At 53.6% G+C, this 280,732-nt stretch overlaps 5 protein-coding genes, 1 long non-coding RNA gene and 1 other non-coding gene across 11 annotated transcripts in view; 5 read left to right on the top strand and 2 right to left on the bottom strand.

The window, feature by feature from the left end:
• Positions 1-696, top strand: part of LOC128818705 (uncharacterized) — a 3,194-nt gene extending 2,498 nt beyond the window's left edge. Inside the window, exon 3 of the long non-coding RNA XR_008440535.1 lies at positions 321-696. This is a non-coding gene — a long non-coding RNA (uncharacterized LOC128818705). The remainder of the gene's footprint in view (positions 1-320) is intronic.
• An 8,248-nt stretch (positions 697-8,944) lies between these two features.
• On the top strand, positions 8,945-13,956 carry GPR37L1 (G protein-coupled receptor 37 like 1). Its single transcript, XM_053998254.1, has 2 exons — positions 8,945-9,710; positions 12,662-13,956. The coding sequence occupies exons 1-2, from the start codon at positions 9,063-9,065 to the stop codon at positions 13,472-13,474; spliced, it is 1,461 nt and encodes a 486-aa protein (XP_053854229.1). The 5' UTR covers positions 8,945-9,062; the 3' UTR covers positions 13,475-13,956.
• Positions 13,957-15,672: 1,716 nt separating this feature from the next.
• ARL8A (ADP ribosylation factor like GTPase 8A) lies at positions 15,673-31,883 on the bottom strand. The gene is made up of 7 exons (XM_053998260.1): positions 31,530-31,883; positions 23,135-23,215; positions 22,102-22,175; positions 19,801-19,894; positions 18,630-18,697; positions 17,561-17,631; positions 15,673-17,437 (listed from the first exon to the last, which is right to left on the bottom strand). The coding sequence occupies exons 1-7, from the start codon at positions 31,650-31,652 to the stop codon at positions 17,388-17,390; spliced, it is 561 nt and encodes a 186-aa protein (XP_053854235.1). The 5' UTR covers positions 31,653-31,883; the 3' UTR covers positions 15,673-17,387.
• Positions 31,884-38,781: 6,898 nt separating this feature from the next.
• On the bottom strand, positions 38,782-53,356 carry PTPN7 (protein tyrosine phosphatase non-receptor type 7). 4 transcript variants are annotated; one of them, XM_053998256.1, is made up of 11 exons: positions 52,726-53,355; positions 49,317-49,366; positions 46,584-46,812; positions 46,069-46,252; positions 45,560-45,644; positions 44,950-45,026; positions 42,477-42,614; positions 41,572-41,682; positions 40,842-40,999; positions 39,858-39,971; positions 38,782-39,302 (listed from the first exon to the last, which is right to left on the bottom strand). In XM_053998256.1, the coding sequence occupies exons 3-11, from the start codon at positions 46,712-46,714 to the stop codon at positions 39,209-39,211; spliced, it is 1,092 nt and encodes a 363-aa protein (XP_053854231.1). In that variant the 5' UTR covers positions 46,715-46,812; positions 49,317-49,366; positions 52,726-53,355; the 3' UTR covers positions 38,782-39,208. The 4 variants fall into 4 exon arrangements, with proteins under 4 accessions (XP_053854231.1, XP_053854232.1, XP_053854234.1 ...); XM_053998257.1 differs by lacking the exon at positions 52,726-53,355 and adding an exon at positions 52,602-52,704; XM_053998259.1 differs by lacking the exon at positions 42,477-42,614 and having other exon boundaries at positions 52,726-53,356.
• An 18,786-nt stretch (positions 53,357-72,142) lies between these two features.
• On the top strand, positions 72,143-108,331 carry LOC128818745 (receptor-type tyrosine-protein phosphatase V-like). 2 transcript variants are annotated; one of them, XM_053998328.1, is made up of 39 exons: positions 72,146-72,508; positions 73,496-73,559; positions 75,875-76,141; positions 77,510-77,776; positions 78,334-78,600; positions 80,279-80,551; positions 81,263-81,523; positions 81,982-82,254; positions 82,674-82,943; positions 83,497-83,766; positions 83,909-84,181; positions 84,399-84,671; positions 85,060-85,329; positions 85,702-85,974; positions 86,787-87,059; positions 87,887-88,159; positions 89,176-89,445; positions 89,874-90,152; positions 90,400-90,534; positions 90,641-90,845; positions 94,531-94,598; positions 94,964-95,090; positions 95,385-95,432; positions 95,842-95,935; positions 96,775-96,865; positions 97,361-97,437; positions 98,253-98,387; positions 98,869-98,991; positions 99,441-99,601; positions 99,977-100,112; positions 100,591-100,670; positions 101,376-101,463; positions 101,912-102,002; positions 102,645-102,721; positions 103,024-103,158; positions 103,648-103,770; positions 104,230-104,387; positions 105,483-105,618; positions 107,785-108,331. In XM_053998328.1, the coding sequence occupies exons 1-39, from the start codon at positions 72,443-72,445 to the stop codon at positions 107,842-107,844; spliced, it is 6,810 nt and encodes a 2,269-aa protein (XP_053854303.1). In that variant the 5' UTR covers positions 72,146-72,442; the 3' UTR covers positions 107,845-108,331. The 2 variants fall into 2 exon arrangements, 1 of the variants encoding a protein (XP_053854303.1); XR_008440543.1 differs by lacking the exons at positions 102,645-102,721; positions 103,024-103,158; positions 103,648-103,770; ... (1 more) ...; positions 105,483-105,618; positions 107,785-108,331 and having other exon boundaries at positions 72,143-72,508; positions 100,553-100,670; positions 101,912-102,001.
• Positions 108,332-172,667: 64,336 nt separating this feature from the next.
• Positions 172,668-271,848, top strand: LGR6 (leucine rich repeat containing G protein-coupled receptor 6). Its single transcript, XM_053998420.1, has 17 exons — positions 172,668-172,733; positions 183,821-183,892; positions 195,958-196,029; positions 219,375-219,590; positions 229,403-229,474; positions 245,384-245,452; positions 247,123-247,194; positions 248,310-248,381; positions 249,374-249,442; positions 250,353-250,424; positions 253,486-253,551; positions 255,971-256,042; positions 257,541-257,612; positions 258,309-258,434; positions 262,087-262,247; positions 267,725-267,805; positions 269,329-271,848. The coding sequence occupies exons 1-17, from the start codon at positions 172,672-172,674 to the stop codon at positions 270,564-270,566; spliced, it is 2,664 nt and encodes an 887-aa protein (XP_053854395.1). The 5' UTR covers positions 172,668-172,671; the 3' UTR covers positions 270,567-271,848.
• Positions 261,747-261,839, top strand: LOC128818832 (U6 spliceosomal RNA). The gene has a single exon (XR_008440563.1). It is a non-coding gene; the product is annotated as a U6 spliceosomal RNA (small nuclear RNA).
• Positions 271,849-280,732: the final 8,884 nt, after the last annotated feature.

Here is a 280,732-nt window from a genome sequence, read left to right as displayed (position 1 = left end):
AGCGTTCCTGGGAAGCACGAGCCACCTTGACTTTTGCCCAGAGCCCTGGAACAGCCAGGGCAGAGCGTGGCTGGGCAGCAGGGCTGTGCCTGGCTCGGGCTCCATGGCTCTGTGAGCAGGTTGCTTTCCACAGGTGTGTTATGTGTAACAGGCATAATTCACGCCTCTAAAGTGATACACGGATAGGAGTTTTTATATGATTAAATATAGACACAAAGCAAACGAGCCAGGGCAAGGGGGGGGCTGTCTCATGTATGTCGAAACCATTGTAGACAAGGCTTCATTTACAAGTTAATACATGTGGCTCTCTTTTTCTTGAGATAATCTAGGAGCGCGCAAGCGATGGTTGTCCTGCCAAGTACCCGAGATTGGGATCGCTGGAACCTCCGGAGGATGCGTCTCAATGGCGGGTTCCCGGGTTCCTGTAACTCCATCATCCATGTACATCACTTCCCGGACCTCGGATTGTTCAACCCGGCGCAGAGAAAAGAGACTTTATGGATATGTGGGACTTTGAATGGAAAGAAAAGGCCGATCGCCGAAATCCCGGCCTCCAGCAAAATAAACTCTATAAGAACTGCTCGCGCAGGACGGATGCTGTGAAACATAGGAGACCCTCTGCCAGAGTGGTTGAACCTGTGTCTCACCCAGCACCAATCCCGGGCTCGGCACTGTCCTTTTCTTTGTGGCTGGCTCAGATAGAATTTGATCTTTATAATAAAAAATATTTTTTCTTTTTTAATTCGGCTGGGTCAATTTTTACCTATAACAGGTGCTTCCCCAGCGCCAGTGCAGGTGGGTGCAGCCACAGGTCACCCCTGGCCACACCGGCTGGACGGCAGCCCCAGCACAGACTCTGCCCCCAGAGCTCCCCAGAGCCCCCCGTGCTTCTCTGGAGCCTCCGTGTGCCCTGTGGCCAGAAGGGCTGGAGCCCCATGGCTGCAGGAGCTGCTGGGGTTCACTGAGAGCAGCCAAGGGTGCTGAAGCACCCTGAGAGTGGTGCTAGAAACGGGGAACAAGCACATCACCTTCAGCAGGATGGCTCCCGGGCTTCAGGGAGCTGCTGCAGCACCCCCAAACCCAAACTGTCACCCAAACCCAAGCTCTGCACAGCTCTGGAGCCCCTGGGCACAGCGGGTGATGGCCAGAGTCAGGGACACAGCAGCAAGGGAACAGGAGGGTTACCCACAGCAGGGAAAAATGAAGGATTTCTTGCTAGAGACAGAGGGACTGAATTGACACAAATGGAGAAACCAAATACTCATCCCAAGAGAAAGGTAGTGGACTTGAGAATGGTTTATTTTCTACACTTAGGAGTGTTTTTGCTCCAAGTCACATTTTTGCATTTGTGACTTCTCCCTGACATTTACAGGGAATTTAAAAGTAAACCACCGAGGGGGGTCCCCCAAAGGGGAGAGCTCACAGCCTCTCCCAACAGCCTTCTGCTGCTTGCAGAGCATTGCTTGTTCAATTCCATGTGCAAATACTGCCTCTGCCCTAAGCTGACCGTGCTGTGGGCTCTCAGTTCCTCTGGGAAAACAGCGTGAGTGCCCCATGCAGACAGCAGTGCTGAGAACACTTCCCTGCACACCCGTGGCACCCACCAGGAGTGCCTGGCTGTCCCTGGGCTGTTCCCTGCCAGCAGCCCCGGGAACTCACTCCTGCCGTGGCTCAAGGGAAATCCCACTGTCATTTGGGTTTTACTGCTGTAAATTGGGTTTGAGTGTTCCTGCCGTGCTTTACACCAGTGACTCCTGGGAAAGCCGCTCATGGAGCAGGGCTGGGGTCCCACAGAGGCCCTGGAGGCTGCGAGTTCACCCCAGCAGTGAGCCCAGTGCAGTGTGCCATGCTCACACAGGAGCAGCTTTGCATCATCTCCAGGGAGCAGGGGAGGAGAAGCTGCAGACCAGAGCCTGTCCTGGCTCCTGGTTGGCACCGTGGTGTGCAGGGCAACCACTGAGGGTGCCTCACTCCCCAAAGCCCCAACACCCATGGCACACCACCCCCCCACGGCAGGGAGCAGTGGCACGGCCTGGGGCTGGAGGGGATGAGTTCCTCTGACTCCCTCCTTGCCTCTGCAGGAATCCCCCGTGTTCCCTCTCCCGTTCCAGGAGCCTGGCAGGGTGTGGGATCAGTGCCACGGGGGCACTGATGGGAGCCCCCAGTGCGGGTGGGGCGGGCTCAGCTTTGTGCCCCGCTGGCACAGACATTGGGCTGGCCTCAGTGTCCCTTCTGAGAAGGACAACTGACAGAAAATGGCAGGGGTGCAGTCCCCGAGGGACCCTCAGTGGTGCCCGCAGCCCTCCAGCAGCAGCCTGAGCCCCGGCTTAGCTGCACCCGCCGTCTGTGTTTACTGTGTCCCCTCCCTGCCCTCTCCCTCCTTTCCTGGGCAAACAGGCGTGTACCAGCCCGGTTATTGCCCTGCTCCCGCAGCCCGACTGTTTGCTGGAAACAAAAGGGAGCGTTTTCCTCCTCCCACGGGGTATTTGTGCCTCACGTGCCCTGACTCTCTCCAGCACGAGAGGTGCCAGGGGATGAGCGGCTCTCGCAGGAGCTGGGGGGGTCTAGGGCAGTGTCCCCTCTGCCACCTCTGCAAGGCCACCAGGACAGCTCTGCTGCTGTTGTGTGCTGTCCCAGAGAGCTCGGGGCAGCCCTGGCAGATCACCAGAGCTCTCCAGAAGGCCGGCTGCAGCCTCATGGGGTCCTGACATTGATTCTGAGTTAAGAAAAAAAGATGTTTTCATTGACAGAGCAGGGGTGAAAGAGTCTGAGCCCTGCAGGGCTCTGGGAGAGCTGAGCGTTGCTGGGTCTGCTCTCACTGCCAGGGGCTGATAAGGGACTCTGCCAAGGGCAGAGGGGCTGGGCAGATCTGGCATCCCCAGAGCTCGGTGTGAGGATGCTCTGTGACATGATGGCCACGTGAAGAGGAGCCTGAGGTCACGGACAAGAACCTCAGGGACAGGGTGACAGGGTGCTGCACGCCTGGGGGACAGGGCAGCTTCTCCCTGCTGCCCTCCCAGCCTAAGGCAAGCAGCTCAGCATCACTGGCAAAGTCACCTCCTGGCAGAGATGCTCCTCATCCTGCACACAGGCAGCCACGTCTGCCCTCAGGGGACCCATCCCCTGCCCATCCCCTGCCCATCCATTGCCATCCCCTGCCCATCCCCTGTCCATCCCCTCTGCCCATCCCCTGCCCATCCCCTGTCCATCCCCTCTGCCCATCCCCTGCCCATCCCCTGCCATCCCCTGCCCATCCCCTGCCCATCCATTGCCCATTCCCTGCCATCCCCTGCCCATCCCCTGCCCATCCCCTGCCCATCTCCTGCCCATCCCCTCTGCCCATCCCCTGCCCATCCCCTGCCCATCCCCTGCCCATCCCCTGCCCATCCCCTGCCCATTCCCTGCCCATCTCCTGCCCATCCCCTCTGCCCATCCCCTGCCCATCCCCTGCCCATCCCCTGCCCATCTCCTGCCCATCCCCTCTGCCCATCCCCTGCCCATCCCCTGCCCATCCCCTGCCCATTCCCTGCCCATCCATTGCCCATCCCCTGCCCATTCCCTGCCCATTCCCTGCCCATCCATTGCCCATCCCCTGCCCATCCCCTGCCCATCCATTGCCCATCCCCTGCCCATCCCCTCTGCCCATCCCCTGCCCATCTCAGCACCAGCATCTCCCTTGCAGGCACTGCTGCCTTACTGCTGCCCAGCCTTTCAAGCTTTCTCCATCTCAGCCATTCTTCCGGGCTGGGATTGGAACAAAAGTCATGGAGGAACTCTCCTTTCCCCCAGAAATTCCCGGGTGAGTGAGCAGTGGCAGAGAGACCACACACAGCTCACCCCTCTGGGCTCCTCCAGGCAGATGCTGAAGCAGGAGAACACAGGGGCATCCTGCAGGGCAAGGAGGGACTCTGAGAAACTCATCAGAGAGTTGTGGGTCCCAGCTGTGCCCACCTGCTCACCCTGGTGTTTTGGTGCTGTACCCTCATCATCCTCCCCACCCGTGGGATCAGACTGTGTCCCTGTTCCACCACCCCCAGCACCTGGGGAGCCGTGGGGGAACATGGACACGGGGGCACGGGGTGAAACAGATTCCCTGGGGGTTTCACACCTGCCCTTGGCTGCAGCAGAGCTCTCCTGTCCCAGAGGAACAGCTTTGAAGAGGCTCAGAGGGGGGCAGTTTGTTGGTGTGGTGCAGTGCAGGACCCCAGAAGTGTCCCTCTTCTATCAGAGCGTTTGGAATGTGCTGCTGGGTTTGGAATGTGCTGCTGGGGGTGTCCCTGTGGGCCACAACGTGGGGGGATGTCGGTAGTGTATGGTTTTTATGCACGCTTGTCCAAAACACAGAGGGCTGAATGAAATATCTGGAAGGGGGGATGTAGGAAAAAAACCTCTCCTGGGTCACGGTGGAATATTTGGACTGCAGTGAGGCACCTCCCAGGAGACATCTGCAAAACACACACTGATCTCCCAGGGAGCAGTGGCACCCCCGTGTGAATTGAGGCTGGAGAGGATAAATGTGCTGTTCCCAAGCAGGGGCCAGGGCTGCTGTCTGGGCCCAGTCCCGTGACAGCCAGGGACCCTCACTGGCCACGAGCTTCTGGAAGGAGGGAGGGAAGGAAGAGGAGAATCTCAAAGAGGCAGCTTGGACAGTGATTCCGTGGGTTACAGAGCCAGCCTGAGGTCACTCCTGTGCCACTGAAGCGTCACCTTGCCCCAGTGACCTCCCCTGTTGTCTCCAGGCAGCTCTGTGACAACGCCTGGCCCTTGTGCAACGCCAGGAATGAAACTAAAAATAGCTGCAGCTCCTGACAGAGCACCTGGCTGCCAGCACCTGCCGGGAGCTGCGCTCCAAGGGCTCCCTCCTCCGAGCTGATGTGGGCACTGAGGGAGGGAACTCCTCAGCCTGCGCCTCGCCTGCCCCAAGCCTTGCCTGGCCTCTGCTCATCCCTTGCTCAGCCATCTGGGGCGTGTTGGAAGGGTGCTGGAGGGTGCTGTGGGATGCTGGGGCATGTTAGGGTGTTGCTGGACATTTTGGGGAGAAGCTGGGCAATGTTGGAGGGTGTTCAGGGGGTGTTGGGGGCTGCCAAGCTGCCCATCGTGGCCCCTGGCACAGCGTGGGCTCTGCCCAAGCCTCGCCAAGGTGCAGTGCCATCACTCCCTGAGCCTGACCTGGGGACTGATGCCCCCATCTCTCCTGCCTGAGCTTTGCAGAGGGATGGGGGTCAGCACTGGGGCTTTGCTGAGCAGCAAGTTCAAGTTCTTCATCCTTCAGTTAACCCACTTGGTGCTTGGCTGGCCGAGCTGCCCACGCCCTGACTCTGCTGGCACCCCCACACCCAGGCACAGCGCTGTGCCCTGTTCAAACTGGACACAGTTCAGGGGTTTGGGGCATTTTTTCTGCTCTAGGGAAGATACTGGGCTCATTTCAGGTTTAGGGCAGTGGACCAAGGGCAGAGCAATCATGAGCCCTGAGGTTGTCACGTGAACTTTTACAGATTCCCTGGAGTCCTTGCAGCCAGAGCACCCGAAGCACACAGGAGTCCTGGCAGGTCCTGTCAGGGAGCTCAGGCTGAGCTCTTCTTCCCCTGTTGCACCCAGGCTCTTCCAGCATCAGGCCAGTGATCCCTCCGAGGCTGCAGTGCCTCCCTCACTCAGGCATTGCCAGTCTGCCCCTGTAGAACCCAGCAGGAGCCAAAATCCTCCTCTTGTCATGAAAATTTCCAAATAGTGCTCAAAACTCGCATTGTTAAGAGTCAGAGAGCAGCACGTGGCTGCAGAAGCAGTGAGTGATGCCTTGGGAAGGCTGACCCAGAGCAGAGGCTGGACAGAGCTAAAGAATAAAGCAGGGATTTATTAGGAGGCCTCCATGGATCCACCTTGGGCAGCACAAGAGCCCAGCCAGGGCTGCACCCGAGATGAACCAAAATGGTCACAAAATGGACAACTGGCCACAGGGTCTGTCACTTTTTAAAGTCCTGCTCCATTTGCACATTGGAGTTTATTGTCCCATTCCAGCTCCAGCCCATGCAGTCCCATCCTTCTTGTTTGTCTCTCTCCAGCCCACGTTGTTTGTGCTCTTGGGCCTGAGATTTGGATCATTTGTCCTTGGTGCCCAGCTGGAGAAGGAATTGTTTTGTCTCCCTACTCTGAACAGATCTCACCATCCCCTCTTGTGAAGCCCAGACCCACACACTAAAGCAGCACAGAATCTGAAACATAGAAAATCCAGAACCTGAGGCATCGTGAGAAGGGAGAGACCTCGGGCACAGCTGAGCCCAGCCGGGCTCTGTGGCCCTGGCTGACCCTCGCTGTCACACGCCCTGAGGAACAGCTCCAGTGCAGGAGTGATGAGGGGCTTGTGCTTCACTTATTTGGGAGCACTCACTCCTTCTGCCCCCTCCAACCCCAGAGTTTGTGTCAGCCCAGCTGTGGTGGCCCAGCACCGAGTGCCAGCTGAGCACAATGTGACTTTGACTAGAGCAAGGGGCCATCCCACCACCAAAACCCCTGTCAGCAATGTCCCACAACCCACCATAACCCACAGGTATTTTGTAATTGGATACAGAAGTCCACATTGCGGGCACAGGTGGTTGGTTATTGGGTTAAAATAAAAATAATTTAGGTGTAATTTCTTAATTGGACAGTTTATCCTTAAAAGGTGGGCAGTTTATCCAGCAATGCCCTGTGCTCCCCCCTGGAGCCCCTGTCAGAGCTGTCCTGCCTGGCTGGGGCACACACTCCCCTCAGGGAGCACCTCTGGGTCCCAGGGCTCATTCCCTGCTCTGCCTTCGGTGCCATTGTCTGTCCCAGCTCCCAGGACACGTCAGGAGCTCGTGTCCCCTGTGCTCGGGGGTGCCAGCCCCTCGTCCCTTCGGGCTCAAGCAGCAGTGGGCAGTGCTGGACAGACGTGGCAAGGGGGTTGAGTTTTTATCTTCTTTTTGCCTGGGTCGGGATTAAATGTGTGAGATGGTGTTTCTTGTTGGGACTCAGATGTTTATCAGTTCTCATCTATGTCACAGTCTCACAAGCCCTGAGTCCTACAGCACTTCAACAAACTAAAAATGGAGCCCTGTCTCTCTCTCTACAAGGCCTTTAAGGATAAACTGTCCAATTAAGAAATGACACCTAAATTAGTTTTACTTTTAACCCAATAACCAACCACCTGTGCCTGCAATGTGGGCTTTTTTATCCAAAACCACAAAACCACCCAAATCCATGGAGAAGAAGGTGAAGAAGAAGGACCAGACACCACCCTACAACCTCCATCTTGCTTTATCTATATTACTATATTCTAAAGCCTTAAACTCTGAGTTTTCCACCCTGTGATATTACACACTTCTATTCAAACTCCACCCCCACAATTCCAGGTCTATAATTCCATTTTGGAAGCCTTCTCCATGACCTCAGGTCAATGCAGCGTTCTCTGGGTCAGTGCCTGCCAGCACAGAAAGTCTGGAATTGTCCCTAACCAGGGTTCCACCAGCAGGGGGGTCCCAGGAAGGGAGAAGTTGGGGTTTGCTGGCTGCCAGGGTTGAGGTGTCCTGGGCCTTGCCACTGCCCTGGGCAGGACAGGGACACACTCCTGCAGCTCCAGGCCTGGCAGACATCCACCCCCACAGGCTGCCTGCATGACACAGGGCATGTCCCCAAAGGGCAGCTCCCCAAAGGGCAGCTCCCCAAAGGGCAGGACCCCAAAGGGCAGGACCCCATGGCCCTCCCGTCCCAGAGGCTGAGAATGAGGTGACAGAGCAGGGAGGGATAACAGGTAGGGGAGCAGAGCACTGGGACAGAGGAGACGAGGTGGATTTGGGGAAACAGGGACAGACAGTGGGTGCAGGAGAGAGGCTGGGACTGGGGAGGAGTCCCAGATACAGAGATCAGGCACCCAGTTCTGGTTGGGGTTAGGGCTAGAGTTAGGCTTAGGGTTAGGCTTAGGCTTAGGCTTAGGCTTAGGCTTAGGGTTTATGGTTAGGCTTAGGGTTTATGGTTAGGGTTAGGGTTTATGGTTAGGATTAGGGTTAGGGGTAGGATTAGGGTTAGGATTAGGGTTTGGGTTAGGGTTAGTGTTAGGGTTAGGGTTAAGGTTAGGGTTAGACTTAGGTTTGTGTTCAAACTGCTGAGGGGAAGCCTGTAGGATAAATAGCAACAAACCTTTGGTGGCCTGGGCCAGCAGATCTGACCCCACATTTCTGAAGAAGCATCTCCTGGAATCCCAGGCCTTCCTCCTGCCAAGGGTGGCCCAGTTAGCCCCCTTCCCCAGGGGTTTGTTTGGCCATTTCAGGGTGTCCTGAGGCCAGTCTGAATGTGCTGGGAATGTGCCACATCATGCCCAGTGCCAGACCTGCCACAGGAGGCCCAGTGCTGGCCCTCAGGTCCTCTGAGTGTCCCTGCTCCAGGGTGAGAGTGGAATATCTGCCATGGGAAAAGCTGAGCTTGGCAGGCCAGGGCCTGTGCCAGGCTGTGGGCACCCCTCACCTGGCTTGTTCTCAGGGGATCTTGGGGGATGCTTGGGGCTGTTGTGGAGTGTTTGAGAATCCTGGGGGATATTTGGGATGATGAGGGAAGCTGGGGGTGTTGGGGGATACTGGGTATTCTGGGATGGGTTATTCTAGGGGGAGATGTAGAAAGGATGTTTGGGGATATTGGAGAATTTTTTGGGGATGCTGGGGGGATATTGGGGAATGTTTGGGGAAACTGGGGAATTTGTGGGGATGCTGGGGAGAGTTTTGGATTTGTGGGGATGCTGGGGAGACATTTGAGGATGTTTTGGGGATGTTGCGGGATGCCGGGGGGATGTTGAGGGGCTGTTTGGGGGTGTTGAGGTGAACGCTGGGGGTGTTGGGGGCCGTGGACCTGCCCAGTCTGGCCGCTGTCCCATCCTCCGGGCGGTGGGTGACCAGCAGAGGGCTCGGCTCCCCTCCCGCCACCGCTTTATCCTGCCCAGCGCTGCCCTGGCGCCCAGAGGCGCGGCCGGAGCCGGAGCGAGCGGCCGTGCCCGGAGCCGCGGGGGCTGCGCCGCTCCGACAACCGCACCGCAGCGTGCGGGACCGCCGCGGGGCACGATGCCATCGCCACCGCCGCCGCTGCTGCTGCTGCTGCTGCTGCTGCTGCTGGCCCCGGGGACGCGGGGCAGGGCTGGCACGGGCAGGACTCGGCACGGCCCGGCTGCGGACAGCCCCGAGGTGCCGGCGGGGAGGCAGAGGCTGCGCCGGGGCGCGGAGGAGGACTCCAAGTCGGTGCAGCAGTACGTGCCCGGGGTGCGGGTGGAGTTCCCGCGGCCCCTCAGCTCTGCCAGCCTGCACCCCACCAGGGCCCTGCTGCCATCCAGCACCGACCCCTCGGAACAGCAGCCGGGGGTCCCCACGGAGCGGGACAGGGCAGAGCCCCGAGCCAACCTCACCACCGTGTCCGACAAGCGGCTGCAGATCCACAACCCCCTGTACCCGGTGACAGAGAGCTCCTACAGCGCCTACGCCGTGATGTTCCTGTCCCTCGTCGTCTTCACCGTGGGGATCATCGGGAACCTCTCCGTGATGTGCATCGTGTGGCACAACTACTACATGAAGAGTGCCTGGAACTCCATCCTGGCCAGCCTGGCTTTTTGGGACTTCCTCATCCTCTTCTTCTGCCTGCCTGTGGTCATCTTCAACGAGATCACCAAGAAGAGGCTGCTGGGGGACATGTCCTGTCGCATCGTGCCCTTCATGGAGGTAAGGGGCTGCACGGGTCCCGCAGGGATCCAGGACCCAGCTCCCCTCTGCCCTCTTGCTCCGGGGCAGTCCGTGGCGCCGGTGGCCTGGCACAAGGACAGTGTGCCAGAGACCCCCAGTGGGGCACAGCAAGGAGTTGAGGGCCAGTCCCCATAGTGACCTTCCCTCTGTCCCAGGCATTCCTCAGGCTCTGCAGCCAGCACCCATGCTGCCAGGGCTGGGAAAAGCCCATTAGACCCTCATCCAGGCAGCAGAGGGACTTCTGTCAGCAGAGTCCCTCCTTTTGTCTGTTCCTGTCCCACCCCAAAGCCTGGGGGCTCAGCCCTGCAGTGTGCTGGCCCAGAAAGTGGCCACTGTGGGCTGCTGAGGATGGTCCAGGGGCAGGGGGCTGCAGGTGGACAGTGCTGGTCAGCACTGGAATGGGACAGCCCAGGAATTAGGTCTGGAAACCTGAGATCTCTGTTTGTCCTCAAACCTCAGGTGTGACAGGTTGGCCACACTCAGAGAGAGCCAGGCAGGGGATGGCAGAATGAGCAAAACTGCCCCAGAGGGCAGGATTTGGGCTGATGCTGCTCCTGTGCTGGAAACCAACCCTCCATGTGCCCATCTCCCATCCTCAAGGGAACCTTGGGGTCCAGCTGTGCCCCTCCGTGCCCTGGTGGGACAGACAGACCAAGCCTGCCCGTTCTCTGTGGTCAATGCCCCGTTTATCAAAGGGTGCAAACACCTGGAAGAGCTCAGAGACAGTGACTGAAGAACCTCTCAGGCTTGGTCAGACCAGCCAGGGTTCAGAACCTGCCCCTCACACTGAGCACCCACCCCAGTGCTCCAGGTGTTCCCGGCTACTCCGTGCCCTGCTGGTCCCAGAACAGTCACCTGTGGCAGTCACCTGTCCGTGCCCCAGGGTCTGCACTTGTGCAAGGGTCCCTGGCTGGGCACAGCCCTGCAAGCTCCAGCAATGCCCCTAGGTCCTCTGGGTGCAGGGTGAGGGACCAGGGTGTCCCATGGAGCACAGCCCCAAACCTGCACAGCACAGCCCAGCACAGGGATGGGGTGTTTGCTGGGGCAGCCCCCCTGCTCCCCTGCCCAGCAGGCATTGCTCCTTTCCAGAGGTGTCCCACCCCATCCTCTCACTAACTGGAGTGTTTGCCCCATCCCTGTCCTCCACCTCAGGCTTCCAACACTGCATCTGGGTGGACTCGGAGTGGGGCAGGAATTTGCCCAGGCTGGCTCAGTGTCCCAGGGAAGGGTGATGTTCCCAAAATAGATGCTGTCTTGAGGAGGATCTGAGGGATATCTGCTGCTCATGGGCTCCCTGTCCCCATGAGAGAACCCTGGGGGTGGCACCTCCAGGCTCAGGGATTCAGCAGCACCAGGGTGCCCTGGGACAGCTTGGTCCCAGAGGAGTCAGGAAGGGACAGGAATGGTGGGATGTTGGTGCTGCAGAAGGACGAGCGTGTCACAGGCTGGGAAGCACGGTCCTGGTGTGGGGGGTCCTGCTCTGCCCCCCAGCACCAGCCCTGCACGGCCCTCCTGCCCCTCAAAGCATGGGCAGAAAGCGGCTCCAGGGCTTCAGCTGGGACACAGCCAGGCCAGAGCCAAATCCCCAGCAAAGAGTCAGCTGTGAGAGGGGAACCTCTCTGGAGGCCAGGGGTTCGTGTCTGGTGGGGCTGTGGCTCAGGCCACGCTGTGGGAAGCAGATGTATCCTCCGTGCTGTGGCACAGAGCCAGGCTTTGGGAGCAAAGCTGGTTACGGGGGCTCCTGGGGACAGGCCGTGTGCAGGGATGTGCTGCACTGGCTGATGCCACCAGTGCCATCCCTGCCAGGGCACTGGAGATGGGTGCTCCACTGGACCAAGGGCATCAGGAGAGATGGAAGAGCCCTTGGAAGGGTGTAGGGGAAGGAGGCAGCAGCACAGCAGCACCAAGAGCTGCAGGTGCCAGCCAGGGAGCAGGTGCAGTGTGCTGGGTGCTGGCTGTGGGGCAGAGCAGGCTGCTGGGTGCCCAGGCTGGCTCTGGGCTTTGGGTAGAGGAGCTGGGACATGCTGGGAGGTGGTGCTGGGTGCAGGATGCTGGTGCTGGGCTGGTGTCCTGATTCTGTGTCTGGGGAGATGCTGCTGAGTGCTGGCACCATTCTGGCCATCAGCTGCTGCAGTGACCAGCCCAGGGCCAAGGAAAAGGCTGGGGGGCCGGGGGGGCAGTGTTCCAGGCTGCTCCCCATGCACCACGTGGAGCCCTGGGAGGTTTCCTGAGTGCTGGGAAGGTCTTTCAGCACAGGGTTTGATGTTTGATGGCTTCGTGAGGCCAGGAATGGCCACAGCACTGGGACACCAGCATGTGACTCTGCCATCATCTTGGCCAAGGGCTGTGGGACTTGGCTCCCAGCTCTGGGGCTAGGACTGGGAATGCTGGTTGGTCCTGGCCAGTCCTCCCAGAGCCACAGCGAATCCTCTCCCTCCTTTGGTCTCCTCCTTTGGCAAAGGGGATGTTTTTCTTGCTGTTCTCAATGCAGCGGAAATTGCCCCAAGCTGATTTGGGACAAGAGCGCCTTCAACTCACTTGGCCTGTCCAGGCAGGCCTTGGGAACCCTGGGAAGGTGCTGGTGGGTGTGATGGTCCCTGCTTGTCCTCTGCAAGAGCCACCCAGAATAGAGGAAGAGCCTGAAGGACAATCCTGCTGCTCCCACCTTGGCTGGATGGACACACAGACATCCAGCTAAACTTCTCCCTTCTGCAGAAAAGGGAGCTGGGCAGGGACTAGAGGGTCAGGGGACATTTTTGTCCTTTCAGGAGTCACAGAAAAGTGACTCTAAACCCTGGGATGCAGCCACAGGCTGTGACCTCCTTACAGCCTTTGGAGGAGGGGTGGGGTTTGCCACGAGCCTGGTAGAACCAAGCCCCCTGTGATGTCCCTGCAGCAGGGCCCACCTGTTCTGCCTCCTCCCTCACCAGGTATCGTCACTGGGAGTCACCACCTTCAGCCTCTGTGCTCTGGGCATCGACAGGTTCCACGCAGCCACCAGCCCCCAGGCCAGCACCCGGCCCATCGAGCAGTGCCAGTCCATCATTGCCAAGCTGGCCGTCATCTGGGTGGGCTCCATGACGCTGTCGGTGCCCGAGATCCTGCTCTGGCAGCTGGCGCGGGACACGTCGCACGTGTCCGGCATGGCGACAGAGTACTGCACCATGAAGCCCTCGTCCAACCTGCCCGAGTCCATCTACTCCCTGGTGCTCACCTACCAGAACGCCCGCATGTGGTGGTACTTCGGCTGCTACTTCTGCCTGCCCGTGCTGTTCACCGTCAGCTGCCAGCTGGTGACGCGGCGCATCCGCGGCACCGACAAGAAGAGCGAGTGCCGGGGCGCCAAGCACGGCCAGAGTGAGGGTCACCTCAACTGCACCATCATCGCGCTGACCGTCATCTACGGGCTCTGCACCACCCCCGAGAACGTCTGCAACATCGTGGTGGCCTACATGTCCCCCGACGTGTCTAAGCAGACCTTGGATCTGCTCAACCTCATCAACCAGTTCTTCCTGTTCTTTAAGTGCTCGGTGACGCCCGTGCTGCTCTTGTGTCTCTGTCGTCCCCTGGGCCAGGCCTTCATGGACTGCTGCTGCTGCTGCTGCGAGGGCTGCGGCCCCGACACCACTTCCAGCGAGAGCAGTGCCGACAGCAAGCTCAAAACCGAGATGTCCTCCTCCATCTTCTTCGACAAGCCCCGGGAGACTCCCCCGCCCCTCCTGGCCCTTGGCACCCCGTGCTAAGTGCCACTGGGGAGCCGTAGCGATCATTTCACCACCTCCTCCCAAGACCGAACGTTGTTCTGCCATTAGTACTCGTGTCTGGACGTGGAACAAGCAGAAAGAGACAGCTCAGGGGGCTGCGCCGTGGGCTTCAAACCCAGCATTGGGCAGGTGGGGCTTGAAATGCCAGTCCCCGTGGCTACACTGGTGACCCTCTTGCCTCTGCCCAAAGGTCAGCGAGGACAGCGGCACCCTCCTGTCCCGGCTGCCCGGCCGGGCTCCCTGGGGCTGCTGCTCTGGAGATGGCGTTGTGCCGGAAAGGTCTTACCTGAAACTACAGAGGCTGACCATGATGGCTCACAGAGGACACAGCAAACACAAACTGCCCTCTTCCTGTCCCCTCCCCTCCTGCCAGCCCCTCCACAAGAGGAAAAGCTCCAACTGGCCGTATCCCACGGATTCAAGCCGTGCCCTGTATGAGCTCAATAAACCAGTAACCTAGAGCACACCGTGCTTGCAGCTGCTGGGCTGACCCCTGGGAGCCCTGGGAGCCCCTTGGAAATGGCTTTTCCCTAAACCTGGGGGGCTCTGGGGTGGGCATGGGCAGCTGGGGGGCAGGAGGGCAGGGAAGCAGCTGTGCCAGAGCGGGCAGCAGCCAGGGGAGATGGGGGAAGGCCCCCAGCCCCTTTGCTTCCTCCATCTGGGGTGACACTGAGCGGTACCTGTGAGAGGGTGCCCTCCGAAGTGTTGGGTTTGGGGTGATTTGTAGGACTTGAACTGGACTCAGTAAAGTCCAGCCAGCCCAGCACAGGGCTGAGGTAGCCCCCGGCCTGCTGGTTGCCCATGTGCACTGTGCACAACCAAGGTGCTGCTGCTGCACCCTGCTGCTGTGCAGTGCTGCGGGAAGACGTGGGACCACCACCCCCAGCACCCCTTGGGGTGAGAGCGTCTCTCCCAAACTGCCCCACAGGGCTCCTGGCCCTCATCCACGTGCCCACTGCAGGGACAGAACTGTCCCAGGAGGACGGGGCTTCAGGGCATCAGGGTTTCGAGCCCACATGGCCCCGGCAGGGCTGGGGAGGTCAGGGAGCAGGGGGGTCAAGGAGCAGGCAGGACGGATCTGCCCGAGGGCAGCCTGGCCACGGCAGCCCATCCAGCGGAGCTGTTAGAGCTCCTTGTCCCGAGTGCTGGCAGCCGCCCCAGCCCCGAAGTGCCGGGGCGAGGGAGACGGTTGCCAGGGGCACCGAAAGCGAGGGGCTCACTGCGGGCTTTGTGCGCAACACCCACCGGGCTCCGCGCGCGCTTCGCTTTCGCAGAGCCGTTTCCAGGGAAACAAAAGCCCCAGTTTTCTTTCGAGAGCACAAAACTGGGTTTTTCCTTTCATCCTCCTCCCGCCAAGCCTGTGCTGGGCCCCACAGTTTGGGAGAAGAGGGGTCTCGTCTCAGCACAGGGATGCAGGGGGGTTCAGAGCCCGGGCCATACCTTCAGTCCCGTGTGCCCAGGGGTGAGCGGGGTTCCTGGGGGGCTTTGGTGGCTGTGGGGTGGTGGGGGAGGGCATCTCTCATGTGCCTGGTCCACAGCGCTCCGTCCTGAGCCTGGGCCAAGGGCGAACAAAGCCAGGCTTGTGCTGCGGCCCCGCGGGGCTGCAGGCGTGGGGAGGGGCAGGGGGTGCAGGCAGCACTGTCACCATGGGCAGTGGCAGCACCCCACGGGCTGGGCTGAGCCCGGCCCTGCTCCCACCCTGCTGCTGGGCAGCTGACAAGAGCAGGGTAGGGGCCACCCCCGGGGACATGGCATGGAGGGACCCCCGCAGCGATGGCCACCAGCTCCCAGGGACACGGGGAAAGCCACCCCCAAAGGACACAGGAGCCCTGCAGTAGTGGGCACAGCCCCCAGGAGGGAGCAGGGAGAGGGGGCAGGAGCACTGCAGGCCCCCCAAACCCAGCAGGGCTCTGCAGCAGTTCTGGCACACAGCAGGGGCAGAGGAAGGTCCAGCAGCAATGATGGCCACGGATGGAGTGTCCGAGCTGTTCTTGGCACCCAGGCCAAGGAAACAAAGGCATCTGAAAGCATCAAAGGTGCCTCCAGCACCTCTTGGGTGAGCATGGCCACACAGGTGCCCAGTGCCACCCAAGGGACAGGGACCTCCCTCCCAGGCAGGGCCCCCAAGGATGGGTGGCAGAGATGGTGAGGAAGTAAAGTGGCAGCAACCACACCCGCAACGCAAAATTGTTAATTTATTATTCGGAGGCAAAAAAATTGTACAGTTACAAGAATCATTTCCCAACAGAGGTCAAATCTGAGTCAAAATATCTCTTACAAAAAAAAAAAGGGGGGGGTGGGGGGGAGACAACACTTTACAAGTCGTTAAATTAAAAAAAAAAAAAAACAACAAAAAGAAACCTCTCTTTGTGCAATTCTGCAAAAACAAGAACAGAAGGTAAATTCCTGGCCTGATGCCCTGGAGCCGAGGGGGAAGAGGCTGAGAGGCTGCAGCCCCCCCCGGCCATCTCCACCCTGTGCCCCAGCCCTGCGCTGGGACCGGCAGCTGCCTCCTCTGCACACCCACCCTCCAGTGCCAGCCCAGTCCCCCCAGACTGGCCCCAAACAACCTGGCCAGGCCCCAGGCTGCACCTCAGAGCTCCAGCCCATGGCACAGACATGGCACAGACAGCCACAGCCTTTGTCACCCCACAGGACTTCCATAGTCCCCCCCCCCGTGCACACACAGACCTGACCATTGTACCCACAGGCCCTGCTGCCCCCTGCCCCACAGCTCCCGTGCCTCCCAGCCAGGGCAGCAGAGCAGGGGTGGCATGAGGAGCAGGGCATGGGGAGCAGGGCATGGGGAGCAGGGCATGGGGCACAGAGCATAACCCATGGGTCTGGTCAGCAGCACTGAGGGTGCACGGATGTTCTGAGTGTGTCTCCAGGTGCCTCCATGTGTCCCTCCCTCTCTGGCATCCCAAGGGATGTCCCTGGCAAGGGCAGAGCCAGCAGCCCCAGCCGGGCACAGGCGATGCCACTTGGCACGTGGGGAGCCAGCACAGCTGTCCCGAGAGGTTACATGGGGCTGAGGCAGCCCTGGGACAGGTGGGAGGCAGGTGCCAGCCCCCAGCTCCCCCAGGGGCTGCTGGCATTGCTGGGCCCCCAGCACTGGCACCAGTGCCCCCGCTCATCCCCCGAGCAGCCAGGCTGGGCAGTGGGCAGGATTTGGCCCAGGCACAAGAGCAGGGGACACACAGGGCAGGGGGACAAGTGGCCCTGGACCCCAGAGAAGGGTTAGGGAAGTGGAGGCGGGAGGGGGAGGCTGATGGCAGTGGCTTGTGGCTAATCCCTGTCCCACGGAGGGGTGAGGAGCCTGCAGGTGGCATTGACACGCCCCCCCTCCCCAAGCCGGGGCAGGCAGGGCAAGGTGGGCACCCCCAACACCCCCAGGGTGATCTCTGCCTAGAGGCAGCAGCAGGACACCCAGAGAAGGGAAAGGGAGCCCCAGGGGACCTGCCTGCAGCTGGCACAGCCCCATCCCCAAGGGCTGCCTTCTGCTACCACCCTCCTCCTCCTCCCAATGCTGACCCTTGGCTGACCTTGGGGAGCCCCAGCTTTCCTACTGCTCACAGGGCCCAATTTAATAACAGCACTATCCCTTAAATTAAAAAATTAAAATATATATACATATATATATACTGTATACACAGACAACAACAGAACAGTGCCAAAATGGAGGAAGAGAGGGGGAGGAGAGGAAAGGGGGAGAGGAGGGCAGTCAGACATCTTCTTTACAATAAAAACAAGGACTCTGCCCCAATATCAGCAGAGTCTGGGGTCCCCTAAAAATACCCATCTAGAGAGAGAGCTGGAGGGACAGAGCAGGAGAGAGGGGCATGGGCTTGGACAATGGCATCTTCCCAATCCGAGCCAGGCCCGCGGGACCTCAGCTTCGCCTGGACTTCGAGTGCTGGATAAGCCACTGTAGGGTGATGTCTGCAGAGGCAAGGGGACACTTACAGCCTCTGTCTCTGGCTGTCACTTCCCCCTGTACCCGGCCAAACACGTGGGCACGGACTGCTCCCCATGCCCCCCATGGCCCCAGCCCACAGCACTCACCAATGTTGTCCTTTTCTTTGCAGGAGATGGAATAGCAACAGATCTCTCGGTCCTGGATGGCAGAGAGGTTCCTGTGGGGAGGGAGCAAGTGCTGCCTGCAGACTCTGAGCTGTGTGGGATGGCCATGGGAGACACCCCTGGGCAGCCCCTGAAGGGTCTCTTTGGACTCTGTCTCTGAGACAGGGCACAGTGGAGGGGCAGCAGCTCCCCAGGCTCTCCAGGAGCTGTGTGTGGGTCAGGCGAGGGCACCAGGGCTCCATGCCTGAGGGGCAGGGCTGGGCTGGGCTGGGGACTATGTGACAGAGCAGGAGGGACCCGATCCCATGGACACCCTGGCCACCAAATTCCATAGGTTCCCCCAGCCCTGCAGCCAGATGAGGCAGGGAGGTTTTGGGAGCAGCACAGGGCTGGCAGCATGGGAGCTGCATAGGTGCCCACGGTCCAGAGGTGCTCTGAGAGGTGGCTGAAGGGGAGGAAATGCTGTGAGTCAGTGCAGCATCCCAGATTCCCCATGTGGAGGAGCCCAGTGAGGTATCTGGGAGAGACCAGCTCCAGCAGCCAGTGCCACGCTGTGCCGGGCCCCCACGCCACCATGTGGCACGTGGGACCCAGCCCTGGCACTGGTGGTTCCAGCTCCTCTGTGTCTCCACAAGGTGTCACCTTGGACATCCTCAGCCACTCGACTCTGCCAGCCTACCCCAGGCCCACAGTGCCAAGTCAGACAGGTGCTGGTGGGGACACAGCAGAACAGGGACTGTGTCACACACCCCCTGTGCCCAGGGGTCACACTGTGTCACACCCCCTGTGCCCCAGGGGTCACACTGTGTCACACTTCTTGTCCCCAGGGGTCACACTGTGTCACACCCCCTGTGCCCCAGGGGTCACACTTCTTGTCCCCAGGGGTCACACTGTGTCACACCCCTGTGCCCCAGGGTTCACACTGTGTCACACCCCTGTGCCCAGGGGTCACACTGTGTCACACCCCCTGTGCCCCAGGGGTCACACTTCTTGTCCCCAGGGTTCACACTGTGTCACACCCCTGTGCCCAGGGGGGCACTGGCACACTTACATCTTCTCAATGAGCTCCTTCTCATCCAAGGCACCGGGCAGGTCCCGCTTGTTCCCCAGGACGAGGACCTGCAGGGCAGGACAGGGGACACCTGAAGCACCCAGCCACCAGACCAGGCTGGAACCTGCTTCTGCCACTTAGAAGCAGAGCCTGCCTGTGACACCAGAGAGCCCTGGCTACTCTGCTAGGATGTCCCAGACAGAGAAACCCCCTTCAGCAGCACTCAGGAGGCAGAGCACTTCAATTAACTGCCTTAATTAGCTGTACACAGCATCTCCTGTGCACTCCCTGCTCCCAGTGTGGAGATGGCCCCACAGTATGTCCCCTCTGAAGGGCACCAGCATCTGCTCTGCCACCCAGGACATTCTCCCAGGAGCTTCTCATTGTCTCTGAGCAAAAGTCAAATGAAATGGCTAACACTGACTTTATCCAGCAGGAGCAAGCTCTAGATGCTGGGCAGAGCACACTCTGCAGGCAGGCAGCCCAAACCAGGATCAGCTGTTTGTACCATCACCAGTCTCTCTCAGCAGGACTGGTTTGTCCCTCTGGAGCAGGGGACACTGTGACTGTCACCTGACAGGGGCGGTGCTGACGCTGTGGCTGCCTGGATGGGCCGGGCTCTGCAGCAGCACAGGATGAGCATCTCCCCACCCCAGTCCCAGTCAGGAGGCTTGTTCAAAGAAGAGAGCCTTCAGAGGCCTGCAACTGCAGCCTGGTATGTCAGGAGCTTAATTTAGCTGGCACTGGACATTTGGGATCTGTGGCAAGATCTTCAGTTAGCTCCTTTCAAAGGATGCTGATTTGGGATGGCTGGTGCACAGCCCACCTGACAGGAACAGCGTACCTGTGACGTGTCCCACCCCCTGCACATGTCACAGCCCAGCAGCTCCTCTCACAGGAGACAGCACTTCCTGTCACACCACAAATCAGGTGCAAATCCATGTGAGAGGACAGATTTCACCCATGGGACCTGATCTGTGCTCTCTGCCCCAAAGGTCCCTCTGTGTTGCTTGGCCCAGTTCTGACCTAGGAAGGGTCATTGTCCCAGCTGGCTCCCTCAGGAGTGCAGCAGGGAAGTGATGCCTGCAAGGAAGGGGAGCTCCTCCCTGAATCTGCTCTGCAAGCCCTGGCAGTGCCCACCCTGGGGACCATGACTGAGGCACCAGCTCACCGGGATGCCCTGGAGCTGTGGCTTGTCAAGCAGGTTGTGCAGTTCATTCTTAGAGGCCTCTATCTTCTCCTGGTCAGCAGCATCCACCATGTACCTGCAAGGGAAGGGACAACCCTGAGCACAGGTGCCCAGGTCTCCACGGCCTCATGCTGTGCTGAGGTCCGTGCCACCCCCAAACCTCCTCCCACACCAGCTCAATGCCCCCACTGGAAACTGGGCCAGCACGTGGAGGTGGTTGGTAACAGGATCCTTCCGCCAGGATGCCTCTTCCCAAGGATGGCTGTGGAGCTGAGAGCCCCTCATGTCTCCCAGGGGAGTGGGGGAGCATCTCATCCTTGTCTCTGCAGCTGCCACCCTGCTGACAGCAGCCACAGGCTGGGTGAAGGAAGGCCAGGCAGGAGAAGCTGCAGGACACACATTCTCTCCAACAACACACACGTGTCAGCCCCCATGTAAACACTCAGGACAAGCAGAGAAGGCAGGAGAAGCTGAGGATGCAGAGGTGACAAAGACCCAAGAAGGGGAAGGACCTCCTCATCCCATCATTGGGGTAAACTTGGGAGGGGTCATGGAGCACGTGGATGTGAAGCAGATGGCCACCAATGCTTCTCTGAGCAGAAGGGGAGATTTGGGAAAGGATTTTGTTCTTAAAGGCCAACTATTATCCTGCAAATGATGTCAGTGAAGCCAAAACTTGGGTGAGGAACTGATCAAAGCAGCCTTGATTTCAAAGATTGAGAAGCTGGGAGAGAAGGAGTGAGAAAGACCAGCTCATCAGGCTTTGGGGAGTTATTTAAAAATAGGAAAAGAGCTGCTAACTACTAAAGTGCTTAACACAGGAAAATGGGAACGCTGTGCCGAGAGGGAAAAACACGCCCAGGGACTGCCCCAGCCCTTGGCGTGTTGGGCATGGGGGGGAGCTGAGGGCAAAGGGAAAGGGACCTGACACAGCTCCATGTGACAAGGGCAGACTGGAGTGTGACCTGGATCCTCACAGGTCCTTCTGCTTCCTGACAACCACATGGGCCAAAATGACAACATTATGGAAGGAGGCAGCAAAAGGAGTGAAAAGACTGAGATGTTACCATTTCCAGCAAAGCTCATTGTAATAAAAAGTGTAATAAAAACACTCCTGCAGGTCCAAGGCCATGTCCCAGCATGGTGACAGTCTGCAAGGGCAGGAGCAGACACCACTGTCCCAACATGCAGAACAAGCATGCTCCTCCTCATCTGCCAAAGCTTAGAGTTGGGAAGGGCAGCGCAGAAAGCAGCCCTCCAAATCTCAGGGTATGGTTACTTGGGAAAGATCCCATAAATCTCATTTTCTGACTGGGTTTAAGTAATCCCAGTATAGTGTTCCCAAGATCAGTATTTGTCCTTTGGAACAGGCAAGCTGCTTCCCATGAGTGCCTTGCCATGCTCACCCCAAGCCTGGACTCCCTGGGATAACTTTTCCTGCACTGTTTGCAAGCAGGGGACACCCAGGGACACTCAGATTTGCTGACTCAGGAGGAGGTGAGACTCCTGCTCTCAGCACAAGATTCATCTGGCAGTACATAAACATCCTGACCTGGAAACCAGCCTCTCCTCTGGGAAGGGCTGAGCCCCATGACTGGGTTTGCTCAGCCCCTGCGGTGAGCAGCCAGCACAGAGGATGCATGGGAGCCTGGAGGGGTGAGATCTGAGCAACAGAGCTGGACTGAAGGATGCTGGAAGGGAAGAGGAGGGTCTGGCACAGCTGGAGGCACCTGGCTGTCCTTTGCTTAAAGCCCACATAGACATCAGTCCCCAAGGGAAGTATCTGGAAATAAGGAGGCTCAGGGAAGACCTTCTCAGTCTCTCCAATTCCATGACAGGAGGGTGGAGCCAGGTGGGGGTTGGGCTCTCCTCCCAGGAAACAAGCAACAGGACCAGAAGAAATGGCCTCAAGTTGGACCAGGAGAGGTTTAGGTTGGTATTAGGGAAAATTTCTTCCCTAAAAGGGTGGCCAGGCCCTGGCACAGGCTGCTCAGGGCAGTGGTAGAGTCACCATCCCTGGAGGCATTCAAAAACCATCTGGGAACATAGTCTAGTGGTGAATATGGTGGTGTTGTGTTAATGGTTGGACTTCATGATCTTAGAGGCCTTTTCCAACCCTCGTGACTCCATGCTGATTCAGCGATTCCAACTCCTGCCACGGGTGTCCAGCTCGGGCAGCAAAGGCACCCCAGCACCCCGGGGTGGGGTGATGCCCCCAGCCCCTGCAAGGCTCAGCAGCAGCAGCAGCAGCAGGGGGTGACAGCAGGGCTCCGGGATACTCACACGATGGCACTCACTCCACGGCAGTATCTCTCCCACATGCTGCGGAACCGTGGCTGCCCCCCGATGTCCCAGAGCTGTGACAGGGAGATGGCAGAGTTACCCTGGCACCGTGCCCAGCACCCCACACTCCTGCCCCACACTGCTCCTCCCCCATGTGGACACCTGGGGCATTCTGGCCGTGCACCAAGCCCACCCCCATCCTCTCCTCTTCAGCTCAAATCTCATGAGGAGGCTCCTGACTTGATAAAGAAGGGAGAAACCTCAGGAAGGGGAGCTGGAGGATGCTGAATCCCACTGTGGTGTGCCTCTGATGGCATGGAGAAACCCCTGGCCCAAGGGTGCTCCTCCCCGTGCCCATCACACCTCCTGCCATTTCCCTGAGGCATATCCCATTTAAGAACATTCTGCACACTCTCAAAAGTGTTCCTGCAGCAGCCAGAGATCTCCCAGCCAGCTTTTCAAGCCTGTCCAACAGCTATTTCCCAGTATAACCCTGGGCCCTTGAAAAATCCAGAACAGGTAGAACCCTCCTCTTCCTTTGCTCCCAAGGCAGAGACCACCACTGCAAGCCATGACCTGTTTTTCCCAGCACTACCACCCTCAGCAAGGTGACCACATCCATAAGTTCCTACCAGCAAGCCAGAGATACAAGGAAACCTCCAGCTTTGCAGCCCAGACTGACTCTCATTGCACAAGTCTGGATCTCCTCCAGCCCTTCCCTTCAGGTGGGTACCTGCAGGACCCTAACAGGGCAAATCTTTCACTTCCAGGTGGTGGAATCACAATCCCTGAAAATGTTAACAAAACACCTGGATGTGGCACTTGAAGACATGGTTTAGTGGTGAACATGGCACTCCTGGTTAGACTCGATCTTAAAGGGACTTTCCACCCTTAATGCTGCTATTGCTTCTATTCTGTGAGCTGCAGCTGGGATCCCTGGAATTCTTCCACCTCCAGCAGAAGAGATACCAATCTCCCTCACCTTCACCTTTCATCCCAAGAGCCCTCACCAGCAGTAACAACTGCATCTTACCTTTATGGTAACATTCCCTTTGGTGATCTTCCTCATGTTGAAACCCACTGTGGGGATCATGTCTTCATTGAACTGTCCTGACTGCAGGGAACAAGGTGAGACAACGTTAGGAGGTAGAGGAATGGGGCCAGCCTGCCCTGGCAGGGCAGCAAGGCTGACAGCCTGGGATAACCCCAAAGGCTCTGCCAGCCCTGCCCTGGGCACAGTGCAACCCTCCTGCAGGTCCACGCCAGGAGCACAGAGCCCGAGGTGCCACCAGGACTATGGGAATGCTGCTCTTTTCCAGCTGGGAGAAAGCCTGGTGGGCAGAGGGAAGCCATTGTGTCATTGTGCCAGGCTTGGCAAGCATTTTGCATGTAAATCACCCTCTCTTTGTACACTTTTGTTATTAGTAGTGTTGCTTACTGTCTTATCTCCTTGCTGTTTCTAGTAAATTGTTCTTATCTCAACCCATCATCTTTGCCTTTTGTGCTTCCAGTTGGAGGGGGAAGGGGAAGCAGAGGCAGCCAACACCTAACACCAGCGGGAGTACCAAAGTGGGGAATACCATTCCTAAACCATGACACTGGCTGCTGCAATGGGCACAGGTGCCCTGGGTGTCCCAACGCAGTCCCCAACCCTGCAGCGAGCTGCCACCCTCAGCCCTGGACTCACTGTTGTCCCAGTGGGTTGGGGGCTTGCCCATCCCAGCTCTCTCAAGCCCTTTGTGGGAGGAGGCTGAGGCCTTGCTCCTCTGCAGTGACCTCTGATGAGGCAGCCCTGGAAGGACTCCCGGGGTTCCAGGCTGGGCTCTCCACCCAGGGAGCCACCTCCTGCTCCAGCTCCTTTCCAGCTGCAAGTCCTGGGGGCACCAGCATGTTTTGTGCTTTGGATCATTTATGGCCGAGCTGAAACCAGACTGACTTCTGCTTTCAATCGAGAGCTGTCTGCACTGGTACCCCAGTTCTGCATCCTGCCTCTGCTGGGTGACTTGGGGATCACAAAGGGCCCCCCTCCTGCCCCCAGAGCTGCTCCCAGTGCAGCTCCAGTGTCTTGTTGAGTTTATGCATCAGATGCACGAGATCCCTGCGGGGCTGCAGCAGCCCAGCCCTGCTGTGGAACGGGTCAGGGTTTTGGAGCAGTCAGCAGGAGCCATCCCCCTGTTGCTGCTGGCTCACGAGCCCAGGAGCTCAGCACCACACCAAGGGGTCTTGTGAGAAACGACCTTCACTTTTAAAATGCTAAAGGTTTATTAAACTTTAACAAAAATACAACAAAAGGACTAAATAAGGAAAAATTACATCACTGGGAGACCTTGTGACTACCAGCCACGTGCTCATCTGCAAGATGGATGCTCCCCTTTTTACATCTCCAGCCCCTCCTAGAGTGCTGTCAGTGACCCTCCCTTGCTGCCCAGGGGTGCAGATCACTTCCTTACACCTCGGTTGGAGCTTAGGTGTTGCCACAGTAACGAGCCAACCCTCCCAAATGCCCCGAGTACCGAGGCCATCCCATGATAACAACGAGGGGAGGACACATTCCAGTAACACAACTCTGCATGTACAAAACTTCTCTTAACACACACACAATGTTCAGCCCTCATTGTGAGAGCCAAGCATCTCACTGCTCATCTCTAACAGTCTGGCAAAGCCCACCCCACGTTCCAGTGTGCTGCTCAAATCCCCAGGCTGCAGGAGGGGCCCAGGTGGAGCAGCACAGGGGGACATTATGGGCAGTCCCAGCAGTGATGTGGCAGCTCCAGGGCAGGAGACAGGAGCTGGCACAGCCCTTCACCTCCAGCAGCTTCCCTGGCACTCAACCCAGGCTTATGGCCCATAAATGCATCCTGGGGGGAGGCCATGCTGCGGAATGCTGAGGAGCCAGTAGGGTAGAATGTTTGACAACCAGGAAAGTGCAGCCTTGGGGATTTCAGCCATCAGTGCCAGAAACCTGCAGCAACCACCAACCATGGCCAAACTCATCCTAGCAAGTCTTTACTACCTTAAAATCCTCAGTTTCTTGAGGGCTTTACTTTTAGTTAACACAAACCTCAAAACAGGAAGTCAGTTTATGCTATTTTGTCATAAGCAGATTTTTGTGCCTGGTTGAGCCTGTGGCTCCTCCAGATGCACCACATCAGCAAGTCCCCAAGGTTTTCCTGACCTCTTCCAAAGGCTCTGCAATACACCCTGCTTCCCTTTTTCACATCCCTTTTGCATTCAGCAGCAAAAGCCAGCAGCCAAAGGGGGTTCAGGCCACGCTGCACCCAGAAAACACTGTGAGGAAGGGCATGGGGAGAGGAGGGGAAGCAGGCAGGGATCCACAGGGGACATCTCCTATGGACTGAGGTTCAACACACAACTGAGCTTTATGAACCGAAGGAATTCTCAGGCTTTGATGGGTGGGCACGGAGAGCAATTGCTGAAGAGCTCTTGGAAGCTGCAGGCACTTCCCTCAGGGATTCCAGACCACATCATGGGATCTGCTGGCTGTGCAAAAGCCACACAAGATAAGGTTCCCATGTGACAGAAGCTTCTTCCAGGAAGGGGTGATCTGCAGGAGCCAGGAGTCACCTCTTCTTTCCTCCACGGCTGGGACAGAGCCTGTCTGTGTGAGTGACCACAGCCTTGCTCCCTGCCCCAAACTCCTGTCCCACTGCAGCACCTGCCTCCAGGCTGTCCACGGCCAAGGGGCCAAAACAAAACTACTTGAGCTGTCCAAAAGAGGCTGAGCAGGGAATGCAAGGCACTGAGCTCCAGGATGGCTCACCCGTGCTCCCTGCTGTCCCAGCACCCACAGAAGCATCTTGCACGTGCTCCTCCTCTATCAGCTCATCCTGCATCAGCTGAAAGCAACTCTCAGTGGTGGAAACACAGAGTTTTCTCTTCCCTCTCCAGCTACCCCTGACACTGATGCCTTCAACATATTTTCAACTCCCTGCAGGGGCAAGCCATCCACAGCTCCACTGCCAGGAAAGCAGTGAGCTCCCAGATGGAGACAAGCAAAAGCTTCACTGGACACACTCTTCCCCCAAATTTAGGTTAGGTAATGGACATAACATCCACGCTCACCCTGAAGATGATGCCAAGCCACACCAATTGCTTAAGAACAGAATTCACAGAATGACAAGGTTGGAAGAGACCTTCAAGATCATTAAGTCCAACCCAATTCCACCAGAAAGCACAAAAATTGTTGCAGGCAAGATGGATTTTGTGGCCACAAACGGCAGATCAGGTCTTTACATACTCCAGTTCACTGCTGGTTTTGCCAGGGTCACCCACTGCTCTGCTCAAACCACTCTGCCTTGGTGCCTTGCCTCAGCACTTTCCAGTTGGGTCACTGGAAGAGGTCAGAATTCAACTTTTGCCAGGGCAAGTGGTGCCCCCAGCTCATGCTGAGCCCCATCCTGACATGTGCACATGGGCACCACATCACCTGCCACTTCAGCCATCAGCCCTGGCTCAGACAGGCCCTGGGACCTCGACTCGCTGGCACATGCAGAGAAGGCACCTCAGCCTCCCCCTGCTCCGGTGGGCAGCATGCAGGGCTGAGCTGGCCAAGCCTTCCTCCTCACTGCAGCCAGGTGGCTGTCACCCTGTCCCAGCACAGGATGACACTGAACTGATGTGACCTGCTCTAGATACATCACTGCTGGCTGTTCTGCAGCCCTGCTCCCCAGAGGGCAGAGATGGCAGTGCTGGAAGCCCAGCCCTGGGTCTCTGCAGTTGTGTCTGCACCAGAGTATGGCCCTCTGTGGGACAGTGGCAGGAGCCCAAAGCACCTCGGCTTGGGTGTCTCCCACCACTGCCTGGACCATCCCCAAAACTGCCCAGCCTGGCACTCCTGCAGGCATCTCCTGCCATGTGGCACTTGAGTCCCTGCCAAACCCTGCCCAAGCTCCAACATGGAGGGAAACTTACACATAAAATATACAAAAAAAAAAAGTTTTATGATGTGAGAGGTGAGGCTCTGGCACAGGTTACCCAGAGAAGCTGTGGCTGCCCCATCCCTGGGAATGTTCAAGGTGAGGCTGGATGGGGCTTGGAGCAAACCAGGCTAGTGGAAGGTGCCTGTCAATGGTAAGGGTGTTGGACAAGGTGATCTTTATAGGTCCATTCAAACCCAAATCACTCTGGGATCCCATCTCAGGAAAGCCACACTGTCCATTTTTCTTGGCTCATGTTGACAGAGCTTCCAGCAGCAAGACAAGACCATGCCTCAACCAGATTCTCCTCCTCTTCTAGGAATATGGAGGAAACCCTCCCCTCCCCAAGAAAACATGACATCTTCTGCACTATGCAGCTAAGGTGCAAAGACACACCTGTGGAGGGCCCAGGTGCTGCATGTGGAGACAGAATGACCATGAGGCAGCATAAGAATGCATGGCCACCTCCCACCCACGCTGGCCCTGCCAGACCCCACTCAGGGGGCACACCCAGAGTTCCTGGGAGAGGTGGGTGTCAAGAGAGAGCGGCGCAAATGCATCAGAACAACATCTCCCTGCTCCTTCCTCAGCACCTCTCTGCTCTACCTCCCCAGCAAACCCTGGGGACCTTGCACACCTGGAGCTGCACCTTCCCTCCCAGGCTCATCCACGGCACATCCTGCCCAGATGGTCAGCTGGCTGGCCAAGGGGTCAGTGTCTCTCTGATGATGGGTGGGAGCAGGCGCTGAGCTCTGCGGTCCTCTGAGCCACTCCCAGGCCATGCCTTCCCTGGCAGTGCTGTTGGAGAGCTGGCTACCTGCCCCACCATCCACCATCCTACCTGGTGCCAAACACCAGGCTGATGTGGCTTCACAGGATGGGTCAGGTTGGAAGGACCACAGTGGGTCACCTGATCCAACCTCCCTGCTTGACCAGGATCACCCCAGAGCACACGGCACAGCATTATTCCCAGACAGCTCTGGAATGTCTCCAGGGAGGGGGACTCCACGCTCTCTGGGCAGCCTGTTCAGAGCACAGTCACTGCACAGAAAGAAGTTCTTCTTCATGTCCAGGGGGAGCTTCCTGAGCATCAGCTTCTGCCCATTCCTCTTGTTCCATTGCTGGGCCCCAGGGAGCAGAGCCTGGTGCATCCTCTGATCCCTCCCTGCAGACACTGATGAGGGTGCCTCTCAGCCACCTCTTTTTGTCTGTTTGGCTCAACAGCCTCAGCTCCCTCAGCCTGTCCTCACAAGAGAGATGCTCCAGTCCTGTCAGCATCTTCACAGCCTCCACTGAACTCGCTCCAGGAGCTCCATGTTTCCTCTTGCAGCACTAGTCTGAACCACTTTCCAGGCAGGGCTGGAGCACAGGATGGTGCTCCAGAGCCCCCACCCCATGTCCAACACCCTGGCACTTGTGCCTTCACTCTCTTGGAAGGCTCTAGCACAGGTAGAAAGCATGTGGTGTTAAAAAGCAGCAATGCTCTCTTGTTCTAACCATGGCCTGCACTGACAGGTTTTGGGCCCCAGCACCTGCTGAGGAGCTCTCAACACCCTTGAGTCATCCATGGCACCACCAGATTGGAGAAAAGGCAGCTAAAAGCCCACGAGCTTCAGGTTAAATCAAGACCAGGTGTATCTACAGTTTCCACTTCTTGCAGCAAAGACTTCAGGCCTCAGCTATCAACAGCTAGGAAAAGAAAAAATAAGTCCTGAAAAATTGAAGTTCCCACCGCAGGCAGGTGACCCAGGAGGAGTCACCCTGATCATAGCTGCCTTCTGCAAAGTCCTTGCCTGGTACAAGCACAGCCTGGCTGCTGGAGGGAGCCACCCACCTTCCAGGGAACCAGAGTCCACTTTTCAGTCAGGTGCAGCTACAAATCCTGCAAGTAAAGGACAGTTCCAACCCCCCCAGAGCAGCTCCAGTCCCAGAAAAGCTCCTTGCTACATCTCTCCAACACCTAAATCCCATACTTCTCCAGTTCAGGTTTTATCGCCCCACAAGGCCCAAATCACAGCTATTTCCCCTTCCAACAACCCCATTGCAACACCCTAAAGCCAGGCGCCTCCAGACCTTCTCAGACAGTTCCTGTCGAGTTGGCATTTCCTGTGCCACGCTTCTCTTTCACTGTGCCCAACAAGTCCTTCTTTCCAGGATGTCTTCTCAAAGGTTGGTGCCCCTTTTTGTGTGCATCTGCCACAAACTTGAACTTTCCAAATAACTTGAGAGGCCAAACTCAGCACCCTGAGCCTGACTGCCATGTGAGGGTCTCAAACACCCCACAACAGACGTGACAGACCAGCAGGCCATGGTGCCAACTTCAGCCACCTCAAGAGCTGCTGTAATTCCTCAAAGTCCCTTTTCCCTACACCAGCAATCCTGGCTAAGCAGAGAGAGTCCCAGTGCATGGGTCTTGCCAGTGGGGTCTTGCTCACAGTTAAAGTGCCAGGTACAAAGTATTTACTCACTGAAGTAAATCCCACAAAGCTCACACTGAGCCCTGTCTGCCCCAGATGTGGCTGGGAGAGGAGGAAGCATATGGAGAACACCAACCCTTGGGCTTTCCAGCTCTGTGCAGGCAGAACAGTGCAGCAGGTCTGGGATAAAGCTCCATCACCCTTCACAGCTTAAGTGGGTGAATAAAACCGACACTAAATTACTTTGCCATTTTTAAGGTAGCCTGGGTGCTGTTAACAGGCAGCAGCACCCAGCAGATCAAGAGCAGGAGCAGCTCACATGTGGCACGGGACATGGGACTGGCCCACCCTGGCATGGGACTGCAAAAATTGACTATTAAACACGCAAGTGGCAGGGAGAGGTCCCCCAAAAATAGGATTGGTGCTCAGGGTCACTGCCCCAGCGCCAAAATGCTCCCTGTCCCCAGACGCTGGTGTTGGTTTATGGGGGGAACCAGCAGGAGATTGGAGCACTGAGAAGTGACTTCCAGCAAAACAGCTTGAGAGCAGGAGTGCCATCGTCTCCAGGACAAAAAGCATTTTGGGGTGTCCTCTCTCTGCTCCTAGACACTTCAGGAAAGACATTTTCATCCCTCAGCATGTCCCGAAGAGCAGTGCAAGGGAGCCTCCATATGAGCTGAAAATCCCCTCTGACAGCCCAGCAGCTTCCAGCACCCTGAGCAAGCACCAACAACTCGCTCTGCTTTGGAGCCATGGCAGGCACGGACTTCTGAGCAACCAGGGGGCAGGGGGAGAACCAGGGCGGATCTGCATCCACCTCCCTCCATGAAACCCCCGGGGGATAACAGCCCAAACCCACGCCTTCGGGATCCTCCCGCCTTGCACCATCACTGTTGAGAGGGCGAGAACAACCCGAAAAGCCAGAGGGGAGACTGCCGAGCATCCCCACGGGTGAAGCCACGCCCTGGGCTTCGGGAGCCAGGACACGCAGCTCCTGATCCCCTGCTGGATGCAGGGAGCCGGAGGAGGCAGCGCAGCCGGGGAGAGGCCGGGCCTGGAGGGCCCGAGGCGGGTGGCGCTGCCCTGCCCCGCCGGGCCGCTGCTGCAGGAGCCGCCGGCACCCACAGCACGCTGCTGCTGGCGGACGCGGCCCGAGGAAGGCCGCCAGGCAAGGAGCCCCGGTGGCACCGAGCCCGGCAGGGTCGTCACGAGGCGCCACCGGCGCGTCCCGGCGGCACGGACGATGACAAAGCGCCGGTGCTACCGGCCGAGAGCGGAGCTCCCGCAGAGCCCCGGGCCCGGCCCGGGCACCGGCACCGCCTGCTGACCGCGGAGCACGGCCGCGGCTCCGGCCCGGAGGGCAGGGCCGAGCCGGAGCCTGCCCCGGGGCCTGCTCCGGCTGCGGCCCCGAGCACCCGCCTCGGCTCCGGGGATGCGGGGAGCAAACGCTGCGGTTTGCCTGGGCCGCCCCGGGCCTGCACCCCACACTGCACCCCACTGCTGCACCCCACTGCTGAACCCCGCACCCCCAGCCTGCACCCCCTCCCCAAAGGCATTTTCAGGCTGGGGCAGGACAGGGCGGAGACGTTCTGAGAAATACCCAGGGGTGCAATGGGGACATGCAGTGGGGATGCAATGGGGGCGTACAAGGTGCGGGGATGCAATGGGGCACAATAGGATGCAGTGGGGTGCAATGGGGGTACAATGGGGGTACAATCAGGATTCAGTGGGGATGCAGTGGGGTGCAATGGGGATGCAATGGGGGTACAATGGGGATGCAATGGGGATGCAGTGGGGTACAATGGGGATGCAATGGGGGTACAATGGGGATGCAGTGGGGTGCAATGGGGATGCAATGGGGGTACAATGGGGATGCAGTGGGGTGCAATGGGGATGCAGTGGGGTACAATGGGGATGCAGTGGGGTGCAATGGGGGTACAATGGGGGTACAATGGGGATGCAGTGGGGTGCAATGGGGGTACAATGGGGGTACAATGGGGATTCCAAGGGTGAAGCCCTGGGTGGGCACGTGACCCCTCGGGGATGGGGCGATGCGGGGCGTCCCCGGGCTCACCGCGATAACGTTGACGAAGGTGGTCTTGCCCGAGTACTGCAGCCCCACCAGGGTCAGCTCCATCTCCTCCTTCCAGAACAGCGCCCGGAACCAGTCCAGCAGCTTGTTGAAGAGCGCCAGCATGGTGCCGGCCGGGCCGGGCCGCGCTGAGCGGGGCCGAGTCGAGCCGAGCGGAGCCGGGCCGGGCCGGGCCGAGCGGGGCCGAGCCGAGCCGAGCGCGGCCGGGCCGGGCAGGGCAGGGCAGGGCAGGGCCGAGCGGGGCCGAGCGGAGCCGAGCGAGGCCGAGTCGGGGCGGGGCCAATCGGGGTGGAGCCGGGCAGGGCCGAGCGGGGCCGAGCGGTGCCGATGGAGGCCGAGCCGCCGCCGGTATTGTCCGCGCGCCGCGGGCCCTGCTGCCGCACCGGGTGGGGCCCGCGCGCCGCCTCCCCCGCCCCGCTGCCGCGCCCCCTGCCGGCCCGGAGGAGCCGCTGCACCGCGCTCCGCTCGGCCGCGTCCCCGGGGCTGCCCGGACAGGCCGGAGAGCCCGGACAGACCGACAGACCGGACAGCCCGGAATATCCCATAGCCCTGCCCTGGTCACTGCCGGCATCCCCGACCCTCGGTAACCCAGGGCTCCTCACATCGCAGTACGGCCTGAGGGAGGGGGGATGCACCCCCGTACCGGCGCACCCCACAGCCCTGCACCTCCCGCCGACCCCACCCCTGCACCCCGACACTACTGTACCCCAATTCCCCTGCACCGTGCCCCCTGCACCCCCAATATCCCCCCAGCCCGCACTCCTGTGCTCCCAGCACCTCTTCACCCAGCACCCAGCACCCCACCTCCATCACCCGTGTGCCTCAGTGCCCCCCGTGCTGCTCACCTGCACCCAGCACCCCACCTCCATCACCCGTGTGCCTCAGTGCCCCCCGTGCTGCTCACCTGCACCCAGCACTGGCAGGTGCATTCCCTGCAGCCCTGGCAGTGCCCTGCCACAGCTGGCACCAGTGCCACGGGGCACACCCCAATCCTGCACCTGTACCAGCTCCTCACACACCTGGGAGTGCCACTGGGAGCCCTGGCACACACAGCAGGACTGAGCCAGCCCCTCTGCCCTCCTGTAGCCCATTCCACTGCCCCCCTGGTATCACCTGTCCCCCTGGTGTCACCTGCCCTAGGTACAGCCACCTGGCCAGCAGCCAAGGCAGGAGCTGCCCCCGGCCATGGGTGCCCCTTGCCCAGGGCTGGTGGCAGCGGCATCCAAAGGAGGGCATGGCAAGGTGACACCAGGGGTGGCGAGGCCCCAGCAGGGACCCTGAGGCCCGGGGAACACGGGTGGGTGAGGGGGGACCTGGAGGTCCAGCCCTGAGGGAGGTGCACCCTGCTGCGATGGGAGCTCCGTGGGCACAGAGAGGACCTCATCCACCTGCTGTTTCCTTCAGTCAGGGGCCAGTCACTGGTTTGGTGGCTTTGAGCTGGTGCTTGGCCTCAGGCCTCAGTTTCCCCAGGTGATGTCAGTGTGATGGTTCAGGTACAGGCTGCAGGGGTGCAGGGATGGTTCAGGTGCAGGGATGGTTCAGGTGCAGGCTGCAGGGATGGTTCAGGTGCAGGGATGGTTCAGGTGCAGACTGCAGGGGTGCAGAGGGCAGGGATGGTTCAGGTGCAGGGGTGGTTCAGGTGTAGGGAGCAGAGATGGTTCAGGTGCAGACTGCAGGGGTGCAGGGGGCAGGGATGGTTCAGGTGCAGGCTGCAGGGGTGCAGGGATGGTTCAGGTGCAGGGATGGTTCAGGTGCAGGCTGCAGGGATGCTGAGGGTGCTGGGGGTGCAGGTGTTTGAGGGGTGCAGGCAGCGTGGGCAGTGCTGGGGGTGGGGAGATGCAGGGTGCAGGGGTTGCAGAGGTCCTGGGGTACTTGAGGGTGCAGGGTGTGATCAGTGCAGGGTGTGGGGTGTGCAGAAGGGCTGGGGCCCAGCAGCCAGGGTGGCACTGGGGTTAGGGGGTGCCAGGAGCCCTGAGCAATGCCACAGGAGCTGACAATTCCCACCTGGAGAATGAGACACAAGCCAAAGGCACAGCTCCCTCGAAGGATGCTCCTGTGAGACCTCTACCCAGCCTGCTGCCACAGCAGCCTTCAGCCATCAGGGTGGGCCCTGCAGCCTCAAAACCCTCTTGCTTTGGCCCTGCTCAGCTCTGCTGGGCTGGTGGGTGCAGGGCTGCCCCCAGGTGTGTGCTGGCTCTGCTGTGCTCCCCCACGCCGTGCTGAGCGCTCAGGCCAGGGGCTGTGCCACACCAACAGGGCTCATTGCAGCCACGTGGGATTTGAGCCAGGCCTAAAGCAAGGACTAACACAGCAGGTCCTTTATTGCAGCAGTTGCTGGGGAGAGCCCACGTGTAGGGGTTGCTGGTGCTCTTGTGAGAGACAAAGTGCTGAATCCACTTCTGGGGCTGCCTGAGACAAATGGGTGTGCATAGGAAACAGGGAAACTGGGTTGGGGTTCAACTCACCTCACAGCCCCCGACAATTAATGGCAGGGAAATTTCCCTCATGTGCTATAAGTCACGGGGAAGCTGACTTTATTTTTGGAGACAGAAAGCGTTTTGCTTTCCAAGCTGCTGCAGCCTGCTCAGGGTCCCTGTGTTCCTGAAGGGAGGGCTGAGGAAGCAGAAATACCATTGTTTTCTGTAATCACCCCTTCAGAATTCCTCATACCAGTGAAAAATTCATCATCCCCCAAATCTTGCATGTAATTTCTGCTTGAAGATTTTTTTTTTCATAGAATCAGAGGATTGTTCAGATGGGAAAAGACCTCTAATATCACCGAGTCCAAGCATTATCCCAGCACTGCCATGGTCACCACTGAACCATGTCCCAAGTCACCATCCTGCAGGGATGGTAACTCCACCACTGCCCTGGGCAGCCTGTGCCAGGGCCTGGCCACCCTTTTAGTGAAGAAATCTTTCCTAATATCCAATCTAAACTGCCCCCAGTGCAACTTGAAGCCGTTCCCTCTCCTCCTGTCCCTGTTCCCTGGCAGCAGAGCCCGACCCCCCTCCCCAGGCTGTCCCCTCCTGTCAGGAGTTGTGCAGAGCCAGAAGGTCCCCCCTGAGCCTCCTGTTCTCCAGGCTGAGCCCCTTTCCCAGCTTCTCCTGGTGCTCCAGACCCTTCCCCAACTCCATTCCCTTCTCTGGACATGCTCCAGCACTTGAGGTGTCTTTCTTTTCATGAGGGGCCCAAAACTCTACCCAGCATTTGAGGTGGGGCCCCACGAATACAGGGGGAAACCAGATTTTTAATAAACATTCCAGCCCAAAGAATGTCCCTACCCCAGTTTGGAGCTTCCCCCCAGCATTCCTGCAGCACTGAAGCTGTTAGAGATGTTCCTGCAGTCCTGCCACAGACATTGCCCATCCAGTGCTCAAACCAAACTCACCCCTCACAGCAGGGACCACAGCTCAGTTGTTGATCATCCCCACGCTGGGAGAGACATGAACAAATGAGCAAAAAAGATAATTTTCATGCACTATCCCCACTCCACCCACTCTATTTCCCTTATTCCCATCAAGGGGAGTCAGCCCTGACAGGTTTGGGGACATTTGGCTGTTTCCCACTGGTTTGAACCAGGGTCCCAAGCTCTACTCCCTGCAGAGGGTCCAGTGGCACATGCAGGGGTGCACACCGCAGATCTGGTCCCTGTGGCTGCACCCTTGCAGCACTGTCCCCCATGGTGTCCATGCCAAGAGCTGGGGACTGGGCAGAGTCCTGTGCAAGAGCTGGCACCACCCCAGGGCCTCTCCAGACCTGAGACCCCCCCAGACCTCTCCAGAGCATGTTTGACATTCCCTGGAGGCTTTGATGTGGTTGCTCAACCAAATTCCTTAAGGAAACAGAGGTCAGGGCTGTGCCAGCCCATGTGGGCAAGGGGAGGCTTTTCCTCGTGCTCCCCTGGCTGATTTTAACCCTGGCTTACCAAGGACCAGCACAAAGAGCTGTCACTGCCATGTGCCTCGGTGTTCCTGGTGCTCCCAGCCCCCAGGTCAACCCTCCCTCTGGCTCTGGGTGGGTGCTGCTGTGGGGCTCATCCTCTGTGGGGTCCCACCTGCTGCAGGTGCTCCCATGGGGCCTTCTTGAGACCCTGGGACCCCAGTGCTGCCTGGAAATGTCAAAGCATGCCCTGAAACGGCCCCTTTCCAGGTGATGGCTTGGTCACTGATTACTTGGAGTCCACAGGTGCTGTTGGAGCGTGTGGTTACCATCACTCACCTGAGAGCAAAGCTATTACTAATTACTCAAAATGCTGGATTTTGGCACATGCTCTGCCTTTCCAAGGACCTGCTGAAGCAGTGCTGTGTTTGATGGCATTGAAGCTTTCCACCAGCTGCAAGTGAATTTGGAGCATTCTGGGTTTACTTGCCACCACCAAAGCTGGTGTGTGCCACAACAGTGATGTGTGCCACGTGGCCACCATGTTTTGTTCTTCCCATCTCAGTGAGTTGTTGCAAGGGGCAGGGATGGATTACCAGCCTGGAAAACCCCAGGCCAAAATTACAGTCATGTGGATAGAACAGGATCTTGTAACTTTGTACCTAATATGCTTTCTTAGATGTAAGAAAGAAATGTTTCACAAAAGGGTGGTGAGGCCCTGGCACAGGCTGCACACAGAAGCTGTGGCTGCCCATGCCTGCAAGTGCCCAGGACCAGGTTGGACTTGGAGCAACCTGGGATAGTGGAAGGGGTTGGGAATAGATGGCCTTGCAACCCAAACTGCTTTATGATTCTGTGGAAGAAGGACTTTTCCTGAGCCCTGGGCAGGAGCTGGTCTCCTGAGGATGTGGTTCTCAGGATGGTGCAGCTCAGGGCCCCCAGCTCTGCCTGGCTGGGCTGTACCTCCCGTGGAACACAGGAACACCATGGGAAGGATAAGGACAGCTGGGACCATACCTGGGGTTTCAGTGGGGGAATGAGGAACAGCAGCAATCTCGGCTGTGCTGACCCAAGCTCAGGGGCTTAATGCTAGTTCAGGGCATGGGGAAGCACAAGATTTTGGAGAGATTCCTTTCATCTGCTAGCACCCTGTGCTCTTTATAGACTGGGTGAGGCAGTTTCTCAGGACACAGCCAGAGCAGATCAAACCTGTCACAGTTGGGACAGCCATAATACACAGAATGGCACCATACAATATCAGAAAGCATCAACCCATACAGAGTAACACCACACCACTTTAAGAATCAAGGCTTCAAGCATCAGCCCTTCTTGCTCTTCAGCCCAGCCTTTTACACCCTCATGGTTCATGCATTGCACTGTGTGCCCTCTGTTCCCTGTGTGATTGCTCAGCACACCTGGGCACTCCATGGCTCATTGCTGTCAGTGCTGCTCACCTGCTTCTCACAGCTGGACCCATTGGGATGAGGCTGTGGCCACAGCCCCATCCCAGCTACCACAAACTGTGTGCCTGCACAAACCCTGATGTGGGCTGAGCCCAGGAAAGGCTTGGCAATAACACAGGCGATGGCTCAGCACAGCCCCCAGCACTGCTCAGAGGGTCAGTGCACAGAGGATGGAGACAACTCACACAGGGGCCAGGTGAGTGTGGAACAGATGGAGCTGGTAGAAACTGAGATCAAAAGGCAGGAAACCTGCTTAACTGATCATAATCTGCATCAGACAGCTGAGCTGGAAAAACTCCAGCACCTGATGGGGAATCTGGGAGGAGGTGACAACATGCCTGGCCCAGCTGTGATCCTGGTGCTGCTTCTGCATGCCTTGGGACACCCTCGTGCAGCCCTTGGCCTGAGCCTGCCCTAAGAGCTCTCCTCTGGACAGCAAGCTGAAAGCATGAGGAAAATGGTGTATTTCCTGCTGTCCAGGGAGTGCAGGAAAACTGTCCAGGTGCAGTTTGCAAGTCTTCAACTTCTCCTGCCTGATGGCAGTGGGTGAGGAAAGACTTGAGGAAGGGGGTGCTGAATAAAGTCTGTCTCACAACTGAAACCTCTATGGGTGTCTCAGAGACACCATTAAAGGCAACAGTGTTACACCAAATTACCTGAAAAGACAAAGTCCTGAGCCATGCACTGACCTGCAGGGAGCTTGCAGAAGCTCCACAGCCTCTCCAAGTACCGAAGCATCACACAGGAGTCCCACAAAGAACACAATTCTCCACCAAAGCACCCAGCTGGGCAGGCTGGGGCATAAAGAAGGGCTGACCTGGCACTAGGAGTGGGGGATTTCTCTGCCAGGGTGATGGAAATGCAATAGAAAGAATGTTACTTGAGATCTGCTCCTTTTCCTGCTGCTGGGCCAGGAAGCAGATTTGTTCCTGGTGCCAAGGGAGGGATGTGGACAGGGAAGACCATTGGGCAGCAATTCAGCTGCATTTTGGGGACCCATGGAGTGGTGAAGGGGTAGGTGATGCACACAGCCCTGAGCTGGGGAAGCTCAGGGAGCCCAGGCAAGCTCACACTCATTCAGCAGGAAGATTGAGCCTTTTTTCCCTGGATCTCACACTGGGTCATGTCAGGGCCTAGGACATGGGTGGGCACAGACTGGGCAGATCCCATCTCCTTCCCAGCCCTCACTGCCCAAGTGGGTGTCCAATGCCCATGGGCAAGGGCAGCTTTGAATACCTTCATAGTTCAAAATCCTTCACAGAGTATTTCCATCTCCATGCTTTATGACAAAATGTTTTTCCGTCTTCTATTTTTTCCCCCTGGATTTATCAGTTAAACAGACAACCTAATAAAACCCAAATATTATTTTGTTCTGATTTCAGAAAAAAAGAAAAAAACCCCAAGAATTCAAAATCCCCACCCTCATGTAACAAAAGGCAATTGGGAACATATCACTTGCAAACTGCACTTGGGAATCTCCCCTGCTAGAGAGAGGGGAGGTCTGGGTTGGATACTGGGGAAAATTTCTTCCCTGAAAGGGCGGTCAGGCACTGGCACAGGCTGCCCAGGGAGGTGGTAGACCCATCATCCCTGGAGGTGTTCAAGAAACAAATACTTATGGCAATTCATGATACAGTTTAGTGGACACAGTGGGGTCTGATCAGAGGTCGGACTCGATGATCTTGGAGGTCTTTTCCAACCTTAATAATTCTATGATTCTGCTTTAAGAATGTTGAGAAGGTGTTGGCTAAAGGTGGAGAGGAAAGCAAGCTGTGGAACGCTGTTAGCCGACCGTGCATGAAGCCATCAAGGTGTGTCTTTAGCAAGAAGAGTTTAGTGGTGCATGTTTGGAGCAAGCCCAGCCCTGCACACAAAGGATGCACAGCCAGGACAGACACTCTGTTTATTTCAGGGTAGTTCCATCAGCACTGTGTCTAACAGGGTGGACATTTGTCTGCAGCTGAAAGGGAAACCATGCTCCCAGTATCTGCCAGCTGCAGTTCCTCTGCACAGCTTGCTCTTCTGATTCAGGATCTTGCACCTCTCAAAAGCCAAAGCTGCTTTCTATGGGTGAAATCTGCCTGGAGCCCGCAGCAGTGGCCACCTCGCACACCCAGTGCACCACCTCACCTTGCTCATCCCCAGGGTCCAAAGCCACAGTCGCCGTGGGTTGGCTCAGCTGTACTCATCCCGAGGGATGTTCATGCTGCTGCTCTGTGGCCTGGCAGCATCAGGAGAGGTTTAGGTGAAGGTGTCCCCGAGGTTGGTGCAGGAGAGGTCAGAGCAGGGAGCCACAAGCCCGGTGGGAGCCCTGCACTAGCGGCCTGCCCCCTCTGGCAGCTGGGAAGCGAAGAGAGCTAGCGTGTGATGGAGGAACTGGTACTGCTCGCTCGTCTGGATCATCCCACCTCTGCAAGGGAAAGGCAGGGCCCACTGACACTTCACCAAACACAGAACCCTGCTCCCAGCTCTCTGCCCCCAGGGCACAAATATTCCCGCTTCACCAGCCATGTCAAGATGCCTCCGAAACAGGCACCAGAGCAGCCCAAAGAAGAGAGGGGCTCAGAAGCATTGCTGGGCTGTTCAAAATGACATTAGCAGCTGATTTGGTGCTAATGTCACCTGTATTTCACCTGTATTTCACCTGTATTTCTTGAAAAGTGGCCAGGTGGAATGTTTCTGGATTTAGTGGCTGAGCTGGAAGGGAGGAGCAGATGGCTGCCAGGTTCATAGCCCCTCTCCTCTCCCTCATGGCAGAGCTACAAAAGCTCTGACTGCAGAACCAGCCTGGCACTGGGAGCTGTTTGCTAACCACACACCTACATCCCCCAGCCACCCTTCTGGTTTCCATCAGAAATAGTCCCCATGCCCATCCCCATGTCTCTGCCACATCCCTCCCAGGCCCTGCTCTCAGGCTTGGCACCCAGCAGGACCCTCCAAGGAGCCACCCGCTCTGCGTACCCACCTGTCTATGCGCAGATGGCACACGATTCCCAGGATATCCACCTCCCCCTTGTCCTGCAGCTGCTGGCACCCGATCCTGGTGGCGATGAAGCAGCCGGTACGGCCGATGCCCGCGCTGCAGGGCAGACACAGCTGTGTGAGCACCCAAAGCACCCACTGCCTGCACTTGCATTGCTGAGCTGGGTGCACTCCTGGATTGGTTTGCTGTGATTTCTTCCTAGAGGGATGCTGGGGTCCTGGCCCCAGCTGCCAGACCAAGGTTCTGAGCCAGGCAACAAAAGCCGTGGGCTGGGGTCACTCTGCCATGGCAAGGAGTTCTTGCCGTGTGGCACAGCCTGGCTGAGGCTGCTCTGGAAGCACAAAGCCAGTCTGTGCCCATCCTGGTGCAGTGCAGGGGGCTCTGCAGCCCCCTCCTCTCCCAGCTGGGCTCTAACCCCAGCACCAGCTTTGCACTCAGCCTGCAGCAGTGCATGCTGCATGTTCCCTAGGGACAACCCAGTGCTCTGCTCCACTGTCCCCAGATTCACTCAGCAAGGAGAGAATAGGCAGAGGCCACCTCCTGCAGGAGGGTTGTCCTGAAACAAGGCTCCACATCCAAGCCACAGGCCGTGCTCGGTGGCACAGGGAGCAGGAATCATGGAATTACAGAACGGGTCAGGTTCAAAGGGACCAACCACGGGGTCACCTGGTTCCATCTCCCTGCTCAAGCAGGATATTGCAGAGCTGGAGCTGTGGGTGTCTGGTGGGGCTGGGGGCCGGCTCGCAAATGCAGACCCCTCCTGCTCCCTCCCTGCTGGACCCCAGTGCAGGATATGCCACTCTAATGCCACCATCCCGCTGCCAGGACAGGAGCTGCTGATTGGCAACTCTGCTGGAGGGTGGCTGTGCATTCCTGCACCTCTGTGGGACCTGTGCATGGGGACTCACGTGCGATTGACCCCCAGGAGAAGCACAGACAGGGCTCAGGTGAGGTGCAAGCTCTTACCTGCAGTGCACCACGATGGGCCCTGGGCTGGCTGCAGTCTGCAGAGCCTCCTCCACCTTGGACACCAGGTGCAGCAGGGGCTTGGCTGACTCAGGTGTCTGCTGGTCCGGCCAGGAAGGGAAGAGGATGTGTTTGACCTTGCGGCTTTCCTTCCCAAGCTTTTCCAGCACAGAGCAAAGAGAAATGGGGATGTGAGGGCATGGGCCAAATGAAACGCGGAGTTCAGCTCAAGCAGAGCTCAAGCAGCCCGTACCCATCTCAGCCACTCTCCTCCTGAATCCCTCTTTGAGCCTCTGCCAGACATGAGGGAGAGACCCCTGGGCCAGAGACAATGGATGTGTCCCATCCCAGAGGATGAGAACAGATGCAGTGTTCCAATGCTGCCACCAGAGTCCAGGTAAAGCAAGCCAGATCCTTCAGGCTGGTGTCAGCCAGGGTGACACAGAGAGACCATGAGGCAGAGCCCAACGACACTGTGCAAAAACACAGGGCTGGTGCTGCTCTGCCCAGCTGACCCCTTCTCCTCTGTACCCCAGGGCTGGCTCCTGCTCCCTCCCAGCCTCTCCAGGCTCTGCACACCCCTCCTCTGGCAGGGGCTCCTGAGAATCATGAACCCTCCTCTTTCCTGTCACGGAGCATTGCCATCTCACTAGAGATCCCAGGGGTGTCAGGGGCACTGCTGGGCCCCAGTGTGCTCCCTCTGTGACCCCAGGATGAGGCTCAGACCCACCTGGATGGAGAGGTCCCGCACCACGTACTCCACAGACTCGCTCACCCCCTGCACGTGGATGGTGAAGGGGCCATAGGTGCCCTCCTTCTCGGGCCAGTAGTGGACACATTTCTGGAGAACAAGGCAGGTTTGTGGCTGTGGAGATGCTCAAGGCACCCACTGGATCTTTGAACTGTGCTTGAGTCAGTGCTCTTGGGAGGGGGCAGCACCTTGGGGGTGGTAGGGGAGCAGGGAAGGTGGATGCAGAGTGATACAGAGGGAAAGCAAAGAAGGGATAGATCCCTATCCCTGCACCTGCTGCCCTGCACCCTCTCCCATGCCCTGCCCTGGCTTCCAGGCCCCAGGAGTGCATATCCCTGCTCAGCCCAGGGAGCTTCCAGATGCAGCAGGACCCAGGTCAGAGGGAGGCTGTCAGCTGGGAGAGAAGGGAGCAAGGACATGGCCAGGAAAGAGTTTCCAGTTCTCAGTTCCCCCAGGCAGGTGCTGTTGGCTCCCATCCCAGAAGCAGCGGGCAGCAGTGCCCCTCTGGCTCCCCAGAGCTCTCCCCTGGGCTGGATCCCCTGGCTGAGAGCTCTCAGCCTAGGGGAGATCTCTGGGGGGCGCAGAGGGGCACTGCTGCCCACTGCTTCTGCCCCATCCCTGGGGGTTGCCCTAAACCCTTTATCCCATTATCCAGCTGGTAAAGCGTGCCTGGAGCACACCGCCATGTGAGGAGGAATATTGCCAGACAGGGCCAAGCCTGCAGCCCTGGGGATCTCCTCCTCCACTTGTGATTCATCAGGGACCCTCTCAGACGAAAGCACAACAAGTGGGTGCACAGCCCCACATTTGGCCTCACACAACCCTCCACTGTCAGCAGCACCCCACTGCCCCGTGCCCCTGGGCCTGGGCAGGCTCAGTGGTACCTCCTTGCGCTCCTGGAGCTCGGTGATCATGACGATGAGGGGAGCCTCCTCCTGCCACACCATCTGCCAGAAGTCAGTCACGGTGTTCAGCATGGGTCCCTGCGTGGCGATGTACTCCCGGGGCCGCCCCGCGTAGCCCTGCCGAGCACACGCCCGTCAGGGGACCGGGCCACCCTGAGGCCACTGGGGGCTGTCCCCAGCTCACTCCAGCCCTCGCCACGCTTTTCTCCTCCACGGTTTAGAGGCTGAGCCACACATGCTGTTTCCTACTAAACCTGTCCTTAAAATGCTTTTATAGATCTGCTGAGGAGCCACCAGCATCCTCCCCATGCCACCAGTCCCATCATCCAGGAGCAAGTCCATGCAGCTGGCCTTGCACACCCAAGTTCACTATCAGTGTGACAATAGCAAGTGTGATGGATGCCTCGGCGAGGCAAAGCTCACACAAGGAGCTGCACTCCTCACTGTGGGCATTTCCACAAGGACAAGCAGGAATCCCTGCGTCACAGCTCCAGGCATCCTCTGCCTCCAGACACTTCTCCTGGTATAAAATTGCCAAAGGTATAGAAAATCCAGGCCTTCCCAGCACTCTGTTAATGGTTTGGTCTCACAAGAAGTTGCACTGGCCCAGCTAAGAGATAGGAATGTTTTCAGGAAAATTTTGCAGGGCCCTATTTTCATGCCTTGAAATGATTTATTTTTCCTAGGAAATGTGATTTTCCATTCAGGAGACCTGGGGGTGTCAACCCTGGGAATTCCACCTTCTCCCCACAGCCATGCTCAAAAACATTTCATGGAACATCATCAGCAGGAAGAGCATCAATCCCAGGTGGAGCTGATGTGATCAAACACCTGCAGAGCCCTCCCAAATTCCTGTGCCTCCCAGGCATGCCCAGGCAGGCTGGGTTGCAAGTTTTCTGATGTGCCCACAAATTCCTGCACCGCTACACCTTTGAAGAGGTGTACACACCTCAGTGTGCACACCTGTGTGCAGGTGTGTGTGCCACAGGGACAGGCAGTGCTTGTGCATTGCCAGCAGTCGGGTGAGAAAAACGCTGAGAGTTTTAAACTTTCTGTGCTGACAGACTCTGACCCCCAGGGGAACACTGTGATTGACCTGGGGCCATAGAGAGGGCTTCCAGAATTGATTGATAGGACTAGGATTATGAGTGTGTACTTTAGTTAGAAGTGTGTAATATCACTGAGTAGAAAACTTAGAGTATAGAGTTTTAGAATACAATAATATATATAGAACTAAAATAGAGATTTTAAAGCAGTTACTAGTCCTTCTTCTTCACCTCCTTCTTCATAAGTTTTAGTAGTGTTTTGTAATTAGACAAAAAAGCCCGCATTGCAGACTTTGAGTAATTATTTGAGTTATTGAGTTAAAAGTGAAAATAATTTAGGTGTCATTTCTTAATTAAATAGTTTGGCCTTAAAAGACCTTGTAAAGAAAAACCCAGCATCCCCCGGGTGTCCCACACCCTGGGGTGTAGGGACAGAGTGCCAGTGTCACCTGATGTGCAGCTGCCAGGCTGCCTCAGGAAGACACAGCTCCTCTGCTGCCCGTGGTCCAACTGCCCCTGGAGCTCCCAGCAGCTCTGGGCACAGTGTTTCTGTCTCAAAGGAGCTTTGACCCTCCCTGCTGGGTGCTGGCTGCTGCTGTGGATCTGAGCCACAGGCACCATCAGAAAAAAAATGCTCCTGAGTGCCCTCCAGCTCCACCTCCCAGGGGTTTGTCTGTCACCCCAGACAGCACTTTCTGTGGGCTGCTTTTCCAAGCGCTGCTTTCCCTCACTGCCAGGCACTCACAGCACCCACGGCCCTGGGCAGCCCCAAGGGCAGGGTGCTCCAGTGAGATCAGTTGCTCAGCACGAAGCCTGCCCAAGCAAAGCTGGCACCTGGCTCACACGGGACCCCATTCTGGCAGAGACTGCAGCCTGGAAGGGTTTGCACAGGGATGGAATCAAAACCAAGTTGTCTAAGTAACACCCTAGGGTCTGGGGATTTCTCAGTCTCTGGAAAGGAACCCCACCACATGCCAAAAATAAGCCACACCCCATCTTCATTAGCTCCTTCCTGGGAAATTGCAGGAATCTGCCTGAGCAGAGAGGAGATCCCAGGATGTGTGAGGTTTGAGGATCTCTGAGCTGCCATAACCTGCTGACACAGCCTGCCTCCCATGGCTTTGCCAGACAATGGGCCAGTGTGTGAGGAGGAGATGGAGAAGCCACTGCGAGAGAGCCTTTTGGGGTGATCAATGTGCCCAGGAGCTGAGAGAGACTCTCCCACCACGGGAACAGCGAATCTGCCCTGTGCAGATGGAGCCACATCCCTCCAGCTCCAACAGGGGTGGCAAGTTAAGTCTGCTTCCCAGGGCAGCCACAGGAGAGCAGGTGAGGGTGCCCCAGCATGTGTGACCCAGTATGGCACCTGCAGCCTGATGCCCTGTGAGCACTGGGGGGACACTCACTGTGATGTAGTTGGCATTGATGTAGCTGTCTTCCTCCTGGCTGCCAGCCCTCCTGAGGCAGACCCGGCTCTCGGGATCTGAAAGATGTCACAGGCCTTACCCAAGGGACTGATCCTGCCCCTCCTCCCTGCCTCAACCTCAGGGGCTGGAGGCTGAGTCCTCCTGCTCCGTGCCATGCCCAGAGCTGTGTGCACCCTCCCTCAGGTCTGTTCTTGTCCCACTTCAGCCTCACTCCCCGGGCAGGGCACAGCCCAAACCTGCAGGTGCCGTCGTGAGCAGGTGGGGTAACTCCCCCAGGACATCCCAGAGAACCGGACTAGAGCCCAGCTGAGTCCCTCCAGAACACCCTCAGCCTTTACACTCTTAGGACCATGCCCTTGGGACATGGAAGGCCCCACGAGTGCTGCACACCTGGGTAGGACAGCCCAGGGAGAGCTCCCCATGTACCCCCCAGCACCGTGTACCCCCCTGGAACATGGCACCCAGCTCCTGCGACACGGGCAGAAGGAGCAGCAACAGCACCCAGGGGTGCCCACCCCAGTGCCAGGGCTGCTCTGAGACATCCCTCACCCACAGGCAAACAGAGGCAAAGGGATGCAGTGGCACGTACTGGGGAGAATGGTTTTGTATCTGTCCTTGAAAGCACGTCCAGGGATTTCCAGCTCCTCCGGACTCACGAAGTTGGGTGGGATTTTCTGCAGGGGGAGAAAACAGCCATGAGGAAAAGCCCATTGCTGCCACTTATGTCCCCTGGTGGTGGCAGACCTGGGTGCCCAGCAGGGCAGAGCTGACCCGGGGGCATCACCAGAGCTGCCAGCTCCTGGGATGGGTCCTGTCTTTACTCCAGTTGTGGTGGGACTCCTTCCAGAGAGGCAGTGCTGGGAGAAGAGCATGGCATGGGATGGCAGGACAGGGTTTTCCAGGGACCCCAACAGGACACGTGTGCAGCAAGGAGCAGGTGGGACATGGGCACCCCTCCCCTCTGTTTGCCCACACCCCCTGCCCTCCCACTGGGGCTGTGGGGCACAGCAGGGCTCAGAGCCTGATGGTCACCCCGTCACTGCCAGCCCCTGCCACCCCTCCTGTGAGGAGGGAGGAGGAAAATCGTCATCATCGCACCGAAAACTCCTCCTGGAGCTGTGCCAGGCTCTGGGCGTGCTGCTGGAGCTCCTGTTTCCTCAGCACGTGGCTGGACGTCCTCAGAAACTTCAGTGTGATGTCCCGTGGCGTGCAGACAGGCTGGATGGGCTCCACGTTCCCTAGAGAGCTCATATCCAGCACGAGTGACACATTGGAGCCCCTCCTGCAAGGCACAGGGGTCCCTGGCTGACCTACTGCCACCCTGGGACAGAAGGACAGCCCACCCCACAGCATCACCAGGTAAAACCTCCCCACACTGAGCAAAAGCCAGATGGAGACCCCTGCAGATGGGGAGGAACAAGGAACTAGCTGAACATTTTGCCTTTCTGCTGGGAAGCCCCTGAAGGACTGAAGGTGTCGGGATCTATCCTGGGCTGGGTGGGGGCCAGGGCTGCCTCCACACTCAGACCTGGCACCTGCACGTGCTGGCAGGAGAGAATGTTAGGGGAGCCCTGGGGATGAGCAGTGCCAGGGGCACCCCGAGGCACACTCACCTCTCCTGGAGTCGCACGTGCTTCTTGGCAGAGGGACTGGGCTTGTCCTGCTTGTCCATGTCCGCTGCAGCTGCCGGGGCTGCCAGGCTGCCCCTATGAACTCTGGAGCACACCAAGCAGGCTTGGACCATGCTGCAGCAACCACAGAGCCGTCGTCCTGAAGCACAGCAGGGCCACACGGGGGGCTCTCAGCTCCTGGGAGATCATGGAGCCATCCGAGGAGAAGCAGCTGGAAAAGAAAAGTCAGATCTGAGAGACACCACAAGGCTGGATGGAGCCCCCACAGACGGTCTGCAAGCAAGGGACGGATTTTAAGTGCTCAGTTGTCCTGGAAGCAGGACCCCCAGCCCCTGTATGCAGGCAGATACCCTGCACAGCTCCTAGCACAGTCACCCTTGGGGATGCCTGCAGCACTGCAGCCCACACTGGTGACCCTGGGCATGGCACCAAGGGCCACCTGCTTCCCCTGATGGGAGGACACCCACCCTGTGGTGGCAGGGCACGGTCTGGTTTGGGGGAGCCCCAGGTGCTCTCCACCTCCATGGAAGCACATGGTCTGTGTTCCCAGCCCTTGCCCATCACGTCCCCCTGCTTCGTCCTGGGGACGTGGTGGGGAACAGCGAGAGCTGGAATGTCTGAGCACAGTGGTGCTCAGCAGGTGACACGGGGTGGCTGTAGCCACTGCAGGGAGTCTGGCCATCTCCTGCTGCAGGACACACAGACCAGACACTCTCAACAACTTCATGGCCCTGGGACAGCCTCCTCCATCCTGCAGGTCACAGCAAGTGTGAAGAGGAAACTGCTTTATCTGGGTGGTTGAGCAAAAGGCCATGGGGCAGCCCAGCTGGGGAAGGTGCCAGACATCCTCCATCACCAGCCACGGGTCAGCCCCTGGCAGAGCTGGGGAGATGCAGGTGATGCTGACTCACCTCTGGGCACAGCTCCTCATAGTGCAGGCAGCACCCTGCGATCCTGAGCCTCCTTCTCATCGCCTGCTTCCTCCATGAGGAGGAGACAGGCCCACAGAGACAGGCAGTGATGCAGAGTCAGAGCTCTTGGTGGGCAAAGAGTGGGATCCCAGGCAGCCCATCTGCTCAGGAAGCTCCTGTGGAGAGCTGGTGTCCACATGGTGGTTGGGAGCACAGCTAGGGCAGGAGCTGCTCCCCAGGATTCCCTGCTGCCCAGCAGCATTTCTGGGAGCGGCAACGCCACCACTGCCACTCGCACCATCCCCATGCCCCATGCAGGGTGTCCTCAGTCCAGGCAGGACAAGAGCAGCTGCTGACCAGAGACAGCCCAGGCTCCCATCCCAGTCTTGCCAGGAAACACCTGGGAGATGCCCAGGGAAGTGCCTCAGCTGCCAGCTCCCACAGGGACAGCGCTCCCATAGCCTGCCCAGCATCCCAGCCTGCCTGGCGCTGCCATCCACACACACGTGCCCACCGCCCCTGGCACGGGCGCTGCCCGGGGGCTCTCCTGTCCAGCGTGGCTGGCCTGGGAGCTGCCTACCTGCTGCCCTGTGCTGAGGGCTCGTCGGTCCCGGCACGGGCCCGCGGGCACCGCGCGCGTCGGCCTGACACCACGGTTTGAAAGTGTTCAGGAAGCTGCTTATCAAAGGAGCTGCTGCCTCTGCTGCTTCCTCTCCCTCCTTCTCCCCCACCCCGGCTGCCGCCCACACACATACCGGCCACATCTCCGCAGCTCGGCTCTGCCTGCACGCCCAGCCCCGCTCCCCACCGGCCAGCCCGCCCGCGGGCACAGCCTGGCCTCCCCAGAACCCCGGGGTGTCTCCACAGGCAGCTCCGATGGGGCTGCTGGGGTGTGCTCGATGCCCTCTGTGACACGCCATGGCCAGCACTGGTGCCACCCATGGGGCACGGAGGGATGGGCAAGAGGCAGCCATGGCAGGAGGCGCGAGGCAGTTGCTTGGCATGGTGCAGTGGGGCTGCTCTGGGGACACCACACTCCACTGGCCCCACAGGAAGCCAGGATGAATCCTCCCATGCCTGCTGTCCTCTTGCCCAGGCTGTGCCCTGGCTGTTCCCATCCCCCTGGAATGTGCCAGGGCTCGCTCAGTGCCTCCCACCCTCATTACCTGCCCGTGTGTTCCTTGTGCTGCCCCACCATCCCCCAACCCCTGCCCACGTGGGGACACCCCTCTGCACCCACGAGCACCCCTGGGTACCTCAGGGTAGGACAGGTGGGCTCCCCCTCCCCAGCAGGGAAGGGCGGGGCTGTATCTGGGGATGAAGGTCCCTGGGGCCTGGCTCAGGTAGGTCAGGTCTGCCCGTGGGGCACTGCACACCCTCCCTGACACATCCCCACTGCTCTTCCTGTTTGCTCGTGCCCGGGCTCTGCACACTTCCTTCCTCCTCACCCCCACCCGCTGCACTGCAGCAGCTCCCGCTGCACCCCAACAGCCCCAGGGACCCCAAACACCTTTCCCGTGTCTGCTCCGAGGGCTGCTCTGGCCAGAGCCACCCCAGCCCAGCTCACTGAGGTGACTGTGCTGTCACCTTGCCAGAGAGCTGTGTGTCTGTGCACACGTGTGTGTTTGCAGGTGTGCCAGAACAACAGCTTCCCTGGGCAGCGCTGCCAGACCCTGCCAGTGCCACCCAGTGCACCCGAGGGCTAGGACATCCGAGGGCCCAAGCTCCAGAGCAAAGTGCTGGGCTTGGCCAGCAGCAGAACAGCCTTATCCTGGAGAAAGGGCCACCAGCACCTGTGTCTTACCTGCAGATCCTGTAGTGCCTGGAGAATAGACTGAGGAATTGCTCTGTGCCCTGTGTGGGATGAAAGAACACATCTGTAAGGCCTGGAGGCAGCCCCACCACACACTGCCCTTCCCTTCCCCTTCCCTGCCAGAGCTCAGCAATTCCTGGGATGACCAGCACTGCGGGACTTAACAAGGTCTGCAGAAACTTCCAGAAGGATCCAGGGTAAACAAACCAGGTTCTTGCTGGAGTAAGAGGCTGTCAGACATGCAGACATTTCCTGAGGCTGGGACTGTGCCTGTGCTCTCAGTGTGGAGAGCAACTGTCCCATCTGGGTGTCTTGGAGCTTAAGGAGTTCCTGAGGAGAGTGTCTTAAGTTGGAAATGGGGTGTGCATTCTATCCCATCTGTCAGAGCTGGGGCAGTTCTCTGCTGTTCATTGGGCACTTTCCTTTATCTCTCCCACAGCCAATCCTCCCTCCAGGAGATCTCTGCTGTCCATGGCCACTGAGTGTCCCTGCATGGCTGAGAAAATTCCATCATCCCATGGGGAGATGCTCCGCCCAGGGGAGGAGCCAAGCATTCCTACCTGGATCCAATCTGCCCTTGGAACAGCACAGCAGCCTTTGCCCACTGCATTCCCAGAGGAGCAGCTTTCTGCCCCACTGCATTCCCAGAGGAGCAGCTTTCTGCCCCACTGCATTCCCAGAGGGAGCCCAGGCCCATCTCCAGCAGCCCTGGAGCTCCAGAGGAAAACTCCAGCCTTGTCCAGGATCCTGCTCCAGCAGAAGCACAGCTGGCACTGCAGGAGGGCTGAGCCCCCATGGAATGGCACTGCTGCCACCACCCTGACCCACAGCCTGCCAGGGCCTGCTCTGACTCTGGCAATGATTTTTTTTTTTTTTCTACTATTGCATTTATATTTTTAATTTCCCTAGTAAAGAATTGTTATTCCCATATCTTTGCCTGAGAGCCCCTTAATTTCAAAATTATAATAACTTGTAAGGAGGGACATTTTCAATTTCAAGGGAGGCTCCTGCCTTCCTTAGCAGACACCTGGCTTTTCAAACCAAAACATTCCTCCTGCCAGGTTCTGCCTTGGTCATGAAATGGCCCTGGATGCTGCAGGGAAGATGCTGATGCACTTCCTTTGCAAAATGGCTTATTTGGTTCCACTCGAATTTGGCCATGACAAAGGACCCCACTCAGAGTGAAAAGGGGAAGCTGAGATGCTGGGATGCAGTGCATCCTCTGCCTCTGAAACACCACAACTCCAAGGTCCTCATGCTCAGGGATGTCCTCAGGAAAGCCTTGCAGCACCTCCCCTGTGCTGCTCACAGAGCTCCCCGTGCTGCTGGCTTGGCTCTGCCAGTCACACACCTGCCTGTGCCAGCTGCAGCTAAGCAGGACACCCAGGATGTAGCCTCTAGAACTACACCCCGCCCCTTGGGCTGCTCCTTATGCAGAAAACTTCGTTGGAGACTGAAGGGACTGTCTTGGCCATAGCCACTCACCCAGGAGAGGAGGAACGCAGTAGGGATGTTGTGTGGAGATGTGCCATGGCCCAGGCTCCTAGGAGCAGGAAAGTTTGCACTGCTGAGATGCCCTGACCCTTACACACCTCTGATGGTGTACAAGTGGAGCCCAGCGTGCTCCCACCTGCCAGCGTGGCTGCTCTTCCTCCCCTCTGCCAAACCCCAGCTTGCTGAGGAGGTGCATTTGAAGGGAGAGCATGGAGGGGACACAGACCTGTGGAGACCCACAGCACAAAAATGAAGGTGCTGGTGGAAAATGAGGCATGAGCTGGTAGAGAGAGACTGGATGTGAGGGAGACCAGGAGCAGAGGGAGTCAGAACACACTGCTTGCCCCAGGGCATTTTTCAGTTCTCAGTGCCACCTGGGCAGCAAGCTGTCCCCTGGACCTTGTTGTACCCACCCACGTCTGCTGCCCTCCTGGGACTGAGCCGTGCCCCTCCTGCCCGCCTGCAGGGCACAGGGTGGGTGCACAAACAGGGTGGGTGCACAAACAGGGTGGGTGCCCACACCTGCAGATGTCCCTGGTCACTCATCGCTGCCCATCTGTGACCTGGGCAGAGACCTCGAGCAGGGAAGCCCAGCCATGCCCTCCCTCCCCCTGAATGCACCTTTGGGCAATCACTTCTGGCCACCTCTGAGCCCCTGTCTGGGACAGGATGCTGCCAGCTGGCTCCTCCTGAGGGAGCCTGGCTGGGCTCACAGAGGGCTGCAGTGGGGACCAGAGAGCTGGGAGGTGCTCTGGCCAGGACGGTGCCTTTTGTGTGCAGCCCTGCTTGTCCCATGTCACATCCCCAGCTCTGCAGCAGCTGCATCAGCCTGGCCTGGGGAGCAAAGCTGCTGGATCCTACAAGCAGGGACTGCTGGGGCCAGGGCAGACCTGGCTTTGAGGGGAGATGGTGTCCAGGCTGGGGGCAGATCCCAACCCAGGGTCAATTTGCTGTAAGGACAGGACCAGGACACCAGGACAGCCACTGCAATATGGTGTGAGCGAAAAGGAACCTGACAGTCTCCAGGGCCAAAACCCAGGAGGGGATGGGAGGAAGCAGCACTGAAGGAAATGGCTCCAGGCAGGTCACTGCTGTGCCCCTCACCTTCATGCCTCCCTCCCCAGGTGGGGAAGGACTGGTGAGGTCCCAGAACAGGAACATCCCGTGTCCCCCAGCATTCCTTTCTGCTCTGACCTTGGTGGCAGTGGGGTGGCAGGGGTGATGGTGACGCCCAGAGTGGTGCTGGGAGGGTTGGTGATGGAGGGATGCACATGGAGAGAAGAGTGCCAGCTGTTACCACACCAGCCATTCACCCTGGCCCAACCAGGGATGTGCCAGACATGGGATCCCCTGTGTCCTCTGTCCGTGAACATCTCTGCATTAGGATTATCTGCTGGGATGTAAGGACTAGAGAGGTCTGTGACACAGTCTCAGGGGCCTTGAAGATTTCTTATAGGTGTGGCTTTACTTTCAGCAATATATGGGGTCCCTATGGAGTTGGTGCTCTGGAAAGGAAGATCTGGATTTATCCCTGACTGGTACTTGCTGTTTGTTCACTTGTGTTTTAAAGCTCCACTTCCATGGGGTCATCTTGCACCTCTGGCCATGATTTCATAGCCAGCTGTCTCTGTGCAAAGAGCACCTTCCAGCTCCACACTGGGACCTGTTTTCCCACTAATGACCAGCCAATCCTTATGCCCATTTCTGCCCCGCAGCCTCCTGAGCATGGGCTCCCTCAGCCAGCCTCCCTGCCCTGATCCACACCCCAGCACCTCTCCTCACCCTCTCCACACAGCACTGCAGCCCCAAAGTCACCTCAGCCTGGGCAGGCACTGAGCTGGCACCCAGAGCACGGACACTGCCCAGCACTTTCACTCCCACGGCTTTGTCCCACCAGCCCCGTCACCTCTGAGTCCGGCACTCAGGAAGGGATGGCTCTGCTTCCGTTGACACGGCTGGCAGTCAGGACGTCCTGCAGGCTGCTGGAATTAGCCCATCTCCTCCGCTGCCTGAGCATCGCTCGCAGGCTTGAAGGTGAAGCAGCTGCCTGCGGACCGAGCAGACGCTCTGCAAGCTGCCCGATGGGCTGCCGGCAGGGCACAGCAGGGCGGTGCAGCCGTGCCGAGCATCCCTCAGAGCCGGCCGTGGGGCAGCGAGCGTTCGGCACCTCGCCTGGGCCCGTCACCCGCCCGCCGGCCTGGGGCCAGGCAGCGCCCGGCAGCCGCGGGGAGCAGCCCCGCAGATGGCTTCTCCGGAGAGCGGCGTCTCGCTGTTCCTGCGTCCTCCACGGGAGCGCGTTCCCAAGGACAGCCCCGGCAGGAGCATCCTCCGGGCAGGGCTGCGGGAGCTCCGAGCTCAGCGCAGCGCTGCCTGCGAGCCCGGGCCCTGGGGCATCCCCCCGCGATGGAGCTGATCCCGGCGAGTCGGAGGCGGCGGATGTGTGACCTTTCCCCGGTGGTCGGTGCCGGTCTGTGCAGAGTTTGCTCCTGCTGCTGCCTGGCTGGAGCTGGGAGCAATTAAGCAAATGCTGGTTCACTTTGCCAAGGCATTGCCGCTGACGCTGCCAGCCCCTGCGCTTCTGCCCTCTCCTCAAGGAGAACCAGAAGAAGAGTTTAGGACCTGGATTTCCTGCTTAACTCTGGATTGTTTGCTTTGAATCACTCGGTTTGTTCAGCCTAGAGAAGAGGAGACTGAGGGGAGACCTCGCTGAGCTCTTCAGCATCCTCATGAGGGGCAGCTCTCTGTGAACAGTTACAGGACCAGAGGAAACAGCTCGATCTGTGTCACAGGAGGTTTAAATGATTAAAGGAAAAAGTTTTTAACCCAAAGCGTGGTTGAGCACTAGAATGGGCTCTCCTGGGAAGTGGTCACAGCTCCAAACCTGTCTGAGCTCCAGGAGCGTTTGGACAAAGCTCTCAGGCACAGGGTGGGATTGTTGGGGTGTCTGTGCAGGGCCAGGGGTTGGACTTGGTAACCCGGATGGATCCCTTCCAACTCAGCATATTCTATGGTTCTGTGACTGCTGAGTAGAACCATGTTTGGTTTCTGGAATTAGACACTCTCCAGTATCTCCTGCAAACAAGCTGAGCCTTCCTCCAAAATTGCCAACAGAAAAGCAGAGCTGGGCTGCACCAGCACCACTGGGCTGGGCTAACACTGATGCAGAGCTGGTGCTGCTGTGGACTAAAGAAGGTGCCTTGGCACAGGAACAGTTGCCCTGGGAAAGGTGATCTCCAGAGTGAAAGTGCTTTATATCAGCTTGGTTTGTCCCTCTCCTCATGTGGGAAGAAGCTCGCCCTGATCATTTTACAGTGGAGGACTGTTCCTAAACCAGGTGTAGAGAATCAGGAAATGACAGAAACATTAAGGTTGAAAAAGCCCTCTAAGATCATTAAGTCCAACCATTAACTGACCAGTGCCATGTTCACCACTAAATCGTGTCCCCAGGGTGTGAGGGTAAAGGGGATCTAAGCCAACACTTGGAACCAGTCCTCCAAGGTGCCCAGACTTTGACACTCTAGCCAACAAATGCCAGTGGAGAAGCCACAGAGGGCCAGCAAGGGCCACAGAATGACTTGGTTACCAGGACAGGCTGCTGGGGACACAGCCCCAGCACCTGTGGCAGCACCTGTCTCATCCATGTGTCACCTGGGCTTGTCCTGTGCTTTCCTGGGTGCCTCCAATAGAGCTGTGCTTTTAGAAATGCTGTCAGGAAAATGCTGTGTGCTTCGGTTTGCCTTGGGGAGAGAGCCTTGCTTGGACACCTGTGGGCTGGCCAGGAGGCACACACACATCCCCTCGGGAGGCTCCAGGACACAGAACTGCCTCCAAAAAGGAGGGTCCCAGGAACAAAACACCCCTCAGCACCTCTCTGTCCTCCCAGCACACAGGGCGAAGCAGCTCTCAGCGAAAAAGGCACCAAAAGGCCTGAAAATCCTCAAGACTCATCATGTTATTCCTATCCTGGGTGCCTTGGCACGCTGCAGCAGCGGGACCTGGGCACCGTGCTGGGCTCGCCCTGCTGCCCCAGCCCCTGGGCTGCTCCCTCGGGCGGACACCGAGCCTGGTGACCTCTCAGCAGTGCCATTATCAGTAACAGGAAACGAGCCGGGCAGGAGGGGCAGGAGACAGAGCCCCAGAGAGAAAGGAAGCGGTTAGAGAGCCGTCACCCCCCTTCTGCCGCACGAGAAGCTGCGCCCACGCACCGCGGGCACGGGGAACAGCGCTGCCCTCCCGCAGCCTGGGCTGCTCCCGCAGCCCCAGCGAGTGCTTGTGGTAAGGCACATGTTGGAACCTGGCTGCTGAGAATTTCAGACTTTCTGTGCTGGCAGGCACTGACCCCCAAGAGAACACTGCATTGACCTGAGGCTGTGGAGAAGCTTCCAAAATGGAATGATAGAACTGGGATTGTGGGGGTGGAGTTTGAATAGAAGTGTGTAACATCACAGGGTGGAAAACTTAGAGCTTCAAGTAGTAGAATCTATAATTTAGCAAGATATATAAAGCAAGATGGAAGTTTTAAGGCAGAGGCTGGTCCTTCTTCACAAGCTTAAGTAGTATTGTGTAATTAGAACAAAAAGTCCACATTGCAGGCCACAGGTAGTTAGTTATTAGTAAATTTGTTATTAGTAATTAATTATTAAACAATTATCAATTAGTAGTAATTAGCAATTAGTTATTAGTTAGTTATTATTAAAATAAAAATAATTTAGGTGTCATTTCTTAATTGGACAGTTTATCCTTAAAAGGCCTTGTAGAGAGAGAGATGGGGCTCCATTTTTAGTTTGTTAGAGTGAAGTGCTGTAGGACTCAGGGTTTGTGAGACTGTGACATAGATAAAAACTAATAAACATCTGAGTCCCAACAAAAAATACCATCTCACACATTTAATCCCGACCCTAGCAAGAAGAATTTAAGACTTGACAGGCACAGATCCTCTTCAAGCATTTGTTAACAGCTAGAAAGGTGAATAAAACCACCCATACTCAGCCAATGTCTGCTGCAGAAATAGGTGTAGTGAGTCCAGCCTGTGGCAAGTTGTGGGAGTTGCAAAAACAGAAACTTCTACAGATACTGAAGGATTTGATTTGTTATAAGTTACTAAACTTAAAAGTTAATAAACTTTTAAAAGTTTATTAAAGGTTATAATAAAAGCATATGTGTATACGTGAGTTAGAAGCCCATTAAATAAAGATATCCACAATACAGTAAAGGTAAGTAAAAGTGATAAGTTAAAAAAAAAAACCAAATAAACCCTGTAGCAACTATCTATTAGTTTAAAAAGTTATATATTACCCTCTAACAAGAAACTTGTGAAACTACTTTAAACTATAACCAAATACTTACTCCTTTAAAATCTCACAACCTCTGAGACTAATATTTATCTAAACAAAAAATCATTCCTAACCCAAAAATAATCCCATCCCTTCATTACTAACAACAACAATAACAACAAGTGAGTCACTGCTCAGGGGTTAAGATCTTAACCCTGCTGGAGACAGACTGCACATGATGCTGCCTGTGTCCTACCCAGCACAGGATGGGTCTGGGATGCAGCTGCCTGGGGCCAAAGGGCCACGGAGGATGTGCCAGCAGCTTATATTTTAGGGAAAATATCTTCACTGAAAGGGCAATCAGACACTGGCACAGGCTGCTCAGGGTGGAGACAAAGGCAGGTAAATGTGGCTGTTAGAGATGAGCAGTGAGATGCTTGGCTCTCACAATGAGGGGTGAGCATTGTGTGTGTGTTAAGAGAAGTTTTGTACACGCAGAGTTGTGTTACTGGAATGTGTCCTCCCCTCGTTGTTATCATGGGATGGCCTCGGTACTCGGGGCATTTGGGAGGGTTGGCTCGTTACTGTGGCAACACCTGAGCTCCAACCGAGGTGTAAGGAAGTGATCTGCACCCCTGGGCAGCAAGGGAGGGTCACTGACAGCACTCTAGGAGGGGCTGGAGATAAATCCATTTTGAAGATGAACACGTGGCTGGTAGTCCTTTTTATTTAGTCCTTTTGTTGTATTTTTTTTGTTAAAGTTTAATAAGCCTTACGAAATTTTTAAAAAGTGAGCGTCGTTTCTCTCATGGCACTTGGGGACATGGCCTAGTGGTGACAGGGCAGTGCTGGGGCAGTGGTTGAACTTGGTGGTTTTAGAAGGCTTTTCCAACCTGAACAATTCTGTGATGATTCTTGCATGGCAGGAGGCAGAGCCCCCGACAGCCACGGCAGGTCCCATCTCTGCAGCTGGAGGAGACTGGCCGTGGCTCGGCAGAGGCAGCCAGAGGGCAGCAATGCAGAGAGGATGGATCTGCCCAATGCTGCTCCTCCAGCTCCTGGCCACAACAGAATCTGGGCCTGTCTGCTTTTGAAAGCTGCTCTGGATTGTGCTTTCTGGCCTCAGAAGTTCAGGAAGCTGCCATGTTGGGACATGCATGCTCCTCCTGTGACTCCTCTGAGTCCTCTCGGTCTTGTGGCTGTAGGTGTGAGCCACGGGAGCTTGCAGCACATGGGGTCTGCTTTGTCCCAGGTCCAGGCATCAGAAATATTCCTGTCTGCTCACAGTGGGGAAGCCATGGTGCTTGGAGCCACAGATGCCTCAGATCTGGAGGAAAAGCAAAGAAACTGTGAGCTTTTTAGTTTCTTTTCTTCTGCTGTTGGGGCTGAGAGGGGTCCCTAGCTGCTCTGGGGCTGAGAACACCTTTCCTGCAGCAAGTCCAAGGATGGAGCCATGGAGCTTTCAGCACTGGAGGAGAAATGCAGGCAGCAACTGGTGTCACCAAGGCCCCAGATGCAGCAGAAGTGTTTGGCTTCCTGCCCGTGAGAGCTGTGCCCTGCCAGACAGGAGCTGTGCCACCCCCAGGGCTGCTGAGCAGCCTGCCCTGCTCCTGCCAGCGGGGCACGGGGTCAGGGCTGGCACCAGGGCGGTGTTTGTGGTGACCCTGAGCAAAGCACTGGGCCTCTCCCAGCCCCAGGGGTCAGCAGCAGATCACAGATGTGGTGCCTGGTGGGCAGTCACTGTGCAGTGCTGCAGCTGCAGCAGTTCACCATCCTTCTACCCCTCACCTCTGGCTTTTGAGGGGCATTTTGGGGCAGAGTAGGTTCCTCTGTAATGCTGAGCCTACCTTGGTGCTGGGGCCCAGGTGTGTGATAGCAGGACAGGGCAGCAGAGGTCCGTGCTGCTGGCGAGTGGGGCAGAGATGGAGAAGCAGCAGCAGAGCGCTCACAGGGCTGCAGAGAAGGGGGCAAAGGCGGCCAGCTCTGCTCTCGGCTGGGGCAGGCCACCCCTGCCCTGCCATGCCACCCCTGCCAGCTTGGCATCATGGCACTGTGGCGGATCACATCCCACTCGGGCGCTGCTCCTGCCAGGGGCGTCTCCAGCTCCTGTCACAGCCCCTTGGGCAGCTCTGCCTGCCCCTCTCCTGTGTGCCTCTGAGCCTGTCCCCAGAAGCATTAGAGGGGATGTTACAAATAGGTTAGAAACAGTTGTAAAACAGCTGATAGTTGTTGAGCATGCACTGTTAGTTTGGTGATGGTAAATCCCATAATACACCCAAGTAAAGTGCACCGCCCCCAGCGAAACGAGCCAGCCTGGACAGAACTGTCATGGGCCAATCCAGCGCCTTAAAGCTTCATGCAAATGAAGCATCCAAACAGAAACCAATCCAAAGGGACACAAAACAGGATAAAAAGGGGCTTCTGACCCACTGAACCCGTGCGGCTCCACCTGGAACGTCGGGGCCATCGCTGCTCAGAGGACCCAGCACCGGCGCCGCAGCGTCCTCGAGGGGAACGCTCCTGCTCAGCCCGCAGGCCCCCCTGCTTTAGGCCTGTCTTTTATTATAATAAATGCTGAAATCACTTTTAGTACTGGGAGTGTGGTCCCGTTTTTAACAGGGGACAGCTGAGTGAGCTTTGGGGTCGCTCAGCTTTGGGGAGCTGGAGTCCAGCTGGAGGCCCCACAGAGCCCTGATGCAGCAGGATCCTGCGCAGGAGATGTGTGGGGGGCTGTACCCTGCCGGGCTCTGGGGCTCTGACAGGACCATGTCTGCCTCTTGTTCCATCCCTGCAAGGGGCTCGTTCATGTTTTTGTCATGATCAGGGATGACTGAGCATGTGAGCATCCAGGGCTGGAGCCTGAGGAGGTCCAGATGGATCCTGTCTCCCACGAGGAGCCAGGACACATTCAAGCAGTGAAACCCTCCCTGTATGCCAGCACCCTCTCTGCTGCCTCTTCCCCAGGGATCTGCCAGGCCCCAGGGGCTGACACAGTGCACACCCTGCCATGGCCCCTTTTAGTAATGTGCAGTAAAGGAGGGGAAAGGTGTGCTTGTCAATGGAGAAAATACCTGTGTGGAGGCCTGCTGGGATGTTCCAGCAGCCCTGGTACCCTCGGGGCAGAGGGGAGTTTCAGTGACAGGCAGGGAAGAAGCAGGAGAGCTGGGCAGAGGGCTCCGTGCTGGAGCAGAGGAGGAGCGACAGGGGCTGGGTGGGCACCTGTTGCAGTACAGGCTGATTCTTACTCAACATTAATCCTATTATAAATAAGAAACTCAGCCCAGCTCCATAAACCAGCCTCTGGGCTGACTGACACAGGTATCAACCAATAACAACTCCTAAAATACAAGCATTTGAATGGTTCAGAGTGTGGCAGGAGTGGAGGTTAGACCAAAGGCTGTTCAGAGCCAGGAACTTTGAATTATCTATAAAAACCAGCCTTGAACAATAAACCAGGCTGTTTGGCTGATGAACACGGAGGTCTGTCGTGTGTTACAAGCATCACAAGTCTGGCACCACTAGGCAGGGTGACCTTACCTGTGTGCACCCCGCAGACAGGCTCGGGGGGAGCAGGGATGGCCCTCAGGCTGGAACAACGCTGAAACTGCACAGGACTCTGCTCAGCACCAGGCAGGGAGCACGGCCCGGGCTGGCTGGAGCGGGAGTGGGGAGATGGAGACAACAGGGATGTGCCCCAGGGGCCCTGCCCTTGTCTCTGCCTCGCCCTCTGCAGCACTGAGCTCTTCCTGCTCCCCACAGCACCAGCCGGAGTGCACTTGAGACGTGGGGTGCGGAATTACAGGGGTATTGATTAGAAATAGACATTTAGATGAAATATTGTTTAATACTTGCTGCATTTTACTGTGCTAACTGCTTGGAAAGGGAAGACAAGGGTATACATGAGAGACATGTGAGAGCAACATGAAAGAATGCGGGGATGTGTGATAAGGGAAGGATGATGTTCATCAAAACAGGAAAAAGCTGTTACAAAGCTACCAAGATAACAGGGCTCCTCTGGACCCCCAATTCAAACCAACCTCAGATCAAACCAACCTCAATGTTTTGGACTGTGACCAAAGGATCAGTAAGCACGTGCGAGAAGACAAGGTGAGAAAGTCAACTTTGATGAAGACTACTTCTTCATCCCCCTGTGACCCCCAAGGACCACCAGAGACAAGTACACAGGCGCAAGGGACTGATAAGATAATTAACATATGAAGCAGGACAAGGTGGAGCCAGAAAATGAATATTCATTAATGTATTGCAGAACCTAATGTATATGTAAGATTTTAGAGGATAAAAAAGAACGCTAAGAACAAATAGATATGCACATCTTTATAGAAGTATCCCACATGTGGCCCGCCAAAAATAGATACTTTATAACTCACTTTAAGTTTTAAAATCTTTCCGCGTCATCATGCTGAGCCCAGGAATGGCACTGCCCGGGCTGAGGGGCTGCTGGCTGTGCCCGAGATTGCCAGGCCATGGGAATCTCTAAGAATCAGCAGCCAGGCTGTGTACCCAAGCAATGTCCCTGGCCTGGGTGCAACCACACATCCACAGATGGTCTTGGCCCAGAGGGGAAGGAATAGAGCTGTGTCCTTGTCTTGGTCTGAAGTACAGGTGTCTGCCAGGGGAGGCAGGAATGGACAATATGGCCTCATTCCCTCTGAATTATGATAACTTTGGAATTATGGGGCTTTCAGGCAGAGATATGGGAGAAGGTATAACAGTTATTTACTAGTGTGTATAAAAAAGGCAAACAAACAATCACACTGGCAGCAGCAACAAACAGAACCACAGCTCCAGTCCCAGAACCACAGACCCACTGACCCAGACCCACAGACCCAGTCCCAGCCCCAGCCCCAGTCTCAATCCCAGTCCCATTCCCAGTCCCATTCCCATTCACATTCCCATTCCCATTCCCATTCCCATTCCCAGTCCCAGTCCCAGTCCCATTCCCATTCCCAGTTCCACAGTCCCACAGTCCCATTCCCATTCCCAATCCCATTCCCAGTCCCATTCCCATTCCCAATCCTATTCCCAGTCCCACAGTCCCATTCCCATTCCCAATCCCATTCCCAGTCCCACAGTCCCATTCCCATTCCCACAGTCCCATTCCCATTCCCAGTCCCAGTCCCATTCCCATTCCCACAGTCCCATTCCCATTCCCATTCCCACAGTCCCATTCCCATTCCCAGTCCCACAGTCCCACAGTCCCATTCCCATTCCCATTCCCAGTCCCATTCCTATTCCCATTCCCAGTCCCACAGTCCCATTCCCATTCCCAGTCCCATTCCCATTCCCATTCCCATTCCCATTCCCACAGTCCCATTCCCATTCCCATTCCCAGTTCCACAGTCCCACAGTCCCACAGTCCCATTCCCATTCCCATTCCCATTCCCACAGTCCCATTCCCATTCCCAGTCCCATTCCCAGTCCCACAGTCCCAGTCCCATTCCCATTCCCATTCCCATTCCCATTCCCACAGTCCCATTCCCATTCCCATTCCCATTCCCATTCCCATTCCCACAGTCCCATTCCCACAGTCCCATTCCCAGTTCCGTTCCCAGTTCCATTCCCATTCCCATTCCCATTCCCATTCCCATTCCCATTCCCACAGTCCCATTCCCACAGTCCCACAGTCCCACAGTCCCATTCCCATTCCCATTCCCGGCTCAGGCCCTTTCCCCTCCGCTGCAGTTCCGGCCGCGGCCGCCAGGGGCGCTGGTGGCTCCCGGCCGGGCGGGGCGGGTGCGATGATTCCCCCGCGCCGGCAGGGGGCGCTGTGCCGCGAGCGCGGCCGCGCCTCCCTCAGGCGGCGACGGCGGGCGGGGACATGGAGAAGGGATTTCCTCACAAACAGCCAGGGGAGATGGAGAAGGGATTTCCTCACAAACAGGGCCAGGGGAGATGGAGAAGGGATTTCCTCACAAACAGGGCCAGGGGAGATGGAGAAGGGATTTCCTCACAAACAGGGCCAGGGGAGATGGAGAAGGGATTTCCTCACAAACAGGGCCAGGGGAGATGGAGAAGGGATTTCCTCACAAACAGGGCCAGGGGAGATGGAGAAGGGATTTCCTCACAAACAGGGCCAGGGGAGATGGAGAAGGGATTTCCTCACAAACCGGGCCAGGGGAGATGGAGAAGGGATTTCCTCACAAACAGGGCCAGGGGAGATGGAGAAGGGATTTCCTCACAAACAGACCACGGGAGATGGAGAAGGGATTTCCTCACAAACAGGGCCAGGGGAGATGGAGAAGGGATTTCCTCACAAACAGGGCCAGGGGAGATGAAGAAGGGATTTCCTCACAAACAGGGCCAGGGGAGATGGAGAAGGGATTTCCTCACAAACAGGGCCGTGGGCAGGCCCGGTGCCCCTCCGCATGGCGAGCAGGCTCTGGCAGGAGCCTCGGAGCGCGGCTGGAGCGGCAGAGGCGGGCACACCCGGGTGGCGAACAAAATAGAGCAGAAACTCAGAGCCGCAGCAGAGCCGCGGGGTGTCCCGGCAGGCACGGACTGCTGGGTTAAAGTGTAGCGAAAAAACCCAGAGCAAGGGCAGAGAACAGCGGGCTGGGCAGCGGCAGCCGGGAGAGGTGCCCTCCAGGAGTGGGTTGGGTCCTGGGTTTTTCCCCTGAGGCGCCCCAGGACATGGTGAGGGCCCTTTTCCAGTGAGGTCGGGTGTTAAAAAGGTCCCAGTTCAACATGCAAAGGCTCACCCACAGTAAGGAAGAAGCTGCGAGGAAAGCTAATGTCTTTACAAACAATTTGGTGGGTGAAGGTATGGGTGTTAACGTCTTTGAAATGGGTCTTCATGTCCCTACTAACTTTGGGCAGCAGGTCTGTTGCAGAGCCCAGACAGCTTGGCTTCTAAAACAGACAAGTGTCAGCACAAGCCTGAACTTTTGAACTTTGGGGGTAAAATAGTAGGTTCAATATGTGGTAGGCGGTTCGGGAAGGCTGTACCTTCCTAGCACCTCAGCCAATGGGCAAAGGAAGAGGCAACATGGGGCCGGGAGTTTGGGATAAAAGGAGGCCGTGCCCTCCAAAACTTGGGGAGAGAAAACCCCGCGGGAGCGTGCCTTGGTGGACTCTCCCTTCGTTCGAGCAAAGTTACAGGACTCCTCTGTCTCCTTTGTGGACATAAACCTCTGGCATTTGTGGATTTTCCTGACAAAGCAGTACAGGGCTTGACTCTGAATTGTCCCTGCAGTGGCAGCAACTCCACCGTTCCCCTCGGATTTGAGAGTGAGAGAGAGGGCAAGGAGCTGAGCCCAGCCCCTCGCCCCCCAGCCAAAATCTTGGGGTATCTCTGCTCTTCCCAGGAGAAACCCTCACCCTGCAGAGAGTAGCCAGCTGTACCCTTTCCTCCACCTTGGCCACTTCTTTTGTCTCTTAAGTACCGGTGTTATCTCTTAGGCAACAGATGGGACAAAATTCTCTGAGAGAACGAGAAAAATAAGGAAAAATCCTAACCTCCAGCACTCCTGCTGCAGGTCTCTGGCAAAGGTCGCAGCCGATCTTTTGCAACCTCTTCCTCTGCCAGATGTCAAGCAGCAGAACTTGCCTCCCAGCCACGGGTCTGCTCTGGGACCAGGCTCTGTGCAGACAAGTCCTCTGCCCCAGAGGTGCTGGAAGAGCTCCTTAGAAAACAGGAAACCACTCAACCAGAAGAAGCAGTGAAACATTCCTTTATTCTGCGATGTTTGTTGTTTTAGGCTCTCCCAGCCAAGTGGCTCAAGCTGAACGGCAGCTCGGCTGATCACTCTGAGCCTTGGGGCTGTTCCTCTCGGCCCTGCAGCGAACCCAGCCCAACCCAACCCAGCCACCACCCAGGAGTGATGCAGGACAGCAGTGATGCAGGACAGCGTGCCTTTGCAGCCCAGATGCCAAACACGCTGCTAATGAGAGCCCAGGAGGGGATGAGGAGGCTCAGAAAAGCTTGATGCATCACCGTTACCAGTCTGCTCTCCCTCCCCTCCAGCAGCAGAGCATCTGTGCTTCCTGGTGGTAAACTGAGGCAAGGCAGGTGTGTTCCAGCTCAGATGTGAAAATAGCTTCTGCCAGTGCTTTGGGTAGGGACCAGCACTCCAAGTTTGGCATCTGGGCAGGTCTCCAAGCCTTACAGATGCTCCACATCCCCAGACCCTCAAATCAGGATGTCCAATTCAATGGACACTTTGTTGGGGACTCCTGGAGAGACAAGGCTGAGCTCTGTGTCCCTCTGGAGGACCTAGTGAATGGTCCCACTGACCACAGCCAAGCAGCAGAGGTTGTGCTGAAAGGACAGACAAAATTGTCAGCAGGCAGCAGTGGAGGGTGCTGATCCTGCATCCCTCTGTGGCCGCCTCACCCCTGCTCTAGAAGTGCAGCAGCCTCCAGGCGAGGCTGAGCTTGAGCCAGCAGAGCCTTTGGCAATCAATGGCTGTGGGAGCCGTGCCTGTGGCCAAGATGTGTCCCAAGCAGCAGCTACTGCTGGGATGTGTGGCTGCCCACAGCAGCACCCTGGGGAGCAGCCAGGCTGTGCCAGCCCCAAACGTGCCTCAGTCTGAGGAGGGTGGTCTTAGAGCTTCCTGCAGCTTGGCTGGGGGAGAAGAACCCAGAAGGGGTCCCCCAGCTTCTCCTGTGAAGAAGGCAAGCTGCTTGTGCTGGGGGCTGGATGCAGAAAGCAGCAGGCACTGCTGACAGTCTTCAAGATGGACTCGTGTTGTGTTTGGCTTCAGGAGCTGCAGGAAATGCCAGGGAGAAGCTGCAGAGCTGCACAAGCAGGCACTGCCAAGGCTGCAGCCACACTGCAAGGACAGGAGCACCACTGGGTGCCACGCCGCAGCTTCCAGGACTGCTGCAGTGCAAAGGCCTGTCCCCATGCCCTGGGACACTCAAAGGTGTCACAGCTACAGGAACGGGTGTAAAAAGCCTCAGTCCCGGGCTTGCCACTGGATACAGTGGTGGTGGTGGTGGTGGCATTGGTTGGGGCATGGGTGTTGGCACTGGCACAGGCCAGGGCACATGGGAGAGGAACAGCAGCTGGGCACTAAGAGGGGACAATGCCCTGCCTGTGACCTGAGCTGCTAGGCAGATCTCCTTCCTACCCTGTGACATGAAAGATGGGCAGGCTTTGTGTTTACTCCTCTGAAAAAGAAACCTTCCTCCTGAAAACAAAACCTTTTGTGTGCAAATGCAGCTGTCTGCAGGTTTGTTTTTATACAGGAAACTTTGAACTAGAGGCCAGGGCTGGTTTCATTTTGACTTGGGATTTTCAGTGCACAGCGAAATTTGGAAACTGAGCTGCTTTCCTATTTTGGAGGCTGGGTTTTCACATCACTGTGGAGTGTGGCAGCAGCGTCCAGGGCTTCCAGTTGCTGTCCCTCTCCCTGTCTGCAGAAAGCTTAGCCCAGTCAAGGTGGGGATGGGTGCCCTTTGGGGAAAGGCTGAATACCTTGAGTGGCAGCTGATATGTGTGACCCTCCTTTGCGGCACTGGCAAGGGTTGGCTGCAGAACTCCTCCACCATGGGCTGCACAGCGTGCAGGAACCCACTGCTCCCATGAGAGGCTAAGCTTGGGCTCATCCTGCCAGCCTCCACCAAGGAGATGGGACCTGTGAGGTGCAGACCTTGCCCACAGCTGGGACTGGAGGAGACAGGAGTCCTCACACTCAGTGCCATGGCTATTGCACCTCCTCCTGCTGCATCCACCAAGATGGGAGTAGGAGCGCCTTGGGACCTGCTCCCAGCTCTGTTCCAAACCCCCTGGGAAGACCCTTCTCCTTGTCCCCAGGGACCAGCTGCCCCCCATTCATCAGGGTGAGGATAAATGCCATTCTGGACAAGACCTTGGAATGCTGAGCCAATGCACCAGCTCCTCCCCATCTCCCCTGATGAGGGACTGAGGGGTCAGGATGCCTCCACTCCAGGATGGTGCCTGGTCTGATGGGGCTCCAGGCAGGAAAGCCTTTGGCAATCACAACCCACAGGCACCTTCAGGGCTGGTGCATGGGCTGGATGCCTGTGCTGACTTCATCACTATCCTGGGGCTCTCCCTGTTCCTCTTTGCAGCAGCAGCACGAGGGGATGCTCAGCATGACCAAGAATCCCCAGCACCTGGCTGAAACCACAGCATGTGGGACAATCTCTGGCAAGGTGCAGGGAGGAGTGAGCCATGCCCAACCTGCAGGGTTGGCACACAGCTCCTGTCCCTGGGGTGCAGACCCTTGCCCTCAAGGGGCCACGGGAGACATCTCTGTCCAGCTGATCCCTCCTCCCCAGCATCCTGCAGCTGAGAGCTGGGCGAGCCCAGGCGGGCCTTCCCGCCGGTCCAGCCCAGACTTGAACGTCAGTGCCGTGCACAAGCAGAGTAAACGGGTGAGTGTGAGCGTGCCAAGTTGACACCGCACGCGCCAGCGCGCAGGAACGGGCTGTGGACCACGGCAGGGACACCCACCAGGTGAGGTACGGCTCCCATTCCTTGTCCCCCTCCCTCCTCCCAGACACCTGGTCGAAGCCAGGATGTGTGCAGTGGGGAAAAGAGTGCGGAATCTCCTGCGCCCTGGCACGGTGCGGGCAAACCTGGTGCCACAGCCCTGGGGGGGCGGCAGGGGATGGGCAGCCTCTGAGTACGGCCGTGCTGGGAGCAGAGCCTGGCACTCGGTGACGGTCCCTGTGCAGGGGGAATCTCGTGCCTGGGCCCCTCACCGTGGTGGGGCACAAGTGGCCACTGGGAGCTGCTCATGGCTACTTCTCGGCTCTGTGTGCATGGCATCCTTGCAGCATCGGGCACCCTTGCTGCCATCCTGTGCTGGCACTGCATCACAGGGTGGGAGCAGAGCCCCACAGCATTCCACAGGCTGTTGGTGACGGGGTGGGTGATTTTAGAGCCAGGCGCTGCTCCAGCACTATTTGCAGTAGGTCTGGGGCCAGCACTATCCAGGCTGCTCTCAGCCCTCCCCAGTGAGTGCCTGTTACCTGGCCAGGGGAAGCGGAGCCTGCTCAGCCCCAGGGGCTGCACCCACGCCCCGGGGGTGCAGAGCAGGTCTGCCCGGCTCTGCCGGCTTTGGGCGTGCTCTGAGTCACCGCAGCCCTGCGCTCCCAGCTCTGCAAGGCGCCTGGCTCGCACCCGCAGGCATCCCGGCTCAGCTGCCAGGGCTGCAGCGGCGGGTGCAGGGAGCCAAAAGCATCACCCAGGTGATGGTGACAGAGTCTTTCCTGCCACTCGTCGCTGTTCTCAGCCTGGACAGCGTGGCTGTGCCCTGCCCTGCAGAGGGGTGACATCCCCCACTGCCTGCCTGCTCTCCCGCCTCTGCAAAATGGGAAGAGCTCCAAGGTATCAAAGCGTGGGTCAGGAGGCAGCAGCGGCGCTGGCAGGGCTCCATGTGGGAATGATTAAACACTTGCCAGGGGTTGGAGAAGGAGCATCCCAGTGCTCTAGGGTTTAGGGCTGGCGAACCATGGCGTGTGAACCTTGCAAAACAAGAGGTCCCATTGGCACCTGCATCCTCTGCAGGTTCTGCCCTGGGAGCAGCCTGTTCCTCTTGTTCCTCCCTTGCAGCCCTGGGCAGCACTCAGCACCTCAGAGTGGCAGAGGGGAGAAATTGTGGCCTGGAGCAGTTCACGCTGCTGGTGGGCATTGGGACGGACTGAGGGACAGGGACCAAAGGGTTGATGCAGGACAGGAGCCCCAGAGCTGTTCCCAGCACAATCCCAGTACCACAAATCATGGGGCCCCTGGGCATATGTTGTTGTATGGTGCCAGGTTGGATGCACAGAATCCTGCCCAGGGAGGGATGGCAGCGCTCCCACAGAGACATCAGGGCAAGTTCAGACAGCAGCAGAGGCTCCTCTGTGCAATGCCAGCATTGCCCACAGCACCAGGTTATGGCTGTGCTTTCTGAGTGACAGGTTGAGTCCCTGTGGGATTGTCCTCAGCCACATGCTGTCCCCTGGCAGGGGCCCTGCAAGGCTCTGCCCATGCCCAGCCTTGGGAGCATCACCTGCCACTGTCACCTCGCACAGACCCTGTGACACAGCTGGGACCCTTAGGTGAGGTGGGCACTCTGCTGTCCACCCTGCCCATCCTCATCCAGCAGGTGCTTCCCAGGGAGGCCTTAACTCCAGGTGTGCAGGACCATGCTCAAGTCTAGGAGATGCCTCAGCAGGGACAAACCCAATGCTGCCAGCTCCATGCCCAGGACACCTGGGGAGGAGGCCAGTGCATGGAGCACAATGTGGGTGGGCCCTGCTCTGCGCTGGGGTTGGCTCTGCTGGGGAGGACAGCCCAGAGCCTTTGCCAGGCAGGGCCTTTGCACTGCACTGTGGCTATTGTCCCTCACCTCAGCATAAGCAAGACCTGACACCACAGCGATAGGCGTGCTGTCAGGGGTCTCCTTTCCCATCTCTGCTCCTGGGTGATGCCCCTGGAGCACAGGGCATGAGCAGTCCCGTGCTGAGGCTCTGCCCCTTGCCAGAGGCGGTGGCTTGGCTGCACAGCCCCTGTCCCCTCCCAGCCCTGGCCGAGCCCTGCAGCCATCCCCGGTGGCGGGGCGTCCCCATCCCCCTGCGCCTTGCGGTAGCGTTCACTGCTTCGCGGAAAATGTGATGACTCGGCAGCCCCTGAGTTTCCAGGCCTGGTTCCAGCTGCTGGGTGGAGAAACTTCTGCAGTTGTCTTAGGTTTGGCACAGCTGAAGGCTTCACGGTCAGGGGGTACTGGAGGGGAGATTCCATACCCCAGCTGAAGGAGGGCTCTCTCTCTCTCTCTGTCCCTACCTGAGGTAGCACGGTATCACCAAGGTGGCCGTGGGGAAGGCAGGGCTGGCACAGGATGAGCAGCTTCTGTCCCATGTGGAGGCTGCTGAGCCCTGCAGCGGCAGGGACAGGGCCTCAGCTTGGCTCCCAGCAGTGCTTTGGGCTGTTTCCACTGCAGCCACAGCCCAAACTCCCTGAGCTGAGGGAGCACAGCCACTGGGACCTGAGGTTAAATAAGCGGGGCTGGTATACACACGTGTCCCCATGGCAGGGGGTGACAGCTTGCTGTGCCACCAGGACATGCAGAGGCTGCGAAAGCTGCTGGGATGTCTCCTGGTCCATGCTCAGAGGCCAATCCTATCCTGGTGGGCAGCAAGGCATCCCTCAAGCCCATCCTCATGCCAGCTGAGGTTACCTCTCCTCCTGGTTGGGGAGATGTGAGACAGTGGCACGATATGGCAGCAAGATCAGAGGGAACACTGTGTTCCAGAAATCCCTGCTTGGCTGCCCAGCTCAGAGACCAGAACAGGTAGAACAGCCCCTGTGCTCCTTGGGCAAGCCACTGTCCAGAGCAACTGCCTCAGTGGGGGAGCTGTGCCCCCATGCAGGGCTGCAGCAGCAAAGGTTGTGGCTGGAGGTGGAGATGGCTGGCTTTGCAGAGGCTGGTGCAGGGGCACTGAGGCTGTGCCCAGGCAGGTGCAGTAAGCATGCATGGACTCAGATTCTCTCCAACTGGGCCAGGCAGGCACAACCCAGTTGGAGTGTCCCAGGACTCCAGTGGCTGGGTTTGTCCTCTTGCTGGCCTGGAACTGCTCTTTGGTATGCTTTGGAGCTGCAGGAGCCCCACCTTGACTTTAGGGAAAACCTCCTGTCCGTGCCACCACTGCAGGGGACACTGCCTTTGACACTGGGGCATGCAACATCTTTTCCCAGGATTTTCCTTCAAAATCTAGGGTGCCTCCTGTCCCACATCCCTGGATCACAATTCTCAACCCAGCAAGGCCCTCCATCCTCACCTCCAGACCCTGCTTCATCAGCCAGGGGCTCCCCAAATTCAGCTCTCCCATCACCTGCCACACTCCAGGGACACCAGAGTCCCCAGCACTGCTTGCACTGCCTCTATCCCAGCCACCCTCCAGGTGACCCTCCAGGCTGCTCATGGCAGCAAACAATCCCACACTCCCCATCCGCAGTGTGGTCACCTGTGCTGGCAGCCTGCTTCCCACAATGGACCTGCTAGGGGACATCCAGTGAAAGCCCCTTTGCAAACGTGTTTGGGGAGCAGCCAGCTGTAACTGATCCTTGATCCTGCCCTGGGCCCCTGGGTAAACCTGGCAAACCCTCGCTGCAGCGAGGAGCTCCAGCCTCCTCCCAGCCGGCTGCAGCTGCCCAGCTCTGGAAAGGGGCCTTTAAAAACAGTCCCCAGCCCACTGGAGATGGCAGCAATCAAGCCCAAATCTCCCCCTGTCTCATTTCTGGGGAGATACTCCATCTCAGGGGCTGGAGGACCTCACCCCCAGTACCTGTGAGCACTCACCTTGCACTAAATGGGGAGTGACCAGCTGCACATCAGGTCGGTGTCCAGCAGCAGGGATGGGTATCCCCAGAGGTGGCTGTGGCACTGGTTGATGGGTCAGCCTCATCACCCCACGTGCTGGTGGATCTCAGTCCCAAATACTTATCAGGGGATCTCTAAGAGCTACAGCTGTTACCCGGGGCATCCATCACTTGAGCAGATGCAGCCATGGCATTTTTGGCATTCAGCCCTTGAAGCTGTGGGCATTAAAAGTTAAAAATCTTGCCTGTGCTGGAGCCAAGGCCTTGCCTTCTGCTCCCACCCCGATCTCTGTGTTCAGGGTGCAGGGGAGGGGTAGGTCTGGAGACAGAGTGACACGACGAGGCTCTGGTGGTAGAGCTGTACCTTTCTGCTGGGGGAAGAACTGTGTCCTTGACTGAAGTGACAAACAGGCCCTCACTGCTGGGCTGAGCTGCAGGGCCAGGGCTCCTTTATCCTCAGCCCACTCCAGGCAGGGACCTCTGCAGAGACGTGACTGTGACCACGGACCCGGACTCCTGGCACCAGTCCCATTTGGCCAGGACCTGGGAAATTTACTGCCCATGCAAAGGGAAGGGGATTCATGTTCCCTGTCCCCTTTTCCAGTTGGTTCCATCAGCCTGGGGGTTGTCAGAAGGGTTGGGGTATGGACATGGGGTTGGAGATGCATCCCAGACCAGGTCCCCTGTGTCCCTCTCTCTTCTTATTTGCATGCAAGAGCTGGAGCTTTCCCGTGTCTTTGTCCAGATATTGAGAGTTGTTCTGTCATAGGTCCCACCTGGCAAACTTCTGAGTCATTTGTTGAAGGATTCTGGTGTTCTAGAAGACAGGTGGGGGATGTGTCCTACTCTGACAGCTCGGTGGCTCAGAGTAATGAGCAGAGCTTGAATAGTCCCCATAGGTGGCCGTGCTGGCCACTGGGATAGACTCCCACGGCCACAAAGGCTTCCGGACTGATGCATCACTGAACCTCTTCCAGCACTGTCCCAGATCCCCAGCGCTGATGTGAAGCCAATGGCATCTCTGCTCTGAATGAGAGCTGGCACTCGGCCACGCATTGCACAGACACCGCAGACACCGCCCTGCACGCAGCCCGGCGCACAGCCTGGTCCCCGGGGCAACCCCCCGAAGTACAGCGCCCTCCCACCCGGGCACAGCTCGCTTCAGCCACCCCTCAGATGGGCAAAGCGTGGTTTGGGCACCTCTGTGCCCGCGAGATGCCACGCCAGGAGCCTCTCAGAGTGTGCACTCGCCCCGCCGCAGCCTGCGGGCCGCCGTGCCATGGGCCGGGCACGGTAACACCCCCATCCCTGCCCTCGGCGAACCCGAACCCCCGCTCCCCAGCCGCACCTGCGCAGGAATTAAGAGCACACAGAGCTGAAGGGTGCCCGAAGGTGCGGCACAGAGGGAGCAGAGGGTGCACAGCACTCCACGGCCACACTCGTGCCCCGGCTCCCTCCAGCACCCCAGCCCACCGCTGCGCCCTCCTTCCCTCCCTCCCCGCGCTGGGGTTGGTTCGGGTGCGCCCTCCCAGTCCGGAGCCGCCATCAGTCCAGTCCCGTCTCCGCCCCTCCCGCCCCTCCCGCTCCAGCTCCCGGAGCTCCCGCTGATGCCAGAGCGGGCTCCAGCCCGGCAGAGCCCTCGCCGCAGCGAGTCCCCCGAGAGCCCAGCCAGCAGCGAGCCTCCCACTCCAGCCGGCAGCTCTGCCCGCAGTCCGCAGCCGCTCTCTCTGGGCCAGCTGCGGAGTCACCGCAGAGGACACGGACCTGCGGCGACAACAGCAAATGCGCCCAGCGAGAGGCAGCCGCCCCCGCTGGGCTTCTCCCGGGCTGGAGGCGAGCTCTGCCCCCGCCCAGGGCCAGCGTGCCCGGCCGAGGTGCCACGCGCTGGCCGGTCCCCATTGATGTTATCTTGTCACCCGCGCTCGGAAAGCATGTGGGGACACGGCTCCTGGCTGCCGTGGGACAAGGGGCTGGCTGGGGACAGCCGCTGCTAAGAAACTGTCCCCCCCCCCCCAACTCTGTCATCCCTCTGATCTGCTGCCACCAGGTCCCCCATGAGGTCACTGCTGCTGCCGCTGCTGGTGCTGTGCGTGCCGCGACTCCCAGGGACGCTGGCAGAGGTAAGCGCTTGACTCCCCAGCCCCCGCTTTGGCTCCGCAGCTCTCGGCTGCCAGCTCGCTGCCGCGAGGGGCTGCCCTGCCGGCGAACGACTCGGGGCTGCGGGTGTCTCTCTCTGGCCGTGCAGCTGCGCCACATCAGCGGCGTTCGCCATCCCGAGCGGCGCTTCCCCCGCTGCCCCTCGCCCCCGGACCCTGGGGCCGCTGCCTGGGAGCGCAGCGTGTCCCTGTTGCCGTGGCTGCGCGGCTCCTTGCCCGGCCGTGGTCCGGCTGCTGTTCCCTGGGGTCCCCGGCTGCTTCGCTCTCTTCTGCCAAAAGCGCCGCGATCGCTGGGGAGCCGGAACGAGTCTGCCCGCAGAGCCGAGGGAAAAGAACGCCAGGAAGATGATGGTTCTGCTGTGGCTTGTTGCAGGACAGGGAGTGGGCAGCAGACATTTCCTTTAACGTGGGGGGAACTGACGCCAGTCCAAAGCCGGGCACACCCTGCTGGGAGCAGGCTGTGAGAGAACGGGTGTCGCCGCTGCCGGGGAGGGTGCCAGGGGCTCCGGGGATTCTGTTCTGCCCGTTTGGCAGCTGGACTGAGGTCTGCGGTCTCTCCATCCTTTCCCCTGATGGTGGGAAGGAGGTGTGCCTGTAGAAGGAATGAGATTGATAGGCCCTGTCCAGAGCTCATTCCCTCCTTCTCTCTCCACAACTTCTGTGCCTTGGCTAGTTTGGTGGCCTTTTTTCCTGTGGGCATGGCCCCGTGTTAGTCTGTAGCCCCAGGACCTGCAAAAGGCCAAGGCAGCCCACAAGCTGCATCTGCCAAGTCTGTTTCCCTGCCTTGGCTAAGGGAGGTCTGAGAAGTGACCCAGGCCCTCCTAGGGAAAGGAGTCACAGCCCACAGATGCCATGTCAGGGTGGGACCTGTGCCTGGCACAGGGCACCTCTCCCAGGTGTTGGTCTTAGCTCATCCTGCCCCTCTCTCACTTGACACTTTCAATCCCCCAGGGCGAGGCATGCAACCACACAGCACAGGCAGGGCTGGAGGGCCAGGATGCACGAGGTGAAAGAGGTGAGTCACAGCAATGAGGGTCCTAGGCTGAGGAGGGCAGGATGGTCTCAGTGCGAAATGAGCAGATGTGCTGGACCAGGACTCTTGGAGTTAAGAGTAGCTTTGTAAATATTCTGCTTTAGGCTAACTGCATGCCCAGGGAAGGGGGAGAGTCAGTCCCATCCTTCTCCAGCACCAACTGTATGGGGGCACAAGGCTCCAGAGCTCTCTGCTTCCACAGAGCACCAGCTGGGCTCAGTGGCAGCGCAGCCATAGGTGCCCTGCTCAGAACCTTGGAGTTGCCTGGGTAGGATCAGAATCTGTAAGGCAGCCCCACGGCTGCTGTAGGCCTGGAGCAGCACAGTGCCCATGTGGCATCAGCCTGTGCCAGTGAGAAATCACTTGGATGATCCACAGACACCTGTCAGGGCATGAGGTGGATGTGGATGTGCTGTCTGTGATGTGGTTAGTGGGAACATGAGCAGTGCTGGGGTCACAGGCCTCTGGCCCATTTTAGGTACATTTGTGCTGCAGATGTGAGGAAGGTGACAGAGAGATGGTGAAGGTGATGAAGATGATGAAGCCACTGGAAACTCAAGAGAAGCAGAAAAACATGGGCTGAGAACTCACACCTTCAGGAGATAAGAAAGAGCTTGCAGTAACAAACCATCCCAGCCTGACACCAGGCAGGACAGTGACCTGTGGGTTGCCTTCAGGTCAGCTCTGCCTGGTGCTCTGGGTGTCTGCTGACAGCGAGGGTAGCCCAGGGCAGCTGGCCCAGGTAGAGACACCTCACCCAGGGCACCCAGCTACATTTAGTTAGCTAAATGTTGCCCTTCCTGAGCTGTCTGATCCTAAATATGCACTTGAACTTCTCAGGGATGGCACTGAGAAGGCCTTTCCCAGGGGCACTACATGCTCCATTTCATGTCCATCTGATGTCCTCTGGTCCTTTTGCCCTCACCAGCAGGCTCCAAACCACAGCATTGCATGGAACAAAAGTTGCACATAGTTCTGAAAGTCTTCAGCTCTGGGAAAGACACACACACAGAGCTCCTGAGCAGTGCCAATGGTGTCCCTGCCCAGGGCTCACCCCACACTGCTTCTCCCTGGCTGTGTAAAGGGCGCCCCATGGTAGGCCTCTGGGGCAGTCGTTGTGCTTGGTTCGTGCTGTCTCACTGTGCCAGACCCGATGTAAACCTGTCATAACACGTTGCACACCATACATTTTAAGTGCTAATTATTTCACAAATGTCTTATTAGTACTAGAGCTGTTCTGGCATTTTGCAAAGGCTGAGAGCCGCAGAAAGCTCATGGATGTGGCACCTGGGGACTTGGGTTAGTGCTGGACTTGGCACTGCTGGGGGAACTGTTGGACTCAATGATCTTAAAGGGCTTTTCCAACATAAATGGTTCCGTGACTGACAGCAAGGCTGAGGATGGGGCTGTGTAACAATCTGCTGGAGACATTGTGAAGCAGAGATGGACCCTGCCCTGGTCACAGCACCAGCTTGTGTCTGACAGACAGGCTATGCTTGGTTCCTGTTGTGTAGGTGACTCCTGAGCAGATCTAAGGGCAGGAATTGATTTGCAGTTTCAGCCACTGACCCACCAATTAGGCTAAGCCCTGTATGCCACTTCCCTGTCCACAGACACTCCATTGCGATGCCACAGCAGCGGCCCCAGCACACTGACCTCACTGCTGCAGCACAACCAGGGGCTGGGGCCAGTCTGGTCCCACATTTCCTCCATGCATGCAGTGTCCCATTCTTCCCATGTCACCTCTGAACTGGCCAGGATGGGGGTGACTCATTGTCTGGATCCCCCCAAAGCAGCCTTTGCCCCTCCTCTGTCAGAGCCCACACAGAGGTAGAGACTATTGCAGGGAGCATAATGGTCCCCCTGTCATATCCATCCTGCCCCCTAACTGGCCACTGTCTTGCTTCTCCATGGTGGACCCAGAGCCTTCAACATCTTTTTGGTTGGCTCAGGCCAACCAAGGTGATGAGCAATGGATTATACCCAGCCAGGGAACTTCTCTGCCTTAAACCAGGACTCTCTGGACAAAGCCATGGTAACTGAAGCCTTCTGGTCTTTCTCCAGTGGAGCAGATGCTCCATGCTTAGGAGCATCTCTTTGACAGCTTCCTTTGACCCAAGTCCATGAAGGTTTCTGAACGTTCTTGTGTTTCCCAAAGGCTGTTCAGAGCCCTTGGGGTCAGGGTGGTGGCCAGTGCTTGGCGTACCCCAGCAAGGGTGGGTGGCTGGGAGTTGGCCTTGCAGGCTGGCACACAGCACCACCAATCCCTGCTGAGAGTTTTGGATTTGCCTCTGCAGGCACCCTCCTGAATGTCAGTGTGAGTGACCATGACCGGTCAGACTCCCTCCTTCTGTCCTGGGATGAGCCAGAGGGAGGTGCCAAGGGATATTTCCTTGCCCTGTCCTCCCTGGGGTCAGGCACGCTGCTGCAGAATGTGTCTGCTGGACCCAACACCACCAGCTTCTGGTTCCATGGGCTGACTCCTGGCACACGCTACAAGGTCGAGGTGACAGCCACGCTGGCCTGCATGGACACCACCAGCCAGACCATCACAGCACAGACAAGTAAGGCCTCCCCAGGAGCTCAGTGCTCCTACCAGTGATTGTTGTGCTGTTTGGAGTCCTACTGGTTCGTGGGAGGTTGTGCTTTTCCTCACTTTCTCAAGAACTAGGGTCCTTCCTGGCTCCCCCGAGTCTAAGGGATCATTCCCTCTTCCTTGTTGAGGAAGGGTCCTGCCCCTGCACCTTGTATGGGCTGGGTTCGTGCTGTGTCTTCTCCTCCTAGAATAAAGGAGGTAATGATGGACCAGCCCATGACTGGCTTGCAGAGAGCTGAGGGAAATGTCATGCCTGGAAGTCAAGAAATAGCTACAAGGAAGGAGCATCTGCCCCACAATTTTGGCACATCTCTGTCAATCACTGCTCACCCCAGGCCTTGCTCTGTGCCAAGGGCTGGAGAAGGGGACAGGGCTGGTGGTTCTACAGCTCAGGTGGGGATGGCAGCCCTTGCCTGCACCTCTCCAGAAGATCCTTGAGTAAATCAGTGCAGGTGAAGGTGGGAAACCTAGCAAAGGAGAATAGAGCTGGAGGGAGGAGATTGGGCAGTGGAAGGGCTGGTGTCAGGCAGTAGTGGCAGAAGCAGAAGCTGGTTATCACAGAAAGGCAGGTGGCAGGACCCACAGGGCCAGCAGGAACAGAGGACCTGTCAGCAGCGAGCTTCAAGGTGATGATGGCTTCACCTTTATGTGTTGGCCCTGACCAAGCCTCCCTGCTCAATTCAGAGGAACTGCTGAGACTGATCCAAGGGGATGGTGCAGCCCACACAGCCCGTAGGAGGCTGGTGAGTGGTCAGGGAGGACATGGGGCTGTGCTTGGGCAATCCTTGCTGGAGCCCCTCTGCTCTGGAGACAGGCTGAGAAAGCTGGGGTTGTTCAGCCTGGAGAGGAAAAGGCTCCCTGGTGACCTTAAAATGCCTTTTAGTACCTAAAAGGGATTTGAAAATAGAGAAATAGTTTGTTTTTTTTTTAAATGGGCAGATGGTGGCAGAACAAGAGGGAAGAATTTTAAACTGGCAGAGACATTTAGATCAGATCTTAGGAAGAAATTCTTCACTGTGAGGGTGGTGAAGCCCTGGCATAGGTTGCCCAGAGAAACTTTGGCTGCCCTGTCCCTGGAAGTGTCCAGGGCCAGGCTGGAGAGGACTTGGAACAACTTGGGCTAGTGGAAGCTGTCCCTACCATGGCAGGGGGTGGCACTGGATGAGCTCTAGGATCCCTTCCAGCCCAAACCCTTCCAGGATTCTGTGACTGGGTCCTATGAAGCTGGCTGGCAGCACCTCCGCAGGCAAAGGCAGGTTCCACCAGCCTGTGAGCAGCTTGCCAGGTCAGGCTCTCACAGAAGCAGCCAGCAGTGTCTGTGCCATGTCCCATGCAGGTCCCTCACCCGTCCACAACCTGACTCTGAGCAGCGGCGGCTCCGCCTCGCTGCGCGCGGCCTGGGCGCACGGGCCCGGCCGGCGGGACGGCTACCGCCTGGGCCTGTGGCACAGCCACTCCCAGACCCTGGTGAGGAACGTGTCCCTCCTGCCCGGTGCCTCCACCTTCCTCTTCGACGGGCTCCTGGCCGGCAGCGAGTATGCCCTGAGGGTCAGCACGCTGGCTGGCTCCAGCCAGGCCAGCACCAGCACCCACCAGTGGACAGGTAGGGAGTGATGGGTGGCTTGCCCAAGGAGGAAGGGGTGGCAGGAAGGGTTTGGCAGGAAGGATGTGGCACGTGTGCCGGGCTGGCAAGGGGAGGAGGTGTTCAGGCTTGGGATGGGGAGCTTGTGGAATGGTGGGGAACAGCTGGAGTGTTTCACATCCCCACTGTGAGCCAAGTGCCTGGGCCAAGGGGAAAACTTTGCACCTTGGGCCTGCCTTGCAGCACCCATGGCTTGGATTTGTCTGTTCCCAACAGAGGGACAGTCTGGGGATCCTGGATCTCTTGGCTGCTGAGAGCTTCGGGAATGCTGAAGTACTCAGTCTGCCACCCCTCTGCCTGGCAGCCTGAAAGAACATGACAATGTGGAGGGACATCAAGGGCCCTCCAGCCTGTGTGGGAGGGGGCACGGGAGAGACATCCCTCAGTAGACCCCTACCAGACCTTCACCCCCATGCCATAGAGAGCAGCTATGGGCACAGGGGCCCCTGGGGAGAGAGGAGGGTCCAGGGACCACCAGCCCCAGTGCTAAACTTGCTGTGTCCTGCTCTTCCTCTCAGCTCCCTCCATCCCCACCCAGCTGAGGCTCAGCCCAGGTTCCAGCACCAGCCTCGTCGCCTCCTGGGCAGGTGCTGCAGGGGCCGCCTGGCTCCACCTGGAGCTCCGCAACCTCCTCACCCAAAGGGTCAGCACGACCCTGTCAGCCAGGAGGGGCCTCAGCAGCTACACCTTCCAGCATCTCCACCCTGGCACTCACTACTGGCTGGGGCTCAGCGCCACGGCTGGGCCCTACACCGCAGTGGGACCCAATGCCACTGCCTGGACGTGTGAGTACCCACTTGGTGGCCCCAGCTTTCTCCCTGCCTCTGGTCCAGCCTCTGAATCCTCCCCTGCCAAAGTGCAGCCTCCTTGGGTGCACAGGGTGATTTTGCTTGGACCTGGCCAAAAGCTGCTCCAGGACCCAGCTCTGGGGCACTGCTATAGTGGGGCCAGTGAATCCCCTGTGCTGGCCTGCTTCTCCCTGGGATGCAGTGGGAGCAGCCTGTGGGCTCTCCCCTAGGAGAAGGATGGAAGGGCAGCAGATCCCACTGGTGTTCAGTACTGCTGGGGTTGTCTCTCATGTGCCTCAGGGCTGTACAAGGGCAGCAGAAAAAATGGGCCAAGGGGGCAGCAGCTGAGCTGGTTTGAACTGGAGGCCTCTGGAAGGGGCTTATACAAGAACAAGAAAGACTTTTTACATGAGCAGACAGTGATAGGACAAGGGGTGAATGGTTTTGAGCTAAAATAGGAGAGATTTAGATTAGATGTTAGGAAGAAATTCTTCCCCATGAGGGTGCTGAGGCCCTGGCACAGGTTGCCTAGAGAAGCTGTGGCTGCCCCATCCCTGGGAGTGTCCAAGGCCAGGCTGGATAGGGCTGGAGAGGTGGGATAGTAGAAGGTGCCATGGCAGAGGGTGGGAATGAATGAGCTTTAGGGTCCTTTTCAATCCAAACCATTCCACAGTTCTGTGATTCTATGAAATGGATTTTTGGTGCTCTTTGATTGTTGTCAGGGATATGGTGTGGTAGCACCTGATAACCTCATCCTGGTGGATGTTCCCAGCATGATGGGTGCTGTGCAAATACAGCCAAGGAATCCAGGAGCCTCTGGAAGGTCAAAACAGTGAGGGCAGCCCTCCCAGCACCCACTATTGCACCATTCCCCCAGCCCACTCTCTGCTCTGGCCTCAGGCTGATGATGGCCCTGAAAGAGGGGGACTTTGCTGGTGACAACACGTCCATAGCCCAGTAAAAAGTTCCAGTCCTGAACTTGCTCTCCCAGACGTTTCCAGAAAAAGCAGGAGGGAAATGAAGAGAGCAGAGCAGATTCACACTGAACACCAGGGTAGCGTTGGCCCTCAAATGATGGAGGTGCCAAGCTGCAGACTCAGAGCAGCTGTGGCCAGTGACTTGTCCTGGCACTGGCCAAACACTGGTTGTGTGTATGCTGGGAGGACCTGGGTGCCACCAGGTGTCAAAGTCTCCAGCTCCTTCCTGCTCCACCTGCCAGCCTGGGAAGCTGTAGCCTGCTCCCTGCTCCCTGCAGATGGGATTTTGGAAGGCCTCCAGAGCTCCAGCTGGTTTCTTTCTCCTCTGGAGTGAGGCTGATCCCCACTGTTGCTGTCTGCAGCTCTGACCTGCTCCACTGAACAAAATTCCCCCATGCCAGACGCACGAGCCAGGGGCGTCTGGCCAGGAGTTTGGTCCAGGCCAGTTCCTGAGAATATCAGCAAGCTCATGGTGGGATGTGAATGGAGTGGAAGGAGACTTTTAGGAATTTCCCAGCAAGGCTGCCAGCTTTGTCTGGACTCTGTTAGTCCAGGAATGCTTGTGCTGGGGAGTGCAGATGGCTCGCTCCAAAAGGATGTCCAAGGCTGGACGTAACCCTGCCAGGAATGAGGCTCAGGAGAGTAAGGGGTACAGAGCACCCCATAGCCCTGACTCGCACAATCCTATTCCCTTCCAGACCCCCTGAGTCCTGACAATGTGACCCTGAGCAGTGCAGAGGAGCAGAACTCCTTAGAGGCTCGCTGGAGTGTCCCAGGGGGACAGAGGGACTTCTACCTGGTGACACTGCGGGAGGGAGAGGACAGTGCTCCGACGAGGAACATCTCCGTTGGTGGGGACAACGATCACGTCACCTTCCACGGGCTGAGCCCTGGCCAGCAGTACTCTGTCCAGGTGGTGGTGGTGGCAGGCCCCTACAGGGCATCAGCACACAGCACAGCAGCCTGGACAGGTGAGCAGAAAGTCCATGTGTGGCCCTTGGGCTGTTCCTGCTGCCTGGAGGGGGCTGGGGTTGAGGCAAGGACAGGGCACCTGGGACACCTGGTCTCAAGAGTAGGTTGTGGGTCAGAGCAGGAAATTGTGCCTCCCCACAGTTCCTGGTGAGGGTGGGCTCAGAGGTCCTGGGCAGACTTGTGCCAGCAAGTGTCAGGCACAGATCAAGACCAGATGCTGCTTTGTGCCTTCTGGACTCTGTTTGGCACATTGCAGGCTGCTTCCTCCCTTCCCCTCACCACAGCTGGATGAGTGGGCAGGGAAGCACCACCAACCCCCCCAGAGGGGCCATCTCCCTGTGCTCAGTCTCTCCTGGGTGACCTGTGGAGCCACAGTTGGTGCTGTCCCAGAGCTGCCACTCTGGGAAGGGACAACTGGAGCTGTACACAGTGTGGGGAGGTACCCACCCAATCCGTGGTGCTGGGGGCACTAAGAGCTCTCCCTGCAGCCCCTTCTGCCCCTGTGTGGGATGGAGACAACCGCAGTGTCACAGAATCACAGAACTGTTAGGGTTGGAAAGGACCTCTGGAGATCATCTAGTCCAACACCCCTGCTCTAGGGCCACCTAGAGCAATTTGTAAAGCAGAAAATATCTTGTGAAAATGTGTTGTGAAAGCAATCTTCCTGCCTGATGCACTGCCCCATGTCGTGCTGTCCTTGTCCCTTGCAGAACCACGAGCACCATCTGGCGTGAGCCTGTCCAGCCAGGGTAGCCCCCACAGCCTGCTGGCCAGCTGGGAGGAGGCCACAGGGGAGGGCTATCTGCTGGTCCTCAGGCTTGCAGAGCACCCTGTGAAGAACAGCTCCTTGCCCAGGGGTGTCACGAGCTTCACCTATGAGGGCCTCCACTCTGGGACCCTGTACACCTTTGAGGTCAGCACCGTGGCTGGTCCCTACACATCCTCACCCCGGTGCATCTCCAACTGGACATGTGAGTGCCACTGGATCCTACCCTTCCCCTGAGGTCACACCTCAGGGCACTGACAGCACACATCTTCTACAGCTTAATCCAGTAACTGGGCAAAAGGCTCAGCAGGAGGCAGAGGTGCTGCTGGATGTGTGTGACCCTGCTGTTTCCCAATCACCAGGGAAAAGCACAGCTGAGCCCAGTGCCCTTCTCCTCAGCCACCCTCCTGTGGCACTGCTCGGGCTGTCACTGCCTTCACCCACCCTCTCCACCACCCACCACCTCCTCCAACACTAGAACAAGTTTTTCTCTGCCAATTTGAGCTGTGCTGGCCCAGTCCCTGCCGGGCTGGTGTGTGGGTGTCAGCAGGGGTGACAGTGGTCAAAACACCTGGATGCAGTTTTTCCCAGGGAAGGGGCTCCTGCCCCAGCACATTTAGAGCTGCACTTCTGCCAGGTGATTCTGGACCTTTCCTTTTCTAGACCCTTTGCCCCCAGAGCAGCTGACCCTCAGCAATGGGGGCCGCAGCACCTCTCTGCAAGCCTCCTGGAGAGCAGTTTCCTCTGGCAGCACTGGCTACACAGGGACCCTCTGGGAAACCAAGTCCCAGAAGCAGGTCAGGAATGTGACTGTGGGGAGTGACTGGACGAATGTCACCTTGGAGAACCTAGTCCCTGGGCGGCAGTACACACTGGAGATGGCTGCTGTGGCTGGGCCTTACAGATCCCCTGTGCGATCAGCCACCGACTGGACGTGTGAGTGTGACAGTCCTACCTCAGCCTGCTGCAGGTCACAACTGCCACCTGCCCGTGAGAGCAGAATGCTGACAGCATCAGAGTGGCCCATGTGTGGGGAGGTGGGGAATCAGAGTCAGGGCTGCATAGACAGACAGAATGGGCAGTCAGCTGGAGCCACATTCAGCCATGTTGGAAGTAAAAGGGTCTGCAGTGCAGGAGAAACCCATCACTGAACAGAAAACATTCCCAAATGTCACCCAGGGGAAGGTGGGGACCTGCTCCCATGTCTGCTGCGGAGCAGGGGCTCTGGCTGCTCTGGGTTTGGTGTGCTGACTCCTGACCTAACCCCAGCAGGTGCAGACAGGGGAGGGTGCCCAGGGCAGCCCCACAGCACAGCACAGCCTCCTCTCACTGCCTGGCTGTCTCTCCTCTCTCAGACCCCCTGGCTCCGGCCGGCGTGACGCTGACCAACACCCGGCGCCCAATGGGGCTCTCGGCCTTCTGGGACAAGGCTGCTGGTGATGTGGACCAGTTCCACCTCCAGCTCTACAGCAAGAGCCATGCAGCACAGAGGAACACCTCAGTGGGGCCAAACACCCACAACTTCACATTCCTGGGGCTGTCCCCTGGCACTCAGTACTTCCTGAAGGTGACTGTCCTCGCTGGCCCATACAGATCCTCGTCACACTTTGCCACTGAGTGGACATGTGAGTCAGAAGTATTCTCAGTCTCTTGCAGGGATGGGACATCCTGGCACTGCTTGCAAGACTAGCAGTGACACAAACTTGTCTGGGTGGAGGGAGGGCTCCAGTGAGACCTGCATGCTCCCTGTTCTGGGAGACAGAGCACATGTCATAGGTTAGGTGCTGTGTGCTGGACCCCAAAAGATCCTTTTCCCCAGCTTAGGCTTTCCCCAGTCAAGTTGAACCTTCTGCCTGGACCACTGGTGATCTGAAGGCCAGCCAGGAACTGGTGGGAGGGGGATGTGAGAGAGGAAGCACAGAGACCTGTATGGGCTTGCTGCTCCCTGTCTGTGGAGCAGAGCAGCCCACTGGGAGCTGAGTGCTCTCAGCACCTGCCTGCCAGCAGCACCCTGGGGACATGCACAGGCAGCTTGCATGTCCCCCAGGAGAGCAGGAGATCCGGTGGTCAGGTGCCCTCACTTCTCTTTCAGCCCTGTGTAGGGTGCAGGCTGTGCCCTGGCTTGTCCAGGTGGTTCCTCCACCACCTCATGGGTGTCCATGCTCTGCTTCCCTCCAGATCCACTGTCCCTGGCTAACGTGAGTGTGCAGCCTGGCCGGAAACCCCAGGAGCTGCACGTGAGCTGGGTGGAGTCCGGAGGTGGCAGAGATCACTTGGTGCAGCTCTCAGTGGCTGAGTCCCTGTCCATCATCAGGAATGTGTCTGTCCCCCGTGGAGTCACCCAGCTGGACCTGGAGGGGCTGGTGCCAGGCTCCCGGTACCGCGTGGAGATCATTTCCCAGGCTGGGCCTCATCGCATCTCCTCTCAGACTGCCATCGGCTACACTGGTAGAACACAGCTCCCCTGCTCCTGCCAGCCTTAGGCATTGTGTGGATGCCCACAGTGCTCCAGCTGCCAGCTTCATCCCCAAGCTAGAGTCAGTTCTGAGCAGCCAGGTTTGTCCCCAGTGACACTGTTTCTCTCCTGCAGCCCCACTGCCTCCCCGTTCCCTGTCTGCCAGCCCCATCAGCATGGCCTGGGCTCTGGCTGTGCACTGGGAGGCTGCTCCTGGCCAGAGGGATGGATACCTGCTCAGCGTGCTCGAGGAGGGCTCTTCTGCACAGCCAAGGAGCCTGGAAGCGGGGAAGTACAGCACCAATGTCACTGTGCCACAGCTGGAAGCAGGAACATGCTACCTTGTTAGGATCTGGGCAGTGGCTGGACCCTACTGCTCCCTCCCCGAGAACATCACCGGCTGCACAGGTCAGCAGCTGACACCCACGGGTGATGGGATCAGTGTTGGCCCCTGGGGAGAGGAAATGAGAGGAGAGGAGGGAGGGAGGAGGGCACCCTGGCCTGGTTCCTGGTGAAGCTGGCCTGTGGTCACATCCTGCCTCTCACAGTCTCTGTGTACGAAGATGGCTGCATGTTCAGAAGTGGATCTTTTCCTCTGACTCATGTGTCTTGTTTTTCCTCACAGTTCCTGCTGCACCCACAAACCTGAGCCTTACCAACCCAGGCAGCTCCTCAGAGCTTTACACATCCTGGAACAAGCCCCCTGGCAAGAGGGACCACTACCATGTAACTCTGTATAGCCTCAGCACCCAGAGCAGGATTCAGGTCCAGACCTTGAGTCCAGATGCCCTGAACATCACCTGGACTCACCTGGAAGCAGGCAGGAAGTTTGCTGTGCAGGTCACTGCTGTGAAAGGCTCGTTAGAAGCCTCTTCCATCAACGTCACCCAATGGACATGTGAGTGTGGTTGGTTGGGTTGGGCACAGTGCCCCACTGTGAGCCTCCACCTGATCCTGCCAGAGCACCACCGCCACCTTCCCCATCCCAAGCTGTGCCCACAGCTTCTGTGTGATGGTCCCACCTTTCTGCTCACTGCCCTCACTCCATCCTTGACACAGAGCCAATCCCCCCATCCACCCCAGAAGCTCTGGTTATCTCCCCTGCCACATCCAGCAGCACACCCCAGGGATGATACGCTCCAAGTCATGTGAAGCCTGCCTGGCCCTTTGTGCCCAGGCTTCTCTCCAGAGGATCTCTGGTCCAGCCCACCTGGAGGAACCCTGGGCACAGCAGCCAGCTCTCAGCACTGAGCAGGAGGGCTAACTGTCTCCCTGTTGCTTTTCAGATCCCTTGGCCCCTGTCAACCTCACCCTGAGCAGCCCCTCAGCCTCAGCGCTGGTGGTGTCCTGGGCAGTGCTGGGTGGAGGGGCGGAAGGCTTCGTGGTGGATGCCCGTGACACAGCGTCTGGCACTCCCGTCGGGCACACGCTGCTAGCCGGGGATGCCAGGAGTCACATCCTGAGGAGCCTGAGCCCCGGCACCCGCTACAGCGTGGCAGTGAGGGCCACAGCTGGGCCCTTCCACGCCAGCACCCCCAACCTCACCCACTGCACACGTGAGTGTGATGCTCTCCTTGCAGCGTTCTTCACCAGATCTCCCCTTCCCAGTTCAGTCAGGGACCATACTGGTGCAGCTGCCCTGCTTACCTCTGCCACCCATGCAAGTACTCAGTGCTTATTCTCTGCTGGATGCAGCACGAGGAGTCTGTGCCTGACCCTGTGCCACGCCCTGTCCCTGGTAGCCCCCCAGAGCAATCCACAGTCTCAGCCAGCAGCCAGGCAGGAGGCAGCTGCCACAGAGGCACAGCCAGCCTGTGGCACCTGCTGCTGACCCAGCTCCTGCAGCACAGGCTTGGCACGGACGTGGAGCATCTCCTTGCGCTGAGCCCAGATGTGGCTCTTGGCAGTGATTTGTGTTTCCTCCCCAGGCCCGCTGCCCCCGGCCGCCGTGCGCTGGCTGAGCACGGGGCACCCCGACAGGCTGAGCGTGGCCTGGGGGGCCACGGCCGGGGGCACAGATGGATACACACTGACCCTGTACCGTGCACGACTGGGCACTGTGGCAGCCACAGCCTCGCTTGGAAGGGACACCCACAACTTCACCTTCACGGGCCTGGCCCCAGGACACGAGTACTCCCTGGAAGCCACTGCCACAGCCGGGCAGTACCAGGCAGCAGCACCCAAAATCAGTGGCTGGACATGTAAGTACCTGAAGCAGTGTCCTCTGCAGAGGGTTGGGAAATGTCACACCACTGGGCTGTCCTGAGGAGAGCTGGGAGGTTCACGGGGATGCAACAACGGGGGATCTGGTGGCTTTGGAGATGTGCACACACCTCCTGTGTGTCGCAGCAGTTAGTGCAGGGGCACACTGCTGGCTGCTTGGCACTGGCATGTTCAGCTGTAGGTTTGCACAAGGACATGCTGATGAAACAGGGCTGCCCAGATGTGCCTATGCTGGGACATTCCCATCTCCCTGTGTACAGGAGCACAGACGTGCACAGGGCACCTGTACTGCTCCTGTGTACAGGAGGCTCACTGAGTCCTTTCCCTCAGCTAGAAACCACCTTACCATAAAGGTTCATGAAATGAATCAGTGTAGTGCAAGAAACCACTCCACAGTCCTCCCAGAAGAACAGGTCTTTGCTCTGGAGATGGGCTAACCCAGAACCTCTCCCCACCCAGAAAGATTCTAGGGTTGGTCAGAGAGCAGTGGCTCTGCCAGTGCTGTCTGGGCACCTGCACAGCATCTGGGTGTGGGAAAACACCTGTGCTCATGGCGGGGTGCAGGTGTTCCCACTGGGCTGTGGGAATGAGCGTGACCTGGATAAGGAGGGCTTGGCATGTGAGGGACCAGTAAGGGTGAGCATCGGTAAAGGTGAGGTGAGATGGGAGTGGAAAAGTGAGGATGAGGCGGCATTGGTCAGAGGGGATCCTCCCTTGGGGAGCACCAGCGGGTGTGTGTGTCCTCCTGCGCGGTGTCCTGTCCCTAACACGAGGTGTGGTGGCTCCCCAGGCCCGCTGCCCCCGGCCGCCGCGCGCCTGCTGAGCACGGGGCACCCCGACAGGCTGAGCGCGGCCTGGGGGGCCACGGCCGGGGGCACAGATGGATACACACTGACCCTGTACCGTGCACGACTGGGCACTGTGGCAGCCACAGCCTCGCTTGGGAGAGACACCCACAACTTCACCTTCACGGGCCTGGCCCCAGGGAGCAAATACCTGCTGGAGGTGGCATCTGTGGCTGGCTCCTTCAGGGCACCTGCAGGGAACGTCAGCAACTGGACGTGTGAGTACCTTTAGTGAGGGGATGTGTGCCCTGCTGGGCAGTCACGAAAGCTCATGGCCAGGAACATGGCCCTGCTGACCTTCACAGCAGACCCCAAGCAATGGCAATGAGCAGGGCTCTGCCCACTCTCATCTTCAGCTCCACCAGCCTGGGTGAGGGCAGCTGGAGCTCCAGAGCCATGCTCCAGGGCAGAGCCACGGAGGAGGGAGCAGCAGCAGGGTGTTCACCTTCCCCTGTCCCCTAGCTGGCTGTGTGTTCCCTCCTCACCCCTCCCCAGATGTCTCACTCCATTGGGGACAGGGCTGTCCCTGCTCAGACAAGCACAGAGAAGTTTGCAGAAGCTTTGAGCCGCCTCTGGGCTGGTGGGTGGAGCCACACAGTGGAGGCTCAGTGCGCTGTCCATCTAAAAGATCTTCTAATATATATTTATTTTATTTATTTTATCTAGATTTTAATACCTTTTGTGTTAATAATACAAAAATAAGTTAAAATGTTTATAAATAATAATCTTTAATAAGTTGAGTGTTAATAAGATTAAGTAAAGTTTCACTATATTTAAGTACTTTTAATCTCTATTTTATCACTTTAATATTCTATTAAAATTTAATTTATTATTCTTTGTTATTAAAGTTTATTCATTCTATGTTTAAGTGTTGTTTAATATAAATTATCCTAAATCCTGTTAAAAGTTATTTATCTAAACTGTAAAATACATAGTTAATTTTCTTAGAGAAATAAGTGTGGTGCATCCCTTCTGATGGCACTACCAAGAGACCCCCGGTGTCCTGGGGCCCTTTGCTGACGTGTCCCCCCTCCTGTCTTGGCAGACCCCTTGGCACCCCGTAACGTGTACATGACGAACCAGGGCTATCCCAACAGGCTGAGTGCATCCTGGCGAGCTGAACCCCAAGGACAAGACAGTTACAGGCTCCTCCTCTATCATTCGGGGTCAGGCATTGTGGCAGCCAATGTCTCTGTTGGGAAAGGCACCAGCAAATTTACCTTTTCTGGCCTGGCTCCGGGACACAAATACCTGCTGGAAGTGGTGTCCGTGGCAGGGCCCTATGCAGCCTCGGCAGGGAACATCAGTGACTGGACAAGTAAGTGTCAGAGCTGGAGATTCTGCACCCTGCACGAGGCTCAGCCTTCCCATCTGGGTGGGCTCAGCACCTGTGGTGGGAAGGGGCAGACTGGACTGCTGCCTGGGAGCTGTAGGGTCAGAGAATGGTTTGGGTTGGAAGGGACCTTTTAAAAGCCATCTAGTCCAACCCCCCTGCTAGTGGCAGGGACATCTTCAACTAGATCAGGTTGCTCAGAGCCCTGTCTAAGCTGACCTTGAATATTTCCAGGGATGGGATGAGGTGGAGGTACCAGTGTAGCAATGGGATCATGGGCTGGGCAAGCCCTGGTGGATGGGAGTGTGGGGCAGGGCAGTCCTGCTGCCTGTGGCAGGGCTTGGCAGCTACCAGTGCTGTTTCAGGAGGCAGCCTCGTGCCCATGGCCCCACTGGTTGAAGTCTGGCTCCTCCAGGCAAGGGTGACTGAACAAGAGCACAGGATCCCGTGGCAGTAGTGCTGCTGTGGTAGATGACACCCACAGCCTGGGGGAACCATGAGGCCTCACAGCTGGGGGGGACACCCCACCATTCCTGCTGCATTTTTTCCAGGCACTTAGAGAATTGCTGGCATGGGGTATAAGGGGAGGATGGGCTCTTTTTTTTGTTTTATGGAATGTGGAAATGCTGATAAGCACAATAAGCCTTTTCATGTGCTCGTCCCCACAGTCCCTGCACTTTGCTTGGGGAATCCAGCGGTCCCTGCTCCCACGCTCAGCCATCCCCTGGCAGGGTGCAAGGAGTCATGTGCAGAGCCCTTTGGGCAGGTTTCTAATGCAACTCGCTAATTAGCAGGAAGAAGAATCCATCTCCTCGCACTCCTCACTCTGTGTGTCCTTCAGCTGCCATTTAAAGGTCATTTCTGGCAAACAGCAGCTGCAGGAATGTTACCAGTGAACATGTGGAGTCTCCTTGTGTCACCCATCTCCTACTTGTGTCTCTGTAGAATAGAAGAGAGCACATGCATACCAGTAACTCTTCCTGGTGTGGCTTTTGTTGTAGCCCCCTCAGTTCCCCAGAATCTCTCGGCGGTGGCTGAAGGGAACAACACGATGCTGATCTCCTGGGACAGTGTCTCTGGCCAGCAGGACGACTGCCAGCTGTGGCTGCGGGACCCCCGGAACAGCTCACTGCCCTGGCGGCACTCCCTGGGCAGAGGACAAGTCCAGCACCTCCTCCAGGGGCTGATCCCAGGCAGGAACTACTCCGTGTCCTTGAGCTGCGTGGCTGGGCCGTACTGGAGCAGCACCAAGCCCTTGGCAGTGCCCGTGGGTGGGTACAGACTGCCACGGGGAGGGAGTGGGGCTGGAAGAGGGAGAAACACCTGGGTGGCCTCAAGTCTGGATGGACCCTTGAGTGTCAACAGAGGCATGGGAAGTCTTGTGGTGGGAGATAGGGAAGGCCAGCGAGGTGACCCTCTGGTAGCCATTGGCTCTCTAAGCTAGCCCCACCACAGAGATCTCCTGGCTACCTGTGAAGCAGAGCAGACTGCAGATCTCCACTGGCTGATGTCTCCTGTAAGATGTGAGCTCAGGCCCTGCTCATTCCCACTGTCCTGTGGCTCATGGCACAGCAGGTTCCCAGGCTGCAAGTGTCCAGCTCTGCTCATCTCACTGGCCTGGGGAGCAGATGCTGACAGGGGCAGAGGTTGGGATTTCTCTGATCCAGTGAGTCCAGAGCCTGCCCTGTCTGCTTTGCAGAGCCAAATCCAGTGAAGGATGTGCAGTGCCTACCAGAGTCAAGGAGCCTTTACTTGAACTGGACGAGCTCTCCTGGAGATGTGGAGGCTTATGAGGTGGTGACAGAGAGACTTTCTGAAGGACCCCCGACCTCCAGGTTTACCATGAACATCCCTTCAAGCGAGGCCAGTCTGGAGGGGCTGGAGCCAAACTCCTCCTACCAAATCCTTGTGAGCACCGTGGGCATGAACACACTGAGGAGCCAGGCAGTGACTCTGCTCTGCAGCACAGCAGTGGAGCGTGAGTGCCCTTCTTTCCCACAGCCTTGCCACGGGGAAAACACCCCAGGAGACCCCAGGAGAAAACACCTGGTGTTGCTGGTCAGAGCCGGGGGCTCTTCGGGGTGCCTGTGAGCCCCACATGGTTGCACTGCCCTGCAGTGGGTCGGGGCTCTGGCTGTGCTGCTGGGACCAGGCACAGGCTGAGCAAAGGGGGGTCGGGGAGTGGGGACACACTAAGATGCTGTGCCTGCTGGTTGCTCTTCCAGCCCTGCCCCCGCCCCTGCGTGCAGACGTGTTCCCAGTGGAGGCCAGTTCCACGGTCATCATCTCGCCCGACCTGTTCAGTGAGGAGAACGGCCAGATCGAGTACTACGGTGTCATTGCCACCACCAACGAGTCATGTAAGTGGCCCTGCATGTCCCACTCCGTGGCGGCTCCCTGGAGGGCAGCAGGACCCCTGGACGTCACTTTGGGACTGTCACTGTCACCTTGCACATTCCCCTCCAGTGCTGAGGCCCACCCAGGAGATCATGTCCAGCACATGGTACGACCACTACTACGGGACAGAGGACTCCTACCTGGCAGTGCTCATTCCCAACCCCTTCCATCAGAGGAGCTCCCCTGACACCTGGAGGGTGCCAGTGGGAACAGAGGAGTGTGGCCAGTCCAGGGCAACCTGCAATGGGAAGCTGAAAGCCAACGAACAGTACAGGTGAGAGAGGTCAGCATCCCTCCTGAGGGGGAGGGGCTGGAGGAGAAAAAGGACTGCACGTGTCCCTGCAAGAATGCCACCAGCTCCCTGGCTGTCACCTCAGCTTCACACCCCCAAATCCCCAGCAGTGGGCCCCAAGGGTTCTCCACCAAGCAGCATTTGAGGAAGGCAGGGCTGGCGTGCAGGGAATATTTGGCAGTGTAGTGGGCAGGGAGAGGGAAAGCTGAGGCTGCTAAGGGCTGTGTGTGTTGTCTCAGGAGCTGAGCAGATGTCCAGCCCCAGGATAGGAACTAAAACAGATGCTGTAATTTGTAGGACCTTCGTTTGTGACTCAGAACCATGTGCAGACAGTGCAAAAATGAAACTGATTTGGAAACAGTTCCAGTGGTGCCTACTCAGTGGGAGATCCAGAGGCTGGGGTTAGCAAACAGGCTGAGGTCCGAGTTCCCCATGAGACACACACATGGATCCCAACAGCCATAAGTTCAGAGTCTTATTTGACAGTGAATGGGATCCAGGAACATGGAGGTACATATTTTCTTGTAGAGTACCTTTAAAACTGCTGATGGAAAACCAGGTTTTCCACTGCTAACAAAGAAAGGTATCTTTAGTCAGTCCTGTTAATTTAGCAGCTCACAGTTTCATCAAATGGGGACCACATCCCATTTCTCTGATCCCCCAGAGTCTGGAAGGTTATCCCATTTCACTATAAAGAAACTTGCAGCAAGGATGGCTGATGGTGATAAAGCCATTGAGAGCATTAGGAAAAGAGAATGAAAATCCATGGGAGAGTGTGTGCATGAGAGAGCTTCCCTTTCACTGGGAATGAAGGGAGAATGAAATCTGCCCATGCGTTTTGTAGTGAGTGGGTGTTGGGGTTGGACCCTTCCTTCCTTCCTTCCTTCCTTCCTTCCTTCCTTCCTTCCTTCCTTCCTTCCTTCCTTCCTTCCTTCCTTCCTTCCTTCCTTCCTTCCTTCCTTCCTTCCTTCCTTCCTTCCTTCCTTCCTTCCTTCCTTCCTTCCTTCCTTCCTTCCTTCCTTCCTTCCTTCCTTCCTTCCTTCCTTCCTTCCTTCCTTCCTTCCTTCCTTCCTTCCTTCCTTCCTTCCTTCCTTCCTTCCTTCCTTCCTTCCTTCCTTCCTTCCTTCTCTTCCTTCCTTCCTTCCTCTTCCTTCCTTCCTTCCTTCCTTCCTTCCTTCCTTCCTTCCTTCCTACTTCCTTCCTTCTTCCTTCCTTCCTTCTTCCTTCCTTCCTTCCTTCCTTCCTTCCTTCCTTCCTTCCTTCCTTCCTTCCTTCCTTCCTTCCTTCCTTCCTTCCTTCCTTCTTCCTTCCTTCCTTCCTTCCTTCCTTCCTGTCCTTCCCTTCCTTCCTTCCTTCCTTCCTTCCTTCCTTCCTTCCTTCCTCCTTCCTTCCTTCCTTCCTTCCTTCCTTCCTTCCTTCCTTCCTTCCTTCCTTCCTTCCTTCCTTCCTTCCTTCCTTCCTTCCTTCCTTCCTTCTCTTCCTTCCTTCCTTCCTTCCTTCCTTCCTTCCTTCCTTCCTTCCTTCCTTCCTTCCTTCCTTCCTTCCTTCCTTCCTTCCTTCCTTCCTTCCTTCCTTCCTTCCTTCCTTCCTTTCTCCTTCCTTCCTTCCTTCCTTCCTTCCTTCCTTCCTTCCTTCCTTCCTTCCTCCTTCCTTCCTTCTTCCTTCCTTCCTTCCTTCCTTCCTTCCTTCCTTCCTTCCTTCCTTCCTTCCTTCCTTCCTTCCTTCCTTCCTTCCTTCCTTCCTTCCTTCCTTCCTTCCTTCCTTCCTTCCTTCCTTCCTCCTCCCTCCCTCCCTCCTCCCTCCCTCCCTCCCTCCCTCCCTCCCTTCCTCCCTTCCTCCCTTCCTCCTCATTCTCACTACTGTTCCTATGTGCAGACATGGAAAAACTTTACCTGATTCTGAGTTGTTTCATATTCACACCTGTGCCAAACAGGGGGCTCGTCAGCTGCTGGTTAGGGCAAGCACTGGCCCAGATTGGTGGTAACAGCCAGGGGGTGGGAAATGGCTGTTTTTCACAGGGGAAAAGAAAAACGGGGAGTTTCCAGAGAGCCATTGCCTGGGAAATTCCAGCCAGACTGGGGTCATCAGAGCAGAGAGCAGTTCTGGTGTGCTGTGTTATCCTGCCTGGCAGGAGAATGGCTGACAGTGCACTCCCATCCCATGTCCGTGTCGTGTCCATCCCGGGTCCCTGGGCTGGCAGGGGATCTCAGACGGTTTCAGAAGCCTGGAGACCCATCACCCATCAAATCTGTCTGTTGTGTATTGCTCATGGCTCACCCTCGGGCGTGGCAGGGCAGGACTTACTGGTTCACCCGTCAGCCTCGCTCTGCAGGGATAGAGAGGGGTCAGCAGGGATGGAGAGGGAGCAGCAGGACAGAGATCTCAGACTAAGGGCTGTCAGCAGCCTGGAGGGGACTTCAACAGCAGCACAATCACACCAGGCACTGACGAGCCAAGCACGGGCTCTGTACCTGCCACACCCACTTGGACTTCTCACCCCAGCAGGGACCTCCCGCGGGGAGCAGCTCATTCAGGGACATCGGGCCCTGTCATTAGTCCACCTGCCATGATTCCATCACATGAGTCAATGGCATGTACTGAACTGTCCAGTTATTCAGGACTAGAAGGTACTTTTACACCACAGCTTTCTTACTTTTACACCACAGCTTTCTTTCAGTTTGGCTGCCCTAAAAACATAAATATTCTCAGTACAAACAGCACTTGACCTAAATATCCTAAATATCTGACCTAAATTTCTTAAATATCCAGCCTAAATATTCTCAGTACATGGAACACTCAGCCTAAATATCCGACCTAAATATCCACAGTAGACTGTGCTGCTGAATTAATGATTATCAGGGTGGTGAGAAGCTGACAGCTCATTCCCACTCAGAATTTCTGTTCTTGTTTCCTGTCTTTCAGTGAGTTATTTATCCACAAGCCCTCATCTTTCATGCCATGGCATCTGCAGGCTCACTTTTCAGAGGTCTGTGCCCTGGCCCGGTGTGGGGACCCACACACAGTCAACAAACCCTTGGCTGCTAAAATCCAGTGCTGGCTTTAAAAACTTTGGCTTGCATTTAGGGCACAAGAAGGGGCCCTTCCAAGTCACCTGCTCAGAAGGAAAGTCAGCTCTGCAGGGAGCTGAGGGCATTGCTGTGCCTGCTGCCAGGAGTTGCTGTGCCTGCTGCCAGGAGGGGATGAGGGGCAGATCTGCACAGGGAAGAGGATGCACCAGCCACTTGTGTGTGTGTGCAAGGAAGGGTCTGGGCAGGGCTCAGCCCTTCCAGCTGAAATGCCTCTGTGTCAAACAGGACTCAGCTCTTTCCTGTCAACCCTGCTAACCAGCTGACATGAACGATGTGTTTTTAATTTCTTGTGTCCTGTAAGAGACCAGACACTACCATTCTCTGCAGATAACCCTTTGGAGGAGAGCTGCTTCCCATTTGTGCTTGCTGAACGATTTCTTATGCTTTCCCAAGTGGAACAAACTTGTCCAAGAGGCAGAAAAGGGAGGGAAGACCATTTCCACACATGCCCATAATAGAAAACCAGCTTTTTCCAGGCAGCAGTTCTGTTCCCTTGGGTCCTGCCTGCTGGGTGCTGGGTTCTGGCTGCTGTGCTCAGCTCAGGCTGCCCCTGACACAGGACTCTGCTTTGCCTTTAGGTTCAGCATTGCTGCCTTCACCAAATATGACCCAGTAGCCCCTGCTGTGACATTCACCATGTTCTCAGGTAAGCTGGAGAATAGCATCTTCCCTACCTGCCTGTGTAGGTTAGAGGCAATGAGCAGCCAGAAGGAGCTCACAGGCTATAGTAAATATAATAAATAGAATAAATGCAGCCATATATCATACAATTATAAAATGGTTTGGGTTGGAAAGGACCTTAAAGCTCATATAGTTCCACTCCCTGCCATGGGCAGGGACACCTTCCACTAGCCCAGCTTGCTCCAAGCCCTGTCCAGCCTGGCCTTGGACAGATCCAGAGATGGGGCAGCCACAGCTTCTCTGGGCACCCTGTGCCAGGGCCTCACGACCCTCATCATAAAAAACTTTTTTACTGATTCTTTTCTCTATACTCTCTCCTTTTAATTCCAGCTGCTGGATCCAGTGCAGACACAGCTCCACTCTCAATGCCAATAATTGCTGGAATCATTGTGGGGTTTCTTCTGACACTTGCAGCTGTTTTTGCTTTGGTTTACTGGAAACAGCTCAAAGCAAAGAGGTGAGCATGAGCCATATCTTACCTGTTCATACCCAACCTTCAGTGCCAAGCCTGGAGGAGAGCAGGGAGAGGGTGTAAAAAGAGACTTAGACAAACTAGCAGGTGGGCTAGTGGAATTGTGCCTGGCAAGCTCAGAAGCCAAAGGCAGAGGGAGAGAGGAGCTGCCCACGTGCAGTTAAGTCACAAAGCCCTACAGGTGTGCAAGGCAGTGTGCCTGCCACTGGTACACAGTACCTCATGGCATTGATCTCTGCACTGCAGTCAAAAGTAACAGCTCCTGTGCTTTGATTCTAGAACCAAGAAGAGCAGCCCACCCCAGGAGATGGTGACCTACAGCTTGAGGTGAGTGCTGGAGTCTGCCCTCTGTATGGCCCCACTGCAGCTCCCACTGTCCTTTACCTACTTCCTTTTTCATGCTTTGACTCAGGAAAAATCCAAGTGTCTCCTCTCCTCAGTTATTTTATCAATCAGCCTTTCCCAAGTTCAGTATTTATTGCCCAGCTCCATTGCAAGTCAATGCATTGTCTCCACCTCCTCTGCGAGTTTCTGCAGCAGGAGAATATTCTCATCAGCTTGAAATCCCCCCCAGTATTTAAACTGTTGGACCTGCTTCCCTGGGCAGTGAGGTGGCTCTGAACCATCCCTGTGTGCATCCAGGTCTCCCGGCAGGGCTGTCCCAGTGGCACCTGGCAGGCTGGCCAGGCCTCCCAGTAACTAAGGCAAGTTTTCCTCTGGACTTCATTTCCTGCAGAAACGTCCACCGGCCAGTTCCCCTGCAGAACTTCAAGCAGTACTATGAGATGAAGACAGCAAGTGCTAACCACGCTTTTTTCCAGGAGTTTGAGGTGAGCTGAGAGCCCTCCTAGAGATGACACTTAGTTTCTGCACTCGGTGGCTCATGCTGTTGGGTGTCCAGTATGGAGTGCTCCTCTCCAGGGGTGGTCACCCATCTCTAGCAATCCAGCCAGCCTGTAGAGCAGCCTTGGAGGCCAAAGATTGGATGGACCAAGTCACAAGCAGTTCCTTTGCTCAAAACCTGTTTTGTTCAAGTTCTGGTCAAGGCACACATGGTGTGAGCTGAACTAGCACAGAGCAGAGTGCCCCAGCCCTGACTGGAGGGAGAGGGGTGGTGATGAGAACCACCCTGACAGTGGTAGAAAAGAGCCTGCAGCCAGAGGGAAGGTCGAGGAGCACTCTCAGACCTCCAGGGTCAGGCTGTGAGCTTCACCTCAGGCTGCCTTCCCTGGCTCCCACTGCCAGCACCTGCAGCCTCTGGAGTGTTCTGCTGCAGCATCTTCAAATTCCTACCAGCAATTTCAAACCCTCCTCAGATCAGCCTTTCCTGGTTTATTGAGTGAGGACAGGGGCAGAAGCAGATGCAGCACAAGATACTTCTGTTTGCTCAGCAGAAAATCCTCTGAGCTTTGTGGTAGATTTCCAAGGCTTTTTCCCCCCAGTACTTGTTCTTGGGCTTTTCTTTTAAATATAACCCATGCTGCTGGAAAAGGCAGTGGGAAAAGCCACCAGAGTGCACAGGCCATGTGAGAGGGGAGTGGAGCAGTTCTCTGTGTGAGGGTAATCCTCTTTACCCTCCAGACAGAGCCACTGGCCATGAGCAGGGAGCTGAGCTGACCAGGACCTCTCCAGAAGAATGTTTGTGCTTATCTTTTCCCCTGTCCTACAGGAGCTGAAGGAAGTTGGGAAGGAGCAGTCGAAGGTGGAGGCTGAGCTGCCAGCAAATGTCTCCAAGAACAGATATGCCCATGTGTTGCCCTGTAAGTGCTGTCTCCTCCCTTCTCCCCCAGCCTCCAGGGTGGGAGCTCACAGGGCAGTGTTCAAGGACAGGCTCACCTTGCATCCCTGCCAGGGTCAGTGCCTGGCTCCTTTCCTGGGAGCAGGAGGACTCTTGAAATGGGCCTCAGTTTCCATTTTCTTACTGGAGACTCAAGCCTTAATGGTTGAGGCAGGGCTGAGCCACCATCCTGCCCAGCTCCTCCAGCTGTGCTGGGTGAGCCCAGCTCAGGGTGGGTCCCAGCAGGAGACCAAAGGGGGTCCATGAGCTTCACTGGTGGGCCTCATGACCCCAGCTCTGTTTGCCAGTCCCCTGCTAGCCCAGCTGGCAGGCAGTGCTCACCTCTCCAGGGAGAAGGGGCTTGGCAGAGGACAGAGCCTCCCTGCAGGAGCTGCTGAGGCTTCTCCCACTGGGTTACCCAGGTCCCATGTCCTGGTAAAGGGCTCCTTGGGTCTCACCTGTGTGTGGTTTCTTTCAGATGATCACTCTCGGGTCAAGCTGAGCCAGCTGGGGGAGGATCCACACTCAGACTACATCAATGCCAACTTCATGCCTGTGAGTGCCCGCTTGCCCTCCCCACTGAGATACGGCCACAGGGCTCCATCACAGGAGCTCTGCCTGGCTCGAGGCAGAGTGTCCCTTTCTGTGAGGGCTGGTGGCCATGAGGTGTGCTGGTGAAGGCACAGCTGGCACAGGCCAGCGAGAAGCTGGGGGGAGGTGGAGAGGTGTGGTTGTCCTGTGGCAGGCATTGATGGAGCCTGTGAGATGGCAAATGTTGAGTGTGGGAAGTCTCTCTGCTTTCTTCTCGTGGACTGTCCTCTTCCATCACCTCCCAGCTTACTGCACTGTCTCTCTGCCTGCTCTTTTTCCTTCTGGTCTGTGCAGCTGCATTTGAACAACCCTGGAGCTGTGCCTTCATGCCCCATGTGGGAGGTGTTCCCAGGTAACAGCCAGGGCACGCTGCATGCATGGGCCATTGTGTGGATCTGGGGGGCCTGTGTGTGTCCAAGGGCAAAGAAATACCCTGAGACCTTGCATGCTCACCCTGCCCTCAGCAGGGAAGGGGAAGCACAGGGACGACCCAGATCTGTCTTTCTCTGGTTAGGCTGAATGAGGAACTGCTTGGAGGGAAATGGTGTGGGGCACTTTATTCCAAACAAGTAGAAAGTGTAGCTGGGCAGCTCACGCTTCCTGTGAAATCAGCTGCTGCTGAGATCAGCTGCCTGGGACCTGTGCCCATGTGGGCTAAGGGCAACAGGAATTTCTCCTTCTACCACAAAAACAGACCAGGCACTGACTGGTCCCAGGGCAGGACCCACCTGCCTTGGCAACCTGCTAACTCATCTTGCTCTTGTCTGCCTCTTGCTCAGGGCTACACATCCCAGCAGGAGTTCATTGCCACCCAGGGGCCCCTAAAGAAAACCATAGAGGACTTCTGGAGGCTGGTGTGGGAGCAGAACGTCTGCAATATCATCATGCTGACAGTGTGCATGGAGAATGGGCGGGTAGGTCGGTGCCAGCCCCAGCCCCCAGCCCAGCCCAGCCCTGGTGTGAGCTGAGCCCAGGGCTGGGTCTGTGTCCTGCACAAAACCCCTGCTCTGATATGGCTCCAGGATGAGCACAGCACAGACAGATTCTCTGACAGTTTGGGGGAAGAGAGGCTGATTTGTGCAGCTCAGCCTCAGCTTGGGGTGGGAGCTTAGCAGAATCTGAAATTTCCATGTCCTCTGGGTGAGCCACCTCACATGGACTGTTCCTCCAGTCTCCAGGGATGATGAGACCCACACAGGTCCTTTTTTTCTGGACGAGGCTGAGATCCAAATGAAGGGGCTGTGAGGGAGAGCTGTGCAAAGCTCCCAGTGGGAAGGGGAAACACTCCTGCCTGCTCCCCAAGACCTGTCCTGGCTCCCCTACAGCTGCTGCTCTGTAGATGCTCCCTGGGAGCCAGATCACCTTGTCCCTCACTGGGACCCTGTCCTGCTCTAGGTGCTCTGTGATCATTACTGGCCATCAGAGTCTGCCCCAGTGTCCTATGGGCAGGTGAGGGTGCACCTGCTGATGCAGAGCAGCTCTGAGGAGTGGACAGTACGGGAGTTCAAGCTGTGGCACGTGAGTGCAGCCACCAGGGGCTGTGGGGACCTCTTGGGGGTTTGGGGTGGGCACTGGCATTTCTCCTCAGCGGTGGTGGCACCTTTCCCTGCTGTTTCTGGGGCTCAGAGAAGACCCAAGCCCTGAGGAGCAGTGAGGGTGACACGGGGGTGTCCAGCAAGTGTCATGCTGCTCTCCACTCTTGCTCTGTCGTTTCCACATCCCTGCCCCAGGACAGCCTGCAGTTTCCAGGCCACGTTCCCTGGCAGTCAAAGGCAGATGTCCTCCCTCCCACCTCCACGGCATGGCAGGGGCTGTGGGGGAGCACGGAGGAGCAGAAGCCACCAGGCAGTGCAGACCTGATGTTGGCTGTTCCCTGCAGCTGAGCAGGGTGTCCCCAAGTGCCCAGGTGCTGTCAGGGGTGTGAGCCTGCCCCGGGGGCTGCACACCCATCAGCAATCCCTGTGCAGGAGGGTCTGCGGGCAGAGCGCTTCGTGTCCCACCTGCACTACACAGCCTGGCCCGACCACGGCATCCCAGAGTCCACCACTTCCATCATGACCTTCCGGGAGCTGGTCCAGGAGCACATCCAGAGCACCAAGGATGCAGGGCCCACCCTCGTGCACTGCAGGTGAGGCTCTGCCCCACGGGATGGTGTGGGGGGGGGATGATGGGAGAGGGCAGGGGGGATGAGGGTCCTACTCGTGCACAAACTGTGAGTGAGGGAAGGCAGTGCCCAGGAGACACAGCTGCTCTGTGGAGTCTCCTGCTCAGGTGTTGAGGAGTACAGGAGTGCTGGCAGCCTGCCCCCAGCCCCAGGCTGTGGGGCAGGGGGAGATGGTCAGCACCAGCCCAGGGCAGCCTGAATGCCCCTCAGCCCCATCCCCTGCTGGGCCAGTGCCCGGGCGGTGCCCAGGGAGCAGTCTTTGGGAGCGTGTCCAGCAGCAGGAGGGAGCCAGGGCTGTGGTGTCAGGCCTTGTTTAACCCTGGCTGTCTGTGCCCTCAGTGCCGGCGTGGGCCGCACGGGCACCTTCATTGCCCTGGACCGGCTGCTGCAGCAGATGAAGCACGAGAAGGTGGTGGACATTTTCGGTGTTGTTTACTCCTTGAGGATGAACCGGTACCTGATGATTCAGACTCTGGTGAGATCCCTGCTCCCTCTTTCCCCTGGCCCCTCTCTTCATTCCATTGAAGTTCCCAGGGCTGGCAGTTGGATGAGCTGGCCAGCCAGCCCCAGCACCCCCAGGCTGGTCCTCAGCCTGTCACTGTGTCATCCTGCTGCTGAAAGCAGCAGCTCAGCTGGAGTGGAAATTGCTGGGGGGGTCTTCAGCTGCTTCATGCCCTGCTAGACCCACAACAGCAACATCCAGAGTCTCAGAGACCTCCCAGGAGGCTCAGAAACACCCCGGAGCACTGAGGAACAGGATCAGGCCCTTTGCAGACAGTCCTTAACTCACACCATGTTGTTGGTCTGGGATGCTCCCCAGTCTGTCTCCTCTCTCCAGACTTGGGGCTGGGACAGGGTGTCAGGATTGCCCTTCAGGAGAGGGACCATAGCCAGCCTCTCGTGCTGTCTCTGCAGTGTGATGGTCTGTGTTGCTGTCTGCCTTTGCCTTCCAGTCCCAGTACATTTTCCTGCACAGCTGCATTCTGGACAAGATCTTGGAGGAACCTCTGCTGGATTTATCAGGGACAGAGAGGTAAGGCTTTGCTGTGCTTTGCCACTTTGCCCACCCTGATCCACAGCCCCTCCCAGCAAGCCTTGGCTGCAGGACAGAAGGACAGGAAGCCCAGCCAGCCATCCCAGCTGCTGCTGGGAGTGGGTTGTTCCTGCAGCACAGGGTGCCCAGCACAGAACAAAGTGCAGTCTCCCGGGTACACCAACACCAGAGATGTGCAGAGCTGTCCTGGGGAAGGCATTTCCCTCAGCCTCTGGCTTCCCAGCCCACAGACACGCCCTAGAGATATGTAAAACTGGACATATGTAAAACTGGAGAGGCTCATGGCAGCTGGGTGACCTTGGAATGTGCTCCTAATGGAGGCCAAGAGGATGGAGCAGAGTCCAGCTGGGCATGGATTTGACCACCTATCTTGTTGTCTTGGGGCTGCATCTGGAGGTCATACACTTGTCTTTGTGGTCAGATTGTCTCCTCCCTCATGCAGAAGAGGATGTCCTTGTCCTTGCTGCCTCTTGGGAATGAGCCCTGGGCTGTGTCAGCCCTGAGACCTGCCTCTGTCTGGGGGAGAGCAGGTTGTCACGGGCCAGAGCTGGGCTGGGAGCCTGGGAGACCCCTGGCATTTGAGGAGTGAAGGTCTGCTCACAGCCCTGTCCACCTGCTGCAGACACAGCCTGGGTGCTGCTCAGTGAGCTCAGCCTCACCCTTATGCCCTGGCTCTCTCCCCAGGTCCTGCCCCATCCCACTGAAGAGCTTTGCCCAGCACTATGCCCAGAAGGCAGCCAAGTCCCACATGGGCTTCCTGAGGGAGTACGAGGTGAGAGCTGTCCCGGGCAGGTGCAGGGAGTGCTGCCATGGCTGTGTGTGCTGAGGGCACCTGGGGAGTGATTGAACCTGCTTGGGCTGGAGGACACCCTGTAAGTGCCTCCTGAGTGGGTCCCATGCCCCGGGTTCCTGGGTGTTCTGGCAGTGTCCCCTCTCCATGGCATTGCATGCCCAGGCACACAGCTCCCTCATGCATTCTGCACTGGTCAGGGTCTGTCCAGCACCCCCTCCCTCCCAGGTGCCTGCCTGGACAGCAGCAGCAGCCCTCTCCTGCCAGCATGGCACAGCCCTGGCACCCACTGCAGAGCTGCTCTCGTGGCTCTCCTGCTCAGGCTGCTGCCATGACCCCTCTGCCGAGCCCAGGTGTCCTCAGGAGGCCCCGGTTCCTCCTGTCCTGACCCTTCCCTCACTGCCTCCTCCACTCTCTCTCACCCTGGCAGGCCCTCCTGGAGGTTGTCAAGGAAGAAGCCAGCTCTGCATCCCCATCTTCAGGCAGCCAGCAGACACGGCCCTCCTCCAGCATCCTGCCGTGTAAGTTCTGTGACACCCTGCATCCTCTTCCTTCCTGTTCCTTCTCCTGCCCCGTGGAGCCAGGCTGGACCAGGGCCAGTAGTCCAGAGCATATGAAAGTATTTTGAGGCTTTGATGACTCCCCCAGAAGGTTACCAAGGTGTTTGGGATGGCGCACGTGGTGCTTGGGACTGGGGTAGGTGGGTTTGCTCAGCCTGGAGAAGGAAAAGGGGAGATCTTATTGCTGTTTTCAGCTACCTGTGGGAAGGCACAGGGAAGACATGGAGTCTCTCAGAGCTGTGGAGGGGCAAGAGACAAGGGGGTGGTTTGGGAGGGTAATCCAGCTCAGGAGAAGGAATAGTGAATTTCCATGGAGATGGTCAAACCCTGGAACAGAAGCCCAGGGGACTTGCAGGGTCTTCATCCTTGGAGAGAGGCAGATCTCCACTGGCTCAGACACTGAGTGACCTGCACTACAGGAGCTTGGGATAGAGACCTGCCTTTGGGAGCCAACATCCACAGGCTGGAGATGAGCACTGCAGAAGGGAGTGCCTTTGCCAAGAAATGGTGAAGGAAGGATTGGATTTGTGTGGCAGTCAGTCTGCAAAACCTGTTTGAGCTCAAGACTGCCTTGAATCCCTCCAGCTGACACTCGCTTTGCAGATGATCGCTCCAGAGTGAAGTTCTCCCTGCTGGAGCAGGGCCCTCTCTCAGGACTGCTGCAGGTGTGGCGTGTCCCGGTGAGTCTCACCCCCAGCAGCCACACCCTGGGCTGGTCCCCATCCTGGCTGGCTCCTGCACTGCTCCCCTGGTCCCTGTCACTGTGGTCCTGTGTGGAGAAGAGGGGACTGCAGGGACTGAAGACATCCCTTCCCTTCCCTGCCCAGTTTGGGCTGCCCTCACTGCCTCCCTTGGTGCTTTCTCTTCTCTCCTTGCCTCCTGACCTGCTGAGCCCTCTTCTCTTCCTGACCATTCCTGCAATCACCTGGGCCAACAGAGCACCCTCTCCAGCAGGAGAGTGACATTCTCATTCCCCACCCAGGGCTGCAGCTCCAGCAGGGACTACCTGGCTGTCCAGGGCCCCGACAAACTGACCCTGGAGGACTTCTGGACCCTGGTGTGGGAACAGGATGTTCACACAATCCTAACACTTCTGCCGTGGCAGGAGAAGGGGGAGGTAAGGCACTGTGCCCACCTGTGCCATGGCAGAGTGGGAATCTGTTCAGTGGAGTTGGAACTAGCAGAGCTCTCAGCTCTTCACTGCCTCCTGAGTCCTGGGTGCAGAGCCAGCTTAGCTAAAGCTGGACCTTTCTGTGTCCAGGTGCTCCCACAGCTTTTCATGGGAGACAGGCTCTGTCACCCCATGCCTGGACTCAGCTGGTGCCCTTCAAGCTGCATCTGTGTGGGACTCAGGGTGTGGACACTGGCTGAGCAGATTCCAGCTCAGAGCTCTGAGCAGAGCTTCCAGGCAGCTCTGGGTTCCCAGATGAGCTGGCTGAACCTGCTGATGTTCCTGGAGCTCCCTCAGGTTTTAGGTGGGGGATGAACTGACATGGAGAGATGCTGGGAGTGCTCTTGGTGCAGCCCCACCACAGACCCCAGAGATGGTGACTGATAAGACAGACAATGACCATCAACAAAAAGCCAAATTCCTTGTTGCACACAGGTGCCAGGTGAGGTGTGCTGGCCCCTGGAAGGAGACTCCCTCTGCACGAAGACACTGACCATCCAGTGTGACCCAGAGAAGCTTGTCTCGGGATGGAGATGTACCCAGCTCAAACTGAAACACGTGTGTGTCCATGGGGCTGTGCTGGCTCCCACCTCCTGGGTGGGGCTGGGTCTGTAGGGGCTGAAGGGTCTGTGGGACTTCTCCAGGCTGCAAGAGCAGAGTGCCAGCAGTCCACAAATGCAGGAGTGAGTCTGGATTGCAACATCCAGAACTAAGTGGACGCAGGAGATACATGGGAGAAGCCCTGGGGGCGGGTAGGTCTGTCTGACCTTTTTGAAGTCCCACAGAGCTCTCAGTTCCCTCTCCAGGGGCAAGTCAGGGTGCTGTGGGGAAGGAGAGCAGGTTGCCAGAGGGGGTGGTGGGCAGTGCCCCGGCAGAGATGCCTGGACAGCTTTACAGAATAAGGCAGAAAGCTCAGGGAAGCCTCAGAGAGCCTAAGGATGGGAGAACTGGGTCTCCTCTGCATCCAAACTCACCCATCCCTCCCCAATATCCACGTCAGCTCTTTGTGTCCCACAGGAGAAGAAGGCAAAGGAGAGGCAGGTACAGAGGTTCCTGTACTCGCTCTGGAGCAGCAAGAAGCAGCCTGATGTGCAGAGCCTGGTGGAGCTGCTGGGGGCTGTCAGACGGGGCACGCCCCACCGCAGGAGAGCGGCTCCTGTGCTGCTGCACTGCAGGTACCCCGGGTTGCACCTGCACCCACGAGCCTCCCATGCACTCCCTTGGCATGCCAAAATCTGTCTTGGTTTGAAAAGCCAGGTGTCTGCTAAGGAAGGCAAGAGTCTCCCCTGAAATGGAAAATGCAAACCCCCTCCCTTCAAATTATTATAATTTTGAAATTAAGGGGTTCTCAGGCAAAGATATGGGAGTAGGAATAACAGTTCATTACTAGGAATATTAAAAATACAAATGCAATAGTACAAAAAAGAAAACACTGCCAGAGTCAGAACAGGCCCTGATACCTTGTGTGTCGTTACTGGACACGAAATGAGCACACAGAAGCTTGTTAAGTTCAAAAGAGAAAAAGACACAGTTTTATTCAAACGTCTGGTGTTTATAGAATTCTAAAGGTGACTGTGGATTGGAGGATGGAATTACCACCTCTCCAACCACAGTGGTCCAAAGATCAATCAATCATTTCTCTCTACCCACAGAGAAATATGTAAACTATTCTATTTATATATGAAATTGTGTGGGAACTCTGACTCTTAAATATGTAAACATTATTAGAAGGCTAAAGAAGTTTTATGAGAACTTTAAAACTTTTAAAAGAACTATAAAAGAAAACTTAACACTTTTAAAAATCAAGGCAACACCTGTGGGTCAGGGTGGTGGCAGCAGTGCCATTCCATGGGGGCTCAGCCCTCCTGCAGTGCCAGCTGTGCTTCTGCTGGAGCAGGATCCTGGACAAGGCTGGAGTTTTCCTCTGGAGCTCCAGGGCTGGTGGAAATGGGCCATGCCCTGGGTCCATGGGAGCCAGTGGAAATTCTGAGCCTGGGAGGTCACAGTGCTCTGCCAGGGGCTGGGAGAAGACAGGGCGAACAGGGCTGGGCCAGGGGAGCATGGGTGGAGCAGGCATTCCCAGCTGAGGTGCCCAGGCCATCCCTGGGTAGCTGCAGGGATCCTGGGAGCAGCCCTGATATCCTCACTTGCACAGAGAGAGAGCCCACAGTCCCACAGTGCCCACATGGCTCCTCGGACTGGTGCTCTCCTCCAGAGGGGTTCAGCTCAGCTTGGCCTGGCATCAGTGACCCCCCCCTTGTCCCCTGCAGTGGTGACATGAGCCAGATGGGGACCCTGATCTCCCTGGATTGCCTGTTGTACCAGATGAAAGCTGAGAGAACTGTGGACATCTACGGCGTGACCCTCCAGCTGGCCAGAAGCTGCTGCCTCATGACCCCAACTCTGGTAGGTGGGAAGGAGAAGGGGTGGTGGGCAGGGTGCAGCAGAGTCTTCATGCTGACCTGCCTGGAGCTGGCAGCATCCTGCCCGCTCCTGGTGCTCCCTGCTGCCTGTCCAGCCTCAGCAGGGATTTACTTCATTCTCCTGGCACTGACTTTTCCCAGGCAAGAGTTTCCATCTCCTCAGTTCTCAGTTAAGATCAGTTAAATGGCACGTGAACTCAGAGTAAATCTAAGCTCTCTCCCCATTGTACTCGAGGAAGAGTGGAGCACTGGTGTCACCCTACACAACCTGCTGCTCCCCCTTGGCTGCTGGCCATGGCTGTCAGCCTGGGCACCCGGCACCTGCTGGGTGTCCCCTTGGCCAGCACCTTTCCTGCTACATCCCCCAGACCCAGAGCCTGGTGTCGCAGCTGGGGCTGCCTGCCAGGGGGACAGCGGGACACAGTGCCACATTAGCAGGTGTGCTAATCAGCACTGTCTGATGGAGCCGTTCTGTGCCAGCCCAGCCTTGGTGTGCCAGCCCTGGTGGGTGCTTGTGGCACCAGTGCCTCTGGACACGCTTCAGTTGCTGCAGCTGCTGAGTGAGCTGATGCACAGCCCTGGAAACACTCCCCACGGGGCACAGCAGAACTGGGGAAGATCTCTCCAAGGCTTCCCAGCTGCAGAGCCTCCTTCAAGAAGCTAATTACATTCTTAATTAATGTGAACCATGTGCGTGGTGGGAGCCAGAGCAGGGCAAGGCATCCGCTGCCCCTCTCCGGAGCTGCTTTGTGCTCCCGCAGTGCCCGGCCCTGCAGGGACACAATTCCCCCATAAAGGCACAGCAAGGGCCCATCAAACGCTGCTGTCCTGCTGAAGGGGGGCAGCAGAGGAGCTGCTTCCCCTCAGAGCAGCAGGGCTGCCCTCAGCCTCCCCCACCCCTCTGGGGGCTTGCCAGCACCCCTTTGTGTCTGGCAGGGTCATCGGCTGCTGTTGTGCTGGAGGCATGGGATTTTTGGGGGGGAAGCAAAGGGGAAGATGAACCTTTGGTGGATATTCAGGGGTAACTGTGGGATGTTAAGCACCACCAGCTCCAGCGTGGTGCATGTCCCAGGGGATGGGCTCTTGCATGTGGCCAGTCACTGAGTGTGCCTGGGCTGCAGTCAGCCCTGGGCTGTCACTGCCCATTTCACAATCAGACCTGACTCATTGCAAACACTCTGTGACCTGGAGCCTGAGCCATTGTGTGATCCTGGCATTCCCTTCCCGGGTCGAGGCTGAGCCCCCAGCACAGGGAGGAGGCTCCTCGTGACTTGTGGCTCAGCCAGCACATTAACGAGCTCTGGGGAATGCTGCTGGGGCCCCTCTGCGAGCCCTAATCCCCCCCTGGCCATGCCACGTGATTCCAACCCACACCATGTGCTGGCTGGCCTTGCCCTCCAGCTCTGTGCCCCGAGTACAACCCCATTTACCTTCCTCACATCTTGCCTACTCAGTCCTGGGTTTGTAGCCTGGTGTCATTTTGGGGCAGCCTGGCATTTGGGCAGAACCTCACATCAAACACACAGGGGACTCGGGACCTCAGAGCCCATGTTTGGACCTGATGGATCAGTTTGGTGATACTAAAAAGAGACAAACACTGCAGCTGGGCTAAACCCACACAGATTTTTCTGTGTGCCTCTGTGAGCCTGCAAGATTGTGCCCTGATCTGCTGTCAGCACCTGACTCTGGTACACTGGGACTACACCAAGGGAAACTCCTGGTCCAGAGGTCGTCCCTCATGGCCCCAGGTCACTGCCAGACCCCAAGGCTCCAGCTCCATGCCCTGCAGCATCGCTGGAGTTGCTCTTGTTTTGGATGCAAAGGCCACAGCACATCCAAAAGCCACTGGGGCCCTTGGAGGGGAAGCCAAATGAAATTGTTCATCTGCAGCTTGGGTGGGATGTTCCTCTCAGCCCCATCATGGGGAGATGAGGAAGGGGAAACAAACATGGTATAACAGGCTTGATTCTTCCTTTCTGGGTGACTGTGGTGACACAGTACCATCATGGACCTCTGGGGAGAGCAAATCCTGCTCTGTTACCAGACACTGTTCCTTAATTAGGGTTTTTTAAAGCAAACTGAAAGGTTAATGTGTGACCTGGAGGTCTCTGTCAGAAACCTGACTCTGCCCCCCCTTTCTTTCTTGCAGGACCAGTATGTGCTCCTGTACACCTGCATCCAGGACATCATTGCTCAGAACCAGCCCTGACAGCACCTGGCCCTTCCTGGCACCTTCTGCCTCCCCCTGCAGGGTCCTTGTACAGAGCTGGGGGCTGGTGAGGGCACCGTGGGACTCCTGAGGGACAGAGGGAGCCCTGCAGGAGTGGTGACCTCCCTGGGCAGTGTCCCCAGCGTGGTGTCAGCTGTGACTTGGGGTGTCCTGGACACACGGACAGCGTCCTGCCACGCACCACTGCAGCCTCTCAGTGCACACACAGTGAGGGGCTGGGCAGGATCTCTCTTCTGGAGATCTCCTGAGATTTCTGGTGCCTGGAGGGTTCTCTACCCCCTCAGTACACACTGTGGGGCTCTGCAGTGCCTCTGAGCCCAGCACGAGCGTGGAGCACTGGTCTGCAGTGCCCGTGGGCTCTGCTGTGTGGAGGTCTCAGATGTGCTGTGGGCAGAGCACTGTGGGAGCTGCCTTGTCTCAGCTGGAACGGTCTTAGGTACAAACAATAAAGAGCCCTAGGAAAGAGTGTGCTTGTAAGGGGGGCTTGGCTTTTGAGGGCTCCAGCTGATGTGAAGGCTACAGCGTAGCAGCTGTTCCCAAAAGGGCAGCTGTGTCCCCAGCCATGGGACACAGCAGTGTCCCTTGGGCACTCCAGATGCTGCAGTCCATGGCACAGCAGCTTCTGGTTACTCTCATCTGCTCCTTCCCCTGAGGCAACACTTGTGCAGTGAATGTCCAGCCCACCCAGACACATTTTCAGAGGAAGCCTGGGCTCAAAGTTGTGAACCTGCTGGGTTCACACAGCACCAAGGAACAGGGCAAAGCCACCTGGTTCAGCTGGCATACTGGTAAGCAGCTGGCAGCCTCAGCAGTCCTGCAGCCCTGGGAACTGGGTTGTCCATGCAGGGACATGGCTGCTCTGCAAGCTGGGGTGGCCATGCACAAGCTGAAATCACAAGAAGCAATTCGGTTCACTGAGCTGCAAGTGCAGGACAGAAGGAAGAGTTAAAGAAAAAGATGGTTTCACAAGCATATTCCTCATGTAGAAAAAACTGCATCTGGGACCCTGTTTATCTTTCTTCTCCCCTTCAGGCAGGTGGGGTTGTAGTGCAGTCTCAGAGCAGTGACCCTGTCCCAGTGTGGCCCACGCTCCTGCCCACTATTCCATGTCCTGTGGCAGCTGCCTTGGGGTGGGGTGAGGAGATAACAGGTATGGTAAGGGGCTCCCAAGACCTGTTCTGAGGAGCAGAGAGCCCCAGGTGGGGGACTGAGTTGGCCACTCCTCCTCATGCCCCTGTGACTCCACTAGAAGCTTCTTCTTCCAAAACAAGGATCTGCACCCCAGGATGGGACAGCCAGGGCACCTCAGCATCAGCCATCCCAGCCCTGGGATGCGGCCTCTTTTGCAGCTGGGTATCCTTTTCCCCTCTCCTAAATCAGGTTTCTCTTTGACCTGCAGTCCCACGTGCCTCCTGCTCCCACCCTGCAGCACCCAGCAGTGCTGTGCAGCCCCAGCCAGCTGTCCTGCCTGGTGTCCCCTGCACCACTGCCCAGCTGTGGCCACGGGCAGGGCACAGCTGGCAGGGAGCAGTGTCTCCCTGCACACAGGACACCTTCTGTGCTGCAGGCAGAGCTGCTCAGTCCCCTGTGCCTCCGGGTATTCCCTGCTTGCTCCCGGCTCCAAGCTGCAGCGTTCCTGGCCTGGGGGAAACCCAGGTAGTGCAGAGCCATGGCCCCATAGAGGGCTGGATTTCCTCCCACGCTGCACATGCTGTGTGTGCAGTGCTGCCTTCAGCACAGCCCAGACCATCCTGAGTTGCCCATGGGCACCCTCAATCCTCCTGACCTGCATTGTTCTGGATGCAGTTGCTGCTTGGAAATGTTTCCGTGTCGCTACATCTTTGTGCCAGGGTCACCCACCCGTGTGATGTGCCCGTCACTCGCCACTCAGCCTGCACAAGTGACCATCCAGTGACTTGTTACACTGCTGTTCCTGGTGAGATGCCAACATGCCAGGGGCTCTCCAGGAGGATCAGTGAATAGGATCAGTGAATGCTCCCAACATGAAAAGGCCTTGTGAAGCTCAGTGGATGTTCTCATGTGCACAAAAGGATTTATGATGTTGCCTTGGGAGGAGCCCAGCCCTCGCCCTTGCTCACAGGGAGCCTGATGGCTTTATGACTTTTATGTAACCAGTAAGTCCTGAAGCACACTGGTGCTGCAGAATGAGGGTCACAACAGGGAAATGTTTCCACAGCCAGGATCAGTGGTATTGGGCACACGAGGTGCCTGTGCTCTGTGGCAGCAGCACCTGCCACGTGTGTCTGGGCCACCACGGGAGGACACCAGGGCACACTGGACAGTAACATCGAGCAAGCAAGCTGTAAAGTCAAACCTGGTCCAAATCTCCAAGGTGTGTGTAGAGATGAGGTTTGGCATCACTCTGTATTCAACACTGACAAACCTTTGCACCTGTATGTCCCTGCATGGGTTATGATGTTAAAATTCCTGATGTTCATTGTCTCAGAGGATTTCAAGATCTGTGGAGTGCCCTACATGCAAGGCAGGGCCAGTCCCAGTGGCAGTGAGGTCGCCATGGGCTAGCAGGAGCCTTGTGAGTGGCACAGAAGAAGGCTGACCAGGGGTTTAGTCTCTTGTGCTGCTGGCTGCCTCCCCTGCATGGACATTGTCCCTCTTGGCTCTGCATCACCCCTCAGGAGCCCAGGGTTCTCCAGGGACAAGTCCTCCCTTGCTCCCACGTGTCAGGGTGGTGCTGCAGCCCAGCCAGGACTGCCTCCTCCAAAATGGACAGCTGCCAGGGGTGAGGAGGGGCAGGAAACCCCCAGCCTCTCTCTGCTGCGCTCCCACAGTCAGAACTACCCTGTGGTGCTCAGAGTCATCATGGCTTGGGCTTGCTCAAAGCCATCTTCTGTGAGGAGGGGCTCTGGGTCTGGCTCCACAGCTGATGGCAGAGGAAGGAGGCCTCACAATGGGACAGAATTGTTTCCATGGAGAAGAACAGAACACCATCCACGTGGGACAACCCGGCCACACCCCAGGCCATGCTCTGATGGCAGTGACCAAGCAAGGGCTGGGGTGAGTTCTGCTGGCTCCTGCTCTCATCCTGGAGCTTGGCACAGCACATGACTGTCCATCCTCCTCAGTGGATGGGCAGGGCACCAGGAACCTTCCACAGTCCCTTGGGGAAGTGCCCCTGGATCTCCTGTGTGTCTGTGCACAGAGACAGCAGCCCCAGGACACGGCACAGGGCTGTCACCCACAGCTGGTGGCACAGAGCTGCCAGGGCACTGGCCCTGAGACATAAGGAGGGAAGTTAAAGCCGTGGTGGGGGATCCATGGTGCTGCCCACAGAGCTTCCATAAGTGCAGAGTGAGTGGTGCCTCAGCCCTCACACCTGGCTAACACAGCAGCCAAGGAGAGCCTGCAGACATCTGCACTAAAGCACAGCTCCTCCAGCAGCTGTGGTGGGAGCTCCTCTGTCCTAGTTGAGACAGAGACAATACAAAGCAACACACTCCATTTTCAGAAGGCCTCAAACTGTTTTTATTCTAGCATGCATGCATTTTATGCATTCTTACAAAGCTCCTTGTTGGTCACGAGGGACAAGCAAAGTGCTTATTGGAATAGGCAGTTGCAGGTTTCTCTGATTTATCCTTTCTTTCTTGGTTTCCATGTCAACGACCTTGCTAGAAAATTCTTTCAGGGGTAAACATGGATCCTCTTCTCAAACTTATCTCTGGCTGATAGATCCGCTGTAAAACCTTTTCCACACTCCTCATCTCCAGGACGGGCACAGGACAGGGATTTGTCACACAAACTGGCCTGCAGGTTCTGCCCAGTGAGCACACCACGGCTGTGACAGCCACCCAGTGTGTCTGTGGCACAGCCCTCTGCTCCGTGCTTCATGTCCTGCCTGACAGAAGGCCAAGCTGGTGATGATGAATTTATGAATTTCTGACCTCCCACCCAGTGCTGCAGTGGAGTCTGGAGCCGCAGATGCTTACAGAGGGTGTTGTGGGAGCTGTGGTTTGGATGAATAATTTTCCAGCCCTGCAGCTCAAGAGCCATGAAACCCAGAGGGGGAGAGAAAGACAACAGAGCACTAAAACAAAACAAGCCTCTGGCTTGAGCTGCCCAGTGAGTTCTGGGCCATGCCATGTTGTTCTTCATGTTTATCCTGCTCCAGATGAGCAGCATCCAACCATCGCCCTCCTCCACCAGCCCCGGTGCAGGGGTCAAAAGATGGGAGATGATCAAGATCTTGCCTGTTTGGACCCCACTTCCTACTCCCTGTCCCCCTTTTCCTTGGCTGCCACAGCAGGGGCAGACTGGGTTGCTATTGCCAAGGGACAGGAGACAGGGATAACCCCCCTCAGAGCTGGGGTGCACAGCCGTGGGAGCCTGACAGAGGCTGCTGGAGCACCACAGCTCCTTGATCCCACAGCTTCTCCTGATACTGAACCTCTACCCCAGGCTCTCCCCAGGGCACAGAGTCCAGCTGCTCCACATCTTTGCACAACACAGTAATGGGCCCCTGCTCCCAGCACAGGGAGCCCATTTCACCCTGGCACGTCCCCAGCTGGACACCTGCATGGAATCAGGTGCTGGCACCAGTCCTGGCATGGAACAACCACTACCCACCACCTCTTCCACCTGAGCTGCACCAGACCAGGAGCAGCAGGACTGCAGCCAATGGCCCCAGGATCTCCTGCATCCTCCACCATCAGCTGCTGATGTTGGCCACCTCCTGGTGAGCAGAAGTGCTGGGGCCAGCACAGATTGAAGGTGGGTCTGAACTGGAAGGGGAATTCCCAGAATCACAGGGTTGGAAGGGACCTCTGCAGTCCAACCCCCCTGCCAAGGCAGGATCACCTGGAGCAGTGACACAGGAACACGTCCGGGGGGGTTGAACGTCTCCAAAGGGAGAATTCACCCAGGGACCTCCCTGGGAAACTGCTCCAGTGCTCTGCCACCCTAAATGTGCAGAAGTTCTTCCTCATGTTGAGGTGGAATTTCTTTTGTCTTAGTTTATTGCCCCAGGGACAGGTAAGTAGTACTGGAGCTGAGGGTCCCTCCTCAACACGTGCAAGGTTTGCTATGGCTGTGGCTCCCTGCCCCAGCTGAGGGGCAGGTGCTCCAAAAGAAAGGTCTTCAAGCATGTAGGACACTGGACCAGGGCTCTGGTCCACCTAACAGGTCTCCTACCTGCTTCTGCACCTCTGTCCCTCTTCTCTGCAGGGCAGGGAGCCACAGGTCTGCCCCTTTTTGCCAGCAGTGCCTCCCAGAGCCAGGGGTTAAAGCGCACCTGGAGGTGGTGCTGCTGTGTGCCCTGGGCATCAGGCTGGAACATCCTTCCCTGTGTGACCTCCAGGCACTGTCAGGAAGCACAGACACCTGGCCCTGCCCTTCCCCTGCCCCAGCTGGAGCCACGTGCTGGGCACTGGGGCCTTCTGCTGTTTGCAAGTGTTCGTTGTGACATTTTGGAAAGCCTCTGGGAGTCCAGACTCACTCAGAGCCTGACAGAGCTGTGCCAGCCTTTGGATGGCCCTGATGGGAGTGGGCTCTCCAGGAATATTCCTCTGGCCTTTGCTCTGCCCTTGGCTGGCACCACAGGGTGTGGCTGGGCTCACAGACACATCCAAATTACCAGACCCCTGGATCCTGCTCCATCTCTGCTGGTTTGGATCACATACAAACATAAATTACACAAAAATTCCAACTTACACCTAATGTCTTATGTTACATCCACAAAAAACTAAACTTTAAGTTTCTTTATAAGTATAAAAATTAGTAGTGTTATAAAATTCTTTATTAGAGCATAGCTTAAAATATATAAAGTTCAATCAAATATTATACTTTTACTTGTTTATTTTATTTACTTTTAATTATATAACTTTACCAGTAAGTCAACCAAAACCCAATATTTAAGTAACCTTAACCAATACATCAAACTTAGATACCATTTGTTGGACTGCTCCCCCTGGAACCTAAAGGATCAGCTTCAAGAGGAACCAGGGATGATAACTGTGAGGAGTCAAGGGAGATCATGTCCCAGGAGTGAGTGTCCCCTCACAGAGATGTCAGATGAGGTGGATGAGTGAATGCCACAGCACACATGGGCCAGTCCTGGTGATGCTTATGTTTTCTCTGGTGTCCCTGTGCCCTGTGATCCTGCCCAGGGCTCTCTGCATCCCCTCCTGCCTCTGCAAGCTCTTCTGGAGGGAGGGACTCCCTGCTGTCCTTCCCAGTGTGTGGCACAGCTTTGGTTTGTGAGAAACGACCCTCACTTTTAAAATGCTAAAGGTTTATTAAACCTTAACAAAAATACAACAAAAGGACTAAATAAGGAAAAATTACAGTGCTGGGAGACCCCGTGACTACCAGCCACGTGTTCATCTTCAAAATGGATTTATCTCCAGCCCCTCCTAGAGTGCTGTCAGTGACCCTCCCTTGCTGCCCAGGGGTGCAGATCACTTCCTTACACCTCGGTTGGAGCTCAGGTGTTGCCACAGTAACGAGCCAACCCTCCCAAATGCCCCGAGTACCGAGGCCATCCCATGATAACAATGAGGGGAGGACACATTCCAGTAACACAACTCTGCGTGTACAAAACTTCTCTTAACACACACACAATGTTCAGCCCTCATTGTGAGAGCCAAGCATCTCACTGCTCATCTCTAACAAGTGAGTCCCTGCTGCACCTTGGCAGTGAAACACAGCCAGCATCACCCAGGGCTGCACTATGGAAGTCAACAGCCAAACTGGGATCCTGCTGGGCTGATCCAGAACCCTATAAAATCTGGAAAGAAATGAAAAGAGGCCAAAAGCAGTTGCCCCATGGGAGCAGGGCAGGAGACACACTTGTGGGGCCATGTCAGACCCCTGCTGCGGACAGAAGCAAACAGCCTCCAGCACTCTGACTCAGCTGGCGCTGCCGGTGTGCAGCTCGGGAAGGAGCTCAGCTGGATGTCCAGGGCATTGGCATCACCTTTGAGGAGCAGCATCCCCTCCCTCCACTCCGCAGGGAGCACTGCTGAGTGACAGAGCCGAGCTCCAGCCAGCTGCTGCCCCGGGGCCCACCGAGATCCTGTGGCTCTGCAGGAGGGACACCAGCGCTGCTCTTCAGGGTCCTGCCCCAGCTACTGCCCCAACTCTGTCGGCCTTTGAATGCCACCAGCTCCAGAAAGCCTTGCCAGGCACAATCCTCAGGCCAAAGCCTGTTTGGAATCTCATTTCTGGCCCCAGAGAGGATCTGGCCAGCGCTGGTACTGAGGTCCTGGCCCTCCTCAGGTGCAATCCAGAGCCAGACCCTTGCAGCGTGTGCTGCTGTGAGGAACGCAGCCCAGCCCCACCACCCCCGGCCCCTCTGTGCCCCTGGCCAGCTGAGGCCTTGGCTGTGCTTGCAGCTCACAAGAACTGGACCTTGTTCTCCACTTATGTTCTATTCTAAATTTCCCCATTTTTTTTTAGTTCCTGCTTTTAAGCAAGCTGTAGGAAGACCTGTCAGTGTGGAGGCAGCAGGAGAAGCATCACTTGGGATGTTATCTGCCACTGAGAGGTGGCAAAAATTAAAATTTATTTAAAAAATAAATTTATAAAAATTTACCAAAAAAAACCTTTTAAATGTACCGAAAAAATTATTTAAAAATATTTTAAAACAATGCATGGATTAATCCATTAAGAGATTCACAATAACTACCCAGGAATTCCAGTGATACTATAAAGTACTATTCAGCATTTTAAAATTTCTGTTATTTTCTTATAAGTTAACAATAAAAATGAGGGTGCACTAGAACTGTACTGAAGCGTATGCTTTCAATCTTTTCTAAAATCAGATTGCAGTTGAATTGTAAGGCCTCAGACTTGTGATTGTTAAAGATGCATTGGTTCTCTGAAGGTGTTTTGGCAGCTCCTGGCTGTCTTTGATGAAAGTTTCCACACCTCTTATGCTGTCTCAGTGAATTTTATGCAGAGAAACTTTCTCAGGTGAGTAGAAAGAAGAGTACATGAAAGCAAAAGGGAAGCATCTTCACGCACACCATGAGATAATTCAATAGTTTGTGAAATGCTGCGAACTTTGAAAAGTTGTCCCGCTCGGGAATCCCACTCAGTGTTTGGTGCCAAGGGTGCCCGCTCCATCCTTTAACAGCAGCACGAGGGTGCCGGGCCCCGGGGAGCCGAGGGCGGCTGGGGCAGCGCTCTCCCCTCGCAGACCTCTCGCTGCCGCTAGAGGACAACACACAAACACTGCTGAGCTGCGGGAAAACATCACACCCCGAGCTGCACCGGGAGCTCCGCTGTGGTGGCACAGCTCGCACTGCACCCACTGAGCTGCAGCTTCAGCAGGGCTGGAAATTACACTTCCACCCCCGAGGGGCTTGTTCAGAAATTTCAGGTTTGCCATGTGTAGTGGTTTTGGTTTGTTAATTTGAGATTTTATTAATTTTGAGATTAATAAACTGGGTTTCTTGGGGGTTTTTTTGGGGGTTTTTTTGGGTTTTTTTTGGTTTGTTTTTTTTTTTTTGGTTTGGTTTTTTTTTTGTTTTGTTTTGTTTTTTTGTCGTTAACATGTTTCTTTCACAGACACATGTTTAGTTTTTTAGTGGTTCAATAGATTGTGAGTTACAGAAAAAGTTTTTGTATCACTTCTTTAAATTCTTCCTATGTTCACCTATGAGACCACGGAAGCATCAAAGTTCTCTGGTCCAAGTAACTCAGTGTGCAGACCCTCAGTTCTGCCAGGAGCCATGTGACATGCTGGAATAAGTGATGCTTTGGATGTTGGCAGCTGTTAAAAGATCTCAGAGAAATAAGGCATGGATATGAACCCCCCCAGCCAGCCTGGAATAAAAAGCAAACAGAGAAGTCAAAGTGAGGCACACGGAGAAAAGCTCTCCAACACCAGGACATGCAACTCCAAAGAAATGTGAAAATTGCAGTCAGTACCTTCCTGAGGAAATGTCCCTGCTTCAGCTGAATGACAGTTTCAATAGGAACCTCTTCAGTGTGATTTTCTGCAAGAAGTGTATTCACAGTGTGGTCTGCCAGAGCCCTGGCTCCTGAGGACAATTTGCTGAGTGAGAAATTGTCAAGAGGGGCTGATGTGGTTGGCGTCGGCTGCTGAGGCTGGAGGAGCAGGAATCACAGATAAGAGCGGCTGCTGCTGCTGCAGCCAGGAGTGACAGGCCTGACACTTTCTCCAGGCTGACTTCAAATTCCTGGCTGCTGTCAGAGCATGTCCAGCCTTTCCAGGCCCTGCCAACGTCCCATGTCAGAGCTGGAGGGGAAGCGTGCTGAGGAACCCCAGGGACTCATCCCTCTGAGGAGGGCTCCCTGTCTCCCCACCAAGCTTTTGTGTTTTACATTTGGAGCTGTCAAAAGACATTGCAAATGTTTAATTAATGACATCCCCAGCACTGTTCATGATGGAAGCGGCTTAATTCCAATTAAACCAGTTCCTGCTCCCAGACCAAAATCCTCTCTCTGCTCTGCACTGGGTGATGATCTTTCCAATGACTGCACAGTCACAGGGAGTCCTGGAGCTGCAGGATCTGAATGCACTTGGCAAGTGAAATAGTTTCAGACCCAGCATCACCCCAGCCAGAAGCCCTCAGCCAGAGTCTGTGCATCAGCCCTGAGCCCTGAACTCCATCTTAGCACTTTTCTGGGGAGGAGATGCTCACTCTGACTCACAGGTCTCAAGGCACCCCAGCCCCGGTGAGCTGGAGCAGTTTCAGTCTCTCCCTGTGCCAGTTCACCTTCCTGACCCCAGGTAACACTTCCACCTCTTTTATCCTGCAATAATGGGGATATCAGCCAGGAAACTCTTATGCCACAAGGAAAGGCCCGTTCAGAGGAAGCAGGGCTGTGAAAGCATCTCCCAGTCTGTGCCTTGGCCACGGGGCGCTTTGCCATAGCATGGTTACAGTGGGAGGGGTGACTTTTTGGGTGCACTTTGCAGCCACCCAAACCTGGGCCTTTCTTTCTCTGCCCCATTCACCTCCTCCATTCACAGGTGAGAGGGAGGCAGAGGGAGGAACAAACCAGGGTCCAGATGCACCTAAAGCCCCATGGACTGCTGTCTGTCTTCAGTGTGAGACCCATGTGCAGCTGCTGTCCCTGTTACAGACGAGATGCTTGGCTCTGTACAGAGACTTGGGGTGGTTCAAGCTGTGGGGCCAGGCTCACCCCTATCCCTCAAACCCCTGCCATGGGATGACAGCAGTCACCCCATCTGAGGGCATCACAGTGACACTGAGCAGCCAGTGGCTGGCATGAGAGAGGACACGGGGCTGTCCTTTGCAGCCCTCTCCTGTCAGCTCCAGCCCCCTTTGCTAGGCAGGTGTTTCTGCTGTCCCAGAACTCAGTAACTCCTTGACACAGAATCCTGTTCTGCTGCACATCCCACATGTTCCAGGACATTGTGAGGTCCTGGCCCTGGCAGTGTCCCCTGCTAAGCTGGGCCATGACAGGTTCAGATGACATGGCTTCGAGCCCCCGCTCAATGGACTACTCCTCTACTTTGGCCACTTTAGCCAGGGTTAGAAAGAGCTCTGGAAGCAACCCAGCCCCCCGCTCCTGGCATCGGTGCTGGGCAGCTCCTGCACACACAGCTCACATGTGATCATCTGGGCAAAACCAACAGCAGCACCGTGTCCCCCCTCGGAGCGCTGTGACGCTGCTGCTGCATCCCCTGCATCTCCCCCCAGCCCCTGCCTGCTGCAAGGAGACAGCAGCAGGGCTGCTGGAGAGTGAGGGCTGGAGCTCAGGACAGACAGCCAGCCTTGGGCATGGTCGCTCCCAGCACAGAGCTGGTCCTGAGCTCCTCAGTCCCTTCTTCCCAGCTGCACCCTGACCTTCCAGTCAAGCTGAGTTTAGCAGCCAGCACAGACACAGAGTCCTTTATCTGGGGTTGTATTTCAGCGTCCCGAAGTCTGGAGCCCTTGAAGTGCTGGTTGGGTACTCCTGCCTCACTGCTTAATACTCCTCTGCCCTGTTGGAGCCAGCTCTGCCTTCCCCTGCCCTGCTATCTCACAAAAACACGGTTACAAAACAAGCCTGGGTCCTGGAGCTATGAACAGGTCTTTATTTGTTGAGGTTTCTTTTGGTTTTGTTTTTTTTTTTTTTTTCCCTTTCTTCCCTTTGAATGAAATTCCTGCCAGCTCTAAGAGAGAGAGAGAGAGAGAGAGAGAGGGAAAGAGTAGAAAGTTTAACTCCTCCCATTGGAGTGTCTCACGCCCCTGCCCAGCCCTTGAAACCCAATAACCAAGATCATTCAGCAATGCCTCCCCTTGCCTGGCTGCATCCTCGGCACATTGGGACCTGCCGGCGATCCCGTGCCCGCTGCGTGCCCGGCGCCGGCGAGCCCCGCAGCCGGCCGGCGGCGATGGACGCGCTCCTCTTCTGGGGCATTCTCCTGGCGTGCTCTGCCCGCTGCCAGGCGGTGCCTGTGGAGCCAGGTGCTGCGCCCTCCTGCCCGCCCCAGTGCCACTGCGAGCAGGATGGCATCGTGCTCTCGGTGGATTGCTCCGAGCTGGGGCTCTCGGAGGTCCCTGCCAACCTGAGCCCTCTCACCGCTTACCTGTAAGTACAGCCCTTGCTGCTTCTTTTGCAATGCTTTCCCCGGACCCCTCCAACAGCTGCAGTTTTCCTCCGGCTTGGAAGTTGGTGTCACATATTCCCGAAATTGAATTTCCTGTGGAAATTAGAAACCAAGCAAAATAACATCAAAAAAGGCAGCTCTTTGGGCAGGACCTGCCAAGCTCCCCTCCTCCCGCGCCCCTCTGCGAGCGCTGTTTATACTGCGGTGTTCTGCTCTGCTCCGTGATTGCAGCGGACCGGGGAACTGACTTGCTGGGTCGATTTTGATTGTCTGAACACATAATGGAGTATTTTTTACACAGCAATTAGTGCAAACTGCTCTGGGATCCTTCTGTCAAGCATTTCAATAGCTGCAATAACTCAGAGCTTTGCGGGGTTTGGGTTGTGCTGGCCACCAGCAGTGTCCGAGCTGCCTTTTTAAAATGAGTATTAAAGCCTTGGAAGAGGTCTAGGGGGTTGGTAAGTGTTGTGATTATTTATATATTAATTTTATTTAAGAACTCTTGATTATCTGAATGTTTCATACCCCTTCTGATGTTAATACCCCGATGAGTTAATTGACAGAGACTGCTGCGTTCATTACCAGCCCCACAGGTGGTCTCGGTGCCATCATACTGGTGATGACTGAGGATCCTGATAAAGGACTGTAAAAAAACCTCAGGGTTTAACCGAGAGAGGAAACATCCCTCTCAGGGTTTAAACGAGAGAGGAAACATCCCTCTCAGGGACACAAGTTATCCCTGAGGAAGATGCTTCCTGGGTTCGCAGGCAGCGCTGCAGCCGCAGCCGTTTGGCAGGCAGGCTGGGCAGGACCGTGGCATTCCCAGCTCGGAACGCAGCCAGGGCACTGCCAAGGGAAGCCACGTGTGCCGCAGCCATCAGGCAGCACCGGCAGCCCCAGACGGGGGATGTTCATGAGTTTAGCAGCCAGATGGGGATGTTCATGGGGATGTTCATGTTGTGCTCACTGCTGAGAGCGGACTCGTGCCTGGGAGTGGCATACAGACCTTGGGGTTGGTTTTCCTGGATTGTGCTGAGACGCAGGTGCTCAGCTGTCAGAGCAGAGCACCCAAACCCACCCAGGAAGGGCTTTTGCACAGCCAGGTGGAAGCTGCCACAGATGGATGAGAGCTTCTCTGCTCCTCCTGCTCGCCTGAGGAGCGCAGTCTTGTGCCAGCCACGGGATGGCCAGAGCTGTACTGGGTTAGCTGGGAGAGAAATAAGACAGGAAGGGACGACGCTCACTGGAGACCACGGAAGATTAGAGAAATTTCATGCAGGATGTATTTCCCCTGGAAGAGGGAACCACTTGTGACATGAGGTGTGACTGCACAGAACTGTCCCTGGGGGTGGTTTGGAGCCAGCTGCCCACGAGAGAAAATTCACAGGACCATGTGGGAGAATGCAGAATACTGCCTGCTTCTGTGGGGACAGGGGCAGCCCCGTCAGGCACCCCCTTCACCCTGAGGTATCACAGGATGGGGCGCCCGTCGGTGCCACTCCACAGAGAAGACGCTGCAGGTCATCCCCACAGAGCTGTCCCTTGGGCTGGGAGCTGCAGAGCTGCCCGCCTGAGCCCAGGGACATTTCCGTGTTCCCGGAGCTCAGTGCCGCGTTCACCCTGGCCACGGTGGGAGCAGGGACACGGAGCGCTGGGACACAGATCCCTGTGCACGGAGCCCAGCGGGTGGATGCGCGGAGGTGCTGCCGGCCCGTGGGGGGGTTGCGGCCGGTAACTGTTGCGGCTGCTGGCAGAGCCCTGGATTTCACCGGGACTGGATTCTCGGGACAGCCTGGAGCATCCAGCACTTCGGGATGCTGTTGGTGCTGATCCCTTGGCCGCGGCCCCGCTCCCCGTGTCTGTCCCGGACCCGTTCCCCGTGGGCTGTACCGGCTCCGTTCCCCGGTGCCTGTATCTCCCATGTCTGTCCCGGCCCCGTTCCCGGTGTTTACATCCCCTGTGTCTATCCCGGACCCGTTCCCGGTGTCTGTACCGTCCCCGATCCCCTGTGCCTGTACCGGCCCCGTCCCCCGTGTCTGTATCTGCCGTGTCTGTCCCGGCCCCGTTCCCGGTGTTTATATCCCCCGTGTCTGTCCCGGCCCCGTTCCCGTGTCTGTCCCGGCCCCGTTCCCGGTGTTTATATCCCCCGTGTCTGTCCCGGCCCCGTTCCCGTGTCTGTCCCGGCCCCGTTCCCGGTGTTTATATCCCCCGTGTCTATCCCGGCCCCGTTCCCGGTGTCTGTCCCGGCCCCGTTCCCGTGTCTGTCCCGGCCCCGTTCCCGGTGTCTGTCCCGCCCCGTTCCCGGTGGGCTCACACGGTGGTGCCGGTGCCAGCGGTGTCCCTGTGCCCGGGCAGAGCCCCCCTCCCCAGACCCGGTCGCGCAGGGCTCGCCCGGCCGGGGGGACCCTCCGGGTACGGAGGAAGCCTCAGTGTTCCTCCCTTCCTCTTTGGGGAAAACCAACCCGTCTGGTGCTTCTCCATTAAACCCTGCCAGCGAGAGGACCAAACAGATGTGATGGAGGTAGAGAGTCAGGACGAGCTGGGAATGACTGGAGGAGGACTGGAGAGCTGGGTTTTCTCCCTGCTCCTGCCACTACTGTCAGCAGGTTATGTGAGATCAGCTTCCCGGGTACAAGTGTGCAGCCAGGGCTGGTTTGTCAAAGCAAATCAGCATAAATGTTGTAGAAAGTATGATATTGGAGTGAGATCTAAGTTCTTCGTGGAAATACAGGCTTGAACTCCCCATTCAAATATGTAAAGAAATGTTGGATTGCTTTGGAGAGCTACAAGGGCTGAAGAGAGCCCTGGGATGGCAGCAGGAGCGTGGAGCTGGCGGGCAGCTGCTCGCAAATCTTTCCAGCTTCTTTTCTCCGTGCCCTGCGTTCTCAGCAAGTCACCGGCAGTGTGAGAGCAGGACTTCCTCCGGAGCAAAGGAAAGGATCCTGTAATCGCCCTTGATTAGACACTGCCTCACCACTAAAGAGCTGGTGGCCGTGCCCCATCCTGCCAGTGCCGCGCCTGCACCGTGCCTGTCTCTGTGCAAGAATCCTGTCCTTGCTCACTCCTGCCCCTCGCTGAACTTGACCCCGATCCCACCCAAAGCCAGGTGTTTTCAGTGCAGACACCGCTGGTGAAATTGCAGCTGTGGTCAAGGAGAGGGGAGAGATTTCCCCTTTAGCTGAGGTGCCAGTGCCAGTCCTGTGTCACATACCACATCTCTGTGTCCTCGTGTGTCAGAGAGCTGATCTGGGGCTGCAGCAGAGGGGGCTGGAGCTACTGGGAGCTCCCTGGAAAGGACTGCAGCAAGCTGGGGATGCAGGAGAGCGGAGCTGCATGGGGGAAGAGTCCTGTGCAGCAGAGAGGCCACTGCACAAAGCGGCTCACAGGAGGATGGGAAAACGAGGAAAGCTTCTTGGTGCTTAAAATATTGTCTTAGCTGGGATCCCTGGCACCACTGCACACCCTGAATGTGACCTGGAGGAGCAGCCCCACCTCAGATTGCCCAGGGAATCACAGGGGCTGGTGCAGTTCTGTCCCCAGCTGTCCCCTGGCTGTCACCAGGAAGATGCCCACAGTTGGGTGCACGTGCTCAGGGCAGGCCCCTGCCCCAGGATGGCATCCTGACCCCCTCAGCCCCATGGATCTGGCTACCAGCCCCTGCAAGGGGGACAGGTGGCAATGCTGGGGCGAGGGAACACTCTCAATTTGCTGAGGCTGCTCCTCTTTCACAAAAAAACAAAAGACACCATGTTGGTTGTGCCTGCCAGGTCCCTCCCAGGGATCTGCTGGCCTGTCCAGCTGTCACTTGCAGGAAGAAAACGGAGAGTCTGTCTCAGCAGAGGACACTTTGGGATGGAAAGGCAACACCAGTAGTGCCATGGCCACGTGTGGACATCAGCTGGCCAGGGAGCACACACCCCCACACCCTGCACAGGTCTAGAGGGATGTGACATGTCCTGCACATCCCTTATCCCCAGCCACATACATGGGGAGATAGTGGAAGGATTGCTCAGATATCCTAGGCTGGAAGACAGTTCTGGAGGTCTCTTATCCACATTCTAATGGGTCCATCTTGTAAGGCTGGCCAGGATCTTGTCCAGCAGGTAAACCTACTGGATAATCTTAGGAGTATCTCTAAGAGTCCCTCAACTTTTCCCCATTTTTTACCATCCCATTTTTCCCAATACCAAATTGCAAATTCCTATGGTTCTTTTGTGCCCATTACCTCTCATCCTTCCCCTGCACAGCTCCTAGGAGATGTTGGCTCCAGCTTCTCTACACTCTTCCAACCAATAGTTAAAGAGAGCAGTAACACTCTTTAGCTATTGCTCCTTTTTTTTTGTGAGGACTGATCAAACCTAGAGCTGTGGGACACGGGCAGAGTGGGGAGCACTGCGGGAGAGGGGCAGTGGAGATACTGCAGGGAAGAGTTGAGGGGCACAAACCTGGAGGGTGCCACACAGCAGAAGCACCATGGGTCAAAGCTCAGCTGGAGGAGCCATCCCCCCCTTCCCAAGGGTCTCAGGTCTCCCCAGCCCCACGGAGGGGTCAGGCAGTTCTGCTGCTCTGTGCCCATCCTCAGCAGAGACCTGGGGCAGGACACAGCTGATGGGGCTGGCAGGCTGCTGCTGCCACAGCAGGAGCTGGGGGAGGGAAAAGCAGCAGGTCCTGGCTGCTCCCAGATATCACCAAGCGTCTTGTGAGGCTTCCCAGACAGAAAGCTTCTCATTCCCCACAGTCTTTCCCTAGAGGAGAATGGGACCAGGAGCCTTCGGGGCTGTTCTCACCTTGCAGAGACATTTTGAGACACTGTCTGGAATTTAGCATCCCACTGGGAGTCTGGGGCCTGCTTCACCCACTCTTCTCCTCTGAGCTGCCCTCTGGAATCAGGTGCCACACAGACCCCTGGCAGGGATGTGCAGGAGACAAGGAGATGCTTTGAAGCTGAGAAGACACTTTCCGGGTCACACAGTGCTGGGCCCAGCACAGGGCAGAGTGAGGGAAAGCCTCACTCAGCCTTTTCCTTGATATTTGTGTTTTCTAAAGACCCACAGAACAGCAGGTGGGTGAGGCAGCAGGTTTGCAGGCTCAGCACACAGCTGGTGCCTGGAGCAGTACAGCAGCAGTGCTGAAGGAGCTCCCCTCAGCCCAAATCCCTCCCCATGTGCAACATCTGCCCCTTGCAGCCCCCACTGGGGTAAGGACAGCCACCACAGCCCCCTAGGATGGGGAGCACCCCAGGAGCTGCCACAGGAGCTGGGACACCAGGATGTGTGGCTGCCCCTCTAGAAGCCTGGGCAGGCAGGACAGCTCTGGGGAGGGCAGTGGGGCTGAAGGGGTGATTAAGGCTTCCAAGGAGTTGGGGTGTCCTGCAGGGGTGACAGGGACCCCTGTGTGCCTTTGGGACAGTCGCACACACTAGGGAGAAAGAGGGAGCAGCCAAAAATGCAGAGAGCACAAAATCCCAAAGCAAAGTGTAAATTAAGTCCTTCCTGGGGCCAATGCTGCCCTCCTGCCCCAGGGGATTTTGTACAGACCAACAAGTCAGCATCCTGTGCCCGATTGTTGCCCGGTGCCAGGGCCCATCTACAGCTTCTTCTTCATGCCATGGTCACCACAGGAGCCCCACTGTTGCACCAGGACCCATCCAAACACACCACAAAGGTGCAGACTCACTCCCAGACCCATCCACTTCTCAGGCCATGATGCAGCCCAGGACTACCAAATGCTACTACAGCTGGCCAGGTGACTGGGGCTGCTCTCTTTCCTGCTGGCAGACTAATAGGAAGTGCCATTCCTGCCCTGTTGTCTTGGTCTGAAAAGACAGGTGTCTGCTAAGGAAGGCAGGAGCCTCCCTTGAAATGGAAAATGTAAAACCCTTCCCTCTGAATTATTATAATTTGGAAATTAAGGGGCTCTCAGGCAAATATATGGGAATAGGAATAACAGTTCTTTATTAGGGAAGAAAATAAAAAATAAAAGAAAAATGCAGTAATAGAAAACAACACTGCCAGAGTCAGAGCAGGCCCTGGCAGGCTGTGGGTCAGGGTGGTGGCAGCAGTGCCATTCCATGGGGGCTCAGCCCTCCTGCAGTGCCAGCTGTGCTTCTGCTGGAGCAGGATCCTGGACAAGGCTGGAGTTTTCCTCTGGAGCTCCAGGGCTGCTGGAGATGGGCCTGGGCTCCCTCTGGGAATGCAGTGGGGCAGAAAGCTGCTCCTCTGGGAATGCAGTGGGCAAAGGCTGCTGTGCTGTTCCAAGGTCAGAGTGGATCCAGGTAGGGATGCTTGGCTCCTCCCCTGGGCGGAGCATCTCACAATGGGATGCTGTAACTTTTCTCAGTCACGCAGTGACATTCAATAGCCCATTAACAGCAGATGTCTCCCCAGGGAGAGAATTGGTTGTGGAAGAGATAAAGAAAACTGCCCAATGAACAGAAGACAGCTGTCCCACCTCTAACAGACGGGAAATAGAGCACACATTGCCTTGCAATCTAGGACAAAGGAGGGGAAAATCAAACGGAGAAAATCTGGGACTAGGCACAGCTTGTGAGAGAAACAGAACAGCAACAAGGGAACAGCACAGCTCCTGAGCAAGTGTTTCCAAATGGCCTTTTGTGTCCTCTGGGCAAGGTGGGGCTCCCTGCCCAGCAAGAGCTGAAATGTCCTGGTCCCTTGGCCCACAGCAGTGCTCAGTGTGCCTTCATCCCTGCGTTGAGGATGATGAGCATGATTCTGCAGGTGCTTCATGGTCGTGTGTCTGGACTTGAGGCTCAGGGCAGAGCAGTGGAAAGACACCAAACTCCACAGCAAGCAGACAAAATAGTTGTGAGGGAGCCCAGATCAGGGGGATTCAGGGAGTGAGGGGTGGGTGAGAGTGCTCAGAGCAAAGCCAGAATTGCAGAACCATTAATCGTAGAGTCACAGAATAGTTTGGGTTGGAAAGGACTTCAAAGATCATCTCATTCCACCTTCCACCATCCCAGGCTGCACTAAGCCCTGTCCAACCTGACCCCAAACACTCCCAGGGATGGGGCAGCCACAGCTTCTCTGGGCACCCTGTGCCAGGGCCTCACCATCCTCACAGGGAAAATTTTCTTTTGAACATATAGTCTAAATCTGCCCTCTGTCTGTGGGAAGCCATTGTCCCCTATCCTGTCACCATCTGCCCATGTAAAAATTGCTCTCCCTCTTTTCTTTAAGCCCCTTTAGGCACTGGAAGGGGCTCTAAGGTCTCCCCAGGGCTTTCTCTTCTCCAGGCTGAGCCCCAGAGTTCTCAGCATGCCTTAATAGTGAAGTCAGTCCTAGAGCTGCCTGAAGAGCATGTTTGGTGGGATGGTTTTCCAAGCAATATCTCATTTAATTGGAAAGGAAAACCTTAATGAAAATGGACAGTGTTCATAGGACTGTAAACAGTAGAAATGTAGTAACAAGTTCAATCAGGAGAGATTATTTCAATGTTTTCACTTCATGGTGTCTTTCTAAAAAAAGTTTCCATTCACATATTTTCACCTACTGATGTTACATTTACCCATAGGCCATTTAATATTCACATTGCAGGACTTCAAGACTACCAAAGCAAAACATTTTGCTGTTTTTAAAACACAGTTTATTATTATTATTATTGTTCTATACTAAATATTGACACGCTGGCTCTTTGTTCTAGGTCCAAGGGAAAGGAAGTTCAGAAGTCTCTGAATTTCCAATGAGTTTAATGACATCTCTTCCCATTTCCTTCTGCTGCTTCATCTCCCAGGCCCCTTTTCTGCCACAGGCTCTGCTCCCTTTCTGCTCTTGATGCCATAAGGTAGAAGTACTTTGGGTCCAGTAGTGTTCACTGTACTTGGCTGCTGTTTTCCCAGTGTGGGTACAGTTGAGATTAATGGGATGCTGGGCTCTCTGGAGGAAACTGGTCCATGAACAAGGGGTGCATCCCTCAAGTCCTTCCAGCCACAACAGGCAGTGCTGCAGGTGTCAATGCAGGTGACAAAGGCTGTGCCTACAGTGCCACCATGCCTGAGACCTCCCCAGGATCTCAGCTCCAAAAGCAAGAGGTATCTCTTGCAGGGCAGGTGGGAAGTGGTGACGGGTCTGGGTGTGAGCAGATGTCTGATGCTTGGTGGGGGCGCTTTCAGATACCACAGAATCGTGGAATCTTCTGAGCTGGAAGGGACCCCGAGAATCGTTGAATTCACCTCCCGCACGAGGGGAGATGCAGGACGGGAGATGCAGGATCTGCCCCGTCCCAAAGCCACCAGCTGGTGCCCAGGTGACTCTGCAGGGGAGGCAGCAGCCCAGCCTTTGCTGCACTTGCCGCACTCCTGGCAGCCGGCGCTGCGCTCTGGCAGGAGCGGAGCAGGTGCGCGGACGGGAGCGCGGAGCGAGGGCCGCGCAGGGGGTGTTTAGAGCCAGTGAGACAGAGCTGGGGCTGTGCAGGGCTGGACAGCCGTGTGCGACTGCCAGCACGCCTCCTCCCTCCTCCTTCCCTCCGCAACCGCTCCCAGGACACTCGGCCGGGACTGGAGGAGCGCGGCCGCTCCGCTCGGGCTTTGAGGGATGCCCCAGCGCCGTCCCCTCCGCCAGGTGCGGGCAGCGCCGGGCCCGGAGCCCGACGGGGGGATGGAGGGAGCTGCTGCTCGCCGGCCACATGCCCTGGGCTCCAGCTCGCCCAGCCCCATCCCGCTTTTCCCCTCCTCCGTCCCCGAAAGCCGCGGCGGAGCCCGGCTCTCTGCAACGTCCCCGCACCGCAAAGTCTCGCTCCCCCCTGCTCCCTGCCCGCCCCCCAGGCTAAGCAATATGCCACAGCCTCCCCTCTCTCCCGCCCTTTCTTGAAGAATAACCTCATAAATCTGCCCGGGGCAACGAAAACACTGAGCTCATGGCCCTTAGATCTGTGTGGGAGGAGCTCTCGCTGGCGATTAAAGGAGTTTAAGGTTTGCTTTGAAAAGCTCTTTGATTCTGGATGGGGCTCTGGTGCCAAAAGGCAGCGATGGGGCTGCAAATGCCTCTCCCCCTCTGCACCTGCCTGGGTCAGGGAGCAGCGGCAGGCTGGGGCAGGGAAGGGGGAGTGCAGCGCTTCCAGCTCTGCGGTGGGAGCGGAGGGACCCCTGTCCCCTCTGGGGAGCGCCCTGTGCCACGGCAGGGCAGTGGCTGCTGCTGCCCGGGACACCGGGCACTCGGCCGGGTGTCGAAATGCCTCCGTGCCTGTGGAACACGCTTCTCCCCGCGTCCCTCCTCCCAGGGGCTGCGCTGGGAATCGGGCACGGGGGTCCTGCCGGTGGGACAAGGACCAAAGGGACAGGAGCGGAGTCAGGACAGGGATCACCCAGCAGCGCTCTGAAAAGTGGTGGGAAGGGATAGGGCAGGACTGTCAGGGCTGGGAGGAGTCTAGGACCTTGGAGAATGACTTGAGTTTGGTAGGAGCAGAAGAGAGATCAGAAACGGTCTTTGTGAGGAGCAGCAGGACCAAGCACAAGCATCCCGTGGCAGCCCAGTGGAAACAGAGCCAGGCTCCAGCCCGTGTGGAGGCGGGAGCTGTGCCAGAATGGAGAGCAGGGCAGGGATTCAGGGAAGCTCAGGTGATGCCTCCAGTCCTGCAGGGATGCATCAAGGAACCAAAAAGGACTCATGTAAAACCATTCCCAGCTGCACCAGCCCAGGCTTTGCCGGCAGTGATGAAGGAAGGCAGCTCTGTCTCCTCCCCTCCATGGATGGACAGGTCTCTCAGGCTATCCACAGCTCCCTGTCTCCCTTTGCCTCGTTTGCAGCCCTCCTGTAGCTGTTTCAAGCCCTTTGAAGGGTTTGCAAATGAAAAGCAGTCCCCATGGGAGTGGAGCGAGTAGAACACACTTGTAAGGGCAGGACATGCTCAAGGGACATGCTGTCTCTTCTTGTGAGCAGCCACAGGTCCCACTACAAAGAGAGCCCGGGAGACAGGATGGTTTCCAGTACTGAACATCCCCGTGGGGCACCAATTAGGAACATTCCCGCGGTTCAAAGGCAAGGTGAAGCCCAAGCACCACGTGTCCTCCCATCAGATGTGCCACGGTGGGAACCGCAGGGGCGGAAGGGGAGCAGAAACGTGGCCTCCTCTGCCCAGTATGGTGGGGAGGCCAGGGGCATGCGGGCTTGGGGCTGCCCTACACATGGGCTGAAGGGCTTGGTAAGGTGACACTGAGCCCCGAAGGCCACCAGCCCCTGGAACATTCCCCCTGTCTGTGCCACCTCCCAGCGCTGGCTGTGCCATGGGAGGGAGCAGTGGGTGCTGCTGGCAGTGTGACGTGTGGCAGCACCAGGGACCCCAGGGACCTGCAGGATCAGGAGGCACAAGTCACTTTCCAAGGATGTCATCTGATGTGGGGATGGCTCTGGGTATAATTGTGTATTGAAATTTCAAGAGAATTCACAATTGTGGGCATTTCTCAGCCTCAGTGAAGTAAATATTCATCTTTGCATAAAACCTGCAGGAAAAACATTTGCACCTTTAGATAGAAATTCATCTTCTGTCTTTCCCTGATGACACAAGAAAAAATTCTGGTTGCAGGAAAAAAATCTCTGCAGTTCTGCTTTATCCCTGGTTCTGCATCCCTGAAAATGTCCCCACCAGCCCCTCAGGGCCTGGGGGCTGAGAAAGGAAACAGCCATGTGAGCATTTCATCTTAGAATCACAGAATCCCAGAAGGGTTTGGGTTGCAAAGAACCAGAAAGCTCATCCTGTTCCACCTGCCTGCCATGAGCAGGGACACCTTCCACTGCCCCAGCCTGCTCCAAGCCCCTGATCCAGCCTGGCCTTGGACACTCCCAGGGATCCAGGAGCAGTCACAGCTTCTCTGGGCACCTGTGCCAGGGCCTGCCCACCCTCACTGGGAACAGTTCCTGCCCAATATCCCAACATCTCTGGCAGTGCAAAGTCATTCCCCCTTGTCCTGTTATTCCAGGCCCTTGTCCCAAGTCCCTCTCCATCTCCCTTGGAGCCCCTTTAGGCCCTGGAAGGGGCTCTGAGGTCTCCCTGGAGCTCTCTCCAGGTGAACACCCTCAGCTCTCCCAGCCTGGCTCCAGAGCAGAGGGGCTCCAGCCCTTGGAGCAGCTCAGAGGCCTCCTCTGGGCTCGTTGCAGTCCCCAGGCAGCACTGAGTCACCCTGGCTAAGGACACAGCCAGCACTTCTGGGCTGCTCCCAAGGGAAGAATGAGATGCAGATCCATATAGCTGCTCTCTGGCTCTCTCCTCCCTGGGCACAGGAGCTGGCAGTGGTCAGATATCATCCCATCTGCTGTCCCAGATGGTGTCCGAGGGCCCTGCCCCAAAACTGGAAGGTTGCCTCATACAACAAAGGACAGAGAGGCACCTTTAGGCTCAGGTGTGTGGTACTGAACCAAAGGCACCACAGCCAGGACAGGCCCTGGATGGTAGGTGCAGGTGAGATTTGTGTGCTGCACAAATTTCCTGTGGCAGTGTGTTCCACCGATTAATGAGGTCCTGTTGCACAGAGGGGTTTCATGCGTGCCCTGGTGTTCCATGTGGGGCTTTCTAGAGCGTGGAGCAGCCCTCCTGTACACGCTGTGTGTAACTTCTCCTCAGCTCAGGGCCGAGCAGCAGGTTCCTGTGCTGCAGGTTGTGTTTGCAGCTGCGTCCTGTGCAGGGAAGTGCCTGCCAGTTTAGGTATTGTTGTGCTTTCATGTGGTGTAAGACAGCAGAAGATTTATTAGTGACAAAAGCATGAATGCTGGAAGCTGTGATTTATTGAAGAAGGGGGAGAGGAAATGTGTTGCAGCCCATGCTGGTTAGTGTGGTGTGTCTGAGGTGAGCTCGCACACGCTGTGAAAACCGCCCTGCTCCTCCACGGAGTGCTCTGGCTCACCTGGGGAGCCCCTGGGGTGGACCCAGTCCTAACACTGACCTTCTCACAGATGCTCTGGGGAAAGGGTTTCTCCTGGGTGAAGGGACACAAGGACTCAGACTTTTGGGGACAGTGTCCACAAGCTTTGTCTCCCTTGTGTGATACAGGTGGGGGACACAAAGGACAGTGCAGCACGAGGAACACGTTTCTAGCTCTGTTCCAGCCTTATGGTTGACCCCAAAGCCATTTTCTTTTCCTGTGCCTCAGTCTCCCCATCTTTAAAGCACTACTAATAAACTCTTCCCAACATGCTTTGAGGTCAATTGATCAAACCAGTGCTCCGGAAGAGCTGGAGACTCTCTGCACTTTCCAGCCACATGTCTGGACCTCTCAAGCTAAAATACCTTTTAAAAGTTTATTAAAAAGTTCTTGAGCTTTCCATTTGTTCAGCCACAACACAAAGAAAAGCACCACTGAGCTCTCAGATTTAGTGCCTGCCTTTCATGTCCGCTGACCTCATCACTTCTCACTGCTGGAACAGCCACAAGTCAGAGCAGCTACTCAAAAACTCCTCACAGCCACAGGCAGCGGCTGCTCAGAGCTCCTGGGCAGCACTGGAGGACCCCAGGGAGGAAGTGAACCCAGCTGGGAAATGTCAGCTTGGCCAGAGATGCTGTAAACCCCAATTCTGCTTTCTGTAGGAAGCTCCCTTACTTGCAGCACAATTCTTCCTGAGTGGAAGGGGTAAATAACAGCTAGTTTAGCTCTTTGCTAAACCTGAAAAGGAGGGAAAAGGCTGGCTCAGGTTAAACAATTAGGGATGTTCTCTTCAGGTTTCCCAAGCAATTAAAACTAAACAAAACGAAACCACAAGTTTTCTCTGACTATCCCCAAACCATTTTGCTTTGACCCAAAACAGAGTACTTTTCTTTTTTGAGTCATCTGAAAATCTTTAAACCCTTAAAAAAAAAACCAAAAACTTACAATGAAAAATTTCACCATTTCCCCCAGCCTGACTGATTTTTTTGGTGGAACACAATTTTTCTGTGAACTTACTTTTGACCAAAATGCTGTGGGTTCTACCTTGGCTGGAAGTCACAGTCATCCAGATGAGCTTGTGCTGTCACTTGCTTTTCCTTTCAACAGCATTTCTCTCTTTTCACCTCCCACTGCACAGACACAAAGGCCTCATGGGAGCATCACCCTCATCCCAGGGCTGTGCTGAGTTCTCAGGGAGACTAAAGAGGGGCTGGGAGAGGGAAGGAAAGAAACCATGAAGGCTCTTTTTAGCTTCAGAGAACTGCTCTGGCTCTTCTGACTACCTCTGGCTACTGCCAAGGCACCTTTGAAACACCTTTGAAACATCTCCAGCATGTTGGGCACCATGACTGGGCTGGAGGGGAAATCCACATTCCCTTTGAAGTCTGGATACTTGAACAGTCTTAGAATTATAGGGCTGTAATGTACAGGAATGTGTGGGGCTGTAATTGTGACTTAGATCCTTGGATGAAAGGTGCTATGTACATACAAAAGGTATTATCATTATTGCTACTATTATTACTATTATTATTACTATTATTATTGCTATTATTATTATTATAGGCCTGCAATATGTGGATTGGAGATGAAAGCAGCACCAAAAGATCCTGAAATACAAGATGTGTCTTAAGGAAATTTCACCTTGGAATTGGGTTTTGTCTACACAGGAAAAGTGGAGCTGACTGGCTCTGCTGCACTGACAGCTCTGGGGTTTGATGGAAGAACTCCTGTATGCAGCCATAATTCCCAACTCTGAGTTTCTCTGGCCTTTGGGATGATGTATCCAGTAGGAGCAATTCCAGAGCAGTTCAAGCATAAAAAGTGAAATCAGACATTTTCACCATTCTTTATGAGACACCCTGATTGCTCTGTAGACATCACAAAATCAGTCCCTGGTGTTTGAGCCATTTGGTGTGAGGAGTTTGGGAGCTGGTGTCCTGGCAGGGCTCAGTGTCAATTCCTGATCTTCTTCTCTGCCTCTGTCAGGGTGGGGATTGAAAGTGCTCGAGATGGTATTTTGTATTCGGGCTCGAATGTTTATTATTTCTTATCTATGTTACAGTCCCACAAGTGGTGAGTTCTACAGCATTCTCCTAACAAGCTACAAAATGGCTAACCATCTTTCTCTACAAGGTCTTTTAAGGCTAAACTATCCAATTAAGAAATGACACCTAAATGATTTTTACTTTTAACCCAATAACTGATCACTCAAAGTTGGCAATGCAGACTTTTCTAACCAATTATACAAAACCACCCAAACCCATGAAGAATAAGGTGAAGAAGAAGGACCAGCCACCACCCTAAACCTCCATCTTGCTTTATATATATTGCTATATTCTAAAACCTTAAACTCGAAGTTTTCCACCCTGTGATGTTACACACTTCTATCCAAACTCCACCCCCACCATCCCACTTCTACCATTCCATTTAGGAAGCCTTCTCCATGGCCTCAGGTCAGTGCAGTGTTCTCTTGTATGGGTATTCTCAGTTCAGTCAGAGAGAAAGGAAAAGTCTCTACCAGGCTAGAGCCTGGGAAACAGTTGGAAAGGAATGTAAATAATTCACTATCTCTCTTGTTGTTCACATTGTTACAGATACATTGTGCCACTGTGCATCATTCACTGCACACCAACGGTGTGAGATGTTTTTACCTTAAGACCAATGAAATTCATCTGCATGATGTTCTCTATAAATAGAGCGGTGCATTTGAGATAAATCAGTAGAAGCTTTCTTCTCGCCTTTTGATCTTGGAGTTCTTCTGTTCCCATCCTGCCTCAGCAGTGACACTCTTGGGGGTCAGTGACTGTCAGCACAGAAAGTTTAAAATTCTCAGCATCCTGAGAATCAACAGCTTAGAGGCTGCAGTGAAACCTGGGACAAGCTCCCAGTGTGGAGAGAGCTCCTGTGCCCTGGTGCTGCTGCACTGCAGCACAGCCAGGCCCACAACCAGCATCCTCCTGCCCTCCTGAGCTGCCTTCCAGCACCAGTCACCCCTGTGCCAGGGCAGCCTGGATGCAGCGCATGGAGAGATCTGGGATCAACTCCCATCCCTACACGGGCTGGATCTGCACACTTCCACCCTTACACGGGCTGGGTCTGCACACTTCCATCCTTACAGGGGCTGGATCTGCACACTTCCATCCTTACACGGGCTGGGTCTGCACACTTCCACCCTTACATGGGCTGGATCTGCACACTTCCACCCTTACAGGGGCTGGATCTGCACACTTCCATCCTTACAGGGGCTGGGTCTGCACACTTCCACCCTTACACAGGCTGGATCTGCACACTTCCACCCTTACAGGGGCTGGATCTGCACACTTCCACCCTTACAGGGGCTGGGTCTGCACACTTCCATCCTTACAGGGGCTGGGTCTGCACACTTCCACCCTTACACGGGCTGGATCTGCACACTTCCACCCTTACACGGGCTGGATCTGCACACCTTCGCCATCAGCCGCTCGTTGGTCCTGCCCTGTTCTCATTAACGGGGTGGCCATAAGCGAAGCCAGGCACTGGACGGGGACTCCCCAGGACAATCCCTGTGCGGATTGTCTCCTGTGTCACAAGCTCAGCAGAGCATCAGGTTTCACTTTCTACCCGAACCGCAGGGTCCGCAATACCTGACTCACGCTGGGGAGCTGGGGAATGAGTCAGGTCCATCCACAGCAGGTTTTCCATCGCTCAACTCCCTCAAGAGCAATCTGGCTCCTCGCAGGAGGGTTCAGCTCCCCAGCCCTCTCCCAATCGCACTGATCAGCGGAGCTTTTCCCCGCAGACCGGGGGCGCTGGTGCCTCCCCGCCCGCGGTGCGAACCGCGCGGCGCAGGAGCTCCGGCAGCGGCGTGTGTGTGCTGGGGAGGGGAGACGCTCGCCAGCCGCTTGACAGCAGAAGAAAGGCTGTTCCCGGGGACCAGCCACCCGAGGATAAGACAAAGCAAGAGCTCTTATGCCTTGTGGCTTCCTGGTGACACCGCAGAGTCTGCCAGCGCTAATGCAAAGCCGCTCGCTCCTCGGGGTAGCAGACATCGCTGAGGAGCCAGCTCCCAGCAGCTCTGACAGACAGCCTGGCCCCCCCGAGGAGCTGCCAGCGCTGCCAGGCCATCGCTGGGCTTGGCTGGAGAGCACCTCAGCCCAAATCCCTGCAGGCATCTCTTTGTCCTGAGAAGGCAGCGAGCCTGGTGAGGAATGCAGCTGGGATCCATCTCCTACCTTGGGCTCCGAGCTCCAGCCAAGCAGCCGGGTACCACAGAGCGCGGAGCTGCTCTCCTGCGCTGCTGCGGCAAACGCTCGCACACTCTGTCTGCAAATCACGGCCTGTTCGGGGAGGCAGGGCTGCGAGGCTGGCTGGCCACAGAGATCCAGGCTGTTCTGGCTGAGTGCTGGCAGGATCAGCAGCTCCCGGGGAAGCGCTCAGAAATGACTGGATTGTCAGCACTGGCACCGCAGGGGACGTCTGCCCGCGTCAGAGGGGAGGAGTGACAGGATCCTGTCTGCCGTGTGTCCCCATAACCAGGATGCCTCCTTTGGGTTGGATCCTCAGTTTCTTCTGGCTGAATTTCACAGCTGCTGTTTTTGAAATGTCCTCTTGACAAGGCCAGAAGTCCAAAAGGCATTTTTCAAAAGCTTTCAGCCATAATGTTTCTTTTTGGGAAGTCTTTGGTCTGAACACAGATAATTATCAGCCAAAAATTACTGAAAACCACCAGCAATTTTCAGTTCTGATAAAAATGCTATTCTCCATTTTACAGTGTCAACAACTATTTTTTGCTCCCTGTTCATTACAGTTTCCTGCAAGAGGAATCAAACATCTCCAGGCAGCTATCCCCTGGGATCCCAGCAGTTTATCCATCACTGTCCTTTCTCCCAGGACTGTTTCTGTTGCCTCCAAAGAGATGCAGAATGCTGCTCTGGCCCAGGGTCTGGGCTGTGTGTGGATGGCAGTAATATTTGTGGAACTGGCTGGATTGTGCTTTGCTCCACACTAAGGCTCAGCTCAGAGAGGAAGGGTAAGCCACAGCTCAGAACGGTGCAGGCTGATAAAGTCATGGCAGCAGAGGGCAACAGATTAGGTGGGAAAATCAAGTAATAAAGCCCATGAGTATCTGTGAGACTGTAGCAGCAGGAAATCTTGCCTGATGAAGCAAAAGGGGAGCAGAGTGCTCCTTATATGTCCTGGGCTTTTCTTTGCAGGCAGCCCTGTTGTAGTTGAGACAGAGACAATACAGAGCAATACACTCCATTTTCAGAAGGCCTCAAACTGTTTTTATTCTAGCATGCATGCTTTTTATACATTCTTACAAAGCTCATAAGTTTACACTTTACTCATTGGTCATGAAGGACAAGCAAAGTGCTTATTGGAATAGGCAGTTGCAGGTTTCTCTTATTTATCCTTTCTTTCTTGGTTTCTCTCTCAATGACCTTGCTAGAAAATTCTTTCAGGGGTAAACATGGATCCTCTTCTCAAACTTATCTCTGGCTCACAGATCTGCTGTAAAACCTCTTCCACAGAGCCCAGGGTGAGGGACTGAGCTGCATGCTGGTGTGGCTGCCCCAGAAGGAAGGCAGGCTGGGATGCTTGAGTAGCTCCTCAAGGGTTATTGTGCTACAGTCCAAGAAACAGAAGAGATGGTGTGGACTGGGACTTCCCAGAAGATGTGATCTCCAAAGAGGACAGCACAGTTCTCACTCTGGCTGCAGTGCTGCCAAGATGAGCTGCAGCAAATCCAAGGCTGACTGCACTGGCCCTGAGAGCTCCCCCTTCCCTGCAAGGCAGCTTGTGCCTGCTGCTCCTGAGCAGCAGCTCAGATCCCTCCTGGTACTGCTGATCCCTCTCCCCAGTGGCAGCAGGGAGAGAATCAGAAGGGCAGCACTAAGAACTGTCATGGGTCAAGACAAAGACAGTTTAGGAGGTAGAGCAAAGCTGGGTGTGCAGGAAGAACAAACCAAGAGAATCATGCACTGCTTCCCACGCCAGTCAGGTGTTCCCGGGGAAGCAAGGCTTTGTCACACCTCAGGGTTCCTTGGGAAGACAAATGTCACAACCACAAATGTGCCCCCATGCTGCCCTTTTCCCCACAGCTTTCAGTGCTGAGCCTGATGCCATAGGAAGTGGGACATCCTTTTGGTCAGCTCAGATCACAGCTGTCCAAGCTGTGTTCTGTCCCCACTTCTCACATGCACTACTCCTCTCCTGCTGGGGGAGAGGGGGAAAGCTGCTGTGCAAGCCCTCCTCAGCACAGCCAGGACACTGGTGTGTTAGCAGCACAGTCACAGACCCAGACTGCAGCACCCCACGGGCTGCTGTGAGGAAAATTCTCTCCATCCCAGCCAGGCCCAGTTCATATCTCCATCAACTTGCCCAGCTCCAGCTGCTTGCACTTCTCCCTGGCAGGTTTTTGCAGGCTGGTGTGGAGATCAAGGCTCTCTTCCCAGATCCTATTATCACCATGTTAATTCATGGCCACAATAGATTAGAAACATGCTTTACTTAATCTGATTGTTGCCCTTGATCTTCCAGAGCATGGTGTAGATGCTTGTTGCTGTTGTGGGCAGGATTCTGCTCGATCTTGATAAATCAATCCAATTCTGATAAATCAATCCTATTTATTCACTTTATATCTCCTTCTTTCTGTAATGATTTTCATCAGTTATGTGACATCCTCCCTGACCATGTTTCTCACAGCTGTTTGGGGGTAGAGAGGAAATATTGATGCCTGTAGCTCCAGTCCCACAGCCTTTCCCAGAGTCCCACACAACTGGTGACACAACAGCATGAGCCTTCTGGGGCAGGACCCAGCCATACCATCATTTTTCTAAAGGTCCAAATAAAAATTAATATTTAGTTATGACATTCTTCTGCTTGGCAGATGTGAGGGAGTTTTGGATCTGTGCAGTTTTGTGTCTGAGGTCTGACTGGGTGACATCAGGAGTTTTCCACCATTCCTTGCCCTGCCCTTGTTGTTCCTGATAGAGGTTGAACTTTCCCAGACTCACCAGGTTCATGATTGGACATAATAGGGCTTTTTGTTACCCTGAGACATTGAGGTATCTTGGCTGGGGGTGATCTATCCCACCTGCATGATTGCAGTTCTTAGCACAGGAGGGAGCCCTCAAGTTGTACTGGAGGAGCTGTGTTCCCCTTTTGCTCCCCTTTTGTTACCCATTATTTGTCTCACAATGCTTCTTATTTTAAAGTTCCATCTTGGCTAGCCCAGGTCTTGGATATGTGACAGACCTCCAGGGCTGGGGCCAATGTTCTCTGTGTTCTCTGAAACAGAGCTCCAGGTGCTTTCTGGTGAGACTGAGACCTTCAGAAGGGAGAGCACGAGCAGAGATGGTGCTGTGCATCCAGCAGTGCACCATCAAGGGGAAGGGTCTGGAGCTGCAGTCTGGTGAGGAGTGGCTGAGGGAACTGGGAGGACTCTGAGGGATCTGGAGGAAAGGAGGCTCAGGGAGGACCTCCTAGCTCTGCACAACTCCCTGACAGGAGTGGACAGCCTGGGGTGTCGGGCTCTGCTCCCAGGGAATGGGGACAGGACAAGAGGAAACAGCCTTAAGTTGTGCCAGGGGTGGTTTAGGCTGAATATTAGGGGAAAAACCCTCCCTCAAAGGGTTGTCAAGCCCTAGCACAAGATATCCAGGGCAGTGCTGGAGTCACCATCCCTAGAATCATTCCAAAGATGTGTGGATGTGGCCCCTGGGGACATGGTTTAGTGGTGGCCTTGGCAGTGCTGCGTTAATGGCTGGACTTGATCTTAGAGGCCTTTTCCAGCCTCAATGGTTCCATGATTCTGTGATCAAGCAGACCTTAGAGCAGACCTGGTTTTGCCCTGGCACAGCACTGAGATTCCTGTGAGGCACTGGAGGTGCCCAGATCTCAAGCAGACATAGACTGCACATGTCCAGAGCAGCTGGGGGGATGGAGGATCACACCATGACAGTCACACCTGACAGGTCACCGAGACAGCCACGAGCTGTCTGCCAGGAGCCCTTCCCCAGAGCTGCTGGAGAAGCCAGAAGCAACCCCTGCCTGTTCAGGGAGGAGGGAGCAGGGAAGCCACCTGCCCAGCATCCTCCTCAAGTGCAGATCCCAAGCTGTTGGGAAAGGAGCCTCTGTGGAGGCCAGGGCTGAGCCACACAAGTCCTTGCCCTGTGGCCAGAGCAGCAGGAGCTCATGGGGACAGAAGGAGCAAGGAACAGCAGTGTGCCCTCCTTCCTCATCTCAGCCTGTTGGGTGGTATCTGCAGTGGTGGAGGTGGTGTGTGCCTGGCATTTAACCTTCCCTTGGCCAGGTGCTACTGGGACTTCCCCACCTGGCACTTAGCAGGTGTGAACAGAGCTGTTTGCCCTGTGGATTTTGGAGTGGTGAGGCTGGAGAGTGTGTAACCTTCACCAGCCAGGAGCCTGCCATGGTCTTTGATGGCTTTCTCTGTGCCAGGAAAGATGTCTCACTGCTCACATTCCTTAAACGGTGCCCACCTGATGTTCCCTGAGAACACTGTGGGCTGTTTCCCACAGGTGGATCCTGTCAGCTCCAGGCTCTCAGATATTGTTATTTTGGAATATTGCTGGCTTTTGCTGTTGCTCACGCTGGTGAAACCTGTCTGGACAGGACAGATGATCTTTTGGTGCATGAGCAGAGGGAATGCCAATGAATCACCCACAGGGCATCTGATTTCCAGACGTGGCCCACATGCTTCATTGCCTTTCTCCCAGGAGAACAGGCCACGGGTCCTGGGCTCATTGCACCATCATTTGAAGGGGGGGAGCAGAGCTGGCACTCAGGGCATTCCACCAGAGCAGTATCTGCTGCCAACAGGCAAAGATTCCCACATTCTGCAGCTGCCATGGGGCTGGGACCAAAAGGGACTGGTGAGATGTCCTCTGTCATTCACGAGGAACATCTGGGTCAGCTCCCTACCTGGAGCTGTGGGAGGAATGAACAGCAGGAGCAGCCTGGTGCTGTGGTAAGGAGGGTCCTTGGCAGCTCTTGCCACCTGAGAGCCCCTGCAGGTCACCTCTTGCTGGCTGTGTGTGGTGACAGTGTGCCCAGGCACTGTGGAGATGGCCAGGGCTCTGGAGAGCAGCTGCCTGTGGCATTAGGCACATCGGGACATGCAAGGACTGGGTCAGAGCATGGATGAGGCAGGGACTGCCTCACCCCAGAGCCTGCTTCCCACCCCTGCTCTGCCCCCCTGCTGTCCCACACAGTTTGCCCCACCTGCACCAGAAGGAGCCGGGTAAAACCAGTGCTGAGCCCTCAGGCACTGGTCCAGCACTGGCAGCCAGAGGTGTGGAGCTTGCACAAGTTCTGCTCATGATTTCCCAACCCAGGAGAGCACCAGGGAACATCGGGCCTGCCCACAGATCTTGGCCATTGCCAGGGAACCCCCTGCAGTTCAAAAACTCCTTCTCATTAGTGAACCTTCCCATCACAAGTCACAGTGGAACAATTCACTATTAGTGATGTGTGCAGGCCCTGCATTCCTCTGGCTCTGCTGCTTCTGCAAGAAGGTGGGGACTGATCTAAAGAGATGAACCCATCTCATCTGCGCTGACTCTGGTGATTTAAGAGTTTGGCTTTCTAAGTCTTTGGCAATTACCTACTTCTTAATCCTCCACATCCACCAGCTTCCAGGTCATGCAGCCAAGGGGATTTGCACTGAATCACATCTGTCAAAAAAAAAAAAAAAAGGAATTAGAAACCCTCTATTTGAGGGTCCCTTCACTGTTGACCCCACAGCAACCAGCAGGGATGTCAAAACATGAGCTTCCAAACTTCCTTCCAGTGTGAGCACTCAAACCAAGTCCTGCTGTCAGAAACTTCTGTTTCACCCTGGAATTCTCATTACTTAATGCTGCCTGTGAATCTCCTCTGTTTAAATGAATGGTCTTTTGCAGCTGTGAGGGAGCAGTTCCTGGATGGGTGGGATGGAGGGGACTGGCAGACAGGGATGGGTAGCCCTGGGTGGGCTGGGGGATGCACAGCCCCTGGGGCTGCAGCTGGGTTTCAGAGGGAAGGCAGAACAGCATCCTCTGATCAGAGCAGGGAGCTGTGTCCCAGGAATAACTTTCTTTTCTCTACGTGGAGGGCACCGTGCCTAGGAAAGAGCAAGGTGACTTATTAAGTGTTAAAGTTCTGTTCTTGTGCCATTTGCACTCTTCCCATCAGGGAATTGCCTGTCTGGCCTCTCCTCTGGTGAGGGAGGTGTCCAGCATGGACACGTGGGACCTGTTGGCCACGAGGACTGTGGTCCTTTGGCAGCCTGAGATTGACTGGGTGGATCTACCTTAGCCCTGTGTTCCCACCTCAAGGCCCCTCTCACCCAGAATTATCCTGGAGACATCAGAGAGAGTCACTGCCGCGATTTCCTCAGTGAGCTGTGCTCGTGTCAGGGCTATTCCTCAGGAGGGTTTTTACCTGTGGGACAAGTTTGCTTATGTTGCACTCCTCGTGCCCCCAGAGCCTGGCTGCCTGGGGGATGCTTGGGCAGTGGCCACCCCTGACTTTATTCACTCTGTCAGTGTGCAGGAGCTCATGGTCCTCCCAAAACAGCCTGTGCCTGCCCTCAGAAAGGCACGGCCAAGGGCTGCCTTTGCTACACACTGCTTGTGTAGGCAGCTGGCCCTTCATAGTCCTCCTTTCCAAACATTTTAGATGTTTCTAGTCTGTTTTCCTGACAAGAACCTGGAAAGGGGGAAAAAGCCTTCAAGAACCCATCTGACACTCAGGCTGTGCTGTGGGTCTCCACTGGAGCAACTGCTGAAACCAGAACAAAATAGAAAGAGAGATGTTTTTCCAGACAGAAATAAGGTCTATGGGACAGGAAAAGGCTGGATTAGGGCTCAAAGCAGGAATCAGTAAGAGATGCATGGGCAGAGATTAGAGGAGCTGTTGGCAGCTGAGTGTAGGAAGCTTTTGGGATTATTGGCCCATTATTTATCATGTAGGTCCAACATTGCTGGGGAGGGGTCTCCCTGGACATAGAGCCTCTGTAGAGACTCCCTCTACCACGGTGTGTCCTGGATTTCCCAGTGTCTGATGGATGGCAAATTTTCATGAGATTTTCAGTGCCTTTCCAGGAGTTCTCCAATGTGCATAACTCTCAAAGCAAAGAAATGCTGCCCTGTGAGTTGCCTCATAATCAGTATTTTTTTGGATTTGACACTCTGGAAGGTCACCAACATAGATGAGAGGGATTTTTCAAACGTGTCTTCATGGGGATTCATGAAACAGAGGAAGAACTCAAAGCAGCAAAGATGTAATTTATGGGGTGGATCTGGGCAGAAATTGTGAAAGGTTCCCCACAAAAACAACAGTTACATTTTTAGATGAGAGTGAAGTTTGTAGGTGTTTTGTCTAGACTGTCTCTTCTTTTGATGAAGTTGGAGACTCCCAACAATGAAAATCTGGCTGGGCTTTAAAGACTTCCTTTGATATTTTCAGAAGGGACTGTAAACCCTTCTGAAGACAGAAGGGTACAGAAGGCACAGTCTGGCCTAGGTGAGAAATCTGGCCTTTTGTAATTTAGTGTGGCAGAGACTGAAATAACTGATAGACCTCAACCTGTCAGTCCAGGCAATTGTACAGATAAATGAAAGGAGGAATGCTATGGGAAGCAGGATAAAATACACCTGGTCAATCAAACAGTACAAGCCAAACCTTCATCCCAGAGTTTAGTTTCGTTTCTATATTTACCCATTACCTTCAAGAGAACACATAGCTGTGAATTAACTCTTTTGTTCCCAATATTATAAGAAGTTCTTTCTAAAACGTGGATTAAATCTGAGGCTTGCAGTGAGAAATCCCAGTAGGCAGCAAGTTTACAAGTTAAAAAAAAGCTGAGCTGCTCCTTAATAGCAGGAGGGTAGGTACACAGTAGAAGGTGTATTGTCTTAATTAAGCTCATTAATAAGGCCAATAAAAAGCCATTTTGATTCCGTGGAGGTAGGAAATGTAAGCTTACATCAAAACATCAGCTAAAGAGAGCTGGTGTGATTACAGATGCAGAGGCATCTCCAGTTCCTCAGCCTTGATCTATTTGCAGGGTTTGGCCTCTAAAACACACTCCTGGCTGTCCCCAGGCATGCTAGGCTGGTCAAAAAGAATATAGTGAGAGGCTTCTAATCTCTGAACAACCTCCTGGGTCAGAAACATGGCTTGCTGATACCTTGAAGCAAGCATTCCACTGTGGGCTCACAGCTGTCTCCCAGCCAGGGCGAGCAGGCTGATGTGTGCATGCTACAGAATCAGGAATCCCCTGGGCTGGAAGGGACCCACCAGGATCGTCCACCCCAACCCCAGCCCTGCACAGACACCCCAACAATCCCACCCTGGGCACCCCTAGAGCACTGTCCAAACACTCCTGGAGCTCTGGCAGCCTCGGGGCTTCCCTGGGGAGCCTGGGCAGTGCCCAGCACCCTCTGGGGAAGAACCTTTCCCTGAGATCCAACCCAAACCTGCCCTGACACAGCCCCAGCTGTTCTCTCAGGTCCCCTCACTGTCAGAGGGAGTAGAGATGGGAGAAGCCCCTCATGAGGAGCTCTCCCCTCAGTCTCCTCTCCTCCAGCTGAACAAGCTGAGTGCCCTCAGCTGCTCCTCGTGTGACCCCTGCAGATCCTTCACCATCCCAGCACCCCTCCTTTAGATGCTAACAGATTTAGAATTTTTTTCATATTGTGGTGCTTGCAACTGCCCCCAGCACTTGAAGTGGGGCTGCCTCAGAGCAGAGCAGGACAATCTCCTTCCTGGCACTGCTGGTGCCCCCAGGACCCTGCTGACCCTTCTAGCACTGCTGGCTCATTGGACTTGCCATGGACCAGGACCCCAAGATCCCTTCCCAAGGGGCTTCTCTCCAGGCTCTTATTCCCCAGTATGCCCACACTTCCACAGTGCTCCATCCTAGGTGCAGAATCCAGCACTTGCCCTGGTTAAAACTTCACTGTTCAGCACAGAGAAGGAAACTTTGGGGGTGCCATAATTGGGGGCCTTCTAGTACCTTAAGGGAGCCTTCAAGGAAGATGGAAAGACAATGTTTGAGGGCCTGGAGTGACAGGATGAGGGGAAACTGCTTCAAACTGACAGAGATTAGGTTTAGATATGAGGAAGAAATCCTTCCCTGGGAGGGTGGGGAGGCCCTGGCACAAGGTGCCCAGAGAAGCTGTGGCTGTCCCTGGATCCCTGGAAGTGTCCAAGGCCAGGTAGGATGGGGCTTGGAGCACCCTGGGCTAGTGGAAGGTGTCCCTGCCATGGCAGGGGTGGAATGAGATGATCTTTAAGGTCCCTTCCAACCCAAACCATTCTATGATTCCATGATTGTTCTGCTCTCTCATCTGTCGAGCTCTCTGCAGGCCCTGTGTCCTCCCAGTTTAGTGTCACCAACAAACTTACTTATTATTCCTTCAATTGCTGCACCTAACTCTGATGAAGACACTGAAGGGTGCCTTGCATGGGTACCCAGCTTTGCTTGAAGACTGTGATCCATGAGTCAGCAAAATCTTCTTTAGGGTGGCTAAAGAGTTTACACCGACAAACCCCAGGTGGTTTTAAATCTGACCTCCAGGACTGCAGACCAGAGCTAGTTTTAATCCAAGCCCACTTTCTGCATCTTTCCAACAGACAAGATGGTGAAAAGAAAGATGGTAATCAGGAGACAGAGTGGGTTAATAGTGGCTGAGCTTTGTGATCATGGTGCTTTATCCTCCTCAGTGTTCCCACCCCGGCTGGGCAGGAGTGGCTCTGCTGCAGTAGCTCATCAATTGCAGCTAATTCTCTTGAATTCAGCTGCTGTCATCACTAAGAATAGCTCATGTAGGGAGCAAGCTGTGGTTGAAAGGTCTTTTACCTGACTACAAGTGCTCCTCCAGCACAGTGAGAAAGAGCTGCTTTCACAATGACCTGATGGGAAGGGTCTGTGGGTATTATGAATGGGACAATTATAAAAACCTGTTCAGAATTATCCCATATTTCCTCAGCAACCAGGGCGTGATTTACCTCCACCTAAAATGCACATCTAAACCAGGCAGCATGAATCACACAGTGAAAGGACTGGTTTCTCCTCATGAGACTAGAAAGAAAATCCAAAGTCTAGCTCAGATGTAGGCATGTACATCGTAGGCTTCCAAACTGAGGTGGTGAGATTCAAACATCCCCCTCTTTAGTAAGTCCAGAAATGGGAAGATTATTTGGTGAAGTCTTTAATTAATTGGTGATAAAAGCTAATGAAGCTAAGAAAGCATCGAAACCTAGAACTGTCTTTGGCGTGGCCATGTCTGTGATTTCTCAGAGTTCATTTCCATTGCCTCTGGGGAGCTGAAGCAGCCCAGGAATTCAATGGAAGACCTTTCAGAATTTTACCTCTCTAATTTGGCATATGAGTTTGTGACAACTCAAATATTCTGGGACTGATTTTACAAGCTGCTCAGGTTGGTTCATGTCCCGTGAAAAGAATAATGCTGTTTTCCAAGAACATTATTATAAAGGAATCTAGTAAATCTCCAAAAAAACATAATTAAAAATTTTGCAAGATAACTGCAACATTACACAGGCCAAAGGGCATCACCAAATGCTCAAGTTTGTTTCTGGTCCAAAAGATAATTTTTGTTTTATCTTCTGAGGGTTCTCTTGGCAAACTTCAGATGTCTCTGAGTTGCAGTTTTGTAAAGACATACCCTGCAATCTAATTTTCAAGATCAAGAGTAAAGCTCTCTTTTCTCATCACTCTTAGCTGATTTCCCAAACCTTGATGTACAATGGAAATAAGCCATCCTACTTGCACACAAAGAGAATGTGGCACAGCTGAGGGACACACAGCCCCTCTGGCTTTCAGAGCTGTTCTCCAGGTGCTTTCATGCTGGTCTGACAATGGATAAAGGAAGCCCAATCTGGCTCCCAGGGCAGTGTGGTCACCTGCCCAGAGGTGGGAGGAGCAGCATTGTGTCTCCACAGCCAAGTCTTGTGTTGGCATAAGCAGGACTAGTCTGACTCACCCAGGCTGGGGCAATGCCAGGGACCTTCCTCCCAAAATCCTGACTGGGATGACATCACTGCTGATGACAGGAGATGGAGACAAACATCAAACATCAGTGTTATCCCCTTACTCCTAATGGCTTTGGGAATTTTATGATTGTGCAAAGGGAGTCAGTCCCTTGTACCCCTTCACATGACTGGGAAATGGGGCAAATGAGCCAGACAACTCTTAATAGCTAATTACTTTTTCTCTGTAATTGCAGCCACTAATAGTATTTCTAACACAGGAGATGCAGGCAATCCAACAGGCCAAAAGGTGGCAGGGATGGGAAGAGCTGCTCAAACACAAGGCCATCACCATAAAATTAAATAATTTTCTTTGTTTTTCCCTGAGAACAGGCTGTGGGTGCTTCCCTCAAAGTCATTCTTAATGTGGACAAATCTGAAAACAAATGGGTAGGATGAATAACAAAAAATATCAGGCAGTATTCACACGGTTCCTAAAGGCATCCAAATTTGAGACTATTGACCTACTAACCATTGAGCTTAGCCCACTGCTTAAACCAGTTCTGCTGCCTGAAAAATGCAAAGGGACAAATGCAACACCAGCTGTCAAAAAGCCTTCAGGGGCAACCCAAGGGATCACAGACCCTTAATCCCATCAGATGGAGTGAAGGTACAAGTAAGGACCAGAAGTAGTAGACTAAATTATAAAGGGTAAATGTGGTGGAAGATAAAAAGACGAGGGTCTGAGAAAAGGAAACCACTCATTGAAGGTGCCAACAGGCATCTTGTCCAACAGAAATTGGTTGAATTTACAGAGTCTCCAAACTGAGCCCACATCAAACTCTCTTAAAGGGATTCAGTTGGTGTGGGCTGATAACTGGTCAAGAGAAAGGAAATGAAAAAATAATCAGTGGGCATTTTGAGAGCAGAAGGCAGGAGGAAACAAGAACTGGGAGAGTATCACAGAAATCTGTGCCTCTGCCAGATGCCAGTGCTTTGCCAGGAGAACAGATGAAGGAGAAATCAGTTTTGAGAAACCCAGGGACAACCTGGCACCTGTGTGCACACAGCAGTGGGCTGCAGAGGTGTGATGACCAGGTGAGGAGCAGCTCCTGGAGGCAGTGCAGGCAGGCTGAGAAATGAGCCAGCTTGGTCCCCAGGGTGGTCAAAAAGGCAGGTGTTGAGGGCTGGGAGGAAGCCACAGCCAGGCCAGTCTATAAAGTCTAGTCCATGGTCTATAAAATTGTGATGTAGGTTTGCTGAAGTCAAAAGGAATGACCAGAAGTGGTGCCTGCCCTCGTTCTGATCTGCAATTAAATACACATCTCACAGGCCTGGGGTCCAGAGCTCACAAAGGAGATGGCAAAAGGAAGAGAGAGAAGATGTGGTTCTATGTCATCCCCGTGAATCAGTTCCTTGCTCTGGTCTCAAATCCCTGCTTCCCTCGCTGACTCCAGCAGGTCCTGCTTTACTGCCCCAGCCAGTTTCACACGCTTTTGACTCAGGAGCTTAGGAAAATGTTAATTTTGCCAGGCCTTTCCTCCCTTTGCTTCTCAGAGCAAGTTCCCACGCTGTGAAGCACTTTTGTGGAAAAATTCAACTTCAGAAATTTTCAAGCCTGTTCTGGGTGCAGGGTTCTCTCACTGTGTGTGAACTGACAGTGAAATGATTATAAAGGTGAATATAACTGAAATACAAAATTGGTATAAATGAAATGATAAAAGCATGGGTTACTGATCCCATCATGATAATATTACAGACTAATTCTGGTAACTTCTATGACCACTTCTCTGACTCTCCTGCCTTTGCAAAATATCATTAACTTCACAGGAATCATGTCCTGCTTCCTTCCTCCTGCTCCACCCTGGGTCAGACAGACCCAGGCCCCTCTGAAGGATCTCTGTCTACGTTGGTGTATTGGTTTTGCATGGCCTGGTTTGTAGTAGCAGGGGGCTACAGAGGTGCCTTCTGTGAGAAGCTGCTGGAAGCTTCCACCATGGCAGAGCCAATCCCTGATGGCTCTGAAGATGGACATGCTGCTGGCCAAAGCTGGGCCAAATAGAGGGGCTGGTGACACCTCTGTGACAGCAGATTTAAGAAGAAAGATAAACAAAGAGGTTGATTGAGCAGTTTTAATTGCAGCCAGAAAAGAGCCAGGTGAGAACAACTCTGCAGACACCAAGGGCAGTGGAGAGGAAGGGCCAGGACGTGCTCCAGGCACCAGAGCCAAGATTCCTCTGCAGGCCGTGGTGATGACCATGGTGAAGCAGCTGTGCCTCTGCAGCCCATGGGGATCCACAGGGATGCAGAGATCCACCCACAGCCCATGGGGATCCACAGGGATGCAGAGATCCACCCACAGCCTATGGGGATCCATGGGGAGGCAGAGATCCACCCACAGCCCATGGAGATCCACAGGGATGCAGAGATCCACCCACAGCCTATGGGGATCCACAGGGATGCAGAGATCCACCCACAGCCTATGGGGATCCATGGGGAGGCAGAGATCCACCCACAGCCCATGGGGAACCTCAGGGATGCAGAGATCCATGGGAGCTGCAGAGATACACGGGGGCTGCAGAGATCCATCCACAGCCTGTGGGGATCCACAGGGATGCAGAGATCCCCCGCAGTCCATGGGGATCCATGGGGGATGCAGAGATCCACAGGGCTTGCAGAGATCCACCCACAGCCCCTGCAGGAGCCCACAGGAGTGCGTGGAGGCCTGAGAGGAGGCCACGATCCCCTGGGACACCTGTGGAGAGCCAGGCCCTGCTCCCAGGCTGGAGCAGCCTGTCCCTGGAGGACTGGCCCCGTGGCAGAGTGCCCCAGGCTGCAGCAGCCAGGGGACGACTGCTGTCCCTGGGATGCTCTAATGCTGCAGCAGTTCACAGGGAGCTGCTGCTCACGAGCAGGGGGGTGGCTTCTCTCCCTGAGCAGCAGGAGAAGCCACGGGGCATTAACTGACCCAAACCCCCATTCCTGGTTTCCCTGCACTGCCAGGGTAGGAGGTAGAGCTGGGAAGGAAGAGGGGTGGGAGGAAAGTGGTTTTAAGGGCTTATTTACTTCTCATTATCCTGCTCTGATTTTGTTTGTAATAAACTAATTTCATATTTTGAATTAGAGGCCCTTTTGCCCATGACAGTTTTTGATGAGTGACCTCTCCCAGTGTGATCTCAATCCATGAACCCTTCATTGAATTTTCTCTCCCTGTCCAGCTGCAAAGAGGAGTGAGTGAGCAGTTTCAGTGGGTGCCTGGCATCCATCTGGGGTCAGCCCATGACAGCTGGATTTTAAGTGCTCAGTGTATTTGGTGCTGGGGTGCTCAAAAATTGAGTCATTATGTCAACAGGAAGTGCTGGTGCTGCTTCTTTATGAAATCCAGACTGTACTGAGGTGCCTACAGGGAAGCTGAACCCTTCTGAAAATCTGGCTCCAAAACAAGCAGCTCCTGGCGCTGTTTCTCCAGGGAGGAGCTGCTCAATGGGAGAGGGAAGTTTCTGGCTTAGGGGTTTTTTAAGTGGCAAAATGCACTTTTGTCCTCAAATTGAATATTTCCTTCAGAACATAGTGGTGTTTGCCAGAATGTCTCAAGTGTGGGAAAGTGAATCATGAAGAATTGACTGGCGTCCTCCAATGCCCAGTCAAAGCACCTGGCTGGGTCAAACAAAACCATGTTTGACTTCACAAAGACACTGAACTGTATAATGGGAGGCACTTGCTTGGACCTGTAGCTCAGATAATCCTGCTAACAGGTTTCCTAATTGCAGCCCCAGAGTGTCTGTGGTGTGATAAAGACAGTACTGCGGGAGAACTGTTCTCTATGTAGAAAACAGAAAGTAAATATTGTATTTCAAGCTTTGCTGTCATTCTGAAAAACACACTGGGAATATTTCAGTCAGCCTTGATCACATTAGCTGGCCTTTCACCAGGTCCTTTCTGATTCCTGGCTGGTGGTCTTTGTAAATGGAGATGGACAAACTGTAGGAAACAGGAAAAAAAAACCCTAGAACAATATCCTAGAACAATATATTCCAATTGTTCTCATAAGCTGAAAAGCAGGATCATTTGTTCTCAGTTGAAGACAGTGTTTTGTCTGAACTGATTTCAAGCAATTCAGTCTATTGAACTATGTCAGTTTGCATGAAGAATTATGTATTCCAAGGGTCTTTGTAAAACCAGAGCATTTTAGTGTTTCCAGAGTTTTGCAGCCTTTGCCTCCACAAATTAGAAAACCTGATGCTGACTTGCCAAGTCTTGAATTATCATTCTACAAGCGCATTTGGCAAAGAAAATATCAGTCAAAACCTTTTTTTCTGTCTCTGCAATGGGTCCATTGCTTTGTTCATCTTCTACTGGCTCCCAGCACAGCTCAGAGGGAGCAATGACTGCCCAGCACAGCCAGTGGCCCAAATATTCCCTGGTGAACACTGGTGTGGGCACGTGGACATCCTGAACAGGGCCTCTTCATCAGGAACTGTAGTGACAGGACAAGGAGCAACGGGTTTGAGCTGAAAATGGGGAAATTTAGGTTAAATATACTGAAGAAATTCTTCCCTGTGAGGGTGGGGAGGCCCTGGCACAGGGTGTCCAGAGCAGCTCTGGCTGCCCCATCCCTGGAATTGTCCAAGGCCAGGCTGGACAGGGTTTGGAGCAGCCTGGGATAATGGAAGGCATCCCTGCCCATGGCAGGGGGTGGGGTGGGATGGTATTTAAGGCTGCTTGCAACCCAAACCATTCTGTGATTCTCATTCTAGGACAGAGTCAGCCTGGGTAACTTGACACAAACTTTCCTTGTCTTAAGCTATTGTCCAGATCTTTACACAGATCTCCTCAGCAGCAAGCCAAGGTTTTCATTTTGCTCCTCCTTTAATTTTTTTTGTCTGTACCTAAAGCTGACTATGGAACCCAACATCAACAGCAGCTGCCTCTGGTGAGCAGTGATGGATATCCAGGAGGCTTCTGGTCTGGGCAATGGCACGTTTGCAGGGCCCTGCATGGGTGAGCATGGACAGAGCTAGAAGCTCAGCAACAAATGTGGGAAAAGCTGCAGAAATTTTGTTTAGTGAGTGTGGTAGAAAAGAAAAGGAAGGTTTTGTGTGGGGGGATGCAGTCTGTGAGCTGCCCAGCAGATGTTCCTCTCCAACCATAGAGAGAAGGGCAGCCAGCTGTGCAGGTGGGGGACAGGGGGACAGTTTTGAAGAGGGAGACAAGGAGGTCTGAGAGCCATTGGCTGGCAGCAGAGCAGGAATTGGGAATAGGACAGTGTGGACTAAGAGCAGAAGCTGGTTTGAAAAGCCAGGTGTTTGCTAAGGAAGGCAGGAGCCTCCCTTGAAATGGAAAATGTAAACCCCCTCCCTCCAAATTATTATAATTTTGAAATTAAGGGGTTCTTAGATAAATATATGAGAATATGAAAAACAGTTCTTTACTAGGAAAACTAAAAATACAAATGCAATAGTACAAAAAAGAAAACAAACCACTGCCAGAGTCAGAGCAGGCCCTGGCAGCCTGTGGGTCAGGGTGGTAGCAGCAGTGCCATTCCATGGGGGCTCAGCCCTCCTGCAGTGCCAGCTGTGCTTCTGCTGGAGCAGGATCCTGGACAAGGCTGGAGTTTTCCTCTGGAGCTCCAGGGCTGCTGGAGATGGGCCTGGGCTCCCTCTGGGAATGCAGTGGGGCAGAAAGCTGCTCCTCTGGGAATGCAGTGGGGCAGAAAGCTGCTCCTCTGGGAATGCAGTGGGCAAAGGCTGCTGTGCTGTTCCAAGGGCAGATTGTATCCAGGTAGGAATGCTTGGCTCCTCCCCTGGGCGGAGCCTCTCCCCATGGGCTGATGGAATTTTCTCAGCCATGCAGGGACACTCAGTGGCCATGAACAGCAGAGATCTCCTGGAGGGAGGATTGGCTGTGGGAGAGATAAAGGAAAGTGCCCCATGAACAGCAGAGAACTGCCCCAGCTCTGACAGATGGGAATAGAATGCACCCCCCAGCCTAAGAGAGTGGGTGATGGTGCAGTGCCAGCTGTGGGTACGTGGCACTGTCCTGGGAGCTGCTCTGTGCCTCTGCCCCACGGAGCCTCTCAGAGCACCCCCAGGGAGCGTCGCTCTCGCTCTGACAGATCTGGACTCGGGGTTTTCTTCTCCCCTGCTGTCGGGAGGATTTACAGCCTGTGGTAGGAAGGCAGCAGCAGTATTAGTAGTGGAGCAGAGTTTTGAAAACGCAAATGGAATGGAAGGATGGTCTGGCATGGCTGGGCCTTTGCACCCTGCAGGCAAATCCTTGGAGTCTTCCTCCAGCTGAGCCGGGACACCTGCAGCACCAGGGCTGCTGCTTCCAGAGAAAAGGCAGTTTCTGCTGAAACTCCTGCGCTGACTGCCCTGGCCAGAGGCCAGAGAACTTGTGGTCAGAGTGGAGAGTCTTCCCAGGTGATGTAAGTGTGCTGGAGGTAATAAGCACACAGTGACATGCCCTCACTTACTGTTTTGATACTTGCAGGGGGTTGCAATCCAGTTTCCAGGTCTTGGCAAGAGGTAAAGCCATTTTTCCTTGTTTTTCAGGGATCTCAAGGGCCCAAACAAAGAAAGGGACTCTTTGAGTGTCCCATGAAGAGACAGTGGCACAGCTGGAATCAGGGAGGTCACCCACTTACAAACGTCCCTCCCCAGTGCCAGCTCTCCCCAGCACACCTGCCTGTGAAGCACATGAATTATGTCACGTGTGTCACAGGAGGTGTGGGCACACCCTGCCAGTGCAGGACATGGTCACCCCACGTGCACCATCCCCAAGAGCTGCCTGGCTCCCAGCTGTGCTGCAGGCAAGGCAGAGGTTGCTTTGAGGGCCCTTCATTTCACAGGAAATAGCAGAGTGCAGATCCTGAGCACCAAGCACTGACTGTTTGCACGTCTGTTGGTCCCAGGGAGCTGCCTGGCTTTGGGACACACTGCTCAAAGCATGGCTGAGGGAGGGCAGGTGCAGAAAGAGCAGGCAAGGTGTGCTGCACATCACACACTGGCCAAGTGGCCTCTTCTGTTTGGTCTGGGGGTACCACAGGAGCAGCCCTGGGTGTTCACTTCCTATCTCCCACTCTCACCAGGTGTTAGGGACAGTGATTGCCTCCTGGAAGCCAAATATCCATGTCCCAGGTCATTTTTTGGAAGATGGGTTGGCAAGGAGCTGGGCAGGAGTTGGTTAGGGAGCAGAGAAGGCAGCACACACAAGACTGGTGGTGATATCAAACCTTCACTCTTAGAGCTTGCAGCAAACATCATCTCCTGGGATCACTTGAAATGAGTTATTTTCTTTGAAAAAGATATTTCCCAGGCCTCTAAAGGTTCAAAATTCAAAGAGGACAAATTATAGAAACCAAGTATCCTTTGTTGTTACCCCTTTTCACCAAGCAAGCTGACAATAGCAGAGTCATGAAGGCCTGGTTTTGTGGGGATGAAAATTAAAATGGGAGCTGGGGGCTTGATGTAAGCTATTTATTTACCAAGAACACACACTGGGGCCTGTTACCCTGGTCACTGCAGAGCAAACACCAGCAGCCTTGCTCTGAAATCCCACACCTGCCTCTCCATGCCCAAAAAACCTTGGGCCATGGCCTGTCTGCTGTCACCAGGCAGTGTCTCCCAGGCCAAGCTCCACCACCTGCAGCCTGACTCCAGGATTTGATTCTTCAAATCCTTCACCTCCACAGCTTTCAGCCTGAGGTTCCCCCACAGGGCTGGGCAGCAAGTATCAGAATGGTGCTTCTTACAGCTGGTTGTTGAAAGGGGCTTGACTTTCGGAGACTGGATGTGTTTGGAACCTAAACTGCAGCCATTGCTGGAAGGGAACTGGAGTACACTGAGGTGCTTGCCTTGAAAATCTGATATCTTTTTACGATAAATTAATATATGCATTGTTCTGCACACTTATGGGGCATTTGAAGGCTGGAGATGGACATCTCTGGTGTCAAAAGCAAGACTGGAATTGCTTGCAGTATTGTGACAGGAATGCACTGATGCACATGGATATAGCAAGGAGGTAGGAATGCACTATCTGATGGGGCACAGAAAACTGGAGCACTGCCTGGAGTCCAAGTATTATTGAGATACTAAATTAGTAGACCTATTCCAGACTTTTTCAGAGGCTGAACAGCCAGACCTGCACTGGAATGCTCATTCCTGTAGTCTCGGGGTGATTCAGTGCTCATAACAACTTCTGGCTTGTGATTTTCCTTTGAATTCCCACTTAAAAAATGGTATGGGGGCAACAGGACCCCTGGCAGCTGTGAGCAAAGGTTGTCACTCCCTGCAGCAGGCCCAGCTCCAGGGGCATCTCAAAGCCTTGTGTCCACTCCCAGCCCCAGGCTGTGAGCCCAGCGTGTCACCCTGCGTTCCCTCCCATCTGCCTTCCCTGTGCTGGGCACCATTCCCCGTGCTCCAGCTGGAGTTTGGAGGTATCTGTAGCAGCCAGTGCAGAGTAACAGTGTTCAAGATGTTCTTCACTCCTTTTCCCATGCTTTACTGCTTCTGTTTGAGATATGAATAAGGGTGTTAACTTTGTTAAAGTGCTTTACAGCAGCATTCACCCATGGCTAGGGCCTGCACCTCCCACCAGCCCCTGCAGTATTTTGTGCCTTTTCCCTGGTGCCCCACCTCGCTTCAGGACACCTGTCAGATTCACAGAATTCACAGAATCACTGGGTTGGAAGAGACCTTGAAGATCATCGAGTCCAGCCCAGCCCCAACACCTCAACTAACCCCTGGCACCCAGTGCCACATCCAGGCTTTGTTAAACACACCCAGGGCTGGTGACTCCACCACCTCCCCAGGCAGCCATTCCAGAACTTTATCACTCTTTTTCCTGATATCCAACCTGTATTTCCCTTGGCTCATCTTGAGACTGTGTCCTCTGGTTCTGTCACCTCCTGGAGAAAGAGCCCAACCCCACCTGAGCACAGCCACCTTTCAGGAGCTGTAGAGAGTGATAAGGCCACCCCTGAGTCTCCTTTTCTCTAGGCTGAGCACCCCCAGCTCCCTCAGTCGTTCCTCACAGGGCGCAGCTGGGTGGGTCATGGTATAGCTGTGTCAGCTCCAAGCACAGTGTAGGAGACTTTGTCTTTCTCTGTGCCTAAGTCTGTTGGGGCAATGAAATGCTTCTGATCCCAAAGCTGAGTCCAAAACATGGGGAAGAAATAACAAAATCACTGTTTTTCCCCAGAAACATTTTGCACAATTGAACTGCATGAGATAAAAACAGCAAAATTGATTTGGATGAGAGGGCTGGACCAGCCTAGGATGATGCTACTTGACATCCAGAGTTGCCTCCTGCCACCTAAAGAATCACAGAGACCTGAAGCAAGTCAAGCCATGGCTCTAAAGATGGTTTATACATGATCAGGCTGCCAGCAACTGCTCCAGCCACGATAAGGTGTCTGCCCATATCCCAGGGTGCGTGGCCACATCCCGAGTGAGAAGGCAGTCAAACCCCAAAGCATTCCCTGGGTTACCCACACAAATGTCAGTCTCTGTGTCCAAGGCCAGCTCCTCTCACACAGGGCAGAGGAGTCACCTGGAGTTGGGCATGCAGCAGAGCCTTGCTGTGCCTCCACACTGCAGGATCCAACTCCTGGCTGCTGCCCCTTTCTCTGCTGCCTTCGGGCTACAGGTGAACCCCCTCCCAGCCTAGGCTGTGCAGAAAGAACCTGCCAGCTTCACTGGGTGTTATTCTGTGTCCTGGAGAAAACAGAGAAAAAGGTGGCACAATGCTGGGCCGTGGAGGACAAGAGGTGCCCACTGCAGCCAATGCCTGCCAAAGCACTGAGCAGAGGAGAGTGCAGCAGTGCTGGAAGACAAACGAGAAAAGCATCCTGTGCTGCCCTGTACCTGCCTCACAGTCCTGTGTCCAGCCTCCACCTCCTGCACACACAGAGTCTCACCAGACATGTACGAGGGATGTGCCCTTCACACCCGTCCAGAAGCTGCTCCTCTCTTGTGCCCAGGCATCAAACACTTGGTACAGGTCTGGTGGTCAGCAGAACACTTGGTCTGGTGGTGCAGCAGGGGCAGGAAGAGGTGGTGGTCACACATCAGCCAGTGTCCACGGATCCAGCAAGCCTGATGACTGCTCCTCACTTGGTTATCCTCAGTCTCTCATGGTCTGCACAACTCTGGACTCACTCTGTTGTCTCATCAGAAGTTTGCTTTAAAGGAATTCTTTGCTTTCATTGGGGCTTCTATCTCCTACTCTCAGTAATGTTGTCTAGCAAGACTGGGATATGGAGTCTGGCCATACCTGGGCTTGAGAGAGGAGGACTGCAGATGGAAGGACTCAAACTGTGGAGCAGTCCAGCCCCACCAGTTCACAGCTGCAGCTCCTGGTTCTTCCAGACTGCAGAAAATGCCTCGGAACGCAGACAGTGCTGCAGCTGCTCCTTGTCTCTCCACAGCCACAGTGCAGGCTACAGTGCATGAAACATGGACAGATATTTAACTCCCCCAGAACCTTGGGCTTTCCTAGGAAGAACCATGCCTTGAACTTTCCAAAGGAAAGGTGAGGGTGGCTCCAGCAAGCTGCAAGGCTGGAGAGTGCACCTCCATTAGCATCCATTGACCCACAATCAATGCAGGACCACCAGGTCTGATGGCAATAACAAAGAGATGTTGCTCTGCGAAAGTCTGGATCTTGTTAGCACAAAATACTTTCTTCTTTCTATTTTCTTCTGATGCAGATCATTTTGAACATTAGGAAAAAATTCTTTCCTCTGAGGATGGTGAGGCCCTGGCACAGGTTGCCCAGAGAAGCTGTGGCTGCCCCATCCCTGAAAGTGTTCCAGGCTAGGCTGGATGGAGCTCTGAGCAACCTGGGCTAGTGCAGTGGGGCACCACAGAGGGAAGCAGAAGATGCCCACCACGATGATTTATCAGCCCTCAGGGGCTGTTTGCCTGAAGACTAGGCAGCTTGGCCTCAGGGAAGACAGCTTTAGGGTGCATGGACAGGTTTTGGACAGTGCTGTGGGCAGCAGTCCCCTTCCAGGCCAGCAGAACTCCTTCTCTGAAAACCCTGAGGGATGCCCAGCACATCCCTGACCAGCATCCAGCCTGAATGACACCTGCACCCACAGGCTGGAAGCAAAGCAGACACCCCAGCATCCCAGCAGCCTTTGGAGATCTCTTCCCCACCCAGCTCTCCTTGGCCCTTTCTCTGCTTTATTCTGCATTTTAATACATCGGATGTTACACAAACCCACGGATTTTTCTCCCTTTTATGCTGGGGCAGACAGACAGGCTCCCCAGACAATAGACAGGCTTCACCGGTGACTGGAAAGGAGAGGTGGAAGATTTACTGCCATGAGGTAATTGGCTGGAGGAATTTGAACTTTCTTTGCTTCCGGAACTGCCTCCATTGTCCTGCCCTGTCAGCAAAGCAGAGCCAGGGAGGGTCCTGAGCACAGGGTGCTTGCAACAGGCAAGGTTTGCCTTTTGAGCACCAACTCCATTCACAGATGGCAGCCAGAACCTGAATTCTTGGGCTGGGAAGGTTTTCTGCCCCTGGGTGCAGCTTACCTCACCTGCTTTGACACTTCTTTTGCCAGATTTCTCAACCATGACTGGTTGGTGACCCCCCCTCTCCCTTATTCAGAGCATAAAAATGTCCCAACCCTTTTTCATTTACCTCATCAGTAAGAATTAAACTTCTCCTTGATGCCTTTGATAGTGCATTAGGACGTGACAGGCAGCATCACTTGCCAGATCACACAAGTGTGTGGGTGCATGGTGAGAAAGTCAGTGCAAGAGGTGAGGTCTTGTGGGCTGTGTGAGGTGAGGAAGGATCTGTTTTCAGCTAGGAAAAAAACACTTTTGCAACTTGCAACTGCCCGTGGTGCTTTTGAAATCCCTTCCCTTTGTGGTGTGGGTGCAGCAGGCACAGACCAGGAAATGCTCCAGCAGCAACACCAACACTTCATCATCCTTTCAGGTGCGAAACACCACTTTGTTGGCATCCAAAACTTCAGGTTGCCACATTGCTTAGGCTCTTGACTGCTCCAGACGGGTGCTATGTCTTTACTGAATGGCTGGTTTAGCTCAGTATGGGTTGCAGCTTTACACAGCTTGGTCACAGCCTCTCCTGACAGTGCTCATGGAGTTGTCCAAGTTCTGGAGGCTGTGGCCCTGGACACAGCTCACTGCCTGGGTGAGCTGGTGAGAAGGCTGACAGGAAACTGCAGGATGATGTGTTAGGGGCCCTTCAGCACAGCTCTGCACAGGCATTGCCAGCAGGTTATCAGCTGGAGACAGCCTGGCAGGCAATCTGGGCAGAGGGTGGGAGGGTCAGGTGGGGATATGCTGGGGACAGCCCCAGCCTTAGGCTATGCACCCCAAAAGTTCTGGTGCCTGGGTGGTGGGGGAAGGCAAAAAAAAAGATGAAATCCATGTCCAGACTCATGCCATGGCCTCTGACAGCCCTTCCAGATATCAGTGGGAGATGCCCAGTGATATCCCATCTCCGCACCTAACATCAGTCATTTGGTGTTCCACCCCAGTACCAGCAGGAAAGCCAGTGCTGCTCAGCTTTTGTAAAACTCTAGATGCAGGACTTCAATGATACTAAAAGAGCTATTCTAAATTTTATTTCAGCTCCTGAATTGTGTTGAATTCTGGGTTTTTTTTTCCTTTTCCGGACTCCATCCCCCATACACAGGCTCATCCATTGGAGTTCAGGCAGGGATTGCCTATGAATCCCCCAGAGCCTGTTCTTCTTTCCTGAGTTAAGGTGATACCTCCCTTCTCACTCAGCAAATTCATCCTCCTGCACTAAATAAAGGGAAGGCAGAAACATTTGCAGGAGAAATTTTTTTTTTAAGTTTCCATTTACTCAGAACCTCATGATGAGGGCAATCATTTCATGCTGGCCTGGCCACCAGCAGAGGCTTGTCCATCTGCGGCATTGCGTTGTTTTCTCCCGGTCCCGGGCAGCTCCGGAGAGCCCGGCTAGGGCGCTGCTTCTCGACGGGACCGGGGGCTGGCCACGTTCTGCTGCTGTGCGCGAGGGACGAGACAAAGAGGCGAAGGAATTGTCCACTCGGTCCGCGTGGTCGGCTGGAGAGCTTTTATTGTTGCGTGGAGCTGCGGCGGAGAAGCGTGACTGGCTCCCAGCACCGCGTGGACAAAATGGCCCCGAGCAAAGGAACGCACAGGGTTTTATAGGGGGTGAGCCAAGGGAGGTGGAAGCCCCCCTCGCCCAATGGGGGCAGGCTGTGGGGGAGTGACATGGACTGGGGTGACCAACGGGGACACGACAGGGGCGGACACCGGGCTCCAGGGCGAATGGGGTTGTGGGAACGGGGTGACAGACACCAAACTCTCTGGAGTGGACAGGGGGGTGCTTACAGGACTGGCATGGTGAGCTCTAATGGTGAGTGACCCGGAGCCGCCCACCGCAGTGCGGGGGAACACGGGGGGTGCGCAGGGGTACACAGAACCGGCTAACTAACACATAATCTGAACCCCTAATCTGAACCCAAACCCGGGATGCAACATCCATCCCCACAGCTCTGGCAGCAAAGCCTCGTCTAATGGAGGCCAAAGTAGGGATCCAGGTTCCAGAGTGAAGTGGGCAAGCCAGCTGCCCCAGGCTGTGAGCGCAGGGCTGGGAGTGCACCAGCCCCCTCCATCCCCCTCCTGTCTGGGCTGCTGAGTGGCCAGCACTGCCTTCAGGAGCATTAGCCTTGGCCACGGCCTCTCACGAGCTGACACTGCAGGACTGGTGCAAAACCCATCCTGGACACCCTTCCTAGGACAGCCCCATGGACAAGTTGTCTGTCCTGCCACAGTGCTGGGAAAATGTGGCCTCAACTTTCAATCTCAGTGCTCTCAACTGGCCTTTCAATCTCAGTGCTCTCAACTGGCCTTTCAGTCTCAGGGCTCGTGCCAGCATGGCAGCATGGGGGGGCTGGAGGGCAGAGGGGGGCTGGAGGGCAAGGGAGGAGCCCAGCTCTTCCTGCCCCCCCCCCGGTTTCTGCCAGCCCACTCAGGTATTTAGGGCAGGATGTTGAAGAGGCTCTGAGCTCTGGTCAATGTGTCATGCCTCTGACAGCACCCAGCACTACCCAGCTCCCAGGAAACAGAAGAGGGCAGTTTTGTGCACTTCTTTCCCAACTGACCTAGTTAATAGTTGGCCATGCCACAAGCTGGAATGGTTTGAACTACTTTTTGGGGTATGTTGAATACAATTGAAAACCAAACTTCTGTTCCATAAAAGCACCTGCCAAGCCCAACTCTAAATATAAATCATCTGCTGTGCCAGACCATCCCCAAGGCAGTCCTGCTCAGAATGAATTACTGCCTTCCGTTCCTGCTTGAGTGCATTAAATGTATTCAGCTCTGGCATGACATGGTTGTTCCTTCTCTGCCCTGTTTTGGCACAGAGAACTCCACCTCCAAGACAAGGGAGCTGAAAGGCAAGCCCTGGACATTGACTTGCTGCTCAGCAGGTGTTAGGTTATGACAGGTTTTCTCCGCTCAAGGCAGCCATTCTGCACATGTGCTGTTGCTGCTCTTTGCAATTTTCAGGGCCTTACTTGATGTCTTTGAAAATCCCAGCCTGCACAGGTAGCCCTTTGTCTAAACAACTGCTTCTCACAGTCTTGACTAAAGCAGTGGCACAAACCAGACTGAAAAAGCAAAGTGCAAACCTCGAGGCTGCCCCATCATTGCAATGGGCAGCTCCTCTCAGGGCTAAGCAGGCAGTTAGAACCATAGGATTGCAGAATTACAGACTGATTTGATTTGGGAGAGACCTTAAGGCACATCTGATTCCAACTTCCCTGCCGAGAGAGGGGACAGGGCTGGGGTTAGGGTTCCAGCAGATCAGGCTGCTCAGAGCTGCACCCAGCCTGATCCATCCTGTATCCTTGTGATACACCTCCCTGCTGGTGGAGAGCATAATCTGAGTGCAGGGCACCTCAATCCATGATAAAATGCACAGGCACGGGGTTCTTATTCCCCCACAACTCCTCCCCACCTCTCCTGTTTCTCTCAGCCATTCTGCTCAGGGGAGGACCCTGCTGACCTGGCTGCTGGGGTTCAAAGCATATGGAAGACAAGAGACAGCTTTGACTGAAAGACAAGAGTTACAGCTGGGATTGAAAGACAAGAGACACAGCTGGGAGGTGTCTCTGCCAGCTCTGGGTTGGACGCAACCATTGCTCTTTGCTTGCCCAAAGTTTTGGCCAAATCTTTCAGGACTGGATGCAGTTCCCCCCCACCCAGGGGCTGTAAGTGCTGTCTGGGATAGCCTGTGGTGTCACAGATATCCATGTGGGCACAGTGCAGGACCCCCAGCTCCTGTGCCTGAGCACAGCTCAGAATCAAGTCCAGGCTTCCCTCAGTGCCTTTCCTGCAGTGCCTGGCACCTGCAGGGCCCCAGGATGGTAACTTGCTTGGGAGCAGCAAAAGGATCCCCCTGCAGTGCCCAGGCTTTTCTCTGAGGAAGCTTCCTGGAGCAAAAACTGCTCTTCATCAAATGCAAAAATTTCCAGGCAACAGAGATGTGATAGAATTTTTTGAATGAAAACATATTGGAGATGTTTGAGTCTGAAGTGAAGGATTTTGTTTCAATTGGGGTTTCATTTTACTTTTGATTTTTCCAAATTCAGCCTCAGGTTAGTTTATGCAGGTGCTGCCTGTCATTAAATATTGCATTGTCATTGCTTGGCTTTTAGTGAATGAAATGTTTTGATGTGAGCATAAAGCATTTCAATCAGCCATTCAGACATTTTCAACTACAAAATTTATCAGATTTGGTCCCGTGTAAGATGTTTCCAAATTTTGCCTACTTCCAAGCAGTGACAGGCACAAACTGCACTAAGATTCAGCAGTGCATCTACTCCAACCCTCCAGTTCTCCTTTACTGTTTATTTGCCACTCTCAGGGCTTTGGGATCAGCTTGGCCCCAGGGCAGTGGTGCAGATGTGGTACTTTGCCATAATATGGTTTAGCTGATATGGTGGCATTTGATCAAAGGTTGGACTCGATGATCCTGGATTAATGACTCTATGGTTCTATACACGATTTGGTGTTACCCCCACTGAAATGTGGCTTCCAAGGGGAGAGGCAGCCTGGCCCAGTGGTTTCCCAGTAGTGCCTTGGCCCAGTTCTTCTCCATTTCAGCAGCTTTTGCCCCCATTCCTGTAGCACTTACCCACAGTGACTGAAACCTATCAGAGCCTTCCTCTGATTTTCTGCCAGCCAGAGAATGACAGGAAGAGTTGTGTGCTGCCAGATTCTCTCAGTGTGGTAGAACCCGGAGTGCTGACCTGCCCTTCTGGCCAGTTCCAGGCTATGGAGCTCCTGCTCACCAGCCACGGGCTCGGCCGTCATCTCTCTGTGGTCTGGAGGTCACTGGAGCAGGGCTGGGGACAACGGCATCAGCTGCAGGGATGGGACAGCCCTGGGGGGTCAGGGCTGGCAGCAGAGGGGGGATGTGTGCAGTGAAGAGAAGCAGGACAGAGGTGGCTGCTCTGGGCCAGATGTGCAAGGAGCTCTTGCACAAATTAACGGTGGGCACCACAGAAAGAGTGCACGAGGGCTTTCAGCTCCCAGTAGAGGTGGAACTCCCTAATTCAAGTACTGCCTTTCCTTAGACTTCCAGCTGATACTTTTCCAAATACGTGGGGGCAAATCTGCTTTGTGCAATCAGAGGAAGGGTGTGAGTGACAGCGGCTACAGGAGCCCCCAGTGTGCAGCTGGAAGCATGTCTGTGGCAGGAGTGTGCAACCCACACCCTCCTCCCCTCAGCCTGTTCCTGAAAGGAGATGAAGAGCTCTCAGCAGAGTCTCTGGCCTGGGCAGAGGTACCAAGGTGGTCTGAAAGCCAGTCCCAGCCTAGTACACACCCAGGAAGCACTTGGGTCACACGAGGTATCCAGCACAGCCAGCCTGTCACTCTCAGGTGTTTGCTCATGGAAATTCACCACGAGCCTCTGGGAGCCACAAGAAGACAACTTTCAATAACCTCTGCTTGTGTGTTGCCCTCAACCAGCTGGACCCAATGGCTGGTCCTGGGAATCAGTGATTTAGGCAGATGTAGCACTGAACAATCACCCTGAATAGTCACAGAGAGATTTATTCTGTGTTAATTTGTCGTGTATCTTTGTCTTGTGTCCGTATAGAGAGACTCTATAAAATTCTTTACCAGCAATATGTACATAAAAAGTACATCCTCCTACTGCATCAAACCAGCATCAGGCCCTCTGTCACACCCTCCTCCCTCATCTCCTGCAAGCAGAGGAGCCCTGCTATCTGCATGTGTACATGGACCCAGATCCTTACACCCTGTTCCATCTCCTGTTCCTGTCTGCTTCAACAGTGCCTGCTTTTTTAGTGCACTTCAACAGGCCTTGCTCTCCAGGTGGATCAGTTCTCTCTCAGGAACATTTCCATAGAAATTAATTGCTGTTACCACCATGTGGGCTCCAAGAGTGGCTGGACCACCATGCAGGTGGCACCAGGTGGGCTGTAAATCCCTTTACTCTAGCATTGGGGTAAACTGCCCAGAGAGGTCTGGGAGCCGTGGGCAGGACCTGGAGCAGGCAGGGCAGGCTGTAGTGGATAAGCTGCTTTCTGAGGTACTGTGGTACCAGAACAGCTCCAGTCTGCTGGCAGGAGCCTGTGCCAGGCAGTTTCTGGCTGCCCAGAACAGCCCTGTGGCTTAAAACCATCCCTGGCTGATCTTGACCTGCTGTCCTGCTTCCAGAACTGGCTTAATCTTTGCAGCATTTGGGAGGGGACACATTTCCAACACTCATTTGGTTTCAAGGACACTTGAATGGGGAATGCTATGGATGCACCAGTTGTGTTGGTTTGCTGTTTGCTGCTCCTTATCGTGTTCAAAAGGCTTTGGCTGGGCAGCAAAGAGGAAGATGCTCCTGGGTTCACCTTTAGCTGTTCTGGGTTAAGAGAATAATTCCTTCCACAGGAGGAATTTTGTCCTCAAAAAGTCTGGCAAGTGAGGGCCTGCAATGCAGCAGAGACCCGGAGGAGGACAGGGATCAACCCCACGCTCTGGACACAAGGGGATGTGAGGCTCTTTTCATGGATCTAGTGGAGACTTTAGTTGCCAAAAGTCAGGATGTTGCTGGGCCGTGGCTGCTCCAAAGGACATGGTGGGAAGAAAGGACAATCTCATTTTTCTTGCTTTAACAAGGTGTTCCTTGCTGTCATTCAGGCCCCAATATTTCTTTTTAGTGTAGAGGTTCTTTTAGATTTGATGTGCTCATACTAATGAAAATGTTAAGGTTGACCCAGCTCATCCACTTGCCAACTCTGAACCCTGTTAAGTTAGGCTAACATGTAAAAAGAGTTTTAAAGAGGTTGAGAAGTCCTGCTTTGACATTTTCTGGACAGAAAGCATTTTTCTTTTCAAATTACTTCTGGTTTAGAATGTCCTTTCTGGGAAGATTTTTTTAATGTCAACACTGAAGGAGGGGAAAAAAACAACATGGTTTTTATTATTTTGATCAACCCAAACCAATTCCTTCTGGACCTCTCTTTCATGGCAATCACCAAAGACATTAACTCGCAGAATGGTAACAGAAAAGAAAAATTGTGCTTCTTGCCCAACATCCAACTCAAAGCAGACTGCTGCACTGGCTGCTCTGCCTGGAAGGTGAAAGAGGCTCTGTCAGCCTCGCCTGCAGTTTGGTGTGGGAGATTCCCCATCTCCAGCTCTGTGTGATGGGCACAGAAGCCACCACGGCACTCGTACAGGCCAGAGGATGTCCGTGCCTGCCGTGCTCCCAGAGCTGCATCCAGCCAGACAAGCCATCTGCTCCCTGCCTCCTCACAGCACAAGGGCTTTCCCCTGGGACTGTCGTGTTCCTTGGGAGCCAGGACAGCTACAGACAGGAGACAGAGCCCAGGAGAAAAATCTCCATGGGTTCAAGGAGCATTTGGACAACTCTCAGGCACATGGGAAGATCCTTGGGGCTATCCTGTGCAGGGCCAGGAGTTGACTCCATCCTTGTGGGCCCCTTCCAGCTCAGGATATTTGGTGATTCTGTGATTCTATGACACACTGTGCAAAATTCACAATTTTGCCTATTTGGAAAGAGTGCCCTTACGTTCTGATTCAAGTCTCATTCCTGCCCCTGGCACAGGGGCTGCTGTTCTCGTCCCTCTCTCCTCCATCTGGCTGCAGCCTGTCCTGCCAAGTGCCCTGAGCTTCCACCTGCCCTGGGCTTGCACCCCACACCCTCCTGTCTCCTCTGTCCTTCCCCTGGCAGCCCCTGTGGGCCCTGGGGTGGGATCTGCTGACAGCCCTGACCTGGCAGAGGGTTTCTAGAAGTGATTTCTTCTGGTTCTCACACCAGCCATTCCCAGGGGCAGAAAGGCATCACTGCCCTGCTCAGCCCCTTCCTGCTCCCACGCTGGAGGGCACCTGGCACAGGGCAAAGCCAGGGCAGGAACAGGACGAGATGCAGGAGGAGCAGCCAGAGTGGCAGAGCTTTACTTGCCAAGGGTCACTGTGCTCTGCACAGACCCAGCTTCTGGTGCAGGGACGGGCTTCATCTCACCCTGGCAAACTGGCCTTGGCTGAGACTTTATTATTGAAATATTGTGGAGATCTGGGATAGGGCCTACACATGGGGGATGATCTAAGATGACTGATCTATTTTCAAACGTGGAGAGGTGGGAGTAGAAACACGTTCTGCTCTTGCCCATTGCAGTGATATGGGATTGAAGCAGTGCTGGTGCCTCCAGATATGGTGTGATGTAAATGAGCTCTTGGTGCTTTGATCTCTTTATCTTCCCTTTCTCCTTCTCTTTATGGAGACTACCTTTAGTGTAGTTTTCAACCTGCAGGCTTTTAGGAAGAATTTCAGCTGGTTCTATGGCTCCAGGTACCATTCTATCCTCAGCCCCAGCTTTGCCCCAGGCAATTCAGGCATTTTGTGGTGACCTTGGAGATTTCAAGATAAAGAGGAAAAGAGATAGTGAGAACCTTTATGAATCACTCTAGTATAATCTGAAGTATTTCTGAAACCATCATTTATTGCCTTTGGGCTTCTTTTCTGGTGGTATAGCTGTGCATTTTTACTGGATGCTAATGAGAGTGGCCAGGAGAGAGGCACAGGCAGTGCTCAACACCCAGGGATTTCAGGGGGTTTCATTTCTTACAAGAACAGGCCTAGTGCTGGGCCTTTCCAGGATAGGGATGGGAATTTTGGTCTGGTCTGTTCAGCTTCACTAGAAATGCTGGACTGGGAGGCCTTAATGCTGTAATTGTGCAACTAATTAATCAAAAGGATACCAGGTCATTAGCTTCTCCTCACAATCACAGAAATTGTGTTTTCTGTTCACCTGCCTGAGTGTAAGGAAGGAGTTTTTATGATCCAGGAAGCCACATGTTCAGCACCAAAAGTGAGAGGAGCTGGGCTGAGCCTGGGCTGGGAAGAGAACACATTAATATCCTGAACATCTTGAAAAATATGAACATATTCATATAGCAGAGCAATTTAGGGGCTGAGAAGACAGTCACTATCCGAGATTCTTAGCAGCTTCCTGTAGGCTCAAACCAGGATCTCAGTCAGATTTGTCCCCCTTTGGGGTGACTTTGCCTCCTTACAAACAGAGAGCAAGAGGTCCATTTCCCAAAACACTGAAAGCCTTGTCCAGTGACTCGGGCCATGTCTGTCGTCATTTCCAGCTGGAGCTGCACGCCCTGGATTTCACTGAGGTACCAGGGAAACCCAAAGCCCATGGAGTGCCCCACTGTGGCTCTGTGAAGGTTCAGGAACAGCAACCTGAGCTTGCAGAAACCTTGCAGAACAAAATTCCTGGAGGCAGCTGCAAGAGCAGGAAGACACAGGCTTTTTGCTCTGCTGAGTGACAGAGGGACCCATGGAGAGCACCTCAGGGGACTAAGGAGCTAAGGACCAGACTTTCTGCCTCTTTGGAGCAGACAGAGGTGGTTGGGGAATGTCTTCTCCCAGCCACAGGGAGGAGTTGCTCTTTCTGTAGGAGAATCTCTGCCAGCTGTGCAATTTTTTACCGACAGATGCACATCTGGCTCTGAGGTCTCTCTGCTTGGCCTCAGATAAACCCCACCCCTGCAGTTTCCCCTTCAAGCCCTCCTGGCTGAGCAGCCCTGATCCTGTTGTGCTGCTCTAGGGGGGCTTCAACCTGTGTTGCTTTAGGCCTGTTGGCTTTTTCTTGCATTAATTCCCATTGCAGCCCATCTCTGAGGAAGCACTTTGCTTTGTGCCTGGGAAGACACACCTCAGGAGCTGTGGGGCTCATGGGCAGGGCTCACCTTCCCCCAGTTTTGTGGGCAGCTTTAGATGCCTTGGGTTTGTGAGAGGCATCAATCCTGCTGTCCCTAGAGGAACACCCAGGCCTATCTCAGGCGAGGGTTGCAGGGTGTCCTGTGCAGCCCTCTTAGAGCAGCATAAAATCCTGCCCTTTTGGCCCAGAGCATGCAGGTCCACCAAGCCCTGCAGGCGCCTCCTCTGCCTCCTCCCAGAGGGGCTGCACGCTCCCCACAGTGACATCCATGGCTCCGTGGCTCAGAGCACACACCACATCCTGCCCCAGCAGCGATGCCAAGGATAAACCCCTTTGATCTTTAAAGCTCATGTCACCCCCGAGCTGCAACTCTGTGCTTCCCATCTCAGAGCAGGGGTGGAGAGCGTGGCAGGCAGTCCCAGCAGGGAGCCCAGCACTGTGTGTGTGTGTGTGTGTGTGTGTGTGTGTGTGTGTGTGTGTGTGTGTTGGTGTGTGTGTGTGTGTGTGTGTCACCTCATTTTTTTGTAAGGAAGATCAGCTAATCAGTGAATAATCAAAGGTTGTTCATGAAAGAAGGTGACATCAAAGCAAATAATTTAAGGAACCCCTCGAGGGCCAGAGGAGTTGTAAGGTCTGAGGCTGAATCACATGAGCTCAGTTTCCATGAACTGTGTCTCAGTTTTCCTGCAGGTACAAGTTAGAAATGCTTACGATAAATGTTTAGAATTAGTTGGGGAAGGGGGGAAAGTTAAATCACACTAATTATAGCCATGATGGCTTTGGTGCAGTGCCATTTGAAAGCATAGGTACATTCTACACCTAATGCAAGAGGCATTAAAAGGCATTGCTTCTTGGGTAAGCAGGGTGATACGAGAGCAGAGTTTCAGTTTTGGGAGTAGTAGAGTAGTTCACTCTACTGGCAGCATTCCAGACCACAGCCATGAAGGATGATTTGACAGCAAAGGAATTCCTGCTTCTATTTGATATTTGGTAGAGAGGACAGACAGGCCTCTCTAGGAAGAGGGAAGGAGGAACAGGGGAGCTCTGGGACAGGAGAGGGGTGGCTTGTCCCAGAGCACCACTGCTGAGTGGTATCATGAACTCAAAGGCAACAATCTGGACAGTTCCTCTGCAAGTCCTACACTGCAAGCCTGGGTGAAGCTGCAGCACCCCATTTCTTTTCCTACCTTTCTGATTTCCTTTAGAGTTTAAGGTACTTAATTTGAATACTTTGTGCATTTCTGTACTGCCTGCTCTGGTACAGACCTCACTTTTGGAATGGTTTCCCCAGTGAAAATGACAAGAGCCATGCACAGACATAGTGACCCAGCACTTGTTTGGGTTCCCTGGATGCTCAATCACTCAGAAGAGAGCCCTAGCTTGGAAAGCCAAGGTCACTGACACAGCTGAGAAAGGTCAGAGGATCCCCCAACTCATTTGTCCATGGATCCCTATTTATTCTGCTAGATGCTGCAGGAAAAATAATCCAACAAGGTTCAAATACCGTGGGTTCCTTTTAAATTGACTGAATGTGGCTGACTGAAGTAACCACCCCCAAACACTTGAAGAGATAAACAGCTTCTCTGATTGCTCTGACAGGAAGCATTTCCACTCTTGCATGTGTTGGGGATGTACATAACATAAGAAACCTTACTAAGAGGAAAATCACGAGCTTGGGAAAACACAGCAACAAGTCAACAACATCTTTAAATGAGTAATAAGTCAAATATTTACTCCCACAACACTTCAGGCAAGAATCCTGTGCCTCAGCTTTCACACAAGCATGGACAGCCTCTGGAGAAACATCTCGTACTTTTGTGGCTAGAAAAATCACCGGGTCCAGGGCTGTGCTTGGGAAGTTTATTTCCAGCCCTTGGAGGAATTTGTTCTTTCTTCACACCATTTGTCCTTGCACATTCCATGCTGTCCTCACACCACGGCCAGGCCAGGAATTCCACCACACCAAGTCGGGTGTGATGTCCCCTGCTCTGGAGGGTCCCTGCAGGATGTCACACTGGAGAGTTAATGGCAAAACTGAGTCCCTGGAACCTTTGCCTTGCTGTTCATCAGCTGGAAACCACTGCCAGGATTTGCCCTTTCGGGGTGCCCTTTGCAGGGCTGTCAGTGTAGATGTATTACACTTGAGTCCTGCAGGACTGCAAACCACCAGAGTGTTCAAACAGCCAAAACATCAGTGACTTTTCAATAAAATTACTCAAAATATTTTCTATGCAACAACCTTGAAAATACAGGCTGGGCTTTTCTTCACTGCCCAAAGAAATGGTGGGGGAGAGCCCCTTGTCCCAGACCTGCCTGTGGCCAGGAGCTCCAGGGCTGCAGGGTGGGAGGGAAGGGGGGCTTTTAAAGAAAAGCCACGTGCTGTGGAGCTGTGAGGCTGCAGAGTGATGGCACAATGGCATCTCTCCTCTGCCTTTTGGAAGATTTGTTTCAGAAACCAGTGTATTTTGTTCCTTTTCGGTATGGATCAGGGCAGGGGGAAAGAAGTGTCCAAGGGCAGGTTGGACAGGGCTTGGAGAAACCAGGGAGAGTGGAAGGTGTCCCAGCCATGGCAGGGGGTGGAACGAGATGAGCTTGGAGGTCCTTTCCTGCCCAAACCATCTGGGATTCTAGATATTTGACCTCCCATATCCTCAGCCCCCTACAGCCCTGCTGCTGTCTGGGACTGATGAGTCCCATCCTGATGAGTCCAGACTGATGAGTCTGGACATCCCTGCAGCCACCACCCACCCAGGTGTCCAACTGTCCCCATCACACCTGGGGAGCACCTGGGCACACGGAAGGCAGTTCCCTGAGGCTTGGAAAGTGGCAAGCAAGGGGTATTCTCTACTCTGCCAGCAGAAGGCAACTTAAGGAATATACCTCACAGTTTCAAGGAGATCTTGGATGTTTCAGATCTGTGTTTTCTTTCACAGTCTTTCATTTTACATTATTTTCATTATTTTCACATTGTTCCACAACATGTCAAAACATCAGACAGATTAATTACAACACAAACAGGAGACACTTTGATGTAGGGAAAAAAAGATGTTTTAATGGGTGCTAAGTAGCAACTGCCCTTGGGGGTTTAAAAATAAAAATAGAAGCAGCACAAAATAATATTTTAACCCTTGTCTTCCAGGATCACCAAAATACAGAATGAAGCATTGCACACAGAACAGTGCAGGCAATAATTTTATTTTGCACTCATTCTGAAAACAGAATTTTGAATTCTCATAATTTTTTTTGCGAGTTTTCTACTACTTCTTTGGAGAAGAGAAAGTTATAAAGGAAAAAGTAAACTTCTCCAGGAGTATTTTTCAAAGGGGCTCACGAAAGTGCGTGGTTTTGTCACAGGACACCTCTCCAGAGAATATGCAAAAACAATTTCCAACCTTCCTGATGTGTCACCTGCCTCCACCAATGCCAAATAGATCTGGTCAGAACATGGTGGTTTGGGTTTTTTTGTGGAAAGTGGTCAAAATGTAGAAGCCTATGCCCCCCAGGTGTTCTGCTCTTTACCAGCAAAACTCCAGCATTTCTTTACTGAGGAATACAAAGGCAGCTCAGTAGATTTTTCAGTGAACTCCTTTTTCAGTGAAGCAATTTCCTAGCCAGAGCCCAAAGCCAGCTGAGATGCTCCAGATAATTTGCTATGTGACCTGTGAGATCTCAGGTGCTCTGAGCAGGTGGAACAGCTCAGAGAGGTCCCTCTTGTGTTGCTGGGTTCTCCTGGGGGGGCTTTTCTCCTTTGTGTTTCTGTCCTTGTCCTTGGCATGAGCCTCCTCCCAATGCCAAGACATTCCCAGTGCCACTGGGAGGACAGGGAACGTCATTCCTCAGGCTCACAAGTCTGTGAGGCTTACAGAAGGACAGGGTAAATAAATTGCCTTTATTTTGTTGTTGTTTCTCCTCATTTTCCCATCACACCCATCAGGCTGTGCTGTTCAGTCCAGGGAGGAGCCAAGCTGTGCCCTGTCTGTGCACAGTGACAAAGAGCGGCCCCTTCTGCCTCCCACGAGGCTCTCCAGCAGTCCAGATGCCACTGCCACATTGCTTTGCTCACTAGGGGATATGCCCCATCTATTCCCATTGAGTTTAACCACACCAGCTTTTAATTCAAAAATTAATTAAAAAAGCTAATTCCCAAAATCTTACCTCTTAGCTTTAAAGGTCAGTGCTCCCTTGCTCACCTGAACACAGCCTGGTCTAGGCTGAGGTGAGCAGCGTGGGTTTCTTCACATGCAACTGCTCATGAGGGCAGGGTTGCAGCTATCAGACTCCAAGAACAGCCTTGAAACATCCTTGTTTTCTCCAAATAGCAGCTTGTGTATTGAATCACTCGGGACAGACTCAGCTGCTGTCACACCCTGAGATGGGGAGAGCTCTGCACAGGCAGCTCACGGTGACTGTAACGTGCAGGGGGCTTCAGAACCCCCCTGGACCCTCTGGCTACCAGCACAGCCTCCTCCAGAGGCTCTATTGGAACCCAGGCAGAGGAGATGAGCCTTTAGCTGGAGATGGCAGAGGGAGACAAGTACAATCAGCCTGGTTCCTTCCACCTCCCGACCTCAGTTTGTCACCCACTGAGCCAACCTCTGCCACTCAGTCCTGGTGTGGTTCTCTGGTTTGTACAGTGTAGAGAAAGCCAGTCCGGTGGGATGGACCCCTTCTCTCATGGGCTGCTGTCTCCTCAAAAGCAGATGTCTGTCCACACACTGGAAGATCTCCCTGTGGGGGCTGGCATGGCCATGGTGACAGAGATGCTCTTGGGCCCAAGGACATGCTGTCCTATTCCAGTGTCACGGGGCTTCCTGTTCACTCTCCAAAACTTGTGAGACAGCAAGAATGCCTATGCTGTTGGGAAATGTCCTAACTTGCTTCATAACTTGGAGAAGCTCAGGCAGACCACCCTGAAGGAGCCAGCTCTCTCTGGCTACTCCTCTCCATCCCTCTGCAGGCAGAGCGCGGGCTGTGATCAGATGTCAATGCTGAAATGCTGTTTGCAGAGGCTTCTCACCCTCCCACTTAGCAGAGAGGGGCCACAGAGCCTGGCACTGAGGTTCATTCTATGCAAACCACTTCGTGACTGATCAGAAACCTCTGTCTTTCCTTCCTGCCAGAGACCTGAGCATGAACAACATCAGCCAGCTGCAGCCCAGCGCGCTCCGACACCTGCGCTTCCTGGAGGAGCTGTGAGTACGGGGTGGTGACGGGCAGGGATGCTGGGGGTGCTGGGGGATACTGCACAGGGTCCTCTAGCACCAGCCACACCTTCCAGTGCTGTTCCTGCAGCTGCAGGCTGAGGTGGAAAGACACTGCGTGCTGGGACAGGGTTTATTTGCTGCTCCAGCTTAGGGGTTTCACTGAGGTCGTCACTTGCAGGCTGAGGTGGTGCGTGTGCCAAAAGCCAAAATAAAAGAGGACCTAATCTCTCATTCAAAAATCAACCCTGCACCCTGGAGCAGAGCCAGCAAACAGAGAGCTTCACTCACCCTTCATCAGACAGGGTCCCCCTCACAGCCTCCTGCAGCCCAGAGATACATTAACCCCTGGCGCTTCGCCGGCCAGGTGGAACCCACCCTGCACAACTGAAGTCCCAAAAGTTCTCCCCAGAGGCTGAGGTGTCCCACCACGCACCAGTGTGCACTGAGGTCTGAGCAGACACACTCAGACACAGCAGCAATCTCAGTCCTGGGGATCAGCATGTGGCTGTGTGTCAGTGAAGGAGTGGCCCTACTTCTGAAAGTGTGAAAATTAACCAGCAGCACAAGAAACCACTGGAATCCTTTGTGAGCCCCAAAAATGGGAGCCCAGGGGGCAGAATGTTGAGGTTGACCATTTCTGCATGAGTAAATTGCACCTGTATGGTCTTACTCCTCTTGACCATGAGAAATACCTCCAGGTGTTATTCTCATGCCGTTGGTACTTTCAACACAACAGCTTCTGTTGGAAAACACAATTTCTTCAAAACGCTGTTATTGCATTCATGAAATGCTAATATTAATGCTTCATTTGATGTGTGTTGTAAACTTACTGTGTATATAACAGTTACTGCAACTTAATCTGCCTAAATGAAACACTTTCACTTCTCTGAATCAGATCTTGCTGCCACCACAAGGCACAACACCGGCATTTCATAAATGGTATTTTCCAAAATGTCAGAATGGCAGACATCACCCTAACACCTGTGAGGGTGGGCAGGCCCTGGTACAGGGTGCCCAGAGAACCTGTGGCTGCCCCTGGATCCCTGGAAGTGTCCAGGGCCAGGTTGGACAGGGCTTGGAGCAGCTTGGGTTAGTGCAAGGTGTCCCTGATCATGGCAGGGGTGGAATGAGATGATCTTTAAGGTCCCTCCAAATCCAGATCATTGCAAGATTCTGTGATTTTATATTACAGGTTTTTACTTCAAATGGTCTTGTAGTTTATAATATAAACAGTTTGCAGTTTATAATATAAAGAGATGGAGTAAAGATGTTCAGTGTCCTGTTCATTAAGGAGCTATATCTTACTAATATTACTTGGCAAATGAATCCAAACTGGTTTGAATTTGAAATCTGTCTGTATTTCAAATTCATTGGAGTTGTAAGGACCCCAGCCACCCAAGCCCCGCCCCCCCCCCCAAGCAGGCATTTACAGGCTGACAAGGAGGCATTTTTGATCCCGTTTTGGCTTTGGAGCCAGAGCTGCCCACAGAAGGGAGGCTCTTCAGCACTTTGCACCCATCTTGCAGCCCTTCTCCTTTCATTTTATCAACATCCATGTCGAAGTGTGGGCACCCAGCACCTTCACTGTGGGTGCTGAAGCTCTTCACACACACAGACCACACTCTGCTGGGTACAATTAGCAGTTGTCTTGCTGCAAGCAACCGTGTCCTGATTACGTCATGTACAAACAGAGCAGCCTCAACCAGCAACGAATAAATATTCATAGGTTCCAAAAGAGCCAGCTTCCCACAGCCAAAAATAATTATGAATGAAACAGGCAAAGGGGAAAAATTTAAAGAGGAAAGTCTGAAAAAATAATTGGAAGTTGTTAGATAACATTTTACTGGAGGTTCAGTGTGTCACAAGCCCCCCTTTGGAAAGGACTAACATCACAGTTAGGAGAAAAAATGCAAACTGCAGCATCATATACCTGTGCATAGCAAAGTGCCTGCTTGAATTTGATAGCAGTAAGATAGTATTCCTATTTATGGAAATCAAGTAATTTATATGAAATCAAGCAAGGAAGGATTTTGTATATTATGGCAAATTAAAAGTGATTCAACAACAACAGCTAGACAGGGACAGTTTGTACAGCATTCATAGGGCTGTCATTGACCAATAGTGCAACTTGCCTGGCATTTCCCTTGCTCTTTTCATTTATATCTTCACCAAATTTTCATCCCACATTACATCAGGACCATGACATTCAGGCTGGGATCACCCTCTGTGCCAGGACACGCATAAGAATCAAGCAAACAAATCCTGCTTGTTTAGACATCCTCAAGGGAAGTTTGTTCAGGTTTCACAGCTCAGATCTCTGCTGATTTCATCTGCCTGGGACACATTCCCAGTGGCTGCCAGGGTGACACGCACACGAGACCAAGCCCTTTGTCTTCCTCCCCATGGCAGAGCTGCCTGTGCTGGGACATGCCAAGTGAGTGAAGAGCAGAAACCCCTGCTGAGCAGTGAGGGACAGCCCAGCTATCCCAAACCCAGCTATCCCAAACCCAGCTATCCCAAACCCAGCTATTCCAAACCCAGCTATCCCAAACCCAGCTATCCCAAACCCAGCTATCCCAAACCCAGCTATTCCAAACCCAGCTATTCCAAACCCAGCTATCCCAAACCCAGCTATCCCAAACCCAGCTATTCCAAACCCAGCTATCCCAAACCCAGCTATCCCAGTGGCAGTGTCTCCTGGGCAGGAGGGAGACCTGCCTGCCTGCCCTCCTGCCTGTACCCCTCCAGCAGGGAAGTACTGACAATGAAGAGGGCTCTGCTGCAGCTCATCCTGGCTGCAAGTGCCTGTCTTCAGTTAGATGGAAAGCCTTCAGCAGGTTTCTCATCCCCAGGGATTTTAGGTGGCATTATGGCCCCAGTCTGCCTTCTACACAGAGTCACAAAGTCACAGAATAGTCTGAGTTGGAAGGGACCCACAAAGATCCTCAAGTCCAGCTCCCAGCCCTATACAGCACCATCCCCAAGAGTCACAGCTTGGTCCCAAGCATGCTGTCCAAATGCTTTTTTAACTCTGTCAGGCCAATTCCCTCCCCTGACACAGTATCAGGCCAATCCCCTGCGTCCTGTCACTGGTCACAGAGAGATCAGTGCCTGCCACTCGTCCTCCTCTCTGGGGGCTGAACAGAACAAGTGCCCCCAGCTGCTCCTCACACACTTCTCCTCAAGGCCCTTCAGCACCTTCACTGCCCTCCTTTGGATGCTCTCTAATCATTCAATATCTACAGTCTTAAGTTCCCTATTACCTGCTGGATAAACCAGGTGAGTAATAGGCTGGAGCAATTGAAGACAAAATTTACAAAATTCAGTTCAAGGTGAACCAAAACTGATGTTCTGGGGCTTTGGTCAACCCGAGAAATTTCTTTTAACCTGAGAGAGAAAAAATTGTTTCATCTTCATGTTACTTCTTAGCATTTAGTCTTTTACTTTGGGTAAAGCCCTAAAAGAAACTGGAATTTCAAATTATATTTCCTTTATTGCCAAAGATACCTTTGGTGCTTGAACCTTACGAAAAAAAAATCAAAAGTTCCTCAGGAAAAAAATTGCCAATTTCAACCCAGATTTTCAAAGCTCCTTTTCAAGATTCTATGAAATTATCTAATGTTCAGAAACATCCCAGGAACTCTTGACACCCCTTGTTCTTGATCCCTTATCTTCTTCAACAGTTAGAGAAAGCCCAGGTTCTCTAGCTCCTCCTCATGGTTCTCCCCTCCTGCTCTCACCCATGATTCTCTGATTCTTTCTACTCTCTCCTTAGATTTAGCCCCAGTAGCCCAGGGTCTCGTGGAGGAGAGCTGGTGTTTCACACCTTTCACCACTTCTCCTCCTTCTGTTCCTCTATTTTAGCATCACCCCAGGCTCCTCATGAAAGTGAAGTTTCACAGAAGTCAGAGATCAGCTGGACTCATGGCTGAGCTTGTGCATGGAGCTGGGATTCAGCTGAGGAAAAGGAATAATGGGAACGGGGAAGACAGTTGCAAAAATGGGTGGATGAAGCACATGTGTCCCATGCACCACGAGGACAAACGTGCCAGGTTTCACTGCTGTGGAGCCCTGCAAATCCACATTGCTGGGCCCACTTGAGCCCTGAGCACATTAGTCCTCTGCACACACCCGCACTGGGTGGAGGCCTGTGAGGAAAAAACCAGAGCAGGGTGGCACGTGAGGGTCCTGAGGACAGCAGAGCCATCACCCAAGCCACCCGTGACACCCAGCCAGGCTGTGTCCCACAGGGCATTTCTAGACTGGCTCCTCTCTGCTCTGGACACCAAACATGTCCCCATGGGATCAGAGGGGATGCTGTGGTTAGAGCACAGCTGAGGGTACAGGGACCACTCCAGCTCACTCCCTGTGTGGTCTGGGTAAAGTTCTTTTCACTGCCAGTGCTTCATGGTCCAGCAATGAGAGCAGGCCCTCAGGTGGGCCCTGTGGGCCATGTGTTTTTACTGAGAGCTGCTCAGGAGGCTGTTGTGACTGCAATTAGTTCTCATGCTCAGGGGATACCCAGAGACCAGATTCTCCAGACTCAGCTGCCTTTGAAGAGGCAATGGGAGAGGGGCTCTCTGTGGCCATGCACCAGGCTGTGCTCCCCTCTGGCCCCCAGCCTCCACCTCCAGAGACAGGAGAGGCTGCACGAGCAGGCATGGTCCCAGCCCAGGCACTCACCAGACTTTCCCTCCAAAGAAAACCTGCACAGATAGAGGTGTTCAGAGCTGGGCCTCACACAGGCAGGGAGCAGCCCAGAGTTTAGTATGTCTCCTCTTTGTTTCTTTCCTTTTTTTCCCCTTCTTCTTTTCTTTCTCTCTTTTTGGCAGCAGGAAGATTGTTTAAAGTTGCTAATAAATTCCAGTTAATGAAGCCTGAAAAGCCAGAGCTGGGAGCCAAGAGAAACAAGAGCAATCAGTACAGAAGGAATAGAAAGAGATCTTGAAAGCCGGCCTGGGAATAATAACATGTTGAAATGTGTTCGCCGGCAAGGGCTTTGTTACCGCGCTTTGAATCCAAGCACGAGCGCTCGGTGCCAAGAAGAGAAACTGCAGCCAAAGGCAGGTGTTCATTGCCATTCACCTCTTGCTTCGGGGCACAGCGGCAAGATCAGACCCCTTCCCAGCCACTGGCTCTTTCACCTGCCTCTGCTCGGGCCCCGAGGGCAGAGGGACTCACCGTCACGGGGAGTGCAGCGCGGCAGGCTCAGCACCGCACGCTCAGGACCCGCTGTCGCCTTCTCTGCCAGCCTGGGGGACCAAGAAATAGCACAAAAGCAAAATGAAATAAAATGCAGGCATGCGTGCTGGGAATGTGAATGCAGCAACCCTCTTCTCCTGCCTTGCACCTGTGAGGGAACCCCCTTCTCACTGCCCTTCCCATGTGGGTCCAATGGAGCCATCCCAGCTTATTGGGCACCAGCGCTGTTCTTGGCTGCCCTTGCCTGTGGTTAGAGCACCCCCACTCCCTCATCAGCTTCCAGGCATCTGGAACACCCACTCTGGGGGGTTGTGCAGCACAGGCTCTCACTCCAAGGCAATGTCTCTCTTGGAGGAGGCAGCACTGTAGTGATGCTGGCAGTGGGGCACGGCTCCTTTGGGAGTGACAGCTCCTCCGTGGCAGGAGGGCTGGCATTTCTGAGCAATGCTCACACATCCTGGCACTGTGAGAAGCTGTTTCTGGAGCAGTGCAGTAACATGTCTGAAGTAGGGAATTCCTGAGACAGCAGCTTTGGTGGGTTTCCATGACACATCAGGCTGGACAGGTCTCTTATGGAGACATAAATGTTTGCAGGGCCGTGACCTTGTTTGGCCATGCTGAGATTTGGAGGCAGAATCACTGCTCCCTTGGTAGTTGCCTGGCACAGCCCTCCATTTCCAGGTGGCTGTAGCTAAAGAGCTGCAGCTCTGAATTCTTGGCCTCTGTGGCTCCCCCAGGATTCTGCACAGGTCCTGTGCAGAGAAGGCACCAGGATACAACTTGTTGGCAAAAAGGAGACCAGCTCTGGTTGATCCAGGACCTTCTGTCCCCCTGGCTGGCACCAGTCCTTGGCAGAGGATGGTTTGCTCATCAATTCAGTGGGTGAGCAAAAGCACAGAAAGAGTTAAAGGATAATTCCCCTGACGAAGCCTTCCAAAGCTCATCCCTGTGCGTGGTGTGAGGGCTGTCCTTAGCACTGGCTAAGGTGCAGGTGAGGACAGGAGAGAAGGGCTTCTAAGGGGTTGTCTATCATGAACATTGACAAATGAGGCCAAGATATTGCAGCTGCCTGAATCAAATTCAAAATGTGTTGAAAATTTAGAGATTTCCATTCTATTTCTACTCCATTTAGACCAAGGAGAGTGTTCAGCAACTGAAAAATCCTTGCTAGTTGGGATAGCTGGCTCCAGTTTTCCTGAAAACTGCTTTCCATATGACTAACTATGTTCTGAGGTACCCCAAGTGAGGCACCAAAAGTAGAAGAGAGTCAAAAGTGAAAACTGCTCTGAAGGTTTGGAGGGAACAAACAGAAAACCTTTGCAGTTTATAATATAAAGAGATAGAGTGAAGGTGTTCAGTGTCCTGTTCATTAAGGAGCTGTATCTTACTAATATTACTTGGCAGATGAATCCAAACTGGCTTGCATATGAGCATTCATGTGGGTTGAAAACTGGCTCGAGGACCATAAACAAAAGAACAAATGCGATCAATCTATCGAGTTGGAACAGGCATTCGAGGGGGGTACAGCGAGCAGGGCTGGAAACAGGCACAGTCTTCTCCTCAGGGATGGAGTGAGACAGCAAAGACCACATTAGAGGCATCTTCAGGAGATACCAAACTAGGACCAGCTGCAGATTCCTGTGTGAGAAGGAAGAGTCCAGGCCTGGCCCTTTTCTCAAATGCACCATGTTTTCACTTGTCAATTTAATTGGCTTCATTCCTGCTTTGCACCAGCACAAGAACAAACTCAGGCATGACACGGGGCCTGTGGTCCCCTGTGTGGCCAGGGGAAGGCCCAGGCTTGGCGTGATGACACCGTTTAGGCAAGAGCATGGAGTGTCTGGGCTCACTGCCTCGCGAGGGTGAGTGCTTGAGAAACCAACCCGAGCAGGAGATCAAAGGGGCGGCCGACGTGCTCAATAAAAGTTTGGCAAGGGGAGAATTTCACTGGGATATGGACACACATGTTTGTCCTGTCCTGCCAATGGGCAACGTTCCTGCCTCCTAATGTGAGTGATAAGAGCATCACCGAGCTGCCTGAGCACCTGACATGAGCGATCTTGCCCAGCACAGCCTTCGGGCATGCCATGGAAGTTGTAGCATGACCAAGAAGCCCAGGATACAGGAGGGTTGAGCCTGTGGTAACTGAATAGCAGCAACCATACAGTAGTAAACCATGAGTTTGTTCCAACTTGGAGTGTATTGGGAATGCAGATCAAAGCCTGGAGGAATGTTCCCAGAAATCATGGGAGTGGTGGAAGGGGCGGGGGGGGGGGGGGGGGGGTGGCAGAATCTAAAATCCACCACGAGCTTTCTGAAGCAAGCCAGCCATATCCAGCTGTCACCCTCCCCTTCTACCTGCCCCTTCTCTCCTTCTTCTATCAACCACTTTAAATCCAGAGCTTTCTCTTTCTCACAACCCTATGTCACAGAGTAAACTTCAGGAGAGCAGGACATAGCACCGAATCAAGTCTGTCCTAAAAAGAGCCCTGAGCAGAGCTCAGCCCTGAGCAGAGCTGAGGACCAGAATTTCAGCCCTGCAAGAATAGCTCCTGTTCCCTGTGCTTAGGGCAAAGACAGTGCCTTTTTGTCCTTCTCGGTGGGGTTATTTGCCCAAGCCTCCTCCACAGAAGGAGTAAATTAGAGCTGTCTCAGGGGATGTCACACTGGCAGCATCACTTCAAATGTTATTGTTCCATTTTAAATGGAGAGGAAAGAACCATTTAGCTGCATTTCCTGTGGAATCTCTATTTTGCAGATATATTCAATGCATGCCTGTCTGCCAAGCAGGGGAATTTCTGGAGGGTTTGAATGAGAGGGACAGAGGGAACCAAGCACTTGGAAGACTGCCAAGTGACCATGGACAGAGGAAGGGTCACACACAGGAAGACTTTTATGACTTGGGTCTCTTACATGAACTGGGACAGGAGTTGATGGCATGAAAGCAAAGGATGGTCAGGAAGATGCTCCAAGAACTGGAGCCCCTCTGCTCTGGAGCCAGGCTGGGAGAGCTGGGGGTGTTCACCTGGAGAAGAAAAGGCTCCAGGGAGACCTCAGAACCCCTTCCAGGACCTAAAGGGGCTCCAAGTGCCAAGACTTTGGACAAGGGCCTGGAGGGACAGAACAAGGGGGAATGGCTTCCCACTGCCAGAGGGCAGGGTGAGATGGGATATTGGGAAGGAATTGTTCCCTGTGAGGGTGGGGAGGCCCTGGCACAGGGTGCCCAGAGAAGCTGTGGCTGCCCTTAGATGCCTGGAAGTGTCTGAGTCCAGGCTAGATGGGGCTTAGAGCAACCTGGTCTGGTGAAAGGTGTCCCTGTCCATGGCAGGGAGTGGAATGAGATGAGCTTTAAGGTCCCTTCCAACTCAAACTGTTCTGAGTCTCTATGACATGTTTCCAGTGGTCACCCTTGACAGGACACCCCAAAAGGCTCACCCATTCCTGATCTGCTCTCGGACAGGTGGCACAGCCATGCTCCTCTGCCTGGAACACCTGGCTACCACCCCCAGCATCGTGCAGCACCTGTCCTGGGAGGTCTAGCAGACCTCCAAACCCCACACCTCCAGACCCTGTGTGCACGCCCCAGCCATGCAGCCCTCTAGGAAAGTGAAAACTCAGCCTGTGTGCACAAACACAGACATGTCCCACCTCGCAGTCCCTGCACAGAAGTGGACAGAGCCCATCTTGGACCTCAATGGCACTGTCAGCTGCCTTGGGAGGAGAGTTCAGAGAAGAGGTTGTGGTTGGGGCTTCCCTTTGTGCCTGCTCTTGGCTTGGCATGGACCCCTCACCCTGGGGGGAGGAGCTGGGCTGCCTCAGTGGCAGGGAGGAGGTAAAGGTGTGGAGAGAAGAGCCAGAGCCCAGAGGTGAGCCAGTGACAAGGCACAGTTTGGTGCAACATGGCCAAGGACAGAAACATTTGCAGCAACAGCGAGGCATGGGGCCTTATCTGGGGGATGTTTGGGCCTCCAAATTCACCTGAGACAGGACCCAGTGAAACCAGGGCATCTACCACAGAGTTATCTCCCACTTATGTTCTGTGTTACCCACAGTGCTGAGATGCCACAGGCTGGCTCTGCATGTGTCCCACCAGCATCTGGGGCTCCCCACCACCCTGCTGAGGCCAGCAGCCCCAGCTCGGGCTCCATTTAAGCTTCACATTCCTCTCCTGCTAATCCTGGAGATCCCAGATCCATTTAGGGACCTGGCAAACACTCAAACACACCCAGGAAAGTGAACAGAGAGGCACGGAGCTGCCAGAAAAGGCACATTTAGCCCGGAGTAGGTGTGAGCTGCCGGCAGCCCGGAGCTGTGGGGAGGTGAGGACAGGCAGAGCCAGGTAGGAGGATGCAGGGAGCAGGCTGAGGATGCCGTGCAGGAACACCTCCCCTCCAGGCAAGCACTCCAGCCTCCCGGACAACACTCCCTCCCATGTGGAAATCAGCAATCAAAAGGAGCAATTACCCCAAATCACAGCCCCTAAGTGACAAATAGCCCAGCCTGCCAGGCAGATCATGTGCTGCAGGAGGCAGGTTGCAACCTGCTCAGGCACACTGAAGAGACGACCCTGTGCTGTTTATGCTGTCAGAGGCCTAATTATGGGAACCATTTTCTCCAGATTCCCGAGGGGAGAGGCACCCACACACGCTGGCTCTGCCGCAGGTGAGCGTGGCTGCCCAAAACACCTTGGTCCCCTCGGTGACCTCTGCAGAGCCCTGGTTCCCCTGCACTCTGCTTCCAGCCAGGATTGCACTGCTCAGCCTCCACACCTGTCTCCTTCCCCAGCAAAATGCCTAAAAAGAAACAAGCTTTGTCAAAGTTTAAATAATACCTTCTCCAGCATCTGTGCCCAACCTCATGGGCCTGGTTTGGATTTTCTGTGAGAGTGAAGATGAGCCTGGTCACAAATTACATTCACTGTCTCTGTTTTGGAGATGCAATATTCCTCTCCAAGTCAAGCAGACAAGTTTCTTGCCCAATTTTGGTAGCAATTTAGGGTCTTAATCAGGATGTTGAACCTGTCTTTATGATTTCCTGCTGATGGGTGCTGGGACTTCATCCATGTTTGTCCTCATGGTGAAACAGGAGGAGAAAGAGAAAAGTCACCTCTTCTCTAGGTCAAGCCTAGATTCAGGAGTCCTGGACTTCAGTCCTGGCTCAACCCCATGCCCCCATCACAGTCCTAATGATAACAGTGATGCAGCTTCTAATGTGAGTGAAAAGTGCAAATGCTTTTTAATTCCCCAGCCTGCTCTGGGCTTTGTTAAATTTTGAGTTCTAAGATCAGGTGATGCTGTACAATGGCAAATCCCACAGGTTTCCTTCAATAAATTCTTTCAGTAAGTTCTGAATGTTCTCCCCTGCTCTTTGCTCTATGTCCCAGATATGTCCCATTTTCCATTGTGATACTGCCCTTTGCTTCATCTTCCTCTCCCATCCCTTGGTCCTCATTCATCAGCCAGGCTTTAGGGACAGTCCTCCCATGAGCAGAAGCAGCTCTCCCCTGCTCCACTCTCTCTGCCAAGGCCTGGCACAAAGCAGGCTCTGCAGGCTGGTCCCTACCTGTGCTGTGATTTCTGTGCTGGGGACCTCTGTGTCTATCCGGGAAATGGCTCGAAGCCATCTCTGGGTGCTGAAAATGCTGGGTTCAGGTCTGGCAGGAGCTGTGATGTTCTTTGCCTGTTCCTCGGGCTGGGCGAGGGGATGATTGCAGAGGCTGCCCGAGCTCAGGATGGTGGCTCAGCTTGCAGGTGCTGCAGCCTCCTCTGCAGGGGACAGTGGCAGGATGGACGAGTTGTTAAGCCCCTGCAGACAGGGGACTGTCATCACAGGGATGTTGACACATGACTGACTGGCTCTTCTTTTCACTGCAGACGCCTCTCTGGAAACCAGATCTCCAGGATCCCAGGGGAAGCTTTCTCTGGCCTCTACAGCCTGAAGATTCTGTAAGTAACTTGCTCCTCTCTGCAGAGCAATCCCTGTCCCTGCCTCTCCGCAGCCCCTGGCACTGGCCATGAGCAGGAACTTGCAGCCGTCCCAAGGGGATGGAAACTTCAAGGTGTGGGGTGAGATGTTAAACCCAGCCTGGCAAACATGCCCTGTGGTGACTGGGGAGCTGTGTCCCACCCCACAGACTGAGCAGGTCCCCCCAGGGCACGGTGTGACAATGTGCCCTGGGAGACTCTGCAGAGGTTCACATTTTGCATAAAACTCACCAAACCCCCCTCAAGTGGTGTCCCCCAGATGTGGAGTCCAGACCCCAAACTGGCCCCCTCTGCTCCGCTGCTGTGTCGGGGCTGGGTTGGAAGGTCCAGGTACTGCATTCTGGCAGGTGCTGGGGAAAGGGCCTGTGCTCTGTCCAGCTCAGTTATCCTCGCCACAAACCCCCTCATGGCCCAGGAGGCCTCTGCAAGGCTCTGGAGTGACCTGGGAAAGGTGGGATCCTTGGACAGGATGAACTCAGGGATCCCAGCCTGCCCTATGGCCGATGGAGGCAGCTGGACCCAGCAATAAAGGTCATTGCAGGCAGGCCACCCACCCCTGCTGGCCAGGGGGGAAGGTCTGAGAGACAAAGCTCCTCTGGAAACCTTGGAAGCCACACTCAGCTGAGCTGTCTCTGCTGTGGCACCTTCACTCACACCTCACACGGGCCACAGTGCCCGTGGAATCACTCTGCTTCTGGTGTCCATGTGACAGTCCTCAGGGTCTGTGCAGGGTGTTGAGGTGGGAGTCCCTTTCTCCCTAAGGAACCATCTTAAAAATCTTCTGCAATAAACATTTCATCCCCAAGGGGATGTTTTGAACTCAGCCACAATGTGAAATTGTTGTAGCTGGTCCAGTTTATGCAGAGAGAGCAGGTACAAACCTGCTCCCAGGATTAGAGAGTATAAGGCTGTTTACTACGTCTTCTGAAGATGTAAAGTATGAATCCTGCCCTAAATCTCAGGGCTTAGAGATTTATCCATCCCCTGCATTAGGCAACAAATCAAAGGAACTGAGGAAAAACCGCAGCTCTCCCACCCAATTTCAACAAGAGGAGCCTTCTACTCTGGGGACGGGAACTTTTCAAGGTGCTTTTGATCAATTCTATTTGTGTCAGGCCCGGGTAAGGACGAATGCAGCATTGCTGGAGCAATGCCTCCCTTCCGGGCCCGCAGCTCAGTGGGGAGGGAGGCTGAGCTCTGCCCTCCCACCCAGGACAGGGCTCTCTGCCACGGCCACGCTCACCAGTGACCAGAGGCGTGAAGGATCAGGGCATTTCCATCTGGGAATGGTTGCATTGGGAAGCTTGCTCCAGGCTGTCTTGTGAGAGCCCAGGTTGGTGTCCTCATGCTGCAGGGTGGCATCTGGGCTCTCGTGTCCCTGTGGCTGCAGCCCTGCCTGGAGCTAAACCATGTGCCTGCTTAGGGGCTTGGTTCAATGGTGGAGCTGGCAGTGCTGGGTTAATGATGGGACTCAATGATCTCAAGGGCTTGTCCAATCTAAATGATCCTGTTGTTCTCTGGCGCTTACCTGACCCCAAACCTTTCCCATGGGGGTGTGCAGAGCACTAGCCCAGCCACGGGGGGAGGAGGGTGGATGCTCACAGTGACTGGTCCACCCATGAAGCTCTTATTTAACAAAGTTCCTGCTTCCTAAAAGCAGACCCCATGTCACTGGGAGCATTTCACTTTCCAAAGACTCTGATGGTTCTCCTGGCCTGTCTGCAGTGGAATGTTGTGCTGCCATGTGCTTTCACTACAGGAGATGCTCTGATCACTTTCTGCAGTGTTTCAGTGGGCTTCCCTGGAGTGAGGTCTTTGGGGGAATGCAGTGGCAGATCCCTGCACCCTCCAGGAACAGCAGTCATTGACCCCCTCCTGTTCCTCTGTCACTGTAAGGGCATCAGTGAGGGACACGATGGAGATGGACTGGTCCCTGGGAATTGCTGGAACAGGTCTAGAAATGTTGCCAGGACACATCTTAGGAGCACTGAGCTTAATCACATTGGAAGGGCTTTGGCAAGGGTGGGGACTCTCACTCATTTCTCTACTAAGAGAAGACTGAGGAAAACCACAAGGTACTGAAGAAGGCAGGTGAAGGCCACTCTGTATTTCCTTCAGGTTGTGAGTAAGGTCCCTCAGATCACTGCAGCAGTGACCTGGCTGGGGCTGGTGGCTCTGCAACAGCTCAGCAGGATCTGCTCCATCTCTCCAGGAACCAGAGGGAACAAGTGTATTCCTTCTGTCTGGTTGTGGTAAGCTTTGGAGAGCAGAGTCTGGAGAGAGACCATGGGGATGGGTCACCCTGCTCCTTGTGCCCTGAGAGGGACCAAAAACCGTCACCCTCTTCCCCAGCCACAGCTCAGTTCCCTCTTCCCTTTGCAGCACTTGTCTGTACCCCATCCAAGCCTGCTGAGGGCCAGAATCCACTGCTGAGCTGGCTCCAAGATCAAACTGTACCCTAGAACTCTGAGACTGCAAATATAAATTTCAATCTAAAAGACTGGGAGGAGTTTGGGGCTGCTGGGGACGTGCAGTGATTTATAGGATGCTGTTGTTATGGACACTGTGGGTGTTACAGAGGTAAGGGTACATTGGTGTAAACTGCTGCCTTCTGCAGTCCACAGACATGTGCCAGGGAACTGGGAGCACCAGATTGGCCCCAGTTATGTCCATGTCCTGTGGGCTGCAGTTATGTCCATGTCCTGTCCATCTCCTGTGCACTGGGAGAGGACAGCCTGTCATGGGATGTGAGGTGGTCACTGCACTGCTCCCCAACCAGACCAAATCTGTGCTCCCTTAGGGCCAGTGTAACCATTCCTGCAGTCATGTGCTTTTCTTTGCACTTCAATCTCCACCAAAACCATACAAATAGTGAAATTTAATCTCCACCAAAAGCACACAGATATTCCCCTCTCCAAAGGGTATCTGGAGATGAGAATCTGAAGACCCCATGAGACAGGAAACATCAGAGAAATGCTGGGATGTCAGGTAGTAAAAGACAGGAGCACGGAGGAAAGTCCTGTCTCCTCACTTTAGGCAAAGGCAAAACATTGAGATTATAATTAACAATTCTGGCTCTGTTGAAAATCAAGGCAGAAGAGGACTTAGAGAGGGCAAATCTCCCTTCAGGCTTTACACTGAACTTCCCTGGGGGTGTTGGCCAGCAAAGGGCTGCTGGGCTGGGACCCACCTGCACTGAGACACCAGCTGTGATGCTGCTGCTCCTCTTGATGCTGGACAAGCTTTGGCCAGGCCACTCTGTCCCACCTGGGACCTGCCCTGCAGGACACGAGGCAGCAGCAGAGCAGCCAGGTGACAACAGGCAGAAGGGTGAGGAAATGCCAAATCCTCGCCTGTGGGGAACCTAGAATAGAAATTGCAGGGCTGCCAGAAGAGTGGGATTGATGTGGCTCCCCCACCCATGTCCTCCTCCTGCAGCTCCTGTGCACAGCTGGTCCCTGGGCAGCACAGGGGGCCCCGGGGGTCCCAGTGCTCACAAGGGTCACTCCAAGCCTCTGGCACTCTGACAATCACAGCTGCCTGCCCCCTCAGCTCCTCTGTTGTACCCCACTCACAGCACCCTGCCCCTCTCATCTCTTCCCCTGCCCGGGGATCTTCTCCCCTCCTGCTGGCCGTGCTCACGGGGCAGGGGCAGGGAGCACCCAGCACCAGGAGCTGCCTCGCTGCTGCACCCAGAGCCCGTTCCCATGGGCTGCGAGGCTGCTGGCACCCCTCTGAGATGGGTGTCACCCACACAGCACGTGTGGCTGGTGGCAATGAGCCCTGGATCTCCACAATCGTGGGCTGTGCTGCTCCTTCCGTGCTGTGCAAGGGCCCTGGAAGCCCCAGTGATGGATGCCGTGGGTGTTCTCTGCAGCCCACTGGGATGGAAAACCTCATCCAGGTGGGCAACTGTGCCACAGGGACCAGCACAACCTCTGGGGCTCCTGCTCCTGCACGGGGATTTGTTTCTGCAGCCAAGGTGTGCTGGGGAGATAAAACCCTGGGTCCTGCAGCCCAGTGAGAAGGACTGGGGGTCTGGTGATGAACAGTGAGTCAACCAAGGCCACTTAACCTGGAGGAGAGGGGAATGAGGATGGACACAAACCTTCAAGGCCAGGCTGCTGCCATAAGTAAGGAAATACATAATCTCCACACATGGAGACAAGGAACAGCAGGTTCTGGAGTAGGTGGTGACAGGGATATTGAGGACGTTGTGTTTATAGATGTGGGTGCTGTGGCACAGGCTGGCTGAGGTTTGACAAGGGACAGGCGTGGCTGTGGTTGGGAATGGCTGCTCCAACCATGACCAGCTGAAACCTGGGGTATTCAGGAGCTGCCTCACAGCAGGGTCAAAGATCTTACCTCTGGTGACAGGGGCGTCCCCTGAGGAGGCAGGCTGATATCTGGGGATGGAAACAATTTTCCTAGTTTAATTTTAGTGTGCTAGAGCCCTAGGGCTAATTCCAATCATGCACACAAGTAAACTCTCGCATGCTTCTTGGGCTGTCAAGGGGCCTGGTGCTTTCCCAGTCTTTCCAGAGAATCAGTTTATGTTTAAAAAAGGATGGGAAACACCCTGGGAATTCCTCCACCAACCCGCCTGTGCAGATGGTCTCTCCCTGCCCTCGGAGTGAATCCCAGAGGTACTGGAACCTGGACCAGATTCTTGGCTCTGCCTCCTCTGGCTGCTTCACTGCACAAAAACCACCTGGAAAGTGGCCATGAAGATAGGCCTGTGCAGAAACCATGCAGGGGTACACCCAGGGAAGCAGGTGTGTGGAGACTTGGAAGGGAGCAGGGGAAGAGCCAAGCTGCCCCACTACAACAAAACATCGTGCCACAGATCTGCTGGGGTATGCTGAGATCTTCGTGCAAGGAGCCTGGAGCCAGCCAAGCGCAAGGGGAGATGTGGCCCCCTCAGCCCCCCTCAGACGAGGGCAGACTGACAGGGTGGATGCTCAGCAGCAGTAGCTGGTGCTCAGGGGTTTTCTCCACTGGCAGGTCCATCCCTGTGCAGAGACTTTGGGAGTGCACCTCTCCTGGCGGCTGCTCTGCAGCACGGTGCACCCACATCCTCTCCACAGAGCTGATGCTCCTCAGTGCAAGCTTCATTGCCAGGATCATTGGAAGCCACTCCACAGGCTGTTTTGACCCCTCTGCAAGCTCCTTCCCTTGCAAAATTAACCCCTTCGTCCATGCTCTCCCAGCCTTGGAGCTTCCCAGGGTGGCAGAATATGCTGCTTAATGAGAGTATCTAGAAAACTGGAAACCTTTCCATCCTTCCAGACCTCCTCATGAGCTGCCTGGATGCTTCTCACCTCCAAGTGTCCTGACTGGAGCTCCATCAGCCAGGAAGGTCCCATCCCAGCTGGCCATGAGGTTGACTTGTGCTGCCACAGCTTCCCATGCATCCCACCCTTGCATGGGTATCCCTCACCAAACACTGCCCTGCACAGCCAGGAGTGCCCTCCCTCTGACTCCTGGCTGAACATGCTGCAGCAACGGCAGGGCTTTCCAGCCAAGAAGGAATCCCACACCAAACTCCACAGGGAAAGACTCCAAGTACAACCACAACCTCACCCCAAAACGTGGAGGGCAAAATGCCTGGGTGCATCCTCTTGGCTGCAGACCCTACACCCGCAGCAGGCCCACCCTGCCACTCCATTCCTCAGCAAGCCCCAACCAGCCTGTGTGAGTGTGCAGACCCCGTGCTGCCCACAGCCTGGGGTGTGAGAACTGCACTGCCCAGCACAGCTCAGCACTGCCCAGCACTGCCCAGCACAGCCCAGCATTGCCCTGCACTGCCCAGCACTGCCCAGCACTGCCCAGCACAGCCCAGCATTGCCCTGCACTGCCCAGCACTGCCCAGCACAGCCCAGGGTGTGAGCACTGCACTGCCCAGCACTGCCCAGCACAGCCCAGCATTGCCCTGCACTGCCCAGCTCTGCCCAGCACAGCCCAGCATTGCCCTGCACTGCCCAGCTCTGCCCTGCACTGCCCAACGTGCCTGCACAGCCTGGGGTGTGAGCACTGCCCAGCACAGCCCGGGATGTGAGCACTGCACAGCCCAGCACAGCCCAGCACTGCCCAGCTCTGCCCAGCTCTGCCCAGCTCTGCCCTGCAATGCCCTGCACTGCCCTGCACTGCCCTGCACAGCCTGGGGTGTGGACTCAGCCCTGCCTGAACCCCCTCCCAGCACACACTGCCCAGCCCTGCCCATGGTTCATCTCCATCAACAGGCAGGCTGGACAGAGCCTGACAGGAGTGGCCTTGCTCAGCGCATGCCACACGCCCTGGATGGGCCCTGACCAATGGCCACCTCACCGTCCCCTCCTCTTTTCCTCCTGAGCAGTGACCACAGAACCTCCTGTGGCCCAGGACAGGTGCTGACTCGCCTGGCGTGTGAACACGCATCAAGAAACGTCACCAAAAAAGCCACGTTGCCCCAGGATGGCAGGTTTGGAGGTGGCTTGGGACACTTCAGAAACCCCTAGACAGACCCTACCTCCTGGCCAGCCCTGAGCTTGTGCAGTACAGAAATGGCTTTGAGACAAAGGGAATGGTGTGCCACATCCAAGAGACGCTCCCATTGGGAGGGAAAAGGAACGTGCAGAGGTTGGAATGTCTTTAATCCCCATGCATGGGCTCCAGGCACAGCTGCCTCCAGCAATAACAGCCCTTTGACTGTGCTGGCTGAGTCACTTCAGCCTCCCAGGATGGGGACATTTTATCATGCACAGGCCTGTACCTCTGAGGGCTGTGTGTCTGCTGAGACTCTCTTGTGCAAGGATCCTGGTGTGATGGGACCCGATCCCAACATTTTTCTGGTCGTTCAGGCGTGGTCCCTGCCAACAAACAATCCTCCTACTTCTGAAAATGAAACCCAACCTCTGAGGAGATGTGATTTATTCTGGTTCCAGCCAGCCTGCTGTGGGTAGCAGGTGGAGTGTCTGTGTCTGCCATTGTCTGCAAGCCCAGGTACCACCTGAAGAGTGCCAAGCAAGGTGACAGTGCTCCATCCACACCTGGGCTTGAGTCATTGCTGGTCTGAGCAGTCTTTCCTTGTCATGTTCATCAGTGTCCTCAGCTTGTCCAGAAGTTTGCTCATCAACCAGCAAGGTCATAGAATGACAAAATGGTTTGGATTTGAAACAAGTTTAAAGACCATCCCATTCCACCCCCTGCCATGGGCAGGGACACCTGCCACTAGCCCAGGGTGCTCCAAACCCCAAACCTGGCCTTGGACACTTCCAGGGATGGGGCAGCCACAGCTTCTCTGGGCACCCTGTGCCAGGGCCTCACCACCCTGAATTAATTCTAAGAAAATTAGACTCAGCAACTGAGAAATCACATCAACTAGACCAGGATCACTCCATGGCACAAGAATTTGAGCTCTGACTAAGACTGTCTCCAAGCTGCTGTGAAGCAGCACCTTGCTGTAGGAAAGCCAATGAAATCCAGGGATTTTGTTGGAAGGCAGGAGCTGACAGAGAGGCAGGAATAGAGAGATGCTGACAGACAAAGGCTGAGGCCAGTGTGATCTGGGATCTCAGGGTTGCTGTGATTTTGTGGACTGAGGTCCAGCCTCACAGACTGGCTGTGCCTCAGTCAGTCACCCTGCAGCAGGCCCGGGGTGCAGCAGATCCCTGCTCACAGCCTGGAAAGCAGCTTCCTGCCCTGGGGGCAGCAGGAACGTAGGGAGGGGACAGTGTCTGCCCCAGGCTTAGGAGCATGAGTCAGGTTTGCAGAGTTGTTCCCTCTTTTCAATGTTGATGACATAAATCGTGCAGTGACCTCTTGAAGCAGAATATATTGGCCATCCTTGGAGATGGCCTGGAGCCCAGGCCTCCTGCTGCAGGTGCTCTCCTCAGTGAGCTGCAGCATTGTCTTCCCCCTTCTTCTGCAAGAACAGCACCCCAAAGGGCAAAATGCCATGACTTAGACAGAGAGGGACCCGGTAGCCCTGTCCAGCTTTTCAGATGCCCTGCTGTCCTCTGAACCCTTTTGCCATCCTCCTGTTATAGCACTGCCTGGGCACCCTGGTATGGAGCAGCCCCAGGAACCAGGTGCCACAGAGAGGAGGTGTGATCCTGCAGGTGTGTAGGATCATCCACCAGGTTTTGGTACAATTATTTGAGCTCTTCCCAAAATCGTATTTTATGTTGTTTATGAAAAAAAAAGATAATATGCAAGGGTGGTTTAATGTGATGTGTAAGGATTGAGTGCAGTGAGCAGGGCCTGATGGGAGCTGTCCTTAATACCAGACTGCGAGAGAAGCCATCCTGGGACATCCAGGGGTAAACACAGCATGTCCTGCTAAAACCTGAGATCCCTGTAAGAAAAGCTGGAGCTTTCCTGAGCTTGAGGCTGAATGAAGAATTTCTTGTTTAATACCAGGGTGGCCCTGTCCCTAGAATATTATCAAACTCTGTTTGGTATTGGTTTTTGGTTTCTCTGTGTCATGCTCTGATGATGAGTTATTGGATTCATTATGTGCAATGTGAAGAAGCACTGGTTCTTGTCCCAGTCCCAGCATCTGAAAACTTCTCTAGCTGCCCTGCTGCTGTGAAAAACAGCATTGTCCACCACTCCAGTGGTTTTCGAGGCCTCTGAAGCATCTTCCTTAAATATTGTTTGTCTGCACCAAAATGCCTTCATTTTGGAAACAGCCCATGCTGATGGTGGCCTGGAAAGTCTCTCAGTCTGTTTTACTGTTTGGAGAAGGGACTTGTAATAAATGGCAGGCAGCAGAATTCAGCAGAAGTGTGACAATGGGCTTTGCTTTAGTGCTTTAGTGCTGACTTCGGATACTTCCAATGATCAACACTAAACACCAGGCTCAGATTTCAGAGAGCCACTGAGATTCAAAATTTGTCCCACCAAAACCCTGAAAGCACTTTCCGAAGCCCCACTCTGTATGTCTCTGTGTTCAGCTCTGCATCTCCTTGATTTTTACCAGACATAAATTATTATTCCACTTCACTGGGCTGCAGGACCCAGGGTTTTATCTCCCCAGCACACCTCGGCTGCAGAAGCAAATCCCAATGCAGGAGCAGGAGAGCCATTCCCAACCACAGCCACGCCTGTCCCTTGTCAAACCTCAGCCAGCCTGTGCCACAGCACCCACATCTATAAACACAACGTCCTCAATATCCCTGTCACCAGCTACTCCAGAACCTGCTGTTCCTTGTCTCCATGTGTGGAGATTATGTATTTCCTTACTTATGGCAGCAGCCTGGCCTTGAAGGTTTGTGTCCATCCTCATTCCCCTCTCCTCCAGGTTAAGTGGCCTTGGTTGACTCACTGTTCATCACCAGACCCCCAGTCCTTCTCACTGGGCTGCAGGACCCAGGGTTTTATCTCCCCAGCACACCTTGGCTGCAGAAACAAATCCCCGTGCAGGAGCAGGAGCCCCAGAGGTTGTGCTGGTCCCTGTGGCACAGTTGCCCACCTGGATGAGGTTTTCCATCCCAGTGGGCTGCAGAGAACACCCACGGCATCCATCACTGGGGCTTCCAGGGCCCTTGCACAGCACGGAAGGAGCAGCACAGCCCACGATTGTGGAGATCCAGGGCTCATTGCCACCAGCCACACGTGCTGTGTGGGTGACACCCATCTCAGAGGGGTGCCAGCAGCCTCGCAGCCCATGGGAACGGGCTCTGGGTGCAGCAGCGAGGCAGCTCCTGGTGCTGGGTGCTCCCTGCCCCTGCCCCGTGAGCACGGCCAGCAGGAGGGGAGAAGATCCCCGGGCAGGGGAAGAGATGAGAGGGGCAGGGTGCTGTGAGTGGGGTACAACAGAGGAGCTGAGGGGGCAGGCAGCTGTGATTGTCAGAGTGCCAGAGGCTTGGAGTGGCCCTTGTGAGCACTGGGACCCCCGGGGCCCCCTGTGCTGCCCAGGGACCAGCTGTGCACAGGAGCTGCAGGAGGAGGACATGGGTGGGGGAGCCACATCAATCCCACTCTTCTGGCAGCCCTGCAATTTCTATTCTAGGTTCCCCACAGGCGAGGATTTGGCATTTCCTCACCCTTCTGCCTGTTGTCACCTGGCTGCTCTGCTGCTGCCTCGTGTCCTGCAGGGCAGGTCCCAGGTGGGACAGAGTGGCCTGGCCAAAGCTTGTCCAGCATCAAGAGGAGCAGCAGCATCACAGCTGGTGTCATGCAGCTCCTCACACCCCCTGCAGTCACCCCCAGGGTCTCTGTTCTCTCCCAAGAGCACTTCTGCCCTGCCCTGGCTCTCCTGTGATCCCCACTAGCCCAGGCAGAGCTGTAAGCCAATGCTCAGCTGTACCTGTGCAGCCTTTTAGCCCTGTTCATCTGTGGAGCCATTCCCTCCGTTTCCCTGTGGAATTCTGCATTTCCCAACTGCTCTTCCACACCAACTTCTCTCCACACCCCTCCTCATATGTGCAAGTTGTTGGCAGAAATGCCAGGTGAGATGTTGTTGATCCTTAATCATGTTCTTCATTTGGAAGGGAACCATTTATTAAGTGTGGCCTCTCTGCTGCCCTTTTGTACCAAACACATCTTCTCCCCTGCACTGAATGTCAAAATGTAACATTTTACTAAAGGAAAGTTAAAGTCATGGTAGCTGGTGTCTATTCTTTCTTCTCCACTCTTACGGTCTTTTACCCTGTATAGAAAAAATTTTGGCACGACTCATTTTTACTAGCTACCACTGACAGTTCCTCGTTTCCTTGCCCTTCTTCTGTGTTCATACAAATAATTTACTGGTAAGTTCCCATTTTCTTCCAGAAGTCGAAGAGTTTTATGCCCTATAGCTTTCCATTTTTAAAGGTTGTCTCTTTCCAACTTCCCTTCCATGTCAGACCTCTGAATCCTTGGCAGTAAGGCTGCAGTCACTGCAATGGGGATCTTCTTGCCTAGGTCTGTGCTCTTTGGGCTGCTCCTCACCACTGAGGCCGTGCCCTGCTCCTTTGACACTGGCAGTGAATTATGGTAGGACCCTAAGCACCATTTCCTTTTTCATGCCATCTCCAATCACTCTAAGGTTTTTGTAAAGAGTAACTTCAGATATGTAAAACCTTCCTTTTTTAGGCACTTCCCCTGTCCCAGCTACCTTGCTGGGATGTGTTTTTTTTCCAGGGGAGCATGTGCCAGTGATGTCCCAGTTCTGGAAGGAACAAGTAGGTTCAGGACAGAGGCATGTCAAGAGCCAAAAACAGCCTTTGCAAAGATGCTGAGATGATGACAGCAATAAACTCAGATGTGTGGTGCTCCAGTAGGTCAGTGAGAAAGGATTGTGTCTGACCAGGTCTGAAACAGAGCTTGGAGTGTGGTTCTCGCTCTGCCTCCATCCCTAGAGCTCTTCAGACACCCACCCCTGGGTGCACTGTCACCTTTGTCTCCTCCTTTCCCATCACCTGTGTAGGGGTCTCCATGGCCACGGCCCTTCTCCATGCCCTACACTCACTTCCATCTCTGAGGGCTCCTCCTGGGTCCTGCCTGTTCAGCCCAACAGCACCAGGCACCTGCTCTCTCTGGAGTCTCTGATTTGGTTTTTCCCACAGCAGTTCCAGTTCCTGCTGCCAGCTGTGCCGAGGCTGCGGGGTCCCTGAACAAAGAGCTGTGAGCAGCTCCTCACCCTCTGTTCCTGCAGCTGCCCACAGTGGGGTAGGAAAGCTGCCCAGGGCTGGTTTCCATCCCTCTGGAGGGAACCACTGACACCACTGACTCCAGGATAAATGTGGGACAGCCTGGCCCAGAGCCCTGGTGTCAGTCTGGGGTAACATGCACATCTGCAGGGCAGAGGCCCCTTTGTGCTAACATCCTCCCACTGCAGCACCAGAATCACCCCTTGGCCCTTCTGCTGCACCTCCTGGGCCAGACTGGGCTGCAGCTCACCTGCCAGTCACCTTAAGCTTGCTTAAGAGCCCTGGCTGGCCAATGTGGTGCTTTCCAGCAAGAGCCCAGAACAACTTCAGAAACAAGCAGCAACATCCTCCATTTCATGTCAGGCTGTCGTTGTTGGGTTTTTAACAAAGTTTTCTTTTTTCTAATTATAGGATGTTGCAGAACAATCAGCTGAGCCGCATCCCTGCAGAGGCACTGAGAGATCTTCCAAATCTTCAATCTCTGTAAGTCATTAAAAATCAATGCTGCTAGCTGCACAGTCCCTTGGGGACCCCAGGCTTCCCAGCATTTGAGTCATTAGTTCCTTTGTCAAGGATGTTCTGTTCCTTCTTCCTTTTCTTTTCCAATTTATTCAAAGATTACTGTCACTTACAGTGGAAGGGAGGGGAGGGCAGTTTTCAAGGAAGAAACACTGTCTTGGTAGAGGATGTTGAAATTACAGCTCCCCATGTGTGCATTGTGATGAAAAGGCCACCAGAGGCAATGCATATTTCAAGGAACATTGGAAAATATCCACCCAAAGAGTCTCTGTCCTCTGCACTGTGGACCACAGTGGGAAAAGGACCTGCCAGCGAGCACAGAGGACACTCTGGGCTGCCAAAGTGCAAGTTGGGCTGTTTTACCCATATGGAGAATAATTGTCACAGGGTAGAACTGCTTTAAAGACTTTAACGATTCAGCTGAGGCTGTGATTGTGCTTTCCCTGTAAAGGAGCTATACCCACAGCAGGTCTGTGCTCCTGTGTTCCCTAAAAATCACACCACTTTGGAATTCTGCTGTTTTGCTGAGCATGGGCACAGTTGAGACCAGACCCTGGGAGAGCCAGTGAATTTAGAGACGGTGTGTTTGGTGCAGGGAGCACAGCTGAAGCTTGTAAGAGCGTTCTGAGTTGGGCTGAACCGCTGAAAATCTGACCTTATCCCTTAATCCTTAACTTCAGTCCTAGTCTTACACAGCCCTTTTATCATAGAAATGTTAGCTGGGAGCAGTTTCTGGGAGTCTCCTGCTTGCAGCAGGGCAATCCCAAATACTCAGGGGGGAAGTTGCAGCTTTGTCTATCCAAGCACAGAGATTCCCCTCTCGCTGGTAGCCTGGGGCTGTTCTTCCTGAGGAAGAAACTTTTTCTCAAATCCAGCCTAAAACTCCTGGAAGGCAATTTGTGGCCATTACTCCTTGTTTGATCACCTGGAACCACCCTGAAGGGCTTGGCTCCATCATCTTTGGTTGCAGGTCCCTGGCAAGTCTCCTCTCAGCCTCTTCTCTGCTAAGTGAAACCAACCGTGCTCCTTCCATCTCTACTCATGGGGCAAATGCCCTGGGACCCTGACTCAGCCACTAGCCCTCCACTGGACCTGTCTCATTCCTCTTCATCCTCCTTACACTGGGCACCCCAAAACTGGGCACAGTTCTTCATGTGTGGCCCTCCCAGTACCCAGCAGGAGTTTCTGTAAATATTAATTTAAATATTAATTTGCAGTGGGGGTGTTGGCTGTGCAGGATATGAATGTTCTTTCTGCCAGAAGAGATTTGAAACATTTGTTGTTGAAACATCATTGGCACATGGTTGTGGTTATTATTAAATTGTGTTGACATCACCACCAGTGCCAGAGTCAAGACCCCCACTCCAGGGATTTTGAGATCAGGTTGTTTTCCAAGTGACTTCTCTTTCAAGAGAAGCATGGCATGGAAGGTGTGCTGGTTCTTGACTTCTTTTCTGCCTCTGTCAGGGTCGGGATTGAAAGTGCTCAAGAAGGTATTTCATGTCCAGACTCAGATGTTTATTTTTTTCTTATCTATATTACAGTCTCACAAGCAATGAGTTCTGCAGTATTTCACTAACAAGCTACAAAAATGGCCCCATATCTATCACTACAGGGTCTTTAAAACTCTCCAATTAAGAAATGACACCTAAATTATTTTCACTTTCAACCCAGTAACTAATCCCTCATGTCCCACAATGTAGACTTTTCTGTCCAATTACACAACACCACCCAAACACATGGAGAAGAAGGTGAAGAAGGACCAGCCTCTGCCCTAAAACCTCCATCTTGCTTTAAATATATTACTATATTCCAAAACCTTAGTCTCTAAGTTTTCCACCCTGTGATATTATACACCTCTAATCAAACTCCATACCCACAATCCCAGTTCTGTCATTCCATTTTGGAAGCCTTCTCCATGGCCTCAGGTCAAATGCAGGGTTCTCCTGAGGGTCTGTGCCTTTCAACACACAAAGTCTAAAATTCTCAGCCACCAGGGTTGCAGCAGAAGGTCACTGCCCCAGGAACAGCCCTTCCCCCCTCAGCCTGTCTCTCCTGTGCCTTGCAAGTGTGTGACAGGCAGTGCCACCAGATCCCACGGCTGCAGAGAGCCAGCCTTGGCCTCTGAAGGTTCTGCTGCCGACACAGCCACCACTGCAGCTCTGGCCACCAGTCCTGGGGCATTCGCCACTGGTGGGTGGCAACCTGGGCTAGTGCACATCTCCATCTCCTCAGCCCCTGCCAAAATACTACAGGGCACATGAGAAATGCAAAACACCCCAAGAAGATACTAGCAGCACTGTGGGGGTCGTTTAAGGGGCAGTGTGGGAGGATCCCTTGTGTGAATTAGCACAGAGGTACCTGCTCCTAGTGGACTTCGAGGCCACCCCACCCAGGGTGGTTCTCCCAGGTGTCTCCAAAGTTGGGTCAGGAGCTAGGTCCAGCTGGGATCCAGTGCTCTTCCTGTAGAAACTGAAAAGTAAAAGCAAATTTTTGGAAGAAATAAGCTGCTTTAGACAACCTGAGGGAGACTAGGCTTGGAATAAAATCAGAGGGCTGAGTATCTGGGCAGGTCTGGCTCGGACATGCCTAATGCCTGTCACAGCAGGACTGCTTTCAAGAGCTGCAGCCAGCTGTGTCCTCCTTGCCCCCAGAACATGCTGCCCAAGCTGGTTGGTTCCCACTCAGCATCCAAGGTGACTAAGCAGGGGCCTCCTGCTTTCCTGAGCAGCCTTATTCCTGTGCACCAGCCTGTCTGGGCTGTTACTGCCCTCCCAGAGCTTCCCTCAGCCCCTCACCCTGCAGTGCACAAGCACCCATGCTGGGTCCCTCTGGGCTCCTTTGCTCCTCCTTGTCTCATCATCCATTTTTAGAGATACCTGACCTCATTTCCCTGTAACAGAGCCACATCTTCTGTGCCTTCCCCAGCTCTTCCTGACGCTCAGGATCCTTTCCCAGCCCCTCATTATTTTTGAATCCTGTCCCAGAGCCAGACTGGGCACAGGAGGGACTGCGACTGTGATCTCCCACTCCTCCCTCTGCCTTGAAAAAAAAAAAAAAAACAAACTGTTAGGCCTGGCAAGACCTGAGTTCGGGATGGGAAAGGCACCATCACCTTCTGGCCTGCAGAACTGCTCCATCCAATGTTCCCAACTGCCCCAGCCAGGCCCACAGCATATTCACCAGCCACCAGCACAGTGGGAGCAAGTAAGTTCAAAGGAAAACTCCTGCTGGGAAAATAAATTTTTCATGGGATGGAGTCTAAAGTGCCCCTCCATCCAAGTGAGCCTCAATACACATTCTCATGGTCACAGAGTGCCCAGGGCTTCTTTAGAATCAGAACACAGAATCACAGAATCATTACTGTTGGAAAAGACCTCCAAGATCATCGAGTCCAAGCTGTGCCCAATCCCCACCTTGTCGCCAGCCCAGAGCTTGAGTGCCACATCCAGACATTCCTTGGACACCTCCAGGGATGGGGACTCCACCACCTCTCTGGGAAGTCCCTTCCAGTGCCTAAAAACCCTCTCAGTGAAGAAACTCTTCCTGATGTCCAACCTGAACTTCCTCCGGCACAGCCTGAAGCCATTTCCTCTTGTCCTGTCAGATTTACAGAGATGACTGATTAACACCCTTTTTGGGAGGCCCATTTGAGAACTGGCAGAGCATATAAAACCATAGAGATGTGTATTGTGAACAGCACAGTCCCCTGTAGCAGATCTGTTGGGACCTTAAAGCTTATCTCATTCCAGGCCCCTGCCATGGGCACTTTCCACGAGGCCACATTGCTCCAGGCCCTTTGCCAACCTGGCTTTGAACACTTCCAGGGAGAGGGCAGCCACAGCTTCTCTGGGCAGCCTGTGCCAGGAGGATGAAGAGCACCAGGAGAAGATTTCTGTAACAAAAAGCAAGCAGCAGAACATGAGTAACTTGTGTAGGTCTCACATCAGTAAACCCAGCTCACCCATCCCGTTCTGTCTGTGCTTACAAGAGTTCAGGGTGAAGCCACAGGAGATCAGTCACATCCCCAGCTGTCACTGCTGCATGTGTGCCCCTGAGGCTGGCCCAACTCTTCAACCAGCTGGGGGGGCAGTCTCTTCTGAAAGCAAAAGTTTCAGAAGTGTTCCATGCAATGGAGAACTCTTCCCTGTCTGGGGTGGTTAAAGGAAGGGCCAAAAGTGCTTCTCAGAAGGATCCTGAGCACAGATCACCCCCAGGCTGCAGTGAAACCTGCCCTCAGCACGGAGAGGGCAGGAGGGAGCTGTTCTCCAGGATGGGTATTCCACAGGATGGTTATTCTCCAGGGGAACAGGCACAAGCCAGCTCTGCCTCGCAGTAGGACCACACCAAACTCTTCTTCTGCCTCGAGCCTGACTTCTCTAAAGTGTGGAGGGCATGTGCAGACAAAGATGATGATTTGCACTTTCATATAATCACAGAATCCTGAAGGTTGGAGGAGACCCTCAAGGTCACCTAATCCAACCATCAACCCAGCGCCACCACATTGACCCCTACACCACATCCCTGAGTGCCACATCCAGACACCTCTTGAACACCTCCAGAGACAATGACTCCATCACCTTCCTGGGCAACTTATCCCAATGTCAGGCCACTTTTTCAATGAAAAAATAATTTCTAATGTCTAATCTGAATCTCTCCTGGAGGAGCTTAGGGCCATTTCCTCTTGTCCTACCACCTGAGAGATGGAAAAGAGCCTGACCCCACCTCACTATAACCTCCTTTCAGGCAGCTGTAGAGAGCAGCTGTCTCCTCTTCCCACAGAAGCTGCACAGCAGAGACCCTTGGGGTGGGTGAAGTCCCAAGAACCACTTCTGGTGACACAGCCCAGCGTGGCTGCAAGGCACAGCCCTGCTTGGGGTGGATGGGAACACTTCTGAGCACACACAGTGTGTTACAAGGTGCTGCCACTGCTGTGCCTCACACTGGGGCAAGCATGACCCGGAGAGCGTCCTGGGTCTCACCCTGTGCTGCTCCCCTGTGGGAGCAGCCAGTGCTTGCAGAGTCCTTCTAGCTCATGTTCAGAGATGCTCTCCACCCATCAGGAGTGGCACAGCATGGACAGCACTGTGTCTGAAGGGGAATACAGGGCTGAGATCATCTGCTTGGTTTCTACTGCCGTGGCTTCTCCAAATGTGGCTACTCACCTCAGACCAAGAGACTCCATGCAGGTCTGCATTACAGTGATTTTTTCCCCCCTTTTTTTCAAATATCTGAGTCATTTTCCATGAGTTTATGAGACTCCTGTGTATCTATTGCCAAACAAATTGCCAGCCTGGAACAGCTATAGGTCACCCACAGCACGAATTACAAGTCAGGCCCTCTGAGCCCCAGTGTATTTGTGCTGCTCAGAGACTCCTTTTTTCCATTCAGAAGGGGAAGTGGCTTTATGGCACATCATGACAGTCCATGAGCTACCAGACTTGTGCAGCACTTGGTGAAATATTAACTCTCTGTTTGCATGTTGGCTACACATCCTAAGCAAGCAGGACAGCTGGGAAGGGGATGAAAATGGGAGCCAACAGGAGTGGGATGGAAGCAGTACCAGACAGAAAGGGATTGTGTGTTGGTTATTTTCTTGCTCTTTCAGGTGTTTACATTTGGTGTCTATGTTTGTCATTCTGGGATTCAGGCAGGATTTGAAGGGAAAATGTGTATCCCTTAGGGACAAACTGACCCAGCAGAGGAAAGGCAGAGTTCTCAATGACCAAGTCTTTTCTCAGGATTACAACAGAAGCAGCAAAACTAAGTGGAGACTGAGAACAATTGTTTTCAGCTAAGTTCTAGCAGAAAAACTTGCCAATCAGTTCAAGAGACGAGGTGACCAGACAAATGGGACAGAAAGGGATGTTCTAGCCACTGTGGGACAGAGAGAGGCTGGCATTCACTGCCTGCACAGCACTAAGTTAGATTTGAAATGTAGCAAAAAACTGTGTCAATGAACTCCAGTTGTCTCCAAATGTGGCAGCTGTCTTCGCTTCTGGGCATTTAGAGAGGATGAGACAGGACACATCACCCAAGCTTTGGTGGCACTTGGAATTGAACTGCAGGGTCCCTTTGTGGCACTGCTGCAGTCCAAGCCCGGCTCCCAGGCAGGAGGAGTATCCAGACCTGTCCTGAAGCCGCTCTGCTTGCTGGGCAGTGCAGGCAGCTCCTGCAGGCTCTGCAGGGTGCATGCCCTGAGATAAGGAACCAGCTGGAAGTCTGCAGGGAGTCTGGGAGCCCCTGACAGCAGGAGATCAGCTTTAGGTAAGTGCTCGAGGAGAGGGAGGCCAGGCAGGAAGAAACTTCAATAAATGCTGTCACTCAGAGGGCAGAAAGAAAGCCATTCCTCATTTTTATCAGGTGCTGATGCATGTTGGAGTAGGAGTGCCCTGTCCAGAATGATCAGAGCATGAACTCTCTGCTCCAGAGTGCCTTGACCCCAGGAAAGCCTGGGGCCCTCTTGCATTGCACACACACCCCCCGAGCCTTTCACCTCTGGCTTTGTGGCAGTTGGAACACAGGGCTCCAGCTTGCCCTCTGTACCAAGAGCAGGAGCTCTCTGTACCTGGGTCCTGCTCACATCTGTCTCTAAAAGACCAGATAAAAAAGGAGAAACACAGATATCACAAAGACCACACTTACTCTGCTCTGCTTCTGTGGGCCTCCCCCTCTTCTTGCCTTCTGATGAGGACCTGTCTGCAGGTAAGGAGCTTTCTCAAAGCTGCCAACCCATGGACTTCAGGTGTGCAGAATTTTTCATGGCAGGTGTGGTGTCCCCACAAAAGACAAGCTGCGGAACCAGCACTGGCAGAACACTAAGTTTAACTACTCTAGATGAGGCACACTGGCTCCCTGGGAGCACAAATTACTGAAGAACCTTCAGTGGACAGAGAGCAAGCCAGAAAAAAAATGGTCAGGCAAGTTTCAGTGAGATGGGAGAGTCAGAGTGTTCCCCTTTGGATTCCTTCTCTTGGATATTCCCATTGCCCTGTGTGATCCCCCCATATCCTTCCTAACCAAGGAAGATGCAGCTCTGAGTTCTGGCAGGTCACATTTCACACCCAGTAAGAGGGCTTCCTCCTGCACACTCTCACACAGGTGCTGTGAATACCAGGCAGCCAGGAGGAGGTTTCCATCCATCCAACATAACTCTGTGCCAAAAGGTCATTTGTAGGACTAGGATGCCCATTGTCCATCACGCCATGTGCTGACCAAAGCTTGGCTGCTCAGGCTGGACCACTGGGAATCACCCACCATTGGTCATCAGGTTTGCTGGAATGGTTTGTGTTTCACAAACCAGATGGGACCTTGACTGTTGCAGACTTAGGATTTATTATCTGTTTGTATCATACAAGCAAAAAGCAAGAGACACAGGAAAATAACATCTATGCAAACAGAGATCAGAGACAAGATGGTAGCTCATGCAAAGCTTTTTTCTACATATTCTTTGAATTAATAGCATAAAGGAAAAGGTGTAAAGTCATTATACTTTAACTAATAAGAAAAGGACTTACGTGGGCTTAACATTAACAAAAGGATTTCTATGAACTTTAAACAATACACAATAATTCATTATTTAAGATGGAAACTTTTTCTATCTTTGTAAAGTATATATCTAGGACTTTTCACATCTTGAGCTACCAATAAGTTCTTGTTCTTTTTTGTTCTTTATGATAAATATAAATGTATTTACTTGGTTCTTAACTTCCTAGCTTTCTTATGAGAAGGTTTAGAAACTTCTTAGCTTTTCTCATCTTTATGTCTACTTTTTGGGGCTTTTCTGCACTTTCTAAAGTCTTTTACCTTTTTATATTCTTACAATTTCCTTCTCTTTTTCTACTTTAAATAAACTATCTTTGACTTGTTACTTATTTACTACTTTGTGTTACATTGTTTCACTATTGTATATATTTTTTACCCTAGGAAAAAAATGTTATAAACTTTCTATATAAAGGTACTTTTTTTTCACTTTAAGCTTTATCACTTTAAGTTAAAGCATTATCAATGCTGTGTAAAATCAGGTTTAGTATCTGCAGCAGCTCTCCTGAAAGGGTTTGGCTTTCCCCAGCCAGAGGTGTCCATGGGCCATTGTGCCCATGGATGTCAGCCAGCCTGAGGGGGCAAGTGTCAAACGCACCCAGAGAGCCCCATGCACATCAGACACCCCTGTGCTTACAAAACCCCTCACCAGCTCCTCCAAAGCTGCAGCCATGCCCAGACCAGACCCAGACCTGCCCTGCTCCCTGTCAGCTACAGGATGTGGAGACATCACTGTCTGCAGCCCCAGCTCTCAGGAAGGAGACCTTGGCAGCTTTCTCTAGATGAATACAAAGAGGAATTTGGATTTCAAAAGAAAAGTCCAAGCTCTGGAGACCGAGCCTTCTAACAAGTATGAGGGAGCTGCTTCCCAGCAGGGTTGATTTATCTGGGAAGCATGTTGGGAAGGCCATGGGGAGGATTAGAAAGAACACGCACACCTGATGGCAATGCTCTGAGCCCTGCAAGGGCTGCCAAGGCCTTACATAATGCTCAGATCCAGTTGTGATCCCCTGGCAGAGTGTCTGGCTGCCGGTGGTTTGTAGGAGCAGTAACAACATACCATGTGCATTCTGGAAGAGTCGTGTGTCAGTCTAATTAACGACTTTGTGGTTTGTGAGCACTTACCTAAAGCAGATGGGCACTGTGTCTGTTCCTCTGCCAGGCAGAAAGAGTCCAAGGTATTTCAAAGTGAGCAGGTGCTATAAATTATAATTACCAAGCTTGTCGAGGTAGAGAAAGCAGAGAGAAAAGAAACCTGGTGGATTAAGAGATCAAGATAAACTCCTGGTTTTTCTTTTTCAAATGCCTATGGAAAGCTTTTTTGGGAGTTTCTTGCAGATCAGCATTTTGGGAAGGTGTTTAGCATGTGTCTGGCTATTCGGGGTGAGTGTTGTCTATATCAGCCTGGTGGGGGTAGGGAAGGATTTGCTGCCAGGCAGAAGAGTTAAAGCCTCAAGATCCTGCAGCATGAGATTGAGCTCCCCTTACCCCCTTTCCACACTGCATTTTGGGTTTTCTCTCATGCCCCTGGCAAGATGCTCCATTCTGCTGGCAAACGCTTGGGTGCAAGCTTGGTTCATTCCCTAGCTCTGTATCCCACAAGGATTGGCTCTTGCTGTTGGGCATCCAGGAAAACAACCTGTGACTGTGTCTCCATCTTCTTCTGCCTCTTGGCAACTCCTCCTGTGTTCAGAAAAGTAACTGCTTCCCTCCCTGCCAGCATGTGCCAGTCCCCTACAGCCAGCCACGCTCTGCTACCTTGTGGCTAATGCACCCAGTGCAGAGGTAGCCACTGCCAGTACCAGTACGCAACAGCCCCATTCCCTGTGATCCTGGCCTTGCTCTCATTTTATTTCCCCGTTCTCCATAACAGTCTTTCATCCCTCTGGAATATTTGCAGAATTCTCCTGCCACTGTGCCACAAACCTGCTGTTCCCAGCTGAAATCAGCCCTGGGCTCCCTGAGGAGCACTCTGGTCCCATCAGCACCATCCCCACCAAGGGCACGTTCTTGTTTGTGACCCTTGTGTGACAGCAGTGCTGTCCTCTGCCCATCCGGCCTTCACAAGCTGAGGGGATGCAATCTGGAGGAGAAACTGTGCCATAGATGTTGTTCTCAAAAATACTGAAATCATTTTCCTGTTGGCCAAAGCTGTAATTTCCCATTATATTCTGATTTCACTCCAGCTGTACTTGACCCATAATCAATAAGTGCTAAATCAGCCTGACATGTAACTCCCTGTACACAGGTTAATTGTACCTCTAACTAAAACAATCCACTTCCTCCATCCTATTGGTTTGCCACCATTTGGACTCCTGTGGAAATGCAATAAAGGCTGCTTCCTGCCCTGTCCCTTAAGGCAGGCTGATTATTTTCATACATATGGCCAGAGATTAAAATGCAAAAAATGACTTATAGCAATTTGAGAACATGTGGACTTTGATGTAGACAAAGGAGGAAGGCTCTTCCCACCAGATCAGATTCTCACAAGCATATAAATTCTTATGACAGAAGGAAGAAAAAAATTCCTTTGGAATCAACATGGCCTGAAGAACTCAGTCTGTTCATTCCTCATTTCACTTCTTTGATCTGTTTGAGATTTGACAGTTTGCTGTTCACAGCAATATTCTTCTCTATAAATCACACGTGATGCTGTGAGGTTTTGGGAAGGTGTTGTTTCCTTTGGTTGTTCAGAGGATAAAAGCTATAGACAAACTGCTACCTATAAAGTCAATACAGCATAGCAGTGACTTCCAGCCTGTTGGCATAGGAGTTGTCTTGTGGCAAGACCACCTCAGCTCTGATTTACTGGCTACAGAGTCTTTCTGGAGCACAAAAAGTCAGGGAAGAGCAGTGAGGAAGCTCTGATGGAGTGTATGAAGATGGACTGAAGCAAAGTGACTGCAAATGTTTCCCTGGTGATTGCTGCTGCTGAGCACACAGGTCCTTGGATTTCCCCTCTTATGGACACGTCTGCAGCAGAAAGCATTCCTGCAGCAGGAAAAGGAGCCCAGGACGGGTATCACAGTGTCAGCAGCATGCTGTCCTTCCACTTGCGAGGACACAGGCTGCTTAAAACCTTCCTGTCCCATCTCTGAAATCCCCTTTTCCCTGAGGCCCCTCTTCTCAGCAGCCAGCTCTGGAGAGCAGCACAGCTGAGTCAGTGGAGCTCTGTCCCACTCCTGTTTTCACAAGCCTGATCTCCATTTTGGCACTTCAGGCTTTAATAATATTCCTACAAAGGAGATGGTCTGGGAGGGTCCAAGGGCAGGCATTTACCACATTCAAGTGAACACTGCAGGCAGATGTGCCACACATCTGGATGTACTGAAGTTAATTTTCAGGCACTGATGTAGCCATGGTGTGGTGAGTCTTTGCTGAAGTTTGGTTGCTGCTAGTGTTCCTCGAAGCTGTATGGAAGCAGGAGCCTCTCTGGCTGCACTGCTGTGATCCTGCCTCCCAGATACAGCTTGTACAGCCTGGGAGTCACCTGAAAATGGCCCAGTGGCCCCTGTGGTTTGTGCAGTTGAGCCAGTGCACAGACAGGGGAGAGATGATACAATTTTGTTTCGGGTGGGCTATGTCCCTGGAAGGGACTGATGTCTTCTCCTGAGGCCACTTCTTATAATTTGGTTCATCAATGATAAAGCAAATTCAGAGGAATTACTGCTTTTTGGCACAGACTTTGAATAGATAACATTTTTCTGGTTCTGTGTACCTTGGGCTGTCCTCCAACCTGCCATGCCCTAGCTCTTCCCTCCACCCAGTCCGAGCTGCCACTGGAGATCCGTGTTTGTCACCAGGACTGGCAACAATAGCTTAGCAAGATCAGACCAGGTTTGAGGAGAAAAAGGTGCATTAGAATACAAATGCAGTTCAATATTCTGAGTTCAGACTTGTTCCTCTGTTTATATGGGCCTGATCCAAATCCCAGGTCTGGGTTCAAGAGTATCCCTGACTGGGAAACAAAGTGCATGGCTGGACCTTATTTCCTATTCCAGCAGCTTTCTTTGTCATTCAGCTCATCTCCCCATGCTGTTTAGAGTGTGCTCCCCAGTACCTCTGAAAACCATTTTTACTGCAATGATAAGCAGCAATGTATTTTCAAAAGCCAAAGTTGGTAAATCCACTTGGCAGAACACACATCGCTCTCTTTTGTTGGGGCAAAACCTGTCTCTTGGTCACTGTGCTCTTGCCAGGACCCAAGAAGCAGCTTCCCTGCAGCCCACAGGTGACAGCAGGGGGATCAGCCATGGTGGTGTTTGGCACAGCTACAAAGAAGCCTGGGCCAGGTTGTAGCTGGGATGTTGAGTGCCTGGAACCAGGGGACTGGTGTCCTTGTGCCTCTGCTGTGACTGGGGTGCTGGATCCTTCCCTCATGGTCCCATGGAGGATCCTAAAATACTGCCAAGAAGGAGATCAAATTCTTCTGAGTCACCACCATGGCCTCACTACACAACCTTCCTTCACTTTGGATAAGTTTCTGCTGTGCCCACGTCTCCCTCAGGCAAACCAGGTGGATTTGTCTCCCCTGACCGTGGCTGTCTAGATATTACCTCACCCCAGGAGCAGTGGAAAATGATCAGCATCTGCAGAGGGTGAATCATCTCTGTTATCTCAGAGCCCTCTCTGGGGGATGAATCACTCTCTGGAGGAACCTGGTTTTCTCTTCTGGCTATAGAAAGACCCTCTAACTGGTTTCAAATTCTGTGTGAACAAGGCTGGATGAAACGTGGTTTTCCTACACTTGGAAGCAAAAGAAAAATGTCCCTGTCCCCACGCTTCATTTTTATCCAGCAAAATCAGCCCCCCAAGCTGACACACCCCATCAGAGCAGGGGTACCAAAGCAGAGCTGAGCATCACTGGTCCCCACAGCCCCTGCACATGACCCAGCACACATTTGTGTAGCCCTCAGGGAAATCTATCAGGGGAGATCATCTTGCCCAAAAATACAAATGCAAGGAGCAGCTTACCCTCTAATCAAGGAGAAATTTATCTGCGCTCCAGAGCTGGAGGTATTTGAATTTGCAACTGCTGTTCTCAGAGCAAGTCAGAAAGTAGGCCTGGCTGGTGGTACATCACAGACATGGATTTTTTCCTGTCAGTAGGAGGAACTCAGCTGGTCAGATTAGAGTCTTTTCTGCTTAGCAGTAAAAAACCATGAAATGCAATGTGGTTCTCCCAGTACAATGGTCTCAATGGCATTTTTAAGAGGATGATTTAATGACCACACACAAGCTGTTGAATGTATCATCCTCAAGGAGCAGTTCACTTTAGTAGTGTCACAACAAATCCTTGCTGCATTTGTTTTTCATTCATTACTTGCTGTTTTTCAGCAATGAGTTGCTGTGAAGTTTATGTAAAGGCAATGTCCATGTATCTCATTCTTGTAAGTGTCAATGCTGTGAAGGATCCCAGGACTCCTCTCCCAGCAAGACAAGAGTGTTGTGTGGTTTACCAGGCTCACAGCTATAAGTTTAGCAAACTTCAGTCAAGAATTGGAAAATAATACAGAAAAAAAGCTGTCTGCATTAATTGCTATCTCCTCCAAGCATGGTGTATGTAGATACAAGACAGAGAAACTGCCCCAGCTGCCCCAGCTGCCTCATCTGTGCTCATGATGTGTAAAAAGCAGCAGCTTCCTTTCTTTTGAAATCCTTCCCTGGACTGTGCAGAGAGTAGGTCATTCAGGTTCCAATGACCTTGACTTGGGCCAGCACGTCCATGATGTCAACTTTTCTCTTGAGATTTCACTTTCTAATTTCCCCATTCACTGAGCTGGTGGTTGGCAGCACTTGGAAGGGGGTGATGGTGAGGGACTCCCTTGCCACACCCCAGCAGCTCCAGAAGTCCCACTTGTGCTGCCAATGAAGAGGTCCCAGCACAGGGGGTTTGGAGCTGTGCTTGTCCAGCAGCTTGGCGTGGCCATACCTGCCTGGCTGTGCCCAGCAGGTCCTGTAGTCACCTCCAAACTTCTCTGTGGTGACTGTGGCAATGCAGCAGGGCCACTGGTGGTCACATATTGATGGGGCTCACCCCCAGATTGGGGTGACCCCGGCAGGTGGTAAAGTCTCTCCTCCAACCTGGGCCTTCAAAGAAAGACTCATCAGTCTTCAGTTGTCCAGTCTCAAGGTAGTTTATTGTATGTTATCTAAAAGATTTTCTTCCTGAACTGCTGCAGTTCTTTCAGAGATCAGGCATAGGCACACACACACACTGACACTGTCTCTGACACCCTCTCACTCTGTCTCTGACTGCCCAGGGGGCTGGTGCCATCTTTTATATCACACATTACGTATTAAATGTTTATAGTTTTTCCCCAATGCCTATTACCTATATTGAACAGTGACTTTCTACTCTAAACCAATCTGTGAGTGCCAACACCACCAAGAACATGGAGGATAGGAAGGAGAAAGAAGGAGGACAGGGCACGCCCAAATCCCTCCATCTTAGAACTTCTGACCCCCATGTACAAAACTCAGACCCCTCTGTACAAGGCCTGAAACCCCCCTGTACAGCACTCAAAAAATCCTTCCTTTCACTTTGCGACTACTTCTATTAGAATATCTAAACTTTTGTGATTTCTTGTTCTTCCTGCAAGGTTGGTCAATTGTTCCATGGATCAGATTCAAAGCCACAGGGGTTTCTGGCTGCATGCCAGGGTCTCAAATGCTTCTGACCTGGGCCCGGAACACCCAAGAGTGTCTGAGGGACACTTTGGGTTCTGACAACATATCTCCCCAGATTGTTTCCCCCTTTCTCTGCCCACACTGCAGTGACTGCAGAACCCACCTTTCAATAAGCAGAGGTCCCTCAGAAGAGACTCTGACAAACACTGAAACTTGACTCCAGCTTCATCCCCTTCTCAAACAGACTGTCACTTCCCATCTCAGGCTCTTAGAGCTTTCAGGAAGAGGCAGGTGCTGCCTTGGCTGCCCTCAGTGTGTGTCCTGGGCACATTGTGAGCACTGAAGAAATAATAATCACAGCTCACATCCACACTCCTGCCTGATAAAGTCATAAAGTAAGTTCCATGTGTTTCCATGAACCTTTGTCATGGCATAACCCATGTAACGTCATGAACCTGAACTCACTCACCCACATGAGCTCCCAGGCCATGCTGTGTGCCCCTGGTGATGGCTCAATAGAAATGAGAGACAACTGTTGTTCCACACAATGGACACGTCAGTGCCAAAGGAAGGTGTTCAAGCATTGGTGTGTAAGCTCACATGTGTGTAAGGAGTTGTGGTTCATCAACTCCTGTTGAACCACAGAGGAGCTTCAGGCAAACTGGAGATAGGGAGATGAGCAAGGAATGGACATATTTAAACTGGCAACATCTATCATAGAATCATGGAATCCTGGAATGGTTTTTTATAAAGAAACCTTAAGACTCAACTTGTTCAAACCCCTGCCATGGCAGGGACACCTTCCACTAGCCCAGGCTGCTTCAAGTCCTGTCCAGCATGGCCTTGGACACTTCCAGGGATCCAGGGGCAGCCACAGCTGCTCTGGGCAACCTGAGCCAGGGCCTCCCCACCCTCACAGCCAAGAATTCTTTCCCAATATCTGATCTAACCCTGCCCTCTGCCAGTGGGAAGCCATTCCCCCTTGTCCTGTCATGCCATGCCTTGTCCCCAGTCCCTCTCCAGCTCTCCTGGAGCCCCTTTAGGCCCTGGAAGGGCTCTGAGCTCTCCCTGGAGCCTTCTCTTCTCCAGGTGAACACCCCCCAGCTCTTCTGGCCTGGCTCCAGAGCAGAAGGGCTCCAGCCCTTGGATCATCTCCATGGGCTTCTCCAGACCCACACGAACAGACCCATGTGTTTCTTTGCTGAGGGCCCCAGAGCTGGACCCAGCACTCCGGCGTGCCTAGATCTGTTCAGAGCCCCTCTCCCCAGAGCACAGCATGTCCTGTTCCTTCTGTCCCAAGGCCTGCTCTCCCTTCTCTTTTCCAGCTGCCTTATGCTTGACAAACACCATGGCTCCCAGCAAATATGCAGGCCTTGCTGATGGTGAGCTTTGAGCCACTCTGCTCAGCCTCTAGCTGCTCCCTGTGCCTTCTCCATTTCCCTGTGCCTGGCACCATGGCCAAGGGGGCAATGCCAGGGCCCAGGGAGAGGCTGGTCCGGGAGCTGGCACAGCTGCCCAGCTTTCAGCAGTTTCTGTAGCTGCACAGAGATTTTGGCAATCCTTCTTGCACCGTTCTGACCTGAGGGGTTTTGGAGGTGTTTGCAACTGGGGATAACAAAGCCCTCTTGTCTACACCAAAGACACTTTGTGTGGAGTCTAGGTATTGCTCTGATTTCATTTCCTGAGCATCCCTCGTGGAGAGCTTCCCACAGAAACCTGCCCCATTGAGTCAGGAGGGAAGACTCATTGCAGTCCAAACAGAGCCCTGCTAACTTTCTCACCGGGTCCTGTTCCACAGCCAACTGCAAACATGTTTGTGTCTTGAACCTCCATTCACTGCCTGGGATGGTTTTCACAAGTTTCCAGCTGGAAATGGAGCCAGGCACCACTTGTGAGTCTTGCTTGAGGGCTGTGAGCCTTTCTGTGGCACGGCAGAGATCCCAGGTGTAGGAGCTGGCCTACAAGGCAGTAATGTGTCATTCACAAAATCATAGAATGCTTTGGGTTGAAAGTGACCTTTAAAGGTCATCTAGTCCAGTCCCCTGCAATGAGCAGTGACAGCTTCAACTACACCTGGCTGCTCCAAGCCCTGTCCAACCCTGAGTGTTTCCAGGGAAGGGACACTTCTCTGAGCAGTCTGTGTTAGTGTTTCACCATCTTACCGTAAAAAATTTCTTCTTTATATCTAGTCTGAATCTCCCCTCTTTTAGTTTAAAACCATCACCCCTTGTCCTATTCCTACAGACCTTACTAAAATGTCTGTCCCCATCTTGCTTATAGGCTCCCTTTAGGTGCAAGAAGGAGCTCTGAGGTTTCCTCAGAGCCTTCTCTTCTCCAGGCTGAGCAGCCCCAGCTCTCTCAGCCTTGTTTCCAGAACAGGAGGGCTCCAGCCCTCAGCATGGCTTCCTCTGGGACCACTCCCACAGCTCCATTTCCCCACTGAATCTACAATTCATTATGGCAGCAAAGACATAACAGGCAGGCAGAAATTTAACCCAGTTCTCCCCTTTCCAGGTGAGTACTGCAGTCCCTGGCTGCCTTTGTCCTATCCCAGCTGGTATCAGTTGGTAGAAGAACCCTGTTCCTCCCCTGGGCTCTTTGGGCAGGCTCAGGGACCCAGAGCCTCCTGCCTCTGCGTGTCAGGCTGCAGAGGAGTGCTGGGCAAGGCACAAAGAGCAGCACGTGTGGAGCTGGCTTGCAGGGCAGCATGGCACTGGGAGACAGAGTGGCCTCGAGCAGGGTGAGCCCGGAGCCGTCCTCCCTCGCCGTGCCCTCGGCTCCTTGCACAGCAGCTCCCCGGGAGCTCACCAGCCAGGTACTGACTCAGTCTGGGAGCTTTGCCTGAGAAAGAAGCTGAGGTGTTGGCCCCAGTCATTAGTAAGTTATCGGAGAAGTTGAGCTGCAATGACATCATCTCCTTCTTATGTTACTACAAGGAACTTAGATCCTGTTATGGGAGAGGAGGTAACTCAATCGAGCCTTTCAAGATAAACTCAGACAGGAAGAGAGACACGATTGCCTGAAGGCACCAATTAGACATTTCTGGTGAGCTCAGCTCTGTTCAGCTGACACACGTGTGCACTGGGGCCAGGGAGACAGGAGCTGCTCTCTGGTGTCCCAGGGGTGGGGTGCGAGGGGTGGGCAACCAGCACTTCCTCTCCGTGCTGCTGGCTCAGCCCTCACACCTTCACTGGCCACAGCTCTCCCTCCGGAATGTCCTTTCTTTGTGTCCTGTGTTCTGCTGTGGACAAGGACCCACAGAGGAGCTCCCTGGTGTGGAGAGAGCACAGCCCAGCCCTGCACCACTCAGTGCTGCATACGACCTTCAGTGGCAAGTGTCCTGCAGCTTTATCAAAGGAGATAATAGCCCAATGTGTTGTAAAAAATACTGGGAGGACGGGCTGCAGTTTGAGGTCCCAGTGCCCTGTGGTGACTGGGCTGTGGGGAACAGCTGCAGGCCAGTTCCTGCACGTGAGTGGCCTAAGGCATGCAGACAGACAGCTCTTACTGGCTCTGATGTGTGTGAGGAAGGAAAAAACAGCAGCAAAATTTGGGATATGTCCTGACAGCATGGTATTGAGCATTTCTGTTGGTTTCCAGGCTGCAGCTCCCCCTGTAAATGCTTCACAGCCAGAAGGAAATGGTAAGATATGGGTAAATTTGTTTCTGCCAGTCATAGGCTGAGGCATTTGCACCACATCTTTTAGGGAACAGAGAGATTGATTCTGGTTATCCCCTGGTTATTCTGGTTATTCTGCCAGTTATGTTACCAACAGCTCAGAAACACACTTGTACATCCTCTGAAACACTCTGGAAGCATCTCTTGGGAAAAGACAGTTCTTAGAAACTGCTGGGTCTGTGGCACAGAAAATGCAAGATCTTGGATCAGCTCAGGATTAACACAAACCTCACAATTCACTCACTGCACTGAGGACTGCACAGACCCCACCCTTGACCAGACCTCCCCAGTGGCTGCACTGGTGGCATTAGCTTGTCTTCTGCTCTTTGGAAAGGAGGAATCTCCCACTCTTGACCTTTTTTCCTTAGAAAAGGACTTCTCTATTTGCCTGGTTCTTTCTAGAAGTGTTGCTGATCCCACCATCCTCTCTGGACTGCTCCTGACAAGAAGGCAGTTGATTTCTCCACAAGCATTTATCAAACACAGACAACCTTCAAATCAATGAAGGGGCTCTTCCAAGGTGTGTTAGGCCTTTAGCCCTGGAACTCAATATGAAGCCGACCTGAAAATGTCCTGCCCAAGGAAACACTTCCTTTTCCCATCCCACATGGCTCCTCTGCCTCCCCAGAGCTGTCACTCCACAGCAGCAGCAAAGCAAGCAACTGGCAAGCTGAGGCATGCTCACATTTGGTGCTGACCTGGTCCTTTCGCCCTGGCTCTGCACAGATGTGAACATCTGCTCAGGGAAAAAGATGCCTCAGAGCGGTGGACTTTGGATGTCCTTCCACGCAGCTCTCTCCCTCACTACCCCTGTAGTCCCCAGGACTGAGGTGACTGCAGGCACTTTTAGGACTTGAGTCAGTGTCATGTTGAAGTGATATAGCAGCCTGTAACTCTCAGCAGCAGCTGCAGCTCTAAAGCCAGAAACTGAGACTTTCAGCAGCTGCTGGTTTTCATAAGCTGTTGTTCTTGAATGTCCCACTTAAGATCACCTCCTTCTGCATGCAACAGACAGGCCAATGCTCTGCAGAGCCTTGCTTGAGCCCCTGAAGTCATTTGGAAGTCTTGGCCATGCTGACATCTGGAGTCACTGTGTGTGATCCTCTCTCCAGAGCCATAGCACTGCTTGACAGCAGGCGTGGGACGAGTCCCTCTCCTGAGCCATGCAGCAGCTCTGCCAGAGGCGTCTTCCTCTACGAGCAAGCAAAGAGTTAAAGCTTGCAAGGAAAACCAACTGAGTGATTTGGTGAAACAAAGATTAAAACATCTCCGTGGAAGGTGAGGAGCCAGCCCTGGCCTGTGCTGTCTCATTTACCCACTAATCAGCCCAATTACCTCAGGTATAAATCATAACACAAAACACTTACGGAGCCAGAGTCACACACTGAAGAAAGGAGAGAACTCTTGGGTTGGTTTTTGTTTAGTATAATTGATATAATTACTAACAACTCTGTGCCAAGAACTTCAGCTTTTCTGCTTCCAGAAGAGAGTAGAGAGCTGTCTGAAAGCCATAGCAATTAGCAATCCCCACATGCACAGCTTTTATTAGAAAGAATGCACATCTATTCCAGAAAGAGCCAGCAGCTCCCTGAGGAGCAATTAACCATCCCTTGGTGCCAGGAATGCAGCTGTCACTGAGCCCATGTCCCCTCATCAGTGCTGCAAAGGCACATAAGGAGTCCTGCCCATCATGCTGCACGTGAAATGCCTTCACCTGAGCACTTCCTTGTTCCTAATTGTAACTTACCTGGCTCCAGATAGGTGCATCTTGCTGTGCTGTGGTCCAAGCAGGCTGCTGATTCTGACACTTCTCAGGTGCAGCTCATGGTACCAGCAGGAAGTCTCCCTTTTGCTCCACTGAGGAATCTGTGTGAGCTCTGATCTCCACACTCTGGAGCAGACTGACAGTAATCACATGTCTGGAGCTTCCCAGCACCCCAGAGAGTGTCTCATGGACAGCTGCCACACATCACACCTCACCAGGAGGTCACAGGCAGCCCTGCAGAGCTGAGGAGAAGCAGAGTTGGGGTTTTCCGAGTCCTGCAGAGGTGACCTCTCACTGGCAGCAAGGTGTGGAGGTACAGAGCTGTGGACACACAAGGCTGCAGCATGTCCACAGGCAGAAGACATCCAGGAATGTTAACAAACTCCTTGGATGGATCCAAACTCCTTGGATGGAGTTTGGACCATCCAAACTCTTTGGATGGTCCTCCACCAAGGACCCGTGCTGCACTCCTTGTACCCACAGACACCCCTAAGGGAAAAAGGGCCTTTCCTGAGGGTTGCTGAACAGCCACAGAGCAAATCCAGCAGCATTCAGGGTTTCCCCAAGTCCTGGGGCACCGTCCCACTGAAACCAAACCCCTTTGTGGGTCAGACTGAGGAGTTCATGAGCAAAGTGGGATGGAAAGTTGGACAGCCATGGGCTCCACCTCGCTCCCTTGTCCCTGCTCCTGTCCCTGTCCCTGCTCCTGTCCCTGCTCCTGTCCCAGCTCAGCTTGGTGCACCAGCCCCTGGCTCTGGTTCAGCATCTCCATTTCTGAAAGCTTAGTTTGGGTTTGAGAAATTGTAACTATTCTCATGGGTATTTTCATCGTCTGTTCTTTAAGTAATTAAACTTGAAACTGAGCATTCACTTTAAAACAATTTTCAGTAAACTTATAGGGATTTGGATGAAAGAATATTTATGGGGAAAGTAAGCAATGCTGCTTCTTTTTTTTTTTTTTTTTAACAGTTTATGATGCCAAAACCTAACAGAATTCTTATGCTGAGGAAGGAATGGAAAAAAATAACCAAGTATTAACAGTTTGTGCAGAAGTTTTAATTTTGCTCAAAAAGTTCTTGTCTGTCCCAAAACATTTTGATGACATTTTTCAAATAGAATCCTTAGCCTTACTCTGAGCTGCTACAGGCTTTGCTTTTCTGATCTTTGTTCTTTGGAGATGTTGTCTCAACAAGATGAATGATGTTACTCTCTGATTTGTTTGTAGCTGGGGGGGCAATAAGTAAGTTGGGGCAGAACTTGCAATGCCCACTCTCTCAACAGGAAAAATCAAAATCCATTGTCTTTTGTTGGCCCTCTGAGCAAGGACACAAAACCTGTGGGAATGGAGCTTTGGGTGTGATGTGCTTTTGTGATCCTCTTAACTGAACAGAATCACAGAATCAATCACAGAATCAATCACAGAATCAATCACAGAATCACAGAATGGTTTGGGTTGGAAGGGACCTCAAAGCCCATCCAGTTCCACCCCCTGACATGGGAAGGGACAACTTCCACTATCCCAGGTTGCTTCAAACCCTGTCCAGCCTGGCCTCAGACACTTCCAGGGATCCAGGGGCAGCCACAGCTGCTCTGGGCACCCTGTGCCAGGGCCTGCCCACCCCCTGAGGTTAAAACATTAATGTGGCAAAATGGCAGTAATGGAATAGGGGTTTAACCCACCCTGGGTTATCATCCCAGTCTAAGGTGATGCTGTAGCAGAGCTTGTGCTCTGCATTTAAAGGGCATTTTCCTGAACTCTCAGGAAGGTTTGACTGCACTTCTTAACCAGGTACAAATCTCCAGATTTGTCCATCCAGGTCAGGCCAGCCAGGGCAGGAAATGCTTCTTTCTGTGATGTAGGGAAGGTCTGTTTCCCAGGATTATCTGAGAATTTCACCCAGGAAATACTGCCCACACCCCCTTGCAGAAAGCAAGGCTTGTACCCAGCCTCTGCCCTGCTCCCACTCGTGATGGGGCCTTTGGTCTCCTCCTCCTGCAGTTCATTGCAGTGTTCTGTGAATTAAGAATTAAGAAATGTTGGTACTCTTTGAAGAAGGATCGTACCTGAGGGGGTAATATTGTCTGAGGGGTTGCTCTAGTGCTCAACTTTCATCAAAAATACTACTTTATATAGTCAAGAATACTAATTTCTTTACCACATTCCTTTCTGGAGGATCATTGATTTGAGGGCTGGGCCATGACAGCTCTGTTAACTTCCTTGTCTCATGCTTTGATAAGAGACAAAGTGCTTCCTCTTTGCAATTTGAATTCAAAGATCTCTGCCTTAGATAACTCGGAAAAATAAAATAAGCTCTGTTGGCTGTGGATGGAAATTAAAATTTTGTATAATTGGTTCCTGGTATTTCGTCCAAATCTGAAATATTTTCCTCTTATAATTTGGTTTCAAAATCTACAGATAACGCATTGTATCCTGCTTACCATCATTGCAATAAAAGGTCTTTAGGGAGATTATTCCCAAAACTAAGTTTTAAAGTTTTTTTTTTTATAATAACCTTAATATTTTTTGGCTTGTCATTCTATTTCGAAACAAAAACAAGTGTTCAAAATTAAAATTTCTAACCAAATTAAACCTCAAATTCAACCGCCTTAAGCTTTCCATGTTGATTAAAAGGAAGCAATTGTCAAATGGAGGGAATGACAGGCCCAAAGGCGTGATAGCAGAGCACAGGCTCAGTTCCTGCCCCGTGACACAGGGGCACAGGTACCCCTGGTGATGGGGATCACACATGGGACCCCGAGCAGGGCTGTGGCACATTTCCCACTTCCACACAGATCCCTTCCTTCTGGAGTGGGGCTGTGGCTCCTGGTGTGGCTGTCCTGCACAGGCGTGGGTGTGAGCCTGGGCTGGCATTGCTCCATGGCAAGGCCAGCCCCGGGAGATGCAGCTTTGATGCTCCGAGTTCAGGGGGGTGGCTGTGAGCCACACCTGGCCCAGGGGCCACCCAGAGGGACTCAGCCCCACCACGGTGCTCCAGAAGCTGCCATCAGCTGGCAGCACCAAATGGCCATCAAGGAGGGATGGTCCTTGTGATGCCTTGTGAAGGCTGACCTAGAACAGAGACTAGAAAGAGCTAAAGAATAAAGCAGGGATTTATTAGGAGGCCTCTATGGATCCACCTTGGGCAGCACAAGAGCCCAGCCAGGGCTGCACCCAAGATGAACCAAAATGGTCACAAAATGCACGACTGCTCACGGGGTCTCTCACTTTTATAAGTTTTGGTCCATTTGCATATTGGAGCTAATTGTCCAATTACACCTTTAGCCCACGAAGTCCCATCCTGATTGTTTTTCTCTCTTCAGCCCACGTTGTTTGTGCTCTTGGGCCTGAGATTTGGATCATTTGTCCTTGGTGCCCAGCTGGAGAAGGAATTGTTTTGCCTCCCTACTCTGTGAACAGATCTCACCATCCCCTCTTGTGAAGCCCAGACCCACACACTAAAGCAGCACAGAATCTGAAACATAGAAAAGCCAAAACCTGAGGCATCACTCAGTGTTGGCAGACATCTCCCAGCACAGATGGGAGTGTCACCAACACCTTCTCATGTTAATCACTATTTACAGCCCAATCCAATCTCCCTGGCCATCAATCCATCCCGCCTCGGCATCGCTCCCTTTGCGCAACACCGCGGGAAGGGCTTTCACTGATCCCCACCCTGTTTCTCTCCCACCCAGACGCCTGGATGCAAACCTCATCTCCGTGGTGCCCGACAGGAGCTTTGAGGGGCTGCTCTCCCTGCGTCACCTGTGGCTGGACGATAACGCCCTGACGGAGATCCCTGTGCGAGCCCTGAACCACCTGCCAGCGCTCCAAGCCATGACCCTGGCCCTCAACCAGATCTGGCACATCCCCGATTTCGCCTTCCAGAACCTCAGCAGCCTCGTGGTGCTGTAAGCCTCCTCCACTTCTTATTCCCTCGGCTGGGACAAGGTGCTGCTCTCCTCCTGCGGGAATCCCTGCTGCTCACTCCCCCTGGGGCGAGGGGCAGAGGTTTTGTTCCCCCTCATTTGACATGAAATGCTAAATTTGCCTCTTTTGATTTTTGTCATATTTTCCCCACTTTTCAGTGAAGAGCTAGAAAGCTCCCTGATATAATTCAAGAAATGTTTTGTATTAAAAAAAAAAATCCAGTAACTGGAAACAAAAAACAGATTGATTTCCTTGAAGACTCAAGCAACAAAAACCTTATAATTTCTTTTACTCCCTCCAATCCCTGTGTTAAAACTACAGGAATTTCTAGCAACCTGGAAAAAAAATTAAATTGCAACAATCTGCAGTCAGGTCAAAAAGGTAATATTTTAATTTCTTGGAAAACATACCAACTCACTCCCTCTTTTCCCCCCATCCTCTTTTATTACCAAATACGATTTTAAACCAAATGTCTAACGCCAACACCTTGTCCAAGCCTGTGCCTGCTTACTTGCATGTGTGGTACATCTGCAGGTCAGCTGTTCTGTGTGGCTGCTGTCCAATTCGCCTTGTAAGCATCTCCCGGGCAGCGCTGGGAGCGCTGTGGAGAGCAGAGCTGCTCCGGGATGGAAACGCTCCCTCCGTGGGCTGCTACAGCCTGGGGTTCCCGGGGTCCGTCCGACCCCGGCTGCCGCAGGTGTCCCGGGTAGTGATGTCCACCTAAGCACAACCTGTCCAGGTCCCTCAGGCAAGCTCCCAGCCGCGGGCAATCTTAGCAAGCAGCTCAGCTCTTAAGTGAGATCGGCTCTTTGGTGAATTCAGCTCTTTGCTCGCTAAGGTGCAGACGCAGGGAGAGAGAGGAGAAGGCTGTGTGAGGTTCCACAGCGGTGTCTTTATTGGCAGCTCCTGCCAAGAGTTTCAGTGACAGCTCTTCTGCCGAACTGGGCAGAAATGGGGCTTTATATAGGGTGCAGGGGTTTTGGGAAATGGTCTAATATTAAGGGTCAAGGTGAATATGATCTATGGTCTTACAGAGAGCTAACGAGGGTCTGAAGGTGGAAGAGGGGCTTCTTTGGTCCACTCATCATGACTAGGCATTTCTTATCTTGGGCAAGTGACTGCCAGGGAGGCCTTGCAGGGCCTCTGGCTGCTACAATGAGACACCAAAGCTCCGGCACAAAGGGAACTGATCCCTCTGGCAGCTGCTCAGGAGGGACATCCTTTCTATCAACAGAGGCTTGCAGATTATCTTCCCCTTAAAAGGAACTTCACATGTGCAAATTAGATGCTTATTACTTCTTTGGTGTTGATCAGCAAGTTCGGGTGTGATTGCCAAATGCTTTAGAGCTCCTTTATCCAAATGAAATGCCATCTCTAGTTTGGTAATTTGTACTGATAGCAGGGTGTTAAGTAACCTCAGCATGTAGTGCCTTAGTGAAAGTTTAGCAATTATTTCCCTTTCAAAATTTAAAGTGTTTACTGAGACCATCCAGCATAGAAAGTGCTTGGACAAAGCACGGTTCAGAGTTTTATTAAGCATCAAATTCATCTGTTTAGACAAAGCATAAAGGCTTATTTAGGAGAAAAGCAAAAAGCAACTTGAGAAAAATCAAAAAAGTAGTTTTCACCCACAATAGTGCTCATTCTCTAAGGCAACCCCTGGCCACCATAATGCAACCACTTCAGTCAGCTTTAATAGCTCACTCAGCGGGTGAGCTGACATTTAGGGTTTCATTTCAGCCTCCAAAGCATGCTGCTTTCATTCCAGCTCATCCCATACTGTGGGCAAGAAGCAATTCCTTAATTAACCAGGCAAGCTTGAGAAATAAAAGTCATTGACCATTAGGTCACAAGGGAGAGAATAATGTCCCACCACATACAATTGGAAGAGAACACATGTGTGATCCTGCCAGGCTCTGTGGGACACGATGCTACATTTTTGTGGGATCACAAGTGTTTGGCAGAACCGGCCCCATAAATCTCTCCCATGCTTCCATGCAAGCCCTTGTCAACACATCACTAGTGGAAAGTCACCCAGTGTCCCTCCTGTGTCCCAACCAGGGATATGTCCCTGCTCCAGACTCACCCACCGAGCTGACAAGCAAATGTTCCCAAAAGACAGCCAAGCTGGAGAGAAGACATTCCCCACGAGGAGCAGATGGTGTGTGCTCCTTCCTCTGCAAATGTCTGGATTTGCAGGTAGATGGAGGATCTGGCTGCTGCCATAAACATGGGAAACTCCCAGCTACGGGGTGTTAAAATGAGCCCCTGGGGGAAGAGAGCCAAGGGCAGGTGGGGCTGAGCACAGGGGAATGCCTCCTGTACAGCCCGGTCAATACTCAGGGACATGGCTGACCACAGCTGACCACAGCTGACCACAGCTGACCATGGCTGGTCATGGCTGGTCATGGCTGACCATGGCTGACCACAGCTGACCATGGCTGGTCATGGCTGACCATGGCTGACCACAGCTGACCATGGCTGACCATGGCTGACCACAGCTGACCATGGCTGGTCATGGCTGACCATGGCTGACCACAGCTGACCATGGCTGACCATGGCTGGCCTTGGCTGACCATGACTGACCATGGCTGATCATGGCTGACCATGGCTGACCATGGCTGGTCATGGCTGACCATGACTGACCATGGCTGGTCATGACTGATCATGGCTGGTCATGGCTGGTCATGGCTGACCATGGCTGACCACCGCTGACCACGGCTGACCATGGCTGGTCATGGCTGACCATGGCTGACCACAGCTGACCACAGCTGACCATGGCTGACCATGGCTGGCTTTGGCCGACCACAGCTGACCACGGCTGGTCATGGCTGACCATGGCTGACCACAGCTGACCACAGCTGACCACGGCTGACCATGGCTGGCTTTGGCTGACCACAGCTGACCACGGCTGGTCATGGCTGACCACAGTTGGTCATGCCTGACCATGGCTGACCATGGTTTATCATGGCTGACCATGGCTGACCATCGCTGACCACAGCTGACCACAGCTGACCATGGCTGGTCATGGCTGACCACGGCTGAGGGCAGGAGCCTCCCAGGTGCAGCTGTGCTGTTCCTGCTCCACACCCCTTGTGCCCTGGGCAGAACCATTTCACCATCCTGCACCACCACAAGCATTGACATCAGAGCCTCAATCTGGAATACTTTAAAGGTTCAGTGTCTGCTAATAAATGACACCTTTGTTGAGGAATTCCCTGATCTTATTCCCATCTATTGCTGCTGCAGGCTTCAAACTAGGGCTGCAGGCTGTTCAGTGAGCAGAGTCCCATGTGCATCACTCATCATGAAATCCATGACTCTCCGTAATTGGCACCATCCTTTCCCAGCTTTAATAACAAGGGCCCTGTGTGCTGGGGTGCTGGCACTGTGCTTTGATGGCAGAAGAGAGGTGGATATTTGATCAGGATAGTTCATAGGAATAGGTGGTTGCCTTCCAGTCTGATCTATTCAGGACCAAATGTATCTTAGTACCTGCACACAGAAATAATCCTGAATACTTTTCAGCTGATGGTTTGTATGAAGTAAAGGTTTTTTTACAAAAATCATCATCTTTCTTGAGCATAAGAGATTTTTCATTCAGCAGTCAGCATCTGAAACCCCCATGCTGCTGTGCTGACAGTCCAATAAAGTGCCTGACAGCAGTTCTCAGTAGTGTCCCTCATTTCCTCTGTCAGCTGAATTCAGCAAGAAGTCTCAAGCAGGAATCACAGCACCTCTTTCAGTCCCACTCTCCAGAGGGGTCCTCAAGCAAAATCTTACAATGCCAGGAAATCCCCCATGCTGCAGATGTGGCCTTGCTGCCACATCTCTGCAGTGGGCTGCAGCTCCCTTCTTCTCTGATGGCACCAAAGGAGCTCTCAGCAGAGATGCTGGGATGTGTGTGGGACACAGAGCCAGAGTGAACTGTCCCAAAACAGGACAAGCAGTAGAGAGGTTTTCCCTGTAATGGGGATCTGGATAAAGAAAACCTTCAAGTAGTTTTACTTTTATCACATAGCAGAGAACCCCTTAAGTTAAAGCAAATTAGGTCAAAACCCGGATCCTTCCTTGTTTGGGTCCACAGGGAGCCTTAGCTCCTGGAAACCTCCAGGAATCATTTTGGCCTTGTAATGGGAGCAAAAGAGAAGCTCCACTCCTCTAACTTGGCCCTCACTCTTGCCTACCTGGTCAAAAAAAAAGCACTGGGAAAGGTTCTCGTGCCAATACCAGTTAGTTTTGCTTAATGCCCTCTAATTGCTGTGCTCTGTGTCCATCTCCTCTGTGCCATTGCTGTATTTGTGATGTCTACTGCACCCTTCCCTCAGCTCAGCTCCTCCAGTCCCCATCCAGTTACCTGGTTTGAAGCATGGAATCCCAGGATGGTTTGGGTGGGAAGGGACATCAAAGCTCATCCAGTTCCACCCCTGCCATGGGCAGAGACACCTTCCACTAGCCCAGGGTGCTCCAAGCCCCGTCCAGTGGCCTGGAACACTTTCAGGGATCCAGGGGCAGCCACAGCTGCTCTGGGCACCTTGTGCCAGGGCCTGCCCACCCTCAGAGGGAAGAATCTCTTCCCAACATCTGATCTAAGTCTTCCCTCTCTCAGTTAAAAAAAAAAATCTACCCTCTTTCTCCCTTGTCCTGTTACTACCTATCTGTGTAAAATCAGAAGTTAGTTCTCATATTACACTTATTTTTTCCTTCACACTTTCAGATGGAAAGACCAGCTCTGTACACTGCATCAAAGACAAAAATTAATTCTGGTTTGTATCATGGTACAATGCTGTTCTGTGCCCATTTTCCCTCTTCTAGCTATCCCTGTCACTTCATTTGTTTTTTTCATAGCTGCTAAGCACCAATACCTCTTTTCTGGAGATATATAAAATCCTGATAGTGTATATGCTCATAGAAGACTGGTTCTCCCTCTGCTGCACTTGACAGTCACACAACCTGAATATCAGCTGATAATTTATTGTCAAGGTCACTCAGCAGCACCTTCCAGCTGAAAGCGTGAAGACAGTAAATGAAGGATCTTTAGTAGAATTCCTCTTCCTTACAGGTTTTGTCATTAAAGGACATGATGCAGCCCTCTCTCTAACAGAATGGTTTAGTGACTAGAAGAGAAAACTTGTTTGCAAGACTTCTGGGATCCCGTTCCCATTTTTCCTTGTTCTGGTGTAACTCTGGCTGAGACTTTCAGAAGGGACCACTGCTTTTCAGTGTTTTCCTTACCTAGGAGCAAACATAACACATCCCAACTCTCCAGGAAAGCTGATCACCAGTCATTTCAGTGACATCTGTGGGACTTGGGGCTTCCTAGCACCACAAAGCCCAGTCTGGTGCAGGATGAGTCTGTGAATCCCTGCCCTCACCTGTGCAAGGGAGTTACCAGCGTCTCTCTGAGAAGTTGTTGGGAACCTCAGTGTTGGCAGGGAGTGCCAGGCATGTGCAATTCATTATCACTAAGAACAATATTGCCTGGAACATCTGGATCCCATTCATGAGCCTTTTTATTGGCAAAAGTGCGTTTTCTCTCAGAGGACCAAGCTTGCTGCCTTGGCAAAAGTGGATTTCCTTCTCCAGCACTTGAGGAAGAAGCAAATCGTGCTCCAATACACCCTGAGAATGTCATTTCTGATTGAGCATTATTCTTCACCAGACAAGCCTCATGCTGGTCCTCCAGTAATGGAAACAATCCATGGAATTTGCACCATTTATGATTTATATTTGTCTACTTATCCATGGCCAAGTTGAGGAAAAGGACAATTTTGCCACAATAAAGATGGAAGCTCATCATGGCAGTGGCTCGTCAGAGGAGAATTTGTATGATGTCAGATTTGAGCTTGGTTCAAATCTAATGCAAATAATTGATGGAAAATGTTTGCATTTGTCCTTTTTGAGAAGAAAAAAATGAAGTCATTAAAAATGAAAGCAATGGCAAATCCACCACTCTCTTTGTAGTCTGTTCCAGTGGTTAATCATCCTTAGTGTTAAAAATCCCCGCTAATATTTCCCATTTGAATTTTCTTTGGCTTTGACTTCAGACATTTGTTCTTATTATTCTTTTCTCTGCTAAATCACAGAACCATTTTAGTACCCAGTTTCTAACCAGGAAGAATCCTATACATTACACTGCACTCATCCCCTTGATCTTATTTAATAAGCTGAACAGATTGAGTTCTCTAAGTCTTCATCCTATTTTTTTTTTTCAGCCCTTGGATCATTTTTGTTGCTTTTCTCTACACCCATTTCAGTTCATTGACATCCAGTTACCAGTGTGGGTACCAGCACCACGCTTGTCCTGCCAGATCTGTTCACTGCAGATATTGATACAATTTCCCTTTCCTTGCCCGTATAGACAAGCACCTTCTTTAAAGCAGTATTTAGGCACTAGCTCAGCTTGCTTCCCTTCTGTGTAAGACAAATGTGCAGTCCCCTTGGAGGTGGCATTGCCAGAGTTGAAGCTACTGCCTGTGTTTGACTGTCTCTCAGACTGCTCTCCAGGACCTTTTAATTCACTGAAAAATTAAATGGAAAAGGAAGCCAGGTGAAAACTGAACAAATTTGACAAAGGGTGCTGCATGAATGATGGGGGGAAATCACATTTATTCCCAATTTATTATAAGAAATTGTTGGCAAGGACAATTCCTTCTAGAATCTGTTGCATGTTTCTTATTGTGGGTCAGAATTAATCTTGCAGGGTTTGATTTTTTTTCTGCTTTGTTTCTAAATTCTCACCACCTGAGGCACCAGCCAGGTTGCAGCCTCTCTCCCCAGCCTGTGTGGGGATTCTGCAGCCCCTGTCACTGATGTTGGTTTCAGCAAGGGCTCACCTGGCAGCAGAGGAGCTCGCTTGCCCCATGGCAGGTGGGAGCTCTTGTGCTGCTGCAGGAGGTCCCGGGAGGTCCCACCCTGCCAGGGTCCAGTGTGACAATTGCTGTTCCTGTTTCTGATGGAAGTGCATGGCTGAGAACAGCCTGCAGGCCTGCCCACAAAACAGCAGTGACTGTCCTCATCCCGGGCACAGCCTTCCATGGGTAATTGCCCAAACCCATCCTCACCCCACGGCACTGACCTGCAAAGGAAGAGACCCAGCTCCTAAAGCCCATTGCCCTTACCACGGTGACTGGTGGGTTACAGCAAAAGCTTAAAGACTTCCCATGCTTTTGCATCATAGGGGTTGTTTATAGCCCAGAATCAAGTACCTTGAGCTGCTATCAAACCAGCTGAGCTGTAATTTACAGGGCAGAATATAACGTTGTGTGGGCTGAGCTCAAATTGACAAGCACTGGAGATGTTGCAATTCCACTTGTTAAAATTTGTTTACCAGGGGAGAAAAAAAGAAGGCAGGATGGAAGACAGGAATGTCTTTTCAAGTGTTTACCTTTCCAGCTCTCTTGTTTCTATTATTGCCATGTGGTTGGGTAACTCTAGAGTTCAACTTGGACAGCAAATTTTTTTATAACTCCCTTTTCTGGTTGCTCATAATTTTCTCACCAACAAAGAACTTCCTTCGGATGATTTTCATTACTCTGCCTCCAAACAAAGCATTCTAGAGCCAAATATAAACACAGCAGGTGATTGCTTTTCTCTGCTGTCTCCTTGCCTGACTGCAGTGACAGCAGTGAGCTGGTCAGCATGTCCGAGCTCGGACAAGGTGTCCAGTCACACCGTCCTGACAAAGCTCCAGGGAGCTCCCACCTTCCCTGGCATTCAGCATTCCCTTGTCCCCACACTGTCCCCTCACAGCAGACAGGGGTTTGGGGCACGGGGTTCTTGTGGTACCTCTTCATGTGATCCCAGAGCAACTCCAGACCCCAGCCCTCTCTTTGGCAACTGCAGTATCCAGTGGCAAAGGAACTCAAAGTGGTTTGCAGCACCAACTGAAGAGAAGGCAGCATGACCAGGAGCTGCTAACATTTGGTGGAGGAAACCAACTGGGCACAAACTTCTTTTCTTGTGACAAAGAGAAATTTCTCCCATAAGATTCTCATTTTGATCTCAGGCTTCTTTTCTCCTCTAAAAGTCACAGTCCATGTTTTCTTGCAGGCAACATCCTTTTCTTTTTTCCCATTTGCTCAAAGGAACAAACATATTTTATCAGATATCTTTCCCTTTCCTTCCCCTTCCTCTGAAATGTTTGTATGTTCTCATCCCAATGACAAACATCCATCTCAGGCTGGTTTCTGTTTTGCAGGCCCCTACCAAACTGCCCTAGAGCCTGGCTGTTCCTCCACTCCCAGCTTCCTCCTGTTTTACCCTAAAATATTTGGCAGTGGGAGCTGCCTGTGCTCAGCCAAACAGCTCACGCTCAAATCCAGGTGGAGTGAGAGATTTTTCAAGCTGAGACACATTTAGATCCAGCAGCAAATAATGAAAAAAAAACATTTATCCACCTGCCAGGATGGAGCCTCCCCCAGGCTCTTGGAAGGAGGCAGCAGCATTGGACAAAGGCTGGTGCATCCCTTCCTAGTGCTATCATGGGCATGGGACAAAAGGATCCCCGAGGGGAGTGGTATGGCAGCAATTCACCACACGGACTTGGTGTTAAAAGAGAATCTGAAGTGATGGGGAAACCCACCCTGAGAGACCTGCCCCTCCTTGGTGGGCAGTTAGCACAGAGCGTGGCAGTGCAAGCACAGGTGTCACCAAGGTTAAGTGCAGGCTGGTAGAAGTGCAGACTGGGCAGTGGTGGGGTGTCTTCCCCTGGTTTTCAGCAGACTTTTCTCAGACTGCTCACAAGAACTCTGTGCACGGACTCAGAGGTGCCTTTGAGTGGGATTTCAGAGGGAGATAACACAATTAGCCACAAGTTCATAGCTGTAGAGGAAGTGACATGGAAGAAGCACTGAGATGTGCACACATACACAAGAGCCTCTGATAATCCAAGATGAGGAATCCAGGGATTAAGGCCTCAGGTTTGCCAAAAGACTGAGAGAGGAGAGTGAGGAATCCGTGGAAACACAGTACCCAGAACTCCAGAAACTCATCACCTACAGAGCTTCCAAGGCAAAATTACCCCAGGTGGCTTTGCAGGGGCCCCCAGCATATGGCTTCCCAGTGCCAACGTTAAGGCTGGGAGCTCCCAAGCCTGCAAGCACTAGATGTTTGTGGCATGTAGCAGCAGGATGAAGAGGAACAGGAAAAAATCTGTTCCTATGGTGCAGAGAATGTGCATCAGCCTGTGGCATGGCCCCAGCACTTCAGCCAGGCATTCTGAAGCACTGAACTGAAGACAGCTTTCATTGCAATCAAACTGGAGCTGGTCCAGGAACTGGCAGTGTTTTCTTTTTTTTTTTAATTTCCTTTCACATGTAAAGATAATAAACTTTGACTAACAGGATGATTTTGCACTCAAAGTCTTCTTGCTGGTACTAAGACTCCAAGAAGTCCAAATACAATTGTGTCCTTAGATAGCACCCAGTGCCCATGAACAGCTGGTGAAGCCACACTGTGGGCTGAGCCCAGAGTAGGGTGAGCTCTAGGATGTTTCTTGAAGCTTCTTGCTTAAGCATGTCCATCCACAGCCACCTGGCAGCTGTGAAGGTGGAGATCTCAGGGAAACTCCTACATTAGCCTGGAATTCCTGAGAGAAATGGGAGCTCTGTAGCTCTCTGCAAGCACTACTGCACCCAACACATGTCTCATGGGGTAAGAGAGGGAACCCCATAAGTGCCCTTGGCATCCCAGCCCAGGCTGTGCTCAGCTTGCAGGATGCTCTGGACCAGGGCTCTGACCACAGGGAAAGGTCAGCCTGTACCCCCACTGACCATCTGCGTTTTGTCCACAGGCACCTGCACAACAACCGGATCCAAAGCCTGGGAGCCAACGGCTTTGATGGGCTGCACAGCCTGGAAACCCTGTGAGTGCCCTGTTTCATTCTCTCTCCTAAAGACATGGGGTGTGTTCATCCCCCAGCACATCATGCATTGTCAGATTAAGCCCTTTTCTGACCCAGAGATGGGGTAACTGAGAGACATTTTAAAAACTTCTATTCTATTTTCAGTCTCATTTGAAGGCTGAGACAACACAGATGTTATACTTCACATCATCATAATCAGAAGCCAACCATTTCCTAATTACAAAACATTATAAGCATTTCTTGGCCTATCAGCTTTAGCCACGCCATGCTGTAAATGCCTTAAAGCCAATAATCAAAAATGACCCCTTGTGGGTCCTACTACAATGCATTTTCATAGTTCTATTTCTCCAAAGTATCTAGTCTTATTTAGAAAATCATTCTTTGAAACTTATTTCTAGTCCCATTTCTCTCTCGACAATGTCTGTCCTATTCCATGGCATTTCTAAGTCAGCATTTCTTATCTCGAGGTTTCCATACAGATACACACCGTGTGAGCCTTCTGTCAAGCTTTGAGAATTCTCTACAAATCCATTTCCCACATGCAGGAATGGGGGCCAGCCCCACACATGTCACTGAGGGCAGCAGCAGGGCTGGCTCCAGGCACGAGTGGGTGCCCAGGGCATGGTGCCTACAGGGGGTGAGAGCCTGGACTTTCCTCCTGTGCCTGTGCTGCTGCTGCAGGGGGATCTGTGCATGTGGGCAGTGTGGCTGGCAAGGGGTTCCGAGGCCCTGGACACAATTCCAGTCCAGGGGCAATCCCAAGAGCTTGGATACATTCCCTACTCAGGGAGTGTGCCTCCTTCCTCAGCACACGGGTGTGGTCCCAAAGCCCCCCCAACACCTTACCACCAAAGCGAGAGGCTGGCTCGAGTTTGGGGCCTGGAAAGTCCTCAGGGGTCTGTGGGGTATCTCTGAGGTGATCTCGTGTCTGCTGGCATCACCCATAGCCAGCTGATTTCATTGTGCACAATGTGCTTGGCATGGCTGGGAAACGACCCATCAGAAGACTGCAGGGAGGATGGGAATCAGGAATGAACTCACCTCCAGGACACACCTTCAGGAAGGTAGATGGAGATCAGATAGCAGGAAGGAATTCTTGGCTGTTAGGGTGATGAAGGCCTGGCACAGGGTGCCCAGAGCAGCTGTGCCTGCCCCATCCCTGGACCTGCCCAAGGCCAGGCTGGACAAGGCCTGGATCAGCCTGGGATAGTGGAAGGTGCCCCTGCCCATGGGGGGAGGTGGAACAAGTTGGGCTTTGAGGTCCCTTCCAAGCCAAGCCATCTGTGATTAGCAGCAGGGGGCTCACCCTGGACTCAGGGACAGTTTCATCCCACAGCCTGGCCACACATGCCCTGTGCTGTGACAGCTGCATGAGTGGCCTGGGCCTCATGTGCTGTGCATCGGCCCAGGAGGAAACATAAACAAGCAAACAAGTAAATTGAAGCACTGAAAGACTGGAAGAGGTGCTTGATGCCTTCAATTGTGCAGAAATATGTCCCTTCATGCAGGCTCAGGGTCAGAGTCAGGCCCTCACTTCCTGCCAGGAGAACCAGGGGGTCCAGGTCACGGCAGAAGGAGATGCTGCTTCCCAGCATTCAAGTGCCACTCAAGGAGACAGGGCCCCTCTGTGCCCAGCATGGTGCCAACAGCAGCTATCAGGCAAGAGTGGCAGCAGCAGGCAAACCCTTGGTCCCCAGACACACTCCTCAGGGCAGGACCATGGCACGCATTGTCTCTTCCTTGCAGACTGGCAGATCCTGGGACCACCCAGAAGGGCTCAGCTGGGGAGAGGTTGAACTGTGCCAGGGGTGGGAGGCTGATGGATAGTCTCCTCTGGTGACCCACGGGTCCCAGCTTGGCTTCCTCCCCAGTCATTTCTGGTGGTCACAGGCAAATATGTGAGGGCAGAGCTGTGGCACCAAGGCAGCACAAAGGCAGGGAGCTGCAGGAGGAAGCAGAGAACTCGCTGGTGGAAGAAAACCTTGTTTGGGCTACAGCTGTAGTAGACATACAGCAAGATCCCAGCCTGCATCTGGGCAAACTTCTCTGCAGCCAGGGTGGTTAGAGATGCTGCTGCCCATCCCAAGCAGGATGGAGCTGCAGAGGCAAAGATGGCCCCTTTTCTGCTGTGGGAAAGACTAAATGGTTTCATAGCCCTGGGAGATAATTCTGTTTCCACAGCCATTTGTGCTGAATACTCATTTTCCCTCTCTTCTGCCCTGCTCCCACTCTCACACTTTCTTTGCCTTTTGCTGCCCATCTGAGGTGCCACCCAGCACCTGGGGAGCTCCATGTCCCCTGCTCTTGCTCCCAGTGCCTGCAGGGCCAGGACTGTGCAGCCATGTGGGGACTCTGGAGCACTGCAGCTCTGCAAGCCCTGACTCTGCTGATGCTGATCAGGCAGCCCTGGGAGGATCCAGCCTCCAAGGGTGGTCCTGTTGGAGCAGGGCTCTGCCTGTGTCCAGGCCCTGCAGGATGGACTGGTGTGAGGGTCCCACAGCCCCACCCTGCACAGCTGCCTGCAGCAAGGATGGTGCTGGGGCAGAGAGCTCCAGACCCTCCACACTCTCCTCCACATCTGATTGCTTTGAAGAAGTGTCCTCCAGAGCAATGAGAGGCCTTCTGCTCCTCTTGGCCTGAGCATCCAAGTCTCTCCTTTGGGCCAGCAGCATTCCAGCTCAGTGATCCTTGGGGAACGGGTGTTCCTCAAGTGGAGCCACCCCCCATGTTAATCCTTAGCACCCACCTGTCTGCTGGCCAAAGCTGGGCAAGCTCTGGGGCAAAAAACTGCCAAGCTTTTGGTTGCAGTGTCCCAGCCAAGCTGCCAGACCTGCAACTACCTTCCACCTCTCAGCTCCTGTGCATGTGGAGACGATTACAGTGTCCACATTTATCCTTGAACTCAAATTATGATTACATTCTGTTGACAGCACTTAGCACATTTTCTTGGCTTGTGGAGGCCAAACCATGCTCTCAGTTTCCCCGTGGGTGTTACCTCCTGGAAGGCAGCAGGATGGTAAGGGTTGGTGAAGACAGAAATTTCTCCAGGGTTCCTAAAATGAGTATTTGTGGCCAGATGCTGATTATAAACCAGGCACAATAGTTGAAGAACTGTAAAATTTGAGTGGAAAACATTGTTTCAGGTTTTTCAGAAGAGCCTGGGAAGTTTTAGGTGCAAAAACCTCTGTCTCCCTAAGGGAAATATTTCTTCTCATATTCAGCTAGACACGAAAACATCTATTTTTATTAAATGCCAAAACCCTAAGAGAAGCAGCAGGCACTGCCCCGTGCAGTTCACAGCAATGTGTGAGCTGCGTAAGTACAACTGCACTGCTCACCGGCTCCAAGTCCCAGCATTTCTGCAAAAACAGACCCCAGTGGAGCATCTTTGTTCTTGGAGAGGGCTTGGCACTGATATTTCAGGAGGGCAGCAAATCTAGAAAGAGGTGAAGCCAGATGAATTACTTCACATTTCCCTTGCACTGACCTGCAGCTTCTGCGGACAAGTCAGCTCTGCCAGGTGCACAGCAAGAGCAGCTCTGTGTTCTCCACTGATGGGGGGACAGGCAGATGTGCAGCACCCACCACATCTCAATGAGTCAAACACCAGCATGAAACTGGAGAAAGCAGCTCCAAGAAAATTTTCTCTGTCAGGGCAAGACCTGGCTGCTCCCCAGCCACCCCCCCAGCCTTCTCTTCCTGGCAGGTAGACTGGAAGCAACTCAGAGCAGCCTGGGCCACGTTCCAAAGGGGTTTCGAAACAGCCCTGTAAACCAGTGAGATTCCCTCTCCAGCTCCCATCAACCTGAGAGATGACACAGAATAACCCTGCAGGGCTGTGGGAAGAAGCCCCAAGCCGAGCCATGAAACCAGGATTGGAGAAGCGTGGCATTTTTTAGCCCTTTCCCAAAGACATGGAGTGAATAAGAGTGTAAATATCCTGATGTGACACATTCCTCCTGTAGCCCCTCTGGGTAACGGCCTCGATCCTCCACACAAGGTGTAAGGTGGGGGGATGCCCACAGGGAATGCAGTGAGGAGCCAGCACTGCCCTGCTGGGCATGGAGACCATAAATACCAAGGGAAGGGCATCCATCACCCATTGGCATGGGCTTGGCCTGTGGCTAAGGTGAATGTTTGGACCATGGCAAATGGCCTGGCACAGCGGGGTGAGGGCATCCTGAGAGGGTGAGGAGTGGGGAGGTGAAATGAAAAAGAGTCGAGAGAAGCACCATCTCTTGCAAGAAGTAGGTGCAAGGCATGCCAAGAGCAGAGGCTGCAGACACAATGCTCTTTGCATTGCTTCCCTGTTCCAGATTTGCCCTGTCAGTTCTGCCCGTGGTGTATCGTCCTTTGGGATGTGTAACACCTGCTGAAAATATCTGGCAGCATCACCTGTTCCTGCCATTTGGATGGAAAGATCTTGACTTCTACATATCCTGATTATCTTAGACCTAATTGCTCAGTCTTTAACAAAGCAGCAAGAAGGGCAAGGGGTTCAGACATCTTCTAGTGCGAGGTGTCGCTGCCCATGGCAGGGGCTTGGAATGAGATGATCTTTAAGGCCCCTTCCATCCCAAACCATCCCATGATTCTGTGATGAGATTTGCTGTGTATCATAAGCCTGGTGAGTAGAAGTGTTATGGGAAAGCTGATGGAAGGAGCAGTTCAGCTGCAGTCAGGAGCATCCCTGCAATGACAGAGACTGATTCTTGGGAACACCCAAGCTCGTGCTCAGGGCTGGGGCAGAGTGCTGGGGAGAGCGTGGCTGTGGTTTCAGAGGAACAGCAAGGGAAAACTGCCAGCCAAAGGCCGGCCTGGTGCTAACACAGGGGCCAGCTTCCCCACTGCTCTGTGAGGAAAGGATTTCTCATGAGGGGATGGATCCCTGTGACATCAATTTCCACAGGGAGGCTGCTCTCATGCCAAGGTTTCCTCCTTACCACCTTCACCTGGAAAGCTGAGCAGTGCCCTGAGGTCTCTGAGCTTTGCTACCAGTCTGAGCACAGTCTAAAGGCTGATGAACAATTGCCTCATACCTCAGAGTGCTCAACTTCAGCCTCATTAGATAGATTGTGGTAACACTGAATTTCTCCCTCTGTGACTCTGAAATATGAATATTTCATGGATCACAGCTGAAGGGTTGTGCAGAGTGAAGCCCCCCTGCATGACCAAGCTCCAGGTCACTGTTCTGTGCAGAGGGATGGAAGGGGAAGCTGACCTGAACCTGTGCAGCCACAGGTGCTTGAGCGTGTGTGTGTGTGCCTCAGAGACAGCCATGGCAGCTGAACCTCAGAGCTGGCCCCAAATTCCATCTCCAAACACCAGCACACACAGACCATCATTTAGCATTGCCTTCCCTGCTATTAGGCAGCCCTCATGGCAGAGCAGACCCCAGAGAGCAAGAGCAGAGTGCACCTGGAAGGGGACAGAGGCTCCTCATGGATCTTCCCAAATCCTCCACCAAAGCAGTTGTGGAAGTGACTCATTGAAAATGCCCCTGGGATGGGATCTCTGCTTTGGAGAAAAGGGGAAAGCATTTTTTCTCCCATCAGACTATTTTGTCCAAGCAGGGAGAGAGGTGGTGGCCCTGGGGGCTGACTGTCACACACACACAGAGCAGGAATCCTGAGATGAGTCCCTGGGGGCTCTGGTACAAGGCAGGTGGGCAGCAGCAGTGGCTCTGGCAGGGCTGTGCTCTCAGGTGTGGCTCAGCTGGGCTGGCAGTGCCAAGCAGCACCCTGGCAAGGGATGTGCAGGGTCCCCCACCAAAACAGCCACCTCACATTCCCCAACACCTGCTCAGAGCTCTGTCTGGAGCTGCTGAGGCAAAGGGAGAAATGCAAAAATCTCAGGGTCTGTGTCTCTGTGAAGTCTTGATGACCCCAAGATTGTAAAAGTCCTTTTTCTCCCAGCCTGAGCTGCCAATGAAGAGGTCTGGAATGCGTCCAATTGCTTTTTCAAGGTTGTTTATTTCTTCTTATCTAAACATTCTTTCTCTGACCTGCCGTGGTCTGTCCAGAAAGGAAGCCATGGCCATCTGCGTGCCCTCTCGGGCAGTGTTTACCTTTTATATCAAAAGTTACATATATATACTATGTTTACAATTTATTACCAATACCTAACATTTATGTTGGACAGTGTGTCCCTACCTTAAACCAATAGAAAAGTGTCACTATCACACCAAGACGTGGAGGACAAGCCAAAGAAGAAGGCGGCTAGGAAATGCCCAGATCCCTCCATCTTGTCCCCTGAACTACATTCTTAAAAACCCCAAAATTCTATTTTTCACCCTGTGTTAATTTCACTATCACACTACTCAAACCCTTGTGGCTTGTAATTCCTCATCCAAAGCTGACAGTTTTCCACGGGGTAAAATCAAAGCCACAGGTGTTTTTGACTTCGTGCCAGGGTCTCTGAGATCCCTGCCAGGGTCTCAAGACATCCAGGGCAGCCAGAGGGATGTCCTGGACTCCAACACAAAAGTAAGAGCTGTGGCCCTGCCAGTGGGCCCTGTCAAGGATGAGGGCAGGGGCCAGGGCTCCCCTACCTTGGCACACTCACACAGACAGGCCCTGGTGCTGGCAGAGAGCAGAAGCCTGTCCTGGCAGTGTCCTGCCTTCCCAGCCAGCCCCCAGCGGGGCCAAGGTGACTCCTGGGGCACAGGCAGGGCTGGGAAATGAATGGCTGCTCCCCAGGACCAGCTCCACATGCTGGAGGCCTCCGGGCTGCAGCCAAAATAGCAACAATCTGCCCCAGAAGTGCTGCTCCTCTGGGAAATCTCCAGCCTGTCTCTGACACGGACGTGCTCAGAGAGGCCACGCAGCCCTCGCCCATCCCCTCCACCTGGGATGACCCCGCTGTTTCCTATCTGCTGGATTCTCCCTCCCCATTGCATCCCTGCCAGCTCCTCCACCCATCACACAAAGGAGATAAATCACTTGGAAAGAGCAAATCTCCATTCATTTAAAAACCTTTTAATTTATTTTTTTAAAATTGCACTAATAAATTAGAAATGTCTCCCAGAACGGCTGAATCCAAAACCCTCTGGCTCCAGGCATTTTATCTGCCTAACCTTGCCTCACAGGAAATGCCCTTACCACAGAACCCGACCCATTATCTGGGTAATTAGTCGAGTCTGAAAATGCAGAGCAGAGCTGGAACCTACCAACTCCTCTGGAGAGTTGGATTTTCTATGGGAGAGAAAAAAAAAAAAAAAAAAAAAAAAAAAAGAAAGTAAGAAAATTAATATAAAGTGCACCTTGGGCAATGAAGGCAGGAAGAAAGAAATGGGAAATATCTCCAGTACAGCTCATACAGGGGTTGTTTAACACTGTAAGGGCCAGGCAGGCTTTGCTGTTCTCCCACAAAACTGTCTGCCAAAAGCTACCTTGCTCCTCAAGTGGATCTATCTCCATCAGCATGTTTAATTTGAAGCCTTTTGTGCAGACTCTTGATGTTAATGCCAAATCTGAACAATTCCCAAAGCAGCTGATGGATTTGACCCCTCAAGGACACCCTGTCTGCTGCACTGAGCTGCTCTGGTACTTCCTCAGCATCCTGATGCTCCAGTGTCAGCATGGGTCCCCAGGCAGCTCATCAGAGCTGGGTTGTGTGATCCCAAGCTTCCCTGCCAGAGGATGGAAGGGACTTCAGGAGAGGCTCAGTGTCTTGGTTTGAAAAGCCAGGTGTCTGCTACAGAGGACAGGAGCCTCCCTTGAAATGGAAAATGTAAACCCCCTCCCTCCGAATTATTATAATTTTGAAATTAAGGGGTTCTCAGGCAAAGATATGGGAATAGGAATAACAGTTCTTACCAGGAAAAAAAAATTAAATTGAAATGCAGTAACACAAAACAACACTGCCAGAGTCAGAGCAGGCCCTGGCAGGCTGTGGGTCAGGGTGGTGACAGCAGTGCCATTCCATGGGGGCTCAGTCCTCCTGCAGTGCCAGCTGTGCTTCTGCTGGAGCAGGATCCTGGACAAGGCTGGAGTTTTCCTCTGGAGCTCCAGGGCTGCTGGAGATGGGCCTGGGCTCCCTCTGGGAATGCAGTGGGGCAGAAAGCTGCTCCTCTGGGAATGCAGTGGGGCAGAAAGCTGCTCCTCTGGGAATGCAGTGGGCAAAGGCTGCTGTGCTGTTCCAAGGGCAGATTGGATCCAGGTAGGAATGCTTGGCTGCTCCACTGGGCACAGCCTCTCCCCATGGGATGATGGAATTTCCTCAGCCATGCAGGGACACTCAGTGGCCATGGACAGCAGAGATCTCCTGGAGGGAGGATTGGTTGTGGGAGAGATAAAGAAAACTGCCCCATGAACAGCAGAGAACTGCCCCAGCTCTGACAGATGGGAATAGAATGCACACCCCAGCTGCATCTTGCGACCTAAGACACTGAGGTACCCAGATTGAGGGTACACTGAAAGGAAGGGGACACGTGGCTTTTTGGAAAGAGAGCCACAGCTCAGGGCCCTGGTTGCACGGGTCCCTGTGCCCAGCCCAAGAACAGAGCTATAAAGTTCACTGACTGCTCTGATCACTGTGTAAGTGGAAAGTGACTTTTTCAAACAGTGAGAGTCACCTGTAAAACTGAACTGGCAAACACACCCGGCACTGACTAGGTGTCTCCTTGGGCCCTCCTCCCAGTTTGCTGCAGCTTCTCCCCCTCAGGCAGGAGCCTGGACTACCAGGAACGTGCCCTCCCTGGTGCAGCCCAGCTCTGAACCAGTCAGTACCTTGTAACCAGGCTGAGCTTTGGCAGAACACAAGCGCAGTCAGACATGATTTTTTGCAGGTTTATAAAGAAAAAAGAGATAAAGTGAAGGCAGTTCAGGTGAAAAGGTAGTTCTGGAGGTGCTGCACTTTTCCCTGGCCCTGCTGTAAGGCTCATCTCTATCGCAGGACTCCCCCTGTTCTCCCTTTGCCCACCAAACCCTCACACCCCCTCTGGCACCTGGCCCGCTCTCCAGCCTGGCTCCCCCTGCCACTGTTCTTGCAGCCTTGGAGCCACTGATCTTGCAATGAACAACAGGACTGGGGCTCTCCAAGCTCCAACCTCTGAGTCTGCAGACATGCTGTGACCCATCACAGGTCCTCAGCTCCTCTGGCTCTTGGGGCCTTCTTTTGCCCAAAGCCTTTCCCTGTTGCCAGAGCCTTTCCTGGAGCAGCTGTCCATGCCTCTTCCTCCTGACGCGTGTGATGTGAAGTGATGCCTGTGCAGAGGGAGGAGCAGTCCTTGCAGGCAGCAGAAGGGCAGCAGAGGCAGCTGGGGGCACGTTTTCACCATGCATGTGCTGATGCACGGGAGCTCCATCCCACACTCCCTCCTGCCAGCAGCAGAGCTCCAGGGGCTGATCCCCAGCCATTTGTGCACCTTGGGGAGCTGGTAGAAATCCCCAGCTTCTTTCCTGCAGTTGGGGAATGCTCTGCAGTAGACCAGGATTCCCTGAGCTTTGCCTTCCTCTCCAGCCTGGCAGAGAGCCGTCTCCTCCCTGCCTGCCTCCTGAGCCGTCAGCTCCCTGGGGGATTCTGTGTGTCCCGGCACCGAGGTCCTTTTGTGTCTGAATGTGCATGGCAGAGTGTTAAATGCATCAAACGTTTATCCATCACCTCTGTCAGTCAGAGAGCAGACAGGAGTCCTGGGTGCAACAGCCACACGCTGGACACTGCTGGGATGTTCAGTGGAGATCAGAGCTGCACTGGGAGGGACTGGTGGCTGCAGGGGTGCAAGGCACAACCCACAGAGAGTCCCCCTGCCTCAGCAATGGACCATCAGTGCCACAGAAGCCCTGTAAAGTGCTGCAGCACCCAATCAGTGAGGGGCTGAGACGTTTCCAGGCCATTTCAGAATGAATCCTCGTTCAGAGACTGCTCTTGCTCCTGGCAGGAGTCATGTACCCTAAATACCTGGCAACCTTCCCACAGTGGGCAGCCCATCTCTGCTCCTTTGGGACACACATGCACTCCTCAAGTTCCATCATAGCCTGCCTCCTCCTTATGACTTGCAAAAAAAGTGGGTTTCTAGGACATGATTAATGTCCCAGTGAAAACGCTGACCCCTAGCAGGTGAATCCCGCGGTGGGTCTTGCCTCTCTGCAGTGCATGTGAGCATCCTCCTCTTCCTTTAGGGGCTGGGCACATTGCCTGGAGCCAGACAAGTGCTCCCTTCCCTCCTCTCACTCCTTTTAGGCACTGGCAGCATCTCATCCCCCAGGCCAAGCTGGGCGAGGGCAGACACACGCTGCCGCCACTGCCAGGAGAGTGGGCTTTGGGCTGATGCTACCCAACAGGAACTGTTGCAAGCATTCAGAAAACCACTTAGGGTGCTTAGGGACATGTTTTAGTACGGGGTTAATGACTGGACTCGATGATCTTGGCTTTTCCAACCTTAATGAATCTGTGATCCCATAAAATACGGCACCTGATTGTGCAGTTATTTTTCATATTTGAACTGATCTGGCAGCTCAGCCACAAGCTATGACTGGATGTATGGAGTCTGGGTAAAGCTGTCTGCTCAGTACTGGGCAAGAAGTCAAACTACATGGTCACCATGGCCCCCTTGGGCTTCCAGACTACCAATTAAATCATTTCCACTGCTTGATTTGCCCACAGTAACCAGCACAACTAGCAGAGGCAGCAATTACATTTACTGGCAGCTTGATGAGGTGCCAGCACAGGACAGGTGGAAATGCAGGTCCTCAGAGGAGGCTGCACAAAGTCCCCTCCTGGCACCATGGTAACATCTCCAACTCCACTGGGACTGAAATAGTCAGCAAATGTCCCATCTACAACTTCTAATCTCACTTCATCTTCAGGTTTATTAGCTGCAAATTTGTGGTGTTTTGTGGCTTATGGAAGAATTTATAGTACTATATAATTCTTTTTTTTCTTTTTTGGCTTCCTGTGTGGAACCACTAATAGTCCCTAACAGGCAGAAAATTGACCTGAGACTCTTTCCCCTCCTTCTCTCCTTTTGGCACGACTGAAGATATTAATAGTTCCAGGCTGCTTGCTGTCAGCTTCAAATCACCCTGGCAGTTAAAGCCCAAAATAACTGGGCCTTTGATGTCAACTTACTTTTATTTCTAAATAAACAACAGTGTTGGTTAAGATCTTCCAAATATGAAGCTATAGGCTCCCTCTAGCAATAAAAACAATGGAAAGCCAGCCAGTTCACTGTGTCTTGGGCAGACTGGGTGACCTTTCAGAGGCTTTCATCTCAAGTAGAAGAACAGACAAGGTTCCTCTTGCCATCCCACTGCCATGCTGGAGCTGGTAACTTTGAGTCTAGCTGAGGAAAGGGATTATTCATAGCCATTGCTCTTGTACATCAGTTCTGAACCTCTTGCCTGACTCATTTCGCTTTCAAAGGCCCTTGTTAATGGGGAAAACTCCCTTATGTCATGCTTATTATTTTTGGTTTTGTTGTTGTGAGGCTTCCCTATTGCTTGGCATAGCCACGGCCGTGCTGTGTTACCATCCTTCCACCAAGTAACGCTGCCATTGATCTGCTCTGTGCCAAAAAGGACAGCACTCCCCAGCCAGGAAAGCCCACGTCACACACAAAGTGACAGGAGAGCAGACAGGAGTCCTGGGTGCAACAGCCACACACTGGACACTGCTGGGACTTTCAGTGGAGATCAGAGCTGCACTGGGAGGGACTGGTCAGACCCAGAGCTGGGGCAGCTCTGCCAGGTCCAGCTCCCTTGGGCCAAGAGGCCTCCTGGGCCGCCCCAGCCCGTGCCACAGCAGTGCAGTGGGGACAGAGAAGTGGCTTTTTGCAGCTTTTCCTGCTTCATCCCAAATCTGGAAGCAGTGAGGAAGTGGCAGAGTGTGGAGCTAGGGAAGCAAAGCATTGCCCAAGTACCTCAGATAAGGCAGGGAGAGGAAGGGAACCCTTCCAGGTGTTTGCTCCAGCACCTCCATTTCCTTCATCTACCACCTCCTGGACAGGGTTTGTGATTGATGGGCAGTTCACTGACATCCTCAGGAGAGGAAATTTTGTTGCCACTGGAATTAAAAAGCAAAATCATCCCTGAGCCACTGAGCCGTGAGTCCTTCCAATCTGCCTTGACCCTGTGTGGGGAGGAAGCTCTCTAGATCCACCAGCAGGCACATGGGCTGGGCCAAATTCCCCATGGGACAGCAGGCAGAGAGGAGATGCCTGGGCCAGATGGAGCCTGACAGCACCTGTGGAAAGACCTGAGGACTGGATTTCACTAAATGAACAGAAACTTCCCCACTGACAGGAACAGCCTGGTGGAGGTTGAATGCTGTTTCTGGGTTATTGCTTGGACCAGAGCCCAACTCCAGTTCTGTGAAAGAAGAAGAAGGGACAAGGAAATTTTTTTTTCACATCATGGTTTGGGTCTGGGCTTTGGGAAGAGTGGCCCCACTGCAGGGAAGAGATGGCACCTGAGGACCATCCTGAGTGCTGGTTTCTTCCAGCCCCCTCCAGGAAGCTGAACCCCATGAACTGGGCAGAGCTTGGCCAGGAGCTGCCCTGGGGACAAGTCAGGGCAGTGAGAGCAGCACGAGATCCAGAGCAGCCACCTGTGAGCAGCACCCAGGGACCTGCTCCCCACAGCAGCTGGGTTCTTTCCAGGAGGGAGGCTCACCTCCCCAAAACCCAGGAAGCACGGGCAGGAGCGAGCACAGGCACATTGTCTCCTCTGAACAGAACACAGAACGGGGCTGCTGGCAGCCAGGATGCAGCAGCATGACTACACCTGGTTGCATTTCCACTTTCCAACAAGCCCAGTGTCTGCCAGCATTCCAAGATGGGCTTTTACCCAGCAGGAGCTGCTGAACACAATGAATGCTCTTTGTATGTGTCAAGTGCAGAGGGGAGGGAGGCCCCAGGATGCTGCCAGGGCTGGGAACGGTGTGTGTTCGCTCAGGAAGAGCTGGTCCTGTACATACTTGCTCACATGCGGAGGTACAAACAGAACCTTCATCTGCTGATGAAAGACCAGCCTGCCTGGAAGAGGTGCAGGCTGGAAAGGAAACACATTTTTAAAGACAGGAGCAAATATTACAGCACGATGAATTATTCCTTGTAAATAATACTGGTTGCAGATCTAAGATCCCTTGTTCTGCAGTGAATCACAGGTGAGCCAAGGCTCCTCTCTGCTGGGCAATATTTTCCATCTGTTGGCAGCTCACAGAAACAGCCCTGTGCCATCACAGGAAGCCTCCACAGTGGCAGTGACACTGCAGGGATGGGCTGAATGTCACCCAGGGCTGGGGCTCACAGTGCCTCTTCTCCAGGGACCATCCCTTGGCATCACATAGGCTCATCCTGGGCCCAGTTTGTGGTGCAGGGGAGGAAAGGGGCACAGGCAGACACCCAGCCTAGAATGACCTCTGCAGCTTCCTGCTCCCTGTGGAATCTCCCTCTAATTTCAGGGAGTCACTGCAGGGTGAAATTTTTAAAGGTATTATGCACCTTATGTGCATAATTTGGGGCTGTCAGTCAACTTAGGCTGCTAGTGCCTATGATTTCAACCAGTGCAGGGATCTGGAGGTTAATCAGATTTGACTGATGCTTTGAAAATGCCCAGTGGGGTCCTGCCTGCACTTCTCATTGCTTGTTCACTTGGGAAATCCACTCCTGTATCTTCCTGAGCAGCAGAGAAGAGACATATAATTAATCATCCTGCCCCTGGTAACCAAACCTGTGCAGTGAGAGCCCTCAGCCAGGCCCTGATGGAACCTGGCAGGTGCCATCTACAGACACTGGCCAAGAGCACCCAAGCAGCTGACAGGGAGCTATAAGCAAAGAGTGAGGCTATGAGCAGTCATGTGTTGGGCTATTTACCCTTGAACAGATCAATTTGGGCTCAAGCAGGGAAGTCTGAGGAAAACCACTGATCTGCTTGGAGCCAGATGAGAACAGAGTGTGTCAGAGCAAGTTCAGGGAGAGGCAGAGCTCCCCTGCCTAATAGATGTGAGGAGGGGACACCAGTCCTGTCCCACTCCTGGGCCCTGGGACAGGCACAGCAGCCTCAGGCACTGCAGGGTGGGCAGCGGGCAGGCAGAGCTCAGGGTCTCACTGCCAGCCCTGTGCTCCTTCCCTGCTGATTGCCAGCACTGCCAGCTATCAGACATGAACCTTTCCTGGGTCCTACAGGAGCAGGATTCATCTGCTCCAATCTCTACACAGAGTACCAGCATCCAGATCCCGGTGTGACAGGAGGAGGGAAAACTGCCCTCAGCGTCAGGGGACAAACCCTGCCAAACCAGGACCTGCCACAGCACCTGGGCTTCTCAGGGAATCCAGCAGCAAGGTCTGGTGTGGACCTTGTCAGAGCTAAACGTGACAAAATCCGCCCACAACAAACTCATTCCATATTTTTCTCTTGGGTTTGTGCCCTATCTTGTAATTCTGTGATAAGCATTCCCTAAGACATAAATCATATAAACTGGAAGTCCTGGAAGGACCTATTTGGAGAGACTCTCTGGGTTGATTTCCCATGTAAACACCTTCAGGGCAAAGCTGAGCTGGTGCCATGGAGTCGTTCCCAAGCAGGGGCACTGGTAGTGAGAGAAGACGTAAGAGACAAGGGGGCCAAGAGAGATCATAACATAATGACCATGCCTGGGCCCAGAGGATGAGAATTACAGGGTAATTGGGCAGCAGCCCATTGCTGTGTAAATGCTCAGTTATTTCTGTTCCATAAACCACAATCCAGGTTACATGGTAATTACTTTGAGGTTCATTAAGTGTAATTATACAGTAATCTCCAGGAGCCAGTAATCATGTTCCAAAGTATCTACCACTTAAAACTTGGTGAGTGTCATGCAGGTAGGAAGCAGTGGCATGGCTTTCAGTGAATTGCAAAGTGGGATGGCCAGGATAGGGTAAAATGTTACTGTGACAGCTGAAATTGCCTTCCAAGGAGAAAGCTGGGCATGCACGAGAAGTGCTGCACACCCAAAGCCCAGCCAGTCTCCATGGGCACCCTCCAGCCAACTGCAGGATTGGTGCCTTTGAAGGGCTGCTCCTCCCAGGTTGCCAGCAGTGCCCCAAAAGTCATATAAATCCTTTTCCAGAGGTTAAGCCCATCCTTGGAGAACAAACACAACTCCTGAGATTTCATTCAGACTCAGATGTCTCTCTTAGTTGCCAGGTCGGGGTGGGTAAATTCTACACTTGTGATTATAACCAATGCAGTATATTTTATTTATTTTACTACACAGCCAATTAGACAATGCTCAACTGTGTCAGTACTTCTTGCACATCACTTCCAGCTTTGGCTCATAGATTCCAATGTGGGGTTGGCCCCAACCATCAGAAGAAGACTCTTCCCACAGACTCCTCTTCTCACTGTTCCCAGTGACAGCATGTCCCAGTGGCAGGGAGACCCAGTGTCCTCAAGAGGGGGAATGAGGACTGTCCCCACTGAGGGAATGGTCCCTGATCCCCTCTGCACCACAGAGCAAGGGGGCCCAGAGAAGCCTGTCTTGGGCCCCACACAACTGACACTATTCATGTTTCTTGTCCTTCAAAGAACCCCATTTTGACCTGGAAAGGCAAGAAAAAATACTCAGAGCCAAAGGCCAGGGGCTGAGCTCCTGGGAGAAGGGGCCAGGGCCCTCAGGAGATGGGGAGCAGCAGCACTGCCCAGTGCTGGGCACGGGGCACTTGGCAGGGAGGAGCCCTGTGGCAGCAGCCATGGCTTGCATGGCTCTCACCTGACAGTGCTCCCAGCAGGGAATATTCCTGCTGCAATATTCCTACTGCAATATTCCTGCTGCAATATTCCTACTGCAGGAATGGGTGAGATTGTGTTTCCAGGCAGTGGCTGGATCAGCGTGGTAGGAAAAACCATCTCCCATGTTAACGATTATGGCTTCAAAGGTCAAGTTCCTTCAGAAATGTTAATGAATGTATTTTCCTTCTCTGTCTTTCAGGGATCTGAACTACAACGAGCTGCTGGAATTCCCCGGGGCTATCAGGACACTGGGCCGACTGCAGGAGCTGTAAGATTTTCCACTTATTTCTTTTCAAACCCACTCCCTGTGGGAGAGTGACCAATAAAGCATCGTGTGTGCGGTGACTTGAGGAGAGCACTCTGTCCCAGTCTTTCTTTTCCTTCCCACCACTGTCCACTGCATCAAAGCAGTTTATCCCCTCAATTTCCATCAGCCCTGACCACCTCCCCATCACCTCGGAGGGCAGTGGGAGTCTCTGCCAGCCTTGGAGCAGGTTCCTCCTACTGCTCCTCACTCTCCTGTGGCATCTCAGGGGCTCAAATTCCATCTGTTCTCTGGCTGCTTCTGATGTCCATTCCCCAGCTTGGGACCACAGCCTGGACTTAGCCATGTTATTGCGAGGCCACAGTTTCTGCAGGCACTGTGCCACCTTCTCTAATGCAAAGAAACTGTTTTATCTCCCTTAGGATAAATTTATAATAGGGAATTACCAACGTTTATGACCATTTTAGTGGATAGCTTGCCTTCTTCTAATTGGTCAGCCTGGAAGACACTAAAAATAAGAAACCATCCCACTTATCACCCACAAACTAGAAGCCCCAGGGTGGGGTGAGTTGATGTAGATCCACATTTCCTGTGTCACACTGGTGCCAGGCTGGGGTGGGACAAAAGCAGCTGCTCTCGTGTTTCTGGGAGCCTTGGAGTAAAAATCTGATACTACTTTTTCCTTTACTGGAAGAATTCTCATGAGATTTCTCTGTTCAGCCCAGATACCATCATTATTCTCACCTTCAAAATGAGAATAAAATCCTTAATCCCCTCCAAGATGGCTTTTGACATGCCTTCACTAAAGAAGAGGCAAATTCCAAACAGTCATCAACTAATCACCTGCTCAGACTCCTCTGGGATAAACAACTTGGGCATCACCCACAGCTTGGTCTTAGTCCTGGACACAGGAATCTGAGACTGCCTTTGCTGTACAGGAGGTCAGACTGTGGCCACAGAGCTCTCTTCTGATGTCACAGAATTCACAGAATCACCAGGTTGGAAGAGACCTTAAAGATCATCAAGTCCAACCCAGCGCCAACACCTCAGCTAACCCCTGGCACCCAGTGCCACATCCAGGCTTTGTTAAACACACCCAGGGGTGGTGACTGCACCACCTCCCCGGGCAGCCATTCCAGAACTTTTATCACTCTTTCTGTAAAAAACTTCTTCTTTATATCCAACCTATATTTCCCTTGATGCAGCTTGAGACTGTGTCCTCTGGTTCTGTCAGTTGGTTCTCAAGCTTAACCAAAAATATCCCAGCTAAAGCTACAAATCCTTTAAAGTCATGTGGGCCGGTAATTCCTGGCACACTCTGGTCAGCAGCTGTGGAGCTGTAATGGAAACAATCCACAAAAATTGTAGTTCTTGGTGGATAGAAAATATTGTATTTGGTTTGTTTCTGTTTCCTGACCTGTAAAGTGTTAAACCTGAAGTCCTTGTACCCTCAGTGGGGTTGGTGGAATCACATATGGAGCACCCAGAGAGTAAATGCAGCAGATTTTGTCCTGCCAAACCACAGACCTTGTTCACCTGCTGGGATGATGCTGCACCTGGGAAGGAGCCTATATCTCCTATTTGATGAATATTTTGAAGGCTCTCTGGCTTTAAAAGTGCTGAGAAAAGAAGGTTAATTTAATTAATATCAAGATATTTGTTTCTCCCAACAGTGGTTTTCACAACAACAACATCAAAGCTATTCCGGAGAACGCATTCGTTGGGAATCCCCTCCTCCAAACAATGTAAGAAAATTAAGTAATGTTTCCTACATCTTTATATTGCCCAGAAAGAGGCATTTCCTGACGTCTTTAGTTGGGATTTCTGACAGTGGTCAAATGACAACAATCTGATATTTGCTATCCATGTGCCAAAGCAGGCTGAAATTGCTGTGGGTTCTCCTTTCCCTGCAGCTGACGTTTGCTGCAGCAGGGGCTGATAGCAAGGAAGGAACAAAACACAGGTGCTCTGTATGGAAACCACCTAAGCCCTGGTTGATATCTGTTGTTTATTTCTTGTGCTCAGAAAAGCTGCTGGCCAGCCACAGCAGCAGCTACACGTGTCAGAGAGCTGGGATTCCAGATCCCTGCGTGTCTGCCCACACCTGGGGACACAAAGCTCTGCAGATAAACACACCCAGCTGTCAGGTCATTTCTGCTCTGACCCAGGCACAGCTGGTGATTTTTGGATACTTCTCTGAACCACACAGATATTGAAAATCATGTGACAAAGGCTCTGCTTGTCCAAACTGGACTTAAATTATAGAAATACCAATATCTGGAAAGCCATGGTGACACTGGGTGAAACCATTCACTGCTCCAGCCAGGACAACTGCTCGCTTGGGCAGCATCCACAGGGTGATGATGGGGGCCCATACTCCCAGAATGTTCATCTCTCCATTGCATCTGCCCATCTAAAGTCTTCCACAGTTAGTGGGGGGGAGGTGCTTCTTGTAGGAGGTGAACTCAACTCCTCCCATGTCTCACTGGGTCCTAGAAGAGCTCACTTCACTGACTGTGACAAGTGGGAAAGGTGCTGGTGCTGTGTGTGAGACCACAGGAGGTGACCTCCAGTGCAAGGTGTTTCTCACTAGGACTGAAGAAGGGTTTTACACCTTTCTAGCCCATCTGGTTCAGCAGGACCCCAAAGGGCCCATTCAGAGCAGCAGGAGATCTCAGTTGTACCAATGTCCAGCCAAGAGGCCAGTGGGAGAGCCTGTGGTTATCTGGGGACAAGAATTCCTCAGAGCACAGCAGCACCTCCTGCATGGCCTGCTGCTGGTACCTCTGAGGCTCTTGACCTGTAACAGCATCTTCTCTTTGTGTGCAGCACTCTGACCTGTTCCTTTTTCCCATTGCAGCCATTTTTATGACAATCCCATCCAGTTTGTTGGACAGTCTGCTTTCCAGTACTTGCCAAAGCTCCACACTCTGTAAGTTCACCGAGCACATCCCCAGAGAGGTAACATCCAAGCTCCAAGCCCTGTGTACTGGGCACCTTTGTGGCCTCCTCCCTCCCTTTTTTCAAGAGCCCCTGTGCCAATAGAGGACCATGAAGCCACTCTGTTGTCCAACCCCAAAGGCTACTCCAAGGAGTAGACACTGTAGATGTTTTCTTCTGAGCAAGGATAATTTTGAAAAGGGCATTTTGGAGGCAGCCACTAATTCCTTCTCCCCACACAGCTGACAGGCACTGAGGCTTTCCAGGGTCTCCACAGCTGTGCCAGGAGCAGCAAAGTGCCACACACAAGTGCCACAGCTTTTTCTGCTGTTGCATAATTGCCCAAACAGAAGAACACTGAAGGCATCTGCCTTCCTCCACAAGATGGAGAAGTGCACTGCTGGGCAGCCAGCAGTGGCAGTGCTTCCTTCACGTGTTTGGCCCTGGGCCTGCTCCAGGGCCACCAGCACAGGCTGAGCACCACCTGAACCACAACAGTTCCCCCACACTGGCATTTCAGCCGACCTGTTGTGGCACAGCACTAAAATACTGAGGCAGAGGCAACCTCATAAATCTCTATTTATAAGCCTCACCCAGGCACATAAAATAAATCATTCAAATAGCCCTGCATTCTTTAAATCCAAATGCATAGACCCACAGAGGTTTGGGTGGGATGCCCTGCTTACATTCCCCATGGTAATTGTTTGGGGTTTTTTTTTTATCTAATTTGGGTAGAGATTGTGCCAAGAATGTCAGTGGCTGGGAGAGGCTTTGAGCTTGCCAAGTCTCCTTGCATGGAAGTGCCCAGCTCCATCTCGCTGTATCCGCACGGCGTCTGCTCCAGCCACAGGGACACGCTGGAGCTGGGCCTTGATCACATCTGGGTGTGAGGAAGCAGATTTGCCACCAAGGTCTGGAACCTTGGGCAGCTGCACGTGCCTCCAGGTGCTCTGCCCACCTCACTTCACCCTGGTTTCTCTGCAGGTCACTCAACGGAGCCACGGACATCAGGGAATTCCCGGACCTTAAAGGCACCACCAGCCTAGAAGTTTTGTGAGTGGCACCTCTGTCCCTTTTACCCTGCTAGCTGTGCTCTTCCTCCTCCAAGGTGGCCCAGGCTGTTTCAGTGAGGACAACTTTCCCAGTGCTGTGCAGTGTTCAGCTCTGCCTCTCCCTGGTCGCTCACCCTTCTGCTTCGTTTCACCCCTGTGGCTCCTGAACACAGCTTTCCTCCCTGTGAGTGGCTCTCTTGGTATTCTTGAGTGTGCTCCAGTCTTTTGTTTGTTTTTTTTTTCTTCCTTCCCTCCTGCACCTGTGAAGGAGCCTGGAGCAGTGCTTCTGCTGCACCCCAGTGCCTCTGCCCATACTGGAGCCAGCACCGTGGTGCAGTTCAGGAAACATCTGCCACTGGGGCTGGGGCTCCTGCAGCTGCTCTGGTCCCCTCCCCACGCCCCCAGGGCCTTGGAGGACACGCTGCCCCTGGCCACACACGGTTCTCCTCTCCCAGACACCGGTCCCCACGCTGAGCCCAAACTGGGAGCAGCCCTGGCCAGGCCTGGCCCTGCTGTGTCTCGGGGACACAGGGACACTCCATCCATCCCTCATACACAGCTTCTGAGGCAGTCCTGGCTCCAGGCCTGTCTAGCCTGGACAGTGGGAACAGGGATGGCAGAGCATGCTACAGAGGCCACTGCCACCTGCCCCCAACAAGGCCAAGGACAGCTGTGAATTCAGTACTCAGCAGTGGCCCAGAACTCTTCACAGGCACATTCACTTTAGCCAGGTCCAGCAGCAGTGCCTGTTTCCAAAACTGCCAGTATTTTATCCTCTCCACGTATTTTATTGCCCTACTGATATTATCTCTCCTGCCACTATCTGGAACTGGCAGCTGGGCTTCTGGGTCACAGAGTCTGGGTGCTCGCTGTCACCAACACCATTTCTTCTCTCTCCTCCATCCCTCTAGGACCTTGACCCGGGCAGGAATCCATTTCCTCCCCAGAAGGATGTGCCAGCAGCTGCCCAGCCTCCGAGTCCTGTGAGTAACCTGTGTCTCTGTCCTGCCAGGTCCTTACAAAATGCCCTCAGGAACTGGGCTTTCCTTTTGTCTAGCTCAGGGAAAGGACCAGCTGTGGAAGACCATCCTGTGGTTCTTGTTCCCATCATCTTTTCCATGCAGAAATCACCACCTTCTTAATCACTACTTTGAGCTCTTGCTTGTTCTTCATCTTGCTGCTTCATCGCAGCATGCTGCTCTGGTCCCAGGGCTGCAGTCAGGCACATCCTCCTTGCTCTGCACCAGCTGGAACTGTCCCCTCCCCGTGCAAGGGGAGCAGAGAGAGCACAAAAGGAGATGGGTAAGAATGGCCACAGCTCCCAGCTGAGCAGAAGCTCTTAGCCCAAAAACAAGGGGGAAATCACCCTCACCCTCTGCCCCAGCCTTGGCTCATTGCAGTTGGAGCTGCAGCAAGTGCCATCATCTGGAGGAAGGATCCTGTTCATAACCCAGGAGAGATCAGGTCTGACCTGATGGAGACCTGTGAGGCCACAAGGCCACATTTCCTCACGTGGGGCAGCAAAGCCAGATCAGGGTTTTGCTCCATCTCTGTTTCATTGGCTCTGCCTGCTTAGCCAGACACTGAATGATGCTGGGGGTCATGCTTTCTCCTTTAGCTTGGTACATGATGAAATCAACATCTCAGAAAGGTTCTGCATCGTCTCAGGAATCACACCCCTGGTTCCTGAGATCCCCAACTATGTTTGCAGTCAAAGACATCCTCAGGAAATGAGTCATGAGCCAGATTTATACAAGTTTGCAGCCTTAGGGCAACAACAGGCTTGCCTCTCATCAGTCTTTATACAAGCAAGCTGAAAAAGAAAACAAGTTTGTTCCAGGAAAGCAACAGGAGTGAATTCTTGATCACAGAAATTGGAAACAAGAGTAAAACATAAAAATAAAAGAAGACAATTTGTAACTTAGGAGATTACAGGCTTTTGGTTCCAGATGTCCCTGTAGGGAAGATCTCTCCTCTTTAGACATCTGGACCAATTCAATGGATGACTTGCTATGAAAGTTCAGCATTTGGACTGCCCCAGGCTGTTGGGTCCCAGACCTCTGTTTATGTTTGCAGTTATCAGACTGCAAGCCCTCACAGCAGAGCCTGTTCTTTGTGCCTACCCCCCACCACCATGTGGGAGAGTTTTATTGGGACACACCACCTTGTTCCTTGCCCCTTGCTCCTCTTTCCTAGTGAACATTCCTGACATTAATGGCATTGCTTTCAGGGTTTGGAGAGAGAGCACAAGGGCCAATGTTTGTGCATGTTTACATCTCTCTTGCCCTTGAAATGCCTTGGCCCCTCGTCCCCACAGAGCCAGTGGCTGTTCTCTGCCTGTCTCTGGGCAGCCATAGGGGCTGTGGCTGTCACACATCTGACCATAAATGACACGGGTAAAGCTGCACTTCCAGGTGTGGATTCTCTGCAAGGATCCTGCACAGGGACTGTAGAGCCACTGCAGGGGCAGAGGGTCATGGCCATCCTGGGATGCCCCACACAGGCAGGGCAGCCTTTGGCATCAACCTGGCATCATCCTGCTGCTTTCATCCAGAGCTCCTGCCCAGGGCACAGATTTCATGTAGTCATGGTACATCCTGAGGTGGAAGGGACCCACAAGCATCATTGAGCCCAGCTCCTGGCTCTGTACAGAACACCCCAACAATCCCACCCTGGGCCTGAGAGAGTAGTCCAAAGGCTCCTTGGGCTCTGGAAGATTTGTCTTTCTTCTCAAGCAGAAATAGGTGACAGTCCCCTGAGCAGAGCTGAAGTCCCTTGGTGCCATCAGCACCTTCATCCTGGTATGTTCCCAACAGAGCGTGAGTGACTGAGGCTGCTCTGTTTGTACATTCTGGGCTGCACCTGGTTACCCTCACACTGGAGGAACCAGAAATAACTCCTGGGGCTGGTTCTCCCCCATCACTCTAGCTAAGCTCCAGCCCTGTCAAGCCCAATGTATTGACACAGGGACCAGGGAAAAGTGACTGATGCTAAGTTTTTTTCTCCATCCTGGGTGACAGCCTCCAGAGCCAAGCACAAACCTTTTGCTTGCTTTTCCCTCCCTCCTCCTCTCCACCATGGAAAACTGGTGGTGAGTGGGTTGGCAAAAAAAAAAAAAAAATTGAAATATTTTAGGAGCAATCTATTGGCAGAAAGATGGAAACCGAGTTTGGAAAGTCGGCAGAGAAACCACATACAAAACTTTACCCTGGGGTAAATTTCCCTTGAACAACCACAAATCCAGTCTCTGCTGGTGGAGGAAAGAGCTGGTTTAAACATTGCTCCTTACCCAGCCTGTTTCAGCTTCAATAAATTCTCATTAAGCTGTGCCAGGGTGGGTTTTCCTCTGACTATCAAGCCACTCTACTCTAGATGCTGATATGACACTGAGCCATGGACCAGTGGCAAGAGGAGTTTGCTGCAAACTGCTTTCGAGTGACAGCACTTGAAAGAACAAGGACCAGAGGTTGTCAGAGTCTGTAATGTTCTGAACCAACTCCCTGTCAATGGCACAACCCTTTCCCTGACCTTGGGAGGAAGCCAGGAAAGGCTGAATGGGGGGCAGGCAATGGGCAGTGGGGCTGCTGTGCCAGGAGGGAAGAGAGAAGCCTGGTCAAATCCTCCCCAGGCTCTGCAGGCACATCTGCAGCTCTGGCAGAAATAGCTCTGTGCTGTGCCCACAGAAAGCAGGGCTGTTCCTGGCAGAAGTGGCACGGGAGGGTTTCACAGCTGACCTGAGGCTGGGGAGGATAAGCCCACCCCAGCTGTCCGAGCAGCTCCGTCAGCCCACGGGCTGTGCTGCAGGGAGCTGGGCTGGGGTGGGCGAGTGGGGAAATCATGGGGCAGCCCTGGCCTTGCACAGAGACACCCAGAGCCAGCAGCAGCTGCAGGGTGCAGATCCCACTCACTGGGGTTACCAAAAGTGGAGCTGTGCAGGATGAAGTGAGGTCACCTCGCTCTCCAGCAGTACCTGCCTTCCAAGGGAGGGCTCAGGGGCACTGCCTTTTGGTGTCCCAACATTCCTGTGCTGTTCTTTTCCTGCAGAGAGCTGTCACACAACCAAATCGAAGAGCTGCCCAGTTTCCACCGGTGCCAGCAGCTGGAGGAGCTGTGAGTATGGAGATGTCCTTGTTTGTGCTGTGCTCTGGGGGAAAAGGGCTGCTTTGAGGAGAGGGGTGGTTCCCACACATGGAACTCCCTAAGCACTGGGAAAGTTGGGCATTGTATCTCATTGTTTGGAGTGCAAATGGACCAGAGCTCCACTCTCTGCCCCTGTGCACATACGGAATAAAGATACATCCCCTGTGCACAAGAGCTTAATTCAGTCAGGTCCTGTCAGAGGTCCCAGACACTTCAAAGAGAAGTAGGATGTGACAGCACTGAATTCACTTCTCTAACTCCAGGCCCACTATGAGCTAATCAAGAATGGGGTTTATGTCCACCATAAATGTCTTCTGCTCCAAGGGGGGCCCCATGCCATGGGCACAAAGCAGCTCTTATCCACCCTGCCAGGGCCAGCCCCTCCCGAGAGAAGGGGGATTTTTTTCTCAGCTGTAGCTCTGGAACTGGGTCTTCTCCAGGCCCCAGGAGGCACTGCAGTTGCTCTGAGACAAAGTTATTCACATTTAGCTCAAAATGTCTGGAAATCTGGCTCTACACTAAAAATAGAACCCAAGTTCTTGGCCTTTTTGAGAAAAACTTTTTTAAAAAACAGTGAAGATAGACTCCATTATTTTTTACAGAATTCTGTTTCCTGGAAGAACAGATGTATGGGAGCAGCATCCCCATTAAAAAACCCCACAGGAGAGGTTGTCCCTGCTCTCTGTAGCACCTCAGCCTGGATAGTCAGACCAGCTCATCCAGCCTCAGCAAACTGGACATGAGAACACTGTGAAACTACATGGAAATGAGAGTACACAGCCCCTGCTGCTTTTTAGGGCAGATGGGAGAGTACCCCCAGGAAAACATTTGAAAAAAATAGAAAGTACACCAAAAAAAAGACAAATGTTCCGAATTTCAAACCTATAGTTTCACACATTCTGCCTAAGTTCCTTCTTACAAAATTTTATAATATGCCAAATTCAGACTTAACATTAATATAGAATCACATTAAATCTCAGTTTCTGGCTAGTGAAGTCAAATAGATTATACCTATATAAATATTAATATTGAATTTTTTTTTTTTAATTAAGAGACCAAAATGAGTATTTGGTCCCTTAACCCCAAAGTTTTTGTCCTGTAAGCCCCACCCAGCATCAGTATTCCTGATGGTTTGAAACAAGTCTGGTGGTGCTTGGAGGTACAACCTGGCCCACAAACAGCTCAGCTGTGCCCTCGCTCTGCTGTAACTGCTGGTGTGCAGACCTTTATCTGCACCACACAGGTCATCCCTCACACCTAAACACCCCTAAATTATATTTCTCAGCCTTGCTCCAATACCCTTTCTGCCCAAACTCCACTTCTTCCAAACAGAGAGACCCCGAAATCTGTGCCCAGATCTTCCAGTGACTCCCAGGTGAAATCCTGGCTGGAGGTAGGGGCAATGCCAGCCTGGGGCACCACGGGGGCAGCCCACCTTTGGAACAGGAGCATGTGGCCAAATACCAGCTGAGACACTACAGCCAGCACATGTGTGAGATGAGTCAAGATCCTTTCTGACTCTAAAGGCAGGTTAACCACCTGAGAAATGCCCAGGGAGCTGCTGTAGGTGGAGCAGCAGGCAGTGCCTGTCTGCCCTTGCAGAAGGTCATAGATGGGGGGACACTGCTTCTGCAGGTCTGGGAATTCAGGATGGGCATTCTGCAGGAATCTTAGTAAGCATTCACCACTGTTTCACACCAGGGAAAACAGAACTGAGGAACTGAACCTTTCCCACAAGGTGCATGGTTGGAGCATCCAGGATGTCTCCTGGGGATGTGGAGAGTTAGTAGGTCAGTCACAGAGTCCGTGTGAACTCTCACCTTGCTTTTTCCCCTTCCCTAGGGGATAAAGGAGCTGGAAAGGAGATGTGGAGGGCTGAGGCACTTCACGTGCAGATGTGGACAGTGGGTTTTACAAGACATCAAGATATTTCTTCATGAAACACTGAGATACCTTCAGCCCTCAAACCTTCATCCTCACCAAGGCAAAGGGCAGCACCACATGGTCCTTCCTGAAGGGTCACACAGAGCTGGTTGCTGATCACTGGCTCCAAGCTCTCCACTTTTCCTCTGGAAAAAGCAGTTTGGAGGCTTGGGGCAGAGCAGAGTGGGAAACCAGTGTGGGTTTGGAGTTAACAGGGCATCTTTGGCCACTGCACATCAACAGTTCTTTACTGAGTCATGATGGCATGAAAAGCAGAGGCTGTCTGAGCCCTGGAGCTGCCTGTAGGAGAGAATGGCTTTGACACTTTTGCTGCTCATCCTGTTTAACTCTTGGAATAAGAGTAGGTCTCCCAAGCACAGCAACTTCCACTGTGACAGTGCTGCACTGCACAAAGATCTCCATAACTGCCCTCAGCTCTCTTCTCAAATCAGCTTCTGTTTTCCAGGGGCCTCCAGCACAACAAGATCCAGGAGATCAGAGCAGACACCTTTGTGCAGCTGATGGCCCTGCGCTCCATGCAAGTATTGGCTGCCAGGGACCAGCTGGGGGCATGCTGGGGAGGGGTCTGTGAGCCCACATGGGCTGGGGAAGCTCCCAGCCTGCCTCTGTCTCTGCTGGGAGGCTTTTCTGTCGAGTCCCTCTTCCATTCCACCTTAGGAAAGAGGAGGGCACAAACCATGCTTTTGGCTTCCCCTGTGCCTGCAGACCCCCCTCCTTACCTGCCCCCTCGTGCCCACACCCCACACGCCCCCCCCCCACAGGGTACAACTCTGCCAAGGCAGAGCCCACAGCACAGACAGGCCTCCTGAATGCCAGAGGAGCTCAGGGCAGTACCCGAGTGTGCCGCTGCTCCAGCACCCCTGTCCCACACAGGCTGGTCCTGGGCACTCCTGGAACACCCCTGCACAGCATCCTGTTTGGTTTGAAAGTTCCTGCAGAACTTTCTGGCTGCAAACAGGCATTTGGTTTGAAAGTTCCTCCCCACCACTCAAAATTTCGTGTCCCACGTCACAAGTGCACCCAAGCACTTCCCACACACGCAGAGTCACCTGCCAAGTGCCTGGCACCTTGGAGAGCTGGCAAGGCCCTGAAGGGCACGACTGGCTCTGTGACATCTGGGAAGGGCCCTGACAGTCTTTATTTGCTATTCTGTTAGGAAGTGAACTAAATCACACCAAATCTGTTCCCATGGTGCAGCAATGTGTGCCATTTAATAGTTCCTGGGATCCCATGAGTGTCACAGACACCATGGTTACAGCTGAGGTGTGACAGGTGACACTGCAGACACCCAGGGAAACGTGAGCATGCTGCCCCAGCCCAGTCACACACACAGGTGAGAAAGCTCTGGCAGCTTTGGGTATGTTCTGGGCTCTGTGGAAAGCATTCATCCCACCCAATGTCACACACATCTGAGCAGCTATCTTCGCTCCCTTAGAGCTGGGGAGGTGAAAGCTGCCCTGTAGTCAGCCCTAGGGCAAGAAATGTCTCCCAGTTTGCTGGTTTCCTCTGCACTGCTTACAGAGGGATGGAGCTCTCTCACTTGGGTGGAGGCAGAGCTTATTGAGGGAACTCAGTGAATCCAAAGCACTTGTGCATGGCAGGAGACATTGTAAAATCACCTTCCCCAGACCCCCGGCCCTATCTGCCCGTGCTGCACCCAGCACTGTGACTGCACTGGGGATGTTCTGGCACTAAGGCATGACCTTTTTGGCATGTTGGCAAAAAAATCCCAAATTTACAGAAATTAAGCCAGAAAATAACATTTTCCATTGGTCCTTTCCCACTGGTCTCAGCAGAGGAGCTCCTGCAAGGCAAACTCTTGTGCCCTCTGTTGTAAACTACCCATATACAGACCCAGATTTGTCTGTGGGGAGCTGCAATGGGACAGAAATTGCTGCTGACCAAGGGGCTACAGATCCCACATGTGCTCCCAGCAGGGCCCTTGGCTAGGCCAGTGTCAGCAGCTTCACTGCTCTGCTCTGCTCTCTTCTAACTGCTGTGTCCTTGCTTTGCAGAGACCTGAGCTGGAATTACATCCAGTTTATTCACCCAGAAGCCTTTGTGACCCTGCACTCCCTCACCAAGCTGTAAGTTGCAGGGATATTTCTTTCACAGTGGACCAGGGATAGGAGGTATCTGAGGACCCCAGACTGACTCCCTGGGCTACCAGAACCCCTGGGATTTAGATGTTGGAAGACTGATGTGTTGAAGTGCATGTCTCAGCACTGGTGTGGACAGAACAAATCCCAAGGTTTCTTATTAATACTATTAATAAAGGGATGATGAAGTGCAGGAGGGGCCATCTTCAAGATGCTCTCATCCTGAACACTAAACCTCCATTTCCTGATGCTTCCACAGCCACCTTAGATGCCTTTAAGGAAGATCAGCGTGATGGGCTGTTTCTGCAAGAGTCACTGCAGACCATCTGTGCTGGCTCTGGAGGGCTCCCAGTTCCCAGCCCCCTCTCTAAGACTCTTGGGTATTTTATGGGCTGGGAGCTGCAGTCATCCCTGACCTACAGTGGAGGAGGAGATGTGTGGGGCACGTACGTGCACAGCGAGGGAGATACCACCCAGAGCTTCCAGCATGGCCACTAACCCCAGCCCCTCACTTTCCCAGGACTGCAGTGTTTATCTCCAGAGGCTCCTGGCCCCAGTGCAGCACCCAGCCCCATTTCAGCATCACATCAAGGGAGCAACTGAGGCAGTGCCCTCTGCTTGGCTGAGATACCACTGGCAGCAGAGCCCTGACCGTGGTCTCCCTCTCTGCTTTCCCCTCACCAGGGACTTGACTGACAACCAGCTGGTCACGCTGCCCCTGGATGGTTTGGCTGGACTGACTCATCTGAAGCTCCAAGGCAACCCAGCTCTCTCTGAGCCCTTCACCAAGGAGAGCTTCCCCAAAATGAGGTACTTGGAGTGTTGTTTCTTTCACTTCTGGTATTCAGCACAGGCTGTATTTGCTCACAGCACTCAGCCTCCTGCTCTCCTTGCCCATCTCGTGCTTTCTCTACACTTCCAGGCCCATGGGTTGAGGAAGATTCATCTGCTGCTAACACATCTCATCTTTAATATGTTCCATGGGAGAGCAGTGATGCACTCCCAGGCCACCACCCCCACCCCAAACACACACACACAAGTGGAAAGCGTGGAGCAGGCCCAGCTCAGGGCTCCTCTCAATGGAAAACATTCCCAGAAGCAGTCCTACCTAATGACATCCAGGTTTTCTTCCATAAACTCTGCTTGTGTGGCCGTGTCTTGTCTGTTATGGATTAATGAGGAGCCTGAAGGAGTCAAACTGATGAAGAAGAGGCTGCAAAAGGCTCAGAGCAGAGTGCTGTGCTGCAGGCTCAGACTTTCCTGACCCTCCTTGGCTCCTGGGTCTCAGTGTGGCACCTGCCTTTGGGTTTAGACACCCATGGTCCAGAGGACACAAATTCCTCCCAGATGAAGTCATCTCTTCCTTGGGTGTCCCAGGGAGTTCCCTTCAAGCCAAGAAAGTATGAGCTGATGCTCCCACTTATCCAGGATGGGTTCCAAAGCTGGAGCTTCTCCAGTTTACACACAGGGCTGGGGTCACAGATCACTGGACCGACACAGGGCTTAAAGTTCAGGCCTGAGGAGAAGTGTGGAGCTCTCCCTTCAGGCTGCCTCAGCAGTGGTGCCTGCAGGGCTCTCTCTTTCTGACTTTTTTTTAAAGTCCCTCATAGCTGGGATCTGCTGCATGACTGGTTTCCAAATGGCAGGGGATTCCAGAAGCTTTTGGAGGGTTTTCTACACTCAAGATCATACAACAATAGAATGGTGTGGGTTGGACAGAAACATTAAAGCTCATCCCATTCCACCCCCTGCCATGAGCAAGGACACCTTCCACCATCCCAGGTTGCTCCAAGCTCTGTCCAGCCTGGCCTTGGACACTCCCAGGCATGGGGCAGCCACAGCTGCTCTGGGCAACCTGTGCCAGGGCCTCACCACCCTCACAGGGAAGAATTTTTTCCCAATATCCCATCAAACCCTGCCCTTTCCAGTAGGAAATGAGGATTCCTTGTCCTGTCCCTCCAGACCCTTGTCCAAAGTTCCTCTCCAGCTTTCCTCACAGAGCCACAGAATGAGAGAATCATTAATGTTGGAAAAGATCTCAGAGATCATCGAGTCCAACCTGTGACCAATCCCCACCTTGTCAGCGGCCCACAGCACTCAGTACCACCTCCAGTTGTTCCCTGAACACCTCCAGGGATGGGGACTCCACCACCTCCCTGGGCAGCCCCTTCCAATGTCTAACAAGCCCTTCCTTGAAGGAACTCCTCCTGATTCCAACATGAGTCTCCCCTGGCATAGTTTGAGGCCATTTCTCTCTCTCTGCTGCTTAGTGCCCTGGACAAGAGACCAATCCCCACCTTGTTACAATCATCAGATGTAGGGAGTGATAAGGTCCCTGCTGATGGGGGAGAGCTTCCTTTTCTCCAGGCTGAGCCCCCTCAGCCACTCTCCATATGATTTACTCTCCAGACCCTTCCCCAGCTCCATTTCCCTTTCCTGGACTGAGTCCAGCCCCTCAATGTCTTCCTTGAAGTGAGGGGTCCAGAACTGGACACAGGACTCAAGCTGCACCCTCACAAGTGCCAAGCTGCTTTAGGCACTGGAAGAGACTCTGAGGTCTCCCTGGAGCCTTCTCTTCTCCAGGTGAACCCCCCCAGCTCTCTGGCTCCAGTGCAGAGGGGCTCCAGCCCTCGGAGCAGCTCCGAGCTCTCCTCTGGACCTGCTCCAAAGGGCAGTCCCTTGTGCAGGGTGGGTCCAGTTCAGCACTTCCAGGATGTTTCTCCTCTAAATTAATTCCAATGGCATCTCTTGGGCTGGTTTGCATTTGTACCAGAGAAACTGAGCCTGCAGCAGTGCTTCAGTGAACCATGCCAGGCAATGGACTCATTAACATTCCCTAAATTTTGGGTACTGCCATTAAGCAGCCTTACTCTTGGGGCATATGTCTGGAGGAGTCATCTGGGAGCAGTTCTTAGCCTTGCTGGGAGGATCTGCACCTCCCTACCACCTTTCAATAATAGGATCTAATTTGGAGCTTATAACAGGAAACGAGCTTGTATACAGAGTTTCCAGACCCTCCCGGGGCTCAGCCAGAAATGTTTGGGAACATAAAACAAATGCATATTTTTAGAATATAGAGTTTTACCATATTTACTGATCTTGTCAGAGGACCTTAATTGTCTGGAAAACCTGAGGTTCCTTTGCCTTCATCAGCAGTCTCTCTGACTTCCAGCAAAGCCAAAAATGCAGCTGCTGACAGACAGCCCGGTATTGCATCCAGATGATGCTCAGCTGCTGCTGAATTAACCTTGCAATACATGCTATAATTAGCAACTAACAATTCAACTTTCAAGTAGAAATCAGACATATTTAAATAACTTGCTTCACTTGGGAGTCCTGAGAGTTCCCTGCCTGAGCAGGGACTCCTGGAACTGGAGTTTGAAGATGCCCTCAACAACAAGCAAGGGGAGCCTTGCTCTAGGGAAGCTTCTCCCCTTGAGGGAAGGAAAGGATGCCTGGGAAAACATGGCCTTGGGGTAAAAACTGAATACTGTACATTGCATATTAGAGAGAGGGGCTAGTTTATTCTGAGGAGAACAGCAGAAGGGTTTTTAGGAGTGTGGTGGTTTAGGAATGGTATTCTCCTATTTAGTATTCCTGCTAAAACCATGCACCACTCCTCCTCCCCATCTGGAGGCACAAAAGGCCAAGATCATGGGTTGAGATAAGAACAATTTACTGAAAACAGCAATGAGATAAGACACAAACAGTAACAGCAATGATATTAATAACAAAAAGTATAAGAAAAGAAAGTTATTTACATGGAAAGCCCCCAAAACCAAACAAATACCAGATGGCTCCCCCATCACATTTTCTCCTTTTGCCCTAGCCCCCAGCAATGAGTAAGATGGTCCAGAATAACCTCTGGGTCCTGGCCATGCTCCCTCACACCTACTGCAAAAATTAACCCTGTTCTGGCTGGAACCAGAGCTATCCAGGAATTTTAGAGCAGTTTCCAAACCTGGTGTTTGACAGCATTCTATTGACTGACAGTGTCTTAAGCACCAAAAGTGGTGCAGAGACGCCATGGGCTGCCCTGGGTCCACACCCTGTCCTACATGGAGTCCTTCACCAAAGCAAAGTCCCTCTCCACTGTAACCATCACCATACAGACCAGCTTTTGTCATGTCAGCAGCACAGGTACCAAAACTGGAATGATACAGAGAAGATCAGCATAGCTCCTGCACAGAAATTCATGGAGTGTTCCATATTTTTTTTGACTCAGCTGGTTAGAGTACGGTGCTAATAGCACCAACATTGTGGATGTGATCCCTGTAAGGCCCATTCACTTCAGAGCTGGACACGATGATCCTTGTGGCTCCCTTCCAACCCAGAGTATTTTGTGACTGTATAGATGAGTTTCATCTTTGAACAACTGAAGGAACTAAGCAAAAAGTGCAAAGCAATGGAGAGTCAGGTCATGGAGGGGACACACCTTAAAGTTCTGCTTTCCTCTGTGCAGAGTCCTGGAGGTGCCCTACGCCTACCAGTGCTGTGCCTACGGGAGCTGCAGCAGCTTCTTCAGGGTGTCCAGCCACTGGGAGGCAGAAGACATGGCCCCTGAGGAGGAGGATCCCCACAAGAGGACCTTGGAATTGTTCCCAGGTCACGCTGATAACCACTGTGAGTAAACAGCCTGCATGGTGATCGGCCCCTGGCAGGGCTGTGAGCTGGGGTGCAATCCTGCATCTGCAGGAGTGGTGCCACTGTCAGAGGTGACACCTGCCTCAGGGAGGGCAGGCTGAGCCTTCTTCAACACAGGTGGCCCACTGCTTTGAACAGGCTTCATTTGAAGACCCTGTGAGGGAGAAGGAGTAGATGTGGCACATCTAAACCTTCACAATGGGACCAAAGGACCTGGCAGCCCTGCACAACGTGGGCATGTTTGTCAATTCGGCCTTGCTGGCTATGGAGGGAGACTGCTCAAGGCACTGGAAGGGGGCTGAGGCTACCGGGGTTTGATCATTAGACTTCTGGGCAATGTGGAACCTTTGGCAGGACATCAGTCTTTGCTCTTATATCATCTAGAGGAAGGACCCTGGGATTAATCTGAGTAAGAGAATGAACTCAAAGACCTGGAATATCCCTCTGACTGGAGGTAGAGAGAGCTCTGTGTGTGCTACTTTTGTGCACACCCTGGGTGTTACAGAGAAGGTCAGGGTTAGGTGTGACAACAGAACATGTTTGGGGAACACAGCACAGGGACTGGCCAGGGAAGCTACATGGTCGAGCAGCATTTTCTGTCCAAGAGTCAATTTATTCTGTGCTCCAAAGTGCAGCTCTGCACAGACTGCATGAGGCCAGTTCCAGGAGGCCAGCGGAGAGTGCAAGGCACCACTGCACTCCCAGCCCCACAGCAGAACAGCAGCTCCAGGACAAGGCTGGTGTGATCCCTCTGCAAGAGAATCTCAGAATAACATAAAGAAAAACATGAACCCCTTTCCTTCCTCTGTAACTGCCAGAGAGTGCAAACAACATTTCAGAACACAGCCTGGATGATGCTTCTATTTATATATTTGTGTAAATACAGTGCACTTCCGAGGCCTGAGACATCCTGTAGCAAATCCACATGGTAGATGGAGAGGGGGCTGTGCCCCTGGACTCACCTGCTCCCAGGAGCACTGAGCATCCAGCCCCAGCCAGGGGTCCTGCTGCCCTCCCACACCCTGAGCAGGCAGGACTGGATCTGGAGGCAGATTCAGACCCAGAGCTGCTGGACACTGTGTTGTGGGCAGGATGACCAAGACACTTTGTGAAGCAGCCAGCAAGTGACCCACAAGCCCTGCTCCTGCTCCTGCGCTGATCCTTCCAAATAATAACCTTTAGGCATGCAAAGAGTCCAGCCAGAGGGTAGCAAATGTGATTCCTACTGGCATGATGTGGCTGCAGGAAGCATGGTAGACTTGGTGGTAACACTGGCCAGACAGTACAGAGGAGTCATGTTACACTCACTGCTGCAGGATTTTATTCTGAGCCGGGTCACTTTTTCCATCATTAATGCAGCCCACACTGTAGCAGTCCTGGTGCAGATAGTTGTGGAGTTTGCCCAGCAAATTATGACATTTGTGGAAAGATCCACTTTGTGACAAGAGGCCACAGACCTGCTTTTGCTCGGTACCAAAATCTTTGATGTCCCAAGGATGCTCTCACCTGGCCCTGTCAGCAGACCAAAACCTACCCCAGGGTCCCAGGCCTCCAGGCCAGTCCCAGCACCAGAGGGGAATGCTGACTGATTCTAAGACCAAATGAGGCTATTTTCAGCTCGTAAAGGCTCCCATTTTCAGATGTTAAAGCATTGGATCTGTTTTGAAATATCAAAGCACAGAGGTGCAAATGTGAAATGCACAGGAACATCATTCCTTATGATGTACAGCTTTTGCAGATGAGTCTCCAGATCTCCAGCAACAGGGTCTGCTTCTGATGATATGGGGTTGGTGATATTGCTGTTTTATTTCATTAATCATGCCTTTATTTCTGTTCCCTGTGCTTCCTTCTGATGGCCACTGCTGGTATTTAGCTGGGTTATATGAACCTTGTAACACTTTCTCATTAAAGAGGAAAAAAGTTCCCAAGCATTCCTTTCATGCAAGAGGGAAAGTGGTCTGCTGAAGAGAAAATACCTCAGGGCTGTGTTGCAGCAGGTCCAGCCAGGCTTGTCAGGGCACCCGGATGCTGTGGGAGAACTTGTGAGGGGGACAGGGAACACTTGCAGACAGCTCTGTCCTCTCAGCCTTGTGCATTGCTTCCAGTCCTTCCCAAACGAGTCCCCAGAACCTCAGGCTGGGTAATGAAAAGCAGCTTGTCCCAGGCAGCCATGTAGGGACAATAAATGGCTCTCAGTGCCCAGCCCTGCCCTACAGCCTCTCCTGCTCCCATACCCAGCACCCATCCGGCAGCCAAGCCCAGCCCCAGGGGCCACCCAGACACAGAGCACTCATGGTGCCACAGACCCAGGGCCAGATCAGCTCTTCCCCATCCCCCCAGGGCCCTGGGTGCCTGGGAACCCCCCCACACCACCTGAGGATGTCCCTTCTCATCTGAGTAACAGCCACCTGAGGCCCAAACTAGTGTGGCCAGTGCACATCTCATCATTCTGTCACCTTGTCAAAATGGATATTTAAGGTTTCACTTCCAGCACTTTCAGTGTTTGGGATATTATGGAATTCTAGAATGGTTTGGGGTTGGGAAGAGCCTTGAAGCTCTTCTTGATGCCCCCCTGCCATGGCCAGGGACACCTTCCACCATCCCAGGTGGCTCCAAGCCCCATCCAGCCTGGCCTTGAGCACTTCCAGGGATGGGGCTGCCACAGGTTCTCTCCAGCTCTCTTGGCACCCCTTTAGACACTGGAAGGGTCTCTAAATCCTGGGGCCTTTTCTTCTCCAGGCTGGGCAATCCCACCTGTCTGAGCCTCTTGGATTACAATTGGCAGTGTTTAGCACACATCCCCTGCCCCAAGTCTGTCCCCTGTGGCTGAACAGGAACCCAAAGATGGCTCAGGGACCTGTCACAAGGACAGCCCCCAGCAGTCCCCAGCAGCTCCCAACAGTGCTGCAGAGGAGGGCAGGAGAAGAGCCCTTGGGCACTTCCATCACCACCCCAGCCACTCCCTTTGGGACCTCTGGTTTGAGGACAGAAAGGGACAAATTCACTTAGGAGCACGTGTTTGCAATGATGGAACAAAGCTGTGGGAAGTGAGAAGGGAGCACATGTGTATGGATATCCTGGGCAGTGGGACACTGCTTCCCCAGCCCAGCACCTCCAGCAGCTTGTGGAGTTACTAATGAACTTCTGGAACCACCTGGCAAACCCTGCAGGGGCCTTAGAGATACACTTCTACTTCTGTCACTCAAGAAAGCTACTCCAGACCCCAAACAGGATCTGCCCAGGCCTCTTGCAGCCACCCTCACACCAAGGAGAGGGCAGGTCCCTGCAAACCCAGGGACTGCCCTGGCTGAGACAGTCAGGACTGAGCAGGGAATGAGCAGACAGCACTAAGGGGAAAAAGCATTCAGCCCAGTGTTTTCTGTTCTATCCCTTCCCCAGCAATTCTGCTCCTCTTCCTCTCACTTGACTTTTGGTACAGGTAGCTCCTTTTTCATGGAAAGGGCACTACTGCCAAAGTGGGTTTTTCCCATAAGACCTCAGAAAGTGGAGGCACCTCAGCAAAATTCAAATAAATAACAGCTTCTTCAAAATCAATGCAGCCTGCCTTGCTGGGCCACAACAGCCATTTTCCTTTCTCCACAGTTCCCAGGCTGGAGAGGGACTGGTTTCTAGCAGAGAGCGGTGCATTTTTCACTTTGAATCCCACTGTGCTGACTAAGGATTGCTTTGTAATTCCCAGCAGGCTCCGTAGTCCAGGCAAAATAAAAGATCATCATTTGCTTCAGGAAAATGTTTAACCTGGGCTTAAAACCAGGCTTTGAGGAGAAAATGGATGGCACAGGTTACACTTTCCCAAGGGCTGGGTCTCAGCAGAGCACAGAAAGAGCAAGGCTGTGTCTGTTTTATTTGGGTATCGTGACTGCACATCACAGCCTCCGCACTGTGGCTGGAAAAGACACTGGAGATTTATAAGACTATAAAATACAAGGATGAAATATTTTTCCATCCCACTGTGAGGGTTTCCTTGCCAGGCTCCAAAGCAGCAGTAATATTTCAATTCTTACACAGACAGATTTTTAAAATTACCTTTTTTTCCAAAGCTCCCTGAAGCTGAGAAAGCCATGAAACTTGTCAGGAGGCACTAAAGATAGCACGTTATTTGTCATCATCCTTTAATCAAATAATCCCAGTCATATTTTCAACCACAGGCAGGGAGCATAGCTCATGAGAAGCACCACTTCTAAACAGATTAGACACATAAATCCCACTCAGGTCAGCCTTATCTTCAGCGCTGTGGAAATTAGGCACACGCCTTCCTGGCCAGTGTCTAAGCTGCTGGGTGCACACCTGGGCTCCAGCATCAGTCCATTCATCCAAGAGAGAGTTCATCCCACAGCCACAGATCCAGCTCTCTGGCTACCAGGCAAGAACAAAACCACATCCTTTCCCTTTCCTCCCGCTGGCAGAAAACCCTTCCAAGATCTCCATTGGGAGCTGAAGGCTGTGCTGGTGCCATGGGTGGGAACAGGGCAGCAGGACAGCAGCTGTCCTCACCGTGTCCCAGTGCTGTCAGCCAGCAGGACTTTGGGAACAGGAACAAGGAACAAAGGAGGAAAACACTTCGTGGATTAGGCTGAGAGGATGCCATTCACCCTGTGACAGCCTACACTGAAAACACAGCTGAGGGCTCGGCCCCGTTCCCTTCCAGCAGCTTCTTCTTCAGCCAGGGCTCTCTGCCTGACCCTCAGCAAGCCCCAGCCTGGCTCAGGGTGCAGCTGCCAGCCTGACAGAGGTGCTGGTGCAGGGCTGGGCTCTGCAGCCTGGCTGCACAAACTCCATGGCTGCAGAATCTGCAGCCACAGGCAACCAGTCTGTAAATCCCTCAGCAAATCCTGGGAATATCCACAATTAAAAACAGGGTGCCACAGTCCCAAGATTTTACAGGGCATAAAATAATGCAATAAACCTTGTGTTCCCTTGTCTCTTTGCTGTGGAACTGTTTGGTGGTGGTTGCTGCTGACAAAAAATTTGTGCTGCAAGAAGAGGCTGATGGTTCCCTCTGAACAAAGCCCCAACATCCCTGTTGATGAACAAACACTGGACAAGGCCTGCCCAGAAAGCTCCCATGGAGAAGCTGCATTTGAAGGCTTTGTGTTCTGTAACCACACAGGCTGGAGTATTTCGTTACTTTTAATAAAGAGTGCTGGGAGGAGGGAACCGCAGTCACACAGCTCTGGGATCTGGGGCTCTCACACTTCAAATGTTGGGAGTAACCTAAAAACAGAGGGGTTGGCTACACTGCAACCCACCAACATTTACAAGATCTTCTCCCTCTACAGCAGTGACTGCAGGGGATGAACTGTACACCAGCAGCTACTTTGAACTGGCTGGGAAGGTCTATGTGGAGGAGAGGCAGCAGGAAAAGCTCCTGGCCCAGTTAGCTCTGATGGTTCTACTTGTTCTTATCTGAGAATTTCTTGTTCTTTCCTCCCCAGATGACCTAGATGCAGATGATCTTCAGCTGGACCTTGAGGAATCGAAGCTGCACCCCACTATTCAGTGCACACCAAGCCCCGGTGAGCAGCCAGGGAAAGAAACCCTTTGATCAGAGTTGGGATCCTTTGAGCTTCTCTCACTCCCCAGGATCCCCCACAACCTTTCAGATCAGAAGCTTGATGGGTTGGGCTTAGGCCAAATGGGGGACAGGTGAGGAGTCTCCTCCCCGTTGGATGCAGCTGCCCTCCTAGGAGGGGAGGCCCAGGTCAGGATAAGCCTGACCAGGAACCCCAGGTACCACCAGCTCCTCCAACCTGCTGCACTCAGACCTGGCTCTCCCGTTTCCCTGCATGACTTACACTTGGCTTTGCCTCAGCCAGCCTGGAATGTTGCCCTTGGTGTCCTGATCATACCTATGGCACTGCAAACTGCAGGGATACTTTGCTCTGCTTCCTGAGGAAGGGAGAGCAGGGAGGCACTGGACTGCACGTGCTGGCTGGGGCTCGAGGAAGTTGCCTTCTGATTTTGTCCCTGTTCACAGCTCAGTGGGGTCCGACACAAGCACACCTGGAGGCTGGAGAGGTCTGGTTCCAGCCAGCCTCCTGTGGGACACTGGCAAGGACAGACTTTTTACCAGTTGTTCCACTGAGTTTGTTGCAAAAGGAATAAGGTTTCAGCTGAGAGCATGTCCTGCTGCCTGGCACTCTGAGCTTCACCTCCTTTGAGATGAAAAAGATTTCTCCATTTCCTCTATTTTTGTTTGCTCTCTACCACCTAAAACTTCTACCACCCTGGTTTTGTTTTTGCTGAGCCACTCACTGAAACACTCCAATCCTTCCCAGAGGCAATTTTATGCCATTGCCCACTCTCTCTTTCCCCACTTTTTTCTTTGGTGAACAGCTTCCAGACCAGTCCTCTTTTTACCCCTCCATGACCTTCCCTTACTCACTCCCCCATCCATCCACTTCTATTCTTTCTTCCTCCTGACATCCTTCCATGTTCTGCCTGCCCAACCTCTCTGTCCCTCCCTGCCACACCAGCTCCCTCCCTCTCTCCCTCATGCCCAGACACTTCACCTCCTGGTGCTCATCCCCACTCATGCAGAAACAGACACCTCTTAGCCAAGGTCTTGAGTGTACAGAGGGAGGCTGGCAATGCCAGAGCAGGATGCAGCATCCTGGCAGATCTCCACACCACCAACTCCCAGGGGGAACGTGAGAAGGAGCAGTAATGGCAGAGGGGCCCAAGTGCCAGGCTGACACCAGGAGTGTTGGTCAGTCTGGAGTCACATCCTTTTTATATTTTAGGAGCACTGATCAGTTTGTTTCTTACATTTCATTTTGACCTCTCCCTGCACCTTTTTCCCACCCTAGATAAGATATGAGAGGATGCCAGAGGCACTCCAGTGTGAGGTCAGGAGCACAGGGGCGAGCCAAGAGGCAGCTGCAGAAGAGGGTGGACAATGTCATATTTTCTTTGCCAGCCCAAGGCACTCATGTGTCTGGTGGGGCCAGGAGAGGGCTGAGACTTGGCCACCACGCTGAGCAGCACCACTGGAGAGAAGCAGCGCCTGCTGGGTGTAACTTTGGGGTTTGTCTTCCAGGTCCCTTCAAGCCCTGTGATCACCTGTTTGAGAGCTGGATCATCCGCCTGGGAGTCTGGGTCATCGTTCTGGTCTCGGTGCTCTGCAACGGGCTGGTCATCCTGGCTGTCTTTGCTTCCCCCAGCTACCTCTCCCCGGTGAAGTTCCTCGTGGGCTCCATCGCTGGGGCCAACATGCTGACGGGCATCTCCTGCAGCATGCTGGCCCTCGTGGACACCCTCACCTACGGCCACTTTGCCCGCTACGGCGCCAGATGGGAGACCGGTGCGGGCTGCAAGGTGACAGGGTTCCTGTCCGTGCTGGCCTCCCAGGCTGCCATCTTCCTGCTGACCCTGGCTGCCGTGCAGTGCAGCCTCTCAGCCTCCTGCGTGCGGGGATATGGCAAGTCCCCGTCCCTAGGCAAGGTCAAGGCTGCTGCCTGTTGCTGCCTGTTGCTGTCCTCTGTGGCTGCCGTTCTGCCTCTCTTCTCCATTGGGGAATATGGAGCATCCCCTCTCTGCCTCCCATACCCCATCCCAGAGGGGAAACCCACCACCCTGGGCTTCACCGTGGCCTTGGTGATGACAAATATGCTCTGCTTCCTGACCATCACCGGCACCTACATCCGACTCTACTGCAACCTGCTGAAGGGGGAGTTCAGCGCTGTCTGGGACTGCGCCATGGTCAAGCATGTGGCCTGGCTGATCTTCACCAACTGCCTCCTCTACTGCCCAGTGGCCTTCCTCACCTTCTCCTCTACCCTCAATCTCTTCCTTATCACCCCAGAGGTCATCAAATCCGTCTTCCTTGTGGTCCTGCCCCTGCCCGCCTGCCTCAACCCCTTGCTCTACCTGCTCTTCAACCCCCACTTCAGAGATGACTTCCGCCTGCTGAGGCAGAAAGGGCAGGACAAGGGCAGCTTCCCCCAGTCCTGCAGGGCTGATGACATGGAGAAAAGCTCCTATGACTCCACCCAGGCTCTGGTGAACTTCTCCGACGTCGACCACATGTGTGAGACACCTGATTCCCTGGGAGTGCGCCCCATCCTTGACAGCTACAGCTTCCCCTCCATGACGCTCATCCCCTGTCAGCAAAGGGTGGGCACCAGGGGCAAGGAGAGGGGCTGCTCTGAGCATTGTCCCTGCCTCAATGACAGTGAGGTGCTGATAACTTCAGAGAGCAGGGATCTGTCTGGCAGCAGCCTCCGGATAACCTTCTTCCCCTCCCCACCCACGCCGCCCTACACATCTCACTTATAAACCTCCTTGGAGCAGCCGTGGGAACGGCCCCACAGCACACACCGAGGGCCAACTCCAGTGCCAAGGGGCCAGCAAGGTGACACAAACGGCTCCCTGAAAAGCACCAGTATGACCTGTCTACCCTCATCCCCATCACACCTGCCTGGGCAACAGGCACCACTCTGCCAGCTGCCCCTGGCCTAGAAGGGCTCTGACTGAGCTCCAGACACTCAGGGCTGGCCATGGGAGGAGACAATCCCTGTGTGAGTCTCACTTCTGCTAGGAACTGCCTGGGAGCGAGCCCCACTGGCTCAGGAAGTGGGTCAGGGAAACCTCCTCTTGCTCACCCTGCAGCATCACCAGCCAGGAGGAAGCTGCAGCGAAGCCAAGCTTGTCTTCTCAAGGCAGAGACCTCTTGGCCAAAGCCATGTCTCTGTGGCAACCCCTGGAAATGGCCAACTGCGATGTTGCCACCCACAGGAACCCCAGGCCTTGTCCTCTAGGGCTCTCTGCAGGTCCCACAGACCCCTGGAAAGGGGCTGGTGCCTGTCTCACGCCACCAAAAGCAGCGTATCCATGTGTACACCTACTTTGGGAATTCCCATTCATTCACTGGAAGCTTCATGGCTTGGACACCGCCCTCACTTCCAGCCAAGACCAGGAGCTGGGGATGCTCAGTTTTTCAATCTGACCCACAGTGTCTCAGAATGGGTCTCTGAAACCCACAGCAGCCAAATCCAAACAGTTCCCAGAAAATCCCATGTGCTCTGCCTGAGGTCACCCAGCAGCACCGAGCCAAGGCACCCAAGGGCACACCGGACCCCCTCCATCCCCCCTTCGAACAGCACAGCACACCTGGGGCACTCCTGTCTGCATCCACCTGGCTCCTGGTCAGACATGGTGAAAATGGGGTCTGGCTGCTGCCTCATTGCCCCAGACCTCACTCCTGGAAGAGGCTCTTGGTTCTGGGTACACGTCCCACACACAGAGCAGCCATTCTGGGGACTGCATGTGCCTTCTCCTATTTTAAGGGCAGGCAGCTGGTGTAGAAGGAGGAAACAGAAATCAGCATTGTGGGATGGTGGCATCAGGAGGACACAGGCCACTGGGAACAGCCTCGAATCCACTCCCTGCAGCTCAGGGATCTCCCAAATCCATTGACTCTGTCACAAACCCTCCCAGTGCCACCCAGTGCAGCAGGGAGCCCTGCACTCAGAGCTCAGGCTCTGGGCAAAGCTTTGGTTCTGCTGACGTTACTGCAGCTGTTTGTCACTCATTTTCATGAGATAATAAATGAGCCCCGTTGCTGACCAGTGGCTGGTTTCTGTCCTCTTTCACGTGAGGAGCACTTTGGTGGTTCTCTTGGCAGCCAGAGAAGCTGTGGCTGCCCCATCCCTGGAAGGGTCCAAGGCCAGGTTGGACAGGGCTTGGAGCAGGCTGGGCCAGTGGAAGGTGTCCCTGCCCATGGCAGAGGGGGTGGAACAAGCTGAGCTTTAAGGTCCCTTCTGACCCAAGTCATTCAGATTCTATGATTTTAAATGGAGCTAGGCTGGGAGTCCCGATGTGATAAGGCCACAGTTCTGAGCTGATGGGGACACACTGCAGCAGCCTGAGTGGGCAGGAGGGCACTGAGGTGCTGGGACAAGCTGAAAGGGAGGAGGCTGAGGCCATTGTGGGCTGCATTTTTGCTGAGGAGCAGTATTGGAGGCAGAGGCCTGGGGGTGGCAGGGTGACAGGCACAACTGCTCTGGAAGCCATTGTCAGGGCTGGGCACCTTTGAGGTTTCCCCTGCACGTCAGCAAGGCACTGCCAGGACACCCTGAAGGGCAGACATGGCATGTTGAGGAGGATTTTGGCCCTGAGGGACCCGGAAGCATTGTGTAGCAGGACAATGTGGAGGCAGTGTGCAGGCACGCTCAGATGTCCGCTCTCCCCTCGTCCGGCCCTCCTGGCTGGAGATGTGCAGCTCCTCTGAAACAAAGCCAGCAAAGCAAGCACCCTATGGTATTGTTTTTCAATCTCATTGTTTTTTCCACCAACACTGTGATTTCTGTAAGACTAGGCCATGACTGGGAATGCTTGGGATGGCAGCACAGCCATGGGCATGCAAGGGATGAGGAACAAACTGTGCGTGGGGTGGCAATGTCTGGTACTGGCCTCCTTGGAGGCCAAAGGAAAACAGACATTTTGGAGAATGCAAGCCCATCTTCAAGACTGGGATGGACCACACATCAGGTCTGGCAGGTGACCTCAGCAGTTGCAGGTCATAGCTGAGCTACCAAGGGGTTAACACCTTGTTCCTGCTCTCCAGTGATACAAAACCACATTCACTTTCTCAGGCAATCTCTTCCATTATTGTCCCAGACCTGACTGGTAACTTCCAGACTCTTGTTCACTTGCTGGTTTGAACTCCTAGAAGCAAAACTGAGGCACTTCATCTCAGCATTTTGTCTGTGAACTTTTTTTTAGCTGTAACTCCTGCTGGGATCTTTTCCCTGCCATCCAGACCCAACTTTTCTCCATATGGACGCTGTGCTCCCAGCTCTGAATCCCCACACACCTCTTTCATCCATCACAGAGCCAGGAAAGGGCTGTTGGTTGGTGTAATCCAGAGCAGGAGCATATTGGTTTTTTTCTCCAAGTGAAAGAAAACACTGTGCTTTTCAATCTGTACTGCCCATGGTGGAGGCTTCCCTTGTATCTGCTCCACTCCATGGTCTCTGTCAGAGTTTCATCTTTGAAACAGTCAAAGATGGGAAGACTGGCACAGGAGAAGGTGAGATGTGATGGATGTTCTCATGGAGGGCTCAGCCACAAAAGACACAGGGTGGGACCCAAAGAGAGCTGCAAGCCAGGGAAGAGCATGGAGCAAGAACCTCGTGGTGTCCTGTGTGGGTAAAGGCCACATGGCCTTCATGCAGCCAAGAGCTGGCTCTCCTCAGAGCCTTCAGGTATGAGCACAGTAAGGGGGGACTCCAGGGCTAAAGCCACACATGCATCTGAAATCTGCCTTGCTTCAGCTGCATGTTTCCCATAGGCAGAGGAGGTAGAGGCACCACTTTGAAAGGTGATAGCCAGGAACTTGGTGCAGAGGAAGCAGGATTGGAAGGGGCTGAAGAGTTAACAGTCTGCTCTGATTCCTCTGGCCAGTACACTCTCCTGTTCTGGGAAGGATTTTGTTGGGGAAAAGTATTCTTGGAAATATTCTGCTCAGAGATTTCTTAAACCTTGGATGAAAGCAAAGTGTGTGAAAACTCTCTCCATCTATGATCCCAGGTATACAGCAAACTCCAGACCTTGCATCTTCTCTTTGGATGTATTGAAGATGACATTATACATACAACTGTCAAGTGCACAGTTAGGAAAAATCACAGGAAAAGCTGAGTTCCTAGTGTGAAAAGCCAACCTGGAAAATAGTAAAAAGCTCCAGCTTCCTGAATGCCTCAAAACTGGAGTAACTTCCCTGCAACTGTGAGGAAGAATCCCACTGAAATACTGGTCAGTCACAAACTAAGTCAAACACCTCGACCTCTTCTGTGACTACTCCCCACCCCCAAGACATACAGGGCTGAAAGAATTAAGGTTTGTCTGGGGCAGGGTAATGGGTAAGGTCACAATGGTCACAATTCCTGTCCTAAAGGGCTCCCAGGGCACAGGTGTCAGCAACACACAGTGCAGAGAGATGTTTTCTGAAGCTCTTTGGCATCTACTTATGAATGGAAACAAATGCCCAGGATCATCTGACTGCTTGTAAAGCCTCGGTGTGCAGTGAGAGATGGGGGGAGCTGGGGAATGCTGCAGCTGCCTCTTCTCTTTCCCAGATATTCCCTGAGATATGCCCTTTCTGCAGCTCCACAAGGAATTGAGCAGCAATGCTCACTCAGGAGTGAGGTTCCTTTGGCCCTCAGGACCATAGCTGTGTGTAAAAGCACAGACAGCAACCCAGAAAAAGTGAGGACACTCTGCCCTTTGGATATTGGCTGCAGGTGGCTGCAGCAGGAGCTGCACATTCAGGACATGGGTCATATCCATCTCCCCCATGCCACAGTGACAGAGTTCTTGGGAGGCTCTTGTATTGCCAGCCTTTTGATGGGAGTCAGGTGTCAGGGCATCTCCGAGAGCTCCCACCTCACCTGGTCTGAGGATGCAGAGGGCCCTGCATTACCCACCTGTGGCAGCTATAGCTCAGAAGCAGCAGGTGATATCCCTTTCCCTTCAGAAGTGAGGAGCAGCAGCTCAGGCACTTCCTTGAGTAGCCTGAATAGAAGAGCAGAGCACCAAACTCTTGACTGGCAAGAGCCAAGGCTGTCTGCTGTACTGAACTGAAGCTTGGGGAACATTTATATTCTCCCTTCTCTCAGCTTCCAGTACTTCTTGATGAGTACTTCCAAGTCATCATCTCCCAGATAATCTTCTTCTGCCTGCTCAAAGGCTACCTGTCATTTGTCTTTTAAATTTTAATAATATCACTATTAACTATCAGACTTTTTAATGTCAGCAATTCTAGTGGGAAGAAACTATTGGGCACAGTCTACTTTTAAAAATAAAGTATGCATGTAATTATTATCCCTTATTCTTAAGAGGAATCCACACAATTCCAAATCTGCATCAAGAATAGTCATAAAATCATAGAATTGGAATCACTGAAGCTGGGAGATGATCTAGCCCAAACTGCCCACTGAAGCAGGGTCAGCTATTGCAGCTTGCTCACAACTGTTTCCAGTCAGATTTTCAATAACTCCATTGATGGGGAGACTCAACAATCCTCTGAATAATCTCTCCCTGTGTTCGACCACCCTCACAGTAAAAAAGTGGGGGGTCTATGTTCAGATGGAATTTTCTGTGTTTCACATTGTGCCCATCACCTCTTGTCCTGTCACTCGCTGAGAAGAGTCTGAGTTGTCTTCTTCAATCTCCCCATCAGGTATTGTAACCCACTGACAAGATCCTCCTCAGCTTTCTGTCCACCAGGTAAAACATCCCAGCTCTCTGAGTTCCTTTTCACATCAGAGATGCCTTATGGCCCTCCAGTGGACTCTCCCCAGGAAGTTCATGCCTTTCTTGTATTGGGGAGTAAATGGCCTTGTGGGCATATTTGATTTCAGGCATGTGCACACACAGACACACACACATGCAGTGACTTCAATATATGCACATTATTCACTTATTTCTATGTAAAAACACCTCAGCTCACTCCAAAGTTCTGCAGCTCCCATCCTAAACTGCCTTGTGCATCATCCTGAGAAAGGAAGAAAATTGCTCTCTGCTGCAGGGTGTGGAGCTGGGCTTATTCCCAGCTCAGGGCAGAGCAGTAACCAAGGCTTCCCAGCATGGAATGAAGGGGATTAGGGATTTCTCAACAGTATCCAACACCGTCTGGTAGACAGAGAACACAGAACTGATTCAACATGGCAGTCTCATCTCTCTTGTCTTTTCAGAGCTGTGGTTCTCAGCTCCCCAGACCAATCCAAAATGCTGGACTTTTTCTGACATCTGCAGCATCTCTACAAGCCCAGCTCCACTTGCCATGACTGATATCACATCACTGCGAAGTTTCACAATCCAGTTATGGCACTCTCATTAATAATTATGCATTAATATGTAAAAGAGTAATACTGGTGGGAACATCAGTGTTAGGGAACTGAAAGAAGTAGGAGTAGAAGAGCTTACTGTCAATGCCAGCCTCCTGTCCTGACTCACCTCTCAGCATTTTGCCCATAACCTTCATCCCCTTTTTGCCCCTTGATACCTAAAAGAGCCAGAGATGCCCTTGCCTTAAGCATTCAAAGTCAGACCAACTATCTATGGAGGAGCAGGTGACAAGGGAGGAACATGCAAAGCTTCAATTCACAGCTGTAAGATGACAGTTCTGCCATGAGAACACTAAAAGGAATCAAGTGTATGGCAAGAAATATCCTTCAAGGCTCTTCTGGGGCTCAACAGTAACCAGTGAGGTCACTTGCTCAACATGCTGAAATAATCTGCTTTGAATTTAAAGCTTTGCTGTTGAAGGCACAGTGTGATGATGGCTGGGTGAAAGGTGGGACCCACCAGTGCTCTCCATGGGTATGGTGCAGGGAATGCCACCTATACTGAACCACACTGTATCATTATAATGTTTGAACTTGTCTTAAATTAGAAATGGGGTGTGTGTTCTATTCCCATCTGTCAGAGCTGGGGCAGTTCTCTGCTGTTCATGGGGCACTTTTCTTTATCTCTCCCACAACCAATCCTCCCTCCAGGAGATCTCTGCTGTTCATGGCCACTGAGTGTCCCTGCATGGCTGAGAAAATTCCATCATCCCATGGGGAGAGGCTGTGCCCAGGGGAGGAGCCAAGCATTCCTACCTGGATCCAATCTGCCCTTGGAACAGCACAGCAGCCTTTGCCCACTGCATTCCCAGAGGAGCAGCTTTCTGCCCCACTGCATTCCCAGAGGGAGCTCAGGCCCATCTCCAGCAGCCCTGGAGCTCCAGAGGAAAACTCCAGCCTTGTCCAGGATCCTGCTCCAGCAGAAGCACAGCTGGCACTGCAGGAGGGCTGAGCCCCCATGGAATGGCACTGCTGCCACCACCCTGACCCACAGCCTGCCAGGGCCTGCTCTGACTCTGGCAGTGTTGTTTTCTTTTTTGTACTATTGCATTTGTATTTTTAGTTTTCCTAGTAAATAACTATTATTCTTATTTCCATATTTTTATCTAAGAACCCCTTAATTTCAAAATTATAATAATTTGGAGTGAGGGGGTTTACATTTTCCATTTCAAGGGAGGCTCCTGCCTTCCTTAGCAGACACCTGGCTTTTCAAACCAAGACAGAACTCCAGAGAAGGAAAGCAGGCATGCTGTAGCCAGGCCTATTGGTGCCCAAAACATGGAGACTAATGGGACATCTTTTCACCAGTAAAAAATCAAACCTGCTCTTTCATTACTCAGTGTGGTTTCCATCACCCAAAAATAACAGAGTGGAATGCTGGGCTTCCAAAGTACTCCAACAGTGCTAAGGAACTGTTCATTCATTTATGACATCATGAGCACAGGGACTGTGACCATCAGGACAATCAGAATCCAATTTTTATTTATTCCTTTTCGAAGTGTTCTGACATAAAATGCAAAATAAAGAGCAGGATGCACCAGGGGACATGGGAGATGCTGTGATCATAAGGAACACAGTGCTGGGTTTGAAGGTAGTGACTGACACACATCAACAACAGCCAAAACCAGAGGAGACTGGCCAACCACTCACATCACAGAAATATTATAAGATCTACTTCTTTACACCAATTAAGTGATACTCCTGAAGTGTAAATCAAGTTGACAGCAAAGCCATCTACAAACTAATCTCACATTTTCTCCTGCTCCTGGTAGCATTTTCTTTGCTTGGGGAGTTTAGATTCTTTGGGATATTATCTCCCTTCCTTATCCAGCAATCTGGGATAGCCTTAGAGACAAAGAAATCTTCCAAGCTGTAGAGCAGGGCCCATGGTGCTGATCCTCCCCTTGTCCAGCACACTCCCAGCCTCGTGTCCAGGGTTCCCCACCACATTGCAGAGGCACAGGGGGGGAAGCAGAGGGAGATGCACAGTTGTTCTCATCCAAGCATAGTACTTGACCCCAGACATTGAGGAATAATAATAATAATAACAACAACAACAATTTTAACACTTATAACTGAAGTGTACATTTTAGAAGTTGTAGAAGACAGCAAAGGGCCATGAACTTGTGAGTAGAGGCAAAAACTGGCTCCTCCTCTCAAAAAAACATCATTCTACATCCATGTTTACACCAGAGTGTGTGAGAAGAGCTAATCCTGAATTGCTGCCAGTCCAGCTATAAAATCCAGCAGCCATTCCACACCACCTAGGAAAAGTCTGAGGTTAATTTTCAACAACAAAAACAACAACAACAATGGCCACTTTCATCATGGATACTTCCCTGAACCAGGCAAAGAGAGGAGGAAGGAACCAAGTGAGTTGTTTTGGTAGCAATGAAAACTTTTCCCAAAATCAGCTGTTCAGGAAACTACAATCTTTAGCAACACAGCTAAAGCAACTCTAATACTGAAGCAGATGATAAATTGAGTCCAAGGTTGCCACTGAGGTTCAAGGGGTGCCCAGAAGAAGTTTTGGCTCCTACACAGCTGGGCTCTTCCTCCCCTTTGCTGTACTGCCTCATGAAGCCAGTCAACAAACAAAAAAACAATTGCACCAAAAATTCTGCAGTTGTTTTACTCCAAGCCCTCAGGGAAAAAAAAAAAAAGCCTTTTATGCTTTTAATCTTCTGGTTTTCTCTTGCAATTTTTCCAATTGAGTTAATCAATTAAAATAACTGGATTATTTTCCTTGCCTAACCCTGCTAACCCACCTCTCCTCTTCCTTCTCCCACTCTCACATTTAGACCTTTATTTTCCCCCTTCCTCCTCCCCTTTTATTTAAACTCGTGGTTTGGAAAATTCCACAGCTGGAATTTCACATTTTCTTTTGTCACCACATTGGAGACATTTGAGGAAGACAGTGAGGGCAATGTCTGAATGGGCACAGTTACATTAGGATCAAAGGGAAAAGACACTTTAAGGCAAAGCAGGTTCCAGCTCCTGAGCCTGTCTTGCCTGGCTGTTAAAACCCTCCATTCATCCCCATCTCTCTGTCTTTACTACATGACTTCTTCCTCTGGCATCTCAGTCTTGTATCTGGGAATCCACTCCCGCTACGTACACCCCTCATCACCCTACACAGAATAAAATCACTTCTAAGAGGAACAAAATTGCCCTGCACATCTGAAGGTGTCCGGTGTGAATTGAGTGACAAAGCTTTGAAGAGTCCAATTCTCTCTTTTGACAAGTGCTGGGCCCTTCACTTCAAGAAAGACCTTGAGGTGCTGGATCACCATGGGAGGTTCAGGTTGGACATTATTGGAATAAATCAGGTGAGACTATGCTGGAAAAAGCCCATTCTTTAATCACATAACTGGTTTTTACACAGTATTACAGACCTTGTGTGTGACTCCAATTGGTCAGTAGCTTTCTTGCCAATTACTTTACTGGTTAGTAAAAGGTATTTTACTTGTCCATCAAATCTCTCTACTCTTAAATGGTTTACATATTTTCTTCACTGGTTCTCATGGGATAGATTTAATGTTTATGCAGGTTTTTTTTTTTTCCACCCAGGAATAGATGAATAGATTGTTATGTTAACAAACTGTTCACACCAGGATTGTTTTCACATGGGAACTTGCAAAGTGCTAGCTTTGCTTAGAAGAAATGATAGGCAAGCCATCGATCTAACAGAGCAGACCTGATTTTATGAGGCCTTTCTTTTATAATTTTTCTACCTTACTGGAACAGGACATTAGAAGGGATTTATTTCCTGAAAGATTTGTTAAACACTGGAAGGGGCTACCCAGAAAGGGTTGGAGTCCCCATCCCTGCAGGTGTCTGAAGAACATGTGGAAGTGGCACTGAGTGTTTTGGTTTGAAAAGCCAGGTGTCTGCTAAGGAGGGCAGGAGCATCCCCTGAAATGGAAAATGTAAACCCCCTCCCTCTAAATTACTATAATTTTGAAATTAAGGGGCTCTCAGGCAAAGATATGGGAATAGGAATAATAGTTATTAGGGAAGAAAATTAAAAAAAAAAAAAAACAACAATGCAGTAATACATAACAACACTGCCAGAGTCAGAGACCCTGGCAGGCTGTGGGTCAGGGTGGTGGCAGCAGTGCCATTCCATGGGGGCTCAGCCCTCCTGCAGTGCCAGCTGTGCTTCTGCTGGAGCAGGATCCTGGACAAGGCTGGAGTTTTCCTCTGGAGCTCCAGGGCTGCTGGAGATGGGCCTGGGCTCCCTCTGGGAATGCAGTGGGGCAGAAAGCTGCTCCTCTGGGAATGCAGTGGGCAAAGGCTGCTGTGCTGTTCCAAGGGCAGATTGGATCCAGGTAGGAATGCTTGGCTCCTCCCCTGGGCACAGCCTCTCCCCATGGGATGATGGAATTTTCTCAGCCATGCAGGGACACTCAGTGGCCATGAACAGCAGAGATCTCCTGGAGGGAGGATTGGCTGTAGGAGAGATAAAGAAAACTGCCCCATGAACAGCAGAGAACTGCCCCAGCTCTGACAGATGGGAATAGAAAACCCACTTGCAATTCAGGACATCTGGACTGGGTGACAAAGTGGGGATTGGGCACAGGTTGGACTCGATGA

Source organism: Vidua macroura, chromosome 24 (assembly GCF_024509145.1).
Source record: "Vidua macroura isolate BioBank_ID:100142 chromosome 24, ASM2450914v1, whole genome shotgun sequence".
Taxonomy (NCBI): Eukaryota; Metazoa; Chordata; class Aves; order Passeriformes; family Viduidae; genus Vidua; species Vidua macroura.
This window is presented reverse-complemented; position numbering and strand designations above follow the sequence as displayed.

What these genes read in the sequence shown, in the direction of transcription:
- LOC128818745 (XM_053998328.1), top strand. Translation starts at nt 72,443, where the DNA reads ATGAGGTCACTGCTGCTGCCGCTGCTGGTGCTGTGCGTGCCGCGACTC. An exon ending in GCCCTTGGCAGTGCCCGTGG is followed by an intron (nt 89,446 to 89,873) that starts GTGGGTACAGAC and finishes TCTGCTTTGCAG; the next exon opens with AGCCAAATCCAGTGAAGGAT. An exon ending in TGCAGGTGTGGCGTGTCCCG is followed by an intron (nt 102,722 to 103,023) that starts GTGAGTCTCACC and finishes TTCCCCACCCAG; the next exon opens with GGCTGCAGCTCCAGCAGGGA.
- PTPN7 (XM_053998256.1), bottom strand. Translation starts at nt 46,714, where the DNA reads ATGGTCCAAGCCTGCTTGGTGTGCTCCAGAGTTCATAGGGGCAGCCTG. An exon ending in AGCTCCAGGAGGAGTTTTCG is followed by an intron (nt 45,645 to 46,068) that starts GTGCGATGATGA and finishes CTCCCCCTGCAG; the next exon opens with AAAATCCCACCCAACTTCGT. An exon ending in AGCTCCAGGAGCGCAAGGAG is followed by an intron (nt 41,683 to 42,476) that starts GTACCACTGAGC and finishes CTTGTTCTCCAG; the next exon opens with AAATGTGTCCACTACTGGCC.
- ARL8A (XM_053998260.1), bottom strand. Translation starts at nt 31,652, where the DNA reads ATGCTGGCGCTCTTCAACAAGCTGCTGGACTGGTTCCGGGCGCTGTTC. An exon ending in CGTGGAGTGAGTGCCATCGT is followed by an intron (nt 19,895 to 22,101) that starts GTGAGTATCCCG and finishes CTTCCCTTGCAG; the next exon opens with GTACATGGTGGATGCTGCTG. An exon ending in CAAAGAAAAGGACAACATTG is followed by an intron (nt 17,438 to 17,560) that starts GTGAGTGCTGTG and finishes TTGCCTCTGCAG; the next exon opens with ACATCACCCTACAGTGGCTT.
- GPR37L1 (XM_053998254.1), top strand. Translation starts at nt 9,063, where the DNA reads ATGCCATCGCCACCGCCGCCGCTGCTGCTGCTGCTGCTGCTGCTGCTG. An exon ending in GCATCGTGCCCTTCATGGAG is followed by an intron (nt 9,711 to 12,661) that starts GTAAGGGGCTGC and finishes CTCCCTCACCAG; the next exon opens with GTATCGTCACTGGGAGTCAC.
- LGR6 (XM_053998420.1), top strand. Translation starts at nt 172,672, where the DNA reads ATGAACAACATCAGCCAGCTGCAGCCCAGCGCGCTCCGACACCTGCGC. An exon ending in GAGAGCTTCCCCAAAATGAG is followed by an intron (nt 258,435 to 262,086) that starts GTACTTGGAGTG and finishes TCCTCTGTGCAG; the next exon opens with AGTCCTGGAGGTGCCCTACG. An exon ending in TCAGTGCACACCAAGCCCCG is followed by an intron (nt 267,806 to 269,328) that starts GTGAGCAGCCAG and finishes TTTGTCTTCCAG; the next exon opens with GTCCCTTCAAGCCCTGTGAT.